At 45.5% G+C, this 230,114-nt stretch overlaps 2 protein-coding genes, 1 long non-coding RNA gene and 1 pseudogene across 8 annotated transcripts in view; 3 read left to right on the top strand and 1 right to left on the bottom strand.

Annotated features, from left to right (window-relative positions):
- The first annotated feature begins 317 nt into the window (after positions 1-317).
- On the top strand, positions 318-163,596 carry Vwa3b (von Willebrand factor A domain containing 3B). Of its 6 annotated transcripts, none has more exons than XR_015046881.1 (29): positions 318-431; positions 5,816-6,047; positions 12,714-12,808; positions 15,533-15,783; positions 22,242-22,404; positions 31,211-31,380; positions 34,367-34,482; positions 58,000-58,125; positions 73,930-74,120; positions 80,821-80,975; positions 86,492-86,630; positions 87,897-88,028; positions 97,280-97,378; positions 102,107-102,283; positions 108,586-108,716; positions 110,885-111,042; positions 115,556-115,669; positions 117,161-117,248; positions 117,343-117,499; positions 131,617-131,735; positions 138,740-138,790; positions 139,870-140,071; positions 147,989-148,100; positions 149,574-149,698; positions 151,412-151,549; positions 153,378-153,478; positions 162,524-162,700; positions 162,887-163,119; positions 163,542-163,596. XR_015046881.1 is itself a non-coding variant. In XM_085836386.1 (28 exons), exons 2-28 carry the CDS (start codon positions 5,933-5,935, stop codon positions 162,963-162,965), a joined length of 3,681 nt encoding a protein of 1,226 aa, XP_085692512.1. In that variant the 5' UTR covers positions 318-431; positions 5,816-5,932; the 3' UTR covers positions 162,966-163,596. The 6 variants fall into 6 exon arrangements, 2 of the variants coding, with proteins under 2 accessions (XP_085692512.1, XP_085692510.1); XR_015046877.1 differs by having other exon boundaries at positions 162,892-163,119; XR_015046880.1 differs by having other exon boundaries at positions 147,992-148,100; positions 162,892-163,119.
- LOC115030883 (uncharacterized) lies at positions 105,566-124,180 on the bottom strand. Its single transcript, XR_003836468.2, has 4 exons — positions 124,092-124,180; positions 120,637-120,797; positions 107,097-107,220; positions 105,566-106,740 (listed from the first exon to the last, which is right to left on the bottom strand). It is a non-coding gene; the product is annotated as an uncharacterized LOC115030883 (long non-coding RNA).
- Positions 163,597-183,995: 20,399 nt separating the features above from the next.
- Positions 183,996-184,957, top strand: LOC110301256 (synaptonemal complex protein 3-like; annotated as a pseudogene).
- Positions 184,958-199,615: 14,658 nt separating this feature from the next.
- Cnga3 (cyclic nucleotide gated channel subunit alpha 3) overlaps positions 199,616-230,114 on the top strand; it is a 44,008-nt gene continuing 13,509 nt past the window's right edge. The window contains exons 1-3 of the mRNA XM_085836520.1: positions 199,616-199,694; positions 213,840-213,976; positions 226,856-227,035. Of these exons, the coding sequence (XP_085692646.1) occupies positions 213,876-213,976; positions 226,856-227,035 (281 nt within the window). The 5' untranslated portion in view covers positions 199,616-199,694; positions 213,840-213,875. The remainder of the gene's footprint in view (positions 199,695-213,839; positions 213,977-226,855; positions 227,036-230,114) is intronic.

Genomic DNA, 230,114 nt, shown 5'->3' on the forward strand with positions numbered 1-230,114 from the left:
AATCTGCCGGAAGTAGAGCGAGAGAACAGGCTTCCTTCAGCGGGCAGTCGTCTGCTTTTCTGCCCATCTGAATATTTGTTAACCTAATTTCTAATATTTGCCGCTGTCCACTTTCCCAGGGTCAGGCGCAGAGGACGAGCCTTAGACTCCTCTCTTTCCGGGTGGACCAAGTTGGTTTTGCAACACCAACATCCAGTTTCTTCGCAGTCCCCATCATCTCTTTACTCCCTCTGAGAGGCTCAGTGGTGGGCGGGGCCGGATCCCGAGCCACGCCGTGATTGGCGGTGTCTTAGCAACTGCAGCGATGTGGTTGTCAACAGAAACTGGACTCCCGCAACTCTGTGCCCGAGGCGGGGACCCTTCGCCAGCATCAGGGGGAGTCACAGCCTTGTCCAGCAGTGGGATGCTGGCCGCTCCCACCTCCTGCTCTGGTTAGTGAGGCCCTGGAGGGTGGGAGGGTCGCTGACGCACGCAAGCCGCCTGGCCTCGCAACTGATAGATTACCTACTAAGTGGGGGACACCATCCTTCTAGGCCAGATCTTCCAGGTTTCCAACTGGTTGTGTGAGGGAAAAAACAAGTTTGCAATTTCCGAGCTGGACCTCGCTTCTGCTGGGAAAGGGCAGTGGCCAGGCCGCACCCAATTGAGAGCTGGATTTCAGAGTCAAAGTCGCAGACCTGTGCGAGCCCTTCTTACACAGGGTTCTTCCCCCGCCCCCCTCATTCTTTGCAGAAGCTCAGCTCCCTAATGCTTGTCTATCCAGAGGCTAAAGGTAGTCAGAAGATACAGCATACTGATCAGTATATTAGAAACTCATTTCTGAGAAGCAGTGATCAAAACTTAACAATCCAAACTCAAAGCGATCTTCTTGAGTGAAAGGTTTGAGTCTGGAGAAAGCCTCTGCTTGCCTCTTGGCTTTTGGGGGCATTCACATCACTTTCACTTTCTAATATGGACTTTTAATCTCATGTTGTCGTTCTTCTAATCTTCTCAGAAGTTCTCCATTTCTTTTCTTCTCAGCGATGACCTAACAGCCCCACCCCCCACCCCGAGTGCCCAGTTTTCAATTCTTGGTCCTGTTCTCAACAGTGTGTCCCATAGACCATTTCAATCCCTTAACCCTGCCCACATTTATCTGAGGCGATGCTCTTAGCCTAGCTTTGCCTTTTAAGGATAGAAAGAATAAGGCTGTTAAGAATTGTAACAGGATACATCAGGGAACGTCATCCCAGCTTCCTTTCATCCCAGAAGAATCAGAGTTCAGAACTCCCACAACATACTTCCCCATCTCCTACCCCTCCATACCACTCCCTCCCTCCCTCCCCCATGCACAGATTTCTTTTTTTTTTTAGAAACTAGCAAGGATGAAGTTTGAAGGTGTTGATCATACGTTTACCAAGGAACCAAACTGAATTAATAGAGTCTAAGTTAGACTCCGGTCCAGGGCTTGTAAGAACAGTGACTGGATTGTTCTTGGCTTCTCACTATGGGCAGGTGCATAGCAGCCGACAAAGAAGGGCTCTTAGCGTGATCCCAGTCCTTCTGCCTCAGTTTCCTAAGTGTTGGGATGAAAGGTCTTATCCGTCTTAATCTTCCTGATGTCCTGGGAGCTTTGCCTGTCCCTGGCACTCAATGGCTTGATGGACAACTCCAAGTTTTTAGGTCTGAGGACAACCAGAGGTGGTGGTATATATGCTTGTAATCCCAGCACTCAGGAGGCTGCAGCAAAGAATGCCACAAGGTCAAGCCTGGTCTGAGCTAAGTAGTCAGACTCTTTCTCAAATACCAAAACCCAAACCAAACCAAAAACCCTACCACTGGTAACATTATTGCACACTGTAAAGCAGACCTTGCCAGTATGTATCCTTCTGCCTCAGAGGAAACTCCCGAGTAACCACAGAAAATAGATAGCATAGCCACACCCAGAAAACAATGTGTCTTGTGTTTAAAAGGATAGCTACTTCCTGATCATAACTTTTCTAGGACCTGATCTTTGCCTTGTTTGAGAACAATCAGGATTTTCTCAGCTGCTGTGAGTGGCTGATTTAATCCATCTCAATAGTATAGGTAGTGCCTGTTATACAGTAATGTGGCTGGGGCATTCATGTAGTTTGTCCCGGTAGCCATCAAACTTCTGCTTAGTCTAGAGAGGACAGACCTGGGTCTGAGGCTACAAGGATGAAGCCTCAAAGCAAAAAGTAGGCTTTGGTGGCTGGGGAGACACTCAAGGTTAAAAAGAGTAGCTGATCTTCCAGAGGACCCAGTTTTGGTTCTCTGTCTATAATTCCAACTCCAGAGAGTCCAAGGGATGCTGCACACATATGGCAAAAAGACAGACATACAGATGCAAATGCAAACTTTTCAAAAGGTAGAGTTGCTCAGGTAGCTTTAGAGGTTTAGTGAAGGGAGACAGTCTCCACATAGGCATCGAAGTCTCCAATCCCCAGGCTTCCTAGCTCTTCATTCCCTCTGCCGGGAGATAGGCTTTCTCCATTTCTTTCCTCTTATTCTCTGGCTGCAGCTTTCACTTTCTATCCCCAGGCTATAACCCCCCCAAGGCAAAGATCTGAATTTGAATGACTCAGACATCCTCTCAGATCTGATAAAGCCAGTCACATCTTAAAAATTCACTTTAAAAAAGTCACCCAAGTCCCCATAGAGGCTGGGACTTGTGTTGTCACAAAGTTGGAGAATTCAATTGCTTTGTAAAGGATCCAAAGCATGTGTCCATTTAAATTTAACTGAAAATTTAAGCAAATTAAAGAATGTTTTCCTTTGGCTTAAAAGCCAAAGGCATGAGTCTTCTAACCAGTCTTTAAGGTTATGAACGTCTGTGAGAAAACCTTACTAGGGAAGTTTGTATAAAAACCTCTCCTTTAAAAATCTAAAGCAAGTAAGTACCCCCAGCGAGAAGAATGGAGGAGGTATGCTTGTGGGAAGAGAGAGATTAGCCAGGTTATTTTTCTTAGCTTCTCTTGTTTCTATAGGAACACAGAGGCCAGATCTTGCTACTGTCTCTGTAGACAGATCTCTAAAAGCAGGATAAGGCATATTCGTCTGCTCTCTGATATGTTCTAAACTTCACAGTCCAGTAGAATTGGATATTAGGGCTTAGAAAAATTCTTGGAGGGGTTGGGGAGGGGTCAGTTAGTAGAGTACCTGCTGTTGGAGCATAAGCATCCAAGTTTACATCCTCAGCACCTGTGTAAAGAGCCATGCTCAGTGGCACCACCTGCAATGCCAGCCTTGTGTGGCAGATACAGGAGGTTTCCTGTAGTGCCGTGGCTAGCTAGTTTAGCCAGCCAGGGAGCTCCAGGCTTAATGAGAGATCCTGTCTCAAACAGTAAGGTTGAGAGTGACTTGTGAAGCCACCAGCTTTGGCATCTGGTCTCCATATGCACACACAAACACACATACACATTCACACTCACACACACACTCACACACACACACTCACATGCATATGTATATACCAATATATCGTGCACACACATGCACACAAAAATGTGCTTGGAGTACATTTGTTCTTGGCAGCAGCCTCTGGCAGATGTGTCATCATACAGGTGTGTTATTCTAGAGGGGTGAAGTCAGTTCCTATAGTAGCAGGACAGCTGAAGTTTGTTAGGGATGTTTTGTTGTTGTTTTGAGTTTTGTTTTTCTGAAACACAGTCTCACGTGTATCTCAGATGGCCCCCCAATTCTCAATCTTCCTGCCTCAGTCTCCTGAGTGCTGACATTATAGGCATGTAATATCACTCCTGGCTCACACTGAACTCGATTTTTATGTTTCCCCCAAATCATGATGCTCTTCAAATCATCTTGTCACATACTCATCAAAATGAGCCTTGTAACTAACCTTGTTCTCATGAGGGCAGAGTGTCTCCAACCATATGGATTTGTAGACCTCTGGAAGTGACCCTCAGTGGACAGTACAGGTTCCCAAAACCGTCAGCATGGAATCATTATCTTTAACAGCTTGGCAGCTGAGCCTGTTCTATGAGACTCAAGGTTAGTGCTTTTGCCTGGGGACCAGGGAGGCAGACTAGAGTGCACGTGGTGGCTCTAATGGTAACAGACTGGCTAAGACCAGCTTAGAACCAGGCTCCTGCTGCTCACTGACTATCACAGAACCTATGAAAAAGTTCTTTAAAGTTTTGAGGCCTGGGATTCCTCAGCAACAAGCAGGGTGCTGTGGGTGCTTGTTCCTACCGTAATAACAGTCACAGAGGGCAGGCTGGAGAGTGCGGGGGCCTGGGTCAGATTCCTAGTCAGCCCTTCTATCAGCTATAAGATTGTGAGACAGCCCGTTAGCTCCCTGTGTTGGTCTCCTTATTAGGAAAATGAGAAGAGTCATGTCTACCTTGTGAGGTTGTTTTGGATTGATTTTTAAATTAAAAATTTTAATGACACGTATACAGGTGTGTCTGAGTATGGGTTAATGAATATGAATGCACTGCTCTTGGAGGCCAGAAGAAGTTGTCGGATTCCCCTAGAGCTGAAGTTAAAGGCATAGTGAGCCATCCAGTGTGGGTGCTGGGACCCAAACTTGGGTCCTCTGGAAGAGCAGAACATGTTCTTAACCTCGGAGACATCTCTCTACGTCCTAAGGTTGCCGTGAGAATGTTTACTGTACTCTATGTGTCATAGTGTTAAGAGCTTGCTATTCATGCAGTAACTTTTCTCAAAACATCCCTGGCTTGGGGCCACCTGACTTTGTATCTGACCTGACATAACACCAAGACTTTTGAAGAAGTTGAGTTTTATTTATTTTTTATTTCTGTGGTTTTTTTAAAAAAAGATTTACTTATTATTATATACAAGTACACCGTAGCTGTCTTCAGACAAACCTGAAGAGGGCGTCAAATTTCATTACAGGTGGTTGTGAGTCACCATGTGGTTGCTGGGATCTGAACTCAGGACCTCTGGAAGAGCAGTCAGTCCTCTTAACCACTGAGCCATCTCTCCAGCCCCCTAGGAAACAATTTTAAACACTGAACATTGGATACACAGTAATTAAAACCGCCTAGCTGCCACCCAGTTATTGATACAATTGGTGAACCCTGGTCTTCCAAGGTTATCCTTGTTCCCATTCTCAGGCCCCGCCCACTTGTGGTGAGCAGGTTAAGATATTGTATTATAGTTGGGGCGGTCTCTTCCTCTTGTGTAAACTAGCTATATTTAGACCAGTTGATATGAGTTTAATATGCTGCATATTGCCTTGAGTCCAGTTGATCCCAGAACAGCTGGTCCCATCAGCCAGAATGATGAAGTCCAATTTTAGAAAGAAGTCTTAGAAAGCAAAGCATCCGAGTATAGACCCTTGTGTTCCAGTGTGGTTGAGCTGCTGCTGTCTGCCATTGCCTCCCAGGTAGCTAGCCCACCCCAGGCTTTTATCTTGTTTATCCTTCTTGGGCTCAAAATATTCTGTGTGAATATAATTAGCATGCAGATGTGCAATGTGGCTTATGGGGACAGGTTTTATTTTCCAAAATGGAAGAGTCTTGTATTTTTCTAATTATAAAAGTAAAACCCCACTTTCGAAATGTCCAAATAATGCGAAAACTGAGACACAACGGAAAAGGCAAAATTGGACACATTTCTACTGTAGTAGTGTGTTTTATATTTCTAGATGTTTCACAGCATGAATATATGGATAGCATTTGGTAGTATGCATCTATACTGTAAGTTTAATGGGTAAACACAATTCTATTTCATGAATATACTGTATTTTATAATAAGTCAATCTCAATGTTGATGTTAGATCCCCACCCTGCCCTGTTTTCAGGAGTCCTGAGTTTGACAGTTTTCTTTTCAGGTGGCCCCTTATGACTCAGGGTCTTGATTTAGAGATGGGGGAATCAGGATCACGTTTCCATATTGTCTCAGAGTAGTAGACGCAGAGGCAGGAGCGACTGAACAAGACCAGGACTGCATGGCAGAGCAGAGTCTCCTTTCATCGGAGAGATGGCTTCAGCTGCATGGGCTGAAGAGCAAGAAGCTGACCTTGAAGCAGATCTTATCACAGATCGGATTCCCACAGAGTGAAGGTACGGTGTTCCCTGAGGCCCTCCACCAGGCAGGCTTCCTCAGCCCCTCAGAAACCACGGGCAAATGCCTGTCAGGGTATTTGCTGGCAGATGCTCTAACCCAATATATGCACATCATAGAGAAATGCAACTGTAGCTACGCAGTACTGCCTCACTTCATTCGTGTATGTGTATATGTGTGTGTGCATGCATGTGTATGTGGTGTGTGTGTGTGCATGCGTGTGTATGTGGTGTGTGCATGTGTGTGTGTGTGTGTGTGTGCATGCGTGTGTATGTGGTGTGTGCATGTGTGTGTGTGTGTGTGTGTGCATGCGTGTGTATGTGGTGTGTGTGTGTGTGTGCATGTGTGTGTATGTGGTGTGTGTGTGTGTGCATGCGTGTGTATGTGGTGTGTGCGTGTGTGTGTGTAGGCCAGAGGAGGATGTCACTACTTTCATGACTAGGCTGGTAACCATCAATGCCCAGCAAACTTTTGGTCTGCTCTCTCCCCACTCTCTGCAAATATAAATGGACTGGATATTATGAATGTAACTGCCACCTAATAACTTTTGTAATTGTCTCATACTTGTTGGATTGGACATTACAAATGTAACTCCTAATACTGTTCATAATTGCTTTTCATTTGTTCCTACTGTATGTTGTTTATTATCATAAGAGATGGAGCCTTTTGTTTAGACAAATCTAGGCCTATAGCTTGTAATAAAATACTAGGATTTTGTGGCTAGCTAGAATAAATAATTCATTTGCATAAATGTTCCCTTCCCTTCCCTTCCCTTCCCTTCCCTTCCCTTCCCTTCCCTTCCCTTCCCTTCCCTTCCCTTCCCTTCCCTTCCCTTCCCTTCCCTTCCCTTCCCTTCCCTTCCCTTCCCTTCCCTTCCCTTCCCTTCCCTTCCCTTCCCTTCCCTTCCCTTCTCTTTTCTTTTCTTTTCTTTTCTTTTTTGGCTGAGTGAGGTGGTGCATGCCTTAATCCCTGTACTTGGGAGGCAGAAGCAGGTAGATCTCTGTGAGTTTACCCTGGTGTACATAGAGAGTTCCAGGACATGGGCTACATAGTAGGCCCTGCCTCAAGCACAACAAAACAGCAAACAAAACCAAAACCTAAACCAAAAATACTTAGATTATATTTTAGGTATTTAGCTGAGGAATGAAGTATATGGCAGCCAGAAGATATCCTGTGGGGAGCTGTGCCCTTCCTTCACCTGTGGGTGCTGGGGGCCCTCAGGTCTCTGAGCTTGGTGGCAAGGGTCTTTACCTGATGAACCATTTCTACAGCCCTCTTATTTATTTATTTATTTATTTATTTATTTATTTATTTATTTATGAGACAGGATCTCTCATTATGAGAAATGCTGGGAACTGTCCAGGTGAACAGCTGTCTCTATCATTTGTATAGTTTGGAAACTGTGTCTTTGTGCTTCCTGCAGACTCAGGTAATATTTAATTCCTCTTCAAATCTCTGACAGGGTTGAAGACTAGTTATAAAAAACTCAAGTTGTTTAACATTAAAGATGTTTTAGATTTGAAAAGATGATTTTATGTGAACTATATGGTATGCTATACACTGATAATGTCCAGTCCATCAGTTTTGTCAATGTAGCTACATTACTCTAACATCTATCCATCTTATGGATAAGGAGTTTACTATTCTATACCTGAATTATGTTATGATTTTAACTTGCATTACCACACTTTCAAATCTAGATTATCTTGCTTAGTGCTAAACAGCTTAAGTTTGATTATGAGTCTATAACTACCCTTCAACCCTGTCAGAGGTCCTAGAACAACTGAATATAGAGGAAGCACAAGAACATAGCTGCCCAAACTTAAACATTTTGTAAAGACAGCTGACTACCTGGACCTCAAAACATTGGCGCGTCTATCTTCAGCTTTCTGGCCCCCCTGAGCCATCTGACAGACTTTAAATGTAGCAGGAATTATTATGAAGGACTAGCTTGCCCTGTTTTGGCAGAGCTAAGCTGTCTACTATCCTGCATCTTGTGTCTTTTCCTGGACAGTATTCTTTTGTCTGCAGATGAATTAGGGCAATTGTTGCCCAGTGGCTAACTTGTCACAACTGGAGCAACTCCATATGGAGGTTCTGATGTTTAATATCTTTTTTGAACCATGAAGGGTTTCCTGTCAGGAGCAGACATGTCTCCTAGTCAAAGTTTCTATTAATAATGAAATGATTTTAAATGACATCATCTGTGGACTTCTGTTGTTTTTGAAGACTATCCATGTATATAAAGTATATCTGAACTATTCAACCTTGACTACTCTTAGCTATTTCTTTCTTTTTTTATTAAACTAATAAAATTTATTTTAAAATATACAACGCAGTATTGACATTTTTTAAGTCATCAAAATAGTTTTTCATAGTTAAGTGCCTCTTAAATATACATGGTATCTTTTGAAGCTAAAAGTAATATGCACTCAACCAGTTTTTAAAATCTATTTGGAGCTGGGCATTTGGTGGTACACGCCTCTAATCCCAGCACTTGGGAGGCAGAGGCAGGCAGATTTCGGAGTTCAAGGCCAGCCCTGGTCTACAAAGTGAATTCCAGGACAGCCAGGGCTATACAGAGAAACCCTGTCTCAAAAAACAAACAAACAAACAAACAATCTATTTGGAACTTTAAACATGATAGAAATAGAAAAAAAAAATCTTAGGATGTCCTCTGTGAAAGGAAATTATGACAAGTTCCTGATTAGATGGATGTCGCTTCTGACTCCGACCAGCAGAAAAGAGCGATGACACAGCGTTCTTCTCAAAGCTGTTTATTCAGGGACCTTTCAACATGCAAGCAGGAACCTCTCAGCATGCAAGCAGGAATCTCTCAACATGCAAGCAGGAACCTCTCAGCATGCAAGCAGGAATCTCTCAACATGCAAGCAGGAACCTCTCAACATGCAAGCAGGAATCTCCCTTTAGCCCCCAATCGCAATCCCTTATATAACCCCTCAACCACACCCAGTCCGCGTAATCTCAGTTCATTGGCCTTCTTCAAATGGCCTGATCTTGTGTCATGGTGCGCCTGCGCAGCTCTCAGGATGGACATGGCTTATTTTCAGGTGTATGAGGAAGTCAGGTGCAAGTCATAAGACTTGGCTGCAGTCCCGGGCGCCATCTTGGGACTGCTGCCACACCCGCTCCTCACAGATAGAAACTGTTCCATCTCTAAGGGAGAATACACAGCACAACTGTGGCTTCATAGAAAGAATTGGGTAGTGTTCCTTCTGTTTCTATTTTGTGGAATAGTTTGAAGAGTATTGGTATTATGTCTTCTTTGAAGGTCTGACAGAATTTGGCACTAAACACATGGTCCTGGGCTTTTTTTTGGTTGGGAGACTTTTAATGACTTCTATTTCTTTTTGGGTTATGGGACTGTTTCGATGGTTTATCTGATCCTGATTTAACTTTGGTATTTGGTATCTGTTTAGAAAATTGTCCATCTCATCCAGATTTTCCAGTTTTGTTGAATTTTTGTAGTAGGATCTGATGATTTTTTTTTTTTTTAATTTCCTCAGTTTCTGTTGTTCCATCTTCCTTTTCATTTCTGATTTTGTTAATTTGGATACTGTCTCTGTGCCCTCTGGTTAGTCTGGCTAAGGTTTTATCTATTTTGTTGATTTTCTCAAAGACCCAGTTCCTGGTTTTGTTGATTCTTTGTATAGTTCTTTTTGTTTCTACTTGGTTGATTTTTATTTCCTGACATCTACTCCTCTTGAGTGTGTTTGCTTCTTCTTGTTCTAGAGCTTTCAGGTGTGTTGTTAAGCTGGTAGTGTATGCTCTCTCCAGTTTCTTTTCCTTTTCTTTTTTTAAATTTTATTTATTTTATGTATATGAGTACACTCTAGCTGTCTTCAGACACACCAGAAGAGGGCATCTGATCCCATTACAGATGGTTGTGAGCCACCATGTGGTTGCTGGGAATTGAACTCATGACTCTGGAAGAGCAGTCAGTGCTCTTAACCGCTGAGCCATCTCTCCAGCCCAAAACTCAGGGTTTTTTTGTTTTGTTTTGTTTTTTGTTTTTTTGCTTTTGGAGACAGGGTTTCTCTGTATAGAACTGGCTGTCCTGGAACTCACTTTGTCAACCAGGCTGGTCTCAAACTCAGAATTCCACCTGCCTCTGCCTCCCATGTGCTAGGTTTAAAGGCATGCGCCACCACCACCTGCTCTCTCCAGTTTCTTTTTGGAGGCACTTAGAGCAATAAGTTTTCCTCTTAGCATTGCTTTCATTGTGTCCCATAAGTTTGGGTAGGTTGTGCCTTCATTTCCATTAAATTCTAAAATGTCTTTAATTTCTTTATTTCTTCCTTGACCAAGTTATCATTGGGTAAGGCATTGTTCGGCTTCCATGTGTATGTGGGCTTTCTGTTGTTTTTGTTGCTATTGAAGACCAGCCTTAGTCTGTAGTGGTCTGATAGGATGCAGGGAATTATTTCAATCTTCTTGTATCTGTTGAGGCCTGTTTTTCCACAGATTATATAGAGAAGGTACCATGAGGTTCTGAGAAGAGGGTATATTCTTTTGTCTTAGGTTGAAATATTCTATAGATATCTGTTAAATCCATTTGGTCCATAATTTTTGTTAGTTTCAACGTGTCTCTGTTTAGTTTGTGTTTTCATGATCTGTCCATTGATGAGAGTGAGGTGTTGAAGTCTCCCACTATTATTGTGTAAGGTGCTATTTCTTAGTTATTTCTAATTTAATAATATTGAAAGCACCTTACTATAATTAAATCATAATCTAATGCTACCATGAGTTTTCTATCTGGCCCTTAACTTGTGTTACTTAATCATCCTAAACAGTTTATAAAGCAGCTATCAGAAGGACTGGGTCTAAGCCTTGTATTCTTAAATTCACAATGCCTATTCAAGAGTAACAATATTAATTTCAAACTTTATATTAATATAAAAATTTACACCAATGCACACATTAAATCTGTACCAATATAAAAATTCTGTACCAATGTAAGAAATTATAACTTCAATTTTGCATCAATTGTAAAGATTTCTACCAATGTAAGATTATGGCTCCACAAAGCTTTGTTTAAAAATAAATTTAGCAATCCATTCCATATATCTAATTTCTTTTTAAAAATGTATTTATTTGTTTGTTTATTTTATATGAGAACACTGTAGCTGTCTTCAGACACACCAGAAGAGGGCATCAGATCTCATTGCGGGTGGTTGTGAGCCACCATGTGGTTGCTGGGAACTCAGGACCCTGGAAGAACAATCAGTGCTCTTAACTGCTGAGCCATCTCTCCAGTCCCCTAATTTCTTATAATTTTACTCTATCCCCCTTTGTCCCTTCAGCCCCCTTCCTTTTACCTAGGAAAGAAAGGACAGAGAAGCGGAAAGGAAAGACAGAAATTCCCAAGTTTAAGCTCTTTATTTAGTTTCCTCCCTATTCAAAATTAAGAACTTTTCCAAATTATCCCTTAACTTGAATGATGTCGTCGTCATTCTAAAGATGCCTCTGAGAAGTCTTACCTCGTCTTCTTCCACAATCATAGCTCAGCCTGAGAGGCTCTTTGGTCTCTGACAGATCCCTGAAGGGCTCTGGACGTGCACTTAGGGAATGCTGTATTCCTGTCCAATTTGGATTGGCCCTGACACACACAGAGGGTGCTAGGTAGACTATGTACCTAAATGTTTGCACAGCTGAGCAAACAATCCAGTAGTCCTGTGACAGAGAACCCAGTGTGCATTTCAGCTGGCTGCTGAGTGTCCACAAACCTACCCCTCTCAAGCCCCAGCCAAATCGATGCTGACCTCACGCTGACGTCATGCTTGGGTCCTCTGGATCGATTATGTGCTCAGTTCATTTCACCTGCTGAGCCACGAGTAGGTAGTCCCTAAGTTGAATTTTTATATTTATTTATTATGCTTGGCTGATTAAAAAACAACAACAACAACAACATTTCCTCTTGAAATTTTGATTTGTATGTGTGTGGTGTGGTGTGCATGTGTAGTGTTCATGCTCGTGTGGGGTCAGGTGTGCTTACGTGTGTGCATGTGGACGCCCATATTTTTGGTTTATTGAGATGGTCTCATGTGCATTTAACCCAGGCTGGCTTTGAACTCCTCATCCTCCTGCTTCTACTTCCTAGGTATTGGGATTAAAATGGTGACTAACATGCGTGCCCATTTTTTCTCCCCAAGTTTTGTAAATTAAGTCCATACCTTCAGTAAGACTCCAGGCGTTAAGCATGGTTTTCTTTTTTATTTGTTTGTTTGTTTATTATTTTATTTTATTTTACTTTTTCGAGACAGGGTTTCTCTGTATAGCCCTGGCTGTCCTGGAACTCACTTTGTAGACCAGGCTGGCCTTGAACTCAGAAATTCACCTGCCTCTGCCTCCCAAGTACTGGACTAAAGGCGTGCGCCACCACCGCCTGGCAGCATGGTTTTCATGCTGTGATTTTGAGCTTTGCCTCAATTGTTCTAGCTAAAAGAAGCAGGAAATGAACTCCACCCCACCCCACACGATTTCCAAGACTTCTGCATGTCATAAGTACTTATGTTTATCATAGTTCCTGAGAGACTTTATGACTTAGGATAGAATATAAAGCATTACAAATTATTGAGAAAAATGTTTAAAAACAAGAGAGTCTTTGCTGATAGACAGTTTTGATTGTCTTTATACAAATACAGATTATGTGACTTCTTTGAGGAGACTCGTGGCTTCTCGGTATGCTGATGGCCTGTTCCCACAGATCTACACAGCAGAAGATGGCAGACTATACAACGTGAGTCACAGGTCCCTCAGTCCCACAGAAAGAGGCTGTGGCCACATTAAGATCTCAGGGGCTAAGTGGTGGAGATGCACGCCTTTAATTTCAGCACTCAGGAGGCAGTGGCAGGGGAATCTCTACGTTCGAGGCCAGCTTGGTGTACAGAGTAAGTTCCAGGACAGCCAAGGCTACAAAGAGAAACCCTGTCTTGAAAAAGAAAAACAAACAAACAAACAAACCCTCCACCAAGAAACAACAAAAGATCCCAGGGGCCAGAGGGATTCCCATTTCCTCTTTTCTTTGGGCAGTGGCTGAACCATTAATGAAGTTATTGAGCAGCTGGGGAAGGAAGCCCAGAGCCTGAAAGAGAAGAGTACCGAAAGCTCTCGCTCAGAAGAAAACCCTTTATGTACTGTATTTTGAAAATGATGATGAAAAATGTCAGTATGAGAGTAATCTTCAAAGTCACCCAAGAGACAAATGGAGGCTGTTCTTACCTGCCGGAGCCAGGTTGGACGAGGGGCCAGCGCTGACAGGCGGAGAGCTCACTCATGTCAGGCTAGGGCCCACAACTGAAGTCTGAAGTCTTGTTGGTGACACACTTCTGGGAGCCACTGGGACTATTATTCCCTCGGAATCTGTAGGAGGTGCTCCCAGGAGCCCTGTGTTAGTCAAGAGTGTCTAAAGGAAGAGGATTAGTAGAACATATCTATTGAAAGGGGATTTATTACAGTGGCTCACAAACTGTGCTCCAGCTAGCCCAACAATGACTACCTCCCGTTGGAAAGGCCAAGAATTCCTAGTAGTTCAGCCCAGGAGACTGGGTGCCCAGGTCTGATGCTAGAGTATTGGAGGATTCCTAGAGGATGCTGGTCTTCAGTCTACACTGTACCCCTGAAGGAGTAGGCGCTAACACCAGCAAAGGAATGCCTCAGCAATAGGGTAATGAACTTGCCAGTGAGAGTGAGGGCAAGCAAGCAAAAAGAAAAAGCTTCCTTCTTCATGTCCATTCGTGTGGGCTGCCTCCAGAAGGTGTGGCCCAGATTTAGGGCGGGTCTTCCCATCTCAAAGGATCCAATCAAGAAAACCCCTCACAGGAATGCTGAGGGACTTGTTTTCAGCTGATTTCAGAAGTGGTCAAGTAGACAACTAGTATCCATCACAATCCTCAACAGATACTTGGCAGAACATGGCATTTGCATAAAACCTATTCAATTCTATATGTTATCGCTAGATGATTTATAATACCCAACACAGTATAAACACTGTGTGAATACATCTTATATCATATTGGATAGGAAATAATAACAATAAATAGCCTGTTTATAGTCAGTATCCATACAGTTCATTTTTAAATATTTTCTACCCTAGGTTGGTTGAATTTGAGAATATAGGCCCTGTGGATAGAGAGGGCTGACTGTTTTTTTTTTTTTTTTTTTTTTTTTTTGGTTTTACGAGACAGGGTTTCTCTGTATAGCCCTGGCTGTCCTGGAGCTCACTTTGTAGACCAGGCTGGCCTCGAACTCAGAAATCCGCCTGCCTCCCGAGTGCTGGGATTAAAGGCGTGCGCCACCACGCCCGGCTGAGGGCTGACTGTTTTTAATAATTTAAAATTGGACCTCTGGGTTTGATGAACTAGAGCTGTTTTAAACAGGTCCACATTAAAATCACCACAGAGCAGAGGTGTCTTTGCCCACATAAACCCACTGCCACATCCCCTGAGATTTTTCTGTGACTTTTCCTAGGTCTACAGGAATGGGAACAACCACCTGCTCAACCCCAGAAAGGGTCTGTCTGAATCTAGCCCCTGGAACCAGAGTTTATAGGGTTTACTCAAAAGGGCACGAGGGACTCAATGGCAATTGCATCATTGGGAAAAAAGCCGCACAACACAGTTTCAAGCCAAGGGCCCTGAAAACTGAGGTCTTAAGAGAAGCCATGAGGTATGGCAGGGGCTGGGGCACGGCTCAGTGGACAAGCACGTGTTGAGCATGCGCAAAGTCCCAGGTTCCATCCCTGGCGCCCCGGTGCTACAGAGAAATGGTGCTGGCCTTTGAGGAGTAGACAAGAATATAGACGACACGACTTTTTCGTTCTTCTTGTCTGCTGTCTACCTCTTTGCATTCTAAAAGGCCTTTCGATTGTGCCAGGTGTGCTTAAAGGATGTGTACATAACAAGAAGTTGCCCATAAGTCTTTGTCACCTTTAGGAATGTCCCCAAAAGTATCAGTGGCGACTATGAGTAACTGGGTGACCCAGGCACAGGGGAGGTTGGCGTAGGGGAGAGGGCAGAGTGACAAAGGTTACAGTCACCAGGATGAGCCAGAGCTGTTGTCCTTGCAAGGAACTGGAGACCTTTGAACAAATAATTTGTAGTGTCTTCTTACATAGGAAAACTTTTCAGTGGGACTTTAAAAAATAAATCTGTCTTGGCTAGTTTTTCCTTCTTTTACTCAATTTCTTAAAAGTGCCCCTGGCCATTTTCTGGTGTTCTATATATATTATAAAATAAGATATAACCTAGACGCTATTTTATTTTATTTTGAGTGCTGCAGTTTGAAGAAATCTCATTCTCTTTCTGAGGCTGAAATCTCTTTCCTGGTTCCTGTGGTGTTTGAAGGGCACCTGTGGAATCCCTTCTAGTTTGTGGCTCCAGCGGTATCACTGGAACTGAGGTCCCAACTGCCTATTTTGCTACTGTTTCATTCTTTTTAACTTTTCATCCTTATTTTCATTCAGCTGACAGCAAAGACAGAGCTGATCTACCAGTTTGTGGATTACTTAACACAAGCCGTGGAGAGCTACAAGCAGCGGATGGACTGGCTCACCAGCGGAAGCCGGCAGATTTTTGGTGTTATCTTGGAACAGAGAGTCACCATAGTGCTGGATTTCGGTGATGTTCTGATGGAGGAGCTTAATCTGTGTCGGGATGCTCTGAATATGGTCCTCCAGGAGCAGGTGGCTCTCATCACCAGGTTCAACATGATATGGTGAGTTCCCAGTGAAAATATTTGTCTCTGCGGATCACATCTTCCGAGTTAAGTAGCAGAGCTAACACAGTTAGCCTGATGGCAAGGGAGGAGGATTATCATAATTCCATAGAATGTATAATTTCAGCAGAAAACCCACGATGCATTTATTATTCATCTCAGGGAACTTTTATCTGCACTTCTCAGGACACCTCAGGTTTCGTGTTAAGAGAGATTTAGAAACTTAACTTTTCTTCAATCTACTGGCAGGTTAAAACGAGACTATGAATTCTACCAACCTGTATGTGTGTGTGTGTTGAGCTGTAAGTCTTGTTTTAGTTTGGATATTGAGATTAAAGGCCACAATTTTTGCTGTCTTTGCCAGACTGAGTTTGTGACACACGCTGACCTCTCCCATGAGTTTAAACCCTTTAATCAGAACAACAGGTGGTTACCGTTCTAGAATTTCATGTAGAGTTTTATGATTGATTATTTATGGATTCCTGGCACCACAGGAATGTGGGTTTCAGTGCTGACTTCTCAGCCACATCGGCGGTTGAGCCTCCTTGACGGGAAACATCTGGATGAGTGGGTGGAGGGAAGTGCACCTAATTGAGTTTTTCTCAACTGAATAATGCACTTTTATCTAAATAGGGGACACCTTTGTGGGTGGGGTTGACAGAGACATGATACTGAAGGCACCGGGCTTTGATGCACACAAAGCCTTTGCTTTCTTGGATTGTTTATTATAGCATATGTGCCACTCAGTCAGACCCCTCTATCCAGAGAGGCCCCACCAAGGGGACACACGTCCGAGCCAGCAAGCCCTGTGGCATCGGAGCATTAGCGACAGTCAAGCCAATTTGGTTGACTCTGTAAACACACTAGATTCGGATGGTTCCTCTTTTTTGAGGCAAGGGCGCCCTTCAGTCATTTCTAAAATAAACAGTTTAAACAAATGTTCTCAGGATTTTAAAACACAATCGGCTGAACCAAAACAGTACTATTTTTGACCCAGGAAGGATAGCTGAAATGACAATGAAAACAATATTACTAAGAATAAATTTTAAAATAGTGAATTGCTACCAACCTGTAAGCTGTAATACTGTAGGTTATTATAAATTCGCTATTGTGACCAAGCCCGCTCAGTCAGTCAACAGGTTCTCCAGCCCCGGGAGCGAGGATTAAAAAGAAAAAAGACAGATAACATTGTAGGATGACCCCAGTCAATTCTGAGACTGAAGGCAAATTTAATTTTTCCAATCTGCTTTTTATACCATTTTAATTACATGCAAGTATTAAGGGCAAGCAGTACAATAAGGAACTAACAAGGCAGTGGGCAAAGCACCGTGATTACTCACGTGACAGTTATTTAAAAGGGCTTGTCATAATGACCAAAATACTTGAGCCCACTTCCTTGTCCAAGCCCAAAATCTTGCCTGAAGCCTACTTCTTTTGTTGCACCCTAAGACTAAAATTCCTGCCTTACCCTACTTCCCTATTACAGCTTAAAGTTAGATTCTTGCTGAAACTTCCTTATCATTCCCTAATGCCATATTCCTGCCTGAGCTTACGTCCCTGTCATGGCCAGTGCCAGATTCCTGTCTGAAGCCCACTTCCTTGTCCTTGGCCAATGTCAGACTCCTGCCAAGCAGCACCCCAAAAGGCCCTCCACACTACTGATAGAAGAGAGTTTAATAATTCTGTTAAGAGCCGGGTGTGGTGGCACACGCCTTTAATCCCAGCACTCAGGAGGCAGAGGCAGGAGGATTTCTGAGTTTGAGGCTAGCCTGGTCTACAAAGGGAGTTCCAGGACAGCCAGGGCTATACAGAGAAACCCTGTCTCAAAAAAACAAATAATAATAGTAATAGTAATAATAATAATTCTGTTAATGAAAATAGTTTCTCCTAGTATTTGTTCATGGATGCTTACACAGTCCTTTGTGGATGTGTGTGTGTGGTGGCTAGAGATGTCTTCCTTAATCACTCTCCACTTTATTTTTTCCCTCTTTGAGAATGTCTTTCACGGAACCTGGAGCTCTCTGGTTGGTTAGATTGGATGGCCAGCAGGCCCTGGAGATGCTCCTGACTCTACCTCCCCACATTTGGGATTTCAGTTATGCTGATGAGGTTGCCTTTTTTATGTGGGTACCAGAGATCCAAACTTGGGTCCTCAGGTTTGGGCAGCAGGCATTTTACTAACTCACCCTCTTCTCACCCCCTTCTCTTTTTTTAGAGATTGGCTCCTTTATTCATTAGGGGATTGGTTCCAAGAAGTCACCTGAGTAGTGGCTCACTCCTTGTCTGAAACCCCTCCCAGGAGAATGGAATTAGCATCAAAATACAAACAGCACCAGGCCCATCCACAACACTTCCTCCTTCTAATAAAAAACAAAACCTTTCTCTCAAATATAAATAGTACACAACTATTATCATTTTGTAATTCATAAAGTATAAGACAGACCTAACACCCAGCCCATCATTTAAGTCATGAAGATGGCACGTTGTCATCTACCCTAAGTTATAGACTTATGATTCTATCCTGACTGATGGCCTGGGTTTAGATTGTGTGCCGTCTGAAAACCATCTTCTCAAGTCTGTTCTCTCACAGTAAACAGCCTGGGTTGGCTATGAGACTATAAGTAGTTTTTCAACCCTGTCAGAAATCTGAGAATGACCAACATATGCCTACCTATCCAGCCCCAGTAAGTCAGGAAGATGGAGCATGTCTTCGGCCTTCTGGCCCAGGATCATCTGACAGACCTTAGAGATAACAGGAATATTAAGGACTAGCCTATTCTGTCTCAGCAGGACTAAGCTGTCCTAACCTGTAAGTTGTGTCCTTTCAAGAACAGTACAGGTCTGCAGGAGAGATTGGTAATTGTCTGCCCAGTGGCCACCTAGCCACAAATGTACAGACTCAGTTGCTTTTTGGAATCCACAAATGGGAAGCTGTTAGGAGCAGATTTGTCTCAACAAGTGAATGAGTAACATTAAATGTCACATTCTGTGGATTTCTGATGTTTTTGAGAACCAACTCTCTATGTGAAGTCATCTGGAATGTTCTCCGTTAACTACTCTCAGCTACTTCTTTTCTTTTCTTTCTTTCTTTTTTAGATTTATTTATTTATTACATGTGAATACACTGTAGCTGTCTTCAGACACTCCAGAAGAGGGCACCAGATCCCGTTATAGATGGTTGTGAGCCACCATGTGGTTGCTGGGAATTGAACTCAGGACCTTCAGAAGAGCAGTCAGTGCTCTTAACCGCTGAGCCATCTCACCAGCCCCTACTCTCAGCTATTTCTAATTAAAATCTCTGAAAACACCCAAATGATAAACTCAGAGCCATGAATTTGCTATTTGGTCTTTAACTCACAGGCTTAATTGAAAGAAAATAAAACTTGAGACCGGTGATTCATGTAATGTATGTCAAATAGCCCAAAGAGTTGTTTGTGAGCTTTGAAACCTGGGGCTGAGAACATAGCAGAACAGGCCAGGACATGCCCGGGCAGGTCTGTCGTTAAGACATTCCTGAGGCTGCTTGGCCATAAAGGTAAAGAGAATGACATGCCAGACTGGCCCCGCGTCTCCCTATCTCCTGCCCTTCTGACCTAAGTTACATGTTATCTGCATGTACAGTCTGCTGATGTTTAAATGGACCAATCATGTGAAACCACGCCAATTCCTCCCCCAGCCCCAGCCCTTTTTCTATAAAAACCCCTAGCTTCCAAGCCTCGTGGTCGAACCCACTGTCTCCTGCGTTGAGACATGTTTCGACCCAGAGCTCCACCATTAAAACTACCTCATGTTTTTACATCAAGGCGTTCTGTTCTGTTCCTAATTCTTGGGTGCACACCGAATCGGGAGTTGAGTGGGGGTTTCCCCACTAGGTTCTTTCATAATCATCTCAGGTCAGTTTATAATAACAGTAATAGAAGGACTGGGTTTAAACCCTGTACTTTAAAATTTTTAGTACCAATAGAAGTAATGTATACCAATGAAACCTTGATTTTGCATCAAAATAATTTCTGTACCAAAATAAGAAACTATGACTTCAACTTAGTAACAATTAAAAAGATTTCTACTGTTGTGCCCTGAATCCATAGGAAACCCAGATGAGTCCAAAAGTTTCGAAGTCCACTGCAACTTGAAAAAGAGTCTTCTATTGTTTCAAGTTTGAACTCAGTTTGTCCACCTAGCACTCACTGTGTGAATGCTGGCAAGCAACCCTGAGTCCAGAGAACATTGGGTTTATATACAATATAGTTAGGAATAGAGTGAATATTCACAGAAAAGGGGAGTAGAGGATGGGATAGTACTGAAGTGGGAGGGGGGTTAATGGGTGTCTGTTCAAGGACTAATTTTACAGCCAGGCCCAGTCGTAACTATCTGTGATCTGACCTCTGATTCCTTTTTTTTCCACGGTTTCCCTTAAGCTAGTTATTTCTCTAAGGTCTCAAGGACAGGCACCTGGAGTTTTGCTGCTTATCAGCAGGAGTGTTGGGTTTTTTGAGACACGGGGGTGGGTGGGGTGGGTGGGGTGGGTGGGGTGGGGGGGTGAATTTTATGGGTAGAGCCATTCTAATGCTAGGGGAGGGGAAGGGAGCCTCTGGCTGCTGCAGGAGGACGCAGTACAGAAACCAGCTGTCTGCATATTGTGCTTGCTGCGGTAGGAGGGAGGATGGGAGCCTCTGTCTGGGAATGCAGAGGCAAACTGTCTGTACACAACACTGACGTCTCTCTAGTATCAGTAATTCAGTGGTTACAACACTACCAAGTGAGATTATGGCTATGCAACCAATTCTAGCTATTCTTTCTTGTTCTAATTATGACCATTTCCATATTCCCTAGAAAGACAACCTATAATAAGCCCCTCTAGCCCCAGAGCCCAGGGAACTGGGTTGGTGACTATTTCTTCAAGCTGAATATGGGCATTGAGATATTTTGAAGGGGGGGGGTGGGGTGGGGAAGGGGGTAGGGAAAATAGGAGAGTTGGTTGGCCTTAAGAAGGCCACACTAATGATTGATTTAGTCTCTGATGTCTGTGTCTTGCACAATCCTGTGTGGATGCACACGTGTGTGTTTGCGTCTGAAAGTCTAAGACATCTGAAGTTCAAGCGGAGACTCATCAAGGCAGTATATTCTGTAATGTACAAATTTCAAAACAAAATCTTAGTATCATCAAGATAATGTTTTCGTTTGATTTTGTGGAATCTATTTCTTCAGGGGGTCTTCTATCAAATCTGATCCATATTACTCTGGAAGGTGGAGAGACACCAATCACCTTTTCTAAAATTGCAAAGACAAAACCTTTCTCCCAAATCAGCATACCCTTGAGCCAGGAACCAGAAAAAACATTTTTTGACCTCTCTCCCAGAGGAATAACATAACCACAAAACTTAACATCACACCCATTTTGAAAGTTAAAACAATCTAAAACACATGAAGTAAACTAAAATACTGTATGTGCCTATTCTTAGGTCTTTCATATTTTGCCAGGCAGCATAATAACCAAGAATTCCCGTGGAGCCCACGTTAGACAGAATTTGAGTATCCTGTTAAGATGTATTAGAGCAATGTATCCTTGTACCACCTATCCGTTCTGCTCTCTGCCTGGAGCCACAGACATTTATTTTATTAATACCCGCTCACTGCCCTATCTACTTCAAGTCAGTGACTAATTTTCCCAATCCTAGTTCCAAACTGTAGGAGAAATTCCCCACGTTATTCAGACAGAATCTGTATATAAATAAAATCTGTATATAAATAAATCTAAAAGCAAATAATCCCAATTTTATAAATTCACAGTTCAATCAATCTCTGCCCCAAGAAGTAGGCAACTTCCATGGTACAGCTCTCTGACTCAGAGCAGCCTGTACTTCCCACAGCAGGGGACCTCAGAGCCTGCCAGCAGTTTCTTTCAATTCCTGCCCTTGAGTCCACATAAAACCTTATTAAATCTAAATCCTCTGGTGGCGAATCCTGATGGATCGACCATTGAAACCAGGAGACACTCATAGCTACATCTTGTCCTCATGCTATCCCTGTCACATGCTATCCCTGTCACATGCTATCCCTGTCACATGCTGTCCCTGTCACATGCTGTCCCTGTCACATGCTGTCCCTGTCACATGCTGTCCCTGTCAAAAAGAACCTAACCCTCTCCTGCTTCCTCTCCTCCTCCATCCAATCCAGAATTCTCTCAGCCCCTCTCTTAATGTTTTTAAAGCACTAGTTAACACTTGTACCTTTTTGTCTGACCCATGCCACTCCAACTATGTTTCCTGGTCACCATGCCTGTGGGAGGTCATGGTGCTTTGACATTAGGTTTGCACTGGCTCACACGTTTTCTCGATGACTCTCGAAGAACTGGCAGCTTGGTTTCCCTTCTCTCCCAGGTGACTTCTGGTTGACACTGAAGGCCAGCACTCCCATGGTGGCGTTAATCACTGTCTGATGACCATGATCCCTTTCAGGGTTTCCACAGAGCCGGTGAAATGGCAGGAGTATGCCATCCTTGTGACTGAGCACTCCATAGCTGCTGCCATCAGCTGGATTGAGAAAATGACTTTTGAGCCAATGCCTGTGAGAGAGGTTAGCTGCTTGGATGCTCTGCTGGAAGCTGGGAAAGACAAAACCGTAAGTGTGTATCCATGTATACTTAACTGTATACTCTCTGTGTCTCCACACTGCTGGTCCGGGCCTCCTCCTAGTTGTTCTTCAGGGAAACTAGAGCATCATCATTGAGAGTACCTGCCTTAGTTTCCTGTCCAGTTGCTATGGTAACAAACCCTGATCAAAAGCAAATTGTGTGTGTGTGTGATGGTTTATTTCTGATGGTTTGTTCCAGGTTACAGTCATCATAGTGGGGATCTCACAGCAGTAGGAGCTCAAGGGAGCTGGTCATATTGCACCTGCAGTCAAGGGCAGAGGGAAAGGGAGAGGGAGAAAGAGAGGGAAGGGAAGGGGGTGGAGGGAGGAAAGGAGAGAGGGAGGGAGAGAGGGAGGGAGGGATAGAAAGAAAGAGAGAGAGAGAGAGAGAGAGAGAGAGAGAGAGAGGACCAAAACCCAGAGGACGATGCCATGCACTTGTAGCTGGGTCTTTCTATATCAGTAAATGCAATCAGAAGAATCATCCACAGATATGCCCCTGGCCAACCTGCTCTGGGCCAATCCTTCATCGAATGGTTCTTCCCTGGTGACTCTAGATTGTGACTAGTTGACAAAACCAACTAGCCAGCACAGTCCCCAAAGCATAATCCTGTTTAGTCTTCAGCTCACAACCAGTCCAGAAGTAGGCTCCAGGCTTCAATGATTTGGTTATGGCAGAGTTGGAGCAACCAAAATGGGGCGCCCATACCTGCCCAGTGAGATAACCTCAGCTTTTCTCCAGGGCTAATAGGGCCTACATAAGGACAAACCCTTATGCAGCTAGTTCAAAGAGAACACATAGGAGTGTGGCCAGTCTGTAAATCTCTAACACATTAGTTCTGTTCTTGCCCTTCTGCTGATTAGCGAACAGAATCCCCATTTATTTTATTTTATTTTTTTTAATTTTTAATATTTTTATTACATATTTTCCTCAATTACATTTCCAATGCTATCCCAAAAGTCCCCCATAGCACCCCCCACTTCCCTACCCACCCATTCCCATTCTTTTGGCCCTGGCATTCCCCTATATTGGGGCATATAAAGTTTGCAAGTCCAATGGGCCTCTCTTTCCAGTGATGGCCGACTAGGCCATCTTTCGATACATATGCAGCTAGAGACAAGAGCTCCGGGGTTCTGGTTAGTACATCATGTTGTTCCAACAATAGGGTTGCAGATCCCTTTAGCTCCTTGGGTATTTTCTCTAGCTTCTCCATTGGGAGCCCTGTGATACATCCAATAGCTGACTGTGAGCATCCACTCCTGTGTTTGCTAGGCCCCGGCATCGTCTCACAAGAGACAGCTATATTTGGGTCCTTTCAGCAAAATCTTGCTAGTGTATGCAATGGTGTCAGCGTTTAGAAGCTGATTATGGGATGGATCCCTGGATACGGCAGTCTCTAAATGGTCCATCCTTTCATCACAGCTACGAACTTTGTCTCTGTAACTCCTTCCCTGGGTGTTTTGTTCCCAATTCTAAGAAGGGGCACAGTGTCCACACTTCAGAATCCCCATTTATAGGAAACAGAGAGATGAGAGACTCCCCCAAAACCAAGGAAATAGAATTTCCCTAGCACCTATGTTCTGGATCTTTCCCACCTCCTTCTCTTCATAGATGGATCTGTTATGTGTATTCAAGCCAATGATGAGCCTTGTGTGATATCAGTCAGCATTAATTGTCAACTTGACACACATGGAACCACCTGAGAAGAGAATCTCAATGAGGAATTGTCTACACTGGGTTGTGCTCGTGGCCGTGTCTTTTGGGGATTGTCTTATTTGATATGGGAAGATCCAGCCCACTGTGGGCAGCACCATTGCCTAGGCTCGGGGTGCTGAACTGTATAAGAGTGAAGAAACCAAGCCGAGCACAAGCAAGTGAGCATACATATGTTCATTTGTCTCTGCTCATACTGTGGATGTCACATGACCAGCTACTTGAAGCTCTGTCAGTGTGACTTCTTTGCAGTGAGGGGCTGTGGTGACTTGTTGCGGCCTGCCCGCAGTCCACAACACGAACGGTTCAACTGAGAATGGCAGTTCGAACTGAAAAGAGAGGAATCTAGACGGGGCGGAAGAAACAATGGAGCCAAGACAACGAACATTCTGATCAAGGCTCAATTTTACTATTTTCAGACACTCAGTTATAAAGGAAGGGGGAGGGAACCCAACTTCCCGCCAAGTAACTCAGGGTCCAGTAGCAGGACGAACACGTGTGTGCCTCCAGGCAGCAAAGGCAGGTTCCAGCAGTAGGCGTGGCAGGACGAATGAGCCGGTAGCTCCACCCTTGAGCAAGCAGGTTCCAGGCTGGGGGAAGGGAGGCCACAGTGACTTTCTCATCTAAGTTGATCTCTGTCAAGCACTTTTATGACTTTCACAGAAATGAAACCTGCACAGCGCCCCCCCCCCCCCCATTCATTTGAAGGCACTGGTATACAGTTTTTGCCAGGGACCTTTGATAACACTTTTCCTGAGAGAAGTGAGTAAGGTGGTCCCTCATGTTTCTTTCTGCCACAAGGTCTGTTTCTCTGAATGACCCTGGTGATGAGGCTCTTTAAGAGAATGATATAATGGCACGACATTTCTCTGGGTGGGAGGGACTCTGTAGTCAATCTCAACTTTTTGGGGGTGGGTGGAGAGAGGGAGGGGAGTGGGGAGGGAGGTCTGCTTGCCTTTGAGATATAGATGCTAAATATTTGCTTCCTCTATTCTGGAAAATGAGAGTCTCTGTAGGTTTCAATCTTATGTAACTGAAAATGAATAAGTACAAAATAAGTAAATAAGTAAATAAGGGCTGCCATACCCCCATCGGCCCCCAGTCTAAGTTTATCAAATCTAAGGTGATGGTTTGAAATTGTGAACTCTTCTTTTGTTTTTCCTCACGAAGCCAGCTGAACACGTGTTTTTCATTAAAGAAGAACCAAACACAAATCACTTTGTTCTTTGGCCTTCAAGTCTGTTTTAACATTTGCAAATTTCCAAGTGTTAGGGTTTTACTAAGCATTCAAAATGGAATGTTTCCCAGGCTTTGGATGTGTGGCTGTGGGTGTGGCTATGGTGTGAGTGTGGGTGTGGGTGTGGGTGTGGCTGTGGCTGTGGTTGTGTGCATGCACATACAAGCGTGCTATTTCTTTGTGGACCTGACTGTATTTATCACTGCCGCCTCTGGCCAGTATCAAGTGGCCAGACTTGATCAGACTCCAATCCTCAGCTACCCTGGCTTCCTTCCTTTATTTCCCCTGGGTTCATTCCAGCCTTAGAAAATACGAACAACTTACTGAGTGCCAGGGCATCCTTTAGAAGAAGAACCAAGAAAGGTGCCAGCAGGTACTGACCACCACATTCAACCTGTGGCCTTGAGCAAATTCAAAGCATATACAGACCACAGAAGTCCTTCTGTCCTTCAGGACACCTGGCTTTCTGGTTTTTTTTTTTGTTTGTTTGTTTGTTTGTTTATCCCAGTCTCTCTTTTGTGTACCCAGTAGGCACCTGCTCAGATTTGGGGTTCCTTAAAATCATATTTATAGGGAGTATAAATGAGTGAACTAAGATAGACTTTCCTAATCCTACAAGGGTCTTGCCCTCTTGAGTGCCAGGCTGTCCGTCTGTAAAACTGATATCTCGCTTGCTTCCCTGGAACAGTTTGGACAGGTGTAAATGTTTTCCACTGTGTCCCAAATGCCTAACCAGGGATCTCGAAATGTTTCTTAGAAAGTGAAGGCATGAAAAGGAAATACTGTCAATATGGTTGAGTTTGGGGGCTAGGCGTAGGTCCAAGGAGCTCTGGTCCTGAACAGGTGGTGTAGAAGTGAGGTTTGTTATTTTCAGCTGGCGAGAAGTGGACGATGCTGCGTGAAACAGGTGAGTTTGCTAAGCCTTTCAGGACTCTGGAGAGGACAATGGATGGAATTCAGACCCTAGAACCTGCAAGGGCAGATAGCAAGTGATGGTCTAGGCGTTAGGAGGCATCTGAGAAGCCAACTGGAGTTCATCCCGTTACTGACCATAAGAAGGAGTCACCACCATGAAGGGAATCAGAAAGTCAGAATAGTTCAAAGAAGGGAAGGGCTGTCAAAGAGATAAGGAGGCACAAGAATTAGGTCCCCAGACATGGAGCTGACTTAAAATGCTGCAGTGCTATTATGAATGGAGAGAGAGAGAGAGAGAGGCAGTCTTCGCTGGATTCCCTGCTGTGCTTTGGGGCTGATCTCCTTAGCTTCTTGAGGAAGATTGTATGCCTAAGGCTTTGAGATGAGAGCTGGCTTGGGCAGCCGGCAGAGAGGGTAGCTCCCTGTCTTTTTCTTTTCTCCCTTCCAAAGCTGATGAGAGGAAGATGCCGAGGTCTCTTCATGTGGGCAGAACTGCAGGTTGCCATGAAATGTGACATAAAGGTACCATCCTAGCGTGTGTGTGTGTGTGTGTGTGTGTGTGTGTGTGTGTACCTGGAGCTCTATTATTGACTAGACTATCTGTTCAGTGATCCCCAGGGCTCCCCCAATTTTATATCCCCAGCATTGAGACTAGGCACTCACCACTGAGCCTGGCTTTTACAAGGGTGCTAGGGATGGAATTCAGGTCCTTGCTTGAGTTGCAAGCACCCTATAGACTGAACCATCTCCCCAGACCTTACCATTCTATTTTTTTTAATTACTTATTTTATGTATATGAGCACACTGTTGCTCTCTTCAGACACACCAGAAGAGGGCATTGGATCCCATTACAGATGGTTGTGAGCCAAATGTGGCTGGTGGGAATTGAACTCAGGACCTCTGGAAGAGCAGTCAGTGTTCTTAACCACTGAGCCATCTTTCCAGTCCCTTAGCATTCTATTTTATGTGGAATAAATTGCAAGAGCTTTCGGCTGAACACCCCAGTGCAGTAACATCTCCGGGGAAAAGCATCTCTGCATAAGAGTTTCAGCATCATAAGGTAACTAACAAATGTTAAACCATTCCCAGGAAAAGCTTTGCTTTTGAGTATATTGTTATGATGGCCTAGAAAATGTGCTGGTTTTTCTTTTAGATTTTGAGGTATTACTTTTCTTTGAATCTCTCTGATTTAGCATCACAGCACTAAATCATGAGATGTTTCCAGCTCCCTGTCCCCTCTGCATCATGAAGGTAGCTCTGTCCTTGTTTCTGCCTTTGGTAACTTATAGTATTTGCCCATTTAACAGTGCTTGTCTACTATTTTCTTTTTTGTTGTTGTTGTTGGTTGTTGGTTTTTGTTTTTTGTTTTTGTTTTTTTTTTGAGACAGGGTTTCTCTGTGTTGCCCTGGCTGTCCTGGAACTCACTTTGTAGACCAGGCTGGCCTCGAACTCAGAAATCCACCTGCCTCTGCCTCCCAAGTGCTGGGACTAAAGGCGTGCACCACCATGCCCGGCTACTATTTTCTTTCTAGAAAGTTTGAGAACAGTGGATTTAATCTCTTTTATTATTATGAGACGATGAGATGAATAAACATGTTGCTTTCTATAAAAAAAAAAAAAAAAGAGTTTTAGTATCTTGGTCCACTGCGGGAGCACTGACGCACCCTGTCAGAGACTTCTGGAACAACCCTCCCCATCTCTAGGACCTTGTGTAGTTAATGTTTTATTGCTGTGAAGAGACACCATGATCATGGCAGCTCTTACAAAGGAGAAAGTTCAGTTGGGGCTTGGGTATAGTTCAGAAGTTCAGTGCATACTGCCATGGCGGGAGGAAGCACGGCGGTGTGCAGGCAGCCATGGTGCTAGAGACGTAGCTGAGAGGTTACATCTGCATCCACAGGCAGTAGGAAGAGTCCGTGAACTAGATTTGACTTGAGCTTCTGAGACCTCAAAGGCTTTTACCACCACAGCCATACCTCAGAATCCTGCCTCTCTCTGGGAGCCTGCGGGGTCATCTTTAGTAAAACCGCCACACTGCCACGTGAGCTCACAGATCCTAGAAGATACTCTGTGTGTTCCCTATCTTGGGCCATGTGTCATTTTAGATGACTATGAGAGCCTGTTCCTATGTTAGATTTGGGCACAGATGCAATCAGGGAAATGTTTTTGAGCAACGCTGCACATAGGAGCCTTAATCACCATCGCTGGAGGGCCCGCCCTAGTTAGTTAGGATTTCTACTGCTGTGACGAAACACCATGACCCAAGGCAGGAGCCTTGCTTGCACACCTGGCCTAAGGCCTGTGTAACACCAGGAAGCAGGACAACCTGCAAGAAAACAATTCCATCAACATAACACTCCACAGAATGCTGTTTCTTAGTTTTGTTTTGTTTTTGTTTTTTTCCCCTGCCTACTGGGTGGCTGGTGGGAAGAGATTTACAACATTCACCAGGCTTCACTTCCTAGGGATTATTTCTTTTAGCCAACTGGGAGCTAGTGTTGACAGACTAGAGAGGAAAAGGTATGAGAGGGGTTAAGGCTTTCCTGTCCCTGTTGGAGGAGGTAGTGGCTGAAGTAGTCTTGTCTGGGCTCTCACTCTGGCCACCTAACTCCCAGCCTGGGCCCTTGGCTACCCCTGTTCTAGCTGTCTCATTGGATATCAAATATGCTCTTTCTGCTGCAGACATAGGCTCCTAGCCAACTGGGTAACTAACCATGAGTCTGTCTCCTCTCTGTCAGGTTTAAAGTTAAAAGGGAAACACTTATTGACTAACTTCAGTTCATAAGGAGTTTAGATTAAAGCATAAATAAGTCATGGGCTCCATGTTGGCCAGTCCTTTGTCAGCTTGACACAAGCTAGAGCTATCTGAAAGGAGGGAACCTCAGCTGAGAAAATACCTCCATGAGATCCAGCTGTAAGACATTTTTTAAAATCAATGATTGATGAAGGAGGGCCAGCCCATTGTGGGTTGTGCTATCCTGAAGCTGGTGGTTCTGGGTTCTATAAGAAAGCAGGCTGAGCCAGGCGGTGGTGGCATACACCTTTAATCCCAGCACTTGGGAGGCAGAGGCAGGCAGATTTCTAAATTCAAGGCCAGCCTGGTTTACAAAGTGAGTTCCAGGACAGCCAGGACTACACAGAGAAACCCTGCCTCGAATAAAAAGAAAGAAAGAAAGAAAGAAAGAAAGAAAAGAAAGAAAAGAAAAGAAAAGAAAAGAAAAGAGGAAGGAAGGAAGGAAGGAAGGAAGGAAGGAAGGAAAGAAAGAAAGAAAGAAAGAAAGAAAGAAAGAAAGAAAGAAAGAAAGAAAGAAAGAAAGAAAGAAAGAAAGCAGGCTGAGCAAGCCAGTAAGCAGCATCCCTCCATGGCCTCTGCATCAGCTCCTGCCTCCAGATTCCTTCCCTGCTTGAGTTCTGTCCTGACTTCCTTTGATGATGAGCAGCGATGTGGAAGTGTAAGCTCCCCAAGTTGCTTTGGTCATGGAGTTTTATCGAAGCAGCAGTAACCCTAACTAGGACAGGCTGTGTCCTCAGCAGGGGCCTGGGCTTTGAAACAAGTGAGCCACTGGGGGACATTTCCCACTCAGTCTACATCAGGAGGGGTGCAAGGAACAAGAGGGGGAGATAAGAGAGGGTAATGGGGGGCGGGGCCCAGCTAACCAACACACACCAAGCAGAAACATGGAAACAACAAAGGAATCCAGTGTTTTGTACAATTAATGTATTGTGACATAAAAAGGTGTAAGTGTACTATGTGTTTGTGTGCTGTGTGTGCTGTGTTTGTATGTATGTGATATGTATATATGTGTGGTATATGTGAGTGTGGTGTGTAGTATGTGTGTTGTCTGTATGTGTATTGTGTGTAGTATGTATAGTGTGGGTGGGCATAGTGTGTGGTATATGTGTGTTGTGTGTGGTATGTATGGTGTGTGGGGGTATAAAGTGTGGTGGATGTATAGCATGGCGTGTGTGTGTGTATATAATGTGTGGTGTCTATGGGGTATGATGTTTTTGTGTGGTGTGTATGTATGAGTGTATGTGTGTGTGTAGTATAATATATGATATGGTATGTGTATTATGGTCTATATAGGGGCTGTAGTGTGTGTTTGTGTAGTATGATGTATGTATTAGGGGGTGATGTAGTATATGTGTTGTGTTTGGCATATGTTAGTGACATGTGGTATGTTTATTAGTTATGTGTGTATGCTGTCATGGTATGTGGTGTGTCCATATGTGCAGTGCATACAGTGTGTATATTTGAATATGTGCTGTGTGTATGTGTGATGTATGTATGTATGTATGTATGTATGTATGTATGTATGTGGTGTGTAGTATGTGGGTGTGTTTGTGTGTATGTGTTCCTTTTGACATGGATTGCCCATTCCCCATTCTCTTCTGGCAAGGCACTGTGCATTAGGGCCAGGCAGGCGTATCCTTCTCCTGACTTCCCATGAAATGAGGGCAGTCTTAGCCCACCTGCATGTGAAGAGAGCAGAGGATGAACCAGGGGCAATGCACCCTCTTTCCTGCATCCTGACTGAGATTGACAATGGATGAATCTGTGCTGTAGAATTCTGGCACCACCTTGGAAAGTTGGCCCAAAACTTCCTTTGCTTCTTGACTTGAAAAAAACCTTTCCTCTCCTGTCTTGTACCTGTGGGCCCAGAGGCAGCTACTCTCCAAGTCTGCCAACTACATTCTTCTTTGTGGAGCACCCAAGGACCACAGCCACTGTTGAGGGATGCTTTTGAATGACTCACTTGCCGACTTTTCCTTCCCTGTGTCATCACAGAGCACTGAGCATAGCTTCTCTTCTTTCTGCCCTCTCTTTTCTGCAGCAACCAGAAAATGTGTTGCTGCCGAATCTGGTGCAGGGCTGCAGTATATGGGGGTGATAGTAAGCCACTGCCATTCGCGCCTCTGTCTTGCAGATCAAAGCCATCTACTACTTTGTGGTGGGGGACGTTCCTCAGGAATCCCAGAAGCTTCTACTAACGGGGGTTCTGGAGATCCCATATCCAGTCTGCACAGTGTCCTTCAATGCCAGAGGAGAAGAAACCATAGCTTTCCTAAAAGATCTGAGCACTAAGACCCACAGCAGGTAGGCAAATGGTGGACTTGAGAGGGCCTGAGAGTGGGTGGTCTACTCACAGTCTAGATGTTTACCCTCCGTGTCATGGTGTATAGTCGTTATGGTCTGCAAACCCTTTCCTTTGTCATGCAGCAGTATAGTTCTCCTCTATTGAGCTCTTGGAGTCTTGCAGACTGGAGATGCTGCCTTTTCCGTCAGGTAAATCCTAGAAATAACAAGGACTGGGCTCTCCACGTAGGGCCATTCTCACGCCAGGGTCAGACACTGACAACTGGAGATCACGCTGTATCCCTAGCTCATGGCAATTGTTCACAGTAGCTAGACATTTGAAACATATAGGCTTTTTGAGAGGAAGTTGGTGATATAGAGTCCTGGACTTGGCCTTTATTGACACCAACAGCCAGCTGGAAGTAAACGTTTTCACCCACCAATTTGCCTAATAGAGTTGGTGGAAATGCAGTTCTTCGCTCTCAGCCCCAGGAATCCTGATTTCCGATGTCTAAAGAGGGTCAGGACTCTTCCTGTATTACAGAGTCTGAGCTCACCACCCTGGAAGCTTTTCAAACAGTTTGAAATCACAAGGCATAAGGCTTTGAATCTGGCATCCTGAGCATGTCCAAATACATAAAAGGGGATGGGGGTAGGGGTGAGCACGATCTCTTCATCCACTTTCTCTAGGGTAGAGAGAAAGACAGCTGGCAGGATTCCTTCTCTGGCTTGTACCTGCCTCCTCACTCCTAGAGAACATTTTCTAGGAGGTTTAGTGCCCAGGGAACAGCGTGCTACAGCCACGTTGATTCTGTCACTGCTCATCCTTTGCACAGTGGTGGGTTTACATAAAACAGTCAGCTGGAGACATGCCATCCTCTGCATGCTCTGGGCCTTCACGAGTGAGCTGAACACACAACCCTTGGTGCTCCTGACTGCTGTGGTGTGGGGTCAGACACACCATGCCATCTGCTGTTACTTTGTGCCTTGGGCTGTTGGGCCCAGCTAGAGCACAGTGACTAGTCAACTGGACACAGTGCGTCTTTCTGGTCTGAGCTCACAGGCTGCCTGGGTCCTGGTCTCAGTTAAATGGATTCCCTCCATCACAGTATCCAAGGCTGTGCTTGTGTGGAAGCACAGGGTGGGTGTGGGTGCTGAGGTCTAACAGTATTCTCTAAAGAGCCTTTCTTAGTGGTGCCTCTCCCCATTAGGAGAAACTTCTACCCCGTTCTCTTTCCAATCTGGAGAAGAGATTAGAGTGTGGAAAGTTCCAGACACCCAAGGCCTTGATACTTGGAGTTCAGGGCCAGGACAGACTTCATCTGTTCCCCAACATACATACATACATACACACACACACACACACACACACACACACACACACACACACACAAGCACCTTGTCCTGTCAGGCAGTCATTAAAGGGAGTGAACTGGACATTTCTGCTTTAGACAATGCCTACAGGACCCAGGCATAGCAAGGGTGTCCTGGTCTCAGGCCACAGGAACGAGGCAGTCTTGTTCACTGCCACCAAGTCACTATGACAATCTCACCCGGAATTCTTTAGGAAAATGACAAGCTTTCCACAGTCCAAGAGGCCTGAGATCACTCCCACTTTTAGTTCATCACTTTAGATAAGCTCCAAGTGGTCCCTCAGGAGTCTAATTAGCAGTGACAAACAGAGGAGATTGACAGAGACTTCCTCTGTCAATCAGAAGCTAATGTCCTATCACTTGACTTTCTGGGTTACAATTAAGGGGTTCCAGGAGCATTTAGGGGCTGAGGATGTATCCCAGAGTGCCTAGCTGGTGTCTGTGAGGGCCTGTGTGCCAACTCTAGCACTGCCCCAAAGGAGGAAAAAGAAAGAGAAAGAAAGAGAGAGATTAGCCCATCACCTTGCCCCATACCAGCAAGCTACAAGCTTTGACGTACACGTGGGTCCTCTAGGGATCTTATTAAAGTTGTGCTCTGACTCAGCAGGTCCAAACAGGGGCCTGGGATGAATCTTGAATCTCACCAGCTCCCAGGTGACACTGCTGATGTTCCTTGGACCACACTTCGAGCTGGCAGGCTCCCAAAACTTGCCCGCACAGCAATTCTTTGCATTAGCTCTTAAGCTCAAAAACTGTGTTTGCTGAGTTACAGCTGACTGAGGCCACTCAGCAATACCCAAATTAGTCGAGGCTGTCTGTATCCCCAGCTTTCAATGCTCAGCCAGGTAATGCAAATGGTTGCTAGTGGGCTCCCTCACTTGGATGCCTGGGCCATCAAAACGGCGTGGATGTGATAGAGACGGAGAGACAAAACCCCACAAACAATCATTTTCCTAGGATCAAGAAATGCCATTTGATTGAGTTAATTATTATAGTGGGAAGCCACAGCACCATGGAAAAATCTCAAGCCACTCGTGTGTGCGCATGTGTGCATGCAGGCAATCATGGAGGTCAATGCTAAGTCTCCCCCCCCCCCCCCCCCCCGTTACTTGCCGGCTTTTTTTCTAAGACAGAGCCTCTCACTGAACTTGAAACTCACTGATTTAGTTAGGCCATCTGTCCATCAAGCTCCAGGGATCTGCCTGTCCCTATGTCATCAGTGCTGAGATCATGGACATATGCTACCCATGCCTGGCTCTCATGTAGGTGCTAAGGATCTGAACTCAGGCCCCCATGCTTGCTTAAACATACCCACTATACCCACTAAGCTGCCTCCTCTGCCTGACCCTTGATTGTGGGAGCTGACCAGACAAGGCATAGAGGAATCAGGGAATGCAGTTAAAGTTAAGAGGCTTGGCGGTGGACAGAGAGCTGTGCACCTGTAGTCCCTGCTACTTGGGAGGTGGAGGCAGGAGGATTGCTTGAGGCCAGAATTTCAGGACTACTAGAACAACCTAGTGAGACCCAATTCTGAGAAAACCAATCAAAATAAATCAAGATTTGGAGCACCAGAGACGGCAAATTGAGAGAACTGATAGGCACATGCCTGACGCAGAACCCATTTCGTGTTTCAGATTCCATGCCTTTGCTGAGAGAACAGAGTGTGTAGAATTCTCTGCATTTCCCACGGAGGGCGCTGACAGCTCCATGACGTGGAATTCACGGAAACTGAAAGGGAGACTCCCTCCAGGTACCCGGAGCCCCGAAGGGGCAGTGTCACGTGTCACCTTAGTCATTTCAAGTGCTCTGCAATACAGTTTGGAACTAAAGGACAAAGCAGGGACCACCCATATCTCCTGCATTTTTTTTCCTTGGCACAACCATGCACCCAGTGGGATTTCATAGTGAATGGGTCTGTCTAGAAACTGCTTTAAATGTGTCGCTCACAGAAACAGTCTAAGGGATGCGTGCTCACTGACATGGGAACCTTCTAGAGATGTGGCCCTAGCCATGCTATTCCTGGGGTTAGTTAGGTCCAAGCTAGGCAGAGCCACCCTGCTTTCTGGGCTAGTAGGGAGGCTGCATGATGGGGGGAGGGGGAGGCGGGGAGGGGGGGTGTCCCTGAAGTTCTTGGTCATTCTGTGTTTCTTGTGATGGAGGCAGTACTTGTAGGGAGAGCTTGCCCTTGTGTAGGTCAAGGCTAAACAGAGACTTTTATGGAGGCTGAGGGAACCTCATTTTTCATTCAGGAACGTGGTCTAGTGAATGAGGTCACAGATCCAGGGAGGAAGAACACTGTGACTCAGAACATCAGTAATGGAAGCTGAAAGCCTCGAATGGGGAATTCCTCCGGGGCCAATTAAATGGCAAAATGCACAGAGTAAATACCAATGAGTAGAGACAGGGAAGGGAGGTCCTGTCTGATTGTTATATAGCATGACCCAGTATGGTACCTAAACTATTTACAAACTGGTGGTTTGAATGCAAAGTCCCCCATATTCTTGGGTAGTTGGATACTTGGTACCCAGCTGGTGACACTGGAGAGACTTTGGAGGTGTGGCCTTGCTTTCAAGTGTGTCACTTGGGGTGAGCTTTGAAGTTCTAACGTCCCTCCTGCACCCCTCAACTCCCAGTTTACTCTTTCTGCTTCCCACTTACAGTTTAAGATGTGAGCTCTCAGCTTGCTGCCCCACACCTACTGTCTGCTGCCGGCCTCCCCACCACGGTAATGACGGACTCTCATCCCTCCAAAACCTTAAGCTCAAACAAACCATTCCATCTATAAGTTGCCTTGGTCATGGTGTTTTACCACAACAAGAGAAAAATAACTCACAAGTCTAAGAGAGCCGGTTCCTGCCCTGACCCTGCTGCTCAACTGTAGTTATTAAATAGGCTGCTCGTTTTGATACTTGGCAGGGATGACTACTCAGGTACAGGGAAGAAGCTCAAGAGACCTCGGTTTGCTTAACAGTGTTGCAAAGGCTCATGGGGGAAGACATTTGCATCATCAGCCAGTTGGTGAGACAGAGGTAATGTCAGGATAGCAGGTCAGAAAGCCTATACCTGACATATGCTTTGCATATGCAAATTCCTTGTGTCACAGAGCATACAGCCCAGGGAGATTTCTATAGAGCACTGCACTCAGCTCTCTGTAACCAACACCTTTTCCTGATCATGAGGCAGACCCGTCCAGATAATTACAGAAAATGATTGGTGCTAATTGTGCTAGATAGTTTTGGCTGGTTTGTTGTCAACTTGATACAAGCAGGTCATCTGGGAAGACAGGACGCCAGCTGAGGAATTGCCTCCATCAGACTGGCCTGTAGGCAAGTCTGCAGAGCGTTGTTTTTGATTAATGATTGGTGTGGGAGGGCCCAGTTCACTGTGGCCAGTGCCACCCCTGGGTATATGGTCCTGAGTTGTGTAAGAAAACAGACTGAGCAAGCCATGGGAAGCAGGCCAGTTAATGGTGTTCCTCCATGGCCCCTGCTTCAGTTCTTGCCTGGAGTTCCTCCCCTGACTCTCCTTGTTGGTGGACTTTTAAGCTCTAAAGATGAGATAAACCCTTTCTGCCCCAAGCTGCTACCAACCATGGTATTCATCACAGCAACAGAAATTGAACTTGGGGTGGTTTCAGTCAGGGGGAGAGCATGGGCTGTCACCAGCTCCCCTAGGCTCCTCAGCTGTGACCTGTGCACTCCCTGGAGTCCTGGTCTGTTTGCTGCCACTACACCCGAGTGAGTCCCTGAGCAATTCATCGTAGTGGACACAGATATATTTGGCTCATGGTTCCCAAAGCTGAGGAATCCAAGAGCAAGTGACTGGCACTGAGAAGGGTTTTGCTGTTGCGTCCTCCTAGGGAAGAAAGCTGAAAGGTAAGCCTGGGAGAGGTTTGCTTTCATACGAAAACCCACCTTCACAGTACTAACCAATCCTCCCAATAGTCCATTAATTCATTCATGGGGGCATAGTCCTTTGGATGTCTTAGCATCCGGTTCTGTTTTGCCGGGGAGTCACATACGAACTATAGCATCTGGCGTTCGGGTGACTAAGGAAACATAGCTGGCATCTCCCCAGCTACCACCTCCCCAGCCCTGGAACAGACAACTTAAAGTACAGACAGAAATGTTTTCTAAGAATGAAATGCTTGGCATGCCTTCATTTTAGTAGTCTATGTGTTCCAAGTTTGGGAGGGAGGTGTCAGGTCCTAAATAAGCCACCTTACCTATCTGTCACAATGCCCCAGAATGCCGCCGTTTCAAAGTCGGCTTCTTCTACTCAAAAGCTGCCCAGAAATTGTTGGCAGACAGTTTTTGGTTTAGAGAATATGTGGTTTCTGTTTCTACCTGGGCTCCGGGGCAGCTCTTTAACCTCTTTTCTGTGGTTCCTTCTTGTCCTCTCCATACCAGCTGCGAGAGAACCTCAATGTCAGTCTCTCAAACCTCCAGCAGGGTGGGTGGAGTCTGACTCCTTAGGAGATAATTTTATCTTCCTTGGGTGGAAAACAGACTTTCAAGTGAAGACTTAGACAAGTGCTACTTAGAGAACCCACTTGCCAATCCGAGAGAAAGGTGTTACTTTTGGATTCGACATAATTGGTTTTTAAAGTCTGGTCCTTCTTCCTCTATTCCAGTACTAAACAAAACAGAAGTAAGACAAAAGAACCTCCCAACAGCTAAAAAAAAAAGAATAGTTTTAAAATTGTAATATATATATATATATATATATATATATATACACACACACACATACACACATACATATATATACAGTATATATAACATGCATGCATGTATACATACATACAAATATACACGTATACACATGCATACACATGAACACACATGCACACATATACACCACATGTGTGCATAAACACACACACATACACATGTACATACATGCACATGTGCACACACATACACATACACACCTGTACACATGTTGCCCAGACAGCCATTTTTAAGAACATTCACTCTGGCAGCTGTCACTACTATTCATCTCCCAAAATTATGTCTCTTTTCATAGCTCTGCACCTATGAAAGAGTTACTTCCTCATGTCTTATTCTGCTTGAGTTGCTATAGCAAAACACTAGAGCCTGGGTATTCATAAAGAACAGAAAGCCCTTTCTTATAGTTCCGGAGGCTGGGCCATTTAAGATCAGCGTGCCAGCAGACCCAGTGTCTTGTGAACTTCTTGCTTCCAAGATGGCGCCCTGCTGCTGTATCCTCCAGAGGGAATGCATGCTGTGTCCTGACTTGGCTAAAGAGATGGCAGGACATGAAATAGCAAGCAGAGCTCCCTTCAACCCTCTCTCTCTCTTTAAAAATTATTTTATTGAGTTTGTGTGTGTACACGTTTGTGTAAGTGTGCCTGTGCCACAATATGCATGTGGAGGTCAAAGGACACCTTGTAGATGCTGGTTTTCCCCTCTGCTAGATGGGTCCGGGGTATCAGATTTGAATCATTAGGCTTGGTGGTGAGCGGCTTCCTTGTCAAGCCCTCTCCCTGCCAGTGTATGAGCGCTACTGCATTTATACAGGATGAGCCCTCATGGCACAATCATTTCTTCAAAGCTCTTTCCTGCAATACCATCACATCTAAGAGGTGGGTTTTGACTTCCACCTAAACCATAGCACCCGCCCCTCCTCCTGCAGCCCCTCCAGCAGTACCATTCTCCATCTGTACTCTAGAATTCACCTGTTATGCAGACAGCATTGTGTTCAGACAAGCGTGTGTCCTGTGATTGACTTATTTTTTCTTTTCTTTTCACTTAGCATGATGCAATTTCTCTCCTTTAAAGGAACAATCTTTTTTTTTTTCTTATGACTTTTTTTTAAAATGTTTTTTGGACACATAGAAAAATCTTAGCTAATAAAGTACTTGCCGCACATGCACAGAGAGGCAACTTCTACTCCCAACACCTGTGTAAAAAGGTGAGAGGGTCTGTGTACCTGTACCTGCTACGCTGTAGTGCTGTGGAGATGGGATGGTCCCTGGAGCTCGATGCCCTGCTGGTCTGGCCCATCAGCAAGTACCAGATGAACAGAGATGGAGGAAAACACCTAACATTGGCCTCTGGCTTACTCACGTGTGCGTACAATAGAGGGAACGGGGTCAAGTGAATTCTGTGTGTGTGTGTGTGTGTGTGTGTGTGTGTATGCAGCATTTCCTTGTCTCTCTGTATGGATACACACCATTCTATGCCACAGATTGCTACTCTAACACTCGCTGCCTTTCTCCCTTGAGACAGCGTCTTCCACTGAGCACGGAGCTTGTTTTTTTCCCCCTTCCTTTTAGGCTAGTTGGCCAGGAATCCTTCTTATAACCCCCTCAATGGTTGGGTTACTGGTATTCTTGCCCACAGTTGGGGATTTGATCTCCATCTATTCAGCTATAAATGGCTGTTGAATTGTCATTAAAATGACTTTATTATAGAATTTTTATACATTCTTTGTTTTTGCCTAGCCTACTTTATCATGCCTCTCCTCCATCCCCTTCCCACTTCCGGCTAGTTCCCCTTTCTCATGATTCCCTTGCACAGGTAGACACACAGATATAGTCTCTAGAAAATGCAGGATCTTTGTGTAAGAGAGAGCGTGAGTCTGGGTGCCTTCAGTTAATACAATTCCCAGTCCCACCCATCCATTTCCCAGCAAATGTCACCATCTCCTTAATCTCTGTGGTTGGATAAATGGCATCATGTATATTTGGTACATCTTCATACATTCATCTGTCTATTTCGGGCATTTCTTAGCTATTGTGAAAAGAGCAGCAATGGACATAGATGGCCAAGGGTTTCTGCAGTATGCTGAATTAGAGTCTTTGCTGTATCACCCAGGAGTGATATAGCTGGGTTATATGCTGGTCCTATATTTAGTCTTTTGGAAAAATTCCTTACAGGCTTCTATACTGGGCACACCAGTATATACTCTCACCGACGGGGAATAAGGTTTCTTTTTCTCCACACTGTGGACAGCATTTGTTAGCATTGGTTGATATCTTGATGATAGTCATCTGGACTCTGGGGTGTTTTTTTTTTTTTTGTTTTTTTGTTTTTTTGGTTTTTCGAGACAGGGTTTCTCTGTATAGCCCAGGCTGTCCTGGAACTCACTTTGTAGACCAGGCTGGCCTCGAACTCAGAAATCCGCCTGCCTCTGCCTCCCGAGTGCTGGGATTAAAGGCGTGCGCCACCACGCCCGGCTCTCTGGGGTGTTTTAATGTTACCATTGCTTTGATGAAACACCTTGGCCAAAAGCAAGCTGGGGAGGAAAGGGTTATTTCACTCACAGTGAAATATATCAGCTCATCATCAAAAGCAGTGAGGGCAGGAACCCAGTCAGGGCAGGAACCTGGAGGCAGGAACCCAGTCAGGGCAGGAACCTGGAGGCAGGAACCCAGTCAGGGCAGGAACCTGGAGGCAGGAACCCAGTCAGGGCAGGAACCTGGAGGCAGGAACCCAGTCAGGGCAGGAACCTGGAGGCAGGAACCCAGTCAGGGCAGGAACCTGGAGGCAGGAGCTGATGCAGGGGCCATGGAGGGGTGCTGCTTACTGGCTTGCTTCTCATGACTTGGTCAGCCTGCTTTCTTATAGAACCCAGGACCAGCAGCTCAGGGACGGCTCCACCCACATGGGCCGGGCCCTCGCCATCAATCCCTAATGAAGAAAATGCTCTATAGGCTTGTGTGTAGCATGATCTTATGGAGGCACTCTCTTAATTGAGGTTCCCTGACTTTATCTCGTGTCAAGTTAATATAAGACTTCCAGCATGCTGGGGTGAGATAGAATCTCAATGTGGATTATTATTATTATTATTATATTTTTGATTTTTGTTTTTTGAGACAAGGTTTCTGTGTAGCCCTGGCTGTCCTGGAATTCACTCTGTAGACCAGGCTGGCCTCAAACCCAGAGGTCTGCCTGCCTCTGCCTCCAGAGTGCTGGGATTAAAGGTGTGGGCCACCACTGCCCACACTGCCCAGCTTGTAGTTTTAATTGAAGGAATAAATTTTGTGTGTGTGTGTGTGTGTGTGTGTGTGTTTGTGTGACATTTTGCTCATCCACCCACCATCAATGGAAACATGGATTGCCTTTATCTATTGTAAATGATGCTGTCATGAAGTTGCATTTACAAATACATTTCTGACTCCCTGATTTTCATTATCTGGGGTCTATAATTCAAAGTGGGATTTCTGAATCATATATGGTAATTTTATTTGTAATTTTTCGGGAGCCTCCATATTGTTTCTTTACAGTGATGGCATTGCTGTCTGTGCCTACCAACAGTGTACAGTGTTGTCCCATGTTGTTGTGAACATTTGTTACTCTATGTAATTTTGACTGTACTTCTCAATCGTGGCCCTCAGCATTGCATACCTCTTCCCTTGGGTGCATCTCTCCTGTGGCTTGCGCCCTCCTTCCTCTTACTCTTTTCCCTGCCCTCCTTTGTTATACTCAATGATTATTTCTATCTTCACACTTCCCGATCTTCTGTTTAAAGTTAGAACAGGAAGTAATAGCTTTCATTCATTTGTCATTTTCCCACATATGTGATACTGTACTTTGTTCTTACTCATGCACTTCTACCCCCACCCCACTCCTATCCAACCCTCACCATCTCACCCCACCTCTACCCACCCTGCCCTACCCCCACCTCACCCCACCCCACCCTCATCCACCTCCACCCCACCCAACCCCCACTCAACCCAACCCACCCCTACCATACCCCACCCCCACCCCACCCTCATCCACCTCCACCCCGCCCCCACCCCTCGCTGAGCTCCCTCCTTCCAGATAGGCGCCACTGTTGCTCTCATGTATTGTATTGTTTTCTCTTTTTTACCCTCCCCTCCCCCTTTTTCCTTTCCCAGGTGTCGTTTCTACTTTCATGTCCTATGTACACACAGGTAAGCGTGTGCACGTGCACACACACACAAACACACACTCCTATTCACACAATACATTTAAATACCTGCAGTACTCTTTTGTTCTGAATCCAGCTTATTTTATTTATAATGATCCCCAGTTGTATCTGTTTTCCTTCTTTTTGAGCAGAACAAGGCACCCCAAGGTGCACGAATATGGTGATTCTCTGGAGAGAGGCCACAAGCCTGAGGTGGCCAGAAACGGGTGTTGATACAGAAGGGTAGAAAGTACCTAAGGTGACAGTACAATCTTGCTGTTGTGTATGTGCCACATCGGCTTTGTCTCTTCAGCTGCTGATGGCCATCTAGGCCGGTTCCACTTTCCAGCTTTTGTGACTAGCATCGCAGTGAACATGGATTGCCAAGCATCTCTGAGCCCTGCTGACTTGGAGTGCTTTGGGCATATACCCAGGAGTAGCGTAGCTGGGTCACGTGTGAGTCCTAGTTCAATGTATTGAGGGACTTCTACTCTGGCTTCCACAGTAGCTGCCTCAGTTTACATTCTCACCAGCAGAGACTGATTCCTCTTTCCCACTGCCTGCCTCACGGGAGCTGAAATCTCAAATCAGGTTTACTTCATGCTTTCTTGTGTCAAGGAATGTTGAATGTGTTTAGGAACATTTATTTACCATGTGCATTTCTTCCTTTGAGAACCCTGTTCAATTCAGCTGTAGGTTTATTGGTTGACATTTTTGGTTTTGGTACTTTACGAATTTTAGAACTCTTTTTGCACTTTAGATATTAGTCTCCTTTGAGTGGATGGGGATTGCATCGATGCTCTAGATGGCTGCTGGTACCATAGCCTTTTCACAAAATTACTTCTGCCGATCCAGGAGCACAAGAGATCCTTTTGTCTTCAGTGTCTGGAAGTTTATATGGTAGAGGTCTGTGCTGGATGGTTTTCTGGTAACTTGACACAAGTTAAAGTCATCTCAGAGGAGGGAACCTCCATTAAGAAAATGCCTCCGTAATGTTGGGTTGTATGTATAGGGCGTTTTCTTCATTAGTGATTGATGGCGAGAGCCTAGCCTATGTGGGTGTGGCCATCCCTGGGATGGTGGCCCTGGGTTCTATAGGAAAGTAGACTGAGCAAGCCATGTGGAACAAGCCAGTAAGCAGCAGCCCTCCATGGCCTCTGCATCAGTCCTGCCTCCAGGTTCCTGGCCTGTGTGAGTTCCTGTCCTGACTGCCTTCAGTGATGAACTGTGATTTGGTGCCAAAGAACCCCTTTCCTCCGCATCTTGCACAGTAACCCTAACTCTGACAAGGTCTTTTGCTTGGTTTAGTCCTGAGTATTTACATTTTTTTTCAAGAATTTCATCTATGAATACTGTATTTACATCAATTCTACTCCCTATGGTGAACCACATGAGTCTATAGAGGCCATTCCTATCAAACCACCACAGCCTGTATCTCTACAGACTCAACACAATGCCAATCAAAATTACAATTCCATTTTTTTTTTACAAAGATAAGAGAGAGGGATTCCGCCGGGCGTGGTGGCGCACGCCTTTAATCCCAGCACTCGGGAGGCAGAGGCAGGCGGATTTCTGAGTTCGAGGCCAGCCTGGTCTACAAAGTGAGTTCCAGGACATCCAGGGCTACACAGAGAAACCCTGTCTCGAAAAACCAAAAAAAAAAAAAAAAAAAAAAAAAAAAAAAAAAAGAGAGAGGGATTCCTAACATTCATATACAAGCATAAAAGATCCCAGGTTGACAAACCAGTCCTGAGGGAAAAATCCTTATGTTAGAGATCCCCATATCTGATTTCAAATTCTGTTAATGTATCACAGAAGCAAAAATAGCATGGTACAGGTGCCAACTGAGCATGGTGCAGGTGCAGGCAAGTATGTGCATGTGTGAGTGAGCATGGTGCAGGTACAGGTGGGCATGGTGCAGGTACAGATGGGCATGGTGCAGGTACAGGTGGGCATGGTGTAGGTGCAGGTGAGCATGGTGCAGGTGAGCGTGGTGCAGGTGAGCATGTGCATGTGTGCGTGAGCATGGTGCAGGTGAGCATGTGCATGTGTGAGTGAGCATGGTGCAGGTGCAGGTGCAGGTGAGCATGGTGCAGGTGTGAGTGAGTGTTGTATGCCAGCCTGCGGCCTACAAGAACCAGGTACACCTGGGAGGCAGGCTGGGGCTGAAAAAGACTTAGACGGCAAGAGAGATTAATGGAGCCAAGATGACTCCCTGTTCAAGGCTCACGAGTTTATTAAGAGACCGTGCTTATAAGGGGGAAGGCCCATCCCCCAGGCAGTCCACTCTTGGTGCTTAGAGCCATTCCGCCAGGCTGGCCGCTTATTCAGGAATCTAGGAAGACAGGTTCAGCCTCTCAGCAGGTAGCAGAAGAGCAGGGCAGTTGTCACTTCAAAAAGGAGCCAGCCAAGTCGGAAAGCTGCACCTCAGGTGGCCCCACCTCAGTGGCAACACGGTCTGTACCAGCCCACTTCAGGCTGGGGGAGGCTACAAGTGAGCATGGTGCAGGTACAGGTGTAGGTGAGGCATGGTGCAGGTGAGCATGGTGCAGGTGGGCATGGTGCAGGTGCAGGTGGGCATGGTGCAGGTGCAGGTGGGCATGGTTCAGGTTCAGGTGAGCATGGTGCAGGTGCAGGTTCAGGTGAGCATGGTGCAGGTACAGCTGCAGGTGAGCGTGGTGCAGGTGCACGTGGGCATGGTGCAGGTGAGCATGGTGCAGATGAGATGGTGCAGGTGCAGGTGAGCATGGTGCAGGTGTGAGTGAGCATGGTGCAGGTGGGCATGGTACAGGTGCAGGTGGGCATGATGCAGGTGCAGGTGGGCATGGTGCAGGTTCAGGTGAGCATGGTACAGGTGCAGGTTCAGGTGAGCATGGTGCAGGTACAGGTGCAGGTGAGCATGGTGCAGATGAGCATGGTGCAGGTGCAGGTGGGCATGGTGCAGGTGTGAGTGAGCATGGTGCAGGTGAGCATGTACATGTGTGAGTGAGTATGGTGCAGGTGCAGGTACAGGTGCAGGTGAGAATGGTGCAGGTGCAGGTGGGCATGGTGCAGGTGTGAATGAGCATGGTGCAGGTGCAGGTGGGCATGGTGCAGGTGTGAGTGAGCATGGTGCAGGAGCAGGTGTAAAGCAGGCACATAGATCAATGAAAGACAATAAAACATGGATGTAAACCTATACAGCTCCAGCTACAAAGCCACATAGGTCAACAGAAGATAGTAGAACACTGAATGTGAACCTGTAGATGTAGCTGTACGGCCGTACAGCTACATCTACATGTTTTGACAAAGATACCAGAAGTATCCAGAGGAAGGAAGATTGACTCTTCAACTAGACAGTCACATGCAGGAGAGTCCATTTAGATCCTTCCACTCAGCCTGCAGGACAACTAGTGTCAGGTGGATCAAAGGCTTTAGCGTAAGGCCTGGAATCAGAAGTCATCAGAGGGAAAAAGCAAGGGAAACACGTGAAGATACAGACAGTTTAAGGACTTTCTCCAAAGGGTCTGGAAAGAAGGTCAGCAACTCACAATGGCAAATGGGGCCTTGTGAAATTGAAAGGCTTATGTACATCAAAGAAAACATTTGATCCAGTAGGAGCCAGTCCAAGAAAACAAGGAGGTCTAGAATCCATGTGTATTCCATCCAGTTTCTAAATTATTGAAAAACAATGATATTTTAACCCCGTGACTGCCAAATGTCTGTTTTCTCTCCTTCCTCCTCCTCTTCTCTCCTTCTCTGCCTTCCTCCCCCACCTCTCTCTCTCTCTCTCTCTCTCTCTCAATCTGTGTCTTTATGTTTCCCATTATAATTATGTCCGTTAGTCTACCCTCAAGTGTTTCTAAGTGTATTTCATACAGTAACTCCTTCCAAAGACACACCCATCAGGTATGGGAAGTGACAGATGGCCTTAATTTTTTTTCCTCAGGGTTGAAGGATCCTGGCAGTGCTGTGTTGTGTGAGCATGGCTGATGTAGGACAGAGCTGGAGTCTGGACCTGGGTTATCCTCATGCTTTCCAGTCAGTATGGATGCTTTGAGAACTCTAGGGAAGATGGGAAGAGAAAAGATAAACATTTTGGGGTCTTCCTGCTATGTACTTTAAAATTAATCAAAACATAAGCACTATATTGTTGTCTAAGTTGAATATTTCATTTTCTAGTTAATATTATGGCAAGTATTTCCTTCACAGTATAAAATGTGTGTTTTATAGACACTCAGGCACTGAGGACTTTTTAAAGGTGTGTGGTATAGTTTTGTTAACCATCACCTATTAGACGTTTCAGTAATGTTTTTTGTTTGCAATTAGAAATATTGTATTTCTATTTTATATGATATATTTCCTCCTATATTATTATTATTTAAAGAAACAGATTTCCAGGAGTGGAACCCTTATATTTTGTGTTAGCAGGTTTTACAAGCTGTAATACTATCAGCTCTAAATGAGCCATTTGTGAATGATTAGCAACTTTTAGGTCTTGTGTTTGGAGATGTTTCCTTCTATAGCTTGCTCCCCAGAACAAGTGAAAAGTGGTAGGCTGAGGGGAACTTTGTCTTGTTTCTTGCCTTACCACAAGGGAAAGTAAACACATGCATCTTACATGCATTTATTCTTTGCTCATTCGGCTTCTTACAGATGTGTTAGCTCCTTGGAGGGGTTTCTCCTGCAATTTGGTGTTTCTTTCTGTTTGTTCTTCTCGGGCTGTGCTGTTCAGGTGATGGGAAGCTTGTTATCCATGTGTGGGCTTAGGATGCACAGGCACTGTGTGATACCCATGTGCGGGCTTAGGATGGCTTACTGTTACGTTTTAGGTATAAAATTCATCCTCACAAGGATCATGCTTTAAGATCTTGATCTCAGTGCACACATGAAGTGCTTAGATACCGCTGACCCTGACTTCATGAATTCATGAATCCCTTTTGGAAACCCTGGGAGGTAAGGCCTGGTTGGAGGAAGTGGGCCACAGGGGCCATGCCTTTGAAGTGTGCCTTTGTTTCCCATCCTGGCTGCTCTGCTTGTAGCCATCAGGTGAGCTGATTTGACCTACCACATATTCCCACTGTGATTCAGGTCCACAGCTGGCAGAAACCTGTGGGCAGAAACCTCTAAAGACAGAAGACAAGGAGCCTCTGCTTCCTGGTTGTTTATATCAGGAATTTTATCCTAGGAACAGAAAGACAATTGACGTACTTTCTTTTTTGTTGTTGTTGTATTTTTTGTTAGATATTTTCTTTATTTACTTTTCAAATGTTATCCCCTTTCCTGGTTTCCCCTCCGAAAAACCCCTATCCCATCCTCCTGCCCCCTGCTCACCAACCCACCCACTCTCGCTTCCCTGTCCTGGCATTTTCCCACACTGGGGCATCAAGGCTTCTCAGGAGCAAGGGCCTCTCCTTCCATTGATGTCCAACAAGGCTATCATCTGCTACATATGCAGCTGGAGCCATGGGTCCCTCCATGCGTACTCTTTTGTTGGTCGACATTTTGGCTAGAAAGAACTTGAAGACACAGAACAAAAGGGGACTAAGTTTAGATTTACTTACTCAGTCAGGAACTGTTCTGCGGAATGGTGCAAATGTAAATCGTATATGAAGTGGTACCCAGCCCCAACAGTCTTCAAGAGAAATTTCCTTCACTCTGTGGTCTAGTACTGTCCAACCTCCTTTCCCCAGAACTTCCACGAATTTCTAGGGAAGAGGCATAACCTTCCTGCCATAGCTCTCTGGGATCTTCTGTTTGCCTGCTCTGTGGCTGGTTCTCCATGTTAGTCTGGAGGAAGATCCTGTTCCTTCCAGCCCAGTTCCACCCTCTCCTTTCCACTAATAGCTGTGGCAATTGGAGGTGAAGGAATTCCTCCCTGGTTCTGAAAGACCCTAGTGGGGAGACACCCACTCAAATCCCTAGACGGCGCACACCCAACACCCAAGGAATCACGAGAGACCATCTTGATGCAAACACACGAGGTAGTTTAATGACGGAGCTCTGGGCCGACATGTATCTCACACGGGAGACAGAGGGGTCAACCACCAGGCTCAGAAGCTAGGGGTTTATATAAAAAAAAGTTGGGGGCAGGGGAAGAATTGGCACGGTTACACACAATTGGACAGTTTAAACATCAGCAAATTGTACTTGCAGAGCGAGGTGACAGCAATTCTGAGGGGCAGGTGCTTAAGACTCAGCTGAGATAGTCCGGACGTCCTTGCAGGTCTCTCCTATCTTAATGGCCAGCCAGTTCCTGGAATGACTTAACAGCAACAGCCTTTGTTCTTTGCCCTAGGCCCCAAAAGCCCTCCTAACTAGCAAGCCGCATGAGTCATGGACCTTGAATTTAACTTTCTTTCAGTTCTCTGATTTTCCATCTTTCCTTTCTGAAGCCTCTCACCATTTCCTCTTAGGAGCCGGGTCCTCCCTCTCCCCATGATGATAGGTTCCTTGTGCTTGGGGTCCCTGCGATTCTCAGTTTATCAACCTCATTGACTCTGGAAAATCCCTGTCATCATTATTATTAATAATAGTAATATTAGCAGCAACAGCAGCATTGTATCAGAACTCTGGGGTGGTAGGGGTTGACTCCAGAGCCTCCCACATCCTGGGCTAGTATCCTTCCAGTGAGCTGTGTCCTTAGCCCTCTTCCTATTTAAAAAAAAAAAATTGAGCTAAGATCTAAGTTGCCCAAGCTGACCTTGAACTCACTCCGTAACCTAGGCTGCCCCTTCCCCCTTCCCCCTTCCCCCTCAGCCTCCTGGGAATTCCAGGCTCTACCTCCTGGCTACACAGAATTCCAGCCTGTACCACCTGGCTGGGCTCAGCAATTATTTATCATCTTAGTTCTTGTTTTCTTTAAATGTCACATGGCTCCAGGTCAACTGTGGTTTAATTTCAAACAGACTTATGCTCATTTAGCTCATGCTACTAAAGGTGTGTTCGTATAGTGGTGGTGCGGTACATAAGAACCAACCAAGGCCAAGTACCCAGACACACTTACTACACATGTTCTATCTGCTAATGTCTCATTGGCCAGAGCTAATCACATGACCATGCCCAGCCCTAATGAAGGGTGAGGACTATCCCACCCACAGAAAGCTGAGGAGGGGCATGGGTATGGGATGTGAACAGTAATTCATGGGGTCACAGCCTTTCATTCTTGTGTGATTCTGGGTTTGGTCCCAGGAAACAGTGTTTGATGGAAAATGAATCAACTTCGGTATCAGATCTGGCATCAAATCCTAGTTTTGCCACAAATTATGTGATGATAGCATATTACCAAGACTTTATGCTTTTTCATTTCTAGAATGGGAATAATAACATCTGCTTATATGAGTATTGAGGGCTTCAGTTCACATGACACACGGAGAAATATTCAGGACAAACCAGCTTTCGATGAAATATCAACTGCCCTTTTTCTTTCTTAGAATTCCAGGTGCATTTCCTGAAGACACTGGCTCTAGATGGTGAAATAATCCAGAAGAACGTGGCAGCCTCTATCATGATGACCAATTTAAAGAGTCACTACACTAATAAGCTTGATTGTGTGCATAGTCAGGGCTGGGAATTGGGAACAGAGAACTGGATGTGGAAGGATCAAGTGTCCTGGTGGGAGACAAGTCTCGTTGCTGGGAGCATCCTAGGGCAACCATGGAGGGTGTTAATCCCTGCAATCAAGGAGTTCATGTCCCTCTTCTCCTGGAAGTGGGATTTTTACTTAGTGTTGAGTTGGGTAGTGCACTGGGCCCTTTGTGTGAGTGATTTCCTCCTTTGTAAGCTCAGCCAGAGCTCAAAACGCTGCTCATATGTTTGTAAAGTTGGACATGCTAGCATTCACTTCTTGGAAGGCCCCTGTAGAGCTGGCGGTGAGGTCTGTACTTGTTTAGAAGCTGCAGCTGCTGGTATGGCCAGGGATACCATCTTTATGGCTACCCCTTAGGTTCTCAAAGCTGGTGGGCCCAAGGTAGAGGTTTGGGAACTCTTCGGGAAGAAGACTTATCATATTTGGGTCTGAAGCAAGCTCTATTTCTGTTTTAGCTTCTATTCTTTCTGTATCATTAAAAAGAAAATCTGAAGTAATGATTATAGATGTATAAAGTTAGACCAGAGCAAAAGTTGGCATCTGTCATCATCCATCATGGAAATGTAATAATTTTGACATTGAAGCTGCTTAGTTCAGGCACGGAATGGGGCGTCAGAGCTGACAGTATAATGCTTCAGATGGTTTGAGATCTCAGGCTCTTCAGGTTAGTAAAGTCAAGCAGCCGAGGGCTAGCCTGATCACGTGGGCTGCAAGCCATGCTCAGTGCTGCGTGATCCTGCTTTACCAAGCCAGAGCATCTCACTGGACCAAACCACTGCAGCTTGCGTATAAAACTTTCATCTGATATGATACATACCATCCCAAGTCCCAACGGCTTAGAGCCTCTCCTTGTCCAGTGGAGTGAAAAGGGGCGACACGGCTTGTCTTTTATTTCTGGGCTCCTCTCATTAGGCAGCTGTCAGCAATCAGCCCTGAGTAGCTCTTCCCGCTGAGCCTGTTCTGTGCACTGACACACTCACCATAGCTGAGCCATTTTAGTTACTGGTCCAGTTCACAGAGGAGGAGAAAAACGACAGATAGGTTCTGCTGTGAACATCACTAGACCTTGCTTGCCAGATAGACGGAAGAGATTGTGTAATGAACACATTAAGAGGAACAGGCCATAGCACAAGGCTGTAATAAAAGGCCACTATGCTTTGCAGGGTACATTTTGTTCGTATCTGGTACTTTGAGTGAATTGGAACTAAAAAAAAAAAAAAAAATCTGCTCTGGGGCCAGGAAGACCGCTCAGCAGGTGGAGGTGCTTGCTGCCAAGTCTGAGGGCCTGGGTTCAAGCCGTAGGACATACGTGGTGGCCCTCTGACCTTCGTGCATATATGTATGCTTACACGCACATATAATAAACAAAATGCAAAAGCCTTTTTTAAAAAAAGCACAAGAGCTGTAAAAAAATTGGTCGGCTATTTTTGAAATTTTCTTTTTTTGTTTGTTTTGGCAGAGGGGAGAAAGCGTGAGCTAAGACTACGGGTTTTAAAACTACATTTTATTTACTTGAACATCATCAGGTTGCTATGTTTAAAGGAGCAGTCCTGCTCTTGGCAGACACATGTGATCTTTAATTAGACTCTGAGTCTCGTGGCCCATCACTCAGGCCTGGCACCATGCCTCTCTGTTTCCAGTCTCCAGTTTAATTTAGAAGTGCTGGGTGGTGCCTGTTGGTAGCTGTTTCTGTCGGCAGCAAGAGGCTCTCTCAGAATTACCTTTTCTCTGCCTGGAATTGAGCTTAATTCAGTGAATGTGGCCGAACAGACCTTCCAAGCTGTTGCCACATGATGGTTTATCAGGCAGAGATCTGTATGACCCCCTCCCCCACAGACTCTACCCCTCTTGCCTGATTGGCGCCTTGATTTCTTGTCATCGCTTAAGGCAGGCCCCTGGTTAGTAAGGATTTATTAAGCATGTGCTGTGGGATTTAAAATCTCACTGGGGTGAAGCTGAAGAAATCAAAAGAAATGGACGACAAGGCTCTGAACCCAGGGGCACCAGACTCTCAGAGTGTCCATGTCTGCTTCTGCTCTGATTTATGTTGCTCCTTCCTCCATTCCCCAAGAGTCAAAGTAACATAAGAACTCCCCACCCCTACCTCCCTCTCATCCACCGTTAGTTCACACCTTTGAAGATCTCATGGACGCGCAGGCTTTGCATCTTCACAAAGAGTGAGCCCCTATGGTTAGGGACACCCCACCCCTACTCCCGTATTCCTGTCTCCATCTTGGGCTCCTGCCCTGGCTCCTTGTTTAGTTCAAGGCTCCTAGCTGCAGTGTGGCCTGTTCACCTGATACCAGACAGGGGTAAGATCAGTTCTGGGCTTAGCTCAGCCATTGCAATCAACCTCTGATCTAACCGAGTGGGTCCAAGCATCCTGCAGGCATAGCTTAACAACACACAAGATGTGGAGAAATTCATCAAAAGTCTTAAAATTTAAACTGAGTTGCCCGGGGAAAGAGAGCTAGTGTGAATTCTGATTATATTTGAATAAGCTTGCTATGGTTTCAAAGCTGAGAGAGGCCTCTAAATGTGTTATATAAAAGTCGAGAGCTTGGCTGGGCTCCAGGATATTCAGGGATAGAAAAAGGGAATTCTCAAAAAGTCTGTTTTAAAACAGTCTATTTGAAGGTATTAGCCAATTATCAAGGGTGCTTTAGTTATTAAAAAAAGTGGATAAACAAAATTCCATCTTTAAGGCTATCATAATTAGCTATCTTAGCCAGTTTTCTATTGCTATAGTGGAATACCTGAGGCTGGGTACTTTAAAAACTAGTGAAGACAGCAATAACAGCAGTGACAAATCCAGAAGAGCTACTTAGCTCACACCTTTGAAGATTGAAAGCTCAGACAGGATGAGCCTGACTCGAGGGAAGGCCCCTTCACTGCATCTCATCATGGCAGGGATACGTTTACTCTTCCTGTTTTCCATGTGCTCAGGTCTCCGCCGTTAGCTCACCAGTACCGCCAGTGAGCCCGGGGAACATGATTCTCAGCAAGGGGTGTACCTCCCCAGAATAGGAATGGTTTATTCAGGTTTACTAAATGTCTTAGTTAGGGTTTTACTGCTGTGAACAGACACCGTGACCAAGGCAAGTCTTGTAAGGACAATATTTAATTAGGGCTGGCTTACAGGTTCAGAGTTCAGTCCAATATCAAGGTGAGGGCATGGCAGCGTCCAGGCAGACATGGGGTTGGAGGATCTGAGAGTTCCACCTCTTGTCCTGAAGGCAGCTAGGAGAAGACTGGCTTCCTGGTAGCTAGGATGAGGGTCTTAAAACCCACACCCACAGTGACACACCTACTTGAACAAGGCCACACCTCTCAACAGTGCCATTCCCTGGATCATCAAAGTAAGTGAATGTGGGACAGTGAGAAGACATCCCCTTTGCATTTTACAGTGTTCTGTTTACAAGAGGAGTAGGGGACCAGCAGAGAGTCACACACCTTCATTTAGAACCCAAACTGCCCATTCTGTATATGTGGAGTTCCTCCTGAGAGAAGAGAAATGCCCATTATGAAACAGACACACTCCCTGCCCTCAAGAAAGTGTAGATTCTCTCCTAAAACGTTGGGATGACTCTCCATTTGTTTTAAATTAGCTAATGCGTGATTTCTATAGCGTGGGACTGAGTGAAGCTGCACAGTGCCTCAGTTATTAGGGCCTCAAATCCAGCCAGCACAATATTTTAACATGCATCACACCACTAAGAATGCTTTCATTAAAGTTAGACTACTGATTATTACCACTTTCTACCCTATATGGATACAATGTGGCCCCTTTTTATCAGACCTAAACAGTAACTTTAGGTCTCTGAGAGATTTTCTTCCTTCCTTCCTTCCTTCCTTCCTTCCTTCCTTCCTTTCTTTCTTTCTTTCTTTCTTTCTTTCTTTCTTTCTTTCTTTCTTTCTTTCTTTCTTTCTTTCTTTCTTTCTTTCTGTAAACTATTTTATTGATTCTTTGAGAATTTCATCCAGTGTGTTTTAAACATGTTCACCCCAGCTTCTCCCAGGTCCACCTCCACCTCACCAATACTATAATTTTATATCACCTTAAAAAAAAAAGCCTTGCTAAGTCCAATTTGTGCAGCCTGTATAGAGTTAATCACAGGAGTTCAGCCAATCTACCAGCAACCACACCTTTGAACTGCAAACTGAATCTCCCTACCCTAGAGGCCATCACCTGTCCATAGCTCTTCAGTAAGGGGTGGGGTTTTATACACCCCTCCCCCTTCAAGATGGGATACCCACTTGATCGCTCCATGTCCCAGTGATTGGCATGCATGCTCTCTTCACCAATAGTGCTTTGCCATCAAGTTCTAATGGGCAATGAAGAGCAACAGCAAGCCCCTGTATTATGTTCGGGGGTGGGGGGTTCTGGCCAACAACTAGAGGGAGGTAACCTATATCCAGTACCGAGCTTTTTATGTTGCAACCTATAGCTTTTGGGAGGAGCAAAATCTTCTTTGTAGAGTAATTCCAATTAAATTCTTCTATATGGAATGAGTATGTGTGTGTGTCTTGTAATGCAGTAAGTCTCCAATGTGGCTTTTCCTAACACCCTTGGTGTTAATTTTCCTTCCCCCAATCCACTCCTCTGCCCCCCTCCCATCCCACCCACTTGAACCTCCCTCCCATTATTCCCCCTTGGTCTCTTGGAAGCTTTATAATTTTATCACAGTTTATAATTTTAAACGTGTATTACTTTTTGAAAAGAAAACTATTTGCTCCCCTTTCTTGGTGTATAGAACACCTTTTCATGGTTATAATGAGGTCTTTTTCACATCTTCATGGCCAAACAAGAGTTTAGGGTTCAAGCCACAGTAAACTTGCCACTCTGCTGGGCCAGACCTTCATTTAGGAGCCCTGAGGATGGAAAAGGTCACGTAGGGACTGGGCCGGGGTTTGCGGGTGACCAGGAGTGCTTTAGTTTACCAGCATCTTCCAGGGATGCATTAAGTGTCCCTTAGACTGTGCCATGCCCTCCTGCTCTCTTTGTTTTTCCCTTCCTGACCTGACACATAGCTTTTCACATACTCTGGACAAGCCTGAGTGTAATAGTGTAATACCTGGAATAAGACACAAGGTGATTTGTTTAGGGACTGCCATGGGTAACATCTGAATTCCCCAGAGCATAGCCATTTGCTTAAACAGTCCCTGCCTCACTTACACTTGGGAGAGTTTCTAGCAGAAATGGTAGCGGGCACATTCAGCTGTAGGCAAATCCAGGAGATAGAAAATAGCAGATGGTGTCCTTGTAGCTGGCCAAATAAAAGAAAGGAAGGATTAGATTTAGTAACAACCTCGGGTCCTGTGCTGAGTGGTAGGCGGGTACAGGGCAAGCAGATACATTGTTTTAATACTCTAGACATTCACAAACCCTCTGCCAGAGGCAGCCTATGCAGCCAGAGCAGCAGCTGCGACTGCGCAGTGAACACAGGCACAGGGGTGGAGGCCAGGCTGGAGAGATGAGGAGTTAGCAGCTGCCTCCTAAATATAAGCTTCTTGTTTGGGAGGGATTGCCTTAAATTAGACCGGACTAGAGACGTGTGTTGCACTGGCTCATGCTCCTTCTTGTTCCTTGGAACTGAGGCTGAAGTGACAGCCAGGAATATGCTCCAACAGTTAGTGGTGTAACAGGTGCAGATCTGAGTCTAGAGGACAGAAACTGTGGTTTCCAGGTTCTTGTATCTGTTTACAATACAGTGAGTGCATAAAGACACATGGGTAGTTAAAGGAAAGTAGATAGTTTATCATTAAAACCTGGAGGTGCTCCATGCCTCCCCTTGGGGCCTGGTTCCAAAAAAGTCATAAAGAGAGAGGAGGGGTGGGGTAAGACCTGCAGTGATCTTTCATGACTCATTAACATAGTACAGACTCTGAATTTGCCACAGCCTGGGCTTTTCCCAGCATGCCCCTGCCTGAACGAGACTTAGATAGATTGAGGTCTACCATTGCCACCTTTTGTCTGCTCATTTCTAGGGTTTCTTCCTCCACCATTTTTCATTCATCCACCTCAGCAGAGCACTGAGTCTGTCCTAGCAACAGACAGACAGAGATGTATTCGTTCCTTTTCTCACTGCTGTGACCAAAGAGTTGACAAATGCAACTTAAAGGAGAAAGGGTCTACTGAGGTTCACAGTTGGAGGGTACAGCCCATCGTGGTGGGGGTAAGGTGTGGCAGCCTGAGTGTGAGGCAGGGGGTCACATTGGATCCATGGTCAGGAAGCAGAGAGCAAGGGTTGCTGGTGTTCATCTCCATTTCTTTTTATGTAATCTGGGACCCCAACCCATGGAATAGTGGTGCCCACATTTTAGGGGGTAGTCTTCCCAACTAATACAGAACTTCCTTGCACACACATACCCAGAGGTTTGCCTACTAGGTCATACTAGACCCTGTTGAGGGCCGTTAATGACAATTATTGACATTAATGACAATCACTGTGTCTTAGTCAGGGTTTCTATCCCTGCACAAACATCATGACCAAGAAACAAGTTGGGGAGGAAAGGGTTACACTTCCATACTGCTGTTCCATACTGCTGGGTTATTCAGCTTACACTTCCATACTGCTGTTTATCACCAAGGAAGTCAGGACTGTAACTCAAGCAGGTCAGGAAGCAGGAGCTGATGCAGAGGCCATGGAGGGATGTTCCTTACTGGCTAGCTTCCCCTGACTTGCTCAGCCTGCTCTCTTATAGAACCAAGACTACCAGCCCAGAGATGGTCCCACCCACAAGGGGCCTTTCCCCCTTGATCACTAATTGGGAAAATGCCTTACAGTTGGATCTCATGGAGGCAGTCCCTCAACTGAAGCTCCTTTCTCTGTGATAACTCCAGCTGTGTCAAGTTGACACACAAAACCAGCCAGTACACAATGGTAACCATCATAGCAGTGGGTGTGGCTAGTGTATTTAATGGGCATGAAGGTGTGGGCAATGTGGGAAGCTGTTTTCTGGGTAGCTGATCAAAGCTTGATGGTGGGCTGAGGGGTGTGGTTTGGAAGAAGGGTGGGCTAACCAACTGTGGGCAAAGGAAGCCCAGGTATCCTGACAGGGAGTACAGGGGCCCCAGAGGGCTGGCAGAATGATGTTGTGAGTTGGGTCATAAGGGCAGAGTATTGTAGGGACATTAATGAGGAACCTTGAGTTCTGGGCTCAGGAAGGCTCACCTGTTTATCACTATAGTCTCTCTCTCTCTCTCTCGCTCCCTCATTTTCTTTCTTTCTTCTTTCTTTCTTTCTTTCTTTCTTTCTTTCTTTCTTTCTTTCTTTCTTTCTTTCTTTCTTTAAGACAGGACTTCTCTGTGTAGCTCTGGCTGTCCTGGAAATAACTCTGTACACCAGGCTGGCCTTGAACTCACAGAGATCCTTCCACCTGCCTCTGCCTCCCAAGTGCTGGGATTAAAGGCATGTGCCATCATGCCTGACTTATCGCTATATTCTTGTGACACCCACTTAGCACACTCAGCACATAGTAGGTTGCCACAACTTTGCTAAAGTCAACTTGACTGTGACAACTTGTCTCATCCTAGAGGTGAGACATAAAAGATTTGACTGAGAGATGATGCTGGCCAGCAGCATCCCATTGCCACACCCACTGCCACACCTACTGCTACACCAGAACTTACTGTCCTGGCTCTCGTTTCACTTAGAAGTCAGTACCAGATGCTCATAAATCACAATGCTTCAAATGATACTGTTCCTACATGAGGCTAGCATTTTAACACGAGCCTCCAGATTTCAACCCAGAGGTCAGAGGGCGGTACAAGCATGGGGCTGTTTGGTTGGAGGCATCTTGCTTATGTCTAAAAGATTGCTCATCTTGTTTCTGTCTGAGACTGGTCTTGGCTGGCTGAGTCTGAAGAGGTCAGGACACATAACACTTCTTCAGGCAGACTCATCTTCCCTGGCTTGGCCTGAGGAATTTCCAATTCACAGAATCCACTGACTTCTCCTGGGCCTCCTCCTGTGTCCTCTGTACTTCTGGTGGGCTTCTCTCTTCCTTGGCAGCAGCTCTCAGATGTCCAGCTAAGCCTCATGGAAGAGTACCTGATCAAAAGGACAGTCCCCTCACTCCCTGTGCAGAATCCTGTGATTAAATGTATACATTCTGAATCATGCTTTTATATATTCTAGGGCTCCCATCAGCTGGTTTCAACCCCCTCCCCTTCTTTTCCTTTCCTGCAAAGCTATCTGCAGTTTAATCACCAGCAAGGTAGAAAATCTACAGTGTCTTGAGAACTGTTACCAAATCAGTGCAATGACAATTCTGGTTCTTTCCAGAAAGTGATCACCTGGTCACTGCCACCCCCAAGACATTTCCTGACCCTGGATGACTGGGGGCCACCATATCACATTGGAGATGTTTCCTTTGACATGACTTCTGCTATACTATATACTAAGGCGTTATTATCAAGAGGAGTTTGATATGGGGTTTATCGACTAGTATAATAGTAGTAGGTTCACCCCTGGGCTTGTGAACTCCTCAGACAGGAATTCTTCTTGCCCATGTTTGCAATTACCAAGCATGTGTGTCCTCCTTAAATCTAAATAGAAAGAGTTTAGTTACACCTATAACACCTGTACCACTATTGCATCATGGGTCCAATGGGTACCACGCCTGGCTCCTTTGGAGGAATCTTAGTCCTGATTCTCAGAAAGAGATTAGCGGAGGGAATATAACTGGATATTCAGAGCTGCTCTCGACGGCAGAGATGTGCCATGCCTACTCAGACACTGTAGAGTTTTGGGGCCCATCTCAAGGTGTCTGCTCACACTGTGCTTCCCTTTCCAGGGGCTGGCGTCAGAGAGGATGTGTTTCTCATCTGGAGAGAAATGGAAGAAGCGTGCAGCACACTGGCTCAGGTCCGGAGCCTGGTGGACAAGGCTCCTCAGCCGGATGTGTCCCCAGCTGACTGCAGTAGGTGTTGTTTGTATGTAGATTTGTAGTGCAGAAGAGTCAGCAGCGTTGGTGGCCGGGGATGTGGTGGAGGGGTTGGAGTATTTCTAACAGAGTTCCTTAGCTCAGCTCTGAGGTGTTGGGGAGCATCTCTGGAGCTGTGGTATGTGTGTGTGTGTGTGTGCACATGTGCACACTCATAGATGTGTATATATACATGCATATACTCATTCCCAAAGAAGAACTAGAGTTGGACAGTAGTTAAAACAATAAAGGCAGGTTCTTTAGTAACTGCATAGAGCAAGAAGAGGAAACAAGGCTTGGTATAGACCTGAGCTCAGTTCTGCACACAGCACATACACCCATAGTGTGAGGTGGAGGGGTATCTGTGAAACAGGAAATTAGAAGGAGATTCAGTGAGTAAGGAGGCTTTTCTGTCTGCATGACCACAACAGGATTCCTGCTGATGGTTGGACCAGGTATCCCCTGCAGTGTAGGCATGAGGAATTCCACTGAAATGTTGAACTTGATCATCTATCAACTGGGGAGGTGATTCTGGCTGCAGCATTTTATTAATATTTCTGCTCGCTATGCAGAGCTGAACACTGGAACCCAAAGATTGAGGAAATTTAAAAAGAAGATGTACAGATGCCTAACTCAAGCTTAGTCAGGAGGGAAACCTTCCAAGAGGCATATGGGTTTTTGTTTATTTGGTTTGGTTTGGTTTGGTTTCAAGACAGGGTCCCTCTACACAGCCCTGGCTGTCCTGGAACTCACTGTATAGACCAGGTTGCCTTTGAACTCACAGAGATCCATCTGTTCCTGCTTCCCAATTGTTGAGGTGAAAGGTGTGCACTATCCCAGTGAGGTGTGTGTTATTATTACAGAGACAGTGAGACTGAGATAATTCAGGGATGGATCAGCCAGACTTAGCCTTGTTTGCAGACTGAATCCCACCCAAACTGACTGTGGCAGGCCTCCACCCACTCACGCTCACCTAACTGCAAGGAAAGCTGCATTCACAGCAGTTCTAACTTAAGGCCACTGCTCTTCTTTGAGACTTGGCAACTTCATTGTTGAATGCAGACATAGGCTAGACAAGAAACTTAGAAGATGTGTTTAGAAGAGAGAGGGTCTATGAAGGTTTGTATTACCAGTATTAAAAGGAAGTTACTAAAATGTACTTGTGTTTCTGCCTTTAGGGAGCTATTCCAAGAGTTTATAGGTATAGAAATGACTCAGATAGCCAGCCGCCTTGCTGAAGGCTCACACCAGCAATGGGTGACAATTCATGAAGCTGGAACCCAGAGCTCTCTATTCAATGTGCAGGCAGCTCTACAGATCTGAGAACCCCCTCTAGGCAGCTTGGCTGGGCTGAGGGTTATAAATGCTTATGTGCATTTGTAACCTTGGGGATGGAGAGACCTTGTGTATCTGATAAGTTTTAGGGCCTTCCTGAGACTTATGAATTGCTTACTTTCCCAGTCCTTTTTTTTCCCCCTTTATTTACCTTTCAAATGTTATCCCCTTTCCTGGTTTCCCCTCTGAAAAGCACCCTCCCCTATCCCCTCCCCCTGCTCACCAACCCACCCACCCCCACTTCCTGGCCCTGGCATTCCCCCACACTGGGGCATAGAGCCTTCATAGGACAAAGGGCCATCCTCTGCTGCATATGCAGCTGGAGCTATGAGTCTTAGCATGTGTTTTCTTTGATTGGTGGTTTAGTCCCTGGGAGCTCTGGGGGTACTGGCTGGTTCATATTGTTGTTCCTCCTACGGGGCTGCAAACCCCTTATGCTCCTTGGGTCTTGCTTTCCCAGTCTTAATGTGCTCCCCACCCTGCTCTGCCTTGAGAATTGATTCCCCATGTCTTAAGGATCGTCCCCCAACATAGAATGTTTTGATTTAAAAGAAACTGCCATACATTAATAGCAGTGATGGCAAACATCTAGTGAGCACCTGCTGTGTGTTAGGTGCTGCCCTAAGGGGTCAAGCTTGTACATAGCTTATTTCATCTTTAAAAAACAAAACAAAACAACCAAAAACTAAACAAACAAAAAAACCCACCTCTAGACTGAATCACTGTTGTCTACATTTGGTAGGTAACGCGAGGCCAAGGCACAGGAGGATTGTGTAAATGGCCAGCAGTCCCACAGCCAGCAGGGTGGAGTCTTCCCAGCCCTATTAATTTAGCAGAGATGCTGTGTTTATCTGAACACTTCTGTTTCGGTTACCATCTTATCTATCCTGGTCTGATACAATGAGAGGCTGGCCCGGTGTCTAACAGCTCATTCCCACCACGGAGAAGCATGCTCAGGGTATCTTTGCCAGGGAAGAGTAAGGAGAAGACAAGGAGTATTTTCTTTCTCTCTTCTTATAACCAAAGCATGGTTCATAATGGAGGGCTGGAGTTTTGTAGCAAGAAAGTCCTACTTACGAATCCCAGCGAGGCTAGCCCAGGAGGTTCTGCTTTGGTCTTAGCTTGTTCTTCTCTAACACGAGGAGGGGCTCATCAGTCTGGGAGACTGCTGCAGACATTAAGGAAAAGAATGCACGCTCAGCCCCCAGCAAGTCCTCCATTTCTCCTTCCACGGTAAGAGAATTGGTTCATGGATCCTCCGAATTCTTAAGTTAGAGGGGGATCTGGTTTCCTCTAGGAGAAAGTAGTAACAATAGCTAGCCTTCTGTGTCTGGGCTCGTCACCAGAATTCCGCACCCCCCCACCCCCCCACCCCCCCCCACCTCACCCCACCCCCGTCACCGGCTGTTCCCACAGGCTTCCGAGAGGTCCTGCAATGCTGCTTTGGGTTAAGTAACTCACACAAGGTGATGCTTCTGACAAGTGACAAAACCTTGATTGGAAAGCTATCCATCTTTGCCATTGCCGCTGTCTGCCTCCTCCTGCCAGACATCCTGACTTGGTTCACGTGTGATGGTGCTTGGCTATTTTGAGAGTCTCCTGTTGATATCCCCAAAGGCTTTGATATCCCCAAAGGCTACAGTGTCCCCTCCTACAGCCCATATCACAGGGGAATCATAACTGTACACAAAACACACACCCCACAAAATTTTAAATCAAGAAAATGAATGACCTGTGAGTCTGAAATTCAAAAATGGTCTATAATACACTTTATTTCAACCTAACATATACATATCCCCCAAAGACAATAACTCCAACTGGACATTTAAAAAACACTCAAGACATACCATTTATATTTCAAGAGGGGAAGTTTGATCAAAACTATCCCTCCATTAAGTAGCCACCTAAGCCTTTACCTTAATTTGACCCCAGCATCTATGAAGAGAACGTCTGACTACCCCTTTCCCACCAAGGCCACAGCCAGTTTAGGCAAAGATCCTGCATCTGCCTCATGGGAAGGCAGCCATTCCCTCAGCCTGGCTGCTCAAGGCATGAAGGCTGAAGGAGGTGGAGTGAGGGCGGAGGGGCACAAAAGCAGGAGGCTGGGATTGTCATTTGGGTGGTCTGCAGATGAGTAGACAAAGGGTCCCTGGAGCTAGCTGTCCTCGGGTCCCTGTCGCTGATTTACTCCCACACCCACCTCCCCTCGCTCCTCCCCTCCCAACTACCCTCTCCCATCCCCCATCAGGGGAAGTCTGCTCATGTAACCATGGAGGGTGGTGGCAGTATCTGGCTGATGTGACTCATATGCCTGGGACAGTAAAGCCACATTGGGAATTAACTTGTTTTAATCCCAAGAGCAGGACATAAAAATTCCTGACGGAAATAACAACACACACACACACACCCCCCTCAATCTATACAAAACAATGTAAATGCAGAGGATGCCAAGCATAGTGGCACAAGTGGTCCACAGGACACAGGACAGAAAGGAGGCAAGCTGTTGCTCTTCATAGTTGATTGTGAGGCCATAGGGCATGGAGGAAGAAGCCAGAAGGAGCTTGTCAAAACTTGCTAAGTTTGGAGAGACTGAGCTAGGAGTCTAGAAAGAACAAGGCAGCTGCAGCTCACAGCACAGCATGCCCAAATGGGAAGAAACACACGTCCAAAGCGACTTGCAGAGGCTGCTCCTCGAGAAGTCATCTGACTACAGAGCAGTTCACACACGTAAGAAAGTTGTCCAACCATAGTATACCGGAGGATCCCGCAATACCTCTCCTGGGCATATATCCAGAAGATGTTCCAACCGGTAAAAAGGACACATGCTCCACTATGTTCATAGCAGCCTTATTTATAATAGCCAGAAGCTGGAAGGAACCCAGATGCCCCTCAACAGAGGAATGGACACAAAAAATGTGGTACATTTACACAATGGAGCACTACTCAGCTACTAAAAAGAATGAATTTATGAAATTCCTAGGCAAATGGTTGGACCTGGAGGGGATCATCCTGAGTGAGGTAACCCAATCACAAAAGAACTCAAATGATATGTACTCACTGATAAGTGGATATTAGCCCAGAAACTTAGTATACCCGAGATATAAGATACAATTTGCAAAACACATGAAACTGAAGAAGAACGAAGACCAAAGTGTGGACACTTTGCCCCTTCTTAGAATTGGGAACAAAACACCCATGGAAGGAGTTACAGAGACAATGTTTGGAGCTGAGACAAAAGGATGGGCCATCTAGAGACAGCCATATCCAGGGATCCATCCCATAATCAGCCTCCAAACGATGACACCATTGCATACACTAGCAAGAGTTTGCTGAAAGGACCCTGATATAGCTGTCTCTTGTGAGACTATGCTGGGGCCTAGCAAACACAGAAGTGGATGCTCACAGTCAGCTATTGGATGGATCACAGAGCCCCCAATGGAGGAGCTAGAGAAAGTATCCAAGGAGCTAAAGGGATCTGCAACCCTATAGGTGGAACAACAATATGAACTAACCAGTATCCCGGAGCTCTTGACTCTAGCTGCAAATGTATCAAAAGATGGCCTAATCGGCCATCACTGGAAAGAGAGGTCCATTGGACATGCAAACTTTATATGCCCCAGTACAGGGGAATGCCAGGGCCAAAAAGTGGGAGTGGGTGGGTAGGGGAGTGGGTGGGGAGGGTATGGGGGACTTTTGGGATAGCATTGGAAATGTAATTGAGGAAAATACCTAATAAAAATATTAAAAAAAAAAAAAAGGAAAGTTGTCCAACAAGTGGAGGCTACTAGGAGGAATTGGAGAGAAAAAAAGCCCAGGAACAGAGTCAGGGAACTTTGTAACTCACAGAGGTGTTACAACTACTTGGGAAGGTCCTAGGGAACCGTGATGCCCAAGTGCAGCATTGCTCTGGGTATCACAGCACAGAACTTGTCCAGCACACACCATGATCAAACTCACAATGCTTGGCATTCAATCAGAGATTACCATGCAGAAAAAAATTCAAAAAAGGGTCACCTTTAATGAGAGAGAGAGAGAGAGAGAGAGAGAGAGAGAGAGAGAGAATTTATCAATCAGCCAAAATGGACAGGGAGAGGCAGAATGTCCTGGAAGCTGAGGGAGATGTTCTGGTAATGGATCCGTGGGCTGGCTAACCTTTTCATAAACTCGATACAACCTAGAGTCACATGGGGAGGGGGAATTGCCTTAAAGAACTGCCATTATCAGACTGACTTATGTGCATGTCTGTGGGGCCATTTTCTTAACTGTTAATTGATATAGGAGGGGCCAGCCCACTGCGGACGGTACTTTCCCTATGCAGGTGGACCTGGGCTGTATAAGTAGCTGAGCCAGCTAGAGAAAGTGAGCCGGTAAGCAGTGCTGCTCTTGGCCTCTGATTCGGCTCTTGTCTCCAGGCCTCAGCTGTGAGTTCCTCCGCTGTCTTCCTTTGAAGATGGACTCTGATGTAAACATCTAAGCTGAATGCCTTCCCCCCACAGACTGCCTTGGTCAATGTTTTTATCTCGGCGATCCCAAGAAAACTCGGTTGACTGGCCTTCACCACTGCTTCTATTCTAAGCAGCCTAGAGTGAGATACCTCCTTTATTGACCGAAGGAGAAAGAATTAAGCCCAGGCCTTAGGCTTGAAACCCAGTACAGATCTGCCAGAGCAAAATAGCACTGGGAAAAGCTACTTGATACCTACAGACAGCCTACCACCTGTCTAATGCCCAGCTGGAACTGTGTTGGGCCAGGTGCCTGACCCCTACTTCTACCCCAGCTGCAGAGCATGGAGGAAGACTTAGCTCACCATGGGGGAAGGGCCAGGCACAACTATTACCAAGCTCGTACTCAGAGATGGGGTGCTAAGCCATTGTACTACCACCTGGTAGAAACTTGTGCCTCCAGGGGACATACTTGAATTTCTGGTTACATCTCTGCCAGCTGTGTGATGGATGGGCCTCAAATACCTAAGACTGTGTGGGTACTCGCAGCTGTGAGACTCAGAGGTCGCTTAACTTACCATGTGCCAAGATGGTTAGGGGGCCACATTCACCAACATTACCCCAACCACAGACCACATAGTATGACCCCCAAATCCCATTTGATGTAGGTAACTGAAATCATAAGATTCTGTCCCAGAATTGAGTGCTCGGTCTGCCAGTGTAGGGATCTCTGTGGTTGTCGTGCTAGAAGACATGTCCCCATGGAACACTTGGACCTCTGCTCCAGCTGGCATCACCTGTGGTAGTTGCAGTGGTCATGAATCAGGGATTCACCTCATAGGCTGGTCCTGGCAGGTTGTTGGCTTAGGTTGTAACACAGGTTGGTGGCAATGGTGGACATAGTTGTGACTAGGGAGCCATAGCCTGAAACTAGTCACTCACAGTGATTATGTCCAGAGCCAGACAGAGTCTTCCAATGTCTGGCCTCAGGCTGGTGACTGTGAAAGAGACATGGTGACCTTTTTAGGTCACAGGGGTGGCCGGTGAGACAACCGGCCCACTTCTCTTCATTCTTTCTGAACAACGCACCCTCAGCATAGTAAGGCTTGGGCTGCCCTTTGCTGCTGAAGCAGTGACTGCATGCTGATGGCAGACTCAGCCTTATTTTTTATCCGGGTGCCACCCAGGGCTGAAATTATGGAAGTGACATATGACTCCATGTGCCAACATGCATCTAGCAGGCGTGTCCCACCTTTGGACATTGAGACGCCGTGTTGTCATCCACAAGACTCATGCTCAAGAAACACATGATCCATTTACCAAGAAAATCACACACACACACACACACACACACACACACACATTCTTTAAATGTGTGTGTGTGTATGTATGTATAGGAGTATGGATGTTTTGTCTCCAAGGATGTCTTTGTACCCCATGTATGCCTGGTGCCCAGGGAGGCCTTTAGGTTCCCGGTGGCTGGAGTCACAGATGTCTACAAACTACCACGTGGGTGCTGGGAGTCGAATCTGGGAACTCTAGAAAAGCAGCCACTTCTCTTAAGCACTGCACCATCTCTTCAGTCCCTCACAGTGTTTTAAACAAGTTCCTGATCTCAGGTCAGGTTGCATCATAGCCACCCTGGATGGTGACACCTGAGGCTTTCAGGAAATCATGACATCGTGCATGGGAAGTAAAGAACTTCCTTTTGAATAAGCAGTGGATCTAGGATAAAAACCAAGAAGGAAATTAAAATTTCCCCCTGAAACAAAAGAAGAGGGAGACATAGCTTATCAAAGCCTATGGTAAAATTAGTGCCAAGGTGAGTGTGTGTAGCATCTGTGCCCCAAGAGAGAATGCAAAGATTTGAGACAGCCTGTCACTGCCCCCCCCGACCCCACCCAGGAGCTAGAGCTGGGAGAAGCAGCCAAACCCCACTGAGTATAAAGAAAGGGGCAGAGAGGAAGTAGAGAGGGTAAAACCTAGCAAAGATCTACAAATCAGAGCGGAGTCTTCGGACAGACAAATGCTGACTTAGACCAAGTAAGGAAAGGACAGGAGACACCAATGAACGAGACCAGAGAGTGGGAGGAGAACATTACATCACAACTGACACTTCAGAAAGATAGGCTGAGGTCACCTCGAACAGCCATGCATAAACAGACCAGAGAACCTGGAGGAAATGGACAGATCCCTAGACAATAGCCTTCCAAGAGTGGTTCAGGAAAGAACAGAAAATCTAAATAAGCTAATGACGAGAACATATTAATGGTCATTTGTAATATACTGACACCTGGCAATATACCGAGAGGCAAATACCATGTCTCAGGAAACATCAGGAAGACGAGCGTAAGCCTAGCCACGTGTTGATCAGGTGTACTGGTTTCCACAAGCTAAGTGTGTAACTGGTTGTGGTGGTTAATTATGCCTCCATACAGGGCTACTGATAAAGTGTAGGAGTGGGTGTTGGCTGCTCAGAGGTCCTGGGCACATCACCCAGGCACTCCCTCTGTGTAGGATCCAGGCAAGATTCTGAAACAAGAATACGGCCTCTTTTGTCATAAAGGACTAAATGGTTTTTCCAAACTTGAGAAAGCAGAATGCAGAACTATTTTTTTTTTGGATTATGCTACAGCCCACACATTTCAAGGGCTCTTCATTTGGGATCTTCTCCAAAACCATCTGTGACCCATTATCGACAGGGAGCCTCACATGCTGGGTGGTCATGCTTTAATCACGAAATGAGGAGTGCCTCAGAGTTTACTCTCTGATCTGACTCTGAATATTGACTTGGTTCAAAATACGGATTCGATATCATGAGGCTAAGGGCTCTTTCAAGATCTTTGGACAGGTCTGAGAGTGTTTATCGAGCCAATGAAGACAGAAGATGGTCATTTTGTGTATTAAATAACCAACAAGATTTTGTTGTAGTCCTGAGTGGCGTTGAGACTTGGAGAAATGCAGTCAGAAATGTCTTGACACTGGCTTTGCTCACTGCTGCCACGAGCCTCTTGAAAAGAGACCATCTGTGCCACAGTTTCTAAACAAGCAAAATGTGAGCGGTCCAGAAAGCTAGATTTAAAAATGCAAAGAGAGCTGGCCAGATGGTTCAGTGGTTAAGAGCGAGCATGCTCTTGCATAACAAAGGCCGTGTAACACTGCGGGAAAAATGGATTCACAAAGGCCAGGTGTGGCAGCATCTTGGGAGGCTGAGAAGGAAAGACAGCAACTTAAAATCAACTGGGTCCAAAGTGAGTTTCCATTGCGTCAGGACCACACAGGAAAACTCTCTGAAAACATAGATGCATAAATTCATGGGATGACCCCAGAGTAAATCTATGTACCTACCATAGATTGATTTTTGACACGGGTGTCAGGAGATTTCATTATGGGGAAAATAACCACCCAACATGAGAGGGCATGGGAGTAAGCGCCTCACTGTAAAAGCTAAATTATAATACTTTGGAAAAAACCTTGGCACAAATGCATATTTCCTTAGGCTCAGTAGTATTCTGCTTGTTAGCACCAGGCAGGGCAGCAGAGATAAGATAAAAGGGTCCACGGTGGTTTGAATGAGAGTGGTTCTCACAGGCTCACATGCTTGAATGCTTGATCCCCAGCTATTGGCACTGTTTGGGAAGGATTAGGAGGCATGGCCTTGTTGGAAGAGGTGTGTCCAGGCTAGGAAACCCAGTCTTGCTCTCCTTCTCTGCCTGCAATTTGCAGCTCAGATGTGACCTCTCAGCTCCTTGTGCAGCACCATGCCTGCATGCCTGCCACCACGCTCCCCACCATAATGGTCATGGACTAACCCTTTGAAGCTGTAAGCAAACCCCCATCAAGTGTTTTCTTCTATAAGCTGCCTTGGTCATGGTTATCTCCTCATAGCAGCAGAACAGTAGCTAAGACTGGGACCCCAGAAATGTGTGCTGCTTCACGCTTCAGTGGACACTATGGAGAAAAGGGGAAGACCCAAGAATGGAAGTACTTAGAAACAAGATGTTCGCACAGACTCTAGACCAGTGGCTCTCAACCTTCCCAATGCTGCAACCCTCTAATACAGTTTCTCATGTTGTGGTGACCCCCAACCAAACTATCATTTCATTGCTACTTCAGAACTGTAATTTTTTTTGCTACTGCTATGAATAGTAATGTAAATATCTGATACATGACATCCGGAGGGGTCATGACTCACAGTTGAGGACCACTGCTCTAGATGAAGGAAATCGGAAGGATAGTTACCGTTCGTAAAGAAATGAGTGCTAACCCAGTCTTCATCGCACACTTGTGGGAACTTCAGGTCTTACAATTTCCCAAAGTCTGTTTATACTTTTTCTTTCTGTCTTCTTAACCTCATGAGTCCACTTTATATCCAAATCCTGAGTTGATCTATAGACCTTGCCACAACCTGGCTATATGTTGTTGCTGCTTCTGGCAGTGGTTTTTTGATGCAGGGTTTCTCTGTGTAGCCTCAGCTGTCCTGTCACTCACTCTGTAGGCCTGGCCTTGAACTCACAGAGCTCCTCCTGTTCTGCTTCCTTAATGCTGGAATTAAAGGTGTCATCCCCACCCCACCCTACCCCACCCCCACCCCCACCTCTGGCTATTTTTAACAGTTTTTAAAGACTTTTTTTTTTTAATTGTAGGTGTATGGCTTATTTTTTGTATGGCCACTGTGCGTGCCCAGTACCTCTGAAGGCCAGAAGAGAATGCCAGATAGTCATTTGCTACCATGTGGGTGCTGAGAATTGAACCCAGGTCCTTTTAACTGCTGAGCCATCTCTCTAATCTCCCCATCTTGTTTTTTAAAAAAGTTGGTGCTTAAGGTACAGGTTGAGGTCAAGCCACCTCAGTGGTCCTCAGCTTTGCCACTTGGAATGGCTGCTGAGTTGTGGGCTCATCAAATCGCGCTGTGATTTCCCCTCCCACCGTTTGGGCTCCTGGTCATGTTTTCTTCATATCCTTGAGCAGGATTGTCCCTGAACTGACAATTGCTCCCCACTGCTGAGCCGAGCCATCTGCAACAGGTGTCATGGTTTAGAGTCTCCCGAAACTGCCCCACTCCCAGCTGAGATGCTGCTTGCATGGAAAGCCATTTCTCACACACCAACCAGCTGGTGAACAGAAGAGAAACTGGGAGGAGTATGGGCAAAGGAAGGCTCTTGTTTCCTCCTCCAAGTTTCTTTGTTATTACCACTTTGCTTCCATTTTAAACCTGCTTCTTTTCTGCCTCATTTCTTTCCCCTACTTTCTTCTCCACCCTCAGAGTCGTGTAGAAATTAGTGACCCTGGAATTGGAATAAGCACACTGGGCAAGCAACAGACCCTTCTTTGCAATGGAAGCCATGCTTTGATTTGTCAGAATTAGCAAGAAGGAACAAACAAACAAACGAAAATTAATTTACAGCATTCCTGGGGTCGGGGGAGCAGGCCTAGAGCTCCCTGGCACCCCTTTCAACTCTCCCAAGAAGTTAAAGGCCACAAATTCTGACAGGCTTTTCCCTGACATTCTATTCAGAACAGAGATTAAAACTTCCTGCTCAGATTCAGGCACACACTTGACATTAGGCTCCTCGGTGCTCCCACTGGGCCTCAGGCCCCATGTGTAGTGCCCAGGACACCAGATATTAGCAGAGAAGCAGCTCTGGGGTAATGGTGGGTTTCTGCTCTCCACCTCCCTCCTCCAGGCTGGTACCCGTGAGGTGTCGGGCACATGCGTTCAGCGCTAGATGCTTTAAGCAATGTGCATTAGCAGAATATATCAGACAAGCACAGAGATGTGTGCAAATGCTCAAAGGTGACTTCTGTCTCATACTGTCACCACCTGTCCCCTGGCCTCTGCCCAGAGCAGGCTTCATTCTACCTTCAGAGGAACCACAGAGTCTGCTGAGGAGTCACCCACCTCATCAGTGGGAGGGAATGGACTGTCCATGAGTCGCTGTTCTTCTCCCTCCATTCCCAGCTGTCCTCAGTTCTGCCAGCCCCTCCCTCCCTCCCTCCCTCCCTCCCTCCCTCCCTCCCTCCCTCCCTCCCTCCCTCCCTCCCAGTGTGTATTGTGCTCTGGTCTGTAGACCACAAGCCCTCCACAATGCTCTGGACAGAAAGGCGTTAAGATGAAATACTTTCGGGGTTCCTAATAGCAGGATTGGGATAGATCCTGTTTGTGGTGAGTGCCCCTGCCTACCCCCCAAAAAAGGTTTAAAACAAGGTAATCAGTCATCTCCAAGTTTTTAGATCCCCCAAATTTTTGCCTAAGGAGCCCTCTTTTTTAGTAGCAGCCATCAGTGCTCAGCAGGGGCAAAGCATGTGGATTGACTATGCCTTGTCTGGAAACTGAGCGCATCCTGTAGACTGATAGTTCCCTGAAAAGGCCCATGACCTAGCACAGCAGGAATGAGGTGGCAGTTGAGTTGCTTTCAGTGGATGAGGGTAGAGGGTGAAGTTTGGAGGGTGGTAAGTCCTTGATGGTACCCCTGATGATCTGACTTTGAGGGTAGGTGTATGAGTGTCAGAGGGAGGGGGTGGTGGTGGGTGAGCCGTACCCAATATCATTTTTTATCACAACCCTGGTTAAACCATGGTGGTCTTCAAAAGCATTAGTAAGTATGGCTTCCTGCCTGGAAAATGTTCTGAGACCAATCAATGGGATGGAGAGGACCAGGCAGGGAAGTTCTGTGCTTCCCTCCTTCAAAAGCTCCTTTAGCAATCTGTCACACGCTTGGACTAGGAGGACCCTGGGATCAGCATCACCTTGAGCTCACAGCCTGCAGTGAGGGACTCAAACACGCTCCTAATTAAAATAACCGCAGGAGAACCGAGAAAGGATCCCTCCTCCGTCACGCTAATGAACAGATGCTGCCCCCCTCCTTCCCCTCCTCGGGCTAACGAGGCTCAGTCACTAATTGGTATAATTAGCAGTGAATGAACATGAAAACCGGCTTGGCTCTCCCTCACCTCTCCAGCTCCGATGTGTCTGAGCTCTCTGCTTTGAATGCTTGCCTGCCACTGATACCCTCTATGAAGCTCAGGTTGGAAGGGGCCTGCAACCCCCTTCAGGTGGTCATTGGAAGCCTGACTCCTGCCCAGAAGGGGAAGCGGCTTGGCTTTACCCTCTGTCTCGCATGAACCTGGAAGAGTGAAGGTTTGTCTCTTTAAACACCCTTGCTAGGGCCGGTTTTGATGACTTCCAGAAGGCTCTTTTTTGTCATAAATGTGGACTTATGCTTGATGCAGGGCCTTCATCTTTTTTCTAAGAAGGCAGCCCCTAAAACAGAGCAAAAGGATGTGTGTTGCTATGGAGATCATTGAATGAGAAATTTATTCCCCATCTCCCTGGTCAAACAGGGAAAAGGAAGCAGCTTCCTAGGCAGGAGCAGAGAGGTGTCCGCGACGCAGAGTCAGGAGCGGCTGGAGAAGTCATAGAACAGCTCCTCCATGGAGGCTGATCTCCCCACAAGACCCAGCTCCAGAGCCTTGCAGTGGTGCCAGGAGCTCTCTAGGGAAGCCCAAGGGGCTGGATGTCCTGGGAGGCATCTGATTTGAATTCCTTGAGAAAAAGATAGGACAACACTGTGGTTTGTGGGGGAACCACCTGCTGGCATTCAGGATGGGACTCAGTGGGGCTTTGGGTGCCATATTGGCTTAAAATTCGAAAGCGGAAGCCAGCTTCTCTGTTCACTTCTGACCCCAGTAGGTTTCTGAGTGAGTTCTTTCAAGGCGTTGTATTGAAATGTGAGGAGATGGCCCATCTGACGGCTCACGGGCAGCTTTGTTGCATAGTACTGAGAACTGATTGGTTGCAACTGTTTTATTTCCCCGGGTCCTGTTCTAATTGTATGGCCCCTTAAATATGACAAGCCTGGTAGAAATTAAATCTTTCATTTAAAGATTTATTTCTTAATATTCTTTTTAAATGTTTATTTATTTATTCATTTATTTAATGTATATGAGAACACTGTAGCTGTCTTCAGACACATCAGAAGAGGGCATTAGATCCCATTACAGATGGTTGTGAGCCACCATGTGGTTGCTCGGAATTGAACTCAGGACCTCTGGAAGAGCAGTCAGTGCTCTTAACTGCTGAGCCATCTCTCTAGCCCTTAAAGATTTATTTATTTATTTATTTATTTATTTATTTATTTATTTATTTATTTATTAAAAAGGTGTCTGTGTGTCTGTGTGTGCTTGTGTGGTGAATAAGTGCACATGCAAGTGTAGGTGCCCTCAGAGGCCAGGGGAGGGCATTGGGTTCCCTGGAGCTGGAATTACAGGCAGATGTGGCCTGCCTGGTATAGGTGCTGGGAACCAGATTTGGGTCCTCTTCAAGAGCAGTGCATGCCACTAACCACTGAGCCATCTCTGTAACCCTGTAGTGGCTAGATTTTGTCAACTGGATACAAACTGTAGTCACCTGGGAAAGGGGAACCTCAAACAGGGAATTGCCTCCATCAGCTCTGCCTGCGGGCAAGTCTGTGGAACATTTTCTTGATTAAGGATTGATGTGGGAGGGTCTAGCTCACTGTGGGTGATCCCACCCTGAGCAGATGGTCCTGGGTTATCTAAGAAAGCAAGCAAGGTGAGTGAGCCTTGGACACAACATTCCTCCATGGCTTCTGCTTCAGTTCCCGCCTTGAGTTCCTGGTGTGGCTCCTCGAGATGGTGCACTGTGAATGATAAGATGACACACACCCTTCCAGGTAGTTCAATGTTTGTCCTAGCAACAGAAAGCAGAGTGGGACAAGCCCAGGGGTTACCTTGTAGTCTCAGGCTCTGAGGGCTGAGCCAACCATGAATCAAACACATTTAAAGAAAAAAAATACAGGACAGCCAGGGCTATAGAGAGAAACCCTGTCTCACCAAAAAAACAAAAAAACAAAAAAACAAAAACCCCAAAAACCAAAAAACCAAAAAGCCAAAAAAACCCCAAAAAAAACAAGAAGCCACTGCACTGGAAGTGTGCAGGTTTGTTTGCCATTGTTCCATGTGTACACGTTGCTTGTGTTGGCTGTTACACGTGATGTAGAGGTGATTTAAAGTGTACAGGCTTTGTGCAAACACTACATTATCACAAGAAATTTGAGCAGCATCTGATGGAGGCACTCACAGTGGGTGGGAGTCCTGGTCCAGTCCTTCCTGGATATTGGATCAAAACTGATGCAAAATCTTGGTCTCCATCTCAGACCTCCTGACTCTCGTGTGTGTTGCTGGAGAGTTCAGAAGCCACTGATACTGAGAACTGCCTATGGGAAATCCCACTGCCACACTGGGGACCAAACATCCATCACGTACACTTTCCAGTGCACTCTCAAAACACATCTACAGAGTAGCACTAGGTTTACCACTGTGAATTATGCGTAAGTGGTAAACTGGGTCTACAGAAACTCAGGTATCAGGAGTCCCATTAGCTAGCAGTGTGTCAAAAGAGAAGTTCACCATCAGCCCACAGAGAAGAAGGGATGCAATATTTCAATGGTCTGGCAGCATAGAATAAATTTCCAATAAATATAAAATCAGGCTCTTCAAGAAGGCCAAGAGGATACCATCTTTCATCTGCTGGTAAAGATATTTGCTTGAGCTTACAATGGTAAAACAGATAAATTATGCCCGGCAGTGGTGGCACACGCCTTTAATCCCAGCTCTTGGAAGGCAGAGGTAGGTGGATTTCTGAGTTTGAGCCCAGCCTGGTCTACAAAGTGAGTCCCAGGACAGCCAGGGCTATACAGAAAAACCCTGTCTCAAAAAGCAAACAAACAAAAAAAACAGATAAATTACGTTTGAGTCACTTGCCTAAGATAGTAGACGGCAGGCACAGCAGGACTTGAACCCAGAGCTTCTGACCCTGTATGTAATGCCTTCCTGACACATGGCTTTGGTCTCTCAGCCAGAGTCCTGCTGTAGTTCATTCCTGACGGGAAATGTGGGCTCTGTTGCCTAGCAGCGGGGAATGATCCAGATTGGTAAACATGAGGTTGGGAGTGGAGGAACTGCTCATGCCTTATGAGTGGCTGATGCACTATGATTCCAGAACCAAGGCCTGCTGAGAGTAAGGAAAATGCAGAAGACACCTGGGACTCCCAGAAGTGGCTCCAGAAGTACGGCTTGAAGGCTCAGAAGCTGACCTTTTACGATGTCCTCGCCCACTGCTCCTTCCGCCATGCTGATGGAGTTGTTGATATAAAAGCCAAACCAGAAAACGAATCTGTGCAGACCAGTGCGGTAGGTGAAAGGCGGTAGGGCTGTGGGCCTTCCCTTGGTGTCTGAGGTGGGCAGCAAGGCCTCCCTTGGGTCAGAAGCCAAGGGCAGGCCACATTGAAAGATGGCAGGGGAGGGTATTAGCTAGGGTTTCCATGACAAAGCTGTCCTTTTGCTTTCTAACTTCTCTAAATGGTACCCATGGGAGTACTGAGAGCCAGGGCATGGTTCTACATGTCTTAGTCTGCTCTGAGTGGATAAAAACAGAAGCCTTGATGGTAGGTGCTTCATGAAGAAAAGCTTATATTTAGCTTGTACTTTTGGAGATCTAATAACACAGAGGTACCATCTTTTTTGGCCTCTGATACAATTCCCCAGCTCCTAGCTGTGCCACATAGAAACAGCCATGAACAGAAGGGGACCAAATGGGTTGCTGACTTCATTGTTTAGCAGCTTGTGCTAGTGAACACCCATGCTGTAAGAGCAGCATTACTGCCCATCATTGGCAGTCCCCTGTTGTGGGAAATAATTTTAAAAAAAGGACCCATATGTTCTGCACTTGTGCCTTTCCCCCAGCGGCCTGGCCGGCCATGCACTGGTGGGCAATGGCCGACCTGTTTTTATTTTGTGGAGGCTCTGATTCAGTGCTCCACAGTCTCTCCACTCAGCCCGCTAGGTTCCCACTGGCTGGGTCGCTACCATGCCAAACTCATGCTTCAAATCCCCCACAGCTTTTGTAGTATGCCTCAGGCAAACCAATGCTTCGCCTTCATACCTTTCTCTCTTGAACCCAGACTAGCAGCCACGTGAAGGAAAATACAACACAAACTTAGTTCAGAAACAACTCAAGTGTTGGGCACAGTAACTAAAATCCTAATCTTGTAAGTCTTATTAAATTTAAATCCTCCAGTGGTGGATTCTTATGGATCCACCATTGAAATCAAGAGACACATCTTGTCCTCACGCTATCCCTGTCCAAAAAAAGGCCTAACTCTCTCCTGCTTCCTCTCTTCCTCTGTCCAACCTGGAAGTCCCACCTACTCGCCCAGTGATTGGCTCCTTTATTCATTAGGAGGTTGGTTCACAGGACTGCCTGAGTATGTGACTCACTCCTTGTCTGCATCCCCTCCCAGAAAAGCAGAATTAGCATCAAAATACAAACTGCACCAGGCCTGTCCACAACAGTTCCCAATGATCTTCCACTAGACCCTTCTGTAGAGTTTCCATGACACTTAGCACTGCCACCCTGGGGACCTACCACAGACACTTTTGGAGACTCACTCAAATTTCCAAGCTATAACAACAGTTAGAAGTATATTATACCCAAGCCACCAGCTGGATCAGTAGAAATTCAAGCCTTATAAGTGCCTGGGTTGTTCACTGTATGTCAGAGGAGAGAGTCTTTGTCTGCCTGTATTGAAAAGAAAGGAGAAACTGCTGGTGAGTGTGTAAAGAACCAAGCATCTCCTCTTGAATTTCCATTATCTTAAAGACACAGTGTTCCAGTTGGCACCTACCAATATACAGTAGATTTCCAGTAAACATAAAATCAGATTCTCCAAAGAGTCACGGTACCAGACAAGTACGCGTCAAGCTCTGAGAGATGTAATTCCATTGTACCAAATGGTGTCCATGAGGATGCTTCTCACAGTGTCTGACTCCGGCTGGCAAGGACCAAATTATTCTCAGTGTCAATGGTTTCTAAACGTTCATATCCTTGTGTTTAAATCATCAGGTATGAGGCAGGGACCAGGGTTTTACATCATGTATGTCCTAGCTAGCCCATTCTGTGTTGTTATAGTAAAATATCTGAGGTTAGGAAATGTGTAAAGAAAGGATGTCTATTTAGCTCACAGTTCTAGAGGCCAAAGAATCTGGTGTAGCATCTGCTAAGTTTCCGGTGCGGACATCGTGTTGTATCACCTCACAGAAAAGAAGGGAAGTGGGCACTGGTAGGAGAGCACACGGATGAGAAGGGAAGGGTGGGGAGGAAGAAAGGGTAGGTGTGGTGGCAAGGGAGTGGGGGATAGGTGTGACATCAAGTGGGGCATAGGGGTCACAGCAATGTGGATGGTGGTTTTTCAAGTCGACAGGATTTAGAAGCACCCAGCAGAAAAACCTTTGGGCATACCGATGAGGGAGTCTTTAGATTGGGTTAAGTGAGGAGGGAAAACCTACCCTACGTGTGAACACAGCCATCTGGAATGCAGCAATCACCCGTCCATGGACTGAGGCTCTGGGCTGAGGAAACAGGAGAGCAAGCTGAGCACCAGCATCCATCTCTCTCTGCTCCCTGGCTGCAGATCCCTCACGCTCCTGCTTGCACAACCTCCCCACCATGATGGACCGCAACCTCACATCATGGGCCAGAATAAATCCTTCCTTCCTCACGGTGGGTTTGTCCAGCATCTGTGACAGCAACAAGAATAACCCAGGCGTGGAGGCTGACCTGCTTTGCAACAGTCCACTCTTAGGGTAACCAATCTAGTTCTGAGCCACCCAACACTCCTACAGGAATACCCAATCACCTTCTAAAGGCACTGCCTCCTGGTATGGCCATGTTGGGGACTAAGGCTCAACATGGTTGAGACAAATGACATTCAAACCATGGCAAACACCCAGGAGAGGGTAAAGGTGGTGGACCAATGGCTGGCTACACATTGAGAAATAATCGCCTCTATGTATAGAGCGGTGACTGTTGATAAGCACAAAGAGACTGACCACTGTCACAGTCTGAAGCAGAAAAATCAGTGTGTGTGTGCGTGTGTGTGTGTGTGTTTGCCTGTGTGTGCATGTATGTGTGTGCATGTGTGTATGTTTCCATGAGTATGTGTGTGTATGTATGTGTGTGTGTGTTTGTGTGTGTATGTATGTATGTATGTATGTATGTATGTATGTATGTATATTGTGTGTGTGTTTGTATGTGTATATGTATATGTGTGTATGTGCCAAGGATCAGCCTTGGTTTGGAGATGGGCTCTGAGAGGAAGGATGTTTGAGAGCACTGAAACAAAGGCCTGGAAGTCAAATTGTTGGTTACAAGACGACAGACTGTGTTCTGCTCGACAGCTTTCCAGATTGCTCTATGTTCTGCTTTTTTTTTGGAGATCTCCAGACAGCACTCTGCTCCAGACAGCTTTTTTTTTTTTTTTTTTTTTTTTTTTTTTTTTTTATAATTCTAAACCTCTCTGGATCTCTCATCTCTTGCAGATCCAAAGCCCAGTCCTTATCTCACCCTCAGATGAACACTCCTACCTCACCAGGACCTAAGCTCCGTCTGTCGCAGGCTGACCTTGAACTCAGGAGTGTGCCTGTCTTTGTATCTTTCTGACAAGCTGGCTCACAGTGCAGCTGTCTCTGTTCCTTTAGATCTGTGAAGCTGCTTATATAATTCATGCTGCATCCTTATATTTTGCATAGTTGAGAAATTAAATATTTTTGAACTCATGCTTTTATTGTTCTTCCCACAGCCTTAAGGGCTGTCTTGAAGGTCACAGTATTCTAGCATTTTGCTGAGACATTGGACATGCCCTTGACTCCCAGACTTGTGCTGTCTCTGGTTTTCATGGAGTCATTAATCTTGGCAGAGAGAACCTCCCTTGAAGGAGGAACATGAAAATATGTACACTATCATACAAACAAGCCTTATAACCACAGCAGCCATCAACACTCATGGAGGACCACGCCTTGCTGGCTCTATTCCAGGGGTAGGAACCCATGTCATACTGCCCCTTACATGGCCAAGCCGGGTTCAGCCTGTATGTATGTGTGCACACATGTGTGGTGTGCATATGTGTGCATATGTGTTTGTATACATGAATGTGTGTGCACGTATGTATGTGTTTATATATATGCGTGTGCATGTCTGTGTGCACGAGTATGTGTGTGTACCTGTGCATGTGTGTGCATATGTGTGTGTGTGTGTGTGTGTGCACGAATGTGTGTGTTGGAAACCGAGGATGTGGGAGGGTCAAGGTCCTGCTCAAATAATGGGTCACTTGATATATCCTTAAAGGCTGTGACTGACGGTCAAGGCCTTTACTGAGAGGTTTGTAGATCCAATTGAGGGGACCCTGCACTCTCAGACATGGCACCACGCTGGCTGCCACCCAGCTTCTTGTCCCCCTCCCAGTTGGGCTGTTTTCTTCTAGTTGTTTAGCTATTGTGCTTTCCCCTCCTTCCCCCTGCGTGTTTATCGTAGACTCCTGCAGGAGGAAAATGCATAAATTGAATTAGAAGAAGGCAACATTGACAAAAAAGCCTGCTGCTTGTCCTTGGAGGCAAGAGCAATTACTGCAGCTCAGGAGACATCTCATTCTCGGCTTCCCTTCCCAGCATGGCCTTCTGGCCTTGCAGGCATCGTTCCAACATGTTCAGGAGCTCATACACAACTAAGTTTTCATTTAGAAAACACTCAGCCCTGGGTATTTAAAAGTATCCATCCTTGCTGATTTTGACCCAGCCTGCTGTGAGCTTCTGGCAACACGGCAGGCTCCGGGCCAGGTCGAACAGTGAACTTACTCCTCCTTCTTGGCAGTCTCAGTGATATTATAAGGGCCAGTCTGAAAAATGTGGCTTATTAATGGGGGTGGGGAAGGGGCTTAGCTCACATTTCTTGTGCTACTGAATAATAATACGGTGAAGATTGAGAATCATACTATCTTACTCTTTCCTTTGATAGACAGTGGGGGGAGGGGCTTGCTCCATCATATTTTTCTGACCATAGGTCTCAACTTGGGTTACTCCTGTGGTTATGACAAGTGTATAGTAAGGAGAGACTGTGACTATAACATGGACAGATTCTTACCAGTTCCCGGTCAGCAGGGGATGGATCTACTGTATGCCTGTCTATAACAACACTGGTTCAGGTGTGGTGTAGTTCTGCCCACCTGAGAAATTCACAACTAACAAGATCTTGGTGTGGATAGTTTCCAAGATTGACGGAGAGGTAGGGATCATTTTGCCACCTGCAATAACCTTCTTCGTGTCTTTAAACTGGGCAATGTCAGGTACAACCTGGGAAATGCCTGTCTCACTCAGCACAGAGCCTCACACTTAGGAGACTGCCCGACAGATGTGGTCTTTTCTCTGTTGCAGACACTGAGGTCACAAGTAGTGAACCCATAAAGCGCCCTGCGCTCCGTATCACCAAGGAACGTTGGCTGTTTGTGTTCAAAGTTTTGCCCTGATGGAGAAAAGAGTTGCTGGGCAGGGACTTCTCTCGTGGCAGATGGAGGCCAGTGTGATCGAGATCCTTCAGGCTGCCATGTTGTTCTATCTTCTGCCATGCTACTGCCTGACAGCCTGCCTCCACACAGCTCATGGCTTACTGTTGCTTTCCTTGGCTGTACCCCAGTCTCCTGGGGGAAATGACATCACGATGTCTGAGGGATGGGCAGAAATGAAGGTTCTGTGTGTCTGCCCCAGGGCTATATATGGCTGAGATGGAGAGAGAAGGCACCCCAGTGGAGGACAGCTCCCTTTGCCACCCCCTCCTGGCAGCGTGCTACTGATCAACTGGGTCCTTACCACAAACACACCACCTGTCTCTGGGTTCTTGTTCCTACGTGACCCCAGGATCCTTGTCCTCTACAACAGAACCTGGTCTCTCTCTTGGGCCCATTGGCTTGATGTGGGTGGTGGCCTCTTCTCCTCTCGCTGCTTCCTGACTATCACTGTCTCATCAGGCTGCCACCCACCTCCTTGGGCTGTGTTGAACCCAGTTCACTTGCCTCCTCTTGCAGCAATCCCTGGTCTCTTTTTGATACGGATGAGATCACACGTGTGCTTCTGACCTTCCGTGACCTCTAGCACAGGGCTGTTTCTGGAACAGGGACCAGAACATGTTTGTTAAATTTAGAAGTGAATGGCCTCACTGTGGAGATGGGCATGTGCTAAGAGGTGTACATATAAATGGGGTGCTCCCTGGCTACTTTTCTTCCTTAAATAGTTTCTGAGTGGCCTTGTTACTAGAGTTTTAGCCCCAAAGCCCAAGCCCTGGGATTCCCCACAGAACAGGCTCATCCATATCCCAATACGACATCCCAAATGTTGTTAGAGAGGCAGCAGTGAATGGCAGAGAAAGAGTCTACCAACATGGCTGCTGTCACATTGTGAAGTTACAGACAAAGGGGTTCATTGGCCCCAAAGCCTGTCTTTGAAGTACTGACTTGAGCTGTAGACCAAGAGTTGGGGCAAAAGGAAAAGGGCTGCACACTTCAGCTGTTAAGCAGGCTGGACCTGGTTGATCTTGTCTCAGTTCTGGTTTTGTGAGGTTTGAGGTTGTTACTGTGAGAAGATTACTGCCTGGGGGGTGGGGGTGGGGGGAGAGGCATCTCATTATGGGGTCACATGACTTTGAGGCCCTGCTGTTCCTGGAATCCAGAGTAATTACAGGTTTATTGGACACCTTCAGGTGCCTTTTTGGATGGTTTTGGTGGGATCTGGACAGGACTTTGCACAGTAAGATCTTTCAGTTGCTCTTTATCCTTGAAGGGAGATACAACGTTAGGCATCATTAGGTTATACTCAGGCTCTGCTCTGGAGATCGGTGTGCCGATGTGCTGACTGGACTTAGAGGAGACAGATACAAAATCGAGTTGGCGATGTCCAGATGTTATTCCATGTTTAGTTATCTTGTGAGCCCAAGTAAGGAGTCATTTTTGTTTGGTTTTAGCAAAAGTATCTGCTATAGCCTGCCCCCTCCACTTTGTCCTTTCCTTAGGACACCAATAAGAAGACAATCCATGCCAAATACTGCAGCAGATTCATCCACATCCCCTGGAAGGATGGGAGCTTGGTCCACGTCAACATCACCAAGGAGAAATACAAGTGGTACAGGGAGAGAATCCACACAGCCCTGGCCATGATCCAAAGCAGGTTGGTATAGTTGTATGGTGGAAACTAGTGGTCTAGTCGTTCGTGAAAGGCAGGTCGGTGTGACTTAGAAAAACCTCAGCCCAGTGAAGTGGCCAGTAGACACAGTTAAGTCAAAGCTTCCGTCTACAGTTATTGAAGACATTGTCAACAACAAATGGAGATACGAGCATTCAGGTTTCACCAGAAATAGAACAGGAATGCGTTATTGTGTGCGCACAGTATGGGTACACATGTACATGTATGTGTGTGACAGGGCAACAGCAACAGAGGTTGATGTCCAGTGGTTTCCTCTGTTCCTCGCCATCTTAATTTTTGAGACAGTTTCTTGCTGAACGTGGATCTTGTTGATTAGTTAGGCTGGCTGGCTAATATGGTCCAGAGAGCTGTCTGTCTGTCTCCCCAGGACCAGGGCTACCGAAATGCCGCACACTATACCTGGCTTTTCTGTGAGTGCTGGGATTCTGAGCTGAGATCTCCATGCTTTTATGACAGGCACTTTATCGATGGAGCCATCTCATGAGCCTCCAGAGGAGCTATTGAAGATGGTCATTAGAAGATTAAGGAATGTTTCTTTCTGTGCTTTGCGGGTTCCGTTGGCCACAGGTATACTGCAGGCTATTGCATCTAAACTCTCCCTTACGGAACTGTTTCATCTCAAGGAAACTCTTACATAGCTGCGACATACTGTACATACTTTAGAAGACAATTAAAATGCACACTTCCTATCTGTCTTATCCCGCTGTGCTCTCACAATCTGCCCATGCCCATGAGTTCGCTATGCCGATACAATGACCTCAGGGTTGACTTCATGTGGAAGATTTAAATTAACACCCTCAAGTCCCACATGTCAGGGCACAGTTTTAGACCATGGAGACCAAATTTGTTTAGATGTATTGTCTCTGAGGTCACAGAGAACTGGAAAAAATAAGAAATTAAAAATATGGTGAAAATCCCAACTCTCCCACTTGCTGTTTGGCCCCAGGCACAGTAGCTAGTGACATTTTGTATCTGTTTCCTTGATTATAAAGTGGGAATAGTGACAGCATTTGTAAATTTGTTCTGTGGATTATACCAGATGCTAAATCTAAGGTTTAAGCCAGTGGCAGCTCTGCCATGGACATTTGAAAATGAACCCTCTTTTCACACTCCTGTTGTTTTTATTACAAACCCAGATGTAGCAGATTCCCAACTGCCCAGTATTTATGCCCAGAGCCCCAGCATCTTGAAAGCCACATGGTGATAGATAACTCACAGCAAGCTGTGCCTGTGTCTAGAGCCCCCTCTGCTATGGTTTCAGAGATGACTCTCTAGTTTGTGTTTCCAGTCTTGTGGGGGACGTGGTGTTTGTGTTTACTCCAGCCTTTGCATCCCTTTGTCCCTTGAGGACCAGAGTCATGAACAAGCAGGATCTCTCTATTTTCTATCTTCTGCAGTACTGTGTGAGGATTAGCACCACCCCTACATGTACTGTTTAGCAGAATTCACTATTAACACCATCAGAGTCTGGAGTTCTCGAATCTGCAGAAAGATTCTGTGGCCCAGAACTTGGAAAGTATTGAACACCGCTTACCCCAGTTTGTTGGAAGTATTGTGCAAATTTTCTACAGATTTTTCTCTTCAGTTGTTCTATAAATTACTGAGAATGTTTCTGTGTGGTTCTTCCAGGTCTCGAAGCTTTTCCCTTAGCACTCCGCAGCTCTGTCAGTCTCTGCATCCTTGATGCAGACGGTCAGTGTCCTCCTGGTGGGTCAGCTCATTTATCATACGACATGCCCTGCTCAGCTCTGCTAACACTCCTGATTAGGAAGTGTATGCAGTCTGGAATCTGAGTAGTCACTGCACCTTAGCGCCCACACTTGCTTCCATGGCTGATCTCTTCCTGTCCTTTTCTCTCTGCCTGTCTCTGGCGAGGCAGTGCGCACCAGTGCTGTGGTGTCTGGTGGTTTACACTCACTAACTTGGTTAGATTTAAATCTGGGATCTTGTAACTTTTTAAAAAAGATTTATTATTATACACAAGTACACTGTAGCTGTCTTCAGATGCACCAGAAGAGTGCGTCAGATCTCATTATGGGTGGTTGTGAGCCACCATGTGGTTTCTGGGATTTGAACTCAGGACCTTCAGGAGAGCGGTCAGTGCTCTTACCTTCTGAGCCATCTCACCAGGCCCTTTTCTTCACTTTTTAACTGTGGCACCTGGTTTCCTTTTCATGACTTCTTCTCCCCTCTATTGTTGTCTTATCAACTTTACCTGTTACGTTTTGTCTTGACGTGCGTGACACTTTGATGTTTACACAACATATATTAACCTCTCAGTCTATCTTAACAAGACCACACTGCTTTGTGTAGAAGAGCGTCATAAAGTCCACGCCCACTCTCGTTTCCAGTCACCCTGCACTTTAAATGTGCATCTTCTATGAACACAATAATACAGTGCAAAGACTGAAAATTAGAATAAATACCAGTTGTATTTGCTCATACCCCTTTCTATGGCTTTCTACCCCTTTACATAAACTTGGTTTTCCACCAGGCATTCTTTCCTTTCTACCTGAAAAGCTTTGTTAGTATCTGTTGTGCTTCAAGTCACTAGCAATGAATTGGATCAGCACAGTTAGAGCGTAAACCCCTTCAATTTTCTCTTTCTTTCTTTCTTTCTTTCTTTCTTTCTTTCTTTCTTTCTTTCTTTCTTTCTTTCTTTCTTTCTTTCTTCTTCTTCTTCTTCTTCTTCTTCTTCTTCTTCTTCTTCTTCTTCTTCTTCTTCTTCTTCTTCTTCTTCTTCTGCTCCTCCTCTTCCTCCTTCCTCTTCTTCCTCTTCTTTTTCTTTTTAAAGATCTTTTTACTAAGCATATTTCTAGTTTGAAAATTTTATCAGTTGTTTCTTTTTAAAAATCTTCAATGTGTTCTGGCTTGTATGACTTATGCTGTTTAAAAAGGGGAGGAAGAAGACCTTTATTCTTAGAATTGTTCCTCTGAATGCACTATGAATTTTCCTGTCCCTGGCTGCTTTTAATCACTGGCTTTCATGAAATTCACGATGTTGTAGTTTGCTATGGTCTCCCCCCTCCCCTCTCCCTTGTCCCCCTCCCCCTCCCCTCTCCCTTCTCCTTTTTCCCCCTCTCTCCTCTTCCTCTCTCTCCTCTCACGGTCCTCTCTTCTTTTTCCTCTCCCCTCCCCTCCTCTCCCCTCCTTTTCCTTCCCTCTGGGTTCTTTGACCTCCTTGGGTCTGCATGCACACTGTTTCCATCAAATTAGAAACATTTTTGGATGTCAGTTTCTATTTCTCCCTTTCCTGTTCATTACCCAGTCAAGTCTAATTACAGACATACTTGTGTGTTACAAAATTGTGTCTAATTTTCTGTTTCACTTTGAATTGTTTCTTACTGCTGTGCCTTGAAACAATTCCCTGAGGTCTCCTCTGCTCCCGGTTGATGTATATAATTCCCTTTCCACTTCAGATGCGTCCCTCTAGGAGTCCCACTAAGGATCTTTTAAAATTTATTATTTATTATCATTTGTATTTATCCTTTCACATTTCATACATATATGTAATAAAATAGAATTATGTCTAACCCCTGTTTCCTTCCTCTAACCCACCTGTAACCCCTAACATGGCCCAATTTTATGCCTTTTATTTTTTTAAATAACTACTAAGTCCAGTTAGCGCTGATCATATGTAAATGGGTATGGGGCCCTCCACAGGAGCATGAGAAGCCATCAGCAAATACATGCTCCAGAAAGCATGGCTTCCCCCATCCCGACAGCTGCCCATAGTTCCCCAGGAAGTGCCGGGGCCTGGCGAGCAGCTCCCCACCTATGTGGGGCTGTTGACTGACTTGGTCCTGTGCAGGTCCTGCACAGGTAACCACAGCTGTTTGCGTCTGTGAGTGCAGCTGCCACAACATGTCTGCCACAGCACTTGACGGGGGCTCTTCTCCATTCTGTCTCTTACATTCTCTCAGCTTCCTCTTCTACAAAGTATAGGAGCAATTTTGTTTTCCATTTCTCTTCTGGTTCTGTTCCTGGACATGTGAAATGCATTTATAGTGACCACATAACACCCTTTGCTTTTCTGCTAATTCTAACATTAGAATTAGTTGCTTGGTAATTAGTTGCCACTAATTCTAACATTAGACTCCATCGCTCTATTTCTGTCTACCAGATTCCTTACCAAACATGGATGTTTACCTCTTTCTTGGCACGCCTATGACTTATAGTCAATATTTTTCTTTCTCTTTTTTTTCTAGAGTCCAGAATTTTGAAATTTATATTGTTAGATGCTAGACTCTGTGTTTTATGATAGTGTTGAACTGCTTAGAGCCGATTTGAGTCTAAGTTGTAGTTTTAAGTCGTGCTAGCTTATGTCCACAGTGGTCTTTATCCTAGAGCTGGTTTGGGCTCTACTGATGAGGTGACTTCCCTGTGAGGATTCCACTTGACTCTGTTCTGACTGCAGAAAAGTGAACTGCTGTTGTCAGGTGTGTAAACTCTGGTAAGCTCTCTTCGGATGATTTTTCTCCTTGGCTTTGCGATTTCTTCACACACATGCCCTGATCGTCATTTGGTCCACATCCCTAGCACTCCCTGCAGATATGTGAGTGTGTGGACCATGGCTCTCCCTACACCGGCTCCATCCGTGTCCTACACAGTCTCTACCTTTCTATTCAGTAACTGCCATTTGCTATTTTGCCCAGATGCCTAACACTTGCTGGGCTCCGTTCAGTAAGGCCTTTTCTCCATCCTCTTTTCTGCAAGGATTTTCCTGAAGCTGTGAATTTCAGTGCCTCCTGGTACATTCGTGAGCACTGACCACATCAGCAGTCCTGTGCACACAGACACTTTAGTTGTTTTGGGGCCCTGGGGTCACCCAGTCCTGTTTACAGACGCCACAGGCTTCAGGAATGAGCTGCCTTTACCAGCGGCACTGCACTGACTGATGTCAGAGCTGAGAGACTTTGCATAGCAAGAGCGAGAAGTAATTTGCTTATGGCTTTCTTTGCATATGTTTTTCCGTTGTATTGATTTTCTTAGTTTTGTTCCGCTTGAATTGATGATGGGAAGTGGAGGGGCCTGATAAGAGAGCCAGTCTAAATGTCAAGTTTTCATTTAAAAAAAAAAAAAAAAGATACGTTTTCATGAGTGTGTGTGTGTGTGTGTGTGTGTGTGTGTGCGCGCGTGTGTGCATATTTGAGCGCTGTCAGAAGCTAGAAGACAGCACACTGGGTCTCCCTGAGCTGGAGTAATGGGTAGCTGTGAGCTAACTAATATGGGTGATGGGAACTGGAAGCCAATCCTCTGCCAAAGCTGTAAGCGATTTTAACTGCTGAGCCAATTTCTCCAGTCTCCAATGGAGGTTTTTCTGCAGAAAAAGAAAAATCTAAAAGTAAATTATCCATTCATCAAAGACCTGGTATGAACCCTGTTGCAGATGCCTGGGCTCTGTACCTGTAGCGCTGGGCTCTGAGGAAGAGCTCGGTGCCCACAGACTCTGTTTACTTTGATGCCTTTTTCCTGCCTAGGATTAAGTGGCTACAAAATGGGAGTCACATCCTCTTTGGCAAAGCGCGTGGAGAGTGCATCTATGTCCTCATCGACACGTCCTGCTCAATGAAGAGCAGACTAAACCTGGTCAAGGACAAGATCATTCAGTTCATACAGGTGAGGGGGGACAGTCAAGTTCCTGTACTTGGGTTGGCATGTCAAAAAACGTATCCTGAATCGTCACTGTCTGTAGTGGCTCTGAGCAGTGAACAGAGACACACTGTATCAAAAGGTCTCTGAGAAAACCAGTCCAGAAATGCTCCCCTTTGTCATTCTAGAATTCTGAGTGCTCCCTGGCAACCAGACTTGTCCTCTCTCTGCTGGGTCCTTTATGTCACTGTCATCCCTGGATCACTTAAGTTGTGTGTCCATGCTTTCTACCTGAAGTCGTCACTAACATATGATAACCAACAGAAACCACTTTGATTTTTTTAGATATTTATCATCTTGACATTTCAAATTTTCTATGTCAATTAGGGAAACTGTGTGAACTGGCCCAAGAATTGCAAGTGGGAAGGATATCTGGTAATCCTACCAAAATGTCTACTGTGGTGGACTAGTGTGTGAGAAGTGGGAAAATGCCCTGTGTTTGCTCACGGGATAGAAGTTGTTGAGAAATGGAAGGCAGTGTCTAGACATGGACAGTTATTTGGCTACACGGATCCCATTCATCCAATCTTATTAGTCAGTGTCTTAAAGTTTAGACAAGCATCTATGTAGAGCCATAAATAGGTAGGCTCATAGTGGAAGATTCCAGTTTCTGCCCCATTCACCTGGGTTGCCCCTCAGTTGTTTGCTTGGAAGCAGGTTGCTCCCTGAGTCTAGTTTCCATACCTGTATCTCACAGTATTGTCATGGGTCTGTTGTGCTGACCTGTATCTCACAGTATTGTCATGGGTCTGTTGTGCTGAGAATGGAGAATGTTTAAGAAATAAAAAATAAAGCTCTTAGCTAGCTTCTCCAGAGAAACGTGGGCTGATGACCTGCAAGTGAATAGATCTGTGCCCAAATAATAGCCTTTCTCAAGACGTGGTGACAAAACGATGTCATTTGGAATTTTCTTTCTTTAAGCATTTGGCATGCTTCTTCAGCACTGCATTAATATCGGTAATAAAGTTAGTATTTAATATCACCTATGACATTGCTTACACATATGTCGCATTCATATATAACATCAATAGAGGCCAAACATCCAGACTGTATCATTTGACTCAAATGTCTTTTACAGCAGAACCTGTTTTTTTTTTTTCAATTGAACATAATTTTTCGCCAGTTTCTAGAACTAAAAATGGATATCTAAGAGATTGCCTCAAACTGAAATTTCTCTTCAGCTTCACTTACGTTTGAGCAGTTTTATGGTTAAATAATAATTGTCTCTTACAGGAACAGCTCAGATACAAGAGTAAGTTCAATTTTGTGACATTTGATGGTCAGGCAATTGCTTGGCGGGAAAAACTTGCTGAAGTCAATGAAGATAATTTGAAACAGGCTCAGTCATGGATCAGAGACATCAAGGTACAATGTGTGCGGTGGTGGACTAGTGTGCAAGAACTAACTATGTCCTTTGTGTTTACTTGGGATAGAAATTACTGAGAAATGGCTTGGGCGCCAAGAAAGGCGGTGTCTATACATGAACAGTTACTTGGCTACACTGCTCCCATTTATCCAATCTCAAAAGTCAGCACCTTAAAGTTTAGACAAGCATCTATTTATAGTCACCATCCCTTGGTATCCATGGGAGATTGATTCCAGGACCTCCCCCGCATCCTATAAGAGCCGCAGATGCTCAAATCCCTAACATAAAATGCTGTGAGATTTGCAGAGAGCCCACACAAAACTTCCCATGCACCCCAAATCATCTCTGTACAATTCACAATACCCAGTGCATGTAACAGGTGCTACATTGTATCATTTAGGGAATAAACACAGGGGGAAAGCCTGTGTAGGTTCAAACAGCCATGATGTTTTGTGTCTATATTTATGTGTGTTACATGTGTGTATATGCAGATCTGTGCACATGAGTGCAGGCACATGTGTGCCAGGGAGCTCCTGTGGAGACTAGAGAATAACCTCGTGCGTTGGTCCTCATCATCACCCTTGCCTTGGACAAGGTTTCTTGGTTGTTCTGCTGCTTCCATCCAGCAGGGTAGCCTGTGAGCTTCTATCATGCCGTAGGAGTGCTGGGATTATAGATGCACGAAATTGTACCCGGCACCCAGCTGTTACGAGGCCTGGGCCTCCAAACTCAGGTGTTCATCATTTTCAACAGCAAGAACGTTATTCACTGAGCCATCTCCCCAGCCCCAGAGGCAATAGTGTGTGTGTGTGTGTGTGTGTGTGTGTGTGAACACACATACATGCATGAATCTTCATTCCATGGTTGGTTGGAGTTGTGGGTATGTGACCCTTGGACAAGGTGCGGTGGTTCTCTTTCCAAATCTGTCCTGGGCTCTGACTGCAGCTCCGTGATGAAAACAGACCTCAACAGATAATATTCTGGCGGTACCCAGGCGGGCGTCCAGATCTGTCCCACCTGACCCTCTCCCATCAGTGTTTGAAAGGTCCAAAGGGGCGGCTGCAGCTGTTCCTAACAGTGACCTTCGTTCAGAAGCAATGCGCTCCTGGAGACAGACAGGACCGTCTGAGCATTTAAGGCTGAGAGTGAGAAGAGTGGGCTGGGGGAGAGGAGGGCAGATCGATACAGGGTGAGAAGTAATTTCTCAGGTCTGAATTGAGATCTGGAAAGCTGTTGTTTCTTGTCACATGGGCGATTGGGAAGGATTTTCTTTTCCTGAATTTTCTCTCACCTTGAGCTTCCCTTAATTTTGAATATGCTCCAGAACCATGTTGCATTCCAGATATTTGAGACACTGAAAACTGAGACAGGGCGTTAAAGAGTTGCTTAAAATAGCTCGCGGTGCGAGTCTAGAGTCCTAGGTTTGCCCTGCAGCCATACCAGACATTACCTGAGCTCCCTGAATCCTGACTGATCAAAGCAGGCCCAGGCAGACACCGGGAGGCCCCAAGATCTTTGGGGATTGCCTTTAAAATGGGTAAAGAAGGAACTGTATTGGTTGAGACGACAATGCCTTTAAGGAACTGGCCACCTTATCCTAGAATGTAGCGTCAAGGTCAGACTCAACTTGTTAAGGTCCCAAACTTATCAATGTTCTCTTCTTTTTACATCCTACCAGTAGCAGGAGCTATGCTGTTAGCTGACAGTTTGCTGTACATTCAGTCTCACCGGGTGGAAGCATTGTGGGTTGTGCTCGCCTCCCGTTGGCGCTCACTTGTTAACTGAAATGTAGGTTTCATTCCGAGCCCGTCAGATTTTCTATCAAGACATTTCCAACGGCCGTATCTCCCCAGTCTCCCCAGCAGGCGGAAGCCTCTTGGTCTTCCTTGGATTTCTGCCACTTTGACGAGGATGAAGAACACTGGTGGCATTTTCTAGAATGTTCTTCAGACGTTTGGGTTTGCTGTTGTGGTGGTGGTGTTTGTTTGTTTGGGTTTGCTGTTGTGGTGGTGGTGTTTGTTTGTTTGTTTGGGTTTGCTGTTGTGGTGGTGGTGTTTGTTTGTTTGGGTTTGCTGTTGTGGTGGTTGTTGTTGTTGTTTGTTCGTTTTGGGTTTGGGCACTGGGGGTTGAATCAGGGCCTTGAACATGGCAGGCAAGTCTTATTGGACTTCATCCCTAGCTCTTTAAATCTTTCAGTCTGAGGTTAGTGTTGCTAAGTTGCCCAGGCTGGCCTTGAACTTGAAGTCTTCCGGTCTTGATCTCTTCAGTAGCTGGAATTTTGGGTGTTTGCCACTATGCCTGGCTTCTTCTGAGACAGTCCCTTGCTGGGTAGCCCAGGCTGGCTCCGATCCAGCCTCCCACTAGCCTCCTAAGTGTTGAGGAATCACTGCATACAACCTACGCTGACTTATTTTTTTTCCCGAGCCACCCTGTCTACGGTTTTGCTGTTCTGTTGAGTTTCCCCAACTCTGCTCTTGTGTCGTGTCCTTCTTCACACTTGCTCCGAGTGGGCGTCACTCTGCCTCGGGAAGGTTCTTCATTTAGTAGCACAGCTGGCTTCTGGAGGTGTTTCCATGGTTCCAGCATGAACGACTAATGGCACAGATTTCCCCACCAGCGCTGTGGGAGTCACAGTCTACAGATTTATGTGTTTTACTTAATTTCCCATAATTTCTAGTAAGTTTTAAATCTCTTGTTTCCTTTTTCTTCTTTTGAGCCACAAATTATTAAAAATCCGCTAATTGATTTCCAAGTGTTGGGAGGTTTTTTCTTTTTCTTTCTCTCTTTCTTTCTTTCTTTCTTTCTTTCTTTCTTTCTTTCTTTCTTTCTTTCTTTCTCTCTTTCTTTCTTTTTTTTTTTGTTTTTTTGTTTTTGTTTTTCTTTTTTGTTTTTTGAGACAGGGTTTCTCTGTATAGCCCTGGCTATCCTGGAACTTACTCTGTAGACCAGGCTGGTCTCGAACTCAGAAATCTGCCTGCCTCTACCTCCCAAGTGCTGGGATCAAAGGTGTGCGCCACCACCGCACAGCTTCTATCTTTTTTTAAAAAAAATTATTTATTTATTTATTTATTTGGTTTTTCGAGACAGGGTTTCTCTGTGTAGCCCTGGCTGTCCTGGAACTCACTCTGTAGACCAGGCTGGCCTCGAACTCAGAAATCCGCCTGCCTCTGCCTCCCGAGTGCTAGGATTAAAGGTGTGGGCCACCACACCCGGCTTAAAGATTTATTTATTATATGTTAGTTCACTGTAGCTGTCTTCAGACACCCCAGAAGAGGGCATCAGACCTCATTAAGGATGGTTGTGAGTCATCATGTGATTGCTGGGATTTGAACTCACGACCTTCAGAAGAGCAGTCAGCACTCTTAACTGCTAAACTATCTCTCCAGCCCATTGAGAGGTTTTCAAGTTGTCTTCGGTTATTAATTTTGACTCCGTGATGGCCGAAGGCATACTTGGCAAGATTTATTTTCGATATTGTAAATTGTTTTTCATAAAAAATTTAAAACTTAATAGAAATTATGGAAAATTAAGTAAAACACGGTTAAATTTATAGAATGTTGCTACCACGGTGCTGGGTGTTAGAGAAAATAACCATAATTGGCCATTTCTCTATTTTTTTTTCTTTTTCAGATCTATAACATTCTGCATTGTGTTTTTTAAGACTCTATTGTTAGGTCCATATAATTAGAATTTCTGTGGTTGTAGATTGAGCCTTCTACCATTATTTAATGTCCCTTCTTGTCCTTAGTACTTTTCACTGCTCTGAAGTATATGGTGAGCCCGGCTTTGTAATACATACATATCCTGGCACCCAGGAGGCTGAGGCAGGAGGATAATGAGGTAGAAGCCTACCTAGCAAGACCTCGTCTCAAAAACAAAAATCAAACCCGAGCAAAACCCGACAACCCCATCCACAAGCCTAAAATGTACTAAGTGTGCTATTCCGTGTACTATCCCTGCTTTACAAGAATAAATCTGTAACGTATCGCTTTCGCCCTCTTATCTCCAGCTTGTCCATGCGACTGTATGTAAAGTGAGTTCTTGTAGGATTAAGGGATCTGGTCATGGCTGTAAGTCGTTCCCCGATCTCTGATAAGTAATGGGTATTAGCACCTTGCGTATGCATTGTTGCTATCTAAAGCTCACGCCTACCGTTTGGTTATTTGTTTACTGTGTATCCCCAGGTTCCTCCTTTTCTCTTGCCTTCTCCTGGGTCCTTAGATCACCTGTAGCGTTCTGCTTTGCTGACTACCGTAGCATTCTGTAAGGTTACTAAACCCTTTCCCTACTGGCTTGCCTTATACAAAGTTGCCATGTATTACAGCTCCAGACACTGATGTATGAGGACTCCAAGCTAGGAAGCCTGACTTCAAGCTCCATCCACCTTAAACGTGTTACTGAAATGGCTCTCCTGTATGCAACCATTAGATGCTGTGAAACTTACCCCAACTGTAGCATGTGACTGGAGAGGTTTAGGGAGCTAAGAGTGGCCTTCTGCTCTGCTTCCGTGTCCACCGTTGGAGTGTCTTCTATTGCTTCTTTTGAGTTGTAAGTTCTCATTAGTCACCCTTTAAAGATGAGACCCCCCAGCTATAGAGTCATATGCTTTTCCATCAGCCCCGAACTCGGTATTCCCACCAGATGTGAGTTATGACTGCGGATTCATTCCTCTTGACACTCAAAACATGTCAGGCCACTTCCTTATGTGTCTGTGGTTTCAGATGGGAAGTGGCTGCCACCCAGACTAGAATTCCTTAGTGGGCAATGCAATATGTTATGTTATTTTTCTTTGACTGTTCTTAGGGAGAGTGGGTTTTTTGTTTTTGTTGTTGTTGTTGTTTTGTTTTGTTTTGTTTTGTTTTGGTTTGGTTTGGTTTGGTTTGGTTTGGTTTTGGCTTTATTTCAGAAATTTACACACAATGTATCTAGCTATGATTTCTTAAATTTTTAACCCATTTGGGGTTTTCTCAGCTTCTTGAATTATAATCTTTATACTCTTCAGCATAAATTTGGATTTAAAAAAGATTTTCATTATTTTAAATTATGTATATGTGTATAAAACAGGGCTGTGCACACACGTGCAGGTGCCCACAGGGGTCATCCCCCATAGCTGTGACTCACGAGAGTGAGCCACCCAGCATATATACTGGGAAGTAAATTAGGATCCTCTACAAGAACAGTACACACTTATGACCCCCCAAAGTCATCACTCCAGCCCCTGAGGGTTTTTTTAAAAAAGCAATTCTTCTTGAATATTTAAAAAATTTCTCACTCTCCTCTCTCTCTTTTTCTGGTATTAATATTCTATCTGCTTTGCAGTCTCAGAGATCTCTGAGCTGATGACTTTTCTCAAACAAACGAGCTGTCTGTGGTTCTTTGTGGGACGACTGGATTTTCTTTATTGCATCCTGGGCAATCTGATTATTGTGTCAGGAGACTCCTCCGGTTCAGCAGGCAGATGCTGTCTTTAGCCTGCCTGAGCTGGCTTATATTTGTGAGCTTTCACCCCGGTAACCATTATCCTTCAGAGACATCTCACGTAGCTGGGACTCCCACTCAGTTCCTGCTTGGTACTGACGCAGAGGTGGAGGGTATGTCCCTGGGCTTCCTGTTCCTAGTGTGTGACTTTCTGGGGACACAGGAATAAAACTTGCTAACTCGGAGTCTGCTTGGGCCACAGGGTAAAAATGTAGGAACTCTAGGTGCTTAGGCCAGGATACATTTAGTTGTTTTTATTATCTTCGGCTCTACCACTTGTTCAACAGCTTGCTTCCTGTGCACGCTATAGCAATAAAACTACTTGTCCAGTTGGGCGGTAGTGGTGCATGCCTTTAATCCCAGCACTTGGGAGGCAGAGGCAGGCAGATTTCTGAGTTCTGGGCCAGCCTGGTCTACAAAGTAAGTTCCAGGATAGCCAGGGCTAAACAGAGAAACCCTGTCTCGAAAAACCAAACCAAACCAAACCAAACCAACCAACCAAACAAACAAACAAACCAACAAAAACCCAAAAAACTACTTGTCCAATCCTGAACAACGTAGGAAGCGAGGGTGGGGGTGGGGGTTGGGGATTGGAGATCGTATCATATTCTGTATTTGCCTCTCATCTACGTGTCTTTAGTAGCTTTCTGCGCCAACTCCATGGTAGGCTATCCACCCAGCTAGAGTAATGCAGCCAATGTCAGACATCCGCGTAGCTGGGTCAGCATAGTGTTTAATGCAGTGTCTCCAGGTTGCCAGCACTGGCATAGGAACCCCTCTCAAGACAATTTGCTCTTTTGTGTTCTAGCCCTAGCATAATGCATGGCAAAGTGGGTCTTGGGTACTTTGTTAAGTATCCGTGGATAGGGAGAAGAGGCTTGTGAAAGAGACCCAAGGGAGAGCAGCTGCATGGGAGGAGTCATGACTTCCCCACCTGGGCCTGGGTTTCAGCATCTCTTAACAGAAAGGGATATGAGCTGGATGCTTGTCATTCCTTGGGCCACCAGTCTTCATCTCTGGATCCAGTTCTCATAAGGGAGCAGAGCCTGGTCACCATATAGACGTTGAAGCTCTGGCTTCCCTTCATCTTATGTGTAAGTGTGCGTGGGACTCAGTCACACAAGGTTCAGAGTAACCTTCCTGGATTTGAACTGAGAGGCAGTAAGCCCAGACGGTAGGTCTACCAACGGTACAGAGACGGTGACAGTGGTGGCATATGCAGATGGGTGAAGCCTCTTGGGTGGCAGCGGGCTGCTGGTCCATGTCATGTCTGACAGTGCCTGGTTTGGTATAGCTAACTACAGCATCTGGTATCCTGGTGGTGTTGCAGTGGGGCCTCTGCCAGGCAGGCTTGCAGCAGGACTGGGGCCTGTGCTGGTGTGAGGTCCCAAGCTGGGTTTCCCTGCCAGATGGCAGTGCTGTGAGCTCTCCAGATGCCCTTTGCATAAATTCCCTCCGGCTTGGATCAGTCACAGTTGTTTTTCTTGCTTACCACTGTGGTTGAATTGATACTCTGGGTCTGAGACAAGGAGAAAGGGCTAATCTTGCAGTCCTGTGTATTTTACAGACAGGGATTATATCTTGGTAAGGCTTATGTTTATATGTTAAAGTATGTTCTAGTGAATGTACATCTATCTGGCTTCATTTCACTCTGTATTGACTCATGAGATTTTTCTAATTTATAATTGATGTGTTTGGTAACATTGTTAAAAAACCTATCATCATTTCCCCTTGACATATTCTTTTTAAAATATGTATACACACACACACACACACAAAGAATTATGAATGGTGTGATGATTAATCTTTTATGTAAGAGAGAAAATAAGTCATACTGTATTCTCTTTGGTTTTAATTTATGCAGTTATCCCTCAGTAGCTATGGAGAACTGGCTCCAGGATCCCCCCCACCCCCATGGATACCAAACCCGACAGATGTTACTTGTATAAAACGGAGCATGTTTGCGTCTGAACTATGCACCTCCTTCTGTCTGTTTTTAATCACTTTCAAGTTACTTATATCTAACACAATAAAAATGCAACTATACTTACAATAATATATTATTTGGGGAATAATAATTTTTTTTGATACTCAGTATCTGTGTAATTGTTTTTCTGAACATTTTTAACGTGATTGGTTAAATCCCAGGGACATAGAACCTGTAGGCTTCCAGCTATGTTAAGTTAGTTTATTTCCATCACGTTCAAAGCAGAACTTCGGGACCCCATGCATTCACACAAGAACCAATAACACACCCAAGCATTCTAAGGTGTATTTTCCACCTGACCATTGTTGATTGGATTTATGCTGGAAACATTCATGTGTTCATCATTAAAACGAGACCACACTCGAGTTTGCCCAGTGCTGGGTGGCATGATAAATCCTGAGTTGGAACAAACATGATTTCAGCCAGGAAGTATTCCGGCAGCTTGATTAAGCTCCAGCCTTAACTGAGTTAGCGGTTCACACAAAACCACAGAGATGAAATTGCATTAAGACCCCTGTTGTCAAGACAGGAAATCCACAGCCTTGGCTTCCAGCAGACCTTGGACTGCCAGGCTAGAGACCCTGGTGGCATACCCAGGGGCCTGGTTCCTTGGGGTCACTGGTCTTAAATCATTTTGTCAATGAAATTTTCTCTCTTAGTTTAGAAGTCCCTTCCCTTCCCTTCCCTTCCCTTCCCTTCCCTTCCCTTCCCTTCCCTTCCCTTCCCTTCCCTTCCCCTTCCCCTTCCCCTTCCCTTCCCCTTCCCCTTCCCCTTCCCTTCCCCTTCCCCTTCCCCTTCCCCTTCCTCTTCCCCTTCCTCTTCCCCTTCTTCTTCCCCTTCTTCCCCTTCTTCTTCCCCTTCTTCTTCCCCTTCTTCTTCCCCTTCTTCTTCCCCTTCTTCTTCCCCTTCTTCTTCCCCTTCTTCTTCCCCTTCTTCTTCCCCTTCTTCTTCCCCTTCTTCTTCCCCTTCTTCTTCCCCTTCTTCTTCCCCTTCTTCTTCCCCTTCTTCTTCCCCTTCTTCTTCCCCTTCTTCTTCCCCTTCTTCTTCCCCTTCTTCTTCCCCTTCTTCTTCCCCTTCTTCTTCCCCTTCTTCTTCCCCTTCTTCTTCCCCTTCTTCTTCCCCTTCTTCTTCCCCTTCTTCTTCCCCTTCTTCCCCTTCTTCCCCTTCTTTCCCTTCCCTTCCCTTCCCTTCCCTTCCCTTCCCTTCCCTTCCCTTCCCTTCCCTTCCCTTCCCTTCCCTTCCCTTCCCTTCCCTTCCCTTCCCTTCCCTTCCCTTCCCTTCCCTTCCCTTCCCTTCCCTTCCCTTCCCTTCCCTTCCCTTCCCTTCCCTTCCCTTCCCTTCCCTTCCCTTCCCTTCCCTTCCCTTCCCTTCCCTTCCCTTCCCTTCCCTTCCCTTCCCTTCCCTTCCCTTCCCTTCCCTTCCCTTCCCTTCCCTTCCCTTCCCTTCCCTTCCCTTCCCTTCCCTTCCCTTCCCTTCCCTTCCCCTTCCCCTTCTTCCCCTTCCCCTTCCCCTTCTTCCCCTTCCCCTTCCCCCTTCCCCTTCCCCTTCCCCTTCTTCCCCTTCCCCCTCTTCCCCTTCCCCTTCCCCTTCCCCTTCTTCCCCTTCCCCTTCCCCCTTCCCCTTCCCCTTCCCCTTCCCCTTCCCCTTCCCCTTCCCCTTCCCCTTCCCTTCCCTTCCCTTCCCTTCCCTTCCCTTCCCTTCCTTTTTTTTTTTTTAATTGAAGCCAAGAAAACACTTCACTTGCTTATGTGATCTCTCTCTCCCCCACACCCCTCACACCCACAGGTTGGAAGTTCCACAAATACCCTGAATGCCCTGAAAATTGCTTTTGCTGATGAAGAAACACAAGTAATCTACCTTCTGACAGATGGGAGACCGGACCAGGTACTCACTCAAAATGGCAAAGAAGGCAGGTTGAGTTTCCTGAAGGGACTGCTGCAGACGGGGTGGGTGCCGAGCTCTTCACAGACAGAGAAGCTGATCTTGTTGACTCAGGCCTGTCATCCCACATACACAGGAAGCTGAGGCAGGAGTATGACCAACTCAACAGCTGCTGGTTATAGAACGAGTTCAAGGCCAGAATAAGCAACTTAGCAAGACACTGTCTCAAATTTTTGTTTTGAGAGACTTAAAAATGGGGTTAAGGATATAGCCCGGGGATTGAGTGCTTGTCTAAGCATTCGAGGGGCTCTGGGTTCAATATCTAGGGCCCACTCCCACAGAGATGTTGAGAAATGTGTCCCTGGAATAGTGACCCAGAACTGAGGTACAAAAAGACACCTTTGTCTTCTATAACTCTGAGAAACATTTATGGGCATCATGGTGATAGCACATATTTTAATACTTAATGTGACCCATATTTACAGGCCTGGAGAGCATGCCCAAAGAAGGAGATGCCTGCCTTCCATTGCACACTGGATTGCATTTTTGTTACACACCAGAAACATGGAGATCACTTTCAGCGTCTTTCCTTTGAGGGCTCGATCTAAACACGTCTCTGGGCAACATCCTTGGTTCACATCCCCAGTTTTAGTTTTGCCCTCACTTAAACAAAAGCGTGCCTTTCACCCGAAACATTCTTGGCTTTGTTTAGCCTGCCTGGAAAATATTTCAGAAGCGTCCGTTCTGCTGCTTTGGAGCTTTGTGAATGAAAGACGAGTACTCCGGGCATTAAGTAAATACGAGAATTTTTCCAGGCACGCACAATGTAAATTGACTGCTAAAGTGAATTAGTATCAACACGTATCCTGCTTTGGAAGATGTTTATACTTTCAGACTGCGTACTCTAAAATATCCTGTGTCAAATGGCTCAAGGATTAAATATCGAAGCCACTGGACTTTACCACCGCAGTAGATTTATGGCAGAGAAACGGTGCTTTGGTGAAATTTAATTTGGAATGCCCTCTCTGTCAACTTCACTGCGCTTTCTATTCTGAAGCAGTCTGTGACTCTCGTGTACCCTAGGTGGTGCCAAGGTTTGAGGCTGCGAAAGAGATCCTAGCCTTAGGGAATGTGCTAAATGTATACAGTTCATTTTGACACAGTCCAGGGGGGTGAGGCTGTCTGCTCTATGTCTAGCAGCACAGAGAGATGGATTCAGCTATACAAGGGTTTTCTAGTGCACAGGGGCATCTGTACTGTGTCTGGAAAGGAGAGAAAGAACTTTCTGAATGGAGGAGACCAAATTGTCGTGGGTGGTGGGTGGAGAAGGGTGGGCGTATGGGGAGCAGGGTCATGCTGGGAAAAACCATCTGGGCATGGAGGGAGTGAGCAGCACAAGATAAGGATGTTCGAGTCAGGGCTGCTGTACAGGTTAGAAGGATGGGTGTCTCCACAATGGGGACTTTCATAGGAACAGAACTTATCACCCCTCCCTAGTTTGGAAACACACTCTGATAATGTCAGGGACAAACTGGAGCTTCTGCTGAGACCTTGACAAGGGCCTGTAAGCACGTCAGTAGGAAGATGGGAGGAAGGGACTCGCTTGAGAGTCCCCAGGGCTTGGTGCCCAGCTTGGGAACGGGCAGCTGGGGAGTGGAGAAGGCAGAAGGGAGCTAACCACTTTCTGGTTCGTTATGATATTAGGAACCCAACTGCAATTCCAATGAAGAGCAAACAGGTTTGGGGTGGTGGAGAGCACACAGATGTTCAGAAGCCCCAAGAAACACGAGGATGGTTCAATAGCCCAGGGGTTACAGTCACATTCTAATGTCACAGGGGGTGCCGAAACACCCTGCTAGTTTAGCACTGTGGGGCCTGGGAGCCAGTGGTGGGCTTACAAAGTTGCTCCTAGTGCAGCCCCTCTCCTCTCTAGCTGAATAGAGCACTGGGAATAACCGAGAGGTAGAAACCTGGGTCTGAGACTGACCCGACCGTGTCCATCTGTCCATCCTCCAGCAAAGGTCCTTTAACCAGAGTTCCTCGTCTATGGCTTAAAGCTAGTCCTCCTCCCTCACAGGGCTCCTCTGAGGGAATAAGTGACTTTTCCATCACTGAACTCGGTAAATATAGTCCCAGGGCTTCTCTTCTCAGCCTGAGGCTACTGAACAGTGAACAAGGTGGACACGGTGCCGGCTTTCAGAGAAGGTTTTAGTAGGAGGAGAGTCAACGAACAAATAAATGTATGATGCTGAATAGCTAATGAAGGGAGACAGCAGTTGCAGATCCCAGCATGCAGTTGGAGCGATAGTACCGTAGTTCCCTTCCCATCCCCAGTATCTCGGCTGTGAGCCTATGAAGATCAGCACCTTGCCATGCTGACACGGTCTATTGGATTAGCAGAATGTAGGGTTATCTGGTGTCTGGTTTGTAGGACTGAAGAGCAAAGGTTGGAACTGATTGAAGGAGCAAGCAAGATGGATGATCGAAGGGGGACTCTTAACTTGAGAACACTGGGACAACCAGTGACAGTTTCAGAAAACAGTGGTTGGGCTATGGTTGGGAAGAAGATGGCGGAGTCCTCTCTGGGAGGTCAACAATGGTACTATGACTTGATCCTCACCAAGAGGCAATCTTCTTCATATACCAGGGAAGCACACCACTTGGTAACGCATCTAGGATTACAGTGTGTGTGTACCCCAGTGTCACCTCCAGAGAACTTGGTGATGTCGGCCAACCTAACTACAGACCAGTTATTCCACCGTTAAGTGGAGGTGCTAGCTACATTGTCACTTGGAGGGAATGGCTGGGGAAAGGCAGAACAGCAGGCAAATGTCAGATGGTAAAGAGCAACGTTTGCAGGGGTGAGAAATCCAGCTGTAGCTCTTCTGGTTATACAACCACCCACACATGTGTCCCAGAAGTTGGGCTTCCTCTTGTCTGTTTGTTTGTTTGTCTGTCTGTTTGTTTGTTTTCTTTTTTTTATTACGTATTTTCCTCAATTATATTTCCAATGCTATCCCAAAAGTCCCCCATACCCCCCCCCACTTCCCTACCCACCCATTCCCATTGTTTTGGCCCTGTATTCCCCATGTATTGGGGCATATAAAGTTTGCAAGTCCAATGGGCCTCTCTTTCCAGTGATGGCCGACTAGGCCATCTTGTTTGTTTTTCGAGTCAGGGTTTCTCTGTGTAGCCTGGCTGTCCTGGAATTCACTCTGTAGACCAGGCTGGCCTCGAACTCAGAAATCCACCTGCCTCAGCCTCCCAAGTGCTGGGATTAAAGGCATGCGCCACCACTCTCAGCTCCTCTTGTCTTCACAGTCCACCATCTTAGAATATATTTCCCTTCCACATGGTCACAGCATGGCTACAGCTGCTCCAAAAGAAAGATCCATTTTGCAAGAATGGAGAAGGACATTAGACTCTTTTGTTGTGTCTTTTTTATTGAGAAAGGAAATTGCTCTCCAAAAACTTCTAGGTTAGTCAGAACTGGGATGGTTTGGCCATTCCTAACTGTGAAAGGTAAATTGTACTGTGTTACCATTGATGATTCTTGTCTCTCTCTTTTTTTTAAGCTGATATCATTGCCATGAAAAGAAAGCCAGTGTTTTCATAGTTAAAAAGGACAAGAGGGATGGACAGGCAGCGACCTCCCATGATTCTTGAAAGGCTGAACTGATGGTTCTAAGGAGTTAACCAGGAATTTAGGCCATTTTAGGCAGCGTTTTGTCACTGTAAAATAGACACCACAATCATAGCAACTCTTATAAAACAAAGTATTTAGTTTGAGCTTTTACAGTTTCAGAGATTTAGTCCATTATTGTCATAGCATGGACCATGGTGACATGCAGGCAGACATGGTACTGGAGAGGTAGCTTGGAGTATTACATCTGTTTCCTACGGTAGCAGGAAGAGAGAGAGAGACACTGGGCCTGGATGGAGCTTATGAAACCCCAAAGTCCACCCCCTGTGATACACTTCTGTCAACAAGGTCCAACATATTCCAACAAGGCCACAGATCCGAATCCTTTCAAATAGTTGCCACTCCCTATGAGTCTTGAGGGACCATTTTCATTCAAAGTACCACACAGGCCCTAAATAAAACACCCAGTTCTCAAAAGAACATTCAACCTCTCCCGCGCTCTCTCAAAAGCAAATGGCCTACAACTTGGCAAAAGTTGAAATTGTTCTTTTGGTAGAGATGTTTGGAAGCCAAATTGGGAAGCCAGGCACCCACACGTGGGACCCCAGTAGCCAGGATGTGGGACCCCAGTAGCTAGGATAGTCTTTCTTCCTCCACCCAAGCCCAGACCACAGCCCAACTGCATGTCCTCTATGCTGAGATGCACTTAAAGTTGAGGTGATTCTGCTTGGCAAACCTTTTTCCTACCACCATGTGGGACGTCAGCGGGAGAAGACTGTTGTGTGGCCTTCGGGGCTCCATGCTCCTTGGTAGGCAGTTTGCTTATTGGATTGAACTAACATATGGACAAAAACATCACACACTGTGTGAGCAACTCCTATCTCAGAATTTGACCACCTGTGGAAAATACTAAGAATTTTTTTTTTACACGATACCATTTGTCTTTCTCTTTTACCCTTTCCAAAAGCATGTTGTATTATTGCTTTTGTGCATAGGCGTTTGTCTGCATGTATGTCTTGTGCCACATGCATGCCTGATACCTAGGGAGGCCAGAAGAGGGCTTCAGATTCTCCTTGTTATCTTTTCAGCCACCAGAAATGGTGATGGACCACGTCAAACTCTTTCAGAACATCCCCATCTGTGCCATCTCCTTCAGCTACAACGACGAGGCTGCGAACGAGTTCTTGAAGGAACTTGCTGCGTTGACCGGAGGCGAGTTCCGAGCTTATAACTTTGGCTGCAAGGATCCCATTCAGGATACTCAGGTGGGAACTTGGCACACTGAGGAAATGGTTCACTCATTCATTCATTCATTCATTCATTTGTTTGTTCATTCATTCATTGGAGTGTTACGAGTCTCAAAGATCAGCTCCTGAGCTGGGAGAACTGCAGCCATACACAAAACTAAGCAAAGCAGCTGGTGCAGTAATGATGCCCTGGGGGTTGGTCCAAATGTGGCCCGAGGATCTCAGAACTTGTGACAGTGTGAGCCTGGATCAAGGTCACAGGTACAAGCCAGGAACTCCTATAACGGCTAATGGCCCAAGGATCTTAGTAAGTTTTGTTGTGATCTTCTTCATTTTCCTCTTCCACCTCCTCCTCCGTTGTTGCTTTTGTGTGTAGGTGTTTGCCTGCCTGTATGTCTACGTGCCATATGTGTGCTTGTGCCTATGGGGGCCAGAAGAGTGCCTCAAATGCCTTGGAGTTACAGATGGTTAGCACCAAAGGGCTGTTAAGAATAGACCCTGGTACAAGGCAGAGGCAGGCAGATTTCTGAGTTCGAGGCCAGCCTGGTCTACAAAGTAAGTTCCAGGACAGCCAGGGCTACACAGAGAAACCCTGTCTCGAAAGAAAAACAAAAATAAAAAATAAAACAAAGCAAGAATAGAACCTGGGTCCTTTGCAAGAACAGCCAGTGCTCTTTAACCACTGGGCCATGTCTCCAGACCACACATATAAAGGCCTTTAACTAGCTACCTTTTAACTTCTCAAGGAGTGCAACTATGTGACCATCTGATAAAATACTTCACACTGATGGGGAAAGGGGACAGAGTAACTGAAAGTATTCCCTGACCCAATAGCCCTGGCCTAAGGATGTGATTTCAATGTTTGCCAAGTTTTTAAGGCTCCCGCTTGAGGTTCAGTTAAGGCATGGAGACATCTGTATAGTTAAAGGCATTGGGATTTTTTTTTTTTTCTGACTCAGTCTCTCAGCTAGTGTCCAATTCTCCGCCATTTCATCTCTCCACATGGTTCCTCAGAGCCGGATTCCAGCTCTGCTCAACTCCAGCCGAGCCTCCATTCTTCTTCCTCCTGTTTCCCTCAGCATCTCTGCCTGATTGGAAGTTCTGCAGTACTTCCTGCCTCAGCTTCCAGCTGTTTATTATTCTAAAGCCACATCCCTTACTCTGGGGTAGGCTGAGGAAGGTCACCTTCCCCTAGGGCAGCTTGGCTTTCCTGTAAAGGCAGGTAAGGCAGTGAATATTACACACCCCCTTAACCAGGCATTGCAGCTTAAAAGAACAATTGAAAACCCAAGGACAGAGGATGCAACATTTGTGGGTCATCCCGCCAACTCAGGGAGCTCTTCTGTAGGAATCCGTGCTTACTGCTCATTTTCCTCCTTTTTTTTTTTTTTTTTTTTTTTTTTTTGGTTTTTAGAGACAAGGTTTCTCTGTATAGCCTTGACTGTCCTGGAACTCACTCTGTAGACCAGGCTGGCCTCGAACTCAGAAATCCGCCTGCCTCTGCCTCCCGAGTGCTGGGATTAAAGGTGTGCACCACCACTGCCCGGCCATCATTCTCCTAGAGACCTAGAACTGTTATCAGGACAAATCAGAGATATGAACAACTCTTGGACTGAGGAAATTACCCTCTGAGAACCGAACCAGACAAAAGGACCTCAGGGGACTGTGCTCTGAGATCACCCTATACTAATGACGACAGCCTGGCTTTGGTGGGGAAAGAGCTGCAGACCCTGTTGGAACAGTTGCAGGAGTACCCATGCGCAGCATACCTGCCGACTTTTAGACAGAGGTTCAAAACAATTCCAAGAGGGAAAGACTACCTTTTCAACAAATAATTGGAACAACTGACAGGCAAAACCCCATTCTAAGTGCTGATCTTCACACACAGAGAGCACACATGCGCAAAGTAAATCAGGGGCTCCAATATATAAATTATAACAAATTATATATATTTGTTTCCCTGTCAGCTACTCAGAGGATTAAATACGATGAAATAAACCCTGGCTTATTTTATATTATGTACTTTCTAGTTTATTATCACGGTAACAGAAAGTAAACTAGAATAGCCAGCCTGGGAACTTTAATGAGACTCTGTCATAAACTTAAAGGGGAACTGGGATATATAAGTTGGTGGTAGAGTAGTGGCCTAGCATGTACAGTACCCAGGGTTCAAACCCCAGGGCTATAAAAACAAACAAAAAGTGTCCATCTAGAAAACCTGGGAAACACATCAGACATTCCACTGAGGAGGCCCAACAGAAGTGGGAAAGAAGCCCAGGCCAGGAAGCCAGATCCCACCAGCACTGCACAGAAGGCCAGATGCCACCAGCACAGCCCAGAAGGCCAGATGCCACCAGCCTTAGAGGAATACTACCTAAGCTACAGCACATGTCACTCCATGTCTGTCAGAATGGCGGAGAAAACTACATGCTGGCAGGTTGGGGAGAAACAGGGTCACTAACACATTGTTGGCTGGAGGATAAAATACAGGCCACATTGGAAAGCAGTCCAGTGGTTTCCATCAAAGCCAAGTGTTTAAGTGCTGTAAGACCTGGTCCTTGGTGTAGCGGGCATGCATTTCAGAGAATGAAAGCTTGGATTCAGATAAAGTATAGGGAGCTCTGCATCTATCAAAGCAATGGAGTTCACGGTTAAATGGTTTCCCCCAAGGTGACCCAGCCCCACATGGCTTCACTGCTGAAGGAGTAATTAACATCAGTTCACATGCAAGGACCTGGGTGTGGCCTCTGAGATGGGGAGAAAGATGATCTTGGTGGATAGGTTCTTGTAAAACTCAGAGAAGAGGGAGTACTTCCCCATCCTCCTGTCAGCCTCGAAGACGGCTGATATTCCTCAGCTACAAATAGGCAAAAGTTGAAAACCAAATTTAACAAACAAAAACCAGTATATAAAACATGTGACATACCCTGGCCATGTTGGATTTAGTGCAGAGATGCACACAATGCTAGCTTAACATTTGAAAATCAACACATAACGCACTATATCGCTACACTTATTTTTAATGTTTTTTTGTTCTTTTATTTTATGTGTATGAACATTTTGCCTGCATGTGTGTCTGTGGACCACATGCATGCCTGGTACTCTTGGAGGACAGAAAAGGGCACCGGATCCCTTGGAACTGGATCACAGACGATTGTTCCTTTGGAAGAGCAGCCAGTGCTCTTAAATGCTGAGCCCTCTCTCCCATCCAATATTGTTATTTTTATTTATTCTTTGACAATTTCACGCATGTACACATCCTCTATTATTTCCTTTGAACTCTTCCAGGCCTTACCAACCCACCTCCCTGATGACTTCCTATAACAAATAGCTTCCGGAGTCCAATCAGTGCTGACCCTGTGTGAATGTGTATGGGGCCATCTACTGGGTCACGAGGTTAACTGCCAATAAATACCTCAGCTTACTACAGACAAAATAGAAATTAAGGCTATGGGGAAGGCTCAGTGATTAAGGGTGCTTGCTCCTCTTCCAGAGGACCCAAGTTCAGTTCCCAGCACTCTCGTGTCAACTGACAACCAACTAACTGCAGTTTCAGGGGATCACATGCACTCTTCTGGCCTCATGTTGTACACAGATACACAAGCGGGTAAAACACTCGTACTTATAAACTTAAGTAAGTCTTTTTAAAAAAGTAATTATCTCGGTTTATACATCATGACAGACTTTTTACCAAGTTTAGTAATAACACATTTTTGTAACAATCAAATCCTCCAATATCAGACAAGCTGCAAGGATGTTGCCTCCGCTGCTCTGGCCCATCTTCCCAAGGTCCCAGTTAGTGCATCAGAAGCACAAGGAACGGAGGGCACAGGGTGAGAGGAAGTCTATCGTTATCTTCATTCAGCATCGTCATCTAGGTAGAAAATCTGATCACTGTACCCAATCATTTACTTTTAGCCAGAGTATAAGTCATAAAAGGAAATGTACAAAACCCAACTTTGTTTCTTCCTACTAGCAAAGAGTAAAATTAAATAGACCTCACTGAAAATAGCAGCAGAAATAACAATAAAAATGATAATAGAAATAATAAGAACTGTATAAGTAATAATAATAATAATGATAATAATAATAACTGTATCAGAATATGTGAAAGGCCTTCACATGGACCAGGAAGAAGCCCAGCTGAGAGGTGTGTTCTGAGTGTGCTAGAGTACTTAGCAGCGTTAGGCTGTGCATTCTCTACAGTGGCTCTGTCGACCCAGTACAACAAATCAAAAATCAAAAATCCCAGCAGGATTTTAATGAGAATTAACAGACTGGATGATGGGTCAGTGGGTCAGAGTCCATGTTCTGCAACCATGAGGACCCGAGTTTGAATCCCAGCACTAATGTAAAAAGCCAGGCATGGCTGCAGGTGCCTGCAGCTCTGGCATTATGGGACAGAGACGTGTAGATCCTGTGCCTTTGCTGCCATCAACATAACTGAGATTCGAAGTCTCTGATTCACCGAGAACCTGTGTTCAAGACAGAATGTAGAAAGGGTAGAAGACACCCGAAATCAATGTCCCACCCTGAGCTCTGTGTGCCTGCATCTGCACAATCATATACATCACATGCACACACACATACACATGCACACATATACACACACATGCACACACATGCACACACATGCACACACATGCACACACACACACACATATACACCATGCACACTCATGCACACACATACATACACATGCACACTCATGCACACACATACATACACATACACACACATGCACACACATGCACACACATGCACACACATACATTACCATCAGCAAACTGACCCTATGGAAAGGCAAAGGATTTACAATTACCGAAATACCTTTTCTGCAGAGCAAGTTGGAAGACAGAGTCTCCCTGTGTAGCCCAGGCTGACCCCAAACTCTTGGTTCTCTTATCTTGGTCTCCTGGGGGCTAAGGTTGCAAATACATGCCACAATGCCTACCTGAAAAAAAAATAGTTTTAGATAGGTTATAAAAATTATAATCCATAGACTAATAAATTGGTCATTTGGAATAAATCAATATTCAAAGCTTCCTCGCTGAAAAGACTGCTGCAATCCTGAGAAGAAACCCTGTGGAACAAGAGGGAAATGTTTTCAAATTTTGTGTCTACTAAATGACTTACACCCCGAATATTAAGACATCCTCAAAACCCAATAATGAGGAAACCCAAAATGTGGGCAAAATTTTTAAGTAGACATTTTATCAGAATCCCACCAAGGAAGATTCAGAGCTAGGAGGACCATGGCATGAGTTCAAGGCTAACCTGGGATATATAGCAAAGCCCTGTCTTAGGGGAAAACAAGACATTAACAAAAGAATATGTGCTTGGTAATAACATGAAAGGATGCTCACTGTGATTAGCAACATGAAACCCACGTTAAAACCACAAGTAGACACTATCATGCAGGTGTTAAAGTGGCAGAGACTCAGCCACCATCTGTGCTGTATATTTGGGATTCCTACCTGGCTGGCAGGATCATAGACTGAACAACCATTTCAGAAAACAGTTTGGTAGTTCTTCACAAACAGTGAGGTCACCATCCATGTGATCTAGTTATCCTAGGCTCCTGTTTGCCAAAAATAACTGGAAGCATATGTCCACACAAATGACTCGTACACACGTGTCCATAGCGTTACACACGTGTTCATAGCATTATCTGTATCAGCCCAAGCCTGGAAACATCTCAGCTGCAAATGAATGGATATGTTTTTATGTTTATTATACAGTAGAACACTACTTAACAATAAAATGAATGAGTGACAGACTCACAGTATAATATGAATGAATTTCAAAGTAATTATGAGAGAAGGGAGCCCCAGAGGACTCAGGCGTTTATTCTATGACTGCATTTGTAAAATATTCAGACTAATTTTTAGTGACAGGCTATGCTGAGTAGTAGCTTGGTAACTGGGGAAGGGTTGGGGAGGCAGTGGATATGTTTATTGCTTTTGTCATAATGACGTCACAAGTGTGACTGTAAATTCTTTTTCTTGTATGTGAACCATAAACCATAAAGCTGGTTGGACATGGAATAGTGAAAAAAATCCACGAGATTTTTTAAAAAAAGATCTATTTATTATGTATACAGCATTCCTCATGTATGTATGCCTGCAGGACAGAAGAAGGCATCAAATCTCATTACAGATAGTTATGAGCCACCATGTGGTTGCTGGGAATCAAACTCGGGACCTTTGGAAGAGTGGCTGGTGCTTTTAACCTCTGAGCATCTCTGCCTCAGGCTGTAAGTCCAAGGTGTCTGTGCTCTCCCAGGAGCTAGTGAAGCATTCACTTCTTATTTCTGCAGGATGAAGATCGGAACCTTTTGCTTCAGGAAATGCAGCAGGGTTACAGCGACCTGGAGAAGATGCAGGAGCTCTATACCGAGTCCTTAGTCATTGACTGGTGGTACAACGCAGACAAGGACACAGATAGCAAGTGAGCTGCCAAACCGCCTGTCACTGTGGCTGGGTCCTCTCCCTGACTCCCCCCCTGCTTCCACCCCCACCACACACCCTCCCTGCTCCCTCCCACTCCTATCTCCCCCTCATGCTCTCCCTTTTCTGAAGAGCCTTAGGCAATCTAGTGAGAGAAGCATGTAGTCTGGTCATGTTAGGATTTTTCACAGAGAGAGGATGGTCTTGTAGTGGTGGCTAGAGGTGGTCACATATACACTTTATAAACTCCATCCATTAGAGAAAGCTACCCCCACCCTTGAACAGTGTTAGGGCAGGGAGTGATACCTGAGCTTGAGACTTAGCCCAGGAATCAAAGGCTCGTGGTTTGGGGTTCATTCTGTATAACTTTGACAGGCACCCTAACCTCCTCTCACACCTTCCTGTGACCTGGGATCTACTTCCTTATCAGGGCTGTGGTGATAGGTTTGGGATAGATAGATACCTCTCCGTCCTTTTTCTACACCATATTATGATTCTCATTTATGGTTCCAACAAAATCACAGCTGATCCCAAATCTCAGGAAATGTGTTGAATCTTATTAAAGTGATTTAAGATTGTTTGTACAGATACTTATGCCTAGTCTGCTAAGAAATTATCTAAAAGGGAGATTGCAAATGGAAAGATGAAAATACATTTATTAACCAGAACCTTTTATCCATCTAAAAAAGTCTTCCTATTAACAAATTAAGCATTAGCACAGATACCAAATTTGGAGAAGAAAGGCCTGTCCTATAGTGGATTGTCTTAGAAGGAGATTCTTGTAGTATTTTCTTTTGGGAATTGGGGAAGCACAAATGAGCTTCTAAATGTTGCAAATAAACTGAAAACCAAGTAAGCAAACATTCCCTGAGTATAAGCCATCTTCTCTGTTCTTTCACCCAGCATCTTAGCTGCCTTCCTTTTACCAAAGCTGTTTAAACAAACTCTTACCAAAATGGGCAGCTGCTGCTTAGACCACGGACTTGGTCAGTTGTCTATTGTCTGAGAAGCCCAGGCTGTGCTCTTCTGTGTTTTCTGTTTCAAGGGCTGAGAGGTCTGGGTGCTGGAGTCAGACACATTTCCTACTGCAACTGTTAAACTTTGGGCAAGTTACTTAGTCCTAAGGAGGCTCAGCGTTCCCTTCTGTAAGGCGGTGATAGGCGGCTGGGTGTAGGAACCCACAGTAGGAGCTCTGACTAACAGAGAAGAGAGCAGAAAGCAGTGCCTCAGTCTGCAGGTGCCGAACTTCCTTTTAACTTAATGACGTTAGGAAAGAGACTTCTCCACTTAGCTATTAACAACAGACTACCAATTTGAAGTTTTCCATTAGGGTTAAACAAATAAATGAATAAATAAAATAATAAAAATGTAACAGCCTCCAAATCTTTTTTTTTTTTTTTTTAAACTGAGGCAAACCATGAGCCAGGAGAAGTGGGTGCACCAGTTCTGGTCTTTTCTGCCTCGGGATGTACAGTGTGGATATAGTCACACAAAGGTTTGAACACAGGGCAGGGCTACACAGCTGTCCTGTGGCTGATGTTTTCAGAGCCCAAAGACAGAAACGCCTGGGAAGAGACTTGAGAATTTCTGGATCCTTCCTGGTCTCAGATTCTCCAGAATTGTCTGCTGCCATCTTGGCAGGTGTGGGAAGTCTATGCCTTTACAAGCGCTTGTTGGATGACACTGGGGTTGAGAATTGGGTTTCCATAATGCTCACATGCTTACAGCCTGTGCTTCCTCCGGTTCATCCTCACAGCAGCCCTGTGTAGTCAGAGCACGATGGACCAAGGATGCTTAGAGTGGACTATAATACTTCAGTGAGGTCACACATCTGGAAGGAACAGAGCTGTGATGGGAGCCACCTGACCATGCTCCTATGTCCGTGCACCCAGACATATTAATGCTTAATTTGATAATAGGAAGACTGAGTTTTGATAAACAGGAAAATTGGATTAATATGTGTATTTTTGGCCTTCCCTTTTAGCCAGTGTTCATAGTTAGAAGGGGCTATCCCCCTGAGAGAACAGCCTGGGGATGCTCAGGTCTTCAAGTCTGTAGTGTTCAGTGTGAATGAATTAGTGGGCTTTTCTTTCTTCCTAATGGATTTCTCCTTTTACCCTCCTTTTTATTGGTCTACTTAAAAAAAAAAAAAAAACCTGAATCAAACAGACACCAAAAGGAAATCTTGTCCATGGTTTCAACTCCAGAAGAGCGTGCAAACTCCCAACCTGACACCGATTCACTGGCTTCTTCACCCCCAAATGTGTCTACAGGATCATGGAAGTTTTTGGAGGAAAAGACACAGAAAAAGAAAATCCTCCATGCAGGTATCTGGGCATAGGATGGTGTGACTCTTGCCTGAGATGCACTAAAGCCAAACCCACATGGGAGTCCTTTTAAAACCCTAACTTAAGCATTCCGTTTGTTTATTTGGGTGTCTTGCTCATTCCTGGCAAGCCCAGCACCTTTGAGCTCCCCTCAACCTCTTGTGCATGATTTTTCAATGCAATTTTAATTAAGACAACTGGCATGATATTATAAATAGCATTATCCTGTAGTTGTCCCCCCACCCCCAACCCCCACCCACCCCACCCCTGCCGTGGGTAATATCTCACAGAACCATATTACAACGCCATAATCAGGATATTGATATTGGTAAAACCCAATGGTTTTCTTCAGATTGTCCCAACTTGTCTTGTCTGACTGTGTTTTCAATCAAGTGTGCAGGCACATACTCTTAACCCTACACTCAGGATGCAGGGTAACTCCTTGGCCGTGAGGGTCCCATAGGTTGCCCATTTACAGTCACACCCCTACACCTTACATACCTTTCTCTAGTCTTTGGGAATTACTATGTTCATATATATATATATATATATATATATATATATATATATAACATATTATATATAATTTTACTTCAAGTAATACAAATATAAGAATAATAGTAATACAAGCAAATCATACTATAGTAATATTTCTCACTTTTCTTACTCAGCATAATTTTCTATAAATCTATGCAAGATTTTACAGGTGTCAACAGTTCATTCCTTTTATATTGGTGAGTAGCATTCCAGGTGATATATGTAGCACACCTGCTTTAACAGATAAATTAACAGGTAAATGATCTGTTGACTAATCCACATTGCGTCTAAGTTAGCCTATTATAAATAAAGCAGATTGTGAGCAGCCATGTACAGCTTCAGCGGATCTCTTAGCTTTCCGTTAATGAGGGTAAACAGCCAAGAGTAGAGCTGCCACGTCCCATGGTAATTCAACATCTCACTGTAAAGAAAATCACCAGTTTTCCCAAAGCCATTTTGCCTGAGGAAGTGACCAGCTTTTCTACATCTTCAACAGCAATTCTTACCATGGCTTTAAACTCTTCATGTCCCTGATGATTGTGTGATAGCTCACAATGATTTTAATTTGCGTTTCTGTAGTTGCTAACGATGTCGGCCTTCCTCAGGCATGTCACTCATTGGCTTGTAGGGTGATGGGTGAGTTTTAAGAATTCTCCATATGTTTTGACATGAGGCCTCAGATCAGCCATTTGGAAACTTTCCTCTCTGTTTGTGGCTGTTCTTCCTTCCACAGTAGGGTCTTTCTGCAAACAGAGGACTGTAATAGATCAGGTTTTTCTTTCTTGGATCCTTACTTTGGCTTCAAATATAAATTCTAGCTTTAAGTCTTGAAGATTATTTCTTTTCTTAGAAATCGAATGTTTTTTCATTTCTATTCGCCATTCTGTATAAGGGTTGAGGTTCAGATCAAAATATCTTCCTTCCCTCTGCTCTGTCTCCTTTTCTCTTTCTCCTTTTCTTCTCTTTCTTCTTTTCTTCTTTCTTTCTTTCTCTCTCTCTCTCTCTCTCTCTCTCTCTCCCTGCATCTCCGTCTCTCTCTTTTATTTGGGGCTATAGTTATTACTAGAGTGTGATTTGTTTTTTATTACTATCATTGTTGTAATATTTTTATTGTTTAAAATTTGTATTATTTAGAATAAAATTTTATTTTTATTATTTAAAATGAATTAAAATAGGTTCTTCCTCCCAGCCCCATGCTCCCAGAAATAAGGACTCAGACTCAAAATATACTTACAAATACCTTGGCCATACAGCTAGGCTCTCCTCTGGCCAGAAGTATAACTTGAGATAAGCCATTTGTTTTAGCCTACATTCTGCCATGTGGAATATAGAATGTGGTGCCTGTGCTCAGGTTCCACACATCCGTCTCCTCACATCTTCCAGGATGGCTCTTCCCATGCTTTGCTCTCTCCCAGAATCCTTTCTGCTTCCCAGATATCCCACCTCCTATTTCCTGCCTAAGCTATGGGCCATCAGATTTGTTTTATTGACTGGTGAGACATCCATGTAGACGTAAGATATTCTCTCTACATTATTTTAAATTTAAATATATTTTGGTCACATTCTTCCCCGCCCCCAAGTCCTCCTAGATCCTCTCCCCCTCTTTACTCACCCAACTTTGAGTTCTTTCTCAATGAACAAAAATCACAATCCAACAACGAAAGCCCCCCAAACCAAGAAAACAGAATAAAACAAAACAGAACAGAACCTCACCAAACCATAACCAAATAGAAGCACACAGAAAAGCTGTGGAGGCCACCATATGTTGGTCATCTACTCCTGAACATGAAGCCTGTCCCGGAATGGTTGACATGCCCAGTGTCACTCTACGGAGAGAAAACTGATGGCCTCTCTGCCAGCAGGTGAAAGAGACAGGCCAGCTGCTGACCTTTACCTCGGTGGCTAGGTTTTCATTCATTTGTTCATTCATTCATTTAAAAAGAAAAAAAGTAAAGAAGATAAAACAAAAAACTATCACATCAAAGTTGAACAAGACAAAACCAAGCCAATGGAAGGGAAAGAGCCCAAGAAAAGGAATCAGAGACCCACTGGCTCGCACACTCAGGACTCTCACAAAAACACTAACCTGGAAGCTGTAATCTCCACGCGCAGGACCTGGTACAGACCTGTGCAGGCCTGTGCCTGCTGCTCCACGCTCTGCGAGTCCATAGGGACTTTGCTCATGTGATTCAGAGAGCCTTGCTTTCTTGTGTCCTCCATCCCTTCTGGGTCTTATGCTCTTTCCATCAGCTCTTCTGAGGGGTTCCCTAATCTCTGAGTGGAGGGGTTTGATGGAGACATTCTATTTATGGTGGAGAGTTCCAAGTGCCCTCACTTGTGAGCTTTAGAATACGTTTGTCCGTTTCTATTATAAAACTCTCTGGGATTTTACTAGTAAATGCACTGAGTGTGATTCTGCTTGGCAGATCACCCAGCTCATAAGTGTGGAATATCTTCCTGTACTTCTGAGTCTTCTTATGCCTAACAGTAGCATTTCTCAGTTCTCAATATATCCCATAAAAGCACAATGCCTGGCTTCTGTTGAGTCTGTAGCTAAAATTGATAGTATGACAAATTCTACTTTGACTGGAATTTTTTGTCGTTTTCTGTATGAGTAGGGACGCTTCTTTATTTCTTATTTCTGGCTTTATTTTTCACCTTCTTGCCCCATCCCAGTGACTAGAATCTCTACAATTATTCTGAATACGAGTGGCCACCATTTTGGTTTTTTCTAATATTGTAACTTCTAATATTTTCTAACAATAATTTCTAATATCAGGGGGAAAGAAATTTTTCCCAATTAAATATGATTTCAGCTGTGCGGATTTGCGTATATTCTTTATCAAGCTTTGAATGTGCTTCACTTAGCTTTCTGGAAGGTTTATATTTCTCATCACAAATGGGTGCTGGGTCTTTTCAAATACTGAGGCAGCCGTGTACGTATTTTCTAGTTTGCTTTCTGTTACTGTAATTAAACATCCTGACCCAAAGAAACTTAGGTTTATTTAATTTTCTGGTCCATCACTGAGGGAAGACAGGACAGGAATTCTGACAGGAACTTGAAGCAAATCCATGGAAGAACTGCCTGCCGCTTTACCAGGCCGGTGGTTAACTAGCCTTCTCATACAGCCCAGCCCCGCCTGCATAAGGAATAGTGCCACCCACAGTGGGCTAGGTCTCCTCACTTCAACTAACAATCAAGACCACCCCCGCAGGCTAATCTGATCTGAGCAGTCCCTCAGCTGAGACTTTCTTCCCAGGTGACTCTAGGCTGTGTCAAGTTGTCAGTTAAAGCTAACTAAGGCAACATCTTAAATATTGCCTATTTGGTTTCAGCATATGACTGCAATCTATCACCCCAGTGGCTAATATATTTTGCACATTTATGTGTGTGTGTGTGTGTGCATATGTGTCTCTGTGTGTGTATGTACAGGCTGTGTATAGTTATGAAGGAGATAGGGTGTGCATGTGAGTGCATATGCATGTGTGTGTGTGTGCTCATGCATGTATGTATGTGTACATGGTGTGTGTACTTATGGAGGGGATAAGGTATGCGTGTGTGTACACAGTGTGTACATATGGAGGAGATAGTGTATGTACATGCATGCATGCATTCATGCATGTGTGTGTATGTGTGTACACGGTGTGTGCTTATGAAGGAGTTAGGATGTTTTTCCTTGTTTGTTTTGTTTTGTTTTGAGACAAGGTCTTTCAGTGGCCTGGCCCTCCCAACAGGCTAGACTGGGGAATTAGCAAGCCCCAGGGAAGTGCTCCCCCGCCCACACACAGTGATAGGATTACAAAGCATGCTCTGGCTTTTTGCTTTCAGTTGCTTTCCAAGGATGAAACTCAGGCTCCCACAGCAAGCACCTTCTTGACTGAGCCATTAGTCTCCAGTCTAATGTTACATTGACTTAACAAAGCAGTTCTCCATCTATCCCCAACTCCCATAACCCTTTCTCTGTGGTATCAACAGAATCAACCAAAACAAGCCTCCTCAGAAGCCACATCTCCAACTTCAAGAGTAGCAGCAACAAGGACAGCTCCAACTCCAGCTCCAGGAGTCGCACCTCAGCTCTCAGCAACAGAGGCAAGCGCGCCAGGCCTCCTACCCTGGAAGCCCCATTCATCTTTTTGCCCACTGGTCTATGCCTGGCAGACCTGGGTGAAATATGCTTGAGGGAGTTAAGAAAATAATAAAAATAAAAGGTCACCCTTGAAATGTTGCAGATTTCTCCCTCAGAGGCTCCCTGATAAATCAGGCAAACCTACCCTACTGCCCTGGGTTTTCTTAGGGCTAGATTTGCGCTACTTATATCTGGGTGCCGGGCAGACTCGTGGTGCACTCAGTCACAGTGTCAGGAGTGACATCCACTACTACTCTGTGCTTTGAACTAGAAGCTCTCGCACCTCATAATAGGGTCATTTCTATCCTTGTATTTATAGGGGATGCCACCCAGTCAGCCTCTTTCTGCTTCCAACTGTCAGAGTTTTAAGGCTAAGAGTGAGGAAGGTATAACTTGTTCACTCAGTGACTGGTTAGAAGATGATTCTTCTTAAAATAATAAATGGGATAGGTTGCTCCCTATAGTGTGATCGATACATTCCAAATAAATCCTAAGTTACTAAATCCTAAGCACAGCCCACAGGCCTCTCTGAAGTAGGAAGTGCCTAAGTGACAAATGTCTGCCTGTGTTAGCTAGTCATGAGTAATCACACTCTGCTACAGCGCTGCTGTATGGGAAACCTTCCCAACTTGCTTGCATGTTCTGAGCCGGCTGCATGCAGTCTGCTAGCTTGCATATTCTGAGCCGGCTGCATGCAGTCTGCTAGCTTGCATGTTCTCAGCCGGCTACATGCAGTCTGCTAGCTTGCATGTTCTCAGCCGGCTACATGCAGTCTGCTAGCTTGCATGTTCTGAGCCGGCTGCATGCAGTCTGCTAGCTTGCATGTTCTCAGCTGGCTGCATGCAGCCCGCTCTTTATGGGATGTGATTACCGTAATCACATGGTTTCTCAAGCATTTAACCAACTCACACCTGAACTTCTTTTCTTTGAGCTGCTGCTAATTCAATGAAGGAAGAGTCCTTTCCGTTTAGAAATTCAAGTTTATATAAGGATATACATTTAAAGTCCCCAATACTAATTTCAACATTTGAACTTAATGATTCAACAGAATCTAACAGCCTTTGGTTTCCCATTCTAAGTGGAAGAACCATGAAACAGAAGTGTCCAAATAAAAAAATGTTGATCAAGTTGCTCCTCTAACAGTTGTGAGGGAACCTAATACTGAGCAATCGCTGGAGCATCATAGTCTTGCCACGTGGTTTAAATGTGGGTCTGGAGAAGACCTATGAGCGAATTCTCCCATAGAGAGATGCTTTCTTCATGGGAGGTAAGGCAGGGCTATGTCACCTGTGCCTGCGACTGCAGTGGATGCTGCTAATGCTTTCTGCCCGAGAGCCTACTCCAATAGGTTAAGCTATGGCCTCAGAAGAGGGCTGCCATTATCTCTCTACCTGAATGAATGTGAGGCGTCCTTGATGTTGGCCCCAGTAGACAGATTCCACTTCCTTCCACAGAAACGAGCATCCTGCTGACAAACAAGTGTCTAGATGACAAATTGTCAGAAAGCGTCAGTGGAAATGGAAGCCAAGTTAGTGACCACACGTGAGTGCTTTAACCTAAGGAGGACTGTCTGTTCTGGTTTTGTTTACGAACGACTAAGTTGCACATTTTTAAACTCTATAGTCTGTGTTCTTAGCTCTTCAGACATGTCCTCCAAAACCTGGCTCCAAACTCATGGCCTGGTGGCCAAGAAACTCACCATCACAGATGCCTTGGCTGGAACCATGGTACCCCACAGCTCCACCTATGTCCCCATCCTGAAAAAGAATGTTGTCTCCAAGGTCTTTGATGAGGTAATGTGATTGCCTGTGTGCCTGTGTTTGAAGAGTTTTTTTTGTTTTGTTTTGTTTTCTGCTTAAATTTTAAAAGTAGCCTGTTTTGATGTCTTGAGCAATTGTAGCAGTGATGTTTTAACAGAAGTTACATGCGAATGAGAGGAGAGGTGTGGATTCTTAAGACTCCTTCTAAGGGTGGGAGGAACTGGCCAGCACTGAGCTGGAAGAGACGTGTGGGTCTACCGAGATGCTGAAAACTCTCTGGTAGGAGTTATGAATGAACATTCAGGGTCAGAGAGACCGAGGACAGGAAGGCTTGGCTGAAGAGACGAGGCCCTTTCTTTTCCCAAGTTGAATGACATTTTTTTTTCTCTATTATGAAAGCCACCACAGGCAAGAATGGGGGGGGGGAGAGGTGATAAATCTGAGGTAATCACTTTCCTAGAGAAGAAAAAAATCCTTCAGTATGAGTGTCTGTGGTAAGGTATGTGTGTCCAAGACCATGTAAATATAGTTAGGCCCAGTTGGCCCTTATCTATGGCTCCAACCAATCTTAGATCAAAAGTCACCTCTGTGTTGAGCATGTCCGTCTCCCCATTACTGCCTAACCAATGCAGTATAACAGGTATTTATGTAGCACTTACAGTGTAGCAGGTGTTGTGAATAATTGGTAATTTAGGGTACAGAGGAGGATGTGGGAGGCTATATGCAGAAAACCCCTCCGTTTTACATCAGGGTCTTAAGCACCTGAGAAATTTGGTATTGGCAGTTGTGGTATGGTAGTATGTTCTGAAGCCAGTCCACCATGAGGATCAATTGTACTAAGAAGGAACCACAGTGTTTTGGAAGGGGGAAATATGGATCAACAGTGGCTGTGACAGCCCTGTACATGACCCATGCAAGCTCAGGCCACACCAAAGTCCAGCATGGACAGGGGAGGTGGGCATGAGATTCTACCACTAGCTGAGGAGCTATTGGCACTTAATAGCCTCTGGGAGAGGGAGTGTTACTTCTTTAAGGTATGGCCTCCAGTAGGTAGAACAAGCGCCGGTGAATGGCCCCACGCTCCAGATTATGTGAGCAACACAGTTAGACTCAGTGGACTTAAAAAAGTTAGGGTACAGTGATGGGCAGGGAAGGAAGGGAGGGTTGATCTGGGAAGGATATAGAGGAAAGGCATGCGTACTACCAACATTTATAAAGCTCTCAAAAAACTACTACATACAGTATTCTGCATAAAAGCATATAAAGTAGACACAGTTATAAGAAAACATTGTACATATACAATGGAGAGAGGCCGTAAGAGTTACAACATTAATGGGCACATGTGATTCGTATATGCCAGTACTAACGTTCAGCCTGTGTACACGCACACATGCCTCCTCACCACGGCAGGACATGAACATGATAAATACGCCACTGAAAAATCTGGGAGAGAAAGCTGAAGAGACACATAAAAATATTTAACTTTAGGGGCAACTGGATACATGAGGTAGGACAAATACAAACTGAAAACTAATCGGATACCCCTCTCCCCATCAAATTGGAAAGGTTAAAAAAAAAAAAAAATCAAGGGCCAGGGAGATGGCTGGGCGGATCAAGGCTTCTGCCACCAAGTCTGACTTGAATGGGATGGGAAGTTACCCCTGCAAGTTCGTCCTCTGGCCTCTACATATGTGTTAATTAAGGACTTCCAACTTTGTCTTGAAGAAAATGAGAGAAGCTTTTTTTCCCCTGGAGAAAGCCCAGCATTTTGGTGACAGGTAAGGGACAGTGTAGAGATGTGATACTGAGCGCCCAAGAGTCAGGAGGCAAGTCTGGACTGCAAGGACCCCGTGGGGACACTGGGCATCAGTGGAGGCTGGTGTGAAGTCATGTTGGCTGGGCCAAATGGTATGAGGCAGCAGAGAGAGGAAAGGGTTTAGAATGATCCTTAAGACTCGGTGTCAAAAGCATACAGCGGAAGCAAGGTTGCTTATTCAACCAGTAGTCTTGACAAAACTGGGTATGCCCCACGGAGAATGAAATTAGACCAGCAATTCTCCCTATGGAGAAACTTCAATTCAAAGTGGGTCAAAGAGGCCGGGCGTGGTGGTGCACGCCTTTAATCCCAGCACTTGGGAGGCAGAGGCAGGCGGATCTCTGAGTTCAAGGCCAGCCTGGTCTACAAAGTGAGTTCCAGGACACCCAAGGCTACACAGAGAAACCCTGTCTCGAAAAAAAAGAAAAAAGAAAAGAAAGAAAGAAAAACAAAAAACCAAACAAATAAAGTGGGTCAAAGTTTAAAACATGAAACACCAAGACTGCTGGAAACCAGGGAATACATTTCAAGTCACAGGCACAGTCAAGAGTGCCCCGGACAAACCCCCAGTAGCAAAGGAAACTGGCCCGAGAACCAACAGATGGAATGGCGTAAGATTAAAATGTTTCTCTGCAGCAAAGAAAATATCCCAGGTGCAAACACACAACCCACAGGATGGGAGAAAAATCTTTGCTAGCTGTACTTCAGACAGGGTTGATGTCTACCATATACAAAGAACCAAAAGAATTAAAGAATTAAATGTGAAACTACCTATTGAGAAATGTGGTAATGAAATGAACAGACCGTTCTGGCAAGAAATATATTTTTTAAAGCCCTCGACATCCTTAGCCATGAAGGAAATGCTAATTTAAACCACTTGGATAGTCCTGTCTCACCCTAGTCAGAATGGCTCACAAGAAATGACCACGAATGTGTGGAGGACATGAGGAAGGAGGGGCCCTGAACCACCGCTGGGGGGGAGGAGAGGTCTAACACAGCCATTATGGAAGCATGTGCTCAAGAAAATTAGAAACTATGATCTGATCCAAATACTCTACCCCATGGACTTCCTATCGTACGGCAGAGATGTCTGTGGGTCCATGCTCATGGCTGCTGTCTTTACGAAACCCAGGAAATGGAACCTGCCTAGATGTCATTCGATAAATAAGTGGATAATGAAAATATATTATGTAGTATGTATAATAAATGGTATATTGCCCAGTTAAAGAAAAAACAAGGTTATGAAACCTGTGGGGAGATGTGTGGATCTGGGAAGTATTATACTAAGTGAAATGACCCAGGTTTAAGATCACAGAAATCACATGTTCTCACATGTGCGCTCCGTGTCACTTACTTTTCTGTGGCTGGTAGAGGTCATGACCAAAGCAACTGAAGGAAGAGGGAATCCTAGCTTATGGCTCCAGAGGGATTCATGTCTATCAGGGTGGAGAGGCGTGGCCACAAGCTGCAGACAGCAGACATGGCCAGGACAGGAAGCCAAGTTCACACCCTTTACTGTAAGCACAAAGCAGAGAGAAAAATCTGCAAGTTACACCGGCTTTCAAGTTCGTTCATTCGTTCTTTCTTTTTTAAAGATTCATTTATTTATTTCACGCATATGAGTACGCTGTCTCTGTCTTCAGACACATCGGAGGAGGGCATCGGATCCCATTGCAGATGGTTGTGAGGCACCATGTGGTTGCTGGGAACTGAACTCAGGACCTCTGGAAGAGCAGTCAGTGCTCTTAACCACTGAGCCATCTCTCCAGTCCCTAAGTCTTTTAATTTCTAAGCCTACCTCCAATGACATACTTCCTGTAGCAAGGCCACAGCACCCAAGTATCTCCAAGCGATGCCACTAACCAGGAAACAAGTGTTTAAATGCCTGACACTATGGAGGACATCCAACCCCCTACTAGATCCTAACTTTCAATATTCACTGTAGGCACATCGTGTGAGAATAGATGCAAATTGTGAAACTAGATGGTAGGAGACCATGAGGGGAAAGGCAGGAAGGCAGAGGGCACGTGTGACATGTGAAGGAGGCTATGGCACACAGAAGAGGTAAAAAGTGTGAGGGAGAGTGAGGAGGAGAAACAGCAAAAACAAAATAAAGTTTGTTTGAAAACTACCATGATGAAGCTAACACACCTGTACACTAATTGTGGTGGTTTGATTACGCTTGGCCCAGGGAGTGGCTCTATTAGGAGGTGTGGCCTTGTTGGAGTAGGTGTGTCACTGTGGGTGTGGGCTATTTGACACTCATCCTAGCTGCCTGGAAGCCAGTCTTCTGCTAGCAGCCTTCAGATGAAGATGTAGAACTCTCAGCTCCTCCTGCACCATGCCTGCCCGGATGCTGTCATGTTCCTGCCTTGATAACAGTGGACTGAATCTCTAAACCTGTAAGCCACCTTTATAAGAGTTGTCTTGGTCATGGTGTCTGTTCACAGCAGTAAAACCCTAACTATATATAATAAAATCTAGATGCCATCCTGGGATTGTTATGAAGGAAAAATTCAGGAGGAGCTAGAGTTAGGGTCCTGATCTTTATGAGGACATTCTAGCATTTCGCCTCCTGAAATCAAGGGTGAAGGGAAGGGCATGGGCATTTTCCCATGAGTACTTGTGTTTGGCACCTTTGGGTGGCACCCTCTCTTTTCATCACAGACAGACAGACAGACAAGATAGTGCTCCACGAACTCACCCTTCGTCATCAATAGACAGGTAAGAGTTAGAGAGTAGTAGAGATACACAGTAATGGATGAATTTCAATCTCATCAACAAAGCATAGTTTGGGTCCTTAAAATTTTAACTTCTTTTTTTTTGACAAATCATAACTATATTTTAGGGCACAGTGTGATGTTTTGGTATCTGTTGAGGTTTGATCTTTTGCTGTGTATTGTAAGGTTAAATGCAGGCCCCCAAGGCCTGGTTACCCCATAGACAAGAGTGTCGGCAAAGACCCAAGTGATGCTATGTGACCTTGCCCCAAAGTTATTTCTGATTGGTAAATAAAGATGCCATCAGCCAACAGCTGAGCAGAAGTGCTATAGGCAGGGTTTAGGGTTCCCGGGCTTGGGGGATCAGAGGAGAACCACATGATGGAGAAGAGGGTGAATGGATGAGGAGGAGAAGCTGCCATGAGTTCAGTGAGTTCAAGAGAACACAGCCCTGAGGGATGGCCATTGGAGTGCAGAGCAGCCCAGATGGAACATAGAAAGTAATAACTCAAAGTTATCGATAGGAAAGTAGATTCTAAAAGCATAGAGGGTAGATATCTGCCCAGCTCTTTTCTGTTTAAGGCTTATTATAAATAATAAAAGTTGTTCTGTGTCTTTTATCTGGGAACTTAATAGTTAAAGGCAGGGTAAAGGCTTCCCCAGATTAGAATTAAATAAGTTCTACAGGGGGCTGGAGAGATGGTTCAGTGGCTAAGAGCGCCAACTGCTCTTCCAAAGGTTATGAGTTCAAATCCCAGCAACCTCATGATGGCTCACAACCATGAGATCTGATGCCCTCTTCTGGGATGTCTGAAGATAGCTACAGAGTGCTTACACATAATAAATAAATACATCTTTTTAAAAAGTAAGTTCTACAAACAGGTATCAATTTACAATGTGGCATGATTAATTCAAGCCAATTAGCATATCTATGACCTTGCTTACCTGTGATTTTTTTAAGGTCTATTTTTAATTATGTATATGCATATGTGTATGTGTGTGTGTGTGTGTGTGTGTGTGTGTGTGTGTGTGTAAGTATAATGCCCACAAAGGACAGAGGAGGGCAACTTGGTTGCTGGGAAGTAAGCCAGCGTCTTCTGCAAGAACGGTTGCTCTTCATTACTAATCTTTCCAGCCATGATGAGAGCGTATGCTCTCACCTATATATAGTCTAAAAGGGAGGAACTGCTAGATACCATGGGATCCTGGTTCCAGAGGCTGCATGCAGTAAAGGGGCAGAGCAGAAGGCAGCAGGCAGAGGTTGATCAGAAGGTACAGAGTTGGAGACTGACTGGCCGAATAGGTTTTGAGATATATTGTACAGCATAGTATGGCATCAGCAGTAAATGCATTGCAAAATGCCAACAAGAGTAGATCTCAAATGTCTCTCTGTTTGTATCTTTTATTCCCTAAGATTTCTTCAGGCTGGAGAGATATAAATGGGAAGAATTGAAAAACAATATGCTGGGGCCTGGAGAGATGGCTTAGCAGTTAAGAGCACTGTCTTAGCTAGGGTTTTACTGCTGTGTACAGACACCATGACCAAGGCAACTCTTATAAGGACAACATTGAATTGGGGCTGTCTTACAGGTTCAGGGGTTCAGTCCATTGTCATCAAGGCAGGAAGCAAGGCAGTGTTCAGGCAGGCATGGTGCAGGAGGAGCTGAGAGTTCTACATCTTTATCTGAAGGCTACTAGCAGAATACTGGCTTCCAAGCAGCTAGGACTAGGGTATTATAGCCCACACCCACAGTGACACACCTACTACAACAAGGTCACACTTTCTAATAGTGGGCCGAGCATATACAAACCATCACAAGCACTGACTGCTCTTCCAGAGGTCCCAAGTTTAATTCCCAGCAACCACACAGTGGCTCACAACCATCTGTAATGGGATCTAATGCCCTCTTTTGGTGTGTCTAAAGACAACTACAGTGTACTCACATACATAAAATAAATAAAATCTCTTTTAAAAAAACGATATGCTAAAATGTCTCCCAGCTTATTAGAGAGGCTTTTTTTTAATTGGATTATTTTGTGATAAAAAGGATAAAGATGGAGCTGGCAAGCAGGTGGGCCCGAATCTTACCTTGCCACAGGGAGAATTTTAACCGACTCTCCTCTGTTCAACGCACGACAACACCCGTGTGTCTGGCTTTGTAAGGATTCGCGCATGGCTTCATTCATGGCTTATCTGGGCCTTCTTTCTTTTGCTGAAGCACAATGCTATTTTGCTTTCCGGCTTCCTGGACCAGTAGCAAATCGGTCACCTTGGTAATGAAGTGCTGAGCAGAAAGGTTGCCCTAGCAACTGTTCGTTACAAGATATAAAATAGGCCAGATAATTTTATCTCAGCTCTTTCAGAAAGATAAATTCATTGCCAAACCATACACGGAATAAAACTGCTTCAGCCATTTGACAAGCCTAGAGTTCAGAGCTCTCCATTGATAATTGCTTTGAGGAGGGGGGAAGGAAGGGAGGGAGGGAGGGAGGGAGGGAGGGAGGGAGGGAGGGAGAGAGAGAGAGAGAGAGAGAGAGAGAGAGAGATTGAAATAATTTGGGGGAAGATTAGCCTGCATTATTGACAGCATCCATCAACTTCTTATCATCTTCATCATCATCTCCATCACCTTCCTCACCACCACCACCACCACCACCATCATCATGACATCTGTTATAGCATCTCTTCTAGACCTTGTGCCTTGTCCTCTGGGTTCTATACATAGCATTGTGCCTTTGTACAACATCTCCATCATCTAATCCTGGAGGACCATGAAAGGTCCATGATCTATTTTCTATGATGGCTACTCATCATGTACTAGGCTCTGAGGAAAGCGTTTGATGTCATTAACACATCCGCCTGAAATCCTAGCGCAACCTGTGAGGTATCCACCCACCTCTCACATAGCAGGCTAGAATACTAGCTACAAGGAATTCCGTGATGCCATTTAAATCATATTCTCTTGCTTTCAAATAATGGAGGATTTTTATATCCCCAGCACTTGGGAGGCTGATCAAGAGAGCAGCTATAAGTTCAAAGCCATCCTGGGCTACATAGTGAAGCCTAGGTCAGCCTGGGCTACAGTGTGAGACCCCTGCCAAAAACAAATAAGCAAAACCCAGAATCAACCCAGCAAACAAACAACAAATACAGAGGGTTAAACCTAAAGTGACTGATGGGAAAAATAAAAAATTTGAATGACAGTTACTACAAAGATGATAGATATGGATTAAATATAGATCAGATATAGATCAGAGATAGATGATATAGATATAGGTATGGTGTAGGTACTTACATAGGTACAAACATATATACACACACACACACATACACCTATACCATATGTGTATGTGTATATGTGTTTATATACATATGTGTTGTATATAGGTATATATGTATATATGCCTATGTTTATCTATACATATGTATGTATATGTAGATATGTCTATGTGTACCTATAATATATCTACACACACACACACACACACACATGTATATATATGAAAAGGAATGACCAGGCCTTTTTTATACATTCATGCCCTTTGTTCTTTTCTTTAGGTCCTAACCACAGTGAAGTCACACTGTCCATACCGTATTCACGGCCGTATTTTCACTCAGGCATCCACCAACATCACAGAGCACCAGCAAATGCCTACTTTATTTTAAAGTTTGTATCTAAAATGCAATCAATGCCCCAGTAACACACCTTGCTGGGTGTGTGTGTGATCTTGTTGACACACTACTCTGCCCGTCAGTTCTGTGGCCTGGTCTTCACTGGTTCTGTGGTGCTTTTAGACACCTCCATCTGAAGAGCATACCCTTAAGATTCAGCACTTCACAGTTTGGACAGCTGCGACTTCCAGAACACTGTTGCTTCTGTATTCAGAGCTCCTGGGAGACCCACAGAGCTCTGCATTTCCATTAGACCTGTCCCATCAGAGCCTTGGCTTGGCTAGTTTAGGACTCAGTTCTCACATAGTTATTGGACACCATGGAAATTCATGATGTTGGTCTAGGTTCAACAATGAAATGTCTTCTCAGTGATACATTCTGAGATTACTCCTGATGTCATCTGGTAAATTCTTTCTGATTTATGTAAAAAATAATAGCTGTGCACACAGCTAAACCTGTTATTTTCTTCGCTTACCAGTTTATCTCAACATATTTCCATATAATAATGATCTTTGGATACAATTTAATAATACTTACTAATATAAGCTATGGAGCTGAACACATGACTCACAGAGTTTATATGCTCTTCCCAGGGGACCTGAGTTTGGGTTCCAACACCCATGTCAGATGGCCCACAGCTCCCTGCACCTCCAGCTACAGGGGATCTGATGCCCTCTTCTGGCCTCCATGGGCACTGCACACACATGCACATAGCCAACACAGACCTACAGGACTACACACGAACATTTAAAAATATCCGTGAAAAATAATACATTAAATGGTGACAACGTATTGCACTGTTCCTCCCGTTTTGGGGGACAACTTACATGGACTTCTGAGAGTGTTCATTTCCCTCTATCTTTGTGGTGCCACTAAGAAATCGCAGCACAAAATAAAGCAAATAAAACACAAAATAAAGCAAATAAAAACTTGGCCTTTTATATTACTATGTGAAGGTGGCATGGTTTCATTTCAATATTCAAATACTTTGCCATGTTTGAATTATAAATCTTTTAAAAATCCTTCTCACATTATTTGTAGTCAGGAAACTTCTCCCGCAACTGACAATATCCTCCTTCATCCCATGCATTTCTAAGAAGACAAATTTAGCAGACTCTAAGCTTCATATTTTAAATATCAAATTGCCAAAAAGATGTCTGCAGCCTCTGTTTTGGTTTTTCACGTTAGTCAATAAATGGTTACTCGGTGCATATATTATGTCAGCAAATACAATTTATGTATGTGCATGTGTATGTGTATATGTGCACGTGCACACGTATATCATGAAAGTAGGGCACACATGTGCCACACTGTGCACATAGAGGTGAGAGGACAGCCTTGTGGAGTAGAGTCTCTCTCCCTTTACGTGGGTCATGGTAAATGAAGGTCAGGTGGCCAGGCTAGTACAGAAACTGCCGTCATCCACTGAACCCCGGCAGGCAACACTCATAGAAGCAGAATAAAGTGGGCTGGAGAGATGGCTCTGCAGTTAAGAGCACTGGTTGCTCTTCCAGAAGACTTGAGGTTGATTTCCAGTACCTGTGTGCAGTCTTACAACCATCTGTAAACTCCAGTTCTAGAGGATCTGACAGGCTCTTCTGGCCTGTGAGGTACCAGGCTCACACGTGGTACACAGACATGCGTGTAGGCAAAATACCCATACACATAAAAAGAAAAAGAGTAAGAAAGAGCCACAGTTTATGGACACTTTAGTTTGCCATTACACAAAAATTATAATTAAATGCATTTGTCTATAACGGGATTGAGTGAAAACGTATGAAGAGAATGCCTCTGTTGTTCTTGGTAGAGAGTGAGGATAGGTTTTATTACTATTATCATTATCATCATCATCATTATTATTATCCATGTTGTTGTTGTAGTAATGTCATTATAAAGCTATTTTGTAGTCCTTGGTCCAAGTTATTTCCTCTAACAGTGGGGAAAACGTTATCAGCCCATTTCTATTCCACCCATGGATTCTAGAAATTTCTGCCTCTCCAGTCATTGCCTGCCTCTCTAATCTCTGTTTCTCTCTCTCGTCTTCCTCCCTCTCAGCACCCACACCCTTGTGATACAGTGCGTGCCTCTAAGGGGCGTTTATCAATACGAATGTAATGAGGTCTCTAGTTTGCTTCAGAGAACTAGAGTAGGTGATGTCTCAGGCTTCCTCTCATTACCAAACACTGTCTGGAAGAATTCCCCCCATTTGCAGGGGGCTGTGATCACATGCTTTTATTTCCTCTCAAACAGGGCTCTCGGCTTCTCCCTGACACACACACACACACACACATCCCTCCCCCCCCCCCTCCCCACCCCCCGCTTGCTGTTACTCTGAAAACCTAGGCAGCCATGACTCGGATCCCCTAAGCTCTGGAATGTCCCTTATGACACTGAATTTGACATCATAAAGAGGGGGTAGCACCTGATCTCTTAAGTAGCCACCATGTTGTAAAAACTAAGACCAAAGACTGAAGTTGTGGAGTATGCGTTTGTGTCCCCCGAATCCTGTGTGCAGAAAGGAGGGAGAGTGGCTACCCACGAGTGGGATTTGAACAGCTGCGTTCAAGTCCACAATGGATGTGCAAGGCGTGAGGTCTCGATCCACCAAACTGGGAAGTACAAGATGAGTTTCTTTTTGGTTAAGTAGGTCAACGGTCAAGACCTGACTAAGCACTTTTTACTACTGATATATCATTGAGCCCTAGCCTATAAGCTAGGAGAGACATAGATTTCTAAAGGGGTATTTTCCTGCTGGGTCATAGAAAACATAAATGTCTTTTTTGTTTTGTTTGGGTTGATATTTTTCCTTTCAAGTTTTTGTGACATTGCTCTATTTAGAGGGATGATTTTTTTTTTTTTTAATACAAATTTAGGCACTCTTCAGTTTGAAAACCCCGGGCATTTCACCTTTAACCCCCTGTTCTGTTCCTGTCCCTTTGAAAGACGAGCTCAGGAGTCACAAGCTGACTCCCTGTGGTTTCTAAGTCGCTGATGGAGCTCTAAAGCTCTTAATATTTGCACCTGTTTGTTCTCTTCCACTTTCTAAACCTATGCCTCCTTTATTTGCATGAGTCCTGATAATTTAATTTGAGAGTGAATATACATTGTTTAAAAGAATTAAACAGTAAAATCTTTAAAAAGTCTTGCCTACCTCCTGTAACTCCCAAGTTTTACTAGTACCTGTTTTTGATAGTTTTAACCACAATGTTCATGTTTTAGATACTTTTGGAGGTAGGTCTAGAACTCCACATCACTTTTTGTCTGTTTGTTTTGAGACAGGGTGTCTCTGTGTAGCCCAGCTGTCCTGGAACTCACTCTGTAGACCAAGCTGATCTCCAACTCAGTGATCCACCCGCCTTTGCCTCCCAAGTGCTGGGACTAAAGGCATGCGCCACCACTGCCTGGCCCCATGCTACCTTTATGTTTCTTTTTAATGTCTCAATACAAAAATACTAAGCCATATCTCTAGAACTATACTGTTAAAGAAAATATTCAAAATAGTGCAACCTTTATTTGGGGGACAGAAAATGGAGCATGGAAGGCTATTGCTACATCTTGACAAGGTAGTAGTAGCTGAACCTTTGAATTGGCTGCACACTCTCCCTCCTCTACTGTGTGACCTGACCCAGTGAAAGAGATCCTTCACAGCCACACCCTCTGCACAAGGTCCCGGACCCCACCCCACCCCACCCCACCCCAAGCACTCAGGCTGACCAGCTCCCAACCTTTCTTTATCACAATTGTTAACGGAGGGTGTCTTGCCATCTTTTCCTTTTTTTTCCAGTTTAAAGCTATAGATACAGCCACCATTTGTGAAGTCTCTGCATGCATAAATTCATGCACACATGTGCACTTGAGCACACACACATGCACACACACACACATACTCACACATGCACATGTACACACACAGGAATGCACACATACTCGCACAGTGCACTCATGTGTGCATGCACACACAGATGCACTCACACGTGCAATTGCACACACACAGACACACACACAGAGACGCACACAAATTAGAGCAGATGTTGCTCCTTGTATGATCCTCTCTCTTTGATCCTATTCTTTGGACATTTCTATTACGTCCCATTGAGGTTTCTAAATCTCCATCCACATAACCTTCCATCACCCATTTATCTGTGGGATTCTTTTGGGCATGTTCTGTATTGTAGGCGAAGTCTATACATTATTTCACAAGTTATTTTTTTTAAATGACTATGGCTAGTTTCGACTTTATTCAGTCTGTTAAGATTATTTCTATATTTCAGTTCCAATGTCAATTTTCTCACGATTCAAAACTGTGCAGCCATTTCTTCTTAGAATTTCAGTAAGCTTTCGTCTGTCTTTAAGCAGCCTCGTTGATACCAAACAAAAGATTCTCATCTCAGTCGGGTGCAAAGCCTCAAACAAGCACAGCTAATAAAGGGTGAAGAATAATTTCCTCCTTGCAGTAGATAAAAGCAACATAGGAGTTATTTATATGTGTTTGCACACATATGATAGCCTCTCCAGATGAAGGAACTATGGGGGTTTTCCTGGAAACTTCATACATACTCACACAGGGAAAACCTTTAGGGGTAGGTGTGTTCCTCATCCTGAGTGAGCTTAGCTTGGGGTCAATTTTCAAGAAGGAAAGTTGCCCGGCACCTTTCTGCGCATGCCTATGGTCTGGAGCACGTACTGCGCATGCCTATGGTCTGGAGCACATATTCAAAAGGTTTAAATGAGTCTTCAGGGTGTGGGTCTGGTAGAGAAAGGCTTGGCTCAGTTCTTGGTAGTGAAGCTACTTGTTAGTCAGTACCTTCTTCCAAGGGATCCTTACACAGAGCTAACCTTGGTCACTGAGCCCAGGCTGGACCCTTGGTGTACAGAGTTCTCCTAGTCTTACCTACTAGGAGCTGGGCTCTCACTGCATGCCATCACTGGACACAAAGCCAGCAACCCACAGCGTCACCCTGGTTCACTCGTTTACATTTCTCTTCAGCTTTTATAACTATTCATCTATCGTTTCTTTTGTCTCTCTTTGTACTAGTTTATTAATATATGTTGGCACAGTTTTAGAAGCTGGGGAGGGGGGCTTAACAGCAAAAACTGTTTTATCTTGATTGAAAGTAAAAGGACTACCTTATTAAAAGTAATTTCTCAAGGCTGGAGCAGTGGCTCAGTGGTTAAGAGCACATGTTGATCTTGCAAAGGACCTGAGTTCGATTCCCGGTACCCATATGATGATTCCTGACACCTATAACTTCAGTTCCAGAGGATCTAATGCCCTCTTCCATCTTCACAGGTAGCACATATGCAACTGGTGCACACGCACACACAGATGCACACACGCATGCACACACACATGCATACACACATGCACACACATGCACACATATGCACATGCACACACACACATACATACACACAAGCAAAACACATGAAAAAATGAATAAATCTAAAAAGTAATTTCTCTCATTTACAGAATGCTTGTCTATTCCTGTGGTCGGAATCATGTACTGTTTAAAACATCAATAGCATAGTTTGGTATTTACCTGCCAGACCTTTTTCTTTTTCATTTAATATTATGTATGGAGTATTAACGTGTAAAAATCTTATACTTTACTATATATTATATTATGTATATACATATATGTATATAAAATGGGGTCCTATTTATTATTGCCTATACGTATCAACTTGATAAAAGCCTCTAGAGATAGTGTTCAGTTATGACAAAGGTTTCCTGAAGCAATTTTTTTCTGTTGGTTTTGTTTTATGGTAGTGATTTTTAATATGTATAGTCATTTAAGACTTACTATATTCTACTGTTCTACACTTACAGTGAGGTTTTTAGAGTTTTCCTAGTTCTCTAATGCACCCACATACACGTACCCTGAAGGCTCCCGTGGACCTGCCGAGTGACTCTCTGCTTTCTGTTGCTGTTGCTGTGTAGGTGTTCCCTCTGGCACATGTGTGCAACAACAAAAATAAGATGGTGTTAATTAACCCCCATGGAGTCAACCTCAATATCTACAAGCAAAATGTGGAACAGGCCATCAAATCCTATGAAAAGTGAGTATGAGCCGCGGTCACGATCGACAGAGGATTCAAGAGGGCTTCTTCCCTCTGTGCTTAGCTTAGCCTGCTTCCTCTAAAAATTATAAAATGGCCCCATATCACCACCAACCTGGAAGTAAGAGCTCATGCACAGTCCCTCCTCCCTTGGTGCTGGACAATTCTTCAGGCTCCTGAGCCTGATATTTCCAATAGACTCTTAATTATGCCCTAAACTATAGAGATCTTGTGTTTCCAGGAAGTTTTCTCTGGGCACAATGGAATTGATCAGGTTGGCACCTAACGCTTTGAAAAGTAGCTAGAAAAGGCCACAGTAGTGAGACCGTGGAGACATCTCTCCCATTCAGCCATCCACAGAGGGAGAATGAGCAGGAGAGCAAACCGTGTCTGACCTGAGCTTGGGCAGATTTTGCTTTCTTGTAACATTTCTCCAAATACAAAAGGAGTATGCACACAGAGTTTACATGAATGCACAGATACAAAAATGAATATACACACACAATCTTGGAGTAATGTACAAATCACTTATGGTGACTTGCACACATGCACACACAGAAGGTGTGCCTTGACTATGTGAAAATGTAATAGCTTTTGGCAGATGAGAACTGAGTGGCCATGACCATGATAAATCTGTAGCCAGTAAAGGGGAGCCTTGGAGCCATGCCCCAAGACCACTGAGGGGTGACTCTGTAAGTGTAGTCTATTTACACGCTTCTGCATCAAGATGGTGACTAAGTTAACTACAGAGAGAATTCTACACTCAAACAGTTCCTGAGCCCATGCTGATTTGGCCCACACCTTTCTCAAGGTATAGGTGACCTGGTTGTCATCCTTGCCCATGACCTAACCACCTGCACACCGGCCTAGACTCAGTCCTTACTGTGCACACTTACGTGAACTTTGAAGGTGCTCAGCTTCTTTGGGAAACTTTTTCTAGATTCTGGAAGCTCCACAGTTGGGTTTTTGTTATCTCCACATGAGAAAGGTAAGTGCTAGAAATATAGAGGTTGGTGACATGGCAAGATGCTCACTGATCCATCCATTATAACTTAGGAGGTGGGTCTATTGTGTGCCCAAAGCCCAACTCCTGCCCACAGGGAGCCACAGTCAACCCACCCCTGGATGACTCCCTGGTCTCCTTCCCATCAGCCTCCTTCACTGCCCTCCTCAAAGGCATGCAAGTCCCTTTAATGATCTTAATAGCATCCTCAACCCAGGGTCATCCTCATCCAAAATGAAAGAGTCAGGAGAATTCCAGGTTTTCTTCTGTATCTTTGATATTTGCATAGCATAAAATGAGGTACCCTTGGGACTAGGCTGCAGTCTAAACACATCTATCTATCTATCTATCTATCTATCTATCTATCTATCTATCTATCTATCTATCTATCTATCTATTTTACTATTTGAAATGATTTCATAACAGAAACAAAGTTTCCTGGCATGGATAGGATTTCCCACTTGTCACACTGGCCTGCAATAAGGTTTCAATTTGGGTCTTGTTTTGGATTAAGGATGCTCCACCTGTACCTCCCCCTTGCCTCCCATCCCCCACCCCGCATCTTTCTGCCTTCCATCTTTATCTTGGTAGCAAAAGATACTGTTATTCTGCTGTCCCTCCTTCCTTATGGTCTCTGCTCTGAGGACTCTCCACACCTCTCTCTACCCCACTGTGGCCTTTGCCACTCTCAGCTACTTTCTAATCCACCAGCTTACAGCTGGGCTAGCCTTGTGCCCCCTTCCATCTCTTTCTTTCTTTCTTTCTTTCTTTCTTTCTTTCTTTCTTTCTTTCTTTCTTTCTTTCTTTCTTTCTTTTTTTTTTTTTTTTTGTTTTTGTTTTTCAAGACAGGGTTTCTCTGTGTAGCCCTGGCTGTCCTGGAACTCACTTTGTAAACCAGGCTGGCCTCCAACTGAGAAATCTGCCTGCCTCTGCCTCCCAAGTGCTGGGATTAAAGGCGTGCACCACCATGCCCGGCTTTCATCTCTTTCTATCAGAGGCCTGTGCATGCATTTAACTATTTGAAATCCATTCAAATCAGATACAATCCCAGTTTAGCTATTGAAATACTCAAATTGGATTTGTGTATTCAAATGCAATAAAATCCCATTCAAACTCTAATGTAGTTTGCTTGAATAATTCAGATATTTGAGTCCTGTAATTACTTGGTCTGTAAACATCTTGTACAGAGCCACAGGCTAGAGCTCAGAGGTCAGGCAGTGTTTGCACGGTTCATCCTTAGCCTCAGTGGGTGCCTACATGTAGGCAAGCATGTGACATTCATGACAGCAGATAACTTAATTAGAGAAGCCACACCATAGGGCTGTTGGGAGGTGTCTTAGTCAGGATTTGTATTCCTGCACAAACATCATGACCAAGAAGCAAGTTGGGAAGGAAAGGGTTTATTCAGCTTACACTTCCACATTGCTGTTGATCACCAAAGGAAGTCAGGACAGGAACTCACACCGGGCCAGAAGCAGGAGCTGATTCAGAGGCCATGGAGGGATGTTACTTATTGGCTTGCTTCCCCTGGCTTGCTCAGCTTGCTGTCTTATAGAACCCAGGACTACCAGCCCAGGGATGGCACCACCCACTATGGGCCCTCCTACCCTTGATCACTTATTGAGAAAATGCCTTACAGCTGGATCTCAAGGAGGTATTTCCTCAAGAGAGGCTCCTTTCTCTGCGATAACTCCAGTTTGTGTCAAGTTGACACAGAAAACCAGCCAGCAGAAGAGGATTGTACAAATCACAAGATGCATTCCTTGTGGATCTGTCTCCCATCCTAAATCTGTTGATCCTAAAATAACGATGAATTTGTGCCCACAGTGGTCCCTTGGCTCATCCTGCCATGATGACCTTTACCTGAGGGTTTCAGAAAGGAAGGAGAGCCCTGTTCCCAGGCAGAACAACACTCCCTTGAGAAGAAGATGAAAAACACAGACTTAGTGATTTGTCCCCACAAGTAACTCTCAAAAAAGCTTTTGCTAACCCTAGGGAAATTTTGTTGCTACAAGTTGAACAAAAACTCCTAAAAATTCCAAACCTCAGATGCTCCAAATTTTTTGAGTGCCCATACGATGGCACATGTGGTAAATGCTGCTTCTGATCTCCTGTGAAAGACCTCAGTTAGAAGGTTGGCGCACGCACTAATAATTGTACATAAACTTACTTCTGGGCTGTGTGTATAGGTAGGTTAAAAAAAAGATAAATTTTGTGTTTGGACTTGTGTTCATCCATAAGATCTCATTATGCTACATGTAGATATATTTCAAAATCTAAAATCCCAAGCATTTATGGGCCCAAAAGTTTTGGATAAGAGATATTCAACTTGTACTGAAAGACAAATGAAAGATTCACAATGTGAGGACTCCCTCACATTCTGACTCAGGGGAGGCAACACCCCAAATCACTCACAAGAAACAGTCTTGATCCAAACTGCAAGAGGACTTTTATTCCAGGCGCACTCTGGGGCCCACAGTCGTACACCAAGCAGGGTTAGAGGACCGTGGGGGCCCCTGAGTAGCTGGGAGAGGAGGTATTTAAAGGAATAAAACACAACTCAAGGGGGTGGGGAGGGTGTTGTTAGATAATACCAGTTAAGAGTCACAAGGAAGTGGAAGTCAAAAGGAATAATACCTGGTAATTGTGTGGTTATTTCTCAAGACAGTTTCTATGAGCCTCTAACAATAGCACATTTGCATAGCGAATTCAGGAGCTATCAGGGTGACTTTTCTTTTGAACAAACACTCCCTGAACCCAGGAAGCAGATGGATGAAGGAATGTCGCTATTCCGTTTTATGATTAGCATGTCTTAGAGCATTGAGTCACAAAGGTCACATTCTCAAGCCTGGACCTAAAGGCCTAGGTTTGGTTTTTTTTTTTTTTTTGTTTTTTGTTTTGTTTTTTGTTTTTATGTTACACTTTTTCAGTACTTTCAGTGATAATTTTTTTTTTACATTAATAACATCCACTCTAGTTTGATGTTTAATATTTAAGTTTATTCATTTAATTGATGTTGGCTTTTTTTTACCTTGGTGTTTAAGTTATTTAATATTAGTTTAGCAGTATTAATAGTAAGAATATTATATAGAATAAAAACTCCTGGGCTTTTGCATGCAATATGCGGAAGAATTTTGCTTGTATAAATGTCAGTTCCATTTTTTTTTAAATTTTATCGGTGTGCAGCTTTCTCACCATGTGTAAATGATAAGCAATGGCCTGCACTGCACCGTCAGTATCACAGCTCTGTCGTGTTTTCCCCCAAAGTAAGCCAATGTCACTTTGAAAATAAAAGGTATCATACCTCCATACGCCCATTCAAACCAGGGGTGACTAAGCAAATGGACGCTCACAAGATGATATAAAAGGAGCTATTTTGGACACAGTGTCCGTGGGTGAGTGTCCTTCTGTCCCAGTATTTCAAGAGTCTAGGCTTTGTGTATCAGAACATAAGCTTGGCTGTTTCTAAGGCTGTTTGAATTCAGAGCCAGTATTTTTCTTGCGGCTTATTTTGATTGCCAAAGTCAAGATCACAGCCCTAAAACCCATAGGAGGTCTCAGTTCTAGTCTGGCTCTGGGGCTGTGCTTGGGACTCCATTTAAGGTCATCACTTTGCTGCTGATCACTGGTCACACTTGCGATGTGCCAATAGTTACACATTGCTTTGTTGACAAGTCCTTTCTTGCTATAGCAAGCCAGTGGATGTGAACCTACAGCCAGAATTAAGGGGCTGGACCAGCTAGAAAAAAAGATTTCAAGTGCAATACCTTCCTGGCACCCCACATACTCCTGGTGGCTTTGCCACAACCACTCCACCAACTCACTAAAGCACTAAAATTTTAATAATACCATGGACAAGAGGGGACACAGATGTTGTGGATATGTACCCCCGGGAAATATTTCCTAAAGGAAATAAAATTCTATCCATGCTATCTAACTGGACCCACAATACCAGTGGGCTCTCTGTGTTTCTGGGCTCAAGCATCTTCTGATCCACCAAGGGGAGAGGAACGCTGGGTATTTGTGGCACTTTCTGCTTTCTGCTTGCTTCGTCCTCTCAATGGCACAGAAAGGTGCTGTTAGCCTTGTTTTATCCCTGAAAAGCAGAGCTTCAAAGAATTCTGTTGAACAGGATCATACAGCAGCTGTGGGCAGGTGGGGGGTGGTGGAGGGCAGGGCAGGGGGAGGAGAGAGGAGGGCAGGAGCAGGGGGGAGGGGAGGGGAGAGAAATGGAGGAGAGGGGAGGGGAAGGGAAAGGGGGCTGGGTGCTGAGTTTGACTCCAGATCTGTGTTGCACTAAATCTCTTTTCTGACCAACCCCCTCCCCCATCCACCCACCCACCCAGTTTCCATGCTACAGTGAGTTTGCTTTCAAGTGTAGATAGACAAGAGCATTGAACATATTTTAAGAAAATCACAGACAACCATATAGTCTTAGAAGCCCTAATCATTGTTACATGAACCAAGTGACTAAACCTAGTTTCCTGATGGAACCCAAAGAGTCAAACTTTCAAGTAAGACCAAAGCACTGGCTGGCCTAGTTCCCTCTTCCTGACTCTTTATGTTTGAGATGTATTTATTTTATGTGTATGGGTATTTTGCCTGAATATATATGTGTGTGCATGCCTGGTGCCCTTGGAAGTAAGGAGGAGGCGTCAGATTCTGTGAGCCATCATGTGGATGCTGGGAACTGAACCCAGGTCCTCTGCGGAAGCAATAAGTTCTCTTAACGGCCGAGCTGTCTCTCCAGCCCCCACTCTTCCTAATGTTTTTGCCATCACTTACAGAATCTTTGCTGATGTCAGATACAATACATATGCTATGCACAGACCAGCTCAGAGTTCTCAGAACTACACCAGGGAAGAGACTCTCTTATCATCCTGAGTCGACCTAGCCCAAAGTCTCAGGAATGAGAGAAGCTGAGGTCTGGGTCCGAGTACCACGGCTCTTCTCCCAAACACATCATCCCGTCTTGGCTCCCCAGCCCCTCCAGGGCAGAATAGCACCTCTAAGTGTATTCTCTGCGTGCTGTGCTGATACAGCATGACCTCAATGGTCACAAGAGCCAGTCCTGTGGAAGGTGACATTCCCTACTCCACGTGTCTTAGAGCCAGTGTTTCGTCCCGACGGTCCACAAAGCCCTAGGCGATGATTGGATGCTTGAGGTGCTTCTGCGGCTGTCCGTCTTTGTGTTGCCATCCAGAAAATAGGATGGATGACTTAAAACTTGAATCCTGATTAGAGGCTTATAGCCTGGACTCACTTTGCTCTCAGTATCCAGGCAGAAGAGTATCTGCAGAAGCCAAGCTAAGAGGGGTAAATCTGTATGGCCCCAAAATTACTTTTTAAATATGACCTTGTATTATACTTGTTATGTGTGCGTGTGTGCGCACATGTACTGTAACACGGTGCCTATGTGGGAGATGACTTGAGGGAGTCGGTTCCTATTTTCCACAGGGAAATCAAATTCAGCAGCAAGATGTTTTCCTGCTATACCATCTTGCTAGCCAATGAGAAACTTCCTAATGCAGAGATGAAAAGGACCAGCTTGCTTACAACATTTTCTTGATGGCAGCAAAGACTTCTTAGTGATGGACAGAACTCTCAGCCAGCCACAGGCCTCCTCAGAGTTCCTTAGGAGGGAGATGTGCCTATGTGACCTCTAAGTCATTGGTTCTTAACCTGTGGGTCACAACCCTTTTAGGGGGGTCACAAATCAGACATTTACATTACTATCAAAACAGTAGCAAAATTACAGTTACAAAATAGCAACAAAATAATTTTACTTGGGGGTCACCACAACATGAGGAACTGTATGGAATGTCACACATTAGGAAGGTTGGGCATAACTGTTTAAGTGGATGTCAGTGGTATGGTCCGGTTAAGGTTAGCAGCTGGCTTGGGATTCCTGTGCAACCCCCTCAGAGCCTGAAGTCAACGTTTTTACTTAAAACAACTGTATTGTTCTTAAATTATTGTTGCTGCATTTTCACCCCCACAGATGCTTAAATAAAATTGTCTGGCAAGCTCTGTCTGAAGAGGAAAAAGAGAAGTAAGTTATTCCATTTCCATCTCGGTTCTGAAATACTGATGACATTTACATGCCCAAACCCGACTATTCCAGAGCGTGTGGCCCGGTGGTACTGAGAGTGTGTAACACCCCTAACCACTCATCACCCCAGAAAGAGTCTGCTACTTACCCATGACACAGCTGTTCCCCGTGGCTGTCTTCTCCAGCTTCCTGCTGAGTCCAGTCTGTCTGCCTTCTGTTTCCACGACTGCCTGCTCTCGATACATCATGTGACAGGAAGCACATGACAAGTAGCACTTCTGAGTCTGTCTTCTATTCCTTCCTGAGAAAACTGAATACTTTCAAAGCTCATGCAAATCGTGGCATGAATCCACACATATACATGTGTGTGTGCTGTCCAGAGGTTCTGTTCTACACACCTCTGATGACCTTCCCACTGATAGGTCTGTTCCACACACCACTGATGGGCCTTCCGGTCATTACTTCTTTCTTCGACTATTACCCATAATACTGCTGTGCTCATTTGCATGGGCGTTCCCATATGCCCATTCTTTTATTTCTCAGGCATGTACAGTAGTGAGGAGTGAGCTCACCACATAGGCAGTTTTTGAGAAGGCTCCAGGCCCACTGCCTCCAGCCACATCAGCACTGTATGAGGATTCCTATCTCTGTGTCTTCAAAAGCAACAAAAACGCCATACATGATGATATGTCACTTAACTCCAGATATATGTGCTGATAATGGGTCCTTAGGCAGTTTGCTCCCCTCCCCATGTGAATGGCTACACACTAGCTGATGCTATTGAGGGACCTCCATCATACAACAACACTGTATTGACTAAAATGGCTTTGCACAGTGCTCAGGCTTGTTTTCCAGCCATTCCAAGGACAGCTTCTAATTATAACTATTCTGGAAAAGTGAGAGCTCCAGAGGCTGGAGAGGTAGACCTGAAGGTACGACTGGCACCGACGCCAGCACCGTCTTCTGTCACCTAACATCTGTGATTGGTTACATTGTTCTTGTTTGTTTACTTGCTTGCTTTTTTTCCTTCTTAGGCTTATTTTGTTCTCGTTTTGACAGTCCCTTTCTTCCTTCCTCAGGTTGGATGCAATCAAGCCCATACAGTACTTGGAAAACAAGGATGTCTTGAACAGGGCTCTGGAGCGGCTGAATTGGCCCATTTCATTGAAAGAGCTCTCGGTGCTGGAAAATGAAATCTTGGTTGGGAAAATGTACATCCAGCAAGCCCTGGAGCTCCAGGAGGCTTCCAGGAAGAACTATCAGAGCAGGGCACTGCAGGAGGTGGGTCCCCGAGTTCCCCAGGCCCCTTACCGGTGGCCATCTCCCACCTGGACCTCTTCTCTCTCCTACCCACCCACCACTTACTGGTTTCTAAGAGAGTTAAAGGAAATGCCATTTGACTTTAACATCCTGTTTTTAGAATAAGGAATCTTTCCATTGAAAAACAAAACCCGAACAGGAGTCCCAGGAGATGCCTGGACTCTGATTCAAGGCTCGGATCTCACTATTTTATTTTTAGTTGGTCTCCGCTAGTTTTTCACATTTCTTCCAACTTTCTTTTCTTTATTATTTACTTAAAACAAGAGTATTAAAGCGGTGGGTTGTTAAACAGAGAGGACATTCATGTTTTCAGTACTGAAAACCCCCCAAACCAGCTCATAGCCTCGCTGCCTCTGCCTCGTTAGTACCATTTGGAACGCTTCCCAGTGATCTTTTTTTTCCTCCTTAAACACATCTTTTTTACCCCCACAAGTCAGAAGGTCTTTAATCGTCTTATACTCTGCCTTGAACTTAGCATCATTTCATACAATTTCTGTGGGTTTTGCTCTCTCTTCAGAAGACATCACTGGTGGATAGATACATAACGTATTTAACTCTCCCCCCTCCCCCACCCCGACATATTTAACTCTTTACTGGACGATTTCCTTTTGGATAGTTTCTATTGTTTTGTTTTGTTTTTCAGTTTTAGCCTTTTCCTCGTGCTTTTGTGACTCCCACGGTGCATCAGGTGAAGTATTTTGTTAGAATGCTGTCTTAGGAGTGGCCTTTGAGGACCACAGTGTGAACACTGGTACTATTAAGTAGCTGTTACTAGTCTACAGCACTCCTTTTTGGCTGTGTGTAGGTACTTGTAGATGAGGGGTTGTCCTTCCAAAATCATCCTAAGGTCTAAATAGTTTCCAGGTAGCCATCAAACAAAAGTCTGAGAGACATTCTGAGACAACTGGCTTTCAGAATTTCTGTCAGTTAGTTTCAGCATCTGTCAAATGAGGCGAGTTTGCCTGGTTTTAACTCCACAGCATCATATATATATGTGTGTGTGTATATATATATATGTATATGTGTAAGTTCTTGTGAGATTGTTTTAATTCCATTTTTATCAATGCCAACTAATCTGACCTTATGACTAGTCCACTAGTAGGGCCAAGATCCTGGTAAAAAAAAAAACTTTGTTGGAAGCAAAGCTCAAGAAAGCAAAGGCCAGGTTCCAGTCCTTTTAAGAACCTACTGTGAAAGAAATATCCATCATCCACGCAAGTCACTTCAACCTCTTCATACGTATGCATAGTCTCATTTTAAATTCTCTTAGCAAAGGGCAATGACTTGGAACAATGGCTAGAAGTTAGAGAAGAATACGCTTTCAACTCCTAAGACCCCAGAGTTTACTGATGTGTAGCAGTAACAACGGTCCTTCCCATGGGATCTGTGAGGAATGGCCACGTGTGTTCCGAAGGCCGTGGTCACACTGCTTGGTCCACGATCGAGTTGGAAACCCAAGGCTTTTCCATGCTCTGTGCTGAAGCCAGTTACCACTCTCTGTAGCTATCCCTTTGGCTCTTGAACTTGTGACAGCATCATGGTTTTCCTGAAGGTAACATAAGGAGATGGGCTATAACACTGTGTACAGAGAGCCTGGGCTTGTTTTCACCCCCAGGCTTCCATCGACAGTCCCTGGCTCGCTGCAGAGGAGATATAAGATGTTAACCATTATGCTTCCCAGTCTGGTAAGCATCCTGCAGATTCTGTGCTCCAGCGTCAAATGATTTTCCCTGCGATCCATAATCCACCAGCTTTCTGACATCCCCAGAGGTAGATGCTTGGCTCACTGACCACGAAAGGAAAGAAGAAACCTTAAGACTAAAATTCCTGAAACCTCACATTACCAGAACCACTATGTTATCAGGATCACACATTGTAAACTCTATACCCTCCAAGGTTGAGCTGTTAGGGGCCTCAGAAATTTTTCTCTGACTTTCCATAGGCTCCATGGGAACCCAGTCTAGGAAAGAAAGCTCAGATGTACTGTTTTCAGCATCTCCCTAAGAAACACAGGCTTTTCCCACAGCAAAGCCTCCAGAATCCACAACTAGAAAGATCCAAGGCACTCTTTATCCCCATGGCCTTGACCACCTTGGATGATCTGGAGGCATGAAATCTCTTTCCAGTTGTGGGAACCTGTCATCGGCAGCCCTGACAAAGCCTTGGGGATATGCCCACACAGCTGGCTGCATGTGTGTGCTTCTCACGGGCATGGCAAATGAGGAATCTGGAGTCCGTGGACTTTACATGAACGATGGCTTTGGATTTGGTGTGCTGCTTTATGAAAGGCTTTGCAGACAGGGGAGAGGTGTGAGTGAGGTTAGGTACGGTGCAACTGAGAGAGCGTGTGACTCTGAGGACCTGGGGCTAGGTTGTGACTTGGGCACTATGCATAAGAGGAATGCTAGGTAGGGAGACCTGGAAGAAAAACTTCTTTGAACTGTATAAAGTGAAGTCCAGTATAGCTGAACCAGTTGTCATTCATGCATGATAGCCCATTTTGTCTGTGGTTTTTAGATTCCCTCTTGTAGAGAGTAAGAAAGATCACTTAGCCCTGCTAATGAGCCTTTCTCGTGCCACCGTGAAAACATCAGCCTGTTCTGCTGACATCCGGATGGTGGGAAGCCCATCCTCTAGCACTATGAGTATTCTCTGAGAGTGTAAGGCCTCCTCATGTGAAGATGGGGGAGTCGCAAGTCATGGCTATGCACTGACAACACTGTCATCGGAGAAAGAGCAACAGGTGCAAACCAGCCACCTTATCCCCAGACAGCAGTGCCTTAATGCGAGCTAAATTCTGCAACATGGATAGGTGTGAAGGCCTCAGTGAGCCAAATTCTCAGACGGACTGGCAGGTGGAAAGGAAGGTGAGAGGAGAGGAAAGAGGAAACTCAGCCACCACCGCAATGCACCACAGCAGCTAGAGTTCTCAGCATAGGGCGCTGCCAAGGAACTCCAGTCACATCAGGGGACATCAAAGGAAGGAGGAAGCCGTACAAATGCATGCACGCGCACACACACTCAAACACCCCACAAATAACACTGACCAAAAGCAATTCTCTGACTGGTGGGTACCTTGTTCCAGCATGAGCTCCAGTGATCCCCCAAGGTGGAAGAAGCCACACCCACGTTGTTCCTTTAAGCTTAAAGGCGTCCCTCCTCACTGGAGGGTTCTCACTGGATGAGAACCCAGCACTCTCTGGCTTCCAAGGTGCTCTTTGTGCCTAGGCACAGATGCTGCCCATGCACCAAAAGCAGGTTTGGGGGTGGTTGTTGCCCATTGGAGGGGGAGAACTGAGTATGGAGAACTTACTGGCACAGCCCAGACAGGATGCAATCCCATTTAGCCAGTCCACAGAGAGAAACATTAATAAATGGGCTATAGCGGCAGGAAGGTAGTCAAGAGTCAGTCACCAGGAACCACTGGGACATACAGCAGCAGCAGCAGCAGCAAGGGGTGGTGGAAGATGGAAACCAAGAGCAAGGAAGGGCAAAAACCCAATGCTCTGATTTTTCCCTCTGTCCTCAGCCAGTGCCTTCTATGACCAGCTGTTCCAGAACCTGTGAGGAAAACAGGGTCTAGTCCTTGGTGGGGAGCAGCATCTGGCTGTACAGAGCAGGCCCCTCAGAGAAGAAAGACAGAGAATGGATTTGGGGCTGAGTGAGTAGAGGCAGTTCCCAGAGGTGTAAATGTCTTTAGGACTTTTCCTAAAGACACAGAGTTTATTTGTACACCATAATGTCATGTGAGAAACGTGTATTAGACAGGAAACTGGTGTTGGTGGCTACGTGCCAGGCAGTGAGATCGAAGGGGCACCAATAACACCCACATGACAGATCCCCAGGCATCAATGACTTTCAGCATTGAATATCTCAGACATTTTGTTTTGTTTTGTTTTGTTTTGTTTTTTCTTTTCATGATAGCCTTTGATGTTGCTAAGAACACTGGGCTGGGAGCTCTGGGCTGGGAGCATTGGGCTTGGAGGCCTTGCCTTCAGTGACTAAGTTAAGTCTCCTTCCGAGCCCAGAGCTTCCCCCGGCATCTGGGAAGGGTTGAGGGGCCATCTGCTTTAGCTTCCATCCCTGTAACATCTCCCTAAGCATCATAATAGCTATTCACAAAGTGAAGACCTTGGATGTCTTTAGGGTTGGAAGAAGGCCCTAGGAACCTGCAAGAGGGGAGATGAGGGCAGCTCACACTAGCTCTGTCCTATTCACCAAGCCCCCGAATGGAGTTGAATTATTATTCACAAAGACAGTTTGCAAATCTTCCGTTTTCATAATTGGGCACCCTAGAGAGAAGGGTGAAAGCACACTGGCCCTCCATGCGTTATCCTAATTACAGCAGTCACAGACCTCCTTGACCAAAGGACAAAGCAGGCACTGCTAAGCAAACTGGGCAGCCACTGGAGTGATTTCAGGGTCCTGGAGGTAGAGTTTAGTGATTCCAAAGAACAAGAACAGTTAGTGAGAGTTCTTACTATAACCACTGAAATGGAGACTAGTAGTGGTTAAGTTGTAGGCTATCCACATGCTATTACTGAAGGGGAAAGTTAGAAGCATCAAACCTTGTGTACCTTTACTGTTTCTAGCAGCCTAATCCCAAGAACATGGACAGGAAAGAGGCAATGACATGGTAGGAGGGTGGCATCTTTTGGGACCTCAGCATACATCACCTTGTGATTGGATCTAAAGAAAATATCAATGTATTCTCTGGATTTCGTAGTCAAGGCTGTAACATGTGCCCAGTGGTCGCTGGTTTGCCACCCTTCTTGGGGGCCTATGCTTAGAAGTATGTCTAATCGTATGGATTTCTTTGGAGAAGCTAGCATTTGTATTCTGAACATGCACCCGGACAAGGTCAGGCAAGAATGAGATGGGCTAGGTGTTCTTCAGTGTGGACCATGCAGCATCTCTAAAGAGGCAGCAGCTTCTAGAACAAAGTCATGAGCATTCTGCCTGAAGCAACAGCTTGTCTAACAGCCCTGATGATCTGTCCTTCCATTCTGGGAGGCTCGTGTTCTGCTTGCATGGCACAAAGCGTCTTCGGCACAGGCTCTTTCATGGGCTTCACCTTGATGACTCAGCTTTATCTGTAAGTCTAGTCTTACAGACCTCCTGGGGTACAGAGGTACCACTAAGGAAGCCCCAGGAGTGACTGCCCTTCCATAAAAGCACACGCTGTGGAGTAGACAGGAAGAATTCTTGACAATGGCAAGAGCAGTTGGAAACTTAAGCAGGAAATGGGAGTCACTAGTATTCCTGTGTTAGTCGGGTTACCCAGACTGAGTAGAAGAGAATGATCCTTTGAACAGGGTAGGTAGAAAGCGTGTGGGTTTCCTAGCAAGACTGAGAGATGCTACTCATTCACACAGCTAAGTCGGCAGCATTTGGAAACCTATTGTCTATCTCCTGGCGCTGACTCATCCCCCTGAGACCATTTTCAGATTCCAGACGGCCATTCTGAACCTCCTACAAGGGCTGGGGATGTTTTTGTTGTTTTATGACTACAACCCCAGGAGTTAAGTAGCATCCACCATCGATGCTACCAATTCATCCAATGCATCCAGTGATGTTGGGCCATTCTCCTTGATAGAGTGATTGAATCAGAGAATGTATAGCTTCCAAAGAAGCTTGTAAGTCTTTGCATGGTTATCAAGATCCCATTTAGCTTAGTGAGAGAGTCCTATTGATCAGCCATAGAGTAAATGTACTATTTTAGGAAGTATCAAATTATTATAGTATCAAATCAATATCTTTCATTTCACTCCTGATAACAGCTCATCATCCCCTTCTCCTGCTTGCATTTTGTGATTTTTTTTTTTATTTCCTGGGCTGAAGTCTGTGTTTCTGGATGCATCAGACTTTTCTTGACTTCCTGACTCCACACGGTGGTCACCTTTGCGCCAGGGCTTTGTCTTTTGCTTGCAACTCCAGCGTCTAAAAGCTGTCTTTAAATCACTGTGTTAGTGGGGTAATGCTTCCAAAGTTTCATTGCAATTCTTTTAAACCCACAAAGTAGCATCTGCATTGTTATAATTATATTGTCCAGTGCCATGATAAACCATAGGTTAGGAGCATGTGGGCCCCTTTGAAAGTCTTATAGTCAGAAAACTAAAAATTGCTAATAGGACCAAGAGAAAATGATTTCTTTAACCTTTGTGTCTTGCTATGTAAAGTTGTGCTACAAGTTTGTCTGTATTTAAATCGTTACTTTTATATGCATTAGACTTATGTGCATGATTTTATGTGTTTATTTTATTTTATATGCATAGACGTATGTATTTTCAGGATTCCTGTGTCCTTATCCTCCACCCCCTAAGACTTCCTGCTGGTCTGACCATACACATCTGTCCCCTGGAGATTTCTCCTGTTCTCTTGGAGTGAATCTGCATCCTAGATTCTCTGTGTTGTTCTTTCTTGCTTCATGCCCTCATTTTGCTGGAATACATTTCCAAGTAGCTTCCTATAGCAAGATGTACTGGAGGGGAACATTTCTACTTAAGGAGGTGATTTTTCTGTTCAATCTGCCCTTTGATTTGGTCAGTAGTTTTCTAGGACTTAGAATTCCAACTTGGAATTTTCTTCCAGAACTTTGAAAGCCTGGTCCATTCTAGTAGGCTGATTTCCCAGGCAGGCAGAGTGAGGACTAAGGATAATCCAGGCATAACCCACGTGTTTCGTTTCGTGCAGGCCGGGCCACTGTGTTTCTATATAAACCCTGTGTTTTCACACTTATCCATCAGAGACGCTAACTGTGAATTGAATTCTCTGTTGAAGGCACAGTCTCCTTACAGTTCTAGTTCTAGGTTGATAGCAGTTTGGGCCACAATTCTTTTTTTGTTGTTGTTTTGTTTTGTTTTTGTTTTTGTTTTTCAAGACAGGGTTTCTCTGTATAGCCCTGGCTGTCCTGAAACTCACTTTGTAGACCAGGCTGGCCTCGAACTCAGAAATCCACCTGCCTCTGCCTCCCAAGTGCTGGGATTAAAGGCATGCGCCACCACCGCCCAGCTGGGCCACAATTCTTAAGTAGTCTGCTGTCTGGCTGTGAAGCCATCTAGAATCTTAACAAGTCTAGTTGTAGGTATAATCTTTTTAAAAAAGGTTCCCTTTTCTTCAACTAGGTACCCAATTTTCTTTCACTCCAAACCATAGCTAGCTAGTAGCTAGCTAGCTAGCTAGCTAGCTAGATAGATAGATAGATGCCAAAGTGAACCCTTATGCAAAGGGTGACCTCCCAGAGGGTACAGGGACTCCACAAAAAGACTGAGTGTCAACTAACCTGGATCTTTAGGGGCTCCCAGAGATGGACTCAACAATCAAAGAGCATACATGGGCTGGGCATAGGCCCCCTGCACATATGTAGCAGATGTGCAGCTTGGTCCTCATGTGGGTCCCTCAACAAACTGGAGTGGGGCTTGTTCCTGACTCTATTGCCTGCTGTGGATCCTGTTTGCCTAACTGGGCTGCCTGGGCTGGCCTCAGAAGGAGGACATGTACCTAGTCCTGCAGTGACTTGATGTGCCAGGGTGGGTTGGTACTCAGGGGAGCCTCCTCCCTTATCAGAGAAGAAAGAGAAGGGCAAGAGGAGGGGAGGTGTGGGGCTTGGAGTAGAGGAGGGGCCTGGGATGGAGATGTAAAATAAATGAATGAATGCATGCATGAATGAATGAATGAATGAATGAATGAATAGGAAAAGAGAATAAAGTTATATGAAAATGCTGGAGGAAGAGGAAGAGGAGGAGGAGGAGGAGGAGAAGACTAACTTAGAACAGAGGTGCCCCAAAGGAGCAGAAGTGACCACAGGCTGACTCTGTTCATGATTTTACTATCTGTGTTACATTCGGCTCATCAGTTTTTACTGTTGGTCCTTTTCAGCAGCAGAAATTGCAAGGGTATCCAACAAAGAAAATCAAATCAAGAAAACTAGACCCTCTCAAAGGCCAGAAGGTCATTGCCAGATGTGAGGAAAATGGCTTCTATTTTCCAGGTACGTCCGTCCTTCAGATTTGTTTACTAATGAACATGGTGCCAAGGAGCAGAGAGCTGGCTCAGCCTGAACTGTGCTGAGGAGCAGAGGGCCGGTCCAGCCTGAGCTTTCCCCAGAACACTGATGCTTCATGAGTCACACTAAGATAGTCTGCTTCTCAAATAAAACAATGCTTCTTTTTCCTCCCCGGACATGAGGCAAAAGAGTACTAGAAAATGACATTTCTTTTCATCTCTCATTTGCATAGTGAATAATTTATTTTATAACCTACTGTGTTATATATATGTATAATATTCTGAGCATGCCTGTCTACATTTATTTGTTTTATTTGTGGGGGAAGGGTGGGCACATAAGCCTCAGTGTGTAGAGTGTGTGTGGGGGGGGGTGTATGTGTATGGATGGGGTCTGTCAGAGGACAACTTGGAAAAATCATAGTGATTTCTGCCCAGCATCATAGGTACAAGTTACAATGGAAAAAAGAATCAGAGGAATTGGGGTGCCACTTTAAACATACTTCTGGCCAGCTAACCTTGAACTTTCCTGTATCTGAACTCCCTCTTTCCTGTTTTAGCTGTTTGACTGTAGTCACTCAACTGCCCCATCTTTACAAACCCCTCATAAGATCATGGTGCTGATGGCATGTGATCACATGCTAGTCTTTGTTAATTACATGTGCTTACCTTAAACATACAGGCTCCTGTGCTCAGTCCTCAGCACAGCAATACACATACATAAAAAAGATTATAAAATCGGCCAGACATGGTGGCTTATGCCGTTAATCCCAATGTTTAGGGGGAAAGAGGCAGACAGAGCTCTGTAAACACGAGGCTATCCTGGTCTAGTTAGAGTTCTAGGCCAGCCGGAACTATAAAATGAGGCTCCATTTCTAAATAAATAAAATTATAAGATTAAAAAAGTAAATGAAATGTTCTCTTTGAGTATAACCGAAAAACAAAGTACTTGCTGGTCTCTTCCCTCCCTCCCTCCCTCCCTCCCTTCCTTTTTTCTTTTTTAGAAAAGGCAGGGCATGTGTCCAGTTACCTTTTCATTTATCTAATCTTAAATGAAAAGCTGATTGAGCTGGGCATTGAGGTTTCCTCTTTACTTTAGCAATGTAACTCCCTGCGCTCAGTCTCTAAGACATAGGACTAGAATAAATAGATGAGGAGATTTGGTTATGGGAGGTGCCCAGGAGGAAGATGTTTGCAGAAGAGCCAGCAGGATGGATACTGCTGGTGCTGAATGAGCAAGCATTCCTCCCGCACCTCTGCAACCAGAAAATTCTATTTCTCTCCTTTGCGTTCAGCCCCAGAAGGTATCAAGCTATATCTGACTCTTCTCTTCCTCCTGCAGGGATCACAAGGCTGTGCTCACTTAAACAGACATATGCTATGAGACCCAGCACAGAGCACAGCGGGAGCAAACCCACCACTGTCCTCACAGGGTTTTGTTTGTTTCTTCTGCCTCTTCCAGGGGTCGTGAAGAAATGTGTGAGTTCCTCCCACGCCTTGGTCGACTTCAGGTACGGAGACACCAAAGTCGTACCCATCTCCTTCATCATGCCTGTTGGGGGCGCCATGCCCTGTCCACAACTTCAGGTACCAGCTCTCTGCTCCCTTCTGAGACTTTATACCAGCATTTCTCAACCTGGTTCACAACCCCTTTCTTGGGGGGGGGGGCGCAAATGACTCTTTGATAGAGATTGCCTAAGACCATCAGAAAACACAGATGTTTCCATTACGATTCATAACAGAAGCAAAATCAGAGTTTTGAAGCAGCAACAAAATAACTTTATGGTTGGGGGTCACTACAACATGAGGAACTGTATTGAAGGGCTTCAGCGTTAGGAAGGGTGAGAACCACTGCTTTATACTGTCCACAGGTTTTAGATTACAGAGGATGCTAAGGTCCCTATGTGGCCCTCTTGGCTCCAGCAGGGAGCTTGTGTTTGGGCAGGAAGAGCAGCAGGTAGTTTCCCCATCACCTGGTAATTTCTCTGCTGGTGACTGATGTGCCAACTCCATTGTATGTAGCTGGCCGTTGTGTACAGTGGCCTATATACTATCTCGAGACACTTGTCTCAAGGGGGAAGTAACTTGTGCGGCTCCCAGACTCCTGAAGCTCTCAGCATGGAAGTCTGCATCCATTATGATAGAACCAGTGATTTTCATGACCTTGTAGCTGGCCACTGCTGGCCTGTTACGTCATAATGCAGTGATTTCCCCCACCCCCCACCAGTGTGCCTTCCACAAATGAGACATACGAATGTGTTGTCATCTGATTACAGATGCATAAACAATACACCATGCCTGGTCCTTCCGCCTTCCACCATCTTGACACCCAGGTGGGATGGCAGGGCACAGAAGGAAAGCCCTTCGAAGACTCATGTTGCTGTTTTCTTGCATGGCACAAGCCAAGGAGTGGTCAAATGGGCTAGCCTTGGCCTGTTCCTACTTCCTGGCTCAGACCCACAACACGCCTCCAGCACCCTTCCCCTGACCACTGAGAGCCTCTTTGCAAAAACCATCTGTACCTGTGTGTGACTGTCTTAGTTAGGGTTTTACTGCTGTGAACAGATCCCATGACCAAGGCAAGTCTTATAAAGGTCAACATTTCACTGGGGTTGGCTTACAGGTTCAGAGGTTCAGTCCATTATCATCAAGGTGGGAGCAGGGCAGCATCTAGGCAGGCATGGTGCAGGAGGAGCTGAGAGTTCTACATCTTCTGAAGGCTGATAGCAGAAGACTGGATTCCAGGCAGCTATGATGAGAGTCTTAAAGCCCACACCCACAGTGACACACTTCCTCCAACAAGGCTACACCTTCTAACAGTGCCACTCCTAGGCTGAGTATATACAAACCATCACAGTGATCTTTCCCATGGCTTCCATGTCTGTACTTGGAACACCACTCCTTTCTTTATCTGGAGGACAGCCCTTCTGACACTGAGGACACGGTCCCCATATCTTTATATCAAACACCCTAGGTCCTCCTTCATCCCAGTCTTTGATCCTACCAATCTCTGGGAGTTCCTGAATCCTTACCATCTTGATGACTATCCCCGGACCCCTGCCAGTTGCCAAACGCCTACCAAAACTTGGGTTTTCCAAAGTGTTCCCCAAAACTGTAGGTGCGGCCAAATAAGCTTAAAGAATTCTGGATCCCTTTCTTATCTGATTAAAAAAAAGAAAAGTTCTATATGACTTTCTCACCCATACCTGCCAGTCATCTGGCATTGTCTTGAAAGAAACTTAAATTATGTATGAGCTCTGTGAACAAAAGATTTGCTGTGAAATGCGCTTTCTCCTACAGGTTGGGGATTACGTGTTTGCCAAAATCATGACAAGCAAAGGATTTGACTTCTACGTCCCCTCCATTGTTATAGCACTTCCAAACCACAACATGGCTTCAGAGAAGTTCTACACAGTTTTGAAGTGTAACAACCGCAGAGTAAGCAGCCACCCAGAAAAGAAAGCTGGCCAGAGGGAGCACGGCTGTCTCCTCCCCTACTCGAGAATGCCTTGGGGTTTGGACTCTGTGCTGAGAGCACATCTTCTCCTTGTTTCTATGTGGGAGAGTCACTTGGCTTTCCTTGTCAAACTGCAGTAGATGGCTGGACAGGCTCACTCTGGGTTCTCTCTCTCTCTCTCTCTGTCTCTCTCTCCTTGCCTCCTTTCTCATCCCTACCCCCATTTCTGTATGTGTTATATGCATGTGTCTGGATGCATGTCCAGATGTGTAGAAGCCAGAGGCTGCCACTGATGTCTGCCTCTCTACCACCTTCCACTTTATTTACTGAGACAGGGTCTCCTGCTTGAATCTGGAGTTCACTCAGCTCATCTGGCTAGCCAGAGATTCTAGCGCTGCCTTAAAAAATGCCTATGCAGCCTTTACATGGGTCCTAGGGATCCAAACTCCACTCACACTTGCACAGCAATCTCGTATCCACTGAGTCATCTCCCCACTCTTTCTGGGTATCGTCTTGTGCTCCTCTGCAAGCCCTGTAGATATAGACACTCCTTGGACCCTTCTCAGCCCTGTCCTCCTCTGCTACCTCATGGTCTGTCTGTTGGATGAGCATCCCATGTGTAGTGCTGCTTAAGTATATCTACATGGGAGCAAGCAAGCCAGGATCAAGTAAAATGGTGTCCCAAGGCATGCCTCAGGGAATAGGGAGATATGCACAGAATGGCCTGAGGTCCTTAAAGAAAGGTCTCAGATTCCAGGGAGTGACTTTGTTGTTAACCCCAGGGCAAAAGGGCCCTGGGGACCAGAATGCTACAGTCAGGGGAAAGGACATTGGAAAGCATGCACATAAAGATTCTGGAAACGTCACGAGGGAAAGCAAGACTTTCAGAAAAGAGATGGCTGAGGTTGGAGCAAAGGTAAAAGTGTGTGTGTGTGTGTGTGTGTGTGTGTGTGTGTGTGTGTGTGCATGTGTGTATGTAGTGTGTGGTGTGTGCATGTAGTATGTGCTTGTATGTGTGTGTGTATAGTACATGTAGTGTGTCTGTGTGTGTGTGTGGTATGTGCATGTAGTATGTCTATGTGTGTGTGGTGTGTACATGTAGTATGTCTATGTGTGTGTGGTGTGTGCATGTAGTATGCTTATGTTTGTGTGGTGTGTGCATGTAGTATGTCTATGTGTGTGTGGTGTGTGCATGTAGTATGTCTATGTGTGTGTGGTGTGTGCATGTAGTATATCTATGTGTGTGTGGTATGTACATGTAGTATGTCTATGTGTGTGTGGTATGTGCATGTAGTATGTCTATGTGTGTGTGGTGTGTACATGTAGTATATCTATGTGTGTGTGGTGTGTGCATGTAGTATGTCTATGTGTGTGGTGTGTGCATGTTGTGTGTGTGTGGTGTGTGCATGTTGTGTGTGTATGTGTGTATGGTGTGTTGTGTATGGTGTGTGCATGTAGTATATGCTTATGTGTGTGTGGTGTGTGTAGGTATGTAGTATGTCTATGTGTGTGTGGTGTGTGCATGTAGTGTGTGTATGTGTGTCTATGTGTATAACTAACCAAGATAGACTTAGCAATTGACCTGGAATTTAGAGGAGTGACAGAGAGGAAAAACTGGCTTTAATTCAACAACAACAATAACAACAACAAATTTATAATGCAAACTCTGAGCTTAACCTGCTCTCTGAGTGGCACTCTCAGCAGGGTAGTGACTGGTAGCTGTGAAGATGGCTTGAGCTGGAATAAAGCTATTCCCGAAGTGCGGACTTCCTGGGTTCGATGACACGACCTCTTTCTGTGCCATTGCAGGAATTTTGCCCTCGGAGTGCTCTCATTAAGATCAGCCAAAACAAGTATGCCCTGTCTTGCTCAATGATACGATCATCCCTGGTTGAGAAGAACGGAGCAGGGTAAGTACACCCAACCCACACCTCTCAGGTATCCACAAGTATCTCTTTATCTGTTTACAAGCAATTTATTGCTTATACTGGAATAAGCAATAGCCTATCGCTGAGATCCACACTGTCTGAGACTAGGTGAGAGGAGTGGAGACGGAAGAGCCAGTTCTGTGACGATCAATGTCCTGCCACTGAGCTGTTCTTTCTCACTCTGTCTAGCTCCCATCTCAGAGCCAACATCATTTTCACTGGTCCTTCATACAAACATCTAACCCTGCCATGAAAAGGAAGAGCTTGCTTCCTTTTTGTGTGTAAGAATTCAGGAACTTCCAATTAAGCCTCACTTGGGAACCGTCCCCTGACTGTCCCTTCCATATGGGGGTGGGGGTGAGGGGGTGCGGGGGGGGGGCAAAAGTGAGGTGCTGAAGTGGCATCACACATGAATGTGTTAGAGGGTAACTCAGGGTTCCCAGGGTCTACACTGGGATGAAACAAGCTCTGCGTGAAGTAGGGGAGTTACTCAGAGATTCGCAGGCAGATCTGCCCAATGTCCAAGTCTGTGGCCAGCAAGAGCAAGGGTGGGGTCACAGAGCCATGACCTTGGAGGGAAAGTCACATCAAGAAGAAGCAGATGCGGGGTTTGAACAAGGGTTGTGGTGAGGGGATTCGGGAATATCACCTCTGATCTCACAGAGTGTGTGTGACGTTGAACTTATGTACAGAGTGTACACATATATGCCCATGCATATTTATATTCTCTGCCTGTAATTCCATCTAGCTCATACGTCCCTTCTCTGCTGATCTCTTCTGTACAGTTGGATAACCTTGATTCCATTTAGTTCCCTCCTGGGCCTTCCCTAAACCACGGATAACCAGTTTCCCTATACCCCTTAGCAGAAAGGGATTCTGCGGAGCCCAGCTGAGGCTCCCACATGTCCCAGGCAGCATGCTTTGCCCATCCTGACCCAATGCCTGCTCTTGGAATTCCACTTGGCTTGTGAACCTGCCCTTTCAGGTCTGCCATGGCGTTCTGGGTTTTCTCTCTGCCTGACATCACACTCCCCACCCCACCCCACCCCCCCACACACAGACTGTCACTTCTCAGTGTTTCTTACACCAGGACCCTGTTCCTTTCTCTAACCCATTCTGTGGCTCTGCATCAGAGTTACAACCCCAGAGAATGATCCTACAGTGTATCCCCATCAAAGCTTCTCAGGTGTAAGTAATACGCAGTTGTGGTAGATAATTTTCATGGAAACTGAGTCTTAGATCCATATCCATGCCTGGCGCCATGTAGGTGTTCTGCTTATAATGGGAATGGCATTAGTTCCAAATGGTCACTGGATTGTTGTGTACATGTGGAGAGAGAGAGAGAGAGAGAAAGAAAGAGAGAGAGAGGAGAGAGAGTCTTGGGGACCACAGGAGGATGTTGGGTATCTTTCTGAATCACATTCCTCATTATTTTTAAAGACAGATTCTCTCATTGAATGACCAGTGAGCTCCCAGGATTCTCTTGTCTCCACTCCTCGACATAAGGGTTACAGGCACATGTGCTGTGTCCATCTTGTATGTAGTTGCCAGGAGTTTGAATGCAAACCTTGCTTTCACAGCAAGCCATCTCTCAGCCTTCCTCTCAATACCCCCACTGGACATTACAGAAGCTCCAACACACACACACACACACACACACACACACACACACACACACACACACACACTGAACCCATAGTCCCTACACCTGCTCCCAATTCTGGACTCTCTGCTCATCATCCTCCCCACGAGTGATGGAATTGCTCAGAATCTGCTAGCCATTCCCCATGCCCAAGGTGCCTCTAGGTTATGACGATCCAAGCCTGGATATGTCCTTCAGCTCTCTTGCACCCTAGTGCTTTCTGTAGAAGCTCTGAGCTACTCCAGCCCAAGCCAGCCCCAAACCCATCAAACCCAGGCATCTTCCCTGGGGGCTCAACCAATTAATCTTCTTTGAATGCAAAGTATTCTTGCACCATCTCCCTCGTTTAAAAGTCCTCAAATCCCATGCCCATCTGTGCCCCCCTAATCCTATCTTAATCTTTCCACCTTTTGATTTTTAAATGCCTTGGTGTTTTGCATGCATGTGTCTTTGTGAGGGTGTTGGGTCCCCCTGACCTGAAGTTATGGACAGGTGTGAGCTACTGTGTGGATGCTGGGAATTGACCTTGTGTCCTCTGGGTGCTTTTAACCACTGATTCATTTCTCCAGCCACCCATCTTAGGCTCGTATTAGTGTGATGTAGCCTGTCTCCTGGGTCTCACTCATCCCTAGTCACTCCTAACGAGCCCTCCAGGGCATACTAACTCCTTCCCAACACCAGGTCTCTGTGCTTTGCGTGAACTATGTGTTACTTTCCCAGAAGACGATTTCTTAGCCACCTGGGAAAGTCTAAGACTGAACTCAAGCATTCTGACTATCACGACATATCCTGGTACCCAGCTAGCTTCTGGCATACACTAGGGTGATCTATACTACTGCATCCTGGGTGAGTTTTCGTTATGGAAATTTTCCCTTGCACTAGACCTCATCTCAGTTCTCTTTCAGTCGATATAACAAAGTGTCTAAGGCTAGGAACTTTTCAAATTAAAAAAAGATGTTTGTAGTTCACTTTTGAAAGTGGAAAGTTAGGTCAGGTGACTCTCCGCTTGGCCTCTGGTCAGGGCCTTCCTGGACGTGTCTGAACATGGTGGCTACCATGGTAAGATGGAGACGCTAGAGACTATGGAGGAGCTCGGTTTGTTCTTATCTATCAATTGCGCATTCCAAGAGACCACAATGATCTCTTAAAGGAGCTAAGTCCTCACCTTTAAAGGACCCATCACCTCTCCCACGGACACATTGAAGGCCAACCCTGCAGCAAGTGAACCTTTGGAGACAAACATTTTCTAAATTCTAGTCCATGATAAAGCAATGTGAATACTAGTCTAGGTATTGACTATTTTCACTGAGTTCAACATTATCATTAATCACATTTTAATTAAAACTCATTTCTTCCCATATGAAGAAGAATCTTTGCTTCCCATGTTCCCTGGGCCTTATTTAAATTTCTTGGCTGCTAATTATCTGCTCTCACCTCTAGAGCTTTACACAGGAGATAGAGTCATTGACTCTTCACTTTCTTTTCCTTTCTGTTCTTGATATTTTCTAGGAGCAACAGGCAGGAGCCATCTTCAACCTGCTAATTCCAGAGCTTAATCAGCCTCTGCTTCTATAGCCAGGGCTGAACACCACAATCCAATGTGGCCATTCTCTAGCCTCGGTCCTCCTTTAGGTCCTCTGCTGATACCTAAGTCTCACTTAACGTACTCGCCATCTCCTTTTGCATGTCTGTAGTGAGTCCTCCGGCTGTTAGACCAAGCAGCCGTTAATGTGAATCTTGACTCTCATGTTCATGTTTACATGTCATTAAAGAAATGCACCACAGGTCATGACTCGCACAGGACAGTATTTCAGGGATTGATTCATCAGTGAATACCAAGCCAGGGCCCCCTCACTTTCCCATCCCTGGGTAGATCAGCGAGTGGCGACTGACAGGCATTTCCTCAGGTAGACTTCTCCTCTCCTGTCCTCAGTGGAGGGTTTTACACAGGAAAAGATGGGAAGGAGACTATTCAGACGAACTCTACGATCAAAACTGACCAGCCAGAGGTCACGCAGTTTTCCATTCCCACCCCCTGCTTGACAGCTAAGTGACTCTCTGAGACCTTGAATAAGATGGTCTTGCAAAAGACGCCATCCCATTAGCAAAAGTCTAGCTCTCAAAGGACAGCACTGGCCTCCATTCCTTTGCCTCAGGAAATGTGTGGGGGCAGGGGGAGGCAGCTGCTTCTCTCCTCTTGTGTCATCCACTGAGCAGGTCTGCTGAGGGGACAAGACTTCTCTGCCTTCCCTCTTCCTCCGTGTTCTATAGAGTCATACCTACCCTTTCTGAATGAGAATACTCTCTAATCGGTCTAGAACACTTCTTTTCACGAAGACATATGTGTTTCTCTGGAGATGTCAGAAACTCTAAGAAGCAGGCAGAATGGGAGGAATTCTCCCACCCCACCCCTTTGGCATCCTTTCTCCTCACCCAGGCAGAGATGTCCCTGGCCTTCTCTCTTGGGGTCCTATTCCTTCCTATCAGAGCACTGTGGCCTCGGATTGCTGCAGGGGAAGGCACCTGGTGAGTTTGACGCTCTGGCTTCTGGTTTTCTCCCTGTGGGGAAATCACCTCAACCAGGTGTCACGATGCTATCTCCAGACTAGGGCATCTGACAGGCCTGAGCAGAATTCAGACACCTGGTGCCCTGTAGCTGGCTGCAAATCCTTCCAGTAGAGCTGGAGTCTGCCCTGCCCACTTGACAGAGCAAGGCCCGGGCAAGTCAGATCCCTAGAAAAATGTGCTCTTGAGAAGTTTTTTGATTTAACAATAGTGACAATATTCCAGATGTGGTTTCAGGAAAGCCAAGTAGGACTAATCATTTTCTTTAAGCTCCAGAAAAAAAATCCATCTGATTGATTGGCACTGTGTGATCTTGGGGACGCTGTTGTGTGTGAGACCGCCAGAAGGAAGAATTTCCCAGGACTTGGTGATATAGCTCGTTTGAGTCTGTGGTCAGCTCACTATTCCCTGTAGCACAAACATTAGCTTCCTGTGGTCTCTCTTTTGAGCAGCTCTGTGACTTCCACCGATTTGGGGATGTGTTTCTGTGGGAGGGGTGATTCCCCAGTGACCCAAACTTCTTCCTGAACAGTGCCAAACAGCCTGATACTGCCTGCTCAACAGCCTTGGAATTAACTCATTGACTGAAACATTTGTGCTCCGTGCAGTGTCTGGCCTTGTGTGGACAGGTGGCTTTCCTTGCTCTGACCTGGTTTTTCCTGACAGCTTTTCCTGAGAGGGAGCTGGGCATTAGAAATCAGCACGTCTGTGCATTTCATCAGCTCCCTTCATCTCTGCAGTTAGATGAGAGCCTGTTTTCTATCCCAGAGCCAAGCCTTGAAAAATAAGCAATTCAGCAAAAAATCTGCCTGGTGATTCCCTACATTGTCCATAAGGACAAAGGCTACAAGGACTGTCACACTGTCCTCAAAGTCACAGAGACTCTCAGACCGATGCTATCAATCTCTTGATTTTCTGCCTCTTCAGCTGTGGATTCAGAGCCTTTCTGATCCCCATAAGACATCAGTGTGGCATCCATGCCAGAGCAAAAGAGACACTGAGGCAGTATAGAAAAAAGGCCTCTGGGAGCCAGCAGGAGAACCAGTACGTTGACAAAGCTCGATCCACTGACTAGGTGGATTTTGATCCTAAGAACAAGGTAGCATGGTTTCTCAGCACTTTCTTCCTGGAAGTGAGACCAGAACCTTCTAACGAGCCAATTAAGACGCGGTACCTGGCTTCTCACTCCAACTCACTCTGTACACATTTTGATCCTGTTTATAATATTACAGATTAGATGTCCCTAATCCAAATATCCAAAATCTGACATGCTCAGAGATGGGAATTTTTTCTTTTTTAGAACAAACCTGATGCTACAATCAGAGAATGTCACACCTGACTCAGGAGTTAGGCTAGAGTCACAGCTCAGAGACATCTAAGATACAGTAAACCTCAGCTTGCACAAGGTGTATACGGGTGGGAAAAGCAACTGAATCTCACACTTAGACTTGAGTTCCATCTGCAAGGTATCCCTCACATATATGCAAATAGCCCAAAATCTGGAACACTTCTGGAGCCAAAGATTTCAGATAAGAGACACTTAATCCTGTATTCAATCAAATTATAACCTACAACAATTAAACATCACCTAATCTAATGCTGCTGTATGAGCTTGAAAAATAAAGCCATTGAATGGGTCAGTGTCCAGTCACAGGTATGGCCTATGCCCACAGGGTCAGGGCAGCCCTTCCCACCTCCAGAGTGGTTGTGGCCAAGAGACAGAGTAAGGGGAAGAGAGCAGGAGTGAGAGCTTGCACACCAGCCCTGTGTGAGAATGCTTCCTTGTAGCCCCAGGGCAAGCCAATCTCCCGCCAGATGATCTTCTGGCCTCCTTGGGTAGTGAACACACGTGCTGCACTTAAATAATTCAGGCAAAAATACTCATAAAATAAAAACAAATCTTTAAGAGGAGACAGCTTTCTCCTGATCAAACCTTCCTTTTGTTCTACACAATAATTTGTCTTGTTCTGTTCTTGTTCCAAAAGGAATGCCCAGTCATATTACTTATAAATTAAAAGCAACCGGCAAACCCTTTTAAATCCACAGTCTAACATGTCAAAAATAATCATTGTATTTGGTTTGCATTCTTATAGACTATTTTTTATCAGCTGTGTCCGTTCATATTTTTCTTCAAAGCCAAAAGCTTTATTGATTTTTCTTATCATGTATAACAGCTGCAAAACATCTTTTTAAATGTGGGGAACATGGGGTTGGAGAGATGGCTCAGTGGTTAAGCACATTAGCTGTTCTTTCAGAGGACCCAGGCTTCATTCTCAGCACCCACATGGTGGCTCACACTGTCCATATCTCTAGCCTCAGGGGATCCTACCCCTTCTGCTGGCCTCTGCAGTCACCAGGCATACATGTGGTGCACAGACATACATCCAGGCAAAGCACTCATACATGTAAAAATAGATAGATAGATAGATAGATAGATAGATAGATAGATAGATGTGATTTTTTTTAATGTAAGAAGTGGAGAACATATCAATTCTACTGGAACCTATTTCTCAGAGGCAACTGTTTCTAATTTGCTTTCAGGTGCCTAGTGTGCTTTGCTTATTCACAACCCTAATAGCCAATGTGAAAATAAATGTATTCTCTTTTGTAACATCTTCCCAGTTACTAATGTATCCATTACCTTTTACTATAACAGTAATACCTGCTCTTTATTGCCTGCCTAAAATTCCATTAGTAGGTGGCCTTTAACTCATTCATGTGACTCGTCCCTGCAAAAGTGATTATATTTTTTTTTCTTGGCCCCTCTGACCCTCCTCCCTCGGTCCCTGAAAGCAGGTAGACAGGTCCTTGCTTACTCTCTGAGTATTTGTAGAATGAAGACAACTCCTCATTGTTCTTACTCCTAAGGAGCTGTGTGTTACAAAGTCTGTAATCAATGCTGACTGAGGGCCAGTGGAGAAAAGCAAAACACAAGCAACTTAGCTCTGAGGGGGGCTTAGCTCCAAGAGTCAGGGGCTTTGGGAGCCATGGGGTATAAGAGTTCAGATTTCACAGAGCAGGTGTCCCCAGCACAACCCCCAGGCATGGCCTCCAAGTGTCTGGAGGCACCTGTTCTACCAGAGATTTGATGTCAACAGGAGCTCAGACCTCACAAGACAGTTTGTGTGTGGGGTCCAGGAAAGTTTTTTTTATTCTGCTCTTCCTTAGGCCAGTTTTTTTTTTTTTCCTCTCTTGGGAATTCCCTTCTGAGCCTTGTGGCAGTCTTTGAAAATAATCACATCCGATAAAATCTTAATCCCTTACAGAGTCGTTTGAGTGATGGGATTTTTCTATTTGATAATAACTAGAAGGCTTCTCCCAGCTTGTCTTTTTTCTCTGCCGTCTTCTAAAAGGAGTAGAAGCAGTGATGCGCCAAAGTTAATTAGGGCAAAGACAAAACAAAGCTGGTTCTGAGCGGAGACAAGGGTGGTCAGGTGCCATTTAATCCCAAGTATTTGGTGCTCTGAACACAGCCTGACACAGCCTTAACATGGGTCCCAAGGAAAAAATTGCCAAACCAGTGGGCCGTGGTGAGTGGACTAGAATGTAGTCATACCATTGCCAAGATACCCTCTCTGAAGAAAAGTCAACACTCCTTGGTAAATAAGCTTCGTCCAGTGCATTCCCTAAATAAGTCTTGATTTATGATATCATAGGCAGGGTTTGGTTTTTGTTTTGTTTTGTTGTAGTTTTGGTGTTTTTTTTTTATTGGATGTAATTAAAAGTCATGTCGCTAAGATACAATTTGCAAAACACATGAAACTGAAGAAGAACGAAGACCAAAGTGTGGACACTTTGCCCCTTCTTAGAATTGGAAACAATCACCCATGGAAGGAGTTACAGAGACAAAGTTTGGAGCTGAGACAAAAGGATGGACCATCTAGAGACTGCCATATCCAGGGATCCATCCCATAACTAGCCTCCAAACGATGAGACCATTTCATACACTAGCAAGCATTTGCTGAAAGGACCCTGATATAGCTGTCTCTTGTGAGACTAGGCCGGGGCCTAGCAAACACATAAGTGGATGCTCACAGTCAGCTATTGGATGGATCACAGGGCCCCCAATGGAGGAGCTAGAGAAAGTACCCAAGGAGCTAAAGGGATCTGCAACCCTGTAGGTGCAACAACATTATGAACTAACCAGTACCCCGGAGCTCTTGACTCTAGCTGCATATGTATCAGAAGATGGCCTAGTCGGCCATCACTGGAAAGAGAGGCCCATTGGACACACAAACTTTATATGCCCCAGTACAGGGGAACGCCAGGGCCAAAAAATGGGAATGGGTGGGTAGGGAAGTGGGGGCGGAGGGTATGGGAGACTTTTGGGATAGCATTGGAAATGTAATTGAGGAAAATACGTAAAAAAAAAAAAAAAAAAAAAAAAAAAAAAAAAAGTCACGTCGCTGTTGGCATGACCATGCACCTTGAACCACCAAATTTGAGAAACTCAGGGCTATGGAAACTGTCTATATTTTAAAGCTCTAATTCAGGGGCAGGACGGGGGTTGGGGCGGAAGCAATGATAGAGGCGGCTGGCTCGATGCTGGTGGACCTTGGTTGGCACCTGAGCTTGAGTTAGCCGTTTCTTGATTGAGTAGGGACTGGTCCACTTGGCTAGGTTTTCCCTTCTGTGTGGGGCTACTACGCATAGACATGAGCTGAATGAAGTACACCTAAAGTGTCCAACACCTAAGGCTGTGGACAAAGCATGTGAACCCCTGCAGAGGAGAGTTGGAGATTTCTGCACACCTCCCGTAGCAGTCAAGCCCCGGCCGGCATGGACGTGCCTGAACCTCTCCTCTGTCTCTCTTTCTCTAGGGAGGAAGTAGATGGAAGTAATTCTTCCAACATCTGGACTGTGACTGAAGAAGCCACTGGGAATTTGAAACAACCGAGACAAGAGAACGTCAGAAAAAAGAGAAAGAAACGCACCAAGAGGCTCCCTCTCCAAGAGCTGATGTGTTCTGATTCCGATGGTTCCTCCCGCAGCACCAGGTCCCCTGAACCTCTCCCCGGCCCCTTCCCTGAGCCCGGGGTGGGGGATTGGGAGGCACCCTGAACCTATATGATGACACTTTGAAGCCTAGCGTATGTGAGACTGCCCCCCAGTTTCCAAGCCAGTGTAGGTCCCAGCACAAGAAATCGTCCCCACCCCAGTCATGCTGACATCCATTTTCCCAGAGAAGGTTTTCCACACGTGGCCTCGGACGCCGCCAACTCCGCCCTCGCCACACTGTCACCAGGAGCAGCCCTGCCCTGACAGAGTCCAGCCACCCACAGCGAAAGGGGCTGAGGACCCACCGCTGAGGGACCCTAAAGAACCCCAGTGGCAGCTAACTTTAAGCAAGCCACTGTCCCCCAGGGCTGCTCAGACCCCAGCCTCTGGACCCTGTGGAGCAAGCCTCTCTTCTGAGGTAAGGCTTGCCTTGTTTCTACCCAGTACCTTCCCTGTGGATGAAAGCCAGCTCCCCCATCCCCCAGCCTGGCGCTCCTACTGTCTGAGTTTAGGGATCTTTCTGAGCATTCTTTGCCCCGCCTCCCCTGTCGCCACAAAACTGTTGTCAGTCTTTGGATACACACTTAGCAGCCCTAGCCTGGCAGGCGGCTGTCAAAAAGCCCCGGGGCTCTTTGAGGACTCCACGCAGTTAGGCTCCACACCTGAGGGGTTGCTTTAAATTGGTTCTTCCTTGTGGATTAAGGATTTTGCCACACAGTGTGGAGACTGAGTTTACTACTTGGTCGGTGGCTTGTCTGAGAGCTGTAAGGCCGAGTGTTCTCTATGTTACTATTTCCTGAACATTTTTAGTGAGCCCTTCCTAATTGATTTTGTCTGTAGTCTGTTGTAGGTACCTCTGAGTGCAGAACCCGAATAAAATCTCTTACATTGGAAACATTATTCTGGTTGCTCATTTGTTACCTCCCCTCTCCCCTCTCTCCCACCCCTCTGTCCTTCCGTCCTTCTGATCCACCTGCCTCTGTCTCCCAATCTGTGGGATTAAAAGCAGGCACCACAGAGACCCAACTTGCTAATGTCTTCTTTAAACACAATTTACTATCAATGTATCAAAGTAGTCAGTTCTGCTCACTAATTTCAAAGCTGAAATAGCTCTCTCAAAGTCTCCTTTTTCTAGGCGGTAACAGTCCTTAGGCTGTTAAAAAAAAGTACAGATTATTAATAAGAAACATATTGGAGACTTTTGGAAAATAGAAAAGACAGGACCAGTTCTGATATTCAAAACGTGCACAAGCCGATTAAACGTAGTGTTCACATTCCCGAAAGCTAACTGAAGACAGGCGAGGAGGCATCCACTTCTAAAATCATGGGAGAATGAGACCGGCCAGCTCAGCCTTAGGCTTGAAGACAAAAAGGAAAGAGTTGGAAACAGCAAAGTGGGGGAGGAGCCTGGGAGAGCTGCATTTCCTCCACTCGCACCAAGAAGCACTCGTTCCTCTCCAGGCTTGAGAGGAAAGCCAGAAGGGTGTGGTGTGAAGGAGGGAAGTCCTTCAGTCCCTGAAAGCATGGATGCCCTGATGTTCCACTTAACTCCACCAGAAGCCCAGCAGGCGCTGAGCCAGGCTTCAGGACTGTCAGCAGTCACTAGAGGACTGTCACCTCCTCCACATCCTTCCTGTCTCTCCATTTCAATGTTCTTGGGCTTTTTATTCCTTCTCCCCCCCCACACACACTAAACTTTTGTTTTAATGGGCCACAATGAACAATAACGCTAGAGAAGTTATTGACCCACGTGTCGGGGAAGTCAGCTGACATCTGATGGTAAGTCAGAGAGCTGAGCTCCTCTGCAGGTTGAATATCTGATATTTCTCTTAAACATTCCCTTTGACCCCCCCTTTCCTTGAATGTATAACCTGCCAGTCCATTACCACATCTCTAAATCCAGACTGGATGAGGGCACAGTAAACCCTCGGGGTGAATTTTCCATGGGAAGATGGCTATCAGTGAGGCTGCCTGGGTTAAAACAGCCACATTGTAATTACCACATGGAACTTGAATAGAAGTCCCTAGTATCTAGAAAACAAAAATGGGAAAGCATCTACAAGAACTCAGAGAGGAATGGCCTGATCTGCTTTTCTTTTGTGGGTCTGTTGCTACAATTGGAGAGTGGAAACAGAAATGGAAGAAACTGGAAACAGGTGCCTGGAACGTGCAGGGGCAGAAACAATAGCAGGGAACTATGGAGCAAAGGAGGGGGAAGGGAGGAAGAACATTCTATCTCAGTTAGAGAGAAACAGCCTTGGAGGTACCTGGCAGACAGAGCAGGCATCAACCCTGAAGAACGTGGGTCTCCAGCCTCCAGCATCTCCAGCCTCCCAGTGTCTTCAGCTTCCAGCTTGAGTAAGCCAATCCTGCAATGGCTGGTGCGATGTGTCTAGCACCTGGCAATCTATTCTTTGAGTCCCCGATAGATATCTGTGCTTTCCAAAGACTGGCCCCCTAGCCTGCTGCCAATTCATGTGAACTTCCCAGGTCTATCAGAGTGTCAACTCCTGCTGGTAGCTGTCCAGTGTTGGAGGCACATAGCTGGAAAAGTCTTAAGTGCTCCCCAGAAACCAGCAAGCAGAGCCTGCAAAATAGTAAAAGTCCAAAAGAGCTCACTATAGAGGTCTGATGTTTCCTCCTTAATATCAGATAAAGGGAATGCATTGACCTCATCACTGGATAGGAGAGTCTATCTGGGTCTCCTGTTTCCATGATCCTCCTAAGCATGTGGGAAAGGAAAAAGTCAAAAAGAAAAAAAGGATGGGAGAAGAATATTGAGATGCATGACAATGCCTGTCACAGGAGACTCTAAATGGCCATCCCCTGAGGGTTCAATGGTACTGGGAATTTTATGGGGTGCCACCATTTTGGTTTATGGCATATGGCTGCTTTAACCAAGATAATGGTGAAGTTACATGGTCATTGCCATCTCTATGGTGCAGCTAACCAAGATGGTGGCCAATTGTTTGGTTTTCCACCACCTTGATGATACCATGAGCTGAAATGGTGACGAGGACACATGATTCCTTTCTGCCTATTGTGAGCTCAGTTCTGTGATGAATTGAGCCTATCCCTCATTGGTATAAAATTTCCTATAGGATCCAGACATCTCACAGATTAAATGTGCAAAGTCATCCCTGTTCTTTCAAAAAGCACCCAAGTCAGGATATCATGGAGCTAGCAGACAATGGTGCAACTGAGCCAGGAGAAAATGTCCCAAGGACTGTAGGCCCTAAACAGCAAAGCAGAAAAACAGAGGAGAAAGGAATGCCAGTGTCCTGTGGAAGGGGAATCCATATTCCTTCCAACATTGGAATTGGGAATGCCAAAGGCTGTCTGTCAGTCTCCTTTAGGACTTCAGCATTAAACTTTCTTTCATTATGTGTTATGTATATGTTTGCCTCCATGTATATGTGTGCACCACATGTGCCCCTTACAGAGACCAGAAGAAGGTATTGGATCCCATGGGACAGGAGTTACACACAGTTGGGTGAACCTCCATGTGAGGGTTGGGAACCTGGGTCCTCTGTGAGAACAGCAAGTTCTCTTAACCTCTGAGCCATCTCTCCAGTCCCAACTTTAGGGATATTCCAACTGTACTGGCTGGCTTTACGTGTCAACTTGACACAGGCTAGTGTTATCACAGAAAAAGGAGCTTCAGTTGGGGAAGTACCTCCATGAGATCCAGCTGTGGGGTATTTTCTCAATTAGTGATCAAGGGGGAAAGGCCCCTTGTGAGTGGGACCAGCTCTGGGCTGGTAGTCTTGGGTTCTATAAGAGAGCAGGCTGATCAAGCCAGGGGAAGCAAGCCAGTAAAGAACATCCCTCCATGGCTTCTGTATCAGCTCCTGCTTCCTGACCTGCTTGAGTTCTAGTCCTGATGTCCTTGGTGATGAACAGCAGTATGAAAGTGTAAGCCGAATAAACCCTTTCCTCCCCAACTTGCTTCTTGGTCATGATGTTTGTGCAGGAATAGATACCCTGACTAAGACACCAACCAATGGAATTATCTTAATAACAAGCACAAAGATGCCTATAGAAATTTACCACCAAATATACCATGATGAGATGTTTCAGGAGAATGGGAAGGAATCGGTTGGGTGAATCAAATTCTTCATAGCTTTCAGCACACACCTGTCTGCAAACATGTCTGGAACACTAATTTGGCAGGAATCACAAACTTTAACAGACACATCCATTAACGTAGAATCTGTGAATAACGAGATGAGGCTTTACTTGGACTAAACCTAATAAGTGTGCAAAACCAGGACTGAAAAATGCAGATGTAGATGTGAACACTGTTTGTTTCCAGGTAGCACGACTCAGCATCATGTCACACACTCGCTCTTACCTCGCTCACATCCCCAACTTCTGGAGTGAAGTTGTGGCTCTTGTACTCACTTTCCCAGGGACTGGGACTTCATTAGGAGCTGGTGGTCCAAGAATTTACAATCTCAGGACTGTCCCTGGAGGGTGGGAAGCAGGGGCGGGTGGGCTGGGGGCTGTGGCTGTGGGTGGAAGTGAGGCTGTGGGCGGGGCATAACTGAACAAAGCTGTCTGTCCTTCTACCTTCTTTCCCACCACTCACTGTATTTATCCTAAACCTTGTGCCTCCTAGAGAAATGTCTCCTTTGCTGTTTTTCTGTGACATAGGTTAAAAAAAAAAATAATAATAAAATCTTATCAAACCTTCTAACATGTGCTTCTCAAGACACTGTATGTCTTCCTGGGGCACTATGTGTTGTTTGTATGGTTCTAGACACTTCTGGAAAGGCCGTCAGGTTTTCTGCTCACTCCTCTCTCAGCTTGGAAGCTACAGCAAGCTGGGATTTTATCAGAGTCATCCTCTGAATCTGGCAAGCATATGACTGGAAACAGGCTTTTCCTGCAAAGTCCAGGTACCTCGTCTTCCTTGGGTGGGTTTTTCACTATATACTAACATCCTAGTTAGCATTCACCATCATCAGCCTAGAACCACCTGGGGCAAAAATCGATCTCAACTGAGAAGTTGTCTTTCTCGGGTTGGTCTGTGTACATGTCTATGAGGGATTGCCTTGATTGTATGTGGAAGGCTCCAGCCCACTGTGAATGGCACCATTCCCTATGCATGTGGTCCTGATATATTAGAACGCTAAGCATGAGCCTGTGAGTGAGCAAGCCAGCAAGCAATGCTCCTCCATGGTTCACGCTTCCAGGTTCTAGACTCGTTTTCTTACCCTGGTTTCTCTCAATGATGATGTAACAACCAAATACCACAGTGCTTCACACACACACACACCCAAATCTTGGTCAAAATGTTTTATCACAGCAACAAAAAGAAAAGTAAAATGATTAATTATGATAAAAATGAATAACAACTTGCCATCTTACCATTCTTTGTTGTTCTGTTCCATATTAAAATGCACCATCCTATATGATATGATGGCAGTGCCTAGGTTTCTCTGTGAATGAATCCCTTTGCCAAACACAGTTCAGATTTGCTCACTACTGACAGGAGTGGAACAGGATGGGGCATGTTTTCCCAGCTTGAGAGCATATCTTGGAGTTTAGTAGATTAGTGCAGCAGTGTGGGAAGCATAAGGTATAGGCCAGTGTCTCCTACCAGACTGTATGCCACTTCTGGGCAATAATGTTGGCCTGATCTGAAGCAGCCAGGAAGAGGTTGAGTGATTAGAGGCTTGGGATTCTTAGTTAAACTGAAGACTTCATTTGGGCACCAGAAACCTTAACAAGTAATCTCACACCTTGAGCCACAAACTTCCCTTAAATTATGCTTTACCCCAGCTAGACACACATACACAAATTCTGTTTGGGGTTATGGTTTAAGACGGGGACAGAGACATGATGAGGTTTGTTTAATGGCACACTCTACTGGAATGCTGAAGACCTGCAGCAGATGTAAATTCCAAGACTTGTTATAATTTTTGTAAGATCGTGAAATTATCAAAATGCATATGGATCAAGTTTTAATACACTGTCTGGGTGGATGAGGCTGTCCATCTCACCATTTCTGTCTTCGGGTTCTCAGGCATGGTTCAGACAGTGTAAGAGCTCTGTAACATTTAACACTGAATAAACAGCAAACAAACAAACAAACAAACAAAATGGCATCATCACTGGAACTCCAAACTCTAGGTCACAGGGATGCAGGAAATTAGCATATGTCACTGTATTCAAGAGTTAATTGTCTTGCCTGTGAGAGTTCCAGAATATTCCAGGAAAGGAGTCAGCCATGGGGAAAGGCCATCTATAAGCAGACTTTAAACCGGTCTGCTATTTTACCCCTCTTCATGGAAAATGTTTCTGTATAAAGCAAATTCTCTTTCTATGTTGGCAACCTTCACTGAAAATGTTGGTGATTCCATCCCATAATCAGCCACCAAACGCAGACACTATTGCATACGCCAGCAAGATTTTGCTGAAAGGACCCTGATATAGCTATCTCTTGTGAGGCTATGCCAGTGCCTGGCAAATACAGAAGTGGATGCTCACAGTCATCTATTGGATGGAACACAGGGCCCCCAATGGAGGAGCTAGAGAAAGTACCCAAGGAGCTGAAGAGGTCTGCAACCCTATAGGTAGAACAACAATATGAACTAACCAGTACCTCCAGAGCTTGTGTCTCTAGCTGCATATGTAGCAGAAGATGGCCTAGTCAGCCATCATTGGGAAGAGAGACCCCCTTGGTCTTGCAAACTTTATATGCCCCAATAAAGGGGTATGCCAGGGCCAAGAAGTGGGAGTTGGTGGGTAGGGGAGCAGGGATGGGGGAGGGTATAGGGGACTTTCGGGATAGCATTTGAAATGTAAATGAAGAAAATATCTAATAAAAATGAAAAAAATTAAAAATTGAAAAAGAAAAAAGAAAATGTTGGTAATGATCCTGAACATTTTTTGAAGATTTGTTTATGTGTATGGGCATTTTGTTTGCAGGGGTGTCTGTTCACCATATATGTGCCTAGTACCTATGGAGGATAGTAGAGGGTGATGGATCCCCTGGACCTGGAGTTACCTATGGTTATGAGCCACCATGTGAGTGCTAGGAACCGAACCAGGGTCTTCCCAAAGAGCAGCAAGTACTCTTAAACACTGAATCATCCGTACAAGAATTCTTGGTCCTCAGCTGGCAAGAGGCCTCAGCCAGTCTCCAAAATGAGAGGCTCTTTTTTTTTTTCTTTCTTTCCATGTCCCCATAATTGTCTCTGTTTTTCTATCTTGCTTTAATTATTGTTTCGAAGGTAGCTTTGCCATTGTGGGGACTTGCACACGGTCCCTGTAGAAATGCTGCAGTGCCTTAAACCTCTCCCTGGGAGCGTTTGGAGGCAATATCTAACAAACGTATTCACGGTCCCCAATGCCTCTGTGAATGTTTCCTCTGTGAATGGTTCTGTCCTTACAGAAAGCATGGACATGATTCTCGGCTGCTGGGACTCTGTATTAGCCCCACTCCCTCCCTGCGTAGGCATCTAGAAACCATGGGAGGTGGTGATTGCAGTCTGCATCTGCATGGGCAGACAGGTTCCACATCTGGAGATTTAACCAGTCTCAGAGAAAACCTAGGAAAAGTGCATCTATGCTAACATGCACAGACTTTGTAATTGTCGGTTCCCCTGAAGAATACAGAATAACACCTGTTTACACAGCACTCACATCGTATTAAGAATTGTGTCATCTAGAGATTTTAAACCTCCCTATAGGAGGATGAGCACAGAATCCTGTACAAATATCACACCATGGCTTATAAGAGACTTAAGCATCTGTAGAGTTTTGTATCCACAAGGGTCCTGGAACCACCATTACTGAGGGGCCACCTTCAGTGGAGGCTTGCAGCTTTAATCTGTCTCCAAATGGCCCTATTGACTATATGGACTTGCAAGCCCCACTTCCAAAGACACACAGTCAGTCTGAGGTGAGGCTTGCCTTTCCTTATAGCTACCACTTCCTCTGCCCTATGTGAGCTCTCGTTCCCCTGTTCCTGGGGAAACCGAGGTTCCCTTTTGGAGTTTTTAACCTCGCTGATGAAAGAATCTAAAGTTGGAATAACTAAGATGCTTAGGGGAATTTTATTAGAGTTTAAAAGAAAACAGCAGAGATTAAGTCCCAGCCACCAGGGGGAGATGGGAAAAAGTCCTGGCTCTTAGGATAGCTGCAGAACTATCCAGAAATGGATATGAGAGGGAAAAGCAGTCCAGGAGTAGGTGTGGGCTAGGGGCCTGACGAATGAGTCCATAAAGCAGCCAGACAATGTGTGTGGTCATTTATTACTACCCCCCCCCCCCCACACACACCTGCTGCCCCAGTTTGTAGTTTAGGACACTGTCTCATACACACTGTTCATTAGATGATGTCATGTCTTCTGCAGACTGGCTCCTTTCATGTGCTAATCTTGATTTACTTTTTGCCAGAGTACTGGAAGGACTAGGAGCTCTCCTGGGGAGGTTTGAGCAAGTCCTTCCTGGAGACCCACGACCTGAGCAGGTGACTAGAGAGGAGCTCCAGTCTCCGAATGGGCTTTTCCCTCTCAGGCCTGCACCCCTGGTCCTCTCTCCCTCCCAAGTACCAAGGGAGTTCAAAAGCCTCCAAGTCTGAGCCTGCTCTGCTTCTAGGCTCTCTACCCTGTGGTCCAGTTCTGTGCCTTCTTTTTAATAAAGGGGGATTCACTCATTAAAAACCCACCAGGCTCTCTATCCTGTGACATCACTTTCAAAGAACTCAGGGTACGGGTACAGAGCATCTATCTATGTAGAGTAAAATTTGGATTCCAAAAAATGGTCATCAGTGAGTACAAATTAAATGTATCACTTAACCTTGACCTAGTCAGCCCTCGTCCTAAGTTTCCCTTCATTTATTTTTTTCAATGGACAGGTTTGATGAGTGGACTCATGTATGGGAATAGATCTAATGCTGTTAGTAATGAAGAACTGTCTAGATCTGCTTCCCATGTTCTTCGCCTTCTTCTTTGACAAGAGAGTTGCTATGAATTTTGTGTTAATAGTAATCCAGGGTCCAGGCAGCATCCAGGTAGTGAGGACACAGAGGAAGGAAAATGATGATGGAGATATTCTTATCCCCACGGGCAAATGGAAGCCGTGGTGTTGGGGTTAGGGGGAACAGGGAGGGGGAGAGGAGAGGGAAAAGGGGGGAGGAGAGAGGAGGGATGGGGAGGGGAGAGGGGGAAGGGTAGAGGGGAAGGGAGGGGGAAGGGAGGAGGGGAGAGGGGAAGGGTAGAGGGGGGAGGGGAGAGGAGGGAGGGGGAGGGAGGAGGGGGGAGGGAAAGAGGGAGGAGAGGGGAGGGGGAGGAGGGGGAGGGGAAGGGAGGGGAGAGGGAGGAGAGGAAGGATAAAGACTGAGGGAGGTGGGGGGGAAGGATAAAGACTGAGGGGTGGGAGGGGTGGAACAAGGGAAAACTGGCAGAAGCAGAAGCAATCAATTCTCACCTCTTGGTGAGAAATCAGAACTCAAATGGAGATGGAAACTTCACAAGCAGCACTTCCCAGAGAGCTCAGTGGGAATGTAAAACACCCCATCTCCTTGGAGAGCTGTCATTCCTTGTCCAACATCAGACCAAACGTGTGTGCCATGTCCACTTGCAGATAAGTGGGACACATTTGCATGATTTAAATGTCACCTAGGTCTCGGGAATGAAAAACTGGATGAGACACTTCAGGGGATCTTAGCTGTGTCCCACAGAAGCCCCTCCGTGCCTTGCTCAGCCCTGCTCCCACAGGCAGGAGGCAGTAGGACCTGGGGAGAGGGGAGATTAGTGAGCCAGACAAAAGTCTCATGCAAGAGCAGGCTTTACTCAGAGCACCAGACAATTTACACTCTGAGGGTTAAGAAGAGTGGCTTGAGTGAAGAGTACAGTCGCGTGGGCATATAAATAAACAATAGCCAGCTGTAATAAACAATCTGAGGTAAATCACAAACACACCATACACCTGGAGGGGCGTGAGAGCTTAATCCAAGAGTGATTCTGGGTTTTTTTGTTTTTTTGTTTTGTAAGAAACAGAGGTCAGCAGGGTGTGGTGGTGCATGCCTTTAATCCCAGCACTCGGGAGGCAGAGGCAGGCAGATTTCTGAGTTCGAGGCCAGTCTGGTCTACAAAGTGAGTTCCAGGACAGCCAGGGCTATACAGAGAAACCCTGTCTCGAAAAAAAAAAAAAAGAAAGAAAAAAGAAAGAAAGAAAGAAACAAACAAACAGAGGTCACAAGACTCGATTTCTCAGAGTTTTATCACAAGCCCTCAGATATCTTGCACGACTCCCTTCTTGAATGGTGTTCCGACAGGCCTCATTGCTAGAGTTGGAAATTCGAGGTGTCTGTGGCTTCTTGGCACAGTGTCTCATCGTAGGGTCCAGAGGCAAATCCAGGTTCCTCTTCATCAGCAGCTCTCAAGCATTCCTGGTGGGACACAATCACCATGTCATGTGAGTCCAGCCTGCTCCTCTAAGGATTCTCACAAACATCTGGGCTTGAAAGAACCCGGGCACTGTCTGTTCGACCTTCCTAATTCTGTGACCGTTTAACACAGACCGTTTAACGTGGTGACCTCCAAACATAAAATTATTTTTGTTGCTACTTCATAGCTGTGATGTTGTTACTGTTATGAATCTTAAAATGCAAATAAGCTGGCAGGCGGGATATCTGATATGCCACCCTGTAAAAGAGTCCTTCAACCCAAAATTCAACCAAAGGGTCTCGGGTTTGAGAAACCCGGTCTAGAGGCTGAGGAACAAGTATGGAGCCTGTGCATCTATCTGACTGCCTTCAATGCTGCAGACACAGAAACTGAATCATTGATGGTCAAGGCATATTGATGTGTGTTAACTAACCTCCATTATTCACAGAACGGGAAAGGATTCCTCCTTTGTCCATTTGCATTCCTGAAATGGGTATCCAAGCTGGGAGCCAAACTCTAAGGAAGAATGCAGTGAGCGCTTTCTGCCATGCGCTCAACTTCATTGCAGGTTCTGGGAGGCAAAGGAAAAGAGAGAAACAGTCTCTGCCTTTGTGCCTTTGTGGTGCTTATAGAATAGTAGAACAACAGAAGAGAAGCGGGGGGGGGGGGAGGTGCTGCGGAGGAAAGTGGGGCATGACGGGAAGGCGGAAAGTCCGCGTGGGGTGAGAAATGGTTTGATCCTGAACAGGACACTGGGAAAATGCCACCCCAAGAAAAGGATGTGTGAGCAAAGAGGCGAAGGAAAAAGAGAAGGATGGTGCTGCCACATCCTGGGGCAGCTGGCTGCAGGATGGGTCACAGCGACGCTTATAAGAGGGCAGGGGTGCCCTTCAAGCAGTGGAAGTGGAGGTGCGGAAAAGTCCAGATTTAGTGTGAAGATTGACAGGTGAGATGTGTCCCAGGAATGGATATGGTTTATGAAGGAAATGAAGGAGTCTTAAGATTTCAAATCTGAGTTCCTCGAAGGATGACATTGTTATAACATGAAGGTCTTCAGAAATACGGTTCAAATTAGAGAAAGAGGCCGCGACGCTTATAACACGGTAGTGCTCCAGGAAAGGTTGGGGCTGGTCTCAGGATGAATTCACAGGCACTGAAGATAGATAGCCTCTTGTCCTTCTCCTGTACTCAATGATTTAAAAATACAAATGATCTAGGGGTCAGAGAGATGGCTTGGTGGTTAAGAGCCCTGGCTCTTTCAGAGGAATAGGGGTCAGTTCCCAGCACCCATGTCGGGGCTTACAACCATCTATAACTCTGGGTCCAGAAGATCCAGCCCTTTCCTCTGGCCTCCTCCACAGGTACCAGGCACACACGCAGTGCACTTACTTTAAATTTAAAGGCACATCTGATATGATTTTAACAGTGTGTAATTTCTAGCCAACTAAATGTATAAATATCAGCGATTCATCTGGGCCACGTGCCTGTGTCGTCTTGGCACACTCTACCAGATTTGGAAGATTGCCTTCTCTTTAGAAAGTGCCCTACTGCCCCATTGCTAAGGACCCCCATACTGACTGCCCAGGTGTCATGGTTAATTCTTGTCAATTTAGGATCACCTGAAAAGAGTTTGGGTGAAGGGTCGTTGATGAAGCTGGCCAGGGAGCACATCTGTGAGGAATTGTTGCAATTATATGTGGGGAGACCCAGCCTAAATGTGGGTGTCGCCATCTCCTCAGTTGGGATCTCAAATTGCATGATAAACCTTTCTCACAGTAGGTATGTATGTATTCATTTTTCTCTGCTCCTGACTGTGACCAGTGTGACCGGCTGCTTCAAGTTCCTGCCTTGACTTCTGTGGTAATTTGAGTAGGTTTGGCACCCATAGATTCCTATGTTTCAATGCTTGGCTACAGGGAGGGCACTGTTAGGAGATGTGACCTTGTTGGAGTATGTGTTGTCTTCTTAGGTGGGCTTTGAGATTATACTCAAGCTCTACCCAGTGTAGAATCTGTCTCCTCTTGGCTGATCAAAATGTAGAACTCTCAGCTCCTCCAGCATCATGTCTGCCTGAATGCTGCCATGTTTTCCGCCATGATGATGATGAGTTAAACCTCTGAACCTGTAACCCAGCCCCAGTTAAATGTTTTCCGTTATAGAGTTGCCTTGGTCATGGTGTCCGTTTGAAGAAGTATAGCAAAATTCGAGGCTTTTGGGCCCAGGCTTGGGAGTGTAGCCTTTGTGGCTTAGTGCTCCAGGTGCTGGTCATAAAACAGATATCGACATTCCTCCACCTACCAGCTTCCTGGGTTCAATTCAAAGAATGGCACCCTGACCATTACTGGAACCTGCAATGCAAATGTGCTATCTTTAGGGGCTCTTAGATTGTTAGGGGCTCTTAGAAACTGTCTTGAGAGATAACCTGACACTTGTAACTTTATACTTTCTTGTGACTCTTAACTGGTATTTTTGGTATTTTCCAACAACGCCCTCCCCACCTCCATGAATTGTGGTTTCTTCCTTTAAATACCCCCTTACTCAGCTACTCAGGGCGCCATGGTCCTCTACCCCTGCGTGGTGTATGACCATGGGCCCGAGAACGCTCTCGAATAAAAATCCTCTTGCAGTTGCAGCAAGATCGTTTCTTGTGGGTGATTTTGGGGTGTCGCCTCTCCTGAGTCAGAACGTGAGGGAGTCCTCACGTTGTGGGTCTTTCATTTGGTGCATTGGCCGGGAAACGCGACCACCCCTCACACCCGAGAACCGACTTGGAGGTATGGGGATCCCCTCTTGTGTGTGTGCCGGCCGGTGTCTCTGTTTTGAGTGTCTGTTTTCTGAAACGAACATTGGAACATGTGCTTGTTGTGTTGGGTTGTTTGTGTCTTGTCCTATGTTTCTGAAGCATGGCGAAATCTGAGTTTGGATCCATCTGAGTTTATTGAATTTGTGTCTTGGTTTTCGGGTTGCGAGATCGTGGGTTCGAGTCCCACCTCGTGCCTTGGTTTTACACCTGGCAGAGTGAAATTTGTGTCTTGGTTTTCGGGTTGCGAGATCGTGGGTTCGAGTCCCACCTCGTGCCTTGGTTTTACACCTGGCAGAGTGAGGAACAAGTGTGCTTCTCTGGTTTTGGTCGTCTAGGTAGAAATGGATGCTGGTGTTTGTAGACGATGGGGTGATGGGGTCTGAAATGCGCGCGCGGTCGGTATTTGCAGCTGTCCTTTTGGGCCGTAAGGACCGGAGGACTGTGGTCGGCAGACGTGCTAGGAGGACCACAGGCTGTGGCCCTGGGGGACGCCCTGGGAGGTAAGGAGAGCCAGGGACGCCTGGCCGTCTCCGGATCGGTCAGAGGGACCGAGTTCTGTTGAAGCGGAAGCTTCCCCCTCCAAAATCGTCTAATTCTTTTGCCTGCTTGTAGAGGACAAGAAAGGGTCGAATGTGTCTGGATCTGTTGGTTTCTGGATCTGTTGGTTTCTGTTTTATGTGTTTTTGTGTATGTGTTTAGAGCTATGTGAAAATCTAGAAAAGCAAAGGTAATTCTCATAGGTGCTTTATACCCTGACTAGAGATAGTTTACACCTAAGATGTGAGAGAATGGGTTTTGAAAAAAAAGCAGTACTCTCCGACTATCTGGGGATAATTTGGTAAAAAAATAAAATAAACAGTTTTAATTGGTCTTTGGGGCCCTGCACCTGTAGTTAGGAATCTAGTATGGCTAGAGAAGCCCTGCTAGGAGCTGATTATAAATGCTGCTCTTATAGGGACCACCAGCTTCTCAAGTTCTTAAGTTCTATGGTAAGGGAACAAATGGCTGTTTTTCCTACAAAAATCTCTGTGCTTGTGATTATTGGATTCATCAGGTGACAAGGTGCTCCTCTCTTGAAATTACAGCTAGAAAAATTAAGAATTTTGGTTGGTTTAAATGAGCAAATGTATACGGCCATTTCATTTTTGTTTCTAAATAGTTTCAAAAGTATAAATATGTTTTATATGTCTTGGTTATAGATTAGTGGCTCATAAGTTATTAGTTATGATTAAAAATTTGTAACATTGGTAACAAAAAGTTGACAACATGCAGCATGAGACAATCCATGGGAACAGGTCTCTAAAGATACGCCTAAATTGAGTAATATTCTATGTAATTCTTATCCTAGAAATCCGATTTGTAACAGATATATTGGCGGCTACACCTTCTTGTGTTTGTGTGCAGGAATGGACAGCCAAACTTTGTAGCAAGTAATGTTTTTAGAGTTCATTTAAAAAAAAAATAGATTGTTTAAAATTTGGTTTTGCTTCTCAAAATTGTGGTTGTATGAAGCCTCCTGAGTGGCCTAGTCCACAACCTTCCCCTTATCCACAGCCTCAACCCCAGCCGCGGAGGGAACCCCAAACCCCTCGGGGTGTTGAGAGACGACCGCTGCGGGTACATGGAGCTGCAGAGCACAGAGTCCGGGAGGACTCTGGTGGACCCGCCCAAACTTTAACCCTTCAGTACTGGTCATTTTCCTCTGCTGGTATTTATAACTGGAAAACTAACCACCCCCTTTCTCAGGATCCCCAATGCCTCACAGGGTTGGTAGAGTTCCTTATGTTTTCTCATGAGCCTACTTGAGATGATTGTCAACAGCTGTTGCAGATGCTCTTAACAACCGAAGAGCGAGAGAGAATTCTGTTAGAGGCTAGAAAAATAGCCCGGGAGCCAATGGGCGGTCTACACAGCTACAAAATGAGATTGACATGGGATTCCTTTTGACTCGCCCCAGTTGCGACTGCGACATGGCTGAAGGTAAGGAGAGCTTGAAAATCTAATGCCAGGCTCTGGTCTCCAAGGTGCCTCGAGACAGGCCCACTAATTTGGCTAAGGTAAGAGGTAATGCAGGGGCCGATCGAACCTCCCTCAATGTTCCTTGAAAGGCTTATGGAAGCCTTCAGGCGGTTCACTCCCTTTGATTTTACCTAGGAAGAAACTTCAGAGATTAGAAAGTGTATTAGAAGAGGGAGACAGTTATGTGATCTAGTGAAAGAGGCAGAGAAAGTGTGTGTGTGAGAGAGAGAGGCAGGATGCAGAAGAAAGAGAAAACAGGAGGGATCTTAGACAAGAGAGAAATTTGACTAGAATCTTGGCCACAGTGATAGGAGAGAAAGAAAAAGACAGGATCTAGACAGGAAACCTGGGCAACTGAAGACCGAGCCTCAGCTAAAAAGACTCAGCTGTGTCAGACTGAAGTTACTTATTTGAGATACACCCTTCGAGACGGGAAGTAGTGGCTAACTACGCCAAGGCAAGTAAGAAAATTCTTGGGTACTGCTGGCTTCTACAGACTCTAGACACCTGGGTTGGCGACCTTAGCTTCCCATTGTACCTCCTAACCAAGGAAGGGGAAGTGTTTGTGTGGATCCCAGATCACCTGAAAGCCTTTAGAGAAATAAAACAGGCCCTACTGATGGCCAGCCTTTGTCTGACCTAACCAAGCCTTTCACTCTTTATGTGGAAGAGAGATCAGGGGTCTCCAGAGGAGTCCTTGCTCAGACTTTGGGACTTTGAAAAAGGCCAGTGGCTTACCTATCCAAGAAGTTACACCCTGTTGCCAGCGGGTGATTTTCTTGCCTGAAAGCTATTGCTGCCATAATCTGCTTGTCAAGGATGCTGATAAGCTCACTCTGGGACAGTAACTAGCTGTAATGGCATCCCACGCTCTTGAAAGCATTATCCAAAAGCCCCCTGACTGATGGATGACTACCAATGCTCCTGTGACACATCAGAACTTTTTGTTGACTGAACGAGTGACCTTCGCTTCGTTCCACCTGCTGTCCCACTGCGTGAGACTGCACCTACTCATCACTGTGCTGAGAAACTGGTACTTGAAATGATCTGAAGGATCAGATCAGCCTTGGCCTGAGGGTTCGAGCTGGTACACTGATGACAGTAGCCTCGAGGTTAAAGGTAAGCAGAAGGCGGGGACAGCAGTACGGTGGTGGACAGAAAGCAAGTGATCTAGGCCAGCAGCCTCCCTGAAGGGACGTCGGCCCAGAAAGCTGAACTTGTGACTTTGAGACAAGCTCTATGAATGGCAAAAGAAAAGTCTACACTGACAGCAGGTATGCTTTTGCCACTGTACGGAGCAATATACAAAGAGGGCTGTTGACATCTGCAGAAAAAAACCTAAGATGCTGTGGCTAAAGAAAATCAGATGGCAGATCTAACCACCAAACAGGTGGCCCAAGGAGCAATGATCCTGGCAGTCAAGGAGCCTAAAGATTATTATGACATCAGAGAGACCAGCTTTAGATACACCCCTGAGCACTATCAAGTTATGGACAGTATTTGACTCGCCTGGGGGCCAAGAAATTAAAAGGTGTGGTTAGGTCCTTTGACTGCTATGTTACAGGACTCTTTGACTTGGCAGAAGAAATAGCCAAAAGCTGCAAGGCCTGTGCTATGATGAGGTAGAATTTCTAAAAGAAATCTTCCCAAGGTAATGGACCTGCCTTTGTTGCCCAAGTAAATCAGGGACTGGCCAAGATATTAGAGATTAGTTAAAAGTTACATTGTGCATGCAGGCCCCAAAGCTCAGGACAGGTAGAGAGAATAAATAGAACCATTAAGAGACCCTTACCAAATTGACAGCGGAGACTGGCGCTAATGATTGGATAGCTCTCCTACCCTTTGCTCTTCAGGGTTAAAAACACCCCTGGACAGTTTAGACTGACCCCCTTATGAATTACTCTACAGGGGGCCCCCTCCACTGGTAAAAATAGCCTCTGTACATAGTGCTGACATGCTGCTTTCCCAGCCTTTGTTCTCTAGGCTCAAGGTGCTCCAGTGAATGAGACAGCGAGCAAAAAGCAGCTCCAGAAGGCCTGCTCCAGAAGACCTGCTAGACATCTCCACGCAGAAAACCTTGAGACTCTGGTGGAAAGGCCCTTATCTTGTACTCTTGACCACCCTACTTTCTACCTTTATGGGACCCCTTTTGATTTTGCTTCTGCTTTTCATTATAGGTCCATGTGTGTTAAATAGGCAAGTCACCTTTATTAAAACAAGAATTAATGCAGTGTGGCTTTTAGTTTTGAGACAACAGTACCATGCCCTAAAGGATCAACTATGTCAGGGAAAAGATAGTGTCTAGTTCTAAGATTAGAACTATTAACAAGTAGAAGTGGGGAATGAAGAAGTATAGCAAAATTCGAGGCTTTTGGGCCCAGGCTTGGGAGTGTAGCCTTTGTGGCTTAGTGCTCCAGGTGCTGGTCATAAAACAGATATCGACATTCCTCCACCTACCAGCTTCCTGGGTTCAATTCAAAGAATGGCACCCTGACCATTACTGGAACCTGCAATGCAAATGTGCTATCTTTAGGGGCTCTTAGATTGTTAGGGGCTCTTAGAAACTGTCTTGAGAGATAACCTGACACTTGTAACTTTATACTTTCTTGTGACTCTTAACTGGTATTTTTGGTATTTTCCAACAACGCCCTCCCCACCTCCATGAATTGTGGTTTCTTCCTTTAAATACCCCCTTACTCAGCTACTCAGGGCGCCATGGTCCTCTACCCCTGCGTGGTGTATGACCATGGGCCCGAGAACGCTCTCGAATAAAAATCCTCTTGCAGTTGCAGCAAGATCGTTTCTTGTGGGTGATTTTGGGGTGTCGCCTCTCCTGAGTCAGAACGTGAGGGAGTCCTCACGTTGTGGGTCTTTCACGTTCACAGCTGTTAAACCCTAACTAAATCAACTTCCCTGCAGTTGTGAGCTTTCACATCCATATTTATTACTGCACTGCTCACAATAGCTAAGAGAAGGAACCAGCCTCGGGTCTGTTGACAGATGAATGGATAAAGAAAATGTGGTACACACATAAAATGGAATTGTATTTAGCTGTAAAGATGAGTAAGCTTAAGACACTGGCAGAAAAAGAGATGGGCTCAGATCCACACAGGTTTAGAAAGCAAAAGTTACATGTTTGTTTGTTTGTTTGTTTGTTTTTATCATGAACGTTTGAAAGTACATACACATCTCCGAATACTTATGTTTATACAAATAGGTTAGTGGTCAGTCTTGACCAGAGAAGCTCTTTCTGCAGTGGGAAACAGAAAGATCCAGAGCTGGTCCAGGTGCAGAGAGTGCATGACTATTGTGTGTTCAGCCTGTAAGGGTCCAGAGGTCACTGGAGGAAGACCCCAGGCTCAGACACCATGCAAAGACAAAGAGTATTCATTCTGCAGAAACATCCAGCATGCGGCGATCAACCATTTTTTGAAATGGTGACCCCAGACAAAGGCGCACAGGCCTTCTTATAGAGAACCAGGAGAACTCTCTAGAAGGATTAGGTAATTAAAATTTCATTAGTGGGTACTAGGGAGTCACAGGTGGTCAGTGATTTGCATTCCTATGTCATGCATGTTTAACCACAGCATGAGCTAGGACTGCCCAGCCCAGATGGCCCATCCTGAGATAAGCTATTTCCCTATTTTTTGTGGTTATCCCCAGGCTGTTCTTTGGAGGGGGGTCTATGACCTTGTTTCTGGATTTTATGGTCTGTTCCTGGAGCTGGTGCCTTATGACCTTCTTTCCAAAATCAAGTCTGGTCCTTACATGGAGACAAGTGGGGTTTATGTTGTCCTCTCAAGTCCTAAATGCATCTATACCATCCCCACCTCCAGGTTCAGAGAATATGGTGGACAAGGAGCAGAGAGATTGTAAGAGCTGGAGGGTAGGAAGGAGAGCGGCGAGACGATGTCTTCTGCACATGGCAAGGCTGCTGTACTCAGGAAGCCTCAGCTAGGATCGCTGTGCAAGTTCGAGCCCATCGGAGAGACTGGTCAGCATAACACCAGGCAGCAGTCATTGAACTAAGTGGGTTACAAATAAACAAAACCAACCACACAAATGAGCAAACAAAAGAAAACTAAGGTTAGAGAAAGACGTGTTGAGGGGTGTCGGGAAAATGAGGTGAAGCTGAGAGCCTGCACCGGGACAAACTGCATAAATGTGTGAAATTGCCAAAGAGTAAATAAAAATAGTCTGAAAATTAAAATAGGCATTATACATATGTGAAATACATATTATAAATAGCATGGAAGTATAAAGAGGATTTAAAAGGGAGGAAGATGAGGCCAAGGCCAGGGCCAGGAGGAAGGACAAAGAAAGGGTGATAAGATCTGTGTGGTATAAAGGCAGAAGGGACAATCAGGGGGAAGGGAAAGGGCCAGGAAGAGACTGGGAGAGGCACGGGAGAGCTATGAGTGGAGTAAATAACAGTTAAAATGAGAGGCATGTAGGAATGTTGCACTGATGTGCATCATTTTGCATGCCGAAAGAAAGGAGTTGCTTGCTTCCAACTGTACCCTGGTATACTACCAACCCTAATGTGACTATAACTCCATGTAGCTTCCGAGACCTGGATCTGCCACTTTGTGGACACTGTAGTCACTCTAGTAACTCACTATAATGTTAGTTTGTATTTCACCCTTCTTATTAGGACTTTGACACTAATGAGTATTTTCCACTGGTAGATTGCCCATCCTTTGTATCTTCTTTGTTCAAACAGTATCCCTGCTTGTTGACAGAGTTGTTTCTTGTTATCGGCACACGAAACTTTTCTGTGCTTTAAAAAAGGAATCCTTTGTCAGATGTGTGACTATTTTATCTGTGGCTGGAGCTTATCTACGCATTCCCTTTTACAACAGTCCTCTTAAATAACTCAAGACTTTCAGAAAAATTGCAAAACAGTGTAAAGGATTTCCACATTGCCTTTCCTCATAACCCATGAATGTTACCATTTCAACATCTCAACCTCAGTGTTACCACATCATCTCTGTTCCTGTCTCTTCTGTATTACTCCATGTCATTTTGTTTGCTTTTTGAGATGAGGGTCTTGATATGTGGCCCAGGCTGGCTTTGAACTTGTAGCAATCTGCCCTCATCAGCCTCCCATGCTCTGAGATTACAAATGTGCCACCATTCACAGTGCAACATTTTCTCCAAACCATTTCAGACTAAATGATAGAGATTATATTAAGTGGAAACGTAAGAGTTCTTTGGAAGGCCGGTTGGATGGTGTTTTGCTGGGGTAAACACGTGAAGGGACTTTTTGTTAAAATGGACACATATGTCAAAGGCTAAGGCAGACTGGTGAAGGAATGTTTTGCTGAAGCAGACACAGGAGAGAGGATGTTCTGCTAAAGCAAGCATGTGAAAGGACACGTGATGAAGGATTCTTTGTTAATGACACACATGTATTGGTCTGCCTTACATTGTGTAGTTGAGCTGCATTTGTTGGAACTCCATAGAGAGAAATGCACCAAAAACCGTCTGCAGTTTGTTGTCTCTTCCAAGGACTTGAGCTAATTGGCAAGTTGATGTCAGCTGAGGCAGATGCACATGCTGAGACAAGGTGCCTGGAGGACACTCGATGTTTGGAGGGTATAAATAGGACTGACAGACAGTGATGGAGACAGAGCTTGGCTTGCTGGAACAAGCTACCTGTGCAACGCTTGTGGGCCTCAAATATTTACTGATCTTCGCTTCCCTGAGAGAGGCACAGCCTAGAACTTCTCCTGGTGGTCCTCCTGGTCCCTCCTGCTGACTCGAGTTGAGGTTGAGGCCTGGCTGTCTCTGCTAGGTCGTGTCAACTCTGTTGTTATCCCGACTCTACTGGACTAGACTGCTGATGTATCTGTGAAGTGTTTGTGAGTGTTTCGAGCTGCCGCTGCCTGCTGACCTGTGAACTGAACTTCTGATTTCCAGACAACACAGCCAGCTGGGAGTTGCTCCAAAGAACCTTGCTAAACAGGTCCACCTCCCCTGTATCCTTTCTTTTCCACTACCTCTGGTGGTGGCAGGCTAGAAGGAAGGTTAAAATGTTTAAGAACCATCATTAAAAATAGGATTTGAGATGCTTCGAGGGTGCGGAGACAGTGACAGCTTACCGGAGCCGTTGAGCAAACATCTAAAGATGGTGCCTGGTGGAAGAAAGCATTCTGGGAAATCAGGGAAGCCACCTTTGGTTGATCAGCCTAAAAAAGCCTTTGACTTTGAGAAAGATGATAAAGATCTGTCTGGTTCAGAAGAAGATGTTGCCGATGAAAAGGCTCCAGTAATTGATAAACATGGAAAGAAAAGATCTGCAGGGATAATTGAAGATGTTGGAGGTGAAGTACAGAATATGCTGGAAAAATTTGGAGAAGATGCTATCTTTCAGGGCTTAGTTTGCCCCTTCCACCATGGATTCCTGCGATCAAACTTAGGCTGTCAGGCTATGGCAACGGACATCAACAAAGCTCTTCTTGCCAAGAGGAAAAGAATAGAAATGTATACCAAAGCTTCTTTCAAAGCCAGTAACCAGAAAATTGAGCAAATTTGGAAAACACAACAAGAGGAAATACAGAAGCTTAACAATGAATATTCTCAGCAATTTATGAATGTGTTGCAGCAGTGGGAACTGGATATACAGAAATTTGAGGAACAAGGAAAAAAACTATCTAATCTTTTTTGACAACAACAAAAGATTTTCCAGCAGTCTAGAATTGTTCAGAGCCAGAGAATGAAAGCAATCAAACAGATACACGAGCAGTTCATAAAGAGTTTGGAAGATGTGGAAAAGAATAATGATAATCTATTTACTGGCACACAAAGTGAACTTAAAAAAGAAATGGCTATGTTGCAAAAAAAAGTTATGATGGAAACTCAGCAGCAAGAGATGGCAAATGTTCGAAAGTCTCTTCAATCCATGTTATTCTGATGAGTCTTTGAAGAAAGAACTTGAACCTATGTAATATGATACAATTAAAACATTAGCTAAGAGGCATGCCTTTAGTAAATTATAGTTTAAATATAACATCCGAAATCATTAGCTTATTTAAGTGGAAGATTTTTGTTCCTGTTAATTTAAAACCTTATAAACCTAAACTGTGTTAAGTACCAGCTATTCCAATGTATCAAGCTTTCAGGGTTTTTTGTTTGTTTGTTTGTTTGTTTTAATAGTTGTTCTCTCCACGATTGTGTCAATAAAGATGATTTAAATTTAAAAAAATAGGATTTGAAAAAATTAAAGTTACAATTATATTATTTTATCTGTATTATTTCATAGTATGTGATCAAAAACAGTCCATTAACACTACCAGGATTTTACAATCAGTGGACCTTGTTCCAAACTCACCAGTTGTCTGACAACGTCCTTTATGGTAGGAAAAAAAAGTTGCAACACTCGGGGGGTTGGGGGGGGCTCTGAACTAAGATCATTGTCCTCTGATCTGGAGTATCTCATTTATTTGTTCACATACCATATTCGATATAACTCTATAGAGTACTTGGTATATATTTAATAGGACATCCCCTTCATTTACCCCATGGTATCCTTTGGCAGGGAGAAATTATTTTTTTAATTTGATGAAAGTACAGTTCATTGTTTTGGTACATTAAACTTTTTGTGTCCTATAGAAGGATTCTGGGATTGTTTGTTTGTATATGCATTTAAAATCTTATTTTCATAATGAGGAAAGGTTTTATTTTGGCTCATGGTCCAAAGTATATGTAGTCTCTCATGGTGAAATCACTGTAGCTAGAGCTTGGAGCAGCCGGTCATGTGGATCCAATTATGTCTGAAGTCAAAAGAAAAAAGCAATAAACACTTGCATTTCAGTGTTGGGGGTTGTTTTGTGCTCTGTGTATTCAGATGCCGATTTCCATGCCCTGAGATCTAGCTACAGTCCAGAACCAGCTTTGGCATGAATATCAAAGAATCTTCCCATGACAGGAAAATGGATACAGAAAATATGGTTCATTTACACAATGGAATACGACTCAGCTATTAAGAATGAGGACATCCTGAGTTTTGGAGACAAATGGATGGAAATGGAAAATATCATCCTGAGTGAGGTAACTCAGACCCAAAAGGACATGCATGAACTGCAGGGATGGAAATGGAGAGGAGCCTGAGGAAAAGAAGGTCCAGTGACAGGCCCAAAGTAGGATCCAACTCAATGGGAGGCCCCAAGGCCTGACACTATTGCTGAGGTGCTCACAAAAGGGACCTATCATGACTGCCCTCCGAAAGACCCAACAAGCAGCTGAAAGAGTAAGACGTAGATATTTGCACCCAAACAAATGGACAGAAGCTGCTGACCCCTGTGATTGAATTAAGGGAAAGCTGGAAGAAGCTGAGGAGGAGGGTGACCCTGTAGGAGGACCAGCAGTCTCAACTAACCTGGATGCCCCAAGATCTCTCAAACACTGGACCACCAATCAGGCAGCACACACCAGCTGATATGAGGCCCCCAACACATATACAACAGAGGACTGCCAGGTCTGGGTACAGTCAGAGATGATGCACCTAACCCTCAAGAGACTTGAGGCCCCAGGGAGTTTAGAGGTCTGGTGGGGTGGGAGGTGGAGGGGTGGGGACATCCTCGTGGAGACAGGGAGGCAGGGAGGAGGTATGGGATGTGGAACAGTCGGAGAGTGGACCAGGAGGGGAGTAAAATCTGGAATGTAAAAAAAAAAAAAATTAAATGAAAAGAAGGGATATATATATATATATATATATATATATATATATATATATCTCCCCAGTTATTTCTGATTGGTTAATAAAAGGCTGAACAGCCAATGTCTGGGCAGAGGAGATAGAAAGCTGGACTTTTGATCCCAGCCAGGGGTCTTGGCAGAAGAGCCAGGAAGAAGGAGTTGGCCAAGAGGCAGGTGAGGGTCCAGGAAGGAGATTGCAATGAGGTCAGGCATGAGGAGGAGTTGCCAAAGGAGTTCTCTATGATGACAGCTATAACAGAGCTGTGGACTCAATACAAGTATCACAGGGCATGTGGCTGGGAAGTAGATAACATAGACATTAGAATAGCTTAGAACCTGCCCAGTCACAGTGCTAAAAGCTAATAAACTTAACAGGTCTCTGTCTCAATGATTTGGGAGCTAGCTGGGTTAGAAAAATCTGCCACTTTTAAATTTCATCCTATATTTCGGTGCTCAGCTCTTTCTCCAGTCTTTCAAAAATGCTTAATGTTTTTCATTTTAGTTTATTGTTATTCATTCTTTAAGAATGTCAACGTATAGCTGGGCAGTGGTGACGCACGCCTTTAATCCCAGCACTTGGGAGGCAGATTTCTGAGTTCGAGGCCAGCCTGGTCTACAAAGTGAGTTCCAGGACAGTCAGGGCTATACAGAGAAACCCTGTCTCAAAAAAACCCTGTCTTGAAAAACAAAAACAAGCAAACAAACAAAAAAAGCAACAACAACAAAAAAGAATTTCAATGTATTTTGACCATGTTCACTCGTCCTCCACTCCCTCCAGATACATTCTCTCTTGCTTACTGACCCAACCCGTGTCTTCTTTATTAGCCCATAAAGTCCAATCCGTGCCATCTCCTGAGTTCATGGACATCCAACAGAGAATGGTGGACCCACCTAGGGACCTACCCTTCACAAAGCTGACTCCCCTGTTCCCAGTAGCCACCAGAAGACGATAGCTCCTCAGCTAGGAGTGGGGACTTCTGGTCAACCTGCCCTCTCCGTACTGGGATCTTGTCTGGCTGGAGCTCGCACAGTTCCTGTACAGCTGCCCTGTTGTGTCCAGAAAACCATTAGCTCATAGTCACCCACCATCGCTGACCCTTAGAGTCTTTCTGCCCCCTCCCCCCTCAATGACCCCTCAACCTTGGGGTGTGGCACCGGTGATGTCCCACTTAGGGCTGAGCATTCTACAGTCTCATTATCTATACCTTGACCAATTGTCAGTCTCTATGTTGATCATCATTCACTAGAAAAAGACACTTTTCTGACTGGAATTGAGAGATGCCCTGATCTATTAGGAATCAGTTTAATGGTATGTCCATTTGTCAGAGCAATAGTGATAGGTTCTACCCCTGGGGCTACCACCTGTCTAGCCACAGGTTCCTGGCCTAATAATGGTGTCACATAAGGGTTTCATGTTGTGGAGAAGACCTTAAATCCAATAACAAAGTGGTTGGTTACTTGAAGGGCATTATTGCGATGGTAGACTTGTCTTGCCAGGCTGGTTATTTATGTGGTTTGTAGGGTTCACAGGTGGGGTAAGATTGACGAATATTTTTCTCCTCCAGTAGCCTGAATACATGGAAAGCTATTGACACTTTCTAAAGTTTATTTTTAGAGATGTGGCTTGCCTGCTTGTCTGTATATGTGTAACCTTCCCTCAGCCTGAAGCTGGCTGAGCTAGACTTTGACCTTGCTGCCACTAAGGAGATTATCTAGGGTGGAGCTTTCCTCCCTAGATCGCTCTATTGTTCAGCCACTGTTCCTCTTCAAGATACTGCTACCTGCTGGGAGGCTGCCTAGCTATTCCTGAGACCACACCCTATCCTGCAGGTCATCACCTGCAGCTGGTTCCAGGCTCCGAGAATGAATTGGCAGAAACGGCCTCCCCGCCTCTTTTATTTTATTTTTTTATTTTTATTTTTTTTTTGGTTTTTCGAGGCAGGGTTTCTCTGTTTCCTTGGCTGTCCTGGAACTCACTCTGTAGACCAGGCTGGCCTCGAACTCAGAAATCCGCCTGCCTCTGCCTCCCGAGTGCTGGGATTAAAGGCGTGCGCCACCACGCCCGGCTCCGCCTCTTTTATAAGCGCATTCACCATTAAACATTTGAGCCTTGATCAGAACACTGTCTTGGCTCCATTTCTCTCTCGTCCGCCTAGTTTCCCTCTCTTTCAGCCCCAGTTTGCCTCCCAGGTGAAACCCAGTTCATGTGAGCTGCTGGCCGGTTTGCAACCTATATGTTCTATGTGAACATGGGCAGAAGAGGGTACTGGATCCCTTGGAAATGGAATTATAGGCAGTCATTAGTAGCATGATGTGAATGCTGGGGACAGAACCCAGGTCCTCTCAAGAACAAAGCTATCTCTCCAGCCCCCTGGCTCTTATGTTTAAGTCTATCTACAATCTATCAGAAATCAATTTCCCTTCCTAAGTAAGGCAGGGATTGGCATTGACTTTTATCTATGCCTATCCAATATATTTAGGACCCTTTCCATGACTTACATCATAGTTTACTTTCTTACTCTGTGATAAATACCATTATCAAAAGCAACTTGTGGAGAAACGGGTTTATTTGGCTTACAGGTTACAGGCCCTCATCAGGGGAAGCCAGGGCAGGACTGAAGCAGAGATCCTGGTGAAACAATCTGGCCTGTTTCCCTGGTCTGCTCAACTACCTTTCTTATACAGCCCAGGACCACCCACAGAGGTACCACCTTCAGTGGGTTGGGCCTTCCCACATCAATCAGAAATCAAGAAGATGCCCCAACAGGCTTGCCCACAAGGCCAATCTGATGGAGTCAGCTCCTTAATTGACATTCCCTCTTCTCAGGTACATCTCCATTTGTGTGACAACCTGTCTCAGGACATTTATCAAAATCAGTTGAATATATACGAATATATGATTATGAATATATTATATGAATATATATGGATATTTTTCTAGATTTCTGTTTTGCTTGACTAGTCTGTTTCTTAAGACACTAACACTCAGCTTGGACTATTTGTAGCTTCATCCAGAATCTTGCAATCTGACACTAAATCCTCCAGCTGTGCTCCTCTCTTTCAAGGTGGTTTTTGTAACTGTCTCCTTTGATCTCATATGAAGTTTCAGAATGCAGTTTCTTCAGAAACGCCCACCGGGCTATTGGCAGGGATCCCATGGACTCAGCAGCTCAGTGTGGAAGAAAGACATCTGTTAGTTTCTGAGACTTCACAACACCCTCCATAATATGCAAATGTGGTTCTATCCTGAGCGAGTGCTGGGTTCACCCTTAGGGGACTGATGTGCTCAGTCCTGTGAAAAGGGTATGTTTAAGCTTCACTTTCTATTGTGTGTCCTTAGACTATAGAACAACTGAGATCTATGTATTAACTGACTTGTGAGATTCACTTACTGCTTCCAGTTTTGATATACTGCTCAGGTTTTCCACATACTATCTTCTCCTCACCTCAAAGCCTTTGCTGTTTCTCTATATTGTATTTGCTAGGAATGTCAGTGCAGAGTTAAGCAGAGGCATTGTTCCTGATCTGCTTCCAAATCAAGCATGATATTAACATCCTAAAAGACTTTCATCCAGCTAAAGATGTTTCCTTCTATTCCGAATTTGCTTAGTTAAAGCAGCAACAACAGCACCCACACACACATGTGCACACCCATACACATGTGCATACCCACACACGGGCACACACGAATGGGTGTTGAACTTTGTGAAATAAACCATACAACCCAAAAGCCCAAACTGCGGTTTTTGTTTTTGTTTTTGTTTTTTTAGAAAAGGCTCCTGGGCTGGAGAGATGGCTCATCAGTTAAAAGCATTTGCTGCTCTTATCGAAGATTCCATTTCAGTTCTGAGCACCCATGTGACAGTTCACAAACATCTGTAACTCCAGTTCCAGAGGATTCAACCTGCTTCTCGGGCCTCCGAAGGCTCTGTATGCATTGGTATACTTACATACATGGAGGCAAAACACTCACATACATAAAATATCAATCTTTTTTAAAAGAAGAAATGGTTTCTCACACTTCTTTTTATTAAAAAGAAGATATTCTAGGCTGTGGGGAGTGTACCATAGAAACTACACTATGATTTAGATTAGAATAAAATTAACTATGTTTTTTTTTTCAATTTTTTATTACGTATTTTCTTCATTTGCATTTCAAATGCTATCTCGAAAGTCCCCTATACCCTCTCCCAAACTATGTTTTTTTAAAGTGACAATAAGATATAAGAATTCTTCATGGTATCCTAGAGCTGGAAAAAGTAGCCAAACAGACTTGAAACAGGACCTTCCTCAAGGCTTTGCACAGATGTCAGTGAAATGGGCATCTTTGCAGCCCAATGGACCAAGGGGAAGTTAGCTGCTTAACCCAGACCAGAGCTGACCTGCAGTTACTGAGCCAGCTGGAAGCAGCTCACCTGGGCTGCAGCCTTTATGTTGGAAGGGTTGCAGCTCCAAAAGATTGGAAGGCAAACTGGGGAGGGGCCACATGCAAGCAGAGGGATTTGAGACACTGATACAGGTGAGAGCTACAGCTGCCGTACCAGGACTTCAATACAAAGGCTGAGGCTGAGCACCATCAGAGGACTGTGCTTTCCAGCTGCTGGCCAGAACAGGGCCTATGTCTCCTCCTTTCTGCTTTCTCACTAATGCTTGCACCCCAGAAACAACAGGGGAGCCCCTTTCTGCTTCCTGTCGCACCAGTGTCCTCTACTGAGAAATTTCAACACTAAAAGGAAGAAAGTCTTCTAGAAATTCTGCCCATTGCTATGGGGTATAATGAAGGGTGAATCTGAAACCAGGAAACAATGGATTTCACCTGACAGTGCAGCTAAGGAATGGGATGAATAAGTCATTAGATAGGTGACCTTCCCAGAATTCTCTTGGAAGATTCTAGAATAGAAGAATTCATTTTCTCTTTCTTTCTTTCTTTCTTTCTCTCCTTTCTTTACCTTTTTTGTCTCACATTAAATTTAACTTAGCTTAAATTTAAAGAAACTTCAAGTTAAATTGTGTAGACCTTATATCAAAATAAGCCCAATTATATTAAACATTAAATTGTATTAGGAATACAAATTCCTACAATACAAAACACAAAAGTGCACCAAAGAAAGAATAGACATCATCTAGTTAGAAGTCCGCATTTCTAGGCTTTCAATGAGTGAACTAAGGAGGAAAGTGTAAAATGTCCTCAAATCACATGAACAATATTTATCGGGACTCAAGCAGATGGGGGTGGGGAGATGGTTTCTTAAAAGAACAATAAAAGGTCTGTTAGGATTACATTAAAATCTCCTGAGCACTGGAAGGGAAACTATCAAAATTTGAATGTTAGTGGGACGTGACTAGAAGATTTACAACCTATCCTTCAATGTAAGAAACAGACAAGAGAACCGTTAACTTCCTCCTATTAAGATGCAAATTACAGCCTTAATCGGCTCTGTTTATGCATTACCTTTGAAGATAAAGTAGATGTTAGTTTAATATATGTTCTGAGACTGGGAGGTGACTGGTGTTCATAGGAATTGCCAGAACATCTAAGTTTGCGTGTTTATGTCCTTGGAGTGACTCTGTCCCCGGGAGATAAAGAGAGGGTCCAATGTAGGTGTTAAAGATGGTTGTGGAGGGGAAGGGAAATGGGAAATAATGCAAACAAAGGTCTGAATGAAATGGTCAGAAGTTGGTCTGGAGAAGTGGCTCAGCATTTAAAGGACCTTTTCTCTTACAAGGATCAAAATTCAAGTTGCCAGCACGAACGACAGGCAACTCATAGGCACCTATAACTCCAGCTCTAGGGAATCTGACACCTTTTGGTCTCTACAAGCACCCATACACACACACACACACACACACACACACACACACACACACAATTATACCATATATTTTAAAATCAACAATTGGGAGGCTAGAGAGATAGCTCAGAGCTAAGAGCAATGGTTGCTCTTCCAGAGATCCTAGATGCAATTCCCAGCAACCGCATGGTGATTTGTAACCATGAATAATGAAATCTGGTGCCCTCTGCTGATGTGCAGGCATACAAACAGGCAGAACACTGCATACATAGTAATAAATAAATCTGTTTTTTAAAATTCAACATTTTTAAAATTTTGTTCTATTTTGTAATCCATTTGAACATAATTATGGTCAGTGATAATTTGTTTGGCCAGAGCCAACACTCATGAGGAGCTGTTTATCAGGATATGAAAGCTAATCAAATTTGAGCAGCAAAATTATGTATATATCATTGTTGCTATCGTGGTGCATGAGCCTATGAAGAAACACAGAACACATACAATTGATTTATTAGATCAATGTTTCCCTTTCAAGACAGGGTTTCATTATGTAGCTCAGGCCTGCCTGGGACTCGTTTTGGAGCCATCTTAACCCCAACTCAAAACCATGGTCCAGTAGGGTATGGCTGAAAACCTTTGGAGTGCTAGGATGACCCAGTCGGGAAGGAGATATTTAATGTTCCATGATTACTAACATTGTGATTACTAACATAAAGGGTGTGTGTGCGCGCGTGTGCGTGTGCGTGTGCGCGCACACGTGCCCGTGTTGAGTCAGGGTCTCTCTCCATAGTCCTGGCTCTCCTGGAACTTACAAAGTAAACCAGTCTGGCCTTGAACTCATAGAGATCCTTCTGCCTCTGCCTTCTGAGTGCTGAAGAGTCCACACCCAGCAATGCAACATTGTATTGTAAATGTAGCAATTGAAAGGAAAAGAATTCAGGTATGTTAACAAGAAAGGAACTGGGCCAGGAGTAGCTTCCTCTGCCAAGTGCTTGCCTTAAACCAGCCTTCTTCCTCACTGCCCTTTGCCAGCTCTCTAAAGAGACAGCATCAAGTGAGGCTGTCGGCTAAACCTAGTCTCTTCTTCCTGTCGCTAGGGACTGCCGTTTAGAATCTCAGTTCGCTCCTGTTACTCGGTTTCTTGGTTTATACCTTCAGCCCACCATTGAAGGTACTCAGCAAATTTGGAGTCGATTAATAACCTTTCTTCACTGTATTTCATGGAAGTGCTAACTGCACTTCTTCTCCACGCTGAAATGTGCAAAATAAGCCAAGTATGGGGTGCACACCTATCATCCCGTTACTTGAGCTCGGGGCCAGCCAGGGCTACACAGCGAGTCCCGGTGTCAGGTGTAGGAGGAGCTGGAGGAATGGCTCCGTGAATAAAGCTTTGCTCTACAAGAGTGAGGATCTAAGTTCAAATCCTCAGAAGCCAGGCATGGTAGTGTGAGCCTGCAATCTCAGTGCTCCTGTGATGAGATGGGAGGCAAAGAAGGCAGAGCCCTTAACCGCTCACAGGCCAGCCAACCTGGCATGTGCAGAGACAAGGAGATCCTGCCTCAGAGAAGGTGGGAAGTGAGAACGGATAACTAAGATTTCCCTGTGAGTTCTATACATGAACCATGGTAAGCACACCCCATGCCCCCACATATACATCATAAACATCGTATATACACAAGATGCTCAACAGACTCCACACGTTTATCCATGGCCATGCGGATGGTGGAGGGCTGAGTGTGGCTGAGCACATCTCATTTAGTGAGAACACTGCTCACACCCACAAGACAAGTCACCCAAACAGTTGGCATCCGTCACAACCTTGCCAGCTTTAATGCTTAGGAAGGGTAGCTGTCCTATGTGTGGGAGGAAAATAGAGGTTTGGAGCTCAGAGGAAAGCTCCAGAGACACCCAGGGTTTAGTTGTGTTGGGGTGACACTTGTTCAGTGTCTTTCATCTGGATGCTTGCATGCTCCGATCCTACTTGTTCCCCATATGGCAGGCTCACCACCCCATCCTCCCAGCATCATGGCCAATATTCCTCAGCCTTTCTAATCGAGAGGCTTAGATCCTTTATCTGGACTGTATCTCCTGGGGTTATTTGCATTTTTAAGTGGATCAAAATTGGAAAATATGAAGTTCTGCTGGCATTGGTGGCCAGATACTAGAATTTTGGGTGGGGTGGAAGGGCTGATGTTGAGGCCTTATGATACCCTCTTCCTGGCCACTGGGCAAGGCAGGCCTGGAAGTACAGGCAGGGCATTCCCTGGAGACAAGGCAGGTTAGCTCCCATGTTCCCAAGGTCCTTCTCAGGCCCCTGGGACATTGATGGAATTTTAACTATCCCATCTCATTAATTGTATTTTAATTCTGTCTTTCAAACTGCCAGTTAAATATGAGAAATAGACATTATTGTTATTGCTTCCTGAGAAAGAGTGGGGAAAATAGGCTACACACACACACACACACACACAGCAAAAACTGACATACTGCTGTTTCTCATAAAACACTTGAATTCACCAGCTGCCTTATCACCAGCCAACCACGGATCCAGACCCTCTCCCTGGACTAGCCCACTGCCCCTCCCCTGGCCGCTAGCTGAGCTCATCTGCTTAGAGTGTTGCTCATCTCCTGCTAATCTAGTTACTCCCCTATCAGATTGTGTGCTCTTCTACACAGCCAGAGGAGCCGTGAGGCCCCGGCAGGAACACCTGTGCTTTGGCCCACCCAGGGGCACAACTTGGGTGCTTTGAGTCAGCCTTCACCTGTAAGTACCAGGTCTTTGGCACATCTAAATTGGTTTGAACTAGAAAGATTTCACATAATTAGAATGGTAAAAACATTAATTGTCTTTCTCCTGTTTTTTTTTTTTTTTTTTTTTTTTACGCAATATATATTGCACACAGAGTAAGCAATGATGAATTATATAGGCACTGGGAAGATGATGCTACAGGAGTTTGAGGGCTGAGTTTGCATCTCTAGCACCTGTGCAAGTTAGGCACAGCAACTTGCACTTGTGCTCCCAGCACTTGTTGAGGCAGAGATTCCCATACATTGCTAGCCTGCCAATCCGGTCAAAAAGTGAGCCCCAGATTCAATGAGACGCTTTGCCTCAAAAATAAGGTGGATAGATGTTGCGGCCTGCCCGCAGTCCACAACACGAACGGTTCAACTGAGAATGGCAGTTCGATCTGAAAAGAGAGGAATCTAGACGGGGCGAAAGAAAGAATGGAGCCAAGACAACAAACGTTCTGATCAAGGCTCAATTTTACTATTTTCAGACACTCAGTTATAAAGGAAGGGGGAGGGAACCCAACTTCCCGCCAAGTAACTCAGGGTCCAGTAGCAGGACGAACACGTGTGTGCCTCCAGGCAGCAAAGGCAGGGTCCAGCAGTAGGCGTGGCAGGACGAATGAGCAGGTAGCTCCACCCTTGAGCAAGCAGGTTCCAGGCTGGGGGAAGGGAGGCCACAGATAGAGATAGAGAACCACACCTGGCAATAACCCCTGGTCTCCATACATGCAAACAGGCATGGGCACCTGTGCACACATATGCATACATGCGAGCAGAACACGTATTTATTACACAATGAAATCGAAATAATATGAATGAAATTAAAAGGAAGTAAATGAAATAATGGATAAAATGAAAGCCACACAAGATACTTCTGAATCCTACTAACCTAATATTTGCTATTGATAACAACAAATCTCAGAAGATGATGCAGGCCATTATGCTTACCCTAAATTTCAAAAACTAAGAATCAACAGGATGTCCCCCTGAATCACACATGTGCTTACTTATGATCCCAGCCAAGCCCTCTGGGCGTGGCTACGGCCCATCCTGTCACTAACATCTAACTCACAGCTGAATAGAACGGGTCATGCCAGGGACCCTCATTCTAACTTCCCTCTGCTCCAGGTGGCTCAGTGCTGCATTGAGCCCTCACAGACCCTTCTCTGACTCCCTGGCATGGCCTGCCTGAGGCTTAAGCCTGCTCAGGCCTCAACTGCTCCCTGTGTTCCCAATCTCACTGCCCTGTCAGAAGAAGGAAGCCACACTTTCTCCATTGTTCCCTTTTCACGGTGATCTGCTTTGACACTCAACTTGGGAGTTTCTGAAGATCTCCTTCCTGGGTCTCTTGGTGCCATAGGGCAGTTGGGATTTCCCATTAACTCCCCTGGGATGGCTTGGCACTGACTGCATCCTACATGTGCACAGAAGATAGACAATTTCTAAATGATCAGGGGCTGGCCATTCCTCCCTCACATTGTCATTCTTTAGGCAATGCCACAGGTACTCAAATGACACAACACTTGAGTAGGTCTTGAGCCAAACCTGGACCTTTTGTGTCCTGGGACTTTGCTACTAGATGCCGCTGCAGTCAAATACACAGAAACACCCCCTCGGTCTTTGTCTACTCATTGCCTGCCCCAGGTTATCTGTTCCATTTTCCCCCCAGTAGCGTAAGTTCTTCAGAAATAACTAGTGCCACACACATTGATACCTAAGGGCCAGCTACATGCCCAGACCTGCACCAACTGTTCTGTCTCCCTCTATTAGAGGCAGTTAACCTCTCCATTTCACTGAGAGTTCCAAAAGGTCTTATTTTCTGCACCTCTCCTAGAGGCTTAGAAGTGGTGTGCACTTCAGAAAGCAGCAGACAAGGGGACTTTCAAGAGTCATACCGTGGTAACCACTTCACTTTCCTAACTGGGGTTTTAAAATTCGTTTAGAGCTCTAAAACATCCCCAGACAACAGAAGACACCCATCTGCTTCCTGCCTTCCCCGAGGATGAGCCAGTGAAGAGCAGCTTCAATTTGTCGCTTGAATCACCGGTATTAGGAGAAAATGAATCATTTCCTGATAAAACAGTTGCACAAGATGCATCAGAAATTCTCCAGTATGTGGACACTAAGCCTCCCGATGAAGTCAAGTCTTACAAATGTATGTTTTCTCCTGTATTGGATTAATTTCAAGTTCCTTCTTAGAACATAAACGGTAAAACAAGCAGTCTCTACCCCACCCATGTTCATGGCTTAGACTTGAAATGTTTTCCATTTGTTTGATTAGGGTTTAGTTTGCTTGTTTGTTTCTTGCCTTGGGCCTGTTTTGTTTGTCCTTGTCATTTTGTCTTCTGGAATTCTGAGCCATAGTGACTAAGGCACAGCCTGCCCTCCGACGTCAATCGGCCTGTGCTGCCACAACTGGCTTCAGCTCTGTTTCGTTCCTTTACATTTCTGCTCATTCTTTATCTGAATCTCTTGAAACTAAACAAGCCTGAGGTTTCTTCAGATAATTTTTTTTCTAGGCTTTGTTTCCCTTTTTTTTTTTTTTTTTTGGTTTTTCGAGACAGGGTTTCTCTGTGTAGCCTGGCTGTCCTGGACCTCACTTTGTAGACCAGGCTGGCCTCAAACTCAGAAATCTGCCTGCCTCTGCCTCCCGAGTGCTGGGATCAAAGGCGTGCGCCACCACGCCCAGCTTTGTTTCCCATTTTTATGATGAGTGTCCAGGGGCACACGTGTGCATACTTATCTATTTTTCCTAATTCTTATTTTTCAAGTGAGGGCTATGGGCTTCAACTTCTCCTTTGAGTATGGTGCGAATGAAGAAGATGATCTGCTACATGGAAAGGCAATTTTGATGGGTATTTCCAGGAAATTTCATAGAAGCTCCTTGGAGAAGTTCCAGTGAGCTGGTTGCTGTAGAATCTGCTTTTGGGTTGGTTTTTTTTTTCCCCTTTTTGGTATTGGTCATGAGAGCCTGGAACTCAAGACACTACCCTGTTCTTGTCAGACGAAAAGGCTCAGTCTGTCCCTGGGACCTGCTCCAGGGGTTCAGAGCCAGAGATGGCAACTGTCAGTGATGGAGAGGTGGGAGTCAATCCTTCCTCCTCCTCCCCTTCTCCTCCTCCTCTTCCTCCTCCTCCTCTCTTCATCTTCCTCCTCTTCCTCCCTCCTCCTTTCCCTCCTCCTCCCTCCTCCCCTCCCTTCTTCCTCCTCCTTTTCTTCCTCTTCCTTCTCCCCTTCCTCTCCTTCCTCCTCTTCCCCTTCCTTATCCTCCCCTTTTTTCTCCTCCCTCTCTCTTCCTCTGCCTCTTTCCAGCTGGAGATTGAAGCAAGGTCTCACATATGCTAGGCAAATATTCTGCCCCATAGGTCACCATTCTTAACAACATTGTCCTGCTCACCTGTACCTCTGTGCATAAATCTAGTTTCTGGAACTGCACAGGCTTATTGAAAAAAAAAATAACCAAAAACCTCTTATCTCCAAGGAGAGCTTAAATCCCTCTGAATTCAATACAGAGTAGGGACTGCTAGCTGGTTGGTGGGTTTTAAATTTTGGTTCTGTGAGTCTAGAGCAGCGGTTCCCAACCTTCTTAATGCTGCAACACTTTAATACAGTTCCTCATGTTGTGGTGAACACCAACTATAACATCATTTTCATTGCTACTAACTATAATTTTGCTACCATTACAAATAGTAATGTAAATACCTGATGTGAAGGAGATCTGATATGTGACCCCTGTGAAAGGGTCATTGAGAACCACTGGTCTAGAATATAGTGTGGTAGAAGAAACTAAAAACTGCAAGAATATGCATCCCAAGAGAAACTTGTTTCTAAAAGCACCACTAAGAGTGTAGATTGTATAATTGTACATTGTAGATGACTGTAGCACACACACACACACACACACACACACCCCTTAAACTTCAAGCCTCCCGATCTTTACTGTCCTCACTTAGTGTGGGCTACTGGAAGCTGTCTGTGGTGGCCACTTGAGATCAGAAGAAAAGTCCAAAGTTGACAGCTGGACTATTACTTTCTTGCTTCCTGCTTCCTGCTTCCTGCCTACTCCCTCCTCCTCCTCCTCCTCCTCCTCCCTCTCCTCCTCCTCCTCCCTCTCCTCCTCCTCCTCCTCCTCCCTCTCCTCCTCCTCCTTCTCCTCCTCCTCCTCCCTCTCCTCCTCCTCCTCCCTCTCCTCTGAATACAAGCAAGTGTGGCTTCTGCCTTTTTCCAGACTTCCTTTGAATCCCAGGCATCTCAGTTGACTCTCAGTCAAAGGATGCAACAGAGTTACTCCACCTGCTGGCCCCAGAAGACCATGCCAGAGACAGGGAGCTGAAGAGCAAGAGAAAGAAGTCCGGGCTGTTGTTGCCCGGAGCTGAGACAGAGAGAGAGAGAGAGAGAGAGAGAGAGAGAGAGAGAGAGAGAGAGAGAGAGAGGAAGGAGACGCTCTTCCAGATCCAGGCGCACCAAGAAGCCCAAACTTTGACAGGGTAAGGAGTCAAGGGGGGTTGAGCTGGAAGTTGCTGGGCCACTGCACTGGGAACAGAGATTCTGGGCTGGATCCGGGCTCCAGGTCCAAGCTGGTCCTGGTGTGAGTGGCGTGGCGCTGTCCGCAGCCCACGGTGCTGAAACAGGTCCCTTCCTACCTGTCTCTGCAGACATATGGGACACCCTCCAGTGTGCTTGGAACAAGAGCAAGCGTACTCGGTGCTCCCCATAAGCATCCCCTTTCTGCAAACTCACTGAGCTAAGCCCGCTAAGCCATCGAGTAACCAAACAGAAAGAGCTGGTCTGACTTTACCGCCACAGGACCGGGTCCGGCCATACGTTCTCCAGCCACACTGTACTCAGAGGCAGCATCTTCACTGCCATTAAATCAGGAAGGGGCTCAAAGTCCATCTCGTCCCTCTGGCTCACCGGATTAGTGCCTCCCAGCGCCAAAACCGCGCCGGGGACACTCGGGTCAAAGATTTGGAAGGCGTCACCCTGAGGCAGCGTGCAGGGGATGTGAGCTGCTCTTCCAAACCCTACTCAGCCTAGAAAGACAAAGAGTCAGGTGGACTGAGGAAGGAGTGAAAAGTTTACTTAAGAAGAAAGCCTCTTTTTTGTTTTTTAATGAAAAAATTATACCGGACTTAGCCACAGGGCCAGAAGGCTTAGTGGCCAGGGTTGGTGGCCCCTGATCCCTTAAAATCCGCTTATCTGATAAAGTGTCTGGCTTAGTCCTCAGAATTTCCTTAATAACTATGCACTCCCTCTTGTCTCCCACGCCCTCCTCCACACCCAGTCCACCCTTGACAACCTCAGGTTGCCAATCTACTGGCTACCCTGGGCTGGGACTGTGGAGCTAGGAAGTGGAAAGAGCTGATCCAGGTTTGGTTTGGTTTTGTTTTGCTTTGCTTTGCTTTGCTTTGCTTTGCTTTGCTTTGCTTTGCTTTGCTTTGCTTTGCTTTGCTTTGCTTTGTTTTGTTTTCTCATCATCTCCCTCTCTGATGCTGTTGGGACTTTGATCTTCAGAAGCAAGCGTCTTCATAGGCACAGCTTGCCTCCTTCAAGAAGGAGACTTAAGCAGAGAGGTGTGGAGTCTGCAGCCTTGGATAAGCAGGCATTGGTGAAACAGCCTCACAGGTGAGACCTGTTTGCTCAGGGCTCTCCCTGTAGCTCTACCCTGAGTAACCTCTCTCCAGAAGCTGGACTGTTCCTTATGGGCGATCATCATCCGTTCTTATTCTGGGCTGAGACTGGGGTCTGCTTCACCATTCCCAATCCCTCAAAGCTTTAGACAGTGCCTGCCACCTGGGTTCAAACACCATCCCATAGCAGGGAGCCCAGCTCTGTGCCAACATTCTCTGTGGGTCATCATCTTCTACCCCATACAGCATCACTCATTAAAACAAGCAGCGATGTAGTTGTCCAGCCATGGCACTCACCCAGTGCAGTGTGCTTTGGTGCCCACACCTCCCAAAGAGAGAACCCATGGGAAAGGGAGCCTGGCAAAAGTTGGACCTAGAGCGGGAGGTGCATGTCATGATCAAACCAAACTTCTATGCTAAAATTCTGGCTGTAGGAAATTTAGTCATATCATGCAGAGCATAGTAGAGATTTCAGCTGAGGTCTGAGGGATCCTCTGGTGTCAATGGAGATGAATGTGAAATTTGTTCTGATTCTTTTTTTGTTTGGTTGGTTTTTTTTTTGGTTTTTTCGAGACAGGGTTTCTCTGTATAGCCCTGGCTGTCCTGGAACTCACTTTGTAGACCAGGCTGGCCTCGAACTCAGAAATCCACCTGCCTCTGCCTCCCAAGTGCTGGGATTAAAGGCGTGCGCCACCACGCCCGGCCCCTTGTTCTGATTCTTTTTCCTCCTCAACCTCTTTTTCACTCCCGAGGGGGTCCTCTGTGGTCCTTGATGCCAGAAATGGTTGCTCTCTGACGGCTGTCTGTATGGCACAAGATCTCAGTCACTTTCCTTGGGGTTTTGGCCAGGACTTTGTGTGCTTCTTGCCTCTGATGCACCTGATTTTATGCCTTTTCTGTTCTCATTCACTGTCAGCTGCAGGATGTGCTTCTGGTTAAGAATGGGGTTGCTATGGTGACCAGTCTCAGGTTGCCATGGTACCCAGAGGTAAACAGTTGGAAGCTGCGCAGGTTCTTCTCTTCTCTAGTTCTGGAAGATCTCTCTGGCTGCCAGCTTCCTACAGGAGTTGAAAGATAACAATAACCAGGCCCCAGAACCTTGCTCTGACACCCCCCTCCCCAGTATGCTGCCACTTGAACACTCACTACCCCCCACTCCCACCCTCTACCGAAGGTTGAGATGGGTCTTTTTCTCTATGCCACTCCCCGAATTACACACCCTGGGGCTTCACTCTGGCCTCTCTTATTTCATACTGATGATTCCTTAGTGCAAAACAAAGTTCAGTGAGAGAAACAGAATTAAATTAATTAAGCAGGCACAATCTCTACCCTGGGGAACTTCTCTGAGTGGTGAGAGAGAGGAAGCTTACAGCACCTGTGAGTGGCCTGCTTTCTGGACTGAAGTAGACACAGCAACAACCCTGAAGCTAAATAGATGTTGAAGATTGTTCCTGTCAGAGGTTCTCTCAGGGAAGGTCACCTTGAGAGTAACTGCAAGTTGAAGTTGAGGAAAAGCAAAAGGATTCTCTTAGGGGGAGGTGCCTGCAAAGTGGAAGTGGGCGGCTGGTCAGGAGGTGGGAGGTTAACCTGGGGCTCATGCAGCATTGATGCTATGGTATATTGCGACTCTACATCATGGGTTCCTGAGAAGAGACATATGATTAGAGCCATCTTTCAGAAAGACCTTGCAGCCATGCTTAGAGGGTTGTCCATTCATTCATTCATTCATTCATCCCAAACTCATCAAGATCCTCCCTATCCTAAGTGCCAGGCTCTGTCTGGTTCCAGCTATATATCCACGGCCTAGGTGAGCCCCTAGCAGCTGCCGAGTCCTTGAGCCATTTCTGAATCAGTGAATGGTGGACACGGTAGAAGGGACCTCTGGTTCATTTGTGGTAACTGAACAGACTTGGAAAAGCCGCATCTGAGGCAGTAAGGAACTGTGGGAGGGAAGGCTCAGAGTCTTGGCTGAGTGGCCAGCTGGCTCCGATGATCTTCCAAGTATCAACCTAGACAAGGCCTGAGCATGTGCCTCCAGGTGCTTCAGAATGATGCCTTGACATTTGAGACAGTGAAATCTCCCCATTAGTCATGCAGCACCCTTCACAGAGGCCACACCCCACGTGGCAGTGAACTCCCAGAACCCCCTCTGTCATCTGCAGGACTTACATCTTCATCTTGAACTATCACTCTACAGTGGAGGAGTTAAAGTCAGACAAGCTTTTGCCACTTCAGCCTAGCTCTGCCACAGGGTGACTTGGGATGGGCCATTTAGCCATTCTGAATCTCAGCGTGGGCAAATCTTAAGTAATATTTCCATCTGGTTGTTGGGGGAGTCTGTTCCTTCCCTCTGACATATGAACTCGGGTCTTCAGACTTGGCAGCAATCCTCTTTACCCACCAAGCCATGTCACTGTCCCGACTCAGTATTTCCAACCATGGCAACAGATTCCTTTCGTAATCATATCCCAAAGGCTAGTTAGCAACAGATGCCTCCTGTAGTTGGATGAAGAAGTCACCCTTGGAGAGGGTTCTGAGAGGTTCCTGGCCTGGCCTTATTAGTACGGGGTCTGGGCAAGAAAGACAGTAGTTCTCAAAAGAGCAGCAATGGGGTGACTCCCTGACTCTAGTAAAAGCTGGGAACCACTTTTTCTTCTTGTAATGCCAATTCAAACAGCCAGCTCTTACTACAAAGCCTTGTGAGTACACTTGGACCTGAGAAGCCCAGGACCCTGGCAGCTCCAGTCGTCTCTGGAGAAGATCAAGACCCGTCCTAAGCATAAGACAGGCCTCTCTGCCTCTTGGACTAACAACTGTAATTGGTAATCTTGTTCGGTTTCAGAGCATTCTCTTTCACACCCCCACCCCCTTAAGTCCTTTCCTGTTCCTGGAAACAGCACTCATTTCTCTTCCCAGGCAGGAATTGAAACTCTGCAGCTGGCATCTGGAAGCCTCTGGCTTCTGTTATGAAAATGCATAGAGTTTAGAGGAGCGGAGATCTCACCACCACCCTTTCCTCAGGAAACAACTGAACTCTCCGAATTCAAGCACACTCCCTCCATCTTACTACTGGGGCAAGCCTGGGCTTCAGATTCCACACACTCTGTAAAGACCCTCACTTTATCCCCTTCTCATCTCAGCCCTGAGCACGTCCCAGGACACCCTGATATACCTTATCTAAGACCTGAGATGTCCTTTGGGACCCTGTGAGCAGGTAGAGGATATCATGACATTTATTGCTCCCAGAAACTACCCTTGGATCTCAAGAGTTGGGGATTAAACCCAAAAACTCATCATTAGATTAATACTGGTTAACTAAGTAGTCCTGGCTGTGTAAATTCTTTACCCCAGCACACCAATCTGGAAAGTAAATAGCACTGATATTACCTCATAGAGTTATTGGTAGGATTAAATTGGTCGATACCAGTAAATGTTTGTAGTGCAGTGTCTAGCATAGTCCATTCTCAAATTGTCATGGTGGTGGTGGTGGGTATGATTGCAGGGGTGGTATTGATTTTATCAGTTACTTTTCTGTTGCTTCGATAAAACATCACAACCAAAACTAACTTATATGAATGAAGGGAGTCCATCATGGTGAGAAGGCATGGCAGCAACAAGAACAGGCATGGCTACAACAGTAACAGGCAGGCAGCAACAGGAGCAGGCATGGCTACAACAGGAACAGGCAGGAAGCAACAGGAGCAGGCATGGCTGCAACAGGAACAGGCAGGTAGCAACAGGAACAGGCATGGCTGCAACAGGAGCAAACAGGCAGCAACAAGAACAGGCATGGTTGCAACAGTAACAGGCAGGCAGCAACAAGAACAGGCATGGCTGCAACAAGAACAGGCATGGCTGCAACAAGAACAGGCATGGCTGCAACAGTAACAGGCAGGCAGCAACAGAAACAGGCATGGCTGCAACAGGAGCAAACAGGCAGCAACAAGAACAGGCATGGCTGCAACAGTAACAGGCAGGCAGCAACAGAAACAGGCAGGCAGCAACAGAAGCAGGCATAGCAGCAACAGCAACAGGCATGGTTGCAGCAAGAACAGGCATGGCTGCAAGAAGAACAGGCATGGCTGCAATAGTAACAGGCATAGCAGCAACAGGAGCAGGCAGGCAGCAACAGAAACAGGCAGGCAGCAACAGGAGCAGGCATGCAGCCAGAGCATCAAGCAGAGAGAGGCTAGAAGTGGGGTGGTGCTGCATACTCTCAAGGTCCACTCCAGTGGCATGTTTCTTCCAGTAAGCCTGGACCTTAAAGACCTCCTCAAATAGTATCATCTGCTGGAAACCAAGTGTCCAAACATATAATCCTATGTGGGACATTCCAATTAAACTACCATAATGGGGTAGTGGTGGTCTTGTGGCTGTGGTGATGGTGATGATGAGCACGCTGTTTTGACATTTCTCCCTTTAATTGTGTTTATATTTTGGTTTATATATTATGTTTGTATTGTGTTTAGTCAATTTCTCATAGCAGATATTATTAATTCTGTATTTTAGGGTATTTTAAATTATAGATGGGATATTATTTCTTTTAAAGAAATCATTTACATACTACAAAGATCACTCACTTAAAGTATTGATTTTTTTTATTATATCCACAGTTTGGAACCATCATAATATAATTTTAGAACTGTAAACACCCCCAAAAGACATCCTGTGCCTATTAGCATTTCTCTTCTTTCTAAATTCCCTACTCTAACCTAGGCAATTAATCTACTTTCTGTCTTTATGGATTTACCTATTCTTCAAGTTTCCATGAAATCATAGTCTTCCATGTCTGGTTTTTTCCACAAAGCATAATGTCCATCCATGTTACATCATGTAATATGGATTTTAATTAAAAAACAAACAAACTAGTATTTCATTCTCTTTCCTTGGCAGGTAGTGATCCATTATGTGGATTTACCACATATTGTTGGTCCATTTGTCAGTTGACATTTAGACACAATCAGTGGACATCTTCCCATTGATCTATATCTCCTTCAAGATCTCTTAACTTGTCTCTTACATAAAGCCACTTAAATTCTCTTTTTTTTTTTTTTTTTTTTTTTGGTTTTTCGAGACAGGGTTTCTCTGTGTAGCCCTGGCTGTCCTGGCACTCACTTTGTAGACCAGGCTGGCCTCGAACTCAGAAATCCGCCTGCCTCTGCCTCCCGAGTGCTGGGATCAAAGGCGTGCGCCACCACACCCGGCTAAATTCTCAAACACGGCTTGTTGTGCAAGGCTTTTGGGGGCTTTCCCTCTATGTCACCCTAAAATTGCTAGCGTGTATCTAACCCTTGGAACTGGGTATGGGGCAATGTGTGTCCCCATGGCTGGCTTACAGGTCTCAGTAATGTGAATTTTTCTTCTACCCTGCAGTTTGTGGGTAGAAAGGAAGAATATAATGACCATTAAAAGTGGCTCAAGAAAAGGCTCCAGACATGGAACACCATGGGAATTGTTGGCTGTTTGGAGTTTGGTTTATGAGATGGACATTTCCAGTGTGAATCACTCACGGCACTGTGTGAGGATCCAATAAGTTAATACACAGTTCAAGACATCAGAACAGAGACCAGAGCTTACAGAGAGCAGGTGCCTGGGACAGGTGAGGTGTCCTATGGTGACGGCCATCCTTCAGATCTCTGCCACTTCCCCCATATGCTTTTCATTCCATTCTTTATGTATGCTTGGGGAATCTGGAGAAGCAGTTTTTAAATAAAATGAAGGATTCCTCCAGGGCTTCAGGTTTTAGTACAAGAAAAGAGAAGTAAAAGATTATGGGCATAGATGTGAGTCAGGTCAATAACTGACCCAGTCACATAGCCAGGCCAACAACAAAGGCAAAGCTGAATTCTGTGCTATGAGTGTCAGTCAAACCCTTGAAGGTGCACAGCATAATGGCGAACAGTATGATTGTTTGGAGGGACCTCTACATGAGTCCCTAAGGCGTGGTTGGGGTCTCTCCCTACCCACATGGCTCTCCATTCTGCCTCTGTGTCTGTTTCAACCCCTCCAGCACTAACCCTCCCCACGGCTTTATGCTTGTTAATCCACCTGCCCTGCATGTGCACGCCACCGAATTGTGTGATTCCCCAAGGCATAGACCTGTATTCTCCAGCATCATAACCCTCAGGGGCAGGCCTAGTTCCCAGTTCCTGGGACATACTGGGTCAAAGGAGTTAATGAAAGGGTTATCTTGGGGACCAGGGAAGAGATATATTTAGTCACATTATAAAGAAAATACAAGCAATCTGAAATGGTGTGTTCTTGGTTCCCTGCCTAAGTTCTAGAACACACGACACACATGCATTTGGGAGATGGCTCACAAACCATTCCAAAGCTCCGACCTCTGAGTCCACGTCGAGGTCACCGTCATCTTCATTGTTGGCAGGATGAATCTTTTCCCTGTTTTGGAAAATAAAGTTATGTTTCACATTGCCAGCCCTTACGGTGTGGATGGTAAACCAAAGAAGCCCCATTGTAGACTTCAGAGCCAAAGAGAACCAAGACTAGCTTCTCTCAATTGCAACATCAGCATCTCTACTGCCTCATGGGCCCTGAGGATTAGCAGCTGCGGACTTGGGAGGCATGCCCACAGAGAGCTCTCCAGTGTTAGCAGTTTCTGGGTTTCTTGTTTTTGTTTGTTTGCTTGTTTATATTTTTTTCAGCATAGCCTCAGGGTCCTTGGCCTCTCTGGTTAGAACTCCTTGAATGTTATCTGGAGATGTGACAGAATCACTCTCTTGAGATACCATGACTGAAGAACTGGTAAGGGAAAAGGAGGAGGAGGAAGAAGAAGAAAAGGAAGAGGAAGGAGAAGGAGGAGGAGGAGTGGGGGGAAGAAAGAGCCCCTAGTTTATCCTTCTGTGAACTGTACACTTAACAAGTAACTCAAAGAGTTAGACTTTGTCTCTTTTAAGAATATTTCAGCTTATTCAGGAGGAGTGGTTGAGCTTCTGGATCCTGCAATCTCTGATGAGATGAAGAGTCTGGTTAGCGATCACCAACCAGAAGCTATGGTGAGGTTCAGTGTGGCTTCTGACAAAAGAATGCAGCCCCACCCTTTGTAATGTTACCCTGCCACCCCCCCCCCCAAAAAAAAACCTGGATTCCTTATTTGAACACCCTTCAGCGTGATTAGCAACACATAAAGCATGGCTTAGGGTTGGAACTATCATAAGGGACACACAGAGGAAACTTTAAATTAAAACCTATCAATAAATATGTAGTCATTCAAAACACATGGTCGAGTTCTGATCCTTTTTACCTTTTTATAAAGATGGTCATGTATGACCCAACTAGAACAAAATCTTTTGGGTTATATTTACACAATGATATACATTTTGTCCTGTCCAACCTGAAAGATAAAATTAAAGGAGAAATTAGGCTTACCCCTAAACATTGAGGAACCTGGGTCTCTTAATAACTCCCATATGCTTAAATATCTAACTACTTAGTGGTGATAACCCCCTCTCCCAAAGCCAAAACAACACAAAACCTTGGACGAGAACATGCATGCAGGTGGGTTGTTTGGGGAGAGATTTGAAGGGAGGGCAGCAGGGGCCTTGGACAAAAAGGGAGGGATGGACAGCCAAGCCACCGTACATCACCAAACAGACCATGTCTCTAGGTGGCAGGGCCTCTCCAAGGAGCCTCTAGAGTGTTCTTCAAAATCCTCTTCCTGAGGGATAGAGGACTGACTGTATGCTCTGAGCCCTGATTCAGTTAATGGAGTGTTTGTTGCCTAGGGGGTATTAAGTCTGGTAAGTGCCTCTGGGTTTGTGCCTGTGACAGAACAGCTGAAGTGTTGCAAGAATGTGTTCCTCGGGGAAAGCAGGTGGAAGGCCACTAGCCCACAGCACAGCCAAGGTATTGCCAGGCTATCCAGCGTGATCCAGTTGGCATAGCAACAGCTGAACTGAAAGATGAGCAGGAAAGATGTGAAGTAGAGGATCATGGATGTCTATTACCCAGGCCCAGTTATCAATCACACTGTGAAATTACACACGCCCCAACTCCCTACTTTGACAGATAACTCTTTCATTGTGCCCTTGAGGTTGACTTCAGACTATGACAGCATGGTGACATTTGATTCCTAGTGTATGACCTACCCTGTGCTCTCCCAACCCTGGGTTCACCTTGTGTCACAAGGATCCCTGGGCACAACTCTGACAAAACAACCACTCTCCCTTCCAACATCCCTCAGAGACACTGCCCCCTGGCCTCACTTGGACCTAGAGAAGCCATATTAGGACCACACCCAGGAAGTATCCTAGGGTCCTAGTGTCCTTTCTGTTATCGAGATAAAGCCATTCTGACCAAAAGCAACTTGAGGAGGAAAGGTTTTGCTTGGCCTACATGTCCATATCATAGTCTAATAAATACTGAGAGAAGTCAGGGCAGAAACCCAAGACCAAAGAATGGACTCAGGAACAGAAGCAGAAACAGTGGAAGAACACTTGGCTACTGGCTTCTTCTTCTTCTTCTTCTTCTTCTTCTTCTTCTTCTTCTTCTTCTTCTTCTTCTTCTTCTTCTTCTTCTCCTTCTCCTTCTCCTTCTCCTTCTCCTTCTCCTTCTCCTTCTCCTTCTCCTTCTCCTTCTCCTTCTCCTTCTCCTTCTCCTTCTCCTTCTCCTTTTCTCCTTCTCCTTTTCTCCTTTTCTCCTTCTCCTTCTCCTTCTCCTTCTCCTTCTCCTTCTCCTTCTCCTTCTCCTTCTCCTTCTCCTTCTCCTTCTCCTTCTCCTTCTCCTTCTCCTTCCTTCTCCTTCTCCTTCTCCTTCTCCTTCTCCTTCTCCTTCTCCTTCTCCTTCTCCTTCTCCTTCTCCTTCTTCTTCTTCTTCTTCTTCTTCTTCTTCTTCTTCTTCTTCTTCTTCTTCTTCTTCTTCATGTCTTACTCAGATTACTTTAAATCCAACCCAGGACCACTTGCTCAGGGAGGTCACCACTCACTATGGGCTGGACCCTCAGACATCAACCGATTGTCAAGGAAATGCCCCTGACACTTTGCCTCTGATGGAGGCCTTTTCTCAACTGAGGTCTCCTTTACAAAGGAGAGTCTCTTGACTGTCTTTCCACAGAAACCCCCAAACTGCTTTAAAGTTTGCCGTGGACCCCACTAGGTGGTTAGCTCCTTCCACAGAGGACAGAGAACACTCTAGCAGCTGGGGTTTATAATCTATTATTCTCTGACAAATCTGAGCTTCTAGAGTGTTCTCTAACACATAGTAACTGCTCTGTTAAAAATGTTGAATGGAGACTGGAGAGATGGCTCAGCAGTTAAGAGCACTGCTTCCTCTTCCAGAGGTCCTGAGTTCAATTCCCAGCAACCACATGGTGGCTCACAACCAACTGTAATGGAATCTGATGCCCTCTTCTGGTGTGTCTGAGGACAGCTACAGTATACTCACATACATAAAACAAATAAATCTTTTTTAAAATGTTGAATGGGCATTTTAAAGTTGAGTTTATTGCTTTTAGTTAATCTCATACATCCGCTCTAAAGTCTGTGGAGACAGGTGTGGTAGTTTGAATGTGGAATTCCCCCCATAGTCTTGAATACTTGGTCCCCAGTTGGTGATGATGTTTGAGGAAGGTTAGGTGGTGCAGCCTTGCTGAAAGAAGTCACTGGGGGCAGCAGGCTTTCAGAAGAAGAACCCTGTACTATCTTCAGCTTGCTCTCTGCTGTGTGCTTTGCATCTGAAGATGTGAGAAAGTCAGGCAGTGGTGTCGCTCATCTTTAATCCCAGCACTTGGGAGGCAGAGGCAAGAGGATTTCTGAGTTTGAGGCCAGCTGGTCTACAGAGTGAGTTCTAAGACAGCCAGGGCTACACAGAGAAACCCTGTCCAAAAAAAAAAAAAAAGACATGAGAGCTCTGGCTCCAACTCTGGCTCTGGCTGCCTGTTGCTTGCTGCTGTGCTTCCACATCACAGCGGACTCTCACCCTCAGAAACCATAAGCCCAAATAAACTCTTTCTTTTACATCTTGCCCCTATCATGCTGTCTTAGTACTTCCACAGAAAAGCCACCAGACATCTCCAACTGGAATCCCTCTCCTCCTCCTCCTCCTCCTCCTCCTCCTCCTCCTCCTCCTCCTCCTCCTCCTCCTCCTTCTTCTTCTTTTTTGGGGTGGGGGGTTGGTTGTTGGTTTGTTTTGTTTTGTTTTGTTTTCTGAGACAGGGTTTCTCTGTATAGCCCCGGCTGTCCTGGAACTCACTTTGTAGACCAGGCTGGCCTTGAACTCAGAAATTTGCCTGCCTCTGCCTCCCAAGTGCTGGGATTAAAGGTGTGTGCCACCACCGCCTGGCAATCCCTCTCTTCTTAAACCTGTTCTCTTCCTTAGTTTCCTGCTTTGGTGGTTTGCAGTCCTGCTCTGAAAGCCAGCTATGATGACATAATCCTCAGACCCTCCCCCACTACTAGCCCTTACACACACTGATACAGTATCTTGGCACAGTCTACCCATTCACTGGGTTTTCAGTTTATCCAATTCATTATCAAGGCCAGGTGACTGTTTGATGCAGGCCACTATTCTCTCCTCCTGAGACCCTGAAGCAGATTTTAGCTGCTCTCCTTACTCATACCCAGGTCCCCCTGAATACATCCTTCCTGATGTAGCCAGAGGGACCTTTGTATCTCTGACACATCCTCACTGGATGTCAGAGTAAAGTCCAAGTTTCTTGGGACAACCTGCAGGGTCATTGTTCTACCAGCTGCCTCTCTAGGTGGCAGGTCCTTGAAAAAGCTGTCCTGGTTAGTTTTTGTCAACTGGACACAAGCTAGAGGTATCCAGGAAAAAGACTCTCAATTGAGAAGATGCCCTCATCAGATTGGCCTATGGTCAAGCCTGTGAGGCATTTCCTTGATTAATGACTGATGTGACATGACCCAGCCCACTGTGGGTGGCACTGCCCCTGGGTAGATGGTTCTGGGGTGTATAAAAAACAACCTGAGCAATCCAGGAAGCACAGTTCCTCCATGGCTTCTGTATTAGTTCCTGCCTCCAGGTTCCTGCCTTGAGTTCCTGCCTTGACTATAAGCTGTAAGATCAAATAAACCCTGTCTTCCTCAAGTTGCCTTTGCTTATGGTCCTTTATCACAGCAATTGTTTTTAAAGCTAGCTAAGACCACAGGCTTTATCTTACTTCTCTTTAGAAGTTATAAAATCTAGAATTCAAGGTTGAAACTATCAAACATCAGAGGTGAATCAAGGCCCAGCGGAGCCAGGTCAGCCCTAGGTAGCCCGGTGCTCTGAGCTTGGTTGCAGGGCCACTGGCTCCTTCCCACGGTGTCCTGGGCAATTTGAATTGACCTTCCTTTGGAAATAGAATTCATTTAGTCCCATGAGTCATTGGACTATTTCTAGAAATTATCATCTCTCCCTGAAGTGACCTCTACTGACATTTGAAACACTTGGGCTCTGGGGCTCCTTCCAGAGAGCCTGTGCTGGCCTGTTTGGGTGACCCCAACCTCAGAGGATTATCTTAAGGCTGGAAGACCTCTCCAGGAGGAATAAACACTCTCAGCATCTGTGCTTCTGCATTTGCTTCCTCTTCTCCTCAGCCACAGGGACGCCTTCCCCTGTCAGCTGCAGGACAGCCTTGTGTCAATTGCGGCATAGGCCTCAGTGGAGGTTTGATCTTATTTTGGCTAGACATGCTATGCTACTTCACATCTCTGAGTTTGGTATGGCCATCTATTGGAAGGGATAACGGCTACAAAAAGCTCATTGTAATCATTGAATGAGGTGAGTGTGTCTTACATTTGACATCACCTGTTTTTAAATAGGACCTCACTAAGCAGCATTGGCTGGCCTGCAGATTACCATATAAGCCAGGCGGGCCTTGAACTCCCTGCAGCCCCCTGCCTCTGTCTCCTGAGTGTTGAGATGACATCACACCTGGCCGGGGTTCTCAACTTTAAGGGTTTTATGAATACCGAACATTGTTACTTTCTTTCACATGCTGAGTCTGGGATCAGAACTTGTTCAGTTGTTATTGATGCTTGTTTGTTTTCAGTGCTAGTATTAAACTCAGAACCCCACATATGTTAAGTGTCAGAAATGTGGACCCTGACTTCATAATAAGAGCACTGGAGGTGCAGAGTAGCAGTGACAGCAGTTTGTTTTGCAACTTCGCAAACTCAGGTGTCACCGAGACACAGATTTAGCACAGAGAACCGTTTTTTTCCAAATCTGACTCAGGCCACGCCCTCCCTCTCCTCATTGGCTGAGCACTCTTGAACACCATCTGGAATTTTTCTTTCCCTCTGCTGATTACATTCCTCTTCCCCCCCCCCCCTCAACAGAAACCATATGTGATTTCATCGCTGTTTTCTATCCCATTTCCTTTAGAGTTTACGGAGTACATGATTGCTATGTCTGCAGGTTGTCAACAAAGCTTGCCTCTTGGTAATTTTCTACTCTCGGCTTCTAACGGAGTCAGAGCAGGCTACATTGGCAAGCTCCCAGTCTCCTGCGCTCTGCTGTAATTGGACCTGTGCTTCTACAGTGACTCAGAAACTTTCATTTTGAAAATAAACCCTCCTATTTTGTAACTTACACTGGGCAAGTCCAATCTACCAATTTTTAAAATGATTATTTATCTTATTTATTATTACACTAAGCAAGTGCAATCTACTGATACTACTATTACTTACTACGTACAGTAAGCAAATGCAATGGGCCACTAAGCTGAACAAGGTATATTGAGGATGGAGAGATGGCTCAATGGTTAACAAGAGCACTTGCTACTCTTACAAGAGAACCATGTTTGGTTCACAGTATTCATAGGGTGGCTAAAAACTGTCTATAACTCCAGCTCCTGAGAATCCGACTCATTCTTCTGGCATCCATAGACAGTGGGCATTCACACGAGGCACATGCAGACAAAAGGTCCGTATTTAAAAATAAATCCTTTAAAAAAGGAAAACCAGCGCTTTGAGAACCTTTGTTTACAGTAAGTTGGCTTTGCAGGAGCCCTGATGCTATACCTACTCTGTGTTCATGTTACAGCAGGCCACCCTGGGGCTGAATGTGACCTGTGCAGAGATGGCTAAGGTGAATACCCAGTGCTCACAGCCCTCCCCGACCCAACTTTCAATAAAGGACGCAGACAGAGATCTCGACCACGTAGAGAACGGCCTGGGCAGGTAAGATGGGCTTGTTTCAAGCATGGTGCCCACGTCCTAGATCATGGCAAAGAGTGTCTTAGTGTTGGCCAGCCCTGAGATGGCACCCAGGTGATTCGCAGTTCACTGTACTGCCTTAGTTTCTTCCCCTGTCCCGTGGAACAAATACCCTGACCAAAGCATCTTAAGGGGGAAAGGGTTGCCGTGGCTCACAGTTCAGGGCACAGACATTATGGTGGGGAAGTCAGGGCAGCAGGAACCTGAAACAGCTAGTAATGGTAGTCACATCCACAGTCACACCCACGTCACATCCACAGTCACAGTCACACCCACGTCACATCCACAGTTACATCCACAGTCACAGTCAGATCCACAGTCAGATCTACAGTCACAGTCAGATCCACAGTCAGATCTACAGTCACAGTCAGATCCACAGTCACAGTCAGATCCCCAGTCACATCCACATCGACATCCACAGTCAGAAGGTAGAGTCATAAAAGATGCTGCTCAGCTTGCCTTCTCGCATACCCTCCATCCCACATCCCAGCCAGGGAATGGTTGCCACCCTCAGTGGACATGTCTTCTCTTCAGCTAACTCTAACTATCCTCTTCTGTGTGGTCAGACGGAGGCCCATTTCCCAGAGGATTCTAGATCCTGTCAGGTTGTATCATCACACTAGTCCTCACAGTACCAATCTATTCTTATTTAATAATAGTTCCTTATTTAAATACTTGATTTCCAAGTTTACAATTAAATGGGAAATGTGGGGATCACAAGACAGAGGGGATCGTTCAGTCTGGTAAAGCACTTGCCTTACAAGCATGAAGATCCGAATCTGAACCTGGCATGTACTTGTAGCCCCAGCTCTGTGGAGGACAGAGCTGTTTCTGGGTTAACTGGCTCAATCTAGCCAGTGAGAGACATGGTCTCAAAGGAAGTACATGTTGTTCCTAAGAATGATACCCTAGGCTGTCTTCTGCCTCTGCACATGTGAGAATCCTTGTACATACACATGCATGAGAGCATACACATATACACATACATGCACACACAGACACAGGCATGTGCATGCACACATGCATACACATTTACATGTAAACACATGCATGCTTGAGCACACACACACACTTGCACACACAAGTATGCACTGCACAGTCGCATCCATAGACACAGGCATGAATAACATACCCATGCACATGCACATATACACATACAAACATATATACACACATGACATGCATTCATGTGTACCCCACACACACTCATTTGCACACACATATTAAATACAGTTATGTTACTTTAAGAAGGTCAGCAAATGAAGACTCAAATGGCAGCAAGTATAATTCTACCACACACACACACACAAAATGTATCCAGGCTACCACAGGACCCCAGGGATACACAGAAATTATACTGGGTTGTCCTACACCAGCCCCTGTTCTGAGCACAGGGAGACCCCATAAGTTAGATGCCCCCCTGCCCTTCATTTCTAAGGCATGGCCAGGAGGCAGAAAGTGACCTGAGCCTTTGTGGGGAATGAGTTTCCCCTCCCCAGCCAAGCTGTCAGGTACATCAGTGACACCCAGACACAGGTGGCCATATGAAAACTGAGGACTGACTAGCAATTCTGGTCTAGCAGGTCTAGAGACCTTCGTGCCTCGACACTTTCGTTTGTGAAATGGGACAGCATTTCCCCTCAGGTCCTGGTCCAAGTTAAACACAGGAGGAAACCTATTCAGTGACTAGTACATTTATTAATTTCTTATTTTATTAAGGGTGCAGAGGTGTTACAGTGTGCATGCGGAGGTCAGGAGAGTTGGCGCTCTCCTTCTACACTGGGAGTTCTAAGAATCAAACTCAGTTTTTCAGACTTGCATGACCAAGCCTTCCTTCCCTGCTGAGCCATCTCAGGAGTCTGTGGGTCTTAAGTTCTTGCTGTGGAGTTCATGTTGAGCCACGAGAAACTTGCTCATGCTCGCCATTTTGTCCGACTGCTATAGAAGTGTCCATATAAGGCTAGAAATGTCTCCCTCTTATCGAACATAAATGCATGGTAACTCGAGGCTCTAAGCAGCCATGACAGCCCTTTACTCCCCATCCATCATCCACCATTTCTTCTCACTCGGTTGCAAGCCTCCCTTCCTCTCCCAGAAGCCTTTGCGCTTTCGTTTGTCTGGATTCGTACCGGGCAAGTCCACAGCAAACTCGTAGCGCAACCAATGTGGTGGCTGATATTGGTACTTGGCTTAACGGGCTCTAGACTGCCCCAGGAGTCACAGTTCTGAGCATGCCCGTGAGAGAGCTTCCGGTTTGGGTTGTCTGGGGTACAGAAGAGCTCCACCCTCACTGTGAATACCTTGGCAAGGGCTGGCCCCCAGCCTGAATCATAGGGGAACGCTAGCAGGAGCACCAGTAGTCGCCTCTCTTTGCTTTCTGGCTGTGTGATCAACTGCCTTGTGACGGGCGGTGCCTTCCAACTGAGATCTCAAATTAAACACTTCTTCCTTAAGCTGCTTGTCTTGGGCACACAGCGGCGAAGCAACTAACACAAGAAGCGACGTCGGTTCAGCAGTTTCCAAACACTAGTCCCTATAACTGCAAACCTACCTCACCTCCCTTCCAAATGCTGAGAGGGAAGGAACACCTGAAACCCCAGGAATCTGATGTTACTGCTCGGCCCTGTGCTTTGGCTCTATTATGCCCAAACCTGACGTGGAAGCTCCTTCAAGGACATGTGTTAGCAGATGTTGGGGTCCCACCCCTGGGAACTGATTCCTATTGCCCGAGTCGTTGGTCCTTATTTCAAACAAAGATGTTGATCCAAAGAAAAGTCTAGGACACCATAGAGAACATGAGACAGAGACTGCTCCTTGAGGCTACAAGACTTATTTAATGCCATAGACAGACAGACAGATAGACAGACAGACAGAGAGATTGAAGCACAGCAGGTGAGAGGAGACAGGAACCCACACAGAGGAAGAATAAGTCTCTTATACTGGGAATGGGGGTGGCTTCACAGTTCAAGCTTGTGGCCAGGCTCTCGGATCCCCAAGCAGGAGACAGAGAAAGGGGTAAGCAGGATGTGTGTCCACTAATACCAGTCTGAATGACAGGTAAGATGCTGGCACAGAGACACCTGTTATCTGGAGACTCACGGTGTCTTTATCAGCACCTGTCAGAGAGGAAGGGAACTGCTGCAAGATGCTGTGGCCTGAGCAGCCATTGGAGTCTAACATTTCATGTAAATAACAAGTTCCAGAATGTTCCTTGGGATGAGCAAGGAGAGCCCAGCATGTGATCAGGATAAAAGTAAAGCTGCCTTGGGGACTGAGGCAGAGTCGGGGTCCCTCCGGGGCTCCCCAACACTATCTAGCACTTATTCTGCACATAAGACTGAGCAAATGGAGCTGGGGAGGGGGCTCAGGAGTAAGAGCCCTGGATGTTCTTGCAGAGGCTAGGGGTTCAAGTCCCAACACCCACATGGTGGCTCACAACAATCTGACACTTCAGTCCCAAATAACCTGTTGCCCTCTTCCGGCTGCTCAGGCATCAGGTACACATGTGGTGCACAGATGTACATGCAGGCAAAAACATGTATATATAAAAAAAATTTAAAAAGATATTGAAAAATTTCTCTGCCATATACACAAAATGTTTTAAGTTTTTTTGTTTTGTTTTTGTTGTTGTTTTGTTTTTTAAATCACTATTTTAGAGGGAGAAATGGTGTTTAGACAAACACACCATTGCCTTCAAATTCTAGTCCTTTGGGGAACCTTTTGGAAGAAATAATTGAGAGTTGGTGTACTGACATAGAACACAGTGCTCCCTCCCAATCATAGAATGGGCCTTTTAGCATCAGGATGCCACTAGCCCCTCCCTAAGTGCCACAGCAAGAAAGAACTACCAATGCTTTGTTCCCTGAGACAGCCTTGCCAGCAGATCTCTCGGCACTTCAGAAGCCCCGTTTTCCTCTCTCTTTATTAAGTTAGCGGAATGAATTTCCTAAGGGAACGTCAGAAGGAAGGATGAAAATGCTCCCTTTGAATGAAAATAAAATACACTTTGAAAATACCAAAAATGAAAATGTCTCAACCTGGGCGTGGTGGCACAAACCTATAACCTTGATATCTGGAAGCCTGAGGAAGTACAATCATAAGTTCAAGGCCAGCCTCAGTAACATAAGACTGTCTCACAAAAGTCTTGGATCTTTCTTTCCTACTTAGTTGTTTGACCCAATCACCTGGGAGCCATCCAGCATATTTTTAAGGCACTGCAGTAGTGAGACTTCAGGATGTGCTACAGAGAATTATAATGAGGTCTGAGGGCACCCCAAATCCCTACTCATTTCCTGGTGTGGCTATTTTGAGCAAGCTTTGAGGCACAGGGGTCTGTGTCTTACAGAGAAGAGGTTTTATTCTTGCTGCTGACTGGGTAGAGCCCAAAACAATTATCACCAAAGGGAACCATCCGCACCTTGCTTCTTAAGGACCAAAAGACTTAAAAATGCACTGACTTCCGTTCCCTGGTCACACGTGCCCAAGGGCACTGGATTCTCACTATTCAGAGTCCTCCGGGCTTGCGAAGAAGAAAGAAATAGTATCATGTTCTCTAGACAGATGCAGGCAGGCCATGTGTGTTTGCGCTCCTGACCCCATGTCACCTGAGTAACGTTATGTTACTCAGACTGCAAAGTCACCTGTTCTGTTGTTTATAACACCTCTGCCCTAACACCTCTGCCCTCGCTCAGCGATAGGGGGCACTGGAAACCTTCCTAATCTCACTGCCCTCTACAAACAGACTTAGAGATCAGATGCCACAATCTGAACCTTCTCTTAAAAGTCATTTCAGTGTATCGTTCGGGTTGGTGTTGGCAACATTGTAGCCATTGACTTCAGAGAGCCAAGAGTCTGAAACCTGACACCAACCAGAGGAGAACTGATTTCCAGAGGACAAATTTCACATATAATTGACTATTTGTCAGACCACTGGAGATCCTAGAGCCCAGACAAAGATGGGCTAACGACCAGCAGGGCCATACTTTAACTAGAGTGACTTAGCTTTGTATACTTGTGGTCTTATCTCATGCCAGGACTCTAAAGATAGACTCGGGGAATGATTGGACCTCTTGGTCCTTCTTCCCAATGTGGCCACATGAAATAAATCTTTTTCTGCTTTCGCTATTAATTTGTCTCTTGGATTGGCTTATTTAGGGCGTCTGGCTGTGGCTGGCTTGTCAGGGATGCCAGGGTCCTGTCTGACCCTGTTAAAGTTTGTTTTTGGAAGGCAGCATTGCACCTGAAGTTGTCACCAGCATTGGGATCAGATCCTAGCAGCCCTCTCTGTCTTCTGCCTCTCAGTTTCCTTGGAAGGTTCTAGACCACATTGACTACCTAGCTTCTCCATTTTGGTACCCATGTCTTTCGTACTGGGCTCAAATGTCACCTCAGATACTCCATTCTTCTCTGCTCTGTCTATCTCTCTTCCATGTGCTTGCTAAGATGAGTGTCTCTGAGAAGCAATGACAGCCATGTAGTTGACAGTGGGGATTCCTTCCCAGAAGTCTTGTCAGGGAATGACACAGTGGTACGACATAGAGTGTGTGTTACTAGCTGGTGGGAGTTCTTCAATCCATGGCAATCTGATAGGATTCCTGTGGTATCTATGTTCCCTTGTTGAGCTGATCATCTTTGGAGGGCACAGGCTATAATAAGGTTTGCTATGTAAATGCCCACCAGACATACATAATCAACAGCAGAATTCCAGGCATCATGAAGCAAGTGAGGAGCTGCATCAAGAAATGGCCTCCCTGGGTGGCCTGAATTCACATCATAGAAGAGTCTTCTCATTCTCGGGGTGTAAGTGTGCCTTTCAGGGCCGGAGCATTAGAGCAATGATTAAACCACCACAGGATAGCACAATTTAAAAAAAAAATTCTTTCTGGCTTGAGAGCAGGTATGAGGTAGTCTGTGTGCAGTGTCTCACAGCTCTGCCTTGCCCACCTCACACGTCATGAGTTCTATTCCTTTGTCCCCATGCCAGTAGGTTCGGTACTGTGCAGGGATCAGACAGAAGACTAAGTGGAAGTGCTGGGTGGGCTACATGAAGCCAGAGCCTCCCCTGAGAGCTTCGAGTAGAGAGAGAACACCTCCATCCTCAGAACTGCCTCTGCATCTTCCAGACACACACGTGCTCTGAGTGCTCTGACAGAGCTCTGGCCATCAGCTGCTACCCACCTCCCAGGCCAGGCCAGCTTCTCAGATTCAAGGACTCAAGAGAGATGCCCTTTTCCCTGTTATGACCTCCTAAAACAGACCGAGGCATTATGGGATGCACCTCCCACTCTTGTTGTCTACAGAATGTCAGGAGGGCAACCATAGCATCTGCTGTACAGCAAGCAGGACCTCTGGCAGTGTCTTTTCTGTGCGTAGTGGTAAGATGTGAATCATCTCTAAAGGGTGCAGTGGGAGATTTGCATCCAGCAGCTTAAAACTAGAGTCCTACTCATGTAATACAGCCGAGTAAGCCAGAGCCACACCTTTGATAGCTTGTCGTGGGACCAGTCCCCAGTCGTGGAGATGGTCCCCAGCTACCCATTCAACTTTGTTTTCATTTACACTATCTGTTAAAACACAAAGGTTGACTCCACGGAGCAGATTCGGGCAGCTTTGTAAGTGGGGTGAAATCATATCAGAATTGTCCCTTTGCTGTCTGTCCGTGTGACCTCAGGGAAGTTACTTAAGCCCTCTGGACTTCTGTTTGGTCTCTTCCAGAGGTATTGCATGGGCACAATGCAAAATGGTTGCAGTTGATGATACACAATAATACGTCAGTCAATGTGATCACGTTGGGAGATGACACACACAAAAAAAATATGATTCCTCCGTACACCAAAGAACCCAAAACATCATGTGACTCAGATAAATGGGGAGGCCTGATATTCAACTGTAAAATTTTAAAAATCAGTCACACTTGTGCAAGATAGGGACATCGGGGTCATCAGCAACCTGTGTCCCAAGGCTTTGGGGTTTGTCTGAGAGTCACCAGAACCACACAAACCAAAACAGACCTCCTAGCTTGGCCCCAATAATCATAGAGTGGTCTCAGTCTCCCTGCATGGCCAAACTAGATGTCAGAATGTTGTCACGGTGAGATGACTATGCTTAGGGGAGACTCGAACCTGAGGAATAATGAGTGAGATCTGTGCCCTGAAGAGCCAGACAGTGTACAGGTCTCTATCACTGAAGCCGGCCCCACAGTCGATGGAGCTGTCCAAGTCCATGTGCTCCCAGCAGAAAAGTGACCTTGCTGGGAGGAGGGGGTGCTTGCTGGCAAGCATGGCTATTCAAAGACATCCTGGACAAGCTGTTCAAGGAAATGAGTCCCCATCCCACCCCATCCCCTGTGGGACACACGATGCTGGAAGGGACTCAACACCTGGGACCCAAGGACTCTGACTTAATCACACATCACAGGGAGTGGAGCTTTCCCCTGAAGCTAACGTTTGCCTCCCGCTTCAACCATCTCGCTAAGAAAGCCGATTAGTGTGGAGCAGGCCGTGTGATAGAATTAATTTGCCTTGCTGGGTTTCCTCTAGAGTCACGGAAGTGAAGCGCAGATCCTTAGGGGACATTGCCTGGCTGGCTTTTAATCAGACTGGCCAAATTTAGCTTTAGGGTGGGTTTAAAAGGAGGGAGGGAGAGAGGGAGAGAGAATATAAATCAATGAATCCCCTGTCTTATTTTAGGCAGTTTGTCAGACACCAGCACAGCTCTCTCTGTACCAAGGTGTGATAAGTTATTTCTCTGCTGATGATGAAATGAGCCAATTCAAGACAGATATGTGTGTGTATACTTATATACATATTTATACATATATACACACACATACATGTACACACACATACACACACATATACACACACACATATATATGTATATATATGTTTATTGGGAAGCTGCTTTTGGGCAGGCAAGTTCACTGCCCCCAAGAAAAGAAGCCAGGGAAGTTACCATGGGAAGAAAGAAAGAGGAGATGGGGAAGAGAGAGAAAGAGAGCATGCACAGAGAGAGAGGAGAGAGTTGGGAGACCAAAATGTCTGGATTACATAGTAAAGAGCCTCTGGGAACTGGAACGTTCAGGGTTGGGAGTAGTGTGGGGAATTGCAGGCTGGTCTCCAGTCGAGCTGAGGTCTGAACCCCGATGGTCATAATTCACCTACATTACGGGGGTGGGACACAGTAGGAGTTCCCTCATGTTCCTGGAACTCCGGCCTCTGCCTAAGGTACCACCTCCCACAGCCCCCACAAGAGAAGCATGGTCAGTAGTCACATAAGCAATGGCCCAAGCTTCTGACCTTCAGGCTAAACTCCTCCCCAGTCACCTAGCAACAGTGAGAGCCATAAAAAGGGGTGTTCAGTCCCCACCTCTCTCTCTTACTTCCCACTCTCTTGTCTCTCTTCTTACCCCTCACTCTCTCCCCATCACTCCTCTCTGTCTTCTCTCCTCTCTCACTCTCTTTCTCTCTCTCTCTCTCTTTCTCTCTCCTTTTCTACCTTCTCTCTATCTCCCTGCATTTCTATAATAAAGCTCTTAAATCATAGAGAGTCTCTGCTCCATCTAGATCCGCTGCGCCACTCTCACAAGTGTTGGGAACCTCTTTCCTTATCCCTCTCTCCTATAACCCTGGGGCATGTCGCCCTGGGGTCCCCGGTCGGGGGCTGCCCCTTCTCCACCCCCACCCTCCCCTCTGCGTGGGTCAGAGGCTTAGATGCCCACCCGGGGCCATGTGGAAAGCAACTGGCAGTCTCCCCATGTCTGCCTGCCCAGAGTACAGGAACTCTGGCTGGACGTGGCATATTCTCCCCCTCCTTCTTCCCCAGCCCCCCCCCCCCCTTTTCCCAACAGAGTAGGGTATGCCTGATAGAGACTGAAGGATGCTGGGAGAACCTGGAGGCCGGGTCTGCTTTGGTATGTAAAATATGCGCCTCAGTCCCTTGTCCCCAGGTCCAAAAGCAAGCAGTAAGGTCATAGCACCCTCAGCACATGCTGTTCACCCTGAATGCACAGAGTGGCTCCGAGTACTGCTCTGTTGCTGGGGACAGAGGCAGGGCTGGGTAAAGGGTGAATGAATTTGTCTTGGAAACACTGTTCAAATTATTTTAACTGTTGCTTGGAGAGATAGGCCAAATCCGTGGCATGATCCAGAATGGTAGGAAGCCTGCCAGGCAAGTGCATAACTGCCCAGAAAGTGCCCCCACCATGCACAGGGCAGGAAAGGCTTCCAGGACATAGACTTGCTACAGAAGTAAGCAATACATTGGCGTGAAGAGATCTTTGTTTGGGAAACATTGCATGGGAACATGGACTATGGTCCAAGACAGTGGGTACTGGGACCTCCCCTGGCCCCACCTCCAGTGGAGAGCATGCTAACGCTTTCTGCTGGCTCTACTGCCTTCACCTTCCTCATGTACAGTAACTGATCAAAAGCTGCTCTCCCTGGTCAGAGTCACTTAGGGTCAACAATATGGCTCAGCAGGTAAAGGAGATTGCTGCTAAGCCTGAGAATCTGAGTTCAATCCCTGGGACACACCTGTAGAAGGGCAGAACCAACTCCCACACGTTGTCTGTCCCCTGAAGTGTCTGTCCACACTTGCACGGTATGTACATGCACATGTGTATACCTATATACCATATATTCCACAATAAATTAATATAAAAGAAAGGGTCATTGTATCTCTGGAGTAAGATTTGCAGCAGACCCTGGTTTGAGAACCTGCAATGGTGTCTGCCCCCTGCTGCCCGTCTCACTTCTGACTGCCCGAAAGGTGGATGAGCTTGAAATCAATTAGCATGCTGCATATTTGATTTCCCAGGTCTCACTCACCATGTGAGGAGACATCTTCCACACTGCAGCAAGGGATCGCCATGGAGACCCGAGGACTGGCTGGATCCGCACGGAGCGTAGTCACAAGCCAGGGACCAGCCAGGTAACTGACTTCGCACAGTCTTCATTGAGACTAGAGAGACTGAGGCAGAAAGAATGTGGAGGTACCTCAGACTGCATGCCAGATAGGGTTGAAGGTTTGAAGAATGGGGGGGGGGGGCAAGGAACAGAATCCCCTAAAATCTAACAGTGACTAGTTCTGTTCTTTTTAGCCTGATGGTCTGAGCTCAGAAAAGTTGAAGATGAACAGCTATGGCTTGAAAATACTTTAACAAAAAAAAAGTAACGTTGTTTCCCAGCACTGGAGAAATGCAGCGCAAAGGCAGCAGAGACCACTTAAGACAGGGTAGCCTGTGCTACAACCCTGGATGGACACAGTGATACACAGTGACACACAGTGATACAGTGAGGATGATATAGCTATGGAGGGTTCCTCAGTGTGTCTAGGATCTGTAACACGCATCTTCATATCTTCGCATCTTCGCAAAAGCACCCAGCAGGTTAGCAAGTGTCCGAGCTTCCCTCTGAGGGGACCTGTGCCTGGCTTTAACATGAAGAAAGTCATTTCCCTTTTCTGAGCCTTATCTGAAACTGCTTCTAGCAATACTGGTGTGTGGGCGTCTCGGCAGGTGCTCACGGACGCCACGATCATTACTTTCCAGTAATTTTCTTAAACCAATCCAACAGTTTTACAGTCATGCCATCTGTACTGCTGGTAAGCTGACCGTCAAATAAACGATAAATTCATAAACGGGCCATGAATAGATAGATAATTTATTCATTATATTTTTAATTGTAGAGAATGTTTCTTCTGGGAGGTGTGGGGGGGTATGTGAGTATGTGTTTGTATGTGTGGGTCTGTATGTGTGTGTAGTATGTCTGTGTGATGTGTGTATTGTCTCTGTGTGTGTGATGTGGATGTGTGTGTTGTCTCTGTGTATATGTGATGTGTGTATGTGGTGTCTGTGTGTAGTATGTCTGTGTGTGTGATATGTATGTGTGGTGCCTGTGTGTGTATGTGTGTGCATATGGTATCTGTGTGTGATCTGTTTGTGTGGTACTACACAGACACACATACTCACATTCCACACACCATACACATGTGCACACACACACATCACACACAGACACCACCCACACAGATTATACTCAGACACTACCCACATAGATCATATACAGACACCACATACACAGATCACACATAGACATCTGTTTATGATCTGTGTGGATGGTATCTGTGTGTGATGTGTGTGTATATATGTATAGTCTGTGGTATATGAGTGTGTGTATGTGTGTCTGTGTGTGTGATGTGTGTGTATATGATGTTTCTGTGTATGTAGTATGTCTGTGAATGATGTGTGTGTGGTGTCTCTCTGTGTGTGGTGTGTGTATTTGTGTGTGTGTGTGTGTATGTGTGTATGTGTGTGATGTCTGTATGTAATCTGTGCATGTGATGTCTGTGTGTGATCTGTGTGTGTGGTGTCTATGTGTGATTTTATGTGTATGTATGTATGGTATGTGGTATGTGTGTATATATGTGTATGTCTGTGTGTAATGTGTGTATGTGTGATGTGTGTGTGTGTGTATGTGTGTGGTTGACATTAGGTGTCTCTGCTGCTGTTCATCTTACATCTCTCACTGAGGTCATGGCCAGCCACTAGTCTCCAGAGGTCCTCCTGTCTGTCCCTCGGGGCTATGATAAATGACACATACACTCCCTGCTGGCTTTTTCATGGGTGTTGGGAGCTGAAATCAGGGTCTTCATGCTTGCATAAGAGTTTCATTTACTGATCCATCTCCCTAAGCCCTATGCCTTAGTTTTTAAGGAACTTCTTGTATCTGGCTGTTTCCGGTGTTTTATATTAATAAGACTTGCTCTCTCAAGACTCTGGTTGCAAGGAAGAGAACATCTTTAAGTCAGTGCAGATGAAAAGGCCTTGGGCAGGCTGTGCAGAGCACTGTCAGGATAGCCATGTAGTCTGCTGTAGAGATTGAGCCATGGGGGCAGAGGAGAGGCTGGAGAGGCAGCTGCTATAGATCCTCATGGCCTTTGTGAGGCTGCATGCCTCCCCCATTTCTGGCTACATCACATCACAGACACAGGGCTGGAAATACCCTTGAGTGGAATACCCAACTCCAGCATAGTGGGGCTGTCAGTTGTTCAGAGTCAGGAGTGGTGCATTGTGGGTCAGTTGTCTGGAGCTGGGGGTGGGAAGGGGTGGGGATGACATTTTTCTATTCCCTTAGCAGAGCAGCGGAGGGGACACTGGGTAGAGCTGAGAACAATTTTCCCAAAAAGTGCCGCTAACTGGAGACCAAGTATTCAAACATAGGAACCTATGGGGGACATTTATATTTAATCCACAAGGGTTGTATACTTTTACTGCTCCTATGCTAAGCAATACTTTTTTAAAGGTTTTATTCTTTAATTCTGTGCCTGATGTTTTGCCTGGCAGGTAGATATTGCAGCATGTGTGAGTGTCTCCTGCCCATCGGGTTCCAAGGAGGGCGTCTGATCCCCTAGAACAGGACTTAGAAACGGTTCTAAACTGCAGGGAGCCAAACTCAGGTCCTCTTTGAGAGCAGCAAGTGCTCTTCGGTGCTGCGCTCTCCGGTTCTCACTTAGCGATCCTAACAAACAAGAGATCTGCCTGGGCCAAAGGATTAATGAGTAGAAATGCTCGCTGATGCCCCATGAGAAGAAGCACGTCCACGGGAAAGTAGGAAGGACAAAGCCATAATAAAGACACGGTGAGACTGGTCAGTGAGGCTCTGCCCCAGCCTGGAGGGCAAAGGAAGAAGGGGGAGAAGGGGACTCAGGAGAAATGGAGGCCTGAGCCTCAGGTCTCAGACTCACTCTGGCGATCACTTCTGCTTCTTCTGGCTCCTCGAGGCCAGATCAGGCAGGGTCTTTTCTTGTCTGTCATTCTCTCTCATCTCTCCCATCCTCTTCCAGGGTGTCACGCCTCATCATCTCGATTCGCGCGTGGGCCTCCAGGCACTTACACGATGAAGACCAGACACCTGACTCCTTTTTGGATCGATTTCATGGATCTGAGCTTAAGGAAGTCTCCACCCGGGAAAGCAATGCCCAGCCCAACCCAGGAGAACAGAAGCCACCAGACGGAGGGGAAGGGTAAGGTCTCCTGCGCCGCACCAGCTGAAATAGCTGAGAAGCACAGGGACCCAGCTTAGATGCCCCAAGGAGACCCAGAGCGACGCTGTTGTGTGACATCCCTGAAAGGAAGCACATGCCCTTTGGGGATTACTGAATGCTCTATCTAACATTGCTGCATGCGCTAACATTCTCCATCCTGAGTCCAGAGAGCCCTTGAGCCAGTTTCCAGCTTCATTTAAACCTGACCCATCCTGCACAAAGCTTCCCAGATCAGGAGTTTCTGACCTCAGCTGTCTCTCTCTACGAGAACCCTCATCCCAGATTATATTATGAGCCATCTTGCTCAAATGCAGGGCCTGTTTTGCACAAGGAGAGTTGAGGAGACACACAAGTGGAACATTATAGAGGTGCAAGCATTTCCTAGTGAGAAGAGCCACAGGTTAGAATGATCAACCTGCAGAATCAGTCACATCAGAGCAGGAAGCACTGGGTGGGGAGAGGGGTGTGAGGGAGGTAAGCATGGAGGAGGGGGAGGATGGAGAGATGGCTTGCTTCTGGTAGGAGCGTCTGTAGAGCCAAGACTCCTGTGTACCTTCTTGCATCACCCAACCCTCCTCCCCCAAGCAACTGCAGCTGTGCCCTTTGGTGGTGCGCTTCTCTCTGCCCCCACCAACACCTGGGAATCTCTGCCTCTCTTATTTGTGAGAAGTACCTGTGACCACGGGGCTATGTCTTTTACAGCCCACCACAGCTCACTAATCACTGGGCATCCAAAGGTCTTCTTAGGATGCTCATGTCAGCCCAGAAGAGAAGCAAGATTGGACCTGGAGAGAAAGCTGACCTCCCAAGGTTCACCAGCAGGTGGATTTTTGCCCAGAACCTGCTTTCTGGGAAGCATTTAAGGATTTAAGTATTTTCCTTTGTCAGACTCCTCTGAGGTATACCAAGATTAGTAAGATGTGAGCGTGGGAGGAGAATGGACGGTCCCTGTATGGCTGGGACACTACCACTTGGTTTTGTGCTGATAAAAAGAAAGGCTCAAGTCTGGGGTTTCTAAGTGAACATACAAGGTCCCTGGAGAGAGACAGCAGTGAAACTTCAGGAGAAACCTCATGGATCTTTCTGGAACCTCCACTGTACTTCCATGTATGTATATGAGGGAGACATTTTTGTACTGTAGGGCATGTAGTAGATTGTGGAATACAGAGCCACTCTTAGAATGAGAGAGAGTTCAGAGGGTGGGGGAGAAAGTGAGGTGCCTGCTTTGCAAACATGAAAACCTGAGTTCAATCCTAAGAGCACATGTTTAAAGACAAGCGAATCCTTGGAGCTTGCTGGATGACCATCTTGACCTATTTAGTGAGTTCCAGGTTGGTGAGAGACCCCGTCTCACAAAGTGTTGGGATAGACGGTTCAGTGGTAAAGAACACTGGCTGCTGTTTCACAGGACTCAGGCTCAATTACCAGCACCCAAAAAAGGTTTCTAGCTGTGGTGGTTTGAATATGCTTGGCCCATGGGAAAGTGACACTATTAAGAAGTGAGGCCTTGTTGGAGTAGGCATGGCCTTGTTGAAGAAGGTGTGGCCTTGTTGGAGTGGGTGTGTCCTTGTTGGAGTGGGTGTGGCCTTGTTGGAGGAAGTGAATCACTGTGGGGTTGGGCTTTGAGGTCATATGCTCAAGCACCACCCAGTGACGAGAAGACTCTCCCTCCTCCTGGCTACCCGGGAAGGACAGTCTGCTCCTGGTTGCCTAAGGATCAAGATGTAGAGCTCTCAGCTCCTTCTTCAGGACCATGTCAGCCTGCATGCTGCCATGCTTCCTGCCATGATGATAATGAACTGAACCTCTTAAAACTGTAAGCCAGCCCCAATGAATTGTTGGCCTTTATAAGTTACTGTGGTCCTGTTGTCCTTTCACAACAATGAAACCCTAACTAAGACACTAGCCTTCTACTCACCTCTCAGCAGGGTGATAGGTTTAAAAGGACCCAGTGGGACCTTTGCCCCCGGCAGTTCCTTACTTTTCAGGGAAAGGGAGCCTTAAATTTTCTGTAGCTTGCTGGGTTGTCTCTATGTCTTTTGGAAAAACAAAGACCTCCTTAGCCAATTAAATCAATCTTCCTATAACCTTAGACTAACGGAGACGGTTGCTGCATTCAGTATTTTTCCTAGTGTGATCAAATAATTGGAGGGTTAGGTGTTCTAGAACTACATAGAGCAAAGTCTGACTAAACCAGAGATGCCTGGCCATGCCCGAGCTGGCTGAGGGCGGCTGATGGATGTGGTGATGCAGGGTGGGAGGAGCCATGGAGAAGGGGAGTTTCTAATTAGAGGCCAAGTCCCCAACTGCAAAGCCAAATAGCTGTTCATGTGGGCCTCACCTTGTGGAATCAGGGCCCCGGGACCCCGGGAGCAGCATGTGTTCTCTACTGTTTCCCAGCAATTTCTCGTCATTGGGGGATTTTCACATAAGTAGAACAATCCAGAAACAAGCAGCTGAGGCCTCATCTTAAATGGGGAGAGGAAGTCTCAGGGAAAGATAATCAAAATAGCAGAAACAGGGCTGGAGAGATGACTTGGTGGTTAAGAGCACTGACTGCTCTTCTAGAGGTCCTGAGTTCAATTCCCAGCAACTACATGGTGGCTCACAACCATCTGTATTAGGATCCGATGTCCTCTTCTGGTGTGTCTGAAGACAGCCACAGTGTACTCAAATACATAAAATAAATAAATCTTTAAAAAAACAAAACAAAAACAAAAAACCTAGCACTAAGTCAGGCTGAGGCACCACCAGCCACTGACTCCCACAGTGATCTCCTATGAGCTATCAACAGTGACCCTGCAAGGTACAGTTTAGCTCTGTGAGGCCGCCTGGCTTTCTTACCTCCATGTCACAAACTTGTCCTGGAAGCAATCACTGGAGGACAACACTCGTGGGTTGCTACGACAGATAGTATGTAATTTGTATGAAGCTGACTGGTACCCTCTATCACATCCTTGGGTGGATCACAGATGGGGGCCATAGACCTGAAGCAGAGATTCCTAAAGGGGTTGGGAGAGAGGAGACATGAGACCAAATGTGGAGATGCGTTTACCAT

Source organism: Mus caroli, unplaced genomic scaffold (assembly GCF_978045245.1).
Source record: "Mus caroli unplaced genomic scaffold, Mus_caroli_1 scaffold_1, whole genome shotgun sequence".
NCBI classification, from domain to species: domain Eukaryota; kingdom Metazoa; phylum Chordata; class Mammalia; order Rodentia; family Muridae; genus Mus; species Mus caroli.

Bases quoted from the DNA above. Each gene is read 5' to 3' on its own strand.
- Vwa3b (XM_085836384.1), top strand. From the start codon at position 5,933: ATGGCAGAGCAGAGTCTCCTTTCATCGGAGAGATGGCTTCAGCTGCAT. The intron at 58,126-73,929 runs GTAGGTGTTGTT...CTATGATTCCAG, and splicing joins TGTGTCCCCAGCTGACTGCA to AACCAAGGCCTGCTGAGAGT. The intron at 80,976-86,491 runs GTTGGTATAGTT...TTTCCTGCCTAG, and splicing joins CTGGCCATGATCCAAAGCAG to GATTAAGTGGCTACAAAATG.